Source organism: Gigantopelta aegis, chromosome 10 (genome assembly GCF_016097555.1).
Source record: "Gigantopelta aegis isolate Gae_Host chromosome 10, Gae_host_genome, whole genome shotgun sequence".
NCBI classification, from domain to species: domain Eukaryota; kingdom Metazoa; phylum Mollusca; class Gastropoda; order Neomphalida; family Peltospiridae; genus Gigantopelta; species Gigantopelta aegis.
In genome coordinates this window covers 53,429,891-53,718,248 of record NC_054708.1, presented here as the reverse complement: position 1 = coordinate 53,718,248, position 288,358 = coordinate 53,429,891, and the positions used below count along the sequence as shown (strand labels likewise).

The window sequence follows — 288,358 nt, the reverse complement described above, 5'->3', positions numbered from 1 at the left end:
GTGGTATATGTGCACGTTAAACTATATTCGCACTCGCACATATGATACACACGTGCAGTGATTTATATGTAAACAGACGCAGTTTGTAGTGCATGGCAAGATGATATTGTTATTGTCTTTATTGGAACAGTGCTAGTAATGGAACAATGTAGCGGGTTTCCTCTCTAAGACTATGTCAAAATTACCATATGTTTGACTTCCAATAGCCGATGATTAATAAATCAATGTGATCTAGTGGTGTCGTTAAACAAAACAAACTTTCTTTGTTTGAGCCAAAAAACAACAAAAACCTCCCACAAAAACCCACAAGAAACTAAAACAGCAACAAACCCGCCAACCTATTCTGTGCCTTCCACTTACCACTAATATTAGTCGTTGTATGACCAAATGCTAACAGTGGGCTATCACCGAATATGGGGGCTGGGGCTGGGGGTGGGGGGTGGGGTGGGGTAGAGGGAGTGGCACGTAGCCCAGTGGTAAAGCGCTCACCTTATGTGGTGTCCATCTAGGATCGATCCCAGTCGGTGGGTCTATTGGGCATATCAAAGGCCGTGGTATGTGCTATCCTATTTGTTGGATGGTGCATATAAAAGATCCCTTGCTACTGGTGGAAAAATGTTGAGGGTTTCCTCTCTAAGATTATGTCACAAATTACCAAATGTTTGACATCCAATAGCCGATGATTAATAAATCAATGCTCTAGTGCTGTCGTTAAAAATCTTTAACTTTTAACTTGCACCAAGTATGCAGAACTAATACTTGTCAATTCGACAGACGCACAGACTCGTGATGTGGTCGTATTCATGGTGTAGAAGAATCGTAGTGCAGTTTGGTATTTACGTCCCAATATCCCGAAGGTTCAGGCACGCCCACCCCGCAGTTAGCCCTCTGACCTCGCCAGTGGCCAATTGCGGGGCGGGTGAAGTTTGGTAAAGGCTGTACACACGGGATCCTAATAGAATCTAACACCGTTGTGAGATATAGATAACGCAATTCCAACCCGAGGAACAAAATGGGTTTTTTTTTTGTAAGGGCCGAGCTTTACCGAAACTCTTACAAAAACATTTTGTCCCGAGGGTTGGAATTGCCTTAACTATACCTCACAACGGTGATTGATTCTTTTTCTTGCCCATTTAATTACAGTAACAAAACAAAATATTTTTCTAGCACTGTGCTGGATAACCCTGTCCAGTGGGCAAGAAGAATTAATCTAACACTCACAACATACACAAACACACATTTCTTAGAGAACACCACTTCTAAAACAATTACGTCTGTTCAAAAGCACCTCCATCATGTATTACAAATTGCCGCTTGTCTATCACAAATCCTTTTTTTTTTTACCAGATATAAACCCGAGGAATAACCATGGAAGGTGATAATCCGAAGTATTATCAGTTACTAATACCTTTAGTCTTGTATTGTCTCTGTTTATATGCTAATGATAATCAGATATCACTAGATTCGAGATTCAATTTAATTTTGTGTGACCGTGAGCATTAGCTTATTGGTACCAACAGATATACATTACATAAGCAATCAATCATTAGATGACACCGTTATTGTTCTTTGTCGGAGATGAAAGCTACGTGCACGTTTCCTACGCTTTGAAATACGTCCAGTGAGCTACAAGTTGGCGGAGTACCGAGTTAATGAGATTAGTGTGTATTAATGTGAGAATGGCTTCACTTTGATATTCAAATACGTTTGTATTCTAACTGATTTTCTCTTCGTATCCCTGTTTTGTTCACACACACAAACATGAGATGGCGTACAATGATCTGCTACAATAACCTACTTTGCTAAACACACGGATTTTAAAAATTATTATTATGTCTGCACGTGCACTTTTAAACGCAATGACGTACCATCTATTCATAATCAATATAGGAGACTTCATTTAGAAAAAACAAATGTTAGCAGTATAAATCTTTATTAATAGGTTGTACTATTAGTGTATATTAAACATTTCAAGCAAATAAAACTTGAAGAAATAAGAGGAAAAAACATTTTAAACTACAGCTATTATGTGACTTCGATACTTGAATCAGAGAGAGAGAGAGAGAGAGAGAGAGAGAGAGAGAGAGAGAGAGAGAGAGAGAGAGAGAGAGAGAGAGAGAGAGAGAGAGAGAGAGAGAGAGAGAGAGAGAGAGAGTGTGTGTGAGAGAGAGAGAGAGAGAGAGAGAGAGAGAGAGAGAGAGAGAGAGAGGGGGGGGGGGGGGGGGGGCATGGGGAAAAAAACCTTCCATGGCATCACAAAGACTGCTCCTTTCAGAAAGCACCAAAGAGTCTTCTATATGCACTTTCCCATAGGAAAGACCGTACATACCACGGTCTTTATTTTGCCTGTCGTAGAGTAATGGCCGGAAAAGGAAAAATCCCGAATCCAACGAGGGCGGTCATTGCCACTGCGACCCTTTGTTGCTGAAATACACTCCGCCCACGTCCTATTGTCACCTACATTGGATGCAAAGTAGATAAAAGGCGAACATGGAGAGCATGACGATTATCGATGATTCAACTGTGTGCACATTTCCTGTCCTTGTTGATGCTGATCGTAATTAAGATCGACCGGTTATGAATCCATTAGTGCATGGTCCGTGATCACGAGTGCTTCACAGCCGGTAAATTGGGGAATTGTGCTGTCCTGTTAGTGCGAAAGTGCATACAAAACGTACTTACTGCAGTTGAATGCTACCGACCTCGGTGGCGTTGTGGTTACAATGAATGAATGAACGAATGAATGTTTAACGACACCCCAGCACGAAAAATACATCGGCCATTGGGTGTCAAACTATGGTAATGCAAACAAATAAAGTGATGATCAACATCAATATAAAAATTCAAGATTTAAATAAAAAAACAGTGTAAAGAACTGTGCAAAAATACAAATATCACAGATAGATACTGACTTTTACTCAAAGAGAATGTTACACCCCTGCACCACGGTGAGTGTCACGGGAATCCTATAATACCCGTAACTGAATAAAACGCGATTATCCAAATATCTCTCCTACCTGTATATCTATTAGATCTCTCTGTAACGGGCCGTCCAATACCCGCGTGGCTAGGTTCTAGGTATGATCAGAGATAAGATCTTATATAAAGTATATATAATATAGCACGTTTAGTTCACTAGAAAACACAACAAAAAACAATACACTTTGGAATCTGTATTAACCTTACGCTGACAAATATGTTTGCTGCAGTTAATTACTTACAAGAACAATAATAATAACAACCCAGAACTAATCACTTAATTAGTTAATCACTAGGTGTCTAGTTTACTCAATATTCTAATCACTTCACCGTGATACAACACACACACGTGTGATAATTGAGAAACGCTGCCAGGGCAACTTAATTAATAAAGGAATTACAACTCTATTCCTAACTGGTTAATTTTTAATTAACCCTTAACTACTCATTCAGTAACCTTGTAATACAGAATTAATACTGGTACCTATCACAATAAAGACAATAACCTACAGTTTACCTAGGTCCTCTAGGATGACCGGTTAAGCTTTAATAATTTTAGACAGTGAAGCCTACAATTTACTTCGTCAGTTTACCGGAAACACTGTCTAAATAATATTGGTATAATACAGTATTAAAATATTTAAAGTCACATCAATCACACCAAGGTTATACAACAGAGCAGAAAATATATAATTACCAAGTCCAGTCGGACTACCGTTCCCCGGTGCCGTCCAATATGTTTCTCCTCGATATATCTAAAATCCTAGCTATATATTATAAAAAAATCCGAATATCGCCTGGGGATACAAGGCGGTACCGAATCTATCATGTGAATTTGCCCCAACTCCCAGAGACGGTATTTTTCCTTAGATGGCCAGACTTACTGTCGCCTAGTTTGCCAAAAATCACGGTCGTAAAACCGTACTATCGTAGGCATTACGTAACTACTGGCCACATGGCCTTCGCACCTGATCTGGATGTGTATTAGAGGGGTACGGTCGCGCGGAGGTATTATGTAACCAAGTGCACACAGCCCTCTGAAACAATTAACATCGCCACAGGCGAAAAAAAATAAGAGCATGTTCCGTCACACACCCCCACCTCAAAAAGGATATTTCCTCTACTCTAAGAATAGGGAAATATACTACATTAAACCAAAACAAAGGGTGCGTTAACAGACGCACCCGGGCATTTATAACACATAGTAATAAGGTGACTACCAGTAATCACACTGAGTCTCTGAGTCCCTGGTATACAATAAAATATATAAAAACAAAACAGAAATCAAGAACGTCAACACATTATCACAACGTTCAACTTCGGGACAGGGCATCAGCGATTACATTGGAAGTGCCCTTGATATGTTCAATGGTAATTAGGAATTCCTGCAGAAGAAGACTCCATCTCAAAACTCTCTGGTTGGTGGCTTTCATTCTGTGAATGAAACTAAGCGGATTATGATCAGTAAAGACCACCACTTGATGCAATGCCGACTTCACGTAGATCTGAAAATGCTTCAGAGCTTGTACCATGGCCAAAGCTTCCTTCTCTATAGTGGAATAGTTCACCTGGTGTTTGTCAAACTTTTTGGAGAAAAAACTTACAGGATGGTCCAGTCCATTTTCGTCTTCTCGGAACAGCACAGCTCCAGCTCCCACGTCACTGGCATCCACAGCCAGCTTGAAAGGCAATCCGTAGTATGGTGCTGCCATCACGGGAGACGAGAAGAGCATCTGCTTGAGACGGTTGAATGACTTCTCACATTCCTCTGACCACTGGAACTTCGTTTCCTTCTTTAGCAGCGATGTGATGGGGTAGCTACTGTCGCAAATTTAGCACAGAAACGATGATAATAACCGGCCATACCAAGGAACTGGCGAACTTCACGACGGTTGGTCGGTGCAGGATACTGGCTGATGCTTAGTGTCTTGGCCTGCAGTGGGGAGACGCAACCATGTCTGACAGTATGACCTAAGTAGGTCACTGAAGCTTTCACGAATTCACATTTCCCCAGGTTCACAGTCAAGTTAGCTTTCTGTAGGCGACTGAATATTTGTTGTAACCCGGTTAAATGTTCATCCCAAGTGTCGGTGGCTAACACCACATCGTCCAGATACACACTGACGTTTTCTAAGTCTGATAACACCTGGGTCATCATCCTTTGAAATGCAGCAGGGGCAGTCTTCAACCCAAACGGCATCACTCGGAATTGGAAGAGGCCGTCAGGTTTGATGATCGCCAGAATGTCCTTAGCTTCCTCCGTTAACGGAATGGCATAAAAACCCTTCAGTAGGTCCAATTTGGTTATGTATCGAGCGTGTCCAACTCGGTCGATGCAATCATCAAGGCGGGGTAGAGGGTAGGCATCTGCCTTGATGAGTTGATTCACGCGATGTAGGTCAGCACACACCCGAAAACTGTTATCTCCCTTTTGAATCAGTATAACAGGTGATGCCCACTGACTGTTTGATAGTTCCAGAATGTCGTGTTCCAACATGTAATCTATCTCCTTTTTCCGCGCCGCACGTTTTACAGGATTTATCCAATAGGCATGCTGTCGAATCGGTGTAGCGTTGGGTTCCAAGCGCACATCCTGGCTTAAGGTATTGGTAACCGTTGGAAGGTGCTGACAAATGGAAACATTTTCTTGTATCAACGTAGTCAACTTTGCTCGCTGGGAGCTCAAGTCTGCTAGAATCTGGCTGTTAGTTAATTTGATCTCTGCAGTCTTGACGTCATCACAGGAAATTGAGTGACTCTCAATCTGGACTGGTAATACTGGAACTATCGGCAGTCTGTCAAAATAACCTTTTAGCAAATTGATGTGACAATACCTACTTTTCCTAACCCTATCAGGAGTGTTCATCACATACCCTGTCTCATTAACCCGTTTGTGCACAACATAGGGACCGAAATACTGGTTCTGTAATGAACCCCGTTTAATGGGAAGGTACAGCAGCACTTTATTCCCTGGTTTAAATTCCCGACTTCTAGCCTTCCTATCAAACACTGATTTTATTTTACTCTTCCTAGCTAGTTCGGTCGCCGGCAACCTCCTATCTCTAACTCTCTTATTCATTAATACTCCCTCAGTTAACAATGTAGTGCGAGCTGCCAACAAATTTGGATCAGCCCCTGCTCTAGGATTAACTCTTGTCTATTACAAGGTAAGTCCCCTCTATCAAACACAACTGGTTCATTTACCCTCTGCGGGAGGTCAACAGGTTCCACCACATTTAGTTCCTCAGTTGACTTATCTACCATTTGACTGATAACCTCATCCACTCCAATTTCATGGACTCACACACGTATCAGACAAATCACAATTTTCCTCTGGGTCTTGTGCTATCCTTCCGGCCATAGCCCTAGTCATTACACACGCAGGATAACTAATCTCATCAACCTCACACTCTTCTATGGGTAAAGGGCTGTCTTCAATTAACAATTGGTCACATTGCGGATGACAACATTGACTAGTCAAATCATTACCCAACAAAACTCCTATGTTTTCAACAGGCAAGTCCTTTACAACACCCATAATGACTGGTCCCGTCACAAACTTCGAACACAAGAAATCGTTATGTAACCGGACAACCATTTTTTCTGCAGTAACCGAGGTTAAGGCCAAACTACGTCCTGTATCTGAATTCTCAATACCAGCTAAACACTACGTTATCAGTGACTGACTACACCCGGTATCTCGATAGTTGATATTGCCTTAGGACTCAATTCTCGTTTCACATCACAAATCATACCAGTGGACACATACGGGTTTACTTTCCCTGCCATGGGACTAACCATTAACTCTCTCGCTAACGGAGCTGACCTCACTAAACCGACCACTTGCGCATTATCGCCTTTCCTTTTAAAACAGTCCCCGATAAGATGGTTATCCTTTTTACATTAACTGCAATGTGGACGAATAGTTCGTGCATTGGCTGATAATGCAGGCTTATCCTTACTTTGCCCACCAGGTGCATTCCTTGCCTGACTAGCTGACCAACTAGATGACTCTCCCCGATAGTTACTTTCCCGGGAAAAACCTGGCTGAAATTTCTTCTTATCACCTTGTTGTATAGAGCTACCCTGTACTGCCTGAGCTTTGTGTATTAACACGTAGTCATCTGCCACTATGCCTGCCTCCTCTATTTTTTTTTATATCACGATCCTCTAAATGAATACGTAAGCTAATTTGTAATCCATTCTTAATGTCCTGTAAGATCAACAACTCCCGTAACTCGGTATATGACTCTACCTGATGAGAAACCACCCATTTATCAAACATTCCTGCCTTCTTAGCCACAAACTCACTATAAGACTGACCCTGCGTTTTTCTCAACTCGCTATACCGTAAATGATAATCCTCAGGTCGTAATTCATAAGCCCTCAACACTGCAGCCTTAACTAGGTCATACTGACTTGCTCGCTCATCACTCATTGAATTATAAGCTACACTAGCCTTCCCCTTAAACTTAGACATGGCTAACAATGTCCACTTAGACTGCGGCCAATTTAGCTGCTTAGCGGCCCGTTCAAAAAGTTGGAAGAACATATCTAACTCCTGGTCGTCAAATACAGGCACTGATCTATAAGCCTCCGACATGTTAAACCCATTACTGCTTCCCGTCTAACTTCTTCAGTATTCAACTTTAACTCATGTTCCACTTTTAATTTTGCTAACTGGAATTCTCTATCCCAATCTCTCTCTTCTTTCTCTCTCTCTCTCTCTCTCTCTCTCTCTCTCTCTCTCTCTCTCTCTCTCTCTCTCTCTCTCTCTCTCTCTCTCTCTCTCTCTCTCTCTTCTATATCTGTATCTCTACCTTCTCTATCCCTCTCTTCTCTTTCTCTATCTCTATCTTCTCTATCTCTATCCCTCTCTCTACCTCTCTTCTCTCTCTCTCTCTCTCTCTCTCTCCTCTCTCTCTCTCTCTCTCTCTCTCTCTCTCTCTCTCTCTCTCTCTCTCTCTCTCTCTCTATTTAATGCACGTTCTTCTCTTTCGTACTCAAGCTTTTTACAAGCTAATTGTTGTTCCATACTCAAGTCATTTATCTCTATCTCTGGAACAATCTCACTTTCTTCCATAACAGGACTATCACCAAAAACTTCCTGGATAGTAATTGTCCTTATATCTCCTAATGTTTTAGCTGATGTTAAATCAATTTCCCGCTCACTCGCGATTTCAACTAACTCGGCCTTACGTAGGTATTACGTAACTACTGGCCACATGGTCTGGGTGTGTATTAGAGGGGTACGGTCGCGCGGAGGTATTATGTAACCAAGTGCACACAGCCCTCTGAAACAATTAACATCGCCACAGGCGAAAAAAAAATAAGAGCATGTTCCGTCACAGTGAGGTTACAGCACGCGCAGGGGCGCGTCGTGGTTAAGCCATCGGGCATAAGGTTGGTAGGTACAGGGTTCGCAGCCTGGTACCGGCTCCCACCCAGAGCGAGTTTTAACAACTCGGTGGGTAGGTGTAATGCCATTACACCCTCGTCTCTCTCAATAACAACTAACAGTTAACAACTAACACACTGTTCTGGACAGACAGCCCAGATAGCTGATGTGTGTGTGGCCAGGACAGCGTGCTTGTACATTAACTGGATATAAACGCGAAAATAAATTGAAATGAAATCAAAACGAATGCTTATCGTAAGAGTCGCGGATGTGATGGCTGAGGGGTTTTCTCTCTGTTTTGTTGTTTGTTGTGGGGTTTTTTGTCACAATTTCTTCCAGCAGCTGTAATGTGCTGCGCTATTCGAGCATTTCTTTATTAATAGGCTCTGTTTCGTAATTTTATTTCATCGAAAACAGAGCGGACAATGATTGGGAGGGGCGGGGTGTGTGTATGTGTGTGTGTGTGTGTGTGTGTGTGTGTGTGTGTGTGTGTGTGTGTGTGTGTCTGTGTGTGTGGACGCTAGCAATAAGGGGCGTTAAGCGTAGGCGGTTTCCGCCGTAGGATAGCTGGGATTCCCCCTCCCCTTACTCCACACTTCGATGGGACCGTCTTTACCTCAAAATAAATAATTTAATAATCTTTCCATGGCTCAAGGCCCAACCCTCTCCGCCTAATCCTCCTGAGCCTAAAGATATAAAATTAAATATTTATATTAAATGTTTTTATTTGGACCCCCAACCCCCCCCCCACCCCCCCCCCCCCCGCCCCCCCCCCCCCCGTCTAAAATTGGCGTTTATTTGTAATATTAGGAATCAGCTCTCATTTTCATAATTTTTGGACACGCCATCTAAATTAAGCCATTCTATTTTAGTATAAAGTAAAAATTATCCCTTTAAATTAAATACTTTCTGTCCGATGCTCAGCCACTGGCCTTGCAAGAGACTGGACGTGGGATAGGACGTGCCTGAACCTCTTTTGGATATAGGCACGTAAATAAAGTAACAGTATTAGTGAGAAAGAAAGAAGGAACGAAGGAAGGAAATGTTTTATTTAACGATGCACTCAACACATTTTATTTACGGTTATATGGCATCAGACATATGGTTAAGGACAACACAGATATTGAGAGAGGAAACCCGCTGTTGCCCCTTCATGAGCTACTCGTTTCGATTAGCAGCAAGGGATGTTTTATATGCACCACCCCATAGACAGGATAGCACATACCACGGTTTTTTATGGAGCGAGAAATAGCACAATGGGCCCACTGACTGGGATCGATCCGAAAGCGATCGCGCATCAAGCGAGCGCTATACCACTGGGCTACGCCTCGCCCTCGAGAAAGAAAGATGTCGGTGTAATAGTCTTATCCTACCCATTAAAGTTAAAAGTTAAAGTCTGTTTTGTTTAACGACACAACTAGAGCATATTGATTTTTTATTCATTGGCTATTGAATGTCAAACATTTGGTAATTTTTGACATAGTCTTAGAAAGAAAACCTGCTACAAGTAGCACAGTATCTTTTATATGCACCATCCCACAGACAGGATAACACATACCACGGCATTTGATATATCAATCGTGGTGCACTGGCTGGAAAGAGAAATAGCTCAAAGGGCCCACCGACGAGGATCGATTCCAGATCGACCACTTATCAGTTGAGCGCTTTATCACTGGTGGTACATAAGCCCCCACCCACCCATTAAATCGTTAAAAAGACTCGCTTTGGGTGGGAGCCGGTACCGGGATACGAACCCAATACCTAATCAACCGTGAAACTTAACCACTACGACACCGAGGCCGATCGCTTCTGTCTGTTCAGTGAACAGACTGACATAAAACCATCGGGCCGATTTCATATGTCTAGGTTATCGGTGGGTTTTGGAAACATATGGTTTAAACCTAGGTTAAACCCTAGTTCATGTTTACTGTGCATTTCACATGTCTGGTTTTCAGTAATCCTAGTTTAACACTGGGTTACAATTGTATTGCTTGTTTAAACCTGCCCTTGAGGAGGTTTTTCGCTGGGTTTGCTCAAAGTAACTTTTCTTCATGGAGAATTTCGGCAGCAAAATCGTGTTTTACGTCAGTATCGCAGAGCCATGAACTGTGAACGTATTTTCAGAGACCATTTGAACCCACTACAGAATCGAATAAAGGGCGAGGGGTCGGGGTGTTCGAACCCCATCTTCTTTATGCTACTATTCCACATAGACCACGAATCCCACGAATCGCTACAAATTGTTAAATTTAGGATTTGTGAGGATTCGTGGAATTTTGCAAATTAGAACTGTCCAATTCGTAACGATCTGCGATTCAGTTACGATACAGATACGATAGAGTTACGAATATTCGTGGGATTCGGCTCGATTCGGCTCGAATCGCACGAATATTGTCAAGAATTCACTACGATTTACAAGAATCGATTACGTATACTGCACGAACGTTAGGAATCAGTTACGAATCAGTTAAGAATATGCCGAATACATCTAAGAATCAGATACGATTAAAATTGAATTCGTCACTATTCTTGACAGTTCGTGGGATTTTCCCTCAAGATAGGTATAAAAAGGCCCTCACCCCTGCTTGGGCATCAGTTCCAAAATGGATGTTCAACGTAGAGCAGCTGTAGTACTGGCCCTGGAACTGGAGTATCAACACCAGATGCTGATAGCTAGAAGAAGACTGCTTCAAAGAAGAAGAAGAAGAACCCCCAGGTTGTGGGTTAGATTGTGGATGACACCAGCTAGAAGGCTAAAATATGGTCACTACAACAGACTGATGCAGGAGCTGAGGGTGGAAGATGAGAATGCCTTTGCCAACTATGTGAGAATGCCACCCCACATGTTTGATGAGCTACTCAACAGGATTAGGCCAGTCATCCAGAGGAGGGACACCCACATGAGACCAGCCCTAGATGCCGGAATGAAGCTGACCATGACCCTCAGACACCTGGCTACAGAAGACCGGTATCACATCCTCCAGTATGACTTCCGACGTGGCTACAGCACAGTGGTATGGACTGTGCAGGAAGTCTGTCAGGCCATCATACAGGAGCTGAAGGATGAAGTCATGCCACTGCTAAGGACCCAGGAGGACTGGAAGGCCATTGCCCAGCAGTTCCAAGACCGGTGGAATATTCCTTATGCCCTGGGGCCTTGGATGGCAAGCACATAGCCATCAGGAAACCACACAACTCAGGCAGTGTGTTCTACAACTACAAAGGCTTCTTCTCCGTGGTGCTACTGGCCCTTGTGGATGCAGATTATAAGTTTATCTAGATAGACACTGGTGGAGAAGGTCATCAATCCGACGGACAGCTGTTTGGTGCTTCAGAACTGAAAGAGTGCATTGATGACAACACCATAAACTTCCCTGACAGCGATCCCCTGCCCAATGATGACAGAGACACACCCTACTACATCCTGGGTGATGATGCCTTTCCCCTGAGGACTTTCCTCATGAAACCCTATGGCAGGAGGGGTCTGGACAATGACATGCTGGTGGCCAGCTACAGATTCGTGGTCACAGCCTCCAATTCACGAATCCCCGAATGAGTTAAGAATACCTACGAATGCCTACGAATCGATTACGATTCAGTTACGATGCCTAAGAATGCACTACGAATTTGTTACGAATTAACTACGATATTTTGGAATCGGGAGGTCGTGGCAAAAATTTTGAACAGCTCAAAACTTTTGCCACGAATTTCCGATCGCTCAAGAATTGCAAGAACTGACTACGAATAAATACGAATCGGTTAAGAACTTCCCGAACTGATTACGATTCAACTACGAATCCTCAAATTTATCAATTCGTAGCGATTCGTGGGATTCGTGGTCTGTGAGGAATAGTAGCATTAGACAAGATGCCCGTTTGTCTTTTTTTAGCACGACTGTATAATTAGATCCACACCTTAACGCAACAATTATTTACCATGTTCGTGGCGAACGAACAACAAAGCTCCTGCGATATATAGAGAATAATAAACGAGTTACCAGTTATTATCAAATTTATGTCCCGAGTGAAATAAGTTTTAGTCGTGACAAATGAATTGCATTAAAATAACATTTTGTAATAAATTTAACACTAAAAGAGTCGTGAACGCAAACTCTGTAAACCACATGACGTCATGTTTGCCAAGTTGTGATGACGTATATTTAGTACCGACTAAGTCCTTGGTTTGTAAGCGTCAAATAATCCAATACTATTGTACATTACACCACCGCAGAATATTAAATTTTCTCCCTGAGAAAAAATGGAAAATAATTTCCCTGTTATGAGTGACCGTTTGGGTAATAAATATAGTTATTTATGAAATTAGTAAAAATAAGCATTTTCTTCATGGTGTATGAACTGCACGAAAACAGGAAGTACTAGTAATGGAAGTTGATCGGTTACCACCGATATCAAAGCAATAAACGTCTATCAAAGACTGCAGTCTTATAATGACACACTTTCGTGTTTGTCTCATCTTAATAAAGGGGGAAAAAAGGCGATATAGGCCCACAGGTTTGAACATTTGACCAAAAGTTGTCTCGGTGCCCTCAGGCGTACACGTCCCTTTTTTTTTTTTTTTTTATATATTATGTTAGAATTAAAGGGAAATGCCAATAACAATGTTTATTCATATTTGATTATTACCAACAACACTGTAAGGTTCTGTTACGCATTTGAAATGGATTATAACAAATACTGTGAGTAAAATGATGAAAATACATGGTGAAACGTTTTCAGGCCAGCTCATTTTGTCAAAACATCTCCATCATTTTTGCCCGAATACAAAGGTTTGGTCCAGAAGGGGAGGAGGTAGCTAAGCCCCCATCTCGTGCGCGAATGCTACTAATATACCGGTAAGGAGGTATCAGCTACAAAGTGATGAAATGTAAGCTATCCCTCGCTTATGTCCCTTTCCAGATCTCCGGGTAACCCATGTAAAAAGCGTGGTTTTGTAAACACGGGTAAAACACACACATGTGAAATTCACCACAGGTGTAGGTCTTGGTCAAGTGTTTCAGCGTTTTACGTAAACCAGTGTTAAACCTAGGTTTTAATATAACCCGGTGTTACAAAACCCAGACATATGAAATCGGCCCGATCCTGTTTCTACCTCCAGTCGGTGTCCACTAATGCCAAGGTTGCTATAGAAAGGACTCGCCGGCGGCTGCAAATTTTCAGGAGGTGAGCGGGTTACTGCTTAACTTAACAATGAGAGGAGCTGGACGTATCTCATTGGTACAGCGCTCGCCTGATGCGCGATTGATTTAGGATCGATCCCCGTCAGTGGGTCCATTGGGCTATTTCTCGTTCCAGCCAGTGCTCTACAACTTGTGTAACAAAGACCGTGGTATGTATTATCACAATCCCCTATTGTTTTACTAAGATTGCCAAATCTTTCTCTATTCTCTATGAAGTTGTTAACAATAATCTGTGGTTTTACTAAGATTGTCAAGTTTTTCTCTATTCTCTTTTAACATTATGTATCAAGTTTTTCACAGTGATCTGTGATTTTACTAGGATTGTCAAGCCTATCTATTCTCTATAAGTTCTTGACAATAATCTTTCTCTATTCCCTTTAAACATTCTGTATGAAATTTTTCACAATTATCTGTGATTTTACTAAGATTGCAAAGTCTTTCTCTATTCTCTATCAATTTCTTGACATCTAAGGTTTTACTAAGAATGTCAAGCCATTCAACATAATGTATCATGTTCTTCACAATGATGGATGTCTTTACTGACATCGTTAACTCCCCCACCCCCACCCCCCACCCCCAGTTCTGTATAAACCTCTTCCGTGTGCTCTTTGGATGGTTTCTCGTCGTATACAACACCTGAGACCCATTAGTTGTTAATCTGAGCGCACCCGTCGTAAGTTGGGAATTGGGGAAATTTGCAACGCAACCGTAGAGTTGGCTTACTCCGTCGTGACAGTTAAAAGTATAATCCGAGCGTAAGTTTGCTTCATTAATTACTCCATAATATATTCTGTAAAACATACAACTCTATCGAGAGTGTCATGTGACTACTAGTTTTAGGGAGTACACTCCCTTAACACATACCTTGCAAAATAATCAACATACACCGGCCTCGGTGGCGCAGTGATTAAGCCATCGGACTACAGGCTGGTAGGTACAGGGTTCGCAGCTCGGTACCAGATCCAACCCAGAGCGAGTTCTTAAGGGCTCAATGGGTAGGCGTAAGGCCACTACACCCTCTTATATCTCTATCTCTCTCTCTCTCTCTCTCTCTCTCTCTCTCTCTCTCTCTCTCTCTCTCTCTCTCTCTCTCTCTCTCTCTCTCTCTCTCTCTCTCTCTCTCTCTCTCTCTCTCTCTCTCTCTCTCTCTCTCTCTCTCTCTCTCTCTCTCTCTCATTAACCACTAACCAACTAACAACTAACCCATTGTCCTGGACAGACAGCCCAGTTAAGGTGTGAACCGTAATTGGATATAAGCACGAAAATAAGTTGAAATGAAATGAAAATCCACATAAATTGACCACAAATATGTACAGTCTGACTGATCTCGGTGGTGTCGTGGTTAAGTTATCGGACATAGGGCTGGTAGGTGCAGGGTTCGCAGTCCGGTACCGGCTCCTACCCAGACCGAGTTTTAGCGACTCAATGGGTAGGTGTAAGACTGCTACACTCTCTTCTCTCTCACTAACCACTAACAACTAACCAACCGTCCTGGACATACAGCTAAAGTGTGTGCTCTGGACAGCGTGCTTGAACCTTAACTGGATATAAGCACGAAAATAAGTTGTCAGCAACCTTCATGCCAAAGCACCGCGTGATGTTGCTGTTATACAAGTGGCAATATACAACTTGTACAGTTCTTGTCAGTTAGCACTAAAAATAACAAGTAACACCTCCTGAAAATTTGCAGCCGTCGGCGAGTCCTTTCTATAGCAACCTTGGCATTAGTGGCATCCAAACCGCTGTGCGATGACTACTCGAAATGCCGACTTGAAGCATGCCTAAGGCACGTTCACGTTCTTCAGCTGTCAACCTTGCCATCACTTGTTTAACGTTCCCTCAAAGACTACTTCATAAATGAAAGTGGCTTTTCAGAGACCATCTTTTATAGCCCCAATCAGCATGATTTGCACATTTCATTTACGTTTTTCATGCTATGCATACAATATGTTGTGTTTTGGTGTTGTGTTTCATGGAGTGTTCAGGCAATCGTTTTTGTAAGTTATTCGCCATCATGCATGGTCTATAAGGTAGTATGGTACTTATTCACTGATATTTTTAATGCTGGTATACGCCTCATTCACATTTGTTATCATCAACTGGTGGTGCGTTTTCAATGCTGTTCAGTATAGCTTAAAATAATGATGTGTGTTTGTGTGTGTGTGTGTGTGAGGAGAGAGAGAGAGAGAGAGAGAGAGAGAGAGGAGAGAGAGAGAGAGAGAGATTTTGTCACCAGAGAAGTGAGAGAGAGAGAGGAGAGAGAGAGAGAGAGAGGGTGGGATGGGGTGGGGTGGGGGGTGGAGGGGGCGAAATATGAGTGTGATTACAAAACGCCACAAGGCTTATACTACTATTGATTGCCAACTTAAACTTTTTTGACCAAACCATTTTACCTATTTTATTATATGTTTGTGGTGTATATGGTGTTTTGAAAATTGTTCTATTATCGAAAGTGTACATACTAGGTTCCTAAGAAGTATTCTTGGCGTAAAGCGTAGTACCCCTTTGTATGTGACTTATGATGAGCTTGGAAAATTCCCATTTATTATCTATGTGAAAGCTAGAATGATTAGTTATTGGTGTAATATGGTATATGGTAATAATGTAAATAAGCTGTCTCATAGAATATATACGGCATTACTTTCAGATTATGATAATGGAACCTATACATATAAATGGTTTTGTCACGGGGATTCTATAATACCCGTAACTGAATGATACACGATTGTCCAAATATCTCTCCTAACTGTATATCTATTAGATCTCTCTGTAACAGGCAGTTATACCCGCTGTGGCTCGTCTAGGTATGGTCAGAGATACGATCTTATATAAGTATATATTATTATAGCACGTTTAGTTCACTAGAAAACACAACAAAACACAATACACTTTGGAATCTGTATTAACCTACGCTGACAAATGTATTGCCGCAGTAGTTAATTAATAACAACAATAATAACAACCCAGAACTGATCACTTAATTAGTTAATCTCTAGGTGTCTAGTTTACACAGTATACTAATCACTTCACCATGACACAACACCCACACGTGTGATAATTGAGAAACGCTAACACACACACGTGTGATAATGGAGAAACGCTTCCAGGGGAACTTAATTAATAAAGGAATTACAACACTATTCCTAACTGGTTAATTTTTAATTAACCCTAACTACTCATTCCATAACCTTGTAATACAGAATTAATACTGGTACCTATCACAATAAAGACAATAACCTACAGTTTTACCTAGGTCCTCTAGGATGACTGGCTAAGCTTTTATATATATATATATATATATATATATATATATCAGAACGGTGAGCCTACAGAATACTGCGTCAGATGACCGGCAGCACCGTCTAAATAATATTGGTATAATACAGTATTAAAATATTTAAAGTCACATCAATCACATCAAGGTTATACACAGAGCAGAAAATATATATTTACCAAAGTCCCGTCTGAACTAATATAGATCGTTCAGTGGACGGACAGCGATCCCCTGGAGCCTTCCTATCGTTTCTCCTTGATATCTCTTAAATCCTAGCTATTTATTAAAAACTCTCAGAGACAGCGAATATCGCCTGGGGGTACAAGGCGGTACCTCACGTATCATGTGGATTTTCCACAACCACCACGCCGGCATATTTTTCTCTGATCGTCAGACTGGCTGTCGCCATTCCGCGAGCAATCCCCTGGCCATAAACAGCACTACCGGAGATATTACGTAACTACTAGCCACATGGCCTCCACACCTGCTCTGGGTGTGTATTAGGCGTACAGCTCGACGACCGTCGCGCAAAAGTATTACGTAACAAGTTGCCCATCTGGGCTAAGTGCATTTGGAACTGCACACGGTCCTCTAAAACAATTAATATCGCCACAGGCGAAAAGAAATTAAGAGCATGTACCGTCACAGGTTTATATTTAATGAAACTATTTTTCATGAAACTGGATTTAGTTTTGTATGGTTATCCTAAAATCATGTTAACTACGGTCAATTTGAGTAACGTTATTTTAGAGAGAGTGAAAGACCAGTATTTGCAAACATGGAAAGATACTGTTTATCATTCAAGCAAAGGTACTAATTACAGCATTTTGAAAGACAGCATTAACTTGGAACCTTATTTATTACTACTAAATGAAAACAATATATCTACTTTTGTTAAGTATCTTATATCAACCACAAGCTACCAAAGGTGGGAGAATATTCCTAGAGATGAACGTAAATCTTGTTTATGTGATGACGATGTCGTTGGTGATGAATATCACTATTTGTTTCAATGCATTTTTTCTCAATAAAGCAAGATGCATCTATACACCAAAGTATTTCTTTACTAGACCAACTATTGTTAAATACCGTGAGCTGTTTTGTAGTACGAATATTAAGTTACTAAATACTATCTGTAAATTTACTGACTATGTTTTAAAAACATTTAAATCCCCAAGCTAAGCGATTCAGTTATTTATCTATTTATTTTGTAGGGCTGTAATAATATATATTGTACATGCAGTAGTAGCTATATGTTCATGTATCATATTTATATGATCTGAATTCAAATAAAGTTGTGTATTGTGTTGTGTTGTTGAAAAAAACAGTTGGGTATTATATTGACTATGAATAGATGGCACTTCAATGCCTTTGCAAGTTCGTGTAAAAATCACAAACAATGATTTTATGGTCTATTGTAGCAGATCATCGTAAGGTATATGAAGAGAAAATCAGTTAGAATACAAACATATTTGAATATCAAAGTGATGCCATTCTCACATTAATACACACTAATCTCATTAACACGGAATTCGGGTAATCCCGGCATGCGATGACCTTGTAGGTTAGTGAACGTATTTCAAAATACAGGAAACGTGTACGTGGCAGACAATTATAATCATATGCAACATTTATTAGATGTCTTTGATGTGTATTGTAGTACATGGAAATTGTCAATTGCACGAAGACTAAGATTTTAATTTTTGGTGGTAGCAAATCTGTTTTTACAATTTCATTTTATTTGTATATGCAATGTATGTCTTCAAATGCAAGTATGAATCCATAGATATACACTTGTTTTATCTGAACTGAACTGAACTTTATTTACACTTTGGCCGTAATTCAATGGCATATGAGGTACATTGTAAAAATATAAATAAATAAATAAATGACAAAATAGCACATTCGTCACAATAATATACATCAGATATTCATGATATAAACAACAACAAGTGTATATCTATGGGTTCATACTTGCATTTGAAAAAATACATTGCATATACAAATAAAATGATATTGTAAAAACATAGATTTCAGCCATGGGACTAAAGAATATGCATAATTTGTTTACAGAGAACTGCTAGCTTTCTGAGAATTTTTTTTTTTACTGTCAAATGGCATTCTAAATTTGTAAACATTTGATCTAGACTGGCAACACTTTGGCAGAAGTCTTTTTCTTTCATCTTTAAGAAAAAGACAACACATTATATAATGAAATTCATCACCAATTTCGTTATTTGTACACATAAAGCATGTTCTGTTTGTTCATTTTTCAGTAGGAAGATAATCACTGGAGAGTCGAAAATGTAATAATGGTAACACAATATTTGATTGAACCAGTCTGTAAAAAGATGCTTTAGATGAGTTAACACTGTCATTGTTCCATATTTGTAAGAACTGATCCTGTAATCTTAAAACAATTCTTTGTTTTAATAGATTTACATCTGGTAGCTGGTTACACTGTGCGGTTCATACTTTACTATATGCAAGACAGATTTGATAAACTTTAACCATTTATGATCACATATTCCATTTTAATAATCATTCAGCAATAATTCATATATCAAGAATGATAACTTTGTGTGTTTTCCAGAAAACAGTTTCAGCCAAAAAGTGATTATTCTTAACTTGACATCAAGGGAGACTGGGTAACGTCACCGAGTGCATTAAGTAAATATGAATGTGGTTATGTGTTTAGTGATGCAATAGCACATTAATATTTAACGACACGTCAACGCAGTTTATCTAGTTTGTTTGTATCATATAGTGTGTGTATGTCTGTGTATGTGTGTGTGTGAGAGTGATACAGAGAGAGAGGGGTGGGGGAGAGAGAGGAAGAGAGGGAAGGAGGAAAAGAGAGAGAGAGAGAGAGAGAGAGAGAGAGAGAGAGAGAGAGAGAGAGAGAGAGATAAAGATCATTTTATGGTAGCTATGAAGTTACCGAGTGCATTAAGTAAATATGAATGTGGTTATGTGTTTAGTATTTAATATTAACATTAATATTTAACGACACGTCAATGCAATTTAAACTATATCTAGTTTGTTTGTATCATATAATGTGTGTGTGTGAGAGAGAGAGAGAGAGAGAGAGAGAGAGAGAGAGAGAGAGAGAGAGAGAGAGAGAGAGAGAGAGAGAGAGATTTGATAGGTTGGCATCGTTTTTTCAATATCCAATTAAATAGCAAACATTTTGCCAGTGTATCGAGAAAACACAAGCGTTAGACCTGAACGTTCCCCAGGTTTTCACTTGGGAATTTGGTTTGTCAAAGACAAGCTTCAAGTTTTAATGCATGATGGAAGTGTTTTGATACAGACAGTATTTTGTATGTCGTTGGTGTTACATTAATGACATGTTGTATAGTGTACATGCAGCCCATTACACACTACTGTACGATTCCTCTGTATCATTCATACGACCATGTGTCCGTGTGTCTGCCGAGTTGTCGTATATTAGTAGTACTCGATACTCCGTGATAGCGAACTGTTACCCATAAAGTAAGTTGTACCGTCCAATGACTACAGTGGTGAAACGTGGGAAAACGCAGAAAGTTAATATAAATTAAGCAAGTTTCAAGTTTTCAACAAGTTTATTTATTGACTTAAGTTTTACCACTCATTAGCATTGATAATTATATAATAAATACAGGTCTATATACAATGTGTACAGTGAGGACTGGTTTTTACATAATATGGTAAGTGTCAAAAACACAATACAAATACAACTATACAGTACAAAACTAGATTAAATCAAATTATTTCTTAAATTATTTGCCCGAATTAAATATTTCACAAGTTGAATAGCTTAAAAACACTAGGTCGTCTGTAATAATACGTTTTAATAATTTTTTGTTTCAGATTATTATATCGGTAACATGGAATTCATTTTCGATTTCATTGGAATTACAAACTGTGCATAGTATTTGTGGGGGATTTTCAACATTTTTATATCTACCAAATTCTATATTTAACTTATGAGCACATATTCTAATCTTTGTTAATTCTTTTAAATAAATCATTGCTATAGGGTTGTTTTTTCAAATAGGTTTCGTTTAATAAATATTGATAAAAACTTCTTTTTGATGCAGACCCATTACACGTAAAGACCCTGGTTGTTTCTGGAGACCCATCCCATTCCCTTTAAACGATCATTGATTAAAGTGATGTTATCTGAATTATAAAACTTTTGAGAATACATGTCACAAATGTACATATGCGTCGAAAGCGGTTGGTGGGTGGTGGGTGGAGTGGAGAAGCAGAAGGTACTGCTCTGAAGATAATGCATTGTCCCCCAGTTCAAAATCAAATTAACGTATAGCTGTCCTTTGGCAGGCTACAACCCCCCCCCCCCCTCCCAGTACCCTGTCTTGTACGCTTATGCCTATAGATCTTAAATAACGTGCTTGAAATATTTGTTTCATGTTGGCAATTTCTATAGGTAAATTGTAATAAGTACGGAAGTAAATTTTGCACACATTTCTTTGCCAGTAAATCAAAATTGCAACAAAAAGAATTTCACATAATATTATTCGCAAACATTTTGAGCTTACTACTGCATATATTGGCAATAAATGATCATTGTAGTTTGTATTGATTGTGAGGAAGGAAGTGAATCTTCTACATATAATCTGCGCCCTGTGTTTGATAGACAGTGTGATAAATGTTAATATTAGGCTATGTAGAAGCAGTTAGCTGGTTTCACCTCTTCCCCCCCCCCCCCATGCTCATCTCCCCCGCCCCGCCCCCCCTCTCTCTCTCTCTCTCTCTCTGTCTCTCTCTGTCTGTCTGTCTGTCTGTCTCTCTCTGTCTCTCTCTCTCTCTGTCTCTCTCTCTCTCTCTCCTCTCCTCTCTCTCATCTCTCGTCTCTCTCTCTCTCTCTCTCTTAATGTCTGTCAGTCAGTCTCTGTTTTCTCTCTCTCTCCTCTCTCTCCTCTCTCTCCTCTCCTCTCCCTCCCCTCGCTCTCTCTCTCTCTCTCTCTCGCCCTCCCCTCCTCCTCCTCCTCTCTCTGTATGTCTGGTTTCGTCTGTCTGGATCGTCCTCCCCAGCTGTTTCAATTACCGTATATCATTCACCATTGATTATACGATGTGCTAATGAGACGTTAAAACCATAAACAGAGCTGTCGTTGTTGGGAACAAAAGCCCAGATAAGATTATTTTTCTCACGCAATGTTTGCACTCCGGGGAAACGGCGCACATCTGAGCTGGAACAGACGTCTTTGTTCAGTAAGTGATGTCATGTCATAGGGTTTTGCGTGCACATTCTGAACAAGCTGTTGTAGCGCACGCCTGTCGTGGGCACAAGAGCCGGCCTTGGCCGGCTCCTCCGTCCATGACAGGAAAGGTGGGGAGAGGGGAGAGGAGGGACCGCCTGCACTGGCAGGTGCAAGGGAGCACCAGCAGCCCGATCAAATCGGTAGCAGGCGGGTGGGGGTGGTGGTGGTGCTATGGAATTTGAATGGAGCAGTTAAATGCCAAGAGAAAAGGGTGCGCAATTTTGATTGAGGGAATTTGGCGCAATTTTGAACGGTCGGTCGAAAGGTAAATGGCCGAGCTAATATAGGTTTTGATATTAGTGAATCGAGAGTAGCTCGTTAATTTTAGACCTTTACGATGCTGTGGTGTCTCCCTAGGTTGCCCATAGGGCCCTTATAAAGGGCCTGGCCGCTTCTGGTCGAGGCGTCACCAAGTACCAAGTTATTACCAGCAGCAAGTATTGGGGGTTTGGGTGGGGGAGGCCGATATTCTTTTGTTCAGCTTTCCCCGGGTGCATTGCAATTGTGTACTCGGAACGGTATTCTTTTGTCCGGTTCCTTAAGTAAGTGATGGATACTACATGTATATATATGTACGTCCAGTTCCAGCAAAATTCCAGCAAAGTCGGTTATACTCCGACTGTTATCCTACTTCTGTAATTTTGCCCTGTAAATAATTGCATAAAAATATATTATTTGCACTGCTACACACACACACACACACACACACACACACACACACACACATATTAATTTTTTCTTTTCTTTTTTAAACAAAAAAGTCCGAAACAACCTCCACCCACCCACCCCCGAAAAATCAACAACAAAAAGCAAACAAAACAAAAACAACCACATTGTAACAAATCTTATGAAATAGGCGAATCCAAAACATTTTGCAATAGAGCAGTGGCAGGCAGATTAGTTGCAAAGTACATCTTTTGCTGAGGGGACGGGATTTAGTTCAGTCGGTTGAGTGCTCGCTTTAGGTGCTTGCGTCGCAGGATCGAACCACCTCGGTGGATTCATCCAGTTGCTTGGGTTTTTCCTCGTTCCAACCAGTGCACCACAACTGGTCAAAGGCCGTGGTATGTGCTTTCCTGTCTGTGGGAAAGTGCATATAGATGGTGATTGATCCCTTGCTGCATTAGGACAAATTGAGCGGTTTTCTCTGATGACTACGTGTCAGAATTGCCATGTGTTTGACATCCAATAGCCGATGATTAATTAATCAATGTGCTCTAGTGGTGTCGTTAAACAAAAGAAAATTTTAACTTCGAGTCATCCTCACATAGTGCATGTCAAAAATACAGTTACATTAATCAATTTCGAAACATTTGAGACAGATGGTTACTTAGTGTATTTCTCGACTTAATATTTCACGAAAGAACTTCGTTAATAATAGCAACCGGCTTCGGTGGTGTCGTGGTTAAGCCATCGGACATAAGGCTGGTAGGTACAGGGTTCGCAGCCCGGTACCGGCTCCCACCCAGAGCGAATTTTGAGACCACTATACCCTCTTCTCACTCAATAACCACTAACATCTAACCCACTGTCCGTGACAGACAGTCCAGATAGCTGGTGTGTGTGTACCAAGGAGAGCGTGCTTGAACCTTAATTGGATATAAGCACGAAAATAAGTTGAAATGAAATGAACTAATAGCTTTTGATCGAACAGCCTCGTTAGAATTTTTATTATCTGGCGAGAAAAACGAAACCCGGACTTAACGTGTAGGTGGAAGCGGATACGTTAAAGGAACATTCCTGAGTTTGCTGCAATTTTTAAGATGTTATCGACTAACAGAGACTTTTTAACGATTGTAATTACATATCAAACATATTTTTCTGCATAAAATTTTAGTGGCCGTATATTAAACGTGTTTCTGATCGTTCTAATATTTGTACTAGGTTAAATTTCATTTTATTTCCTAAAATATTGTGGGGTTATTTGTACGTACGAAATTATTTGAAGACAAAATCCAGTTTGGGCTTCTTAGAAATATTAAGACGACCAGAAACAGATTGAATATACAGACACTGATATTCTAAACAAGAATATATATATAATATGTAAGCTTAATCGTAGAAATATTTTACTAGTCAATGGAGAAAACTCAGGAATGTCCCTTTAATCAATTATAAATAGCAACAATGGAAAGGAATATTTGTTTAAAGACACCTCAATACATTTTAATTTACGGCTGTTCAGGCGTTTTGTCTCAAAAATAGACTTATTTCATGCGAACAATTATTAAAGGGACAGACCCTAGTTTTTAAACACTAAGGCATATCTTTCACCTACATGTAGACACTAGTTTCATCCTGTAAAAATGGACACTAAGTTGTGAAACAAGAGTCTGTGACGTTGAAATACCCTTAAAAATAGACTAAAAACACGACTCCATAACAATTACTTCTCAGACGCACGTGCGTTTTTAAAAATATGAAAAATGCATTTTGTGGTATTAGAAATACCAGGATGACCAGAAACACTTCGGTTGTACGGAAATGGATAATCTAAACAATAAAATATAAGTAATGTTTCAGTGATCATAAACGGCTCGAACAGTGAAAAATATGCCTTAGTGTTTAAAGACTAGGATCTGTCCCTTTAAATGCATTAACTGAATTAGAATGGGGTTAACCGTGTTGTATTGGACCATTTGCGAACTTTACTGCTGGTTTTACCGTCACAAATTGAGTTTTACTGACAACAAGAAGCGGAGATATTTGCACCTGTCAAACCAACATTAACAACCGCATATGGTCAAACACAAACATAATTAACCCAATTCTAATTCGGTTAATGTATTTAACCAGTGTTCGTGTAAAATAAGCTATTTTTGAGAAAGAACGCAGCATAGTAACTAAAAACTTTGTCACTTACTATCGCGTTTCAAATCACCCGCCATACAAAAAAGAACTCCAGTGGAAGAAAAATGTTAACATGAATTTTTATGTGTATTACAGCTGTGGTTCCTAATTTTATGATTTTATTTTATTGTTTTAATAACGACACAGTGAACTATTATTACCGATTTTACTTGTTCTGTACACCTATCGCGACAGCTGGTGCTGCGATGATTCACCATTCAACATAAATATTATAATAGGCGCCTTTTTTATCTTAGGGGCAGGACGAAGCCCAGTAGTAAAGCGTTCGCCTGATGCGCGGTTGGTCTGAGATCGATCCCCATCGGAGGACCTAATGGGCTATTTCTCTTTCCAATCAGTGCCCCACATCTGGTGAAACAAAGGTCGTGGTATGTACTATCCTGTATGTGAGATGCTGCATATATCAAAGATCCCTTGATGCTAATTGGAAAGATATGTGTGACCCTCAACCATATACATGTCTGACGCCACACTTAGCCGCAATTAAAATGTGTTGAGTGTGTCATTAAAACATTCCTTCCTTATTTATTATTTACTTCGGTATTGCTGTAGGCGTCACGCAAGTGACGTCAAACAAACTTTTAATAGTTTCTATAAACTATTTAACAGCATTAGGTTAAGTAATTTTTGAGAAACATGCATTTTGCTTCCAAAAAACGCTCAAAGACGATATTTTAAAGTAAATACGTCACTACGTAATGAGCGAGAGGTAGTTTATGAATATGTAAATATTTCTTTTGGTAATCCAAATAATTTTTGAAATGTTAGTCAATCACATTTTGCGATATGTGCAGATTCAGTTAGAAGTGGTGTCTAACATATGGTTGTTTTGACTTATTGATTTATAAAAAGAGAGGAAACCCGCTGTCGCCATTATAGGCTACTCTTACTGACAAAGCAGAATCTATATATATATATATGCCCTTTCTCTTACTAGTAGACAGCACAGTACATACCACGGTGTTTGATGTACCAGTCGCGGTGTACTGGTTGGGATCGAATACACCCCTCCCCACTCCGAATCTGCTGTGTACGATCTGGCGATCATTGTACCTCAGTCGAGCCATCTACCAGAAAGCTACACTCCGCCCTGTTCATACCGTGCTCGACGTCATACAATAAAAGGAAAATTCCGTACAAAGGAAGGAAGGAATGAAGGAAGGAATGTTTTATTTAACGACGAACTCAACACATTTTACTTACGATTATATGGCTCGGACATATTGTTAAGGACCACACAGACAGAGAGAGAGAGAGAGAGAGAGAGAGAGAGAGAGAGAGAGAGAGAGAGAGAGAGAGAGAGAGAGAGAGAGAGAGAGAGAGAGAGAGAGAGAGAGAGAGAGAGGAAACCCGCTGCCGCCACACAGTGGATTACTCTTTACGATTAACAACAAGGGATCTTTTATATGAAGCACCCCACAGACAGGATAGCACATGCCACGGTCTTTGTCAGACCAGTTGCAGAGCACGTGCTGGAACGAAAAATAGCCAAATGGGCCCACTGTTGGGGTCGATCCTAGACGACCGCGCATCAGGCAAGCGTTTTACCACTGGGCACAGTACAAATGAAATAAAATATTCTATGTTTTCATTTATTGTATGACGTAGCTTATGCACATTGTGTAATTCTTAAACCAAACTATTTCGTTTATATACGTTGTTAAATTTAGGTTGTATACCCATCCACCCATAATAAGAATTCAAAACGTGGCCGTTAGATGAAACCTTATTACTATTTTCTTTTAAAAAATATAAAGCTAAGATATAAATACATATAGTAATTTCTTCTACTTCAGAAAGTTAAAACATTTTTAAATGCCGTTTCAGGGTGAAAATCATTTTGTAACTTTCGTGAGTTTTACCGCAATTTCGCTCAGACGACTCTTGCTCGAAAGAAACTGCTCAAGTTTTCAAAAAGGAACTGTCCATTAACAGATTCACTACAGAATAAAATACTTGTCAAACACCATGCTGTGAAACTATAGATGTTAGCGGTTTACTAAAAGTTGTTTTTTTTAAACTTGATTTTTGCCAAATGTACCTATATGAAGCAGACGCTGAAAAGTAAGTGTTTTGTTACTTTTGGCGAATATCTTGAACTTCAACACCTGTCTGGGTTAACGTACACATTTCTAAGGGTCATACCCCGTTACTTTTATTCAGAAGACTTTGATATAACAGTCGTGGTGCACTGACTGGACAGAGAAATGGCCCACTGGGTGGGGGAGGGGGGGGGGGGGGGGGAATCAATTCTAGACCAATTGCACACTAGGCGAGCGCTTTGCCATAGGGCTACGTCCCGCCACTATTTACCTATATACGTCGTAATATTACATCTGTATTGTTTTATATATATATATATATATATATATATATAATATATATATATATATATATTTACTAAAGTGAATTAGAAATGGCATAACAGAAGGTAAGCTAAAAAACCCAACAACAGCCCAAATATGTACATCTGCTGATAATCAGTGTCTGACGCACTACTCTCTTAACCGGCCTCGGTGGCGTCGTGGTTAGGCCATCGGTTTACAGGCTGGTAGGTACTGGGTTCGGATCCCAGTCGAGGCATGGGATTTTTAATCCAGATACGGACTCCAAACCCTGAGTGAGTTCTCCGCAAGGCTCAATGGGTAGGTGTAAACCACTTGCACTGACCAGTGATCCATAACTGGTTCAACAAAGGCCATGGTTGTGTTATCCTACCTGTAGGAAGCGCAAATAAAAGATCCCTTGCTGCCTGTCCTAGAAGAGTAGCCTATGTGGCAACAGCGGGTTTCCTCTAAAAAAAAAAACAGTGTCAGAATGACCATATGTTTGACGTCCAATAGCCGATGATAAGATAAAAAAAAATCAATGTGCTTTAGTGGCGTTGTTAAATAAAACAAACTTTACTTCTTTCACTACTCTATTTGTCCTCTGCTATCACATAAGGAAACTTCTCATGTTTAGTCTGGAACCCAAGACTGAAAATTTTGGTCAAGGTGAACCCATCGGCTATACTCTGCGAATTCCTTTGCGAATTTTATTAAACACATATATACTATGGGGACCCAACAACTGTTCTGAGATAAGCTGTTTTAGCACTTTCAATTATTAGATTAGTTGTGTTATTTGTTAATTTTAAATCTTTAATTAGACCGACACTCGTTATTTCTATATTGGACGAGATCTTGTGCGTCAGAAACACAAAAGGTGCAGAGATAAACAAAGGATTCGTTTGTCCTCTGAATTCGCCGCAACGTGCAAAAGTCAGAGATCAGAAAAATAATGTAATAAAATGATACAGACTGATTACTGAAATTAATTGTGTATAACATAAGACTGAAATAAACTTTAAAACGCTTGATGTAATTTTAATTTGGTTATCTTACAACACTACATGGTATTTCTGTGTAATGTGTAGATACTTTCATGTTTGAAATAGTAAATTGTTACACCAAGAGATACGAAATTTCATTCTGAGTGTATAATCACCTGCACACTACCAAACCCGACATTTATATGCGAGCTAATATGATATTAATATATCACAATACGACACTCTTTTTCAATTTAAATTTAAATGCTTGATTCTACTCCTGGCCTGGTACTTATAAAGGTTTTAGAGTCAAGACTCGAGACTCTAATAGAGTCTGAGACAGTAATGTCATGACAACGCCATACACATTGTATGTGTGTGACGTCATTAGACACTGAGTCTGGACTCTTAAAGGTTTTGTAACCACGGGCCCAGAACTAGAACTTTACAAAACCAGCAGCTAATATATAATGCTACATTTGTTTTATATAAGACCAATGGGATGGGATGGGAAACTCTATTAACGTGCCCATATCCACAGAGGTTCAGGCAAGCCCACCCCGGATTTGGCCTCTGACTTCGCCAGTGACCAATTCCGGGGCGGATATATAAGACCAATGTAACCACTAAACATTAATGGCCATTAAATTCTGTCCCAGACAGACGTCTCAGATAGCTGACGTTGGTGCTAGTCATAACACCGACTTACTTATCTGTCTAACGGCTAAGTACTGGTCATTAAACTCTGTCCTGGGCAAACGTTCCAAATAGCTGTGATGTGTGGTAAGGATAGGGCGCTTAAATTGTAATTCGGTATAACATGTCAGATGGATTTATTTCCAGTAACTAGACATTTAGAGCGGACCAGTACGTGTTAAATATAAATTTACTGGAATATGACCGAGAATACGAAGCTTAAGATAAAGGAAATACCGGCATATCATCATGATAAATTAAACTGGCTAGACGGGTCGAGACCACGTATAATCCGACCAATCAATCGGACGAAGACGCGTTAGGGCATTTGCATGTAACAAACGCACAGAATCATAAGATTTCATGACATCAAACAAAGCTTGTCAGTTTCAAAATAGTTAGCGGGAAATGTAAGTGCATACAAAGTTCCACTGAAATGAAGAAAACATGAATAATTTACTGATGGTATTATGTAGCAAAACAATTACTGACCACGTTTGGACAATAATAGATTTTATGGACCCATGAAATCTAGATATTATGACTTGTAAAAATATTATTACCCCCCCCCCACCCCCACCCACCCCCCCAAAAAAAAACCCCGAGAGGTGACAAAACTGAACTTTTAAACTTTAATGTGATTTGATTGGCTGAGAGCATCAATCAATCAATCAATCAATCAACCATTTGACTCGTGCTTCCATCTACTGAAGATTCAAGCACGACTGTCTTGAGCACATTATCCGATATTCCCCAGTGCTGAGAGCGTATACAATTTGTCGTAAGCAATGGGACATGTCCTAATCGGTAAGACTCCGACACGACTTGTTGTATAAGACGAAAGTCGTTCCAATTTAGGTGTTCACACAGTACGATTCGATCGCATGAGACGAGTCGGTGCGACTAATCGCATAACAAGAACGCTCCTTAAGGCCTTTATATATAGCAAACGCAGAGACACACCGAGATAGCAGTTTGTTTTTTGTTTAACGACACCACTAGAGCACATTGATTTATTAATCATCGGCTATCGGATGTCAAACATATGGTAATTTTGACACAGTCATTTTCCATTAGTAGCAAGGGATCTTTTATATGCACCATCCCACAGACAGGATAGCACATACCACGGCCTTTGATATACCAGTCGTGGTGCACTGGCTAGAGCGAGAAATAGTCCAATAGGCCCACCGACGGGGATCTCAAGTAACGACTTGGCCATCGACATGATTATTGTATTTCTTTAATGACCAATGCATAATACTGTCCCATTCTCATCGTATTTAGATGACATCCGAGATCATACCGACAGGCAATTATAGCTTTTCAATTTTTCAATTGTAATATAGCCCTCTGTGGCTCATAGATGCTTTGACGAGTTCAACATAGTCGAAACCCACAATATTCAAATTTTATCTCGAAATTTTAAGTCAGTGATTCAAGCTGTTTTATGAACAGTTTACAATAGCGTTTCCAATTTTCGTGCACCTATAAGGATGTGTGAATATTATCATGAATGAAACAGAACACACATCTTATATTATTATTTTACTTATGCAGGTCTTCAAAATGCAACATCATACTTGTCAAACCGGAAGTTGTATTAGTCTCAATCGCTCTCGAAATCATGTTGAAACAAGAGGTCCATACAGAAATTACAATGCCGAAACATATACCTGTATAATTTATTTCTTAGGTGACCAATACATAATGTTCCCATCTCCACTTCCGTTTTACGAAATCCGAGCTTATACTGACAGATAATTACAGGGTTTTTTTGTACAGAATGTTTTTACATTCGGACCAACTAAAAATCGTTTTTGTTTCTAGAACCATTCCGCTGATTGGGGGTTTTCTCGTTTCAACCAGTGTACCACAGCTGGACAAAGGCCGTAGTATGTGCTTTCCTGTCTCTGGGAAAGTGCATATAAAAGATCCCTTGCTGCATTAGTAAAAATGTAGGCGAGTTTCCTCTGATGACTACGAGTTAGAAATACCAAATGTTTGACATCCAGAAGCCGATGATTCATTAATCAATGTGCTCCACTGGTGTCCTTAAACAAAAACACTTCTTCTTGTTTCTAGAAATATAGTTCCTATTTTAGTATCTCCCTCGGTGGCTGGTAGTTGCTATTTTCGAATGCATTTATTAGCTCCAGCCAAGAATTATCTTACGGAATTAATTAAGTGGGGATAGTACGTAAAGCCATAACATCGACTTATTTCTCTGAGTAACCACTGACCATTAATGGCCGTTAAACTCTGTTCTGGGCAGACGTCCCAGACAACTGAGGTTTGTGTGAAGGACAGGGTGCCTGAATTGTAATTCATTATAACAGTGAGTGAGTGCGTCCTAAACATCGGTGTTACAATCAGCTAGGTTATCATTTACTAACAATTCTTAACGAGATTGTAAGGTCCAACCAGGAAAACTATGTCAGTCGGATTCATTTCCGGTAATTCGACATTTAGAGCGATGCTGGATATGAGGGTACTGGTACACTGCAGGGCGTACGAAACGTAAGATAATAAAACACATGGTTGACAGTTAGCTGTCGCCCCGTCGCCCGTGGCGACCTTTATTGGCTAAGGGCGACTAAGATTTTTCAAACGTAGTTCGTTGGGCGACCATCGATTTTAGTGTCTGGCGAGTATGTTACTAGTTAAAAAAAATAAACACACTGCTACTGAATCGAATGTGACAAAACACACCGCGTCTATGTTGGCGCGAACTACAGATCTACCAACAGAAGACATAGAACATGTTCTATGTTTTGACAGCTCTAACATAATGAATAAAGATAAGATTCATAGAAAAACATATTAATGTATTAAGTTTTAAACCCATACCGTCTCAAATAACATTTTATTGGGAGTAAAAGTACAATGTAAATTAAAACAAAAATTATTTACAAATTACCATCAAACTGCATAGGTTAAAGTTACATTCTCTGATTACCATATTATAACATCATGTACAAATATGAAATGCAAGCTCAAATGCACTTTTAAAAAACTCGTGTGTGTTCGCTATGAACGGAGATCGTCAAAAGCATACGCTCGATTCGTCGCCTGTGCCGCCATAGCTCGGCAAAGCATAAGCGACAGCCTGTTGTCAGTTTCAGTTAACACGTGCGTTTGCCGATTTCAAATTGTAGGGTTCGTCTCAAAAAATTAAAAGAGAAATCTTGCGTTGTACGAAGAACGTTCGGTTGATGATAGGGTACTAGAGTCTTTCGCTAAAACCGGTTTGATCTTGACAACGTATTATCGACAATCGTACCTTCCTATTTCAGAATTAATATTTTATAAAGTGTTAGTAGAACTTTCAAAGTTTAGTTTGTATACTAGTAACACATTAATCATGTATATATTTTTAAAATAAAATATACTAAAGTAGACAATGAACGTTTTCACTTTTTAATTTTACGTGTTAAAATCGACAAATTGAAATAAATATTTTTTCGTTTGGAAAGGGTAAAGATAGTGGGGGGTTGTTTAACGGCATCAAAGTTAGAGCATATTGATTTAATAATCATCCGACGCCATACAACCGTAAATAAAATGTGTTGAGTGCATCGTTAAATAAAACATATCCTATCCTTCCTTCCATCTGCTGTTGGATGTCTAACATTTGGTAATTTTGACATATAATCTTAAGAGAGGAATCGGGTGCATGTGCAGGGGGAGGGTATTGGAGGTCGAAACCCTTACTTGCCCAAGCTTAAACAAAATTGAAATGTATTTTCTGGGGGACCATGGCCCCATATAAACTTCGCTCAACACAGTCTATAACCCCAACCCCGCTGAAATCCCTGCACACGCGCCTTGGAAACCCGCTACATTTTTGTTTAGCAAGGGATCGTTTATATGTACCATCCCACAGACAGGATATCACATACCCGCCGATGGGGATCGTTCCTAGACTGACAGCGCATTTCCAAAAAAACACCTTTTTAGGTCTAAGTAATGAATAAAAATAACATATAGTCTTGAAAAATGTTACGTAAATCGAACACAGTACCCTCTTCCTCTACCCCTAGAGCGTTACGTAATTAGTAACACCCTCTTACATGTAACGCGTATGCCAACAGCTGGCCACTGTCAAAATTTCAAGGCAAATCCCCCACCCACCGAAAATTGCGAAATCTCACGTGATCTCTTGTTGGGGAATTCCACACTTGTGATAAGCCAATGAAAACCGAGATCGGTAGTGTCCCACTTTCGAAATATATGCACCAAACGTAACTGGATTTTCTGTTCTATATGCTTAAATAATAAAACTATTCCGGATACTGCTGCTTCAACTCTTTTGTTTTGTGATACAAGTTTTAAGGCAATTGATGAACATCCAAGGTAATCTGAATGACACAACCATAATACATGACCAGGGCCGTATTTCTGCACAAAGCAGAGTCGATGGACATTTGGCAAAATAGTGGATGATTTGTTGGATCTCTGTCTAAGAGAACAGCCACTCCCGAGGAAACCATTTGCTGAGAATTTCACCCCTCGTGCTTCACCACAAGGTTTATTCCATCCCTCGTGCATCGCCACAAAGAGGACTGCCAATCCCATACTAGATTACTAAAGCACGGGCAGTTGTACCTTTACTCTATACTGCATTATCTTTTACCCTGTATTAAAAATGAGATTTAATATGTTTAATTTAATGGTACTGTGTAAAGAAACATGTTTATTTATACTGGATTTGTTTTTCAATTTCTTTTTTTATTTGAGTTGGTATGGGTTAAAGGGACACACCCTAGTTGCGTTTATTTGTTAACCATTACGGCGTTGTTTTTCGCTATTAAACCCCATTTTTCACAAATAAAATTGCACTTTACTTACATTTTATTATCTAGAATACATATTTCCATTCACCTGAAGTGCTTTTTGGTAATCCTGATGTTGGTAAAACCACGAAATGCATTTTTTGCATTTTTTCACAAAACGTGTTGTCGAGAAAAAACCGATAAGCAAGCGAGGTCCAATCTATTTTTAATGTCACAGACGTTGGTATATCACGTGACCGTTATCATTTTGGTTCGGTTTGTTTTCTCGTGCACGATTCGCGAAATCAACATCCGATTTGTTGTTGTTCATTTGTGAGATTTTTCTTCACAGTTCGTGAACATTTTCAGTAACAATAAAGTTCAGACAAGTAAGTGTCTCAATACAAAACGTTACAAACCCTTAAAACCAATAATTTTGCTAAGTCTTACAATATCTGGAGAGGGGATACAACCAGGACAGAACAGTTGGAACATGTCCAGGAGAGGTGAAACGAACGCACCCCAAGTCTGCGAAATTTGTCGTGACGTAGGCGTTGTTGTGCTTCTACCGGTGACATCAGAATACTAACTTTCAAAATTATTTCAAGCAATTGGGACATGGGGATTCCCATGGTATTTATCGATATAAAACCTGCTTTTTCACTCCATTTGATAAAAACGTGATCTAAGTGTGTTAGAGGTTTGTAGATTAACCAAATTATAATTTATTTTCGCTGGAGGGAACTAGGGTGTGCGGCTTTAATAACATATTTTTATATGAATTTTTACTTCATTCATTATCAAGTTAAACGTCAATTCATCGGTTTTCTTTAACGCAAACGGTTATTATTCAACAAAAAACACTCTAGTTTTAATTTTAGCTTCAAATTCCAATTAGAGGGCTAGTTGAATTCGAGAAAGGCTGGCGACCTTGTTTTTCATGTTAATTATCAACCCTGGAAATACCAGAATATCATCACAATCATTTACACCGGCTAGATGAATGGAAAGCACGTGCATCTGACCAAACAACCGGATACAGCAATACAACAGCAATACAAAACAAGCACCCAATGCCACATTTTCATCTGAGTTGTCTGAAAATTTGTTTAAATTTAGGGGCGGGACGTAGCTCAGTGGCACAGCGCTCGCCTGATGCGCGATCAATCCTGGATGGATTCCTGTCGGTGGGCCCATTGGGCTATTTCTCGTTTCAGCCAGTGCTCCACAACTGGTGTAATAAAGGCCGTGATATGTACTATCCTGTCTGTGGGATGGTACATATAAAAGATCCCTTGCTGCTAATCAAAAAGAGTATCCCATGAAGTGGCGACAGCGGGTTTCCTCTCTCAATATCTGCGTGGTCCTTAACCATATGTCCGACGCCATATAACTGTAAATAAAATGTGATGAGTGCTTTGTTAAATAAACATTTGCTTCTTAATTTTAAATTAAGTCTGTTCAGAATTTTTTTAGCTTCACATAGGTTTTACAGTTTATCATAGACAGAGGGAGAAGAGCGAATATTGTCCTACATGAAAAAAAAGAGTACACAAAATTGATTTTGGATTTGAAGATGTAGGTAGGCCACTTCACATAAACATGTCTACAAAATTCAACTTCACATTTGTGAAAGCTAACTGTTATATTACTCTAAGTCGCTACTGAAATCTTGTTGAAACGAGAAGTCTGTATAAAAGTTACAACACGGAAAAATAGACCTGAATAATTGATTTCTTGGATGACCAATACAGGTGTTCCCATCCTTACCTTCTTTCGATTAAACCCGAGCGCATTCTAACATACAATTACAGTTTAATAATAACAGCTAGGTGTCGTTACCAACAAATCTTAATGAGTCTGTAAGGTCCACCTTGCAAAAAACTGACAGTCGGGTGTATGTTCAGTAACTCTACATTAGAAGCGGCTCAGTACGTGCAGAATTTAAATTTCGTCAAATACGACAGGCAATTCAAAGCGTAAGGGACCGGCCTCGGTGGCGTAGTGGTTAATCCATCTGTCTACAGGCTGGTAGGTACTAGGTTCGGATCCCAGTCGAGGCATGGGATTTTTAATCCAGATACCGACTCCAAACCCTGAGTGAGTGCTCCGCAAGGCTCAATGGGTAGGTCTAAACCACTTGCACCGACCAGTGATCCATAACTGGTTCAACAAAGGCCATGGTTTGTGCTATCCTGCCTGTGGGAAAGGCAAATAAAAGATCCCTTGCTGCTAATCGGAAAGAGTAGCTCATGTAGTGGTGACAGCGGGTTTCCTCTCAAAATCTGTGTGGTCCTTAACCATATGTCTGACGCCATATAACCGTGAATAAAATGTGTTGAGTGCGTCGTTAAATAAAAACATTTCTTTCTTTCTTTTCAAAGCGTAAGGTAATCGAAATACCATAGCTATAATAATTTTCACCGGCTAGGTGAGTCTAGACCATATCTGAACACACAATCGGACGAAGAAGCAAGGAAATGTTTTATTTAACGACGCACACAACACATTTCATTTACGGTTATATGGCGTCGGAACTACCGGACGAAGACGCATTAGGGCCTTTGTATGTAACAAACACACAGCTTAGACACACCGAGATGGAAAATGAGGCCAGAACTATCGAGATCATTAAAGTCTACTACAGTACGTCTTCAATCGCTTGAAAAATTTGATCTCTAAAAGTGATGCGTTTGCCGAGACGAAATTGCAATAAAAGCTAGTTGCAAGTTATATAATAAACTCCGGAAACTTAAACTTCTAAAAGCTCCAAAAACATCCGTCCTAACTCGAGTGTCTTCTAATCACATAAAAACAGAATAGGGACAGAGCACACTCGAGCTATCTCAATCTGAGACGTGGGTTTTTTTGTGTGATTCTTATTGGCTTAGGTATTTTGTTATGAGCAACGTTTAGATTTTATCAAACGGAATAAGTGCTAGTTGCCATATTTAAATCGTAATATTAGATCTGAGACATGGTCGGAGTGAGTGTACCGGCCTCGATGGCGTCGTGGTTAGGCCATCGGTCAACAGGCTGGTAGGTACTGGGTTCGGATCCCAGTCGAGGTATGGGATTTTTAATCCAGATACCGACTCCAAACCGTGAGTGAGTGCTCCGCAAGGCTCAATGGGTAGGTGTAAACTACTTGCACCGACCAGTGATCCATAAATGGTTCAACAAAGGCCATGGTATGTACTATCCTGCCTGTGGGAAGCGCAAATAAAAGATCCCTTGCTGTTAATCGGAAAGAGTAGCCCATGAAGTGGCGACAGCGAGTTTCCTCTCAAAATCTGTGTGGTCCTTAACCATATGTCTGACCATATAACCGTAAATAAAATGTGTTGAGTGTGTCGTTAAATAAAACATTTCTTTCTTTTTTTCTTTCAAATAGCCGATGATTAATTAATCAATGTGCTCTAGTGGTGTCGTTAAACAAAACAAACTTTAACAAAAATTTGTTCGGAGGGGGTGGGGAGATGATCGTGGTTCATTGCTAGACCGGTTTTTACGCCTAAGGTATGACTGACGTGATTTGATAGAAGACGATAATCCATCTCCTGAGCACGCCACTGTAATTGCCCTGTGGGTTTACTATTTGTGAACTAGACGAGACATAATTAGCAGAAGGAAGCTAAGGTTTCTTTGTACATCTGGTAATAATCTGTTTCTGACATAGTACGCTATTTGTCCATTACGTTCGCATTACAAAGAGGAAGCTTCTCAAGTTGTGTTAATTTCTATTGTGAAAACTTTAAAGGGACATTCCTGAGTTTGCTGCATTGTAAGATGTTTCCGACTAATAAAATATTTCTACGATTAAACTTACATAATAAATATATTTTCTTGTTTAGAATATCAGTGTTTGTATATTCAATGTGTTTCTGGTCGTCTTAATATTTGTAAGAAGCCCAAACTGGATTTTGTCTTCAAATAATTTCGTACGTACGAAAAAAACTATATTTTAGGAAATAAAATGAAATTTAACCAAGTACAAATATTAGAACGATCAGAAACACGTTTAATATATAGCCACTAATATTGTATGCAGAAAAATATATTTGATATGTAATTACAATCGTTAAAAAGTCTGTTAGTCGATAACATCTAAAAAAATTGCAGCAAACTCAGGAATGTCCCTTCAATTGGACTGACATTCTAGTACTTTATTTCTATATTGAACGAAATCTTAGTGGTCGGGAATACAATAGGTGAGAAGGTGAATAACTGGTTGGCCTCTTAATCAGACACACACACACAATTGTTTAACGACACCACTAGAGCACATTGATTTATTAATCATCGGCTATTGGATGTAAAACATTTGATAATTTCGACTTATAATCTTAGAGAGGAAACCCGCTACAGTGTTCCATTAGCAGCAAGGGATGTTTTATATGCACCATCTCATAGACAGGATAGTACATATTACGGCCTCTGATGTACCAGTCGTGGTGCATTGGATGGAGCGAGAAATAGCCTAATCAGACACAAAGGTACAGAAAAATATTATGACAAAGTGTCAAACTGGATTATTGAAATGAATTGGGTAATACAATAAGACTGAAATGAGCTTTAAAAGGCTTGAAGTAATTGGGTCATCTTACAACACTACATAGTATTTCTGTGTAAAACGTATATACCTGCATATTTAAAATGAATGAATGAATGAATGAATGAATGAATTAATTAATTAATTAATTAATTAATGTTTAATGACACCCCAGCACGCCAAATACATCGGCTATTGTGTGTCAAACTGTGGTAAATGCAAACGTGAAGTTCTTTGAAACAGTAATTTTCACATCTAGTGACTGTATTGTGATATTCAATTTATTTTCCGGGTTTATAATCACCTACATACTACAAATCCTTAAATTTAGGAGCTGGCCTGTGTGAGTTTAATATTTCTCGCTAAATATGACGCTCAATTACAATTAGAACAACACATGCCAAGGGTAAAACATGGGTTGTGTACATAAAAATAATAAAACAACATAATATAATACTTTAGGGTACTGGCTTGCAAACCCCACCTCACACCACCCCCACCCCCTCTCCATCCCCGCCTCTCTCTCTCTCTCTCTCTCTCTCTCTCTCTCTCTCTCTCTCTCTCTCTCTCTCTCTCTCTCTCTCTCTAATCAATGTAGATATCCATTTATCTTTCTCTCACGCAAAAAAAACAACAACACACTTTCATCCTTTTCCATTCTATGAACGACGTACATAAATATTTAAAATACGCACATGATATATATATATATATATATATATATATATATATATATATATATATATATATATATACATACACACACATACACATACATATGTATGTATCTACATTATTAATGCGTGGACCGCTGGGAACAAGATGATGCACAAGGAAAGTTACAAAAATTAGGTCTGTTCAAAGAGAGAATAATACACTTACCACTCGGTGAAGAATTTATTAAGATTGATCTTACTAAGATAAATACATTCTTCTACTTTATATCTTTGTTTAGCTTCGTTTTGGAAGTGTATAATATTTAATTGGACCCTTTGCACTTTACATTTATATATAAAATATTTAGCTAATAATAGAGCACATTGATTCATTAATCATCGGCTATTAGATGCCAAACATTTGGTCATTCTGACAGGTAGTCATCGAAGGAAACCGTTTTGCATTTACCATAGTTTGACACCCAATAGCCGATGTATTTTTCGTGCTGGGGTGTCGTTAAACATTCATTCATTCATTTATTCAGAGGAAACCCGCTACATTTTTTCCAATGCAGCAAGGGATCTTTTATGTGCACTTTCCCACAGACAGGAAAGCACAAACCACGGCCTTTGACCAGTTGTGATGCAGTGGCTGGAACGAGAAAAAACCCAATAAGTTGAATGGATCCACCGAAGTGGTTCGATCCTCCAACGCAAGCACCTCAATCGAACACTCAACCGACTGAGCTAAATCCCGCCCACTGGATTACGGATGTGCGAGGGTCTACGAAAGTCTACAAAGGTCGGGATTTAGCTCAGTCGGTTGAGTGTTCGCTTGAGGTGCTTGCGTCGCAGGATCGAACCACCTCGGTGAATCCATTCAGCTGATTGGGTTTTTTCTTGTTCTAACCAGTGCACCACAACTGGACAAAGGCCGTGGTATGTGCTTTCCTGTCTGTGGGAAAGTGCATGTAAATGATCCCTTGCTACATTAGATAAAAATGTAGCAGGTTTCTTCTGATTACTCCTAGTCAGAATTACCAAATGTTTAACATCCAGTAGCCGATGATTAATTAATCAATGTGCTCCAATGGTGTCTTTAAATATAAGAAACTTCTTCTTTCATGTCTACAAAATGCAACTTAACATCTGTCAAACTGGAAGTGTTAGTCGCTTTCGAGCTCGGTTTGAAACAGGATGGTCCATACAAAAATTGCAATACCGAAAAACAGACCTATATAATTTATTTGTCAGGTCACCAATACATAATATGTTCCCATCCTGACCTTGTTTAGATGATATCCGAGTCTATACTGACATACAATTACAACTTTTGGATACTCATCTCGTGTCTTATGATATCATAATTTATCAGCACGAGTTGATAAAAGTATGAAATCCGAGGCTAATACTTTTATCACCGAGTGCTGGTCAATTATGATATCACAAGACACGATAGGGGAGGGTTATTCGGTTTATCATTATTTTCATTTGCGACAGTTGTAAACAATGTCAGTAATGTGGGTTGAAAGTCACTAAAGTGACATTCAACCCCCCTCGTGTCTTGTGATATCAAGCCTCGGATTTCATACTTTTATCAACTCGTGCTGATGAATTATGATATCACAAGACACGAGGGGTGTATCATCTATATATTTGGCAGCGGTAAACTCATTAACTAGCAGAACGACAAGTTCAAGTTCAAGTTCTTTATTGCGTTAAGTTTTGCAATTATAACAATGAAATAAAATATTATGTACAATAGTGCGGAACAATGTTGGAGAATGACTTACAGAAATACATACACATATACCGACAAAAACAATCTATCTATATCTATATATAAAAAATCAGCAATATGGGAATGAATGAATGAATGAATGTTTAACGACACCCCAGCACGAAAAATACATCGGCTATTGGGTGTCAAACTATGGTAATGCAAATAAATAAAGTGATGATCAACATCAATATAAAAATTCAAGGTTTAAACAAATACAGTGTAAAGAACTGTGCAAAAATACAAATACATATATCACAGAATTTTACGGACACGGAATTTTACTCTAAACTTCAATTTGTGCTGTATTGGCCATTCTCAAAGAGAATGTTACACCCCTGCACCACGGTGAGGTTACAGCACACGCAGGGGACAGCAATATGGGTCACACAAATATAGATATATTAAGTTGTTTGTAGTAATAGCATATCCCTCATTTTGTTCGCCTGTAGTAAGTATTTGCCAAAGTTATTTATCTCCTTATTGTTTGTGGTTGACAAGAGCTGTATTAGTTTAAAGGCACGGGTTCTTGGAGTAGTATTTCTTAATAAATCTATTTCTTAAAGTTTCGTATCGTGGACACTGAAGAATAAAATAAAACGTATCTTCAATCAAATTAATATTACATATCTCATTGTGGTCTCTCGATATTTTTGTACCTACCAGCTTCAATATTTAGCCTGTGTGCACAAATTCTCCTTTTCGTTATTTCTTTTATATTACGTGAATCAATTGGCTTCGTCAGATATGTTTGTAATTGTATTAAGTGTTTATATAGTAATCCTTTCGGCAGAACAACAGTGGCGTGACGACACTAATGAGAGGTTTAGCGCTGAAACATACACAGTGACGTAACAAAAAGAAGCGATATCTCACAGAACTTTGATAGAGAAGTTAACACCACAAGTCCTGTGATTGGTGATAAATGTGAGTGTGTTGGTTGTACATAAAAAAAAAGAAAAAAGTTTCATCTTGGCAAAAAAAAATTATGTAATTTTATTTCATCTAGTACCATTGTGTCAAGTAGCCTTGTGCTTGAAACATATATGGGGTACCTGTAAAAAAAAGTACTGAAAGTTTGTGCTGAACTAGGGTAGTTATAGACGCTACCTGTTATCTCTGAAATGAGCAGTTTCATCCCCAATTTTGTTCTGATTCATTTTAAGGGTGAGGGGTGGTAGTATTTATATCCGTGGAGTATATGTCGATTGATACGTTGCAGGTAGGAGTTTTAGCCACATATGTTAGTATTGTCGTCTATGGGATTTTATTTGGTAGTATACACCCTGCAGAGAATACGCAGTGTAAGATAATGGAAATACTGGCATATCATCACGATAATTTACACCGGCTAGACTGGTGGTCGAGACCACGTATATCTGAAGAAGAAATCGGAGGATGACGCGTTAAGGCTGGTTTATACTTCAGTACGATCTGACATCGTATCGGGCGCAAGGAGATCGGAATGTCATCGTACTGAACACATTGAAATCGGACATGTGTTGGCTACGTCATCAGCGATAAAAATTATACGCACGGGATGCAATCGCATGCATATCGGACCATTTAACTTTGAGTTATTTCATGCGATAAATGAATACGATGGCGGGCCAGAAGCGACAAAGAAAAACAGGTCTTTTTAGTGCTGCAGATGATGAGCAACTTATAGAAGAAGTTAGAAAGTATCCTAATCTGTATGATACGTCTATGCGGGAATACAGAGACACAGAAAGAGCCGATAATTGTTGGGAGAAAATAGAGCAGGCGACTGGAAAAGCCGCTAATGATTTAAAATCAAGATGGACAAATCTGAAGGACGTCTTCGCCAGAGAGAAGAAGAAAATGTTGGGAAGAAGTGGTGATCCAGGAGGCCAAAAGTCTACTTGGAAGTATTTCTAATTAATGTCATTTCTATCGCCCTTTATCAAACATCGTGACATCGAAAGTAACATGCCGAGGTATATTATCACAGGGCTATTCTTTGTCCGCATACATACATATGTACATACGAACATACATATATACATGCATACATACATACATACATACATACATGCATGCATGCATGCATGCATGCATGCATGCATGCATACATACATAAATACATACATACATACATACATACATACATCGGTGCCACAGGTTCGAGTCCCAGCAACGGCATGGGACAATTTGTGAGGCCAGAAAGGATTTATTTATCCCCTGAGCCATTGCGTTAATATCTATGTATGGAATAGTCAACCTCGACATACATACAATATATAGATATTCATACATCAATACATACATACAGAGATGTTTTATTTAACGACGCACTCAGAACATTTTTATTTACGGTTATATGGCGTCAGGCATATGGTTAAGGACCATTTTGATAATGAGGAAGGAAACCCGCTGCCGCAACATAGGCTACTCTTTCCGATTAGCAGCAAGGGACCTTTTATATGCACCATCCCACAGACAGGATAACACATACCACGACCGTTATGACACAAGTGGTGGAGCACTGCTGACCCACCGCACCCTGGGGCCAGATTTTCGAAACTATCTTAAAGCTAAGAATCGTTTAATTGTCGTAACTGATGACGTCACAACGTAATTTGATATATAACGTCATCACTTAAAAGAGTTTTATTACGTAATCGTAGCGCTAAGATAGCTTCGAAAATGCACCTCAGGAGCGGACGCTCTACCGCTGGAACGCTGTGAGTCTTGGCATGTGTAATAAGCGTGGGACGGGACGTAGCTCAGTGGTACAGCGCTCGCTCGATGTGCGGTCGGTCTGGGGTCGATCCCCGTCGGTGAGCCCATTGGGCTATTTCTCGTCACAGCCAGTGCACCACGACTGGTATATCAAAGGCCGTGGTATGTGCTATCCTGTCTGTGGGATGGTGCATATAAAAGATCCCTTGCTGCTAATCGGAAAGAGTAGCCCATGAAGTGGCGACAGCGGGTTCCTCTCTCAATATCTGTGTGGTCCTTAACCGTATGTCTGACGCCATATAACCGTAATTAAAATGTGTTGAGTGCGTCGTTAAATAAAACATTTCTTTCTTCCGTGTAATAAGCGGTGCTACTCTATTCAGCAAATCATCAAATCTATCCATCGCTATACGAAAGTATCTGAAGTGTACTTGGTTATCTTGTAAAATACGCATGTCCCGGACTAGAGAATGGAACTCCCCATTGTATGGTCTAGTTCTGTTAAGTGGACGAATATACCACTCCCTCTGCTCGCCACTTTTCTTGCGCTTTCACCTCCGAAGAAAATGTATGAGCAAGACGTCATCCATCTTGAAAGTACCAAACGCAAATAGGCGATCGCATATGCACTTGAAAAGTATAAATGCCTCTCCGATATGTATCGTAAGAATCGCGGCTATTCGCAAACCAAATGGTTCAACGGAAGTATGAACTAGTTGTTTGAATGCAATATATATCGGATGAAATTCATACGATCACAGATCGTACTGAAGTGTAAACCAGCCTTTAGGGCTTTTACATAACAAAGGTACAGAATACGAGATGTTATCGGGATAATTAAAGTCGATAACGTTTTGTCTTGTCACAGTATGACATTGAACCTCGGTAACTCAAACGTCGATTGATTGAAAGCTTTGAAGGAAATATTTTATTTAACGACACACTCAACACATTTTATTTACGGTTATATGGCGTCAGACATATGGTTAAGGACCACACAGATATTGAGAGGAAACTCGCTGTCGCCACTTCATGGGCTACTCTTTTTCGATTTGCAGCAAGGGATCTTTTATATGCACCATTCCACAGACAGGGTAGTACATACCACGGCCTTTGATATACCAGTTGTGGTGCACTGGCTGGAATGAGAAATAGCCCAATGGGCCCACCGACGGGGATCGATCCTAGACCGATCGCGCATCGAGCGAGCGCTTTAGCACTAGGTTACGTCCCGCCCCTTGAAAACTTCGATGCCTCAAACTCATGCGCCCATCCCGACGACATTGCTAGGCAAACTGTAGTGCAGTTGTAATGTATACTAAACTCCGGAAACTCAAACTTCTAAAAACAATTCTTCAAAACAGTCCTCTGAATCTACTCACATATAAAAGTAATAGAGATAGAGAACACTCGAGTTACTTAGATCTTAAACGTATTTGTAATTGTAATTCTTATTTGCTTAGGTATTTTGTTAATTTGATAATAATGATTTTTATACTCAATACAACGTATTATTGCAGTTACGTTGCATTCTACCATCATATTGAATACCACTACAATGTATATTGTAATTGATAAACAATACTTTTAAACGATAAACAATGTCTTTCTGTAAAGTCTGGTTTGATTGATTTAGTTTAAAATCTCCTGATTCGCTTCAATAACTGCATAGTACATTTTGGGGGGAAGGTAGAAAAATTACAAATCGGAACTGCCCATTGGAATGTTAATTTAAAAAAGAAGAAAAAGAAAAAAGTGGTTGTGTGAAAAACGAGTTATACATTTTGTTACTAAAGTTAAGGTAAATATTACTGTTGGCAACAAGTTAGTGTGACAAAATTAAACATGCTCATCGGCAATTTCCTGTTAGTAGTACGGTTTTCGAGTGAACGAGGATAAATCAACCCACACAGGCAGTACATATAAATTCATGTTCATTCACTGATACTTATTTTTGTGCTTATATCTAATTAAAGTTCAAGCATGCTGTCTTGGCACACACCTCGGCTATCTTTGGCGGTCATTTTGACTTTTGGTAGGCCATAAGCTAATTTCAAAGGGCATAGGGCATAGATTCAGGATGACGGAACCATTGAGAACACTTTGACAGGAAAACATGGCAGTTTTTCTTTGCCTGGAACCTGGCTATCTGGGCTGTCTGACCAGGACAGTGGGTTAGTGACGGAGAAGTCAGTGTGGTAGCCTTACACTTACCCAATGAGTCTAAGTTTCTAGAAGAGCATGGGCCATGCTTCTCCGACAAATGTATGGTTAAAAAAAAAAAAAAAAATTAACTTTAAGCTGGGAGATACTTAGTACTTTTGTTATATATATAATTTTAAGTATGACGCCAGTTTGGAAGTATATCTTTAATTTCATTTTTACTTTTCTCCTTTCATTCTTCTTTTTATTTCCACTTTTGTCACTGCTCCTGTTTTTTTTTAACATATATTGGTATATTCTTTACTATGTACTTTGTAAGGTGGTGAATTCAGGGCCCCAACCCTGACACTATCATAACATATTTCTGGGGCAATACACTATTTCTTTTTAAAAAGGTAATGGGGTGAGTGAGTGGGTCAATTAACTCCCGAAACCTTTCTCTGCACACGCGCATATAAATGAATACTAAATAAAAGTACCTTAATGTATTTTTACTGCCAGTCAGAACTGCAGTTCGTTTACTCCTTAAACATTTGACCGACATCGGTGGCGTCGTGGTTAGGCCATCGGTCTACAGGCTGTTAGGTACTGGGTTCGGATCCCAGTCGAGGCATGGGATTTTTAATCCAGATACAGACTCCAAACCCCGAGTGAGTGCTCCGCAAGGCTCAATGGGTAGGTGTAAACCACTTGCACCGACCAGTGATCCGTAACTGGTTCAACAAAGGTCATGGTTTGTGCTATCCTGCCTGTGGGAAGTGCAAATAAAAGACCCCTTGCTGCTAATCGGAAAGAGTAGCCCATGTAGTGGCGACAGCGGGTTTCCTCTCAAAATCTGTGTGGTCCTTAACCATATGTCTGACGCCATATAACCGTAAATAAAATGTGTTGAGTGCGTCGTTAAAAACATTTCTTTCTTCTTTTTTGTTCTTAAACATTTGATGGTGCACCTCGAATTTTGACACAAGAGCCTCTGATTTAAAACAAAGCCAACTTGAGGGTGTATACTACCAAATCAAATCCCATAGACGACAATAGTAACATATGTGGCTGAAACTCCTACCTGCAGCGTATCAATCGACATATACACCATGGATATAAATACTACCACCCCTCACCCTTAAAGTGAATCACAAGAAATTGGGGGTCAAGCTGCTCATTACAGAGATAACGGGTAGCGTGTAAGACGACCCTAGTTCCGCACAAACCTTTAGTAAATGTACTTGTTTTTACAGGTACTCCATACATGTTTCAATCATAAGGCTACTTGACACAGTGGTACTAGATGAAATTGCATACATGTTGGTTTCTCAGACGTAACTCTTTTTTTTTTCATCAAACACACTCATATTTATGACTAATCACAGGACTTGTGGTATTAACTTCTCTAACTGCCGGAAGTTATTTGGTTTAGTACTATCTTCAACATCGATACCGGATGCTACACTTAACAAGCGTTTCCGGACGGCCCTGGCACTCAATGATCTTAATCCAAGTGTGCGTCGGCACGTTAAACGTGTAGTCTTGAATAGATTCCGTACATACAGTGACTAGGAGGACCTCACAACAACACGAAGCTGAGTCTGTGTGTTTTGTGTAATTTAGGTGAAATTGAGGATGAATTCCATACTATATTATCTTGCCCTTTTTCCAATGATTATAGAATGATATATATAAATATATATATTATAGAAACCACCCATCTATGTTTAAATTAATACAGCTATTATCTTCTAATAATGTACATGAATTATGCAATCTAGGAAAATACCTATACAAAATGTTTAAAAGACTAGAATCAATAGTTACATAGTTTTACACAGAGTTCTATTCACATTTTATATTCTCCTTACTTGTATTTTAAAGTGATAACTTCTGTTATGCCATTATTACGCAATTACAGGTATAATTTCTGTCTGAAACTGATGAGCTGTAAAAGCTTAATGTCAGTAAATAATTGAATTGAGTGTGAGTCTGGCGAGATGGTATCAGTCGTATGTAACAAAACACACCGCGTCTATGATGGTAGATCTGGCAGCAGACGACATAGAACATGTACTAAATTTAGACAGCGCCAAAACACACCAGACCCAGCATCGGTGTCTTTTAGACCTAAGTAATAAAGTTATTCAAGGTCGACGTGAATTTTATCAGTCTGTGATGCGTCTAACGTGTTGATAAAATCACCAGGCCTTTGAACGTGTATGGTCTTTTGATGGACAAAATGCCTGCAGTGCCGACAAAAAACAAATGTTGCAAAAGTGAAATCTCACACATTTCCAATACATTTTTCCATGGCGTTAACATTTTTGTTTTCAGTGTTGTGACATTTGTTAATAAAGACATTTGGTGGCATAGCAGAATCCTATAGCATATAGACTACGCATTTTTAGATTGATTACAACTACTATTGTGAGTAGAATGATGGAAATACACGGTGAAAACGTTTCAGGCAAACTCGCTTTGCCGGAACGTCACTAACATTTTTGCCCGAATGGGAAGATTTGTTTCAGCATTGGGGTTATGGGGAACGTTGCAGTTGCTATTCATTTGGTGATAGCATTGATTACCCTTGAGATTATTTTAACATGCCCCGGGCTTCGAAAAATAATTTAGTGTGTAATAAGTTTGGTTAACAAACAAAACAAAAACAAAAACAAAAAAAACTTGCAGAATTATGTCAAATGTTGTTTGGACTGCATGTAATGAATGGCAGGTTATACATTGATCCGCATGGTGTGTTTACGTGTTTAACTCACATTGGTGCTCGTTTAGTCAATTACATGATAGCTTCTTTTTTCTCTTCCCATTCGTATCTGACTTCGGTATTGATTCCCACAAGTCATCTAATAATTTGTTTTGTATACTGCTCATTTCAAGTTTACAAAGATGTACTTAATAACATTGACCAGACAACCGTCAATTTGAATCAAGTAAATTCAATACAAGTAAAAGGCAATGTTTGGGGTAAAGAAAGAAATGTTTTATTTAACGACGCACTCAACACATTTTATTTACGGTTATATGGCGTCAGACATATGATTAAGGACCACACAGATTTTGAGAGGAAACCCGCTGTCGCCACTACATGGGCTACTCTTCCAATTAGCAGCAAGGGATCTTTTATTTGCGCTTCCCACAGGCAGGATAGCACAAACCATGGCCTTTGCTGAACCAGTTATGGATCACTGGTCGGTGCAAGTGGTTTACACCTACCCATTGAGCCTTGCGGAGCACTCACTCAGGGTTTGGTATCTGGATTAAAAATTCCATGCCTCGACTGGGATCCGAACCCAGTACATACCAACCTGTAGACCGACGGCCTATCACGACGCCACCGAGCCGGTGTGTTTTGGGTAAATGCATATGGACTGAAGATGTACATTTTTTAGAAGAGTTTATTAAACGTTTTTTCGGCAAACAAGCTTTTTGCGAGTACTGCTAAAGCAATACATCCCCCCCCCCCCCCCCCCCCCCCACCGGGGCGAACACAGTTTTCTATCTCCTAAATTCAAGGGTCATAAATAGGTAAATCGCCATGAAAGTAGAACTTGATCTGTAACAGTACGTCATAAAGCTATATACAAAATTTCAACTCACACTTCACACACACATAGCACTATTCACTATTCAACTACGTTTATTTGTTTTTCCACGCATACCCGCTTATTAACTTAGACTTCACAAACGATAATGCGTATTTTGCTGGGGGTTTAATTGACGTTAAGCTCAATGTATATTTTGTGTGTGTGGGGGGGGGGGGGGGGGGGATTAACTGACGTAAAACTCGATAGTAAATTTAAAAAGACACATCTCACAGTTGAGGACAAATACCAATTGACGTGGTATGTGAATACATTATCGGCCTCGGTGGTGTCATGGTTAAGCCGTCGGACTACAGGCTGGTACGTAGAGGGTTCGCAGCCCGGTACCGGCTCCCACCCAGAGCGAGTTTTAACGACTTAGTGGGTAGGTGTATAGCCACTACACCCTCTTCTCTCTCATTAACCACTAACAACTAACAATTAACTCACTGTCCAGATAGCTGAGGTATGTGCCCAGGACAGCGTGCTTGAACCTTAATTGGATATAAGCATGAAAAAAGTTAGGAGTTCACAGCCCGGTATCGGCTCCCACCCAGAGCGAGTTTTAACGACTCAATGGGTAGGTGTAAGACCACTACACCCTCTTCTTTCTCACTAACCACTAACAGTTACTAACAACAGTTACTGGGGAGTTTGTGTGTGTGTGTGTGTGTGTGTGTGTGTGTGTGTGTGTGTGTGTGTGTGTGTGTGTGTTTTCCCAAGACTGCTGCTTCAACCTCAGTTAGACATAATCATGAAAATAAGTTGAAAGAAAGAAAGAGATTTTGTGAGATCTCTTAGAATCGAGTAAGACAACTAACAAGTGGCCTCTCATTAATGGAACCATGTGACGGAGAGACAAACATGATCGGGTTACTAATTACTGGAAGTGGTGGAACGGCGGAGTCGAAATACAGACGGTTCTGGTTCTTCGACAATCGCAGTGCAGGAACCTAACAGAGATTTGTTTTCAAGAAGCTAATTTAACTGATTATTGGACACTAATTATGCCTGTTTTTTATTCAGCTAAAGCTGTATCACGTTGACATTCAGACTGCCTCTTGGGGAGCTGCTCCTGGCAATCAGGCGCACAAACAAAACTATGTGGGTGTTTTGGGAACGTGCAGAAAGACTAAGTAAAGTTCATGTTAACGTTAGGTCGGTTAATGTTTGAATGGGTACCCTGACACTATCATATATGTTTCTGGGGTTAATAAACTATTTAAAATTAAAAACAAAATTAAAAACAAAACTTAAAGACAAAACTTAAAAACATAATAAGAAAAGAAATTGAATGGGTGATCGTCTGAAACATAGTTTAATCTTTAAGAGTAACACCTTTAACAGACAACAGACAATACATGCATTTTATGCTATAGCACACTGACGGACGGACTCTAGTTCATGTTAACGTTAGATTAGTTAATATTTGAATGGGTGATCGTCTGGGAACATAAAACATTTGTTTTGTTTAACGACACCACTAGAGCACATTGATTAATTAATTATCGGCTATCGGATGTTAAACAGTTGGTAATTCTGACACGTAGTCATCAGAAGAAACCCGCTACATTTTTCCTAGTGCAGTAAAGGATCTTTTATATATGCACTTTCCCACAGACAGGAAAACACATACCACGGCCTTCGACCAGTTGTGCTACACTGGTTGGAACGAGAAAAACTCCAATGAATTGAATGGATCCACTGAGGATCCTGCGACGCAAGCACCTCAAGCGAGCACTCAGCCCACTGAGCTAAATCCCGCCTCCTCTGGGAACATAAGTTTAATGTTTAATAACACCTTTAACAAACAATGCATGCACGATATGCTACAGCACACTGCAAGACTGGCTCTAGTTCATGCAGATGTAACGTTAGGCTCGGTAAGGTATTTCAATAAGCGATCGTCGAGGAACATCCCGCAGACAATGCTAGTGCTCCACAACTGGCATGTGATATCCTATATGTGGTAATGTAGAATTAGCCTTTATGTGCGTAATGATTGTCCTCTCATATTCTGGATAGCTGAACAAACCATAACCATCATCATCATCATCATCATCATCATCATCATCATCACCATCATCATCATCATCATCTACATTATCATCATCACCACCACCATAACCATCATCATTATCACCACCATTATCATCATCGTCATCACCATCATCATCATCGTCATTATCATCATCACCATTATCATTATCATCTACATCATCGTCATCACCACCACCATAACCATCATCATCACCATTATCTTCACCATCAGCAGCAGCAGCAGCAACAACAACAACAACAACACCAGCAGCAGCAACAGCAGCAGTATCATCATCTAATACATTTTACATACAATAATGACGATGATGACAATGCTCATGACGATGGGTGATGGATTATTATAATGCATATATACACATTTAAAACAATGTTACGACTACGAATAAATTGTATTTTAAATTTTTGTTTCAGTACGGAAAGCAAGTCTCAACACAATCAGACGAAATCTTTGATGTCTACAAGTGGTACGAATGTGCGGTGAAGTCGGCAATATGCAGTGAAGTAGGTATTGTACTTGTATGTCTTTCATGAGCGTCTATCGGTGGAGGACAGGGGTGACGCGTCCCCCTCACTTTTTAACGTCGGGGGACAATCTATATAAATGCCCCCCCCCCCCCCCCCACACACACACACTTTTTCGTTTAGCACACACACACACACACACACACACACACACACACACACGTCCCCTCCCTCACTTTTAAAGCCGGATTGCCGCCCATGATGTCTTTTAAAGCGTTCTAAATCTAACCAGTGCTACGTTCAATGCTACGTTCAGGTTCCAACGGACCAAATGAATTCCTATTGCCGATACTGTTAACGTTTACGATTAAAACTGATATAAGCAGCGTATCAACACACCTAAGCTGTACACCAATACAAAGTGTGGGACCTCACATCTAATCTGTCTGCAACATACCATTTAAGAGATTTAATTAATGTTTTTTTATTAGCAACCGTCCTATTTGCTAAAAATTGCAGTTCCATTTTGGGGGTACCGTACACTAGTTTCAACCTCTTGTGTATACTGCTGTATAACGACTAAACGTGTATTTATTTATTGACAATGGATAATAATATTTTCACAAATAATCAATGTCACACATTACTACCAATCACAGCCACAGCTGTTTTTGCTCCATAAATATTTAACATGGAATACTCTTCTTTGATACCATGCAAACTTCAGCACAAGCTAACTGTTTGACCGATTCTCTCCTTGTCATACTTATATAACGGTAAGCACCAAAACCAGCCTTGCGAGAGTGTCAGGGCCCAATTTCACAAAACATACTAAGCCTAGTTTTGCACGTAAACGTAAATCTACGACTAAACCACAATTTTTATTTTTAATATAGTACAACAAATATAATTCAAAGTACACGTATTTCATTTTCTGTTGTCCTTAAAATGCTCCTTCTTTAGTAATAATGTAATTTTCTCCGTGAAATAGATGCCAAACACTTGTAAATGCATGCCTGGTGTAACTGCTAGTCGAAGACGTAAACTTACGATGTTTTGTGAAATAGATGCCAAACACTTGTAAATGCATGCCTGGTGTAACTGCTAGTCGAAGACGTAAACTTACGATGTTTTGTGAAATAGATGCCAAACACTTGTAAATACATGCCTGGTGTAACTGCTAGTCGAAGACGTGAAACGATGTTTTGTGCTAGATCGTAAATGCAGTAACTGCTAGTCGAAGACGTAAACTTACGATGTTTTGTGAAATAGATGCCAAACACTTGTAAATGCATGCCTGGTGTAACTGCTAGTCGAAGACGTAAACTTACGATGTTTTGTGAAATAGATGCCAAACACTTGTAAATGCATGCCTGGTGTAACTGCTAGTCGAAGACGTGAACTTACGATGTTTTGTGAAATAGATGCCAAACACTTGTAAATGCATGCCTGGTGTAACTGCTAGTCGAAGACGTCAACTTACGATGTTTTGTGAAATAGATGCCAAACACTTGTAAATGCATGCCTGGTGTAACTGCTAGTCGAAGACGTGAACTTACGATGTTTTGTGAAATAGATGCCAAACACTTGTAAATGCATGCCTGGTGTAACTGCTAGTCGAAGACGTAAACTTACGATGTTTTGTGAAATAGACCCCTGATTAACTGTACGAACAGTTTAAAACCATGTGGCTATCAACACCATTTTCACATGCTCTTGTTCACCCTGGACATAGATACTGACCTACGACGGTCAGTAGAGGTTCGCTTGAGGTGACTGCGTCGTAGGATCGAACCACCTCAGTGGACCCACTCTTTGATTGTTTTGTTTTTTCCCCATCCTATCAAGTGGTATATCAAAGGCCTGTGGGAAAGTGTATATAAAATATCCCTTGTTGCTAAATCGAAGTAAAAAATTACCAAATGTTTGACATCCAATAGCTGATGATTAATCAATCATAAATGCCACGAGCTTTAGCGAGTCACAATGAAAATTATTTCATGAGGGACATAAAAACATGATAAACAAAGGTAGCGAGTTTAATATCCTATTTATTGCCCATAATCCAGGGCAATAATTGGTGAAAGAATTTCCATGTTGGCGAAACATTTGGCGAAAGACTTTCTTTTACCGTATAATTTTTAAATCGATCTTAATTTATATCACTCAACTCGTTTGTTTCACATTCCTGTAAGGTTGTAGTGCGCCAATCGATGATGTCATCGTGTGATATCGAAGTGTAACGTCCCACTTGGCGTTCTAGTGGGACGTATCAGTTTGATTTGTACCAATATATTTTTAACCATATGGGTAATAATGAAGGATACGTTTTCTCGATCATCATCAAGGGGTCGAGACGTAGCCCAGTGGTAAAGCGCTCGCTTGATGCGCGGTCGGTTGGGGATCGATCCCTGTCAGTGGGCCCATTGGGCTATTTCTCGCTCTAGCCAGTGCACCACAACTGGTATATCAAAGGCCGCGGTATGTGCTATCCAGTCTATGAGATGGTGCATATAAAAGATCCCTTACTGCTAATCGAAAAGAGTAGCCCATGAAGTGGCGACAGCGGGTTTCCTCCCTCAATATGTGTGGTCCTTAACCATATGTCCGACGCCATATAATCGTAAATAAAATACATGTGTTGAGTGCGTCGTTAAATAAAACATTTCCTTCATTAGTCAAGAGGTTTACAGTTAGTTATAGTCGTATAAAATAAGACCTATGTCAATTGTTTCCACTCCTTCAAAATATAATCAATTTCAAATCCCACCCCTGGTTCACTCCAGCTGTTCTTGGATGTGGTTTGGATATTGCATGTAATATGCAGTGGATTTGTGTGCCTGTATTTTCTCAAAACCACTTGTCATAAAAAAGATCCCTTGCTACTAATGGGGAAAATATAGCGGGTTTCCTCTTTAAGACTGTGTCAAAATGATCATATGCTTCACCTCCAATAACTGATGACTAATATATTAGTATGCTTTAGTGGTGTCGTTAAACCAAAACAAACTTTAACAAACCTTTTGCAAAGTAACAATACTACGTCTTATTTTATATTATCGGGTAAAAGTATCGACATCCTGTATTAAAATGTTGAGAAATTCAAAATATGTAAAATCGAGGATATATTGGCTATATGTCGTAATAAGAATTTCCAGTAGAAGAACTGAACTGCTTTTCGTAATACATTTTTATTCTTATTGTCGAGCTATTTTCATGAATAATAATATATTTACGAGCACGCAGACGTTAAAATGCCAAATCAGTACAATTACGACATCCACAGACCAACATCAGTTAAATCAAAATGACTACCGCACCGTGCTCCTGGCCACAGACCACAATTAATTACGCTGTTATGTTTCTAGTAGTGGCTATAACATTTTTATTAATATCAGCAGGTTCATGGATTTTTGTATGTACCTTTGTCTGCCCGTGGGCCAAATACCCTGAAAAGAACAATCCCTGTTGTTCAGTTCTTTCTCCCAGGATATTGGTTTAAACAAACACACCCACTAAACCTGGCCGGAGTACACCCATTTTACACAAAAAACACTACTTTTGCATGGGCCGGAATTACCACAAATAAGTCTTCATTTAATGTCAGCAAGTTACACATGTTTACAAACTACATGCTCTCCCCTGTCAACTTCAGTCAAATAGTCGTCACCTCAAAGTTGTCTGCCATGAAATAATCACAGTCAAACAGCAGACTACTTGCGCGGACAAATTTCCCAAATGGAAAAATAACTGTGCCTTCTTCCGGGCAATTTATACAACAATTAAAGAGGAATATGGCATTCTGATGCCTTTTTGTGATTGTTGTCTGAAAGCAAATGAGCAAATTGTCTGCAGAAATGCAATATAAATTGGGAAACGAACCAAAACAAAGTATCAAATGTCTGTCTTTCTTCTTTATTGTCATGCAAGACGTATTTAATTAAATAATTAAATAGACTGGGAGTTTTTTTAAATTATTATTTATTTTTTTATTGTCCTAAATGCTCCAAATTATGTACATGTACGGCCTAATAATCAATTCGTTTTATTTTAGTCTTAGTAATTTGTATCAGGTGATTTGTTTTTCACTAAGATTTACTCCAAATTGCCAATAACCAGTGGCGTAAACAGAATTTTGTATTGGGGGGGGGGGGGGGGCACCTGTGTAGTGGGATATGACACAAGAACCCATCGAACATAAGGCTAGTAAGAACTGGGTTCGCAGCCCAGCACTGGCTCCCACCCAGAGATCCAGCCAGTGCACCACGACTGGTACATCAAAGGCCGTGGTATGTGCTATCCTGTCTATGGCATGGTGCATATAAAAGATCCCTTGCTGCTAATCGAAAAGAGTAGCCCATGAAGTGGCGACAGCGGGTCCCCCCCCCCCCCCCCCCAACCTCAATATATATGTGGTCTTTAACCATATGTCTGACGCCATATAACAGTAAATAAAATATGTTGAGTGCGTCGTTAACGACTCAGTGGGTAGGTGAAAGACCACCACACACCCTTCTTTCTCACTAACCACTAACCATTAACCTCTAACCCACAGTCCTGGACAGACAGCCCAGATAGCTGAGGTGTGTGCCCAGGACAGCATGCTTGAACTTTAATTGGATATAAGCACGAAAATAAGTTGAAATGAAAGTTACCACGAGTGTCGTTTAGAAGTAAAACAATATGTGTTAGTACAGTTGAACAAGCTCAGATGACATACTCGTTTATAAGGGCACACGTTTACAAAAAGTCTGTTTTGTTTAACGACACCACTAGAGCACATTGATTTATTAATCATCGACTATTGGATGTCAAACATTTGGTAATTTTGACATATAGTCTTAAGAGAAGAAACACGCTACATTTTCTATTAGTAGCAAGGTATCTTTTATATGCACCATCCCACAGACAGGACAGCACATACCACGGCATTTGGTATATCAGCCGTGGTGCACTGGATGGAGCGAGCACATGTTTACAATTGAAGTTTCTATCTCTGAATCACTTTAATAAAGATATTAACACCACCGCGATGCCATTATGTCATGTAATTTGAACTTCATTACCTATTAATTTTAATTTAGAAATAATTTATTACTATTAATAATTGTTTTGCAATAATAATTGTACGTGGGATATGCTGTCACTTGAAAATGGGTGTCCAGTAGCAAAATGAAGGAAGCGATGTTTTATTTAACGACACACTTGACACAATGTTATTTTAATTGCGGTTATATGGCGCCGAACATACATCCTGACAACACCGAGGAAAACCGCTGCCGCCACGCAATAAGCTATTCTTTCCGATTAGCACATGGGCGGATCCAGGACAAATTTTCAAAGGGGGGGGGGGGGGGGGGGCAAGAAAAAAGGAGCACTTTGGCTCGTTAAAAGGGCAGCTTAATACAAGTTAATATGAAGTTAATATGAAAAAATGTTTGTTTTGTTTAACGACACCACTAGAGCACATTGATTAATTAATCATCGGCTATTGGATGTCACACATATTGTCATTTTCGACACAATCATAGAGAGGAAACCCACTACATTTTTTTATTAGTAGCAAGGGATCTTTTATATGCACCATCCCACAGACAGGATAGCACATACCACGGCCTTTGATATACCAGTCGTGGTGCACTGGCTGGAAAGAGAAATAGTCCAATGGGCCGCTTTACCACTGGGTTACATCCTGCCCCGATGTTAATATGAATGTGTTTGTGTATTTATGACAGTGTACGAACAGAAGTGTACACTAAATGACTAGCTGCGGCTTTCTGTAGCGCTAGCTGCATTAATAAAGATTATTATATGAGCTTCGAGACCCGTCGGAGCATTTTGTTTTAAAGTGAGGTGGGCTAATGATCAGGGTCGTTGCTAAGTATGGCACGAGATGTGTAGGGGGTCCGGGGGCATGCTCCCCCGGGGAAAATTTTAAAACTGGATGGCTTTAAACGCTTCTGAATAATTCTAAAACTATTTTAAGCATTATTTTGCATAGTATTATAATCCAAGAATGTGTTTTTTTCCCTTTGGCATCTTGATAGCAAACTTACCCATTTTCAGACAGTGATCACTTCCTCTTTTGGTTTTTTATAACCCAAATATTATTATTTAGAAGAGTTCAAACTCGTTACTCCGGGAAAAAGACATGCTTCGAATATAAGTATGACTATCATATATTTCATTGTAATTTGACTTTGATAACTTTTTTTAAAAGGCACTATTCTAGAGACGGATCTGTCTAGGTAGGGCAGATATAGACTACCAAAAAAAAAACCCAACCAAACAAACAAAAAAACAATTTAAAAAAACGATACAAAGGGGCACTTGTAAATTTAAAAAATCAAAGGACACTATTCTAAGGACGACTCTGTCTAGGTATAGACGTTATACAAAAAAAAAGAAAAAGGGGGCATATGTAAATTATAACTTTAACTGGAATTATTCTAGAGACGGCTTTGTCTAGGTTATACATAAAAACGACACAAAGGGGCATTTGTAGATTATAGCTGTAAAGGGCACTATTCTAGAGACAGCTGCTGTCTAGGTAGGGCAGGTATACATAAAAATGACAGAGCCTATTGTTCATTAGAAATTTTCAAAATCTATACAATTTCAAGGCAAAAAGTATTAGGCTGTGCAACTTTGATCACGCAACTTTAAAGCGCTCATTACTCACGTTAGACAATGTGAACCCCATTGAGACTCCGTAACACAGACACACATCTGCAAGCCTGCGCATACTCGTACAACTTAGCTTCATTTAGCTAAAAATGCTTACGCGCAAAACAATTTTTATATAAACAAAAAGGGCACCTGAACATTTTAAGAGTACTTAAAAAATTTGGTGTCTGATTAAAAATAAAATCAGATATTAATCATTACTAATGATAAAATGTAGCGGGTTTCCTCTCTAACACTGATAAAATTACCAAATGTTTGACATCCAATAGCCGATGATTAATGAATCAATGTGCTCTAGTGCTGTCATTACACAAAACAAACTTTTTTTGGTGATTGTCGGGCACTTGTCGTATTATTGTATGGTGATTATGATAACTAGTTTAACGTGCCCATATACCACTAGGGTTTCGAACACGCCTATCACGAGTCTGACCTCCGATAAGATCGGTGACCTGACTCGGGATGTGGGGGTGGGGGGAGGGGAGGGGGTAGTGTTGAAAATGGGCAGAATTTTGAAAATAGCAATTAGTAAAAAGGTTAATAGAATAATTTAAAAAAAAAAAAAAAATGCAAGCCAAAAATAAAAAGAATTGACTGCTCGGCCGAATATTTATATAATTTGGAGCATTTTAGAAGGACAGTCCAAAAATAAATGAGAGAAACAAGAGAGGATCGGACTATTTAATAATATTAAAAAAAAGAAGTAATTTCGACATAAAATTTTGAACGAAGGTCTAAAAGTTTAAAGTCCGATATATATGTCCACGTGAGTGGCCTCGTTAAGGCCGTTAGGGTGTGGAGGTTGGCCTACGGCGAACTGATGAGCGGAGAACCGGCAAAGGCGGGGATGAAGTGCTTCCATCTCTGGTCGGCGAGGATGGTTATGCCACTCCGGTAGTCGTTGCCGAAAAGGGCCTTGACGATCCTGTGGATGGTGTGGCTATCCATCTCTCTAACTAGGACCGCTTGTCGGTAGACTCCTTCTCGACGCTGAGTTAGTACCAACCCTGTCTTGCCGGCTGTAGACTTGATGGTAAGTAGCTGACCAGAGACAAGAAATGTATTTTGTTTAGACTTAACATTCAGACATTTTACAGGCGCGGATCCAGGATCCGGATATAGTTTTTGAAAATAAAATTTAAAGGTCCTTGACAGGTGGACGGGATAACTTTAAATTTTTGTGTACTCTGTAATATATATTGTTTCACCATAAATAGGGAGGGGGGCCCGGGCCCCTTGAGCCCCCGCCTGAATCCGCGCCTGTTTTATACAGAGTATATTGTAACACGAAATAAGTTGAAATTTAACATACAGTGTACATGCAAACAATGAATGGTTGTGCACAACCTTAATACTCAAACTTACAGACATCTTGTCATGAAAAAGACCATAAATAGATATTAAACTGAAATGAAGAATATAATCGGACAATTGTAAAATCTAACTACTTCAGAGCGATTGATTATGAAGAATGTGCTTTAAATAACGAATGTGCTTTAAATAACTAATCTGAAATGTCCAATTCCCCGTTGTGTTATTTTAGCTGGTTTAATCCAAGACGAAAGACGTTCAAAGAACCAATATCCGTTACAGTTATAGTTATAAATGAGCAGCCAAAGTCTCGTGACGAAATTAAAGAGTACGCGCAGTAGGATTTGGTCAGACCACAGGGAATAATAACGCAAATTCTTCCTTGATGCTTCATCGGTAGTAGTCCATATGGCGGTAGTGGGTGTCTCCCGCACCATCAACCCCCTCTCTATCTCTCTCCCTCCCTCTCGCTATCTCTATATATCTCTCGCTCTGTCTCTCGCTCTATATATCCCTCTTTATCTCTCTCGTTCTATCTCTCTCTACCCCTCTCTGTCTCTTTGTCTCTGTCTGTCTCTCCCTGTCTGTCTCTATCTCCCTCTATCCCTCCTCTCTCTCTCTCTCTCTCTCTCTCTCTCTCTCTCTCTCTCTCTCTCTCTCTCTCTCTCTGTCTCTCTCTGTCTCTCTTTCTCTCTTTCTCTCTGTCTCTACCTGCCTTCTCTCTCTCTCTCTCTCTCTCTCTCTCTCTCTCTCTCTCTCTCTCTCTCTCTCTCTCTCTCTCTCTCTCTCTCTCTCTGGATCAAATATCGTAATAACCATATGATAGACACCAAATAATCGTATTTTAAAATATTCTGAAGTATCGATAAATATGTTTAAGTAAGGAGAGAAATAAGGAATACCATCACTAATAGCAAATCGTGACTGCACCCAAAACTCATTTACAGTGTCAAGACGTCGACGTGATGCTGACAGTCAATCCCACACCACGGACATTTAATCTCACATCAACAATGTCGGGCAGTCACCTCTACAAACGCCTCGTGGTTTCAAAAAACATAATAAGATTTTATGCCACGACCACTAAAGTATGTTAGAGAGTTGAGCCCAGTCGCTGTTTCTTAAGGTAGTCACACACAAGCGCACGCGTCCCATTTTTGTAGGAGAGCAGGCGGATTTTGGCCCGAATTAAACAAAAGTACCCGAATCTGCATAACATTTATCACTGGCGTAGGAAACGGGGGGGGGGGGGGGGGGGGCATGTGTTCCCCCCACTTTTCAGATATTTTGCTTTATATTAGCTTTATAACTGTAAAAGTGTGTAAATATAAGTGTGCCCTCCCCCTTTTTTTTTGGCACCTTCCTATGCTGGTGTTTATTCATATTAGCATTACTGCCAAACTATATAGAGTTGCAAATGAATCGCCAAGCATTTTTACATGGCCGTAAAACCAAGGATTACGGAGGTCAACTCTCATTCATTTTCGTTTCAACTTTATGTTCGTGCTTATATCCAATTAAGGTTCAAGCACACTGTCCTGGACTATGTGGAATGGCTGTCCAGGACAGTGGGTTAGTTGTTAGATGTCAGTGGTTAGTGATCGAGAAGAGGGTGTAATGGTCATACACCTACCCACGGAGTCGTTAAAACTCGCTCTGGGCGGGAGCCGGTACCGGACTGCGAACCCAGTTCCTACAAGCCTTATGTCCGATGGCTTAACCACGACACCACCGAGTTTGGTTAACTCTCAAGGCTTCCACACAACTTAACACCAGTGAGACTAAGTGAAAACTACTTTTTAAATCACAGGAATACATAAAACATGTAAGTTTGTTTGTTTTGTTTAACGATACCACCAGAGCACAATGATTTATTAATCATCGGCTATTGGATGTCAAACATTTGGTAACATGGACATATAGTCTTAGAGAGGAAACCTGCTACAATGTTCCATTTGTCACAGTGCTAAACTTCAACTTTATAACAATACGGATTATATCTTTATTTTTACATGTGCATTAATTAGAATTAGTTAATTGGTAATCTGACGTCTGCCGTGGTATCCACTTAGAGACATGCCAATCAAACCAATTAGTGTACATAGATACGTGTTTAGTATGCACCTTATAAATAAGGATAATTTACCCATGAAGACAGACTCGGGGAGAACAGATACTGTTCACACACCTTGAAGTTTTCTAACAAAGCACAAACTCTACTGGAAGATCCAAGAGACAGTTTTGTAACATAAGCAATGTCAACTCTATCGGGAGACCTGTGTGTCATTCACCCAAGAGCTCTTGACTTGTATATTATCTGTATCACCATGTTGTTAACTAATTAATCACGTTTCATGTTTGGAAAGTAAATACAAGAAACTACATCACCAACTTGAGACTTCTCTTCCTTCATTTACATTCTGGTAAAACAAAACTAAGAAAAACTACGCTGTGTTACATTAATAGCAAGAGATTTTTATGTGCACCATCCCACAAACAGGATAACACATACCTAGGCATTTGATATACCAGTCGTGGTGCACTGGCTGGAACGTGAAATAGCCCAATGGGCTCACAGACGGGGATCGATCCTAGACCGACCACGCATCAAGCGAGCGTTTTACCACTGGGATACGTTCCGCCCCAAAACTTGCAAGTATGCAAACTAATTTGGTGTGATATTTGACACGGTGCTAATTGTGAGACTTCACAGTTAAATGATAACAATTCTACAATCATTGTTTACCCTAGCACTGGAAATTGAAAACTACAATTTTATGTAGGGTCATTCCTACTGTCCATGACCGGCCTCGGTGGCGTCGTGGCAGGCCATCGGTCTACAGGCTGGTAGGTACTGGGTTCGGATCCCAGTCGAGGCATGGGATTTTTAATCCAGATACCGACTCCAAATCCTGAGTGAGTGCTCCGCAAGGCTCAATGGGTAGGTGTAAACCACTTGCACCGACCAGTGATCCATAACTGGTTCAACAAAGGCCATGGTTTGTCCTATTCTGCCTGTGGGAAGCGCAAATAAAAGATCCCTTGCTGCTAATCGGAAGAGTAGCCCATGTAGTGGCGACAGCGGGTTTCCTCTCAAAATCTGTGTGGTCCTTAACCATATGTCTGACGCCATATAACCGTAAATACAATGTGTTGAGTGCGTCGTTAAATAAAACATTTCTTTCTTTTTTCCTACTGTCCAAAACGTACGACAATTGGATCCGTCTTCATTCAAAACCATTGGAACGTTATCGGATGCGTTTTACGACAAATAGATGCGATAAACGGACCGTTAAAGTCCATCGCAGATCTTTGCGACAAGATGAAATTGTTGTTGCATGCGACAAAAATCGTAAGTCGTTGCACCGCGTGCGGTAGCTTGCGATACAATTTTTTTTGCAAATCAACTGAAATTGCTTCGAACAAACATTTGTGATTTTTATTCCATGAAATAGTACGTTATCGCAAACGAGTACGCCTACTGTGCGATAAAGCGTTGAAGCAATCATTTAAACTACCAATGAACGGATAGATACTGATCACATAATATAAAATGGCAGATTCCAGAAATATGGGCAGTACCAAAAAGGCAGGGCCGTAGCTAGGATTTGTGTTTGTTTGTTTGTTTGGGGGGGGGGGGGGGGGGAGGGGGGTCAACTGAGTAGTTAATAGTATAAAACTCCTTAAACGGTTAAGAAGAGAATTTTCTTTAAGTTTCTAAAAAAAAAAAATAATAATAAAAAAATCTGGGCAAATGCGCCCCTTGACTCTCCCCCCCCCCCCCCCCCCCCAGCTACGGCCCTGAAAGGAGGACAAAATATCAAAGTTCAATTTATTATTTTATAATATTATGATATTAGAATTTTAAAAAAAAATTATGCTTAAGCAAAATAACTTATTTATAGTCTGTCCCATCCTGCTACAATTATTTTTTTTGGGTAAATAATTTTAGTTTTGTTGACGTAAGAAGAAATGTAAAAGTGTTTTGCAAATAACAAAAAAATACTATTTTTGTGTCCAATTTAAAAAACAATCGGATTAGAAATTAAAAAAAACTTGTAGTGAATCACATAGCATGAAAAAAGGCGTTCCCTGTGGGACAGACTATAGGAAATTATTTGAATGTAAATAACTTGGAAATTCTACTTTAATATTAGTGTAGTGAGTGGAATCCCAGTCGATGGGAAATTGTGTGCACCCCAGCTCCATCGCTTCCCGTCGCAGAAGCTAAACTTGAGCAAAGAACACGATTATATAAATGTCTACGTTGTCACCGACGTCGCATTGATATAATGTTAACTGTCACAATAGTATGTACGTTGACTGCCGCCATTTTGACTGTCATGTGAACAATCCTGGATTAAAATGATCGGTTGTTGTGCGCGCGTGCGCGTGTGTGTGGCTTAAGTGCAACGTGAAAAACGTCGCTTGCAATCATGACATTTAAATTGCTTTGCGACAAAGTTGAAAAAGTCTGCGGTGGGCTAACGGATATATGTGTCACTAGCTTTACACAGACCAATATATTTCGTAAATGCCGGCATCTGTACCGGAATAACACTGCCCTAACAAGGAATACTAGAAGACAAAACAAATGTTTTCTGCTCAATGAACAATACTGCAAACAAAACTCGCGCTCCGATAGTTTCATGTTAAACCATTCTGGTAAACGTCTATTGGCAAAATCTTCTAATCTAACGAGTGACCAACAATTAAAATCAAAATCGCCTATTAGTCGATTCAGTTTCCTTTTGTATTTGACTGCATACTAGTACTGGCAATACAGCAACAATAAAACGCAGCCGAAGACAATGCATGTAACAGAGCCTTAATAATGAGAAACGCATCACCGTATCGTTGGTATTTCAAGCGAACAACAGAACCTGTTAAAGGTTGAAGAAAAATATTGTTTTGCAAACCATATTGCCTGTGATCTCTGCCACTACAACTAACAACTAACTCCAATTTGATAGGTCAAGCTGCCCAGTGCTCTTATGCACTTAGGAACGGTACTGACCGATAGATATTTAAAATGGAAACAGAATGGTGATTAATTTAATAAACGTGATTCTTTTTTCGGGTATATAACTACAAAGTAATATTCATCATGTGTCGTTATTTTTATTACACACTCGTTTGTGAGAACACCATTCGTTATTTATGATAACACAAATTAATAACACCTATACCTGTGATAACAATTTTAAGACATATGACTGTCTGCTCCTAGGTGATGACCCGGTTGCGTCAGCCATATTATCCAATGAAAAAACAAAGACGATCGAAATTGATTGATATGTGACGTATGCAATGTAGGTTAGCTTGGAACTGATTAGTTTGTGACGCGTAAGTTAGCTACAAGCGAAACGGCTGTAAATACGTTTTAGTTGGAAAAGACATTTATACTTGTTTAAAACCTGGTTTTGAGGATATGTAAGAAATAGAATACTACACACGTGTCCAATATGCTAGGCTGTCAAATGGCACGACGAAGTTGGCCAACTCGACGGCTGCGTTGAAATATCCCCAACTCCCGACGATCCCCACCTCCCGACTTACGATGATCCCCACCTCCCGACTTACGACGGGTGCGCTCAGATTAACAGAACAGAACAGAACAGAACTTTATTACTCTAAGGCTGTTCCACAACGGTGTTAGAGGAACATACAAAATAAATAGTATAAACATGACAAGATGGTTTACAGGAGGATGAAATAATAACATATGATAATACATAATAGATGTATTTACTTGTATATGATATTAATTGATAATAACTGTAACAGTAGTAGTAGTAGTAGTAGTAGTAGTAGTAGTAGTAGTAGTAGTAGTAGTAGTAATAATAAATAATAATAATAATAATAATGGTGGTAGCAGTAATGGTAGTCGTAGTAGTAGTATAATAATAGTAGCAGTAGCAGTAGCAGTAGTAGTAGTAGTAGTAGTAGTAGTAGTAGTAGTAGTAGTATGGCAGTATATGATACAGTATTAATAATAATAATAATAATAATAATAATAATAATGGTGGTAGCAGTAATGGTAGTCGTAGTAGTATAATAATAATAGTAGTAGCAGTAGCAGTAGCAGTAGTAGTAGTAGTAGTAGTAGTAGTAGTAGTAGTAGTAGTAGTAGTAGTAGTAGTAATGGCAGTATATGATACAGTATTAATAATAATAATAATAATAATAATAATAATAACTGTATTATACCTAGGAAACAGTTTTGATTGTGACATGAGTTATTCAGTTACCAGGACGTTTAAAAACCTGGCAAATTACATTTATAAATTTCGCCAACTTCTTTAATACACTCAGTTGGTAGACTGAACGTAGCATATAATATCATTTATCTTACAACTCGTTGCTTTCGCTTGTTAGATACGTTTGCAACGTTGGGAATGAATGAAGCAATGTTTAACGACATCCCATCAAACATATATATCGGTTATTGGGTGTCAAACAATGATAAATATATAAATTAATTAATGAACAGCATCAATATTAAAAAATTGTTCAATTAAGTTTAAAACACAGTGTAAAGAGCTGTGCAGAGGTATAAGTATCACAGGTAAGTAAAATGTTTAGTAAAAATCAACATCTCGTAGAAACTTCAAGATAAGTTCAGGGTGGAATGGAAACGATTCGTCTTCCAACAAATATATCTTTCTTCGTTGGTCCAAGATGATTACACTCTGGGTCGTAGTCAGAGAGAAAAAACCCTGAGGCAAACCCAGACCTGTAAAATAAATATCAGTGTCATGGGGAAAATTAAATAAATCTGGGGAAATTCCAGACGAGGCAAACGCCTCGTCTGCCTCATGCTGGCTACGCCACTGACACCACCAAAATGTGGTGAACCGTCAGTGTACACACGAACGCTGGGAAATAACTCATTGTAAAGACATCAACGCATGTAGTCTCTCTCTCTCTCTCTCTCTCTCTCTCTCTCTCTCTCTCTCTCTCTCTCTCTCTCTCTCTCTCTCTCTGTACGTATGTCTGTCTCTCTCTCTCTCTCTCTCTCTCTCTCTCTCTCTCTCTCTCTCTCTCTCTCTCTCTCTCTCTCTCTCTCTCGTTATAAAAAAACACTTTTTCATTCCTTCGAGCACCATCCCACAGACAGGATAGCACAAACCAAGGCCTTTGATATAGCAGTCGTTGTGCACTGGCTGTAACGTGAAATAGCCCAACAGACCCACCGACTGGGATCGACCCTAGATCGACCGCCTCCATTTTAAAAGTAAGACATCAAATTAAAAATTGTACTATCAAAATACCAACACAATAAGCTGTTTTGTTTTTAAAATGTCACTGTTCTAAATGGCGTACTTTTCCCACAATAACGGGCATTGGCAGGGTTTGAACCTATTGTATGGCAGTTCATCACAAGCCGTGATTTCACGAAAACAAACGTTCAATTAATCGTGTCAAGATCAGTCCTGTCAATTACGGTTATCGATTCAACGGCAAAACGTTATAATGAGCAATTAACACCCATGTTTTCAAAACGCCGAATTGTTCTGCCGGTTGCAGCAAAATAGAAGTTCTTGCACACAAATCCCGTGTGGTGTTTGAGTGACAATCGCTAAACAAACAGGTTAATGGTCTTCAATATATATATTTACAGAGACTAGAGGTTGATGGAGGCAAAAACAAGAATTCCTCTGGGGTTCAATGGTGGACGATGCTCGGTAACCGAATATTTACGTCTCGCCCCCATTTTAAAAGTACCCACCGACTGGGATCGACCCTAGATCGACTGCGCATCAAGCGAGCGCTTTTCCAATGGGTTAACTCCCGCCTCCATTTTAAAGTAAGACATCAAATTAAAAATTGTACCATCAAGATACCAACACAATAAGCTGTTTTTATTTTTAAAATGTCACTGTTCTGAATGGCGTACTTTTCCCCACAACGTCTATTAATCCGGTTTGAACCTATTGCACCTATTTTGTACACAAATCCTGCGTAGCATTTGAGTTTGACAGAAAGCGATCCCACAGGACCGACTCGCGTGGCATTTGACAGTCGATAACCTTCTTTTTTTTTCTTTCTTTTTTTTAAAGTCCAGGAAACACATTAGCTTATCTCCTAAGTTCAAGGGCCATAACTCTGTGAAAAATGCAGAAGATAAAGAATTCACTCTAAATAGATTTCAACAGTTTAGTCTTAAATATACACCTGGAAATTAAAGTACAAATGTATATACCACTAAATAAAAAGGTTGTTCGTATGTAATCAGTATGCGCACATGTCACCTTGTTCAGACTATTAGTTATTTAATTGTTTTTTACATATAACATTTCCCTCGAGTTAAATGAACTTAAAGTTTGTTTTAAAGTTTTTATTTAACGACACCACTAGAGCACATTGATTTATTAATCATCGGCTATTGGATGTTAAACATATGGTCATTTTGACATATAGTCTCAGAGAGAAAACCCGCTAGATATTTTCCATTAGTAGCAAGGGATCTTTTATATGCACCAACCCACACACAGGATAGCAAATACAATATGAAATATAAAATGTAATTACAACGAGGCTATTACGAGTAATACGGACCCCGACGCATTGAAACACAATAGTGAGACGTGGGTGGGAGTAGGGGTGGGGCAGGTGCCCCCTTACTGCTGCTTGAGCAAATGTTTAAATTCGGGCAAAAATTATACAGATATTTGGGCAAAATATGCCAACCTAAGACCTTTTTACCATGTATTTTCTTCATTCTACCCGCGAAATTAGTTGTAACCCATGTAAAAATGTGTAGTGATTCGTTTGCAACCCTTCATAGCTGTTTGGCAGTAATGCTAATATGAAAACTAATGTTATTCAAACTTAGAACACAGTGTACATTTATCACAGACTTCTTCTGAATGTACCGGCCTAGGTGGCGTCGTGGTTAAGCTATCGGTCTACAGGCTGGTAGGTACTGGGTTCGGATCCCAGTCGAGGCATGGGATTTTTAATCCAGATACAGACTCCAAACCCTGAGTGAGTGCTCCACAAGGCTCAATGGGTAGGTGTAAACCACTTGCACCGACCAGTAATCCATAACTGGTTCAACAAAGGCCATGGTTTTTGCTATCCTGCCTGTGGGAAGCGCAAATAAAAGATCCCTTGCTGCTAATCGGAAAGAGTAGCCCATGTAGTGGCGACAGCGGGTTTCCTCTCAAAATCTGTGTGGTCCTTAACCATATGTCTGACGCCATATAACCGTAAATAAAATGTGTTGAGTGCGTCGTTAAATAAAACATTTCTTTCTTTCTTCTGAATGCAGGCCCGTGGGAACGATATCTGGGCATCGGCCTCGGTGGCGCAGTGGTTAAGCTATCGGACTACAGTTTGGTAGGTACAGGGTTCGTAGCCCGGTACCGGCTCCAACCCATGGCGAGTTCTTAAGGGCTCATTGGGTAGGTGTAAGGTCACTACACCCTCTTCTCTCTCACTAACAACTAACCACCTAACAACTAACCTACTGTCCTGGACAGACAGCCCAGATAGCTGATGTGTGTGCCCAGGACAGCACAATAAAAGAAACTCGCTGGCATCGAATAATGGTTCTGAACTTTTAAAAACACACTGATCAGTAGTAGTCAGTAGAGCACAGTGTACATTATCACAGACTATGATATATCAGTCGGTGAGCACTGCCTGATTCTTTTGAATGTAAAGTTTCGCGAAATGCAGGCCCGTGGGAACGATATCTGGGCTGTGTTCATCCAGACCGAGTGGACAAAAAACGTGCGCTAGATGGTTTATGCGCTTCACGGTAAACCAAATGGCCACGTCGAGGACCAATCAAATAGTTCGCGAACGTTTGCTGGCTGAACTTGGGGCTGGTGTCAGGGATGGGGCGCAATCTCTAGTGAGGGGGTCACAACCTCTAGTGGACGGGTAAGCTACATTTTAATCTATGTTTTTATACATGGGCGTACGGGCTCCAATTTGTTTAGGGGTCAGACCGAATTTTGCCCGAATTAAACGAAAATGCCCGATTCTGGATAACAACATTTAATCATATTAGCATTACTCTCAAACAGCTATATAGGGTTGTAAACGAATCACTACGTAATTTTTTTTTTAATTTTTTTTTTTTTTTTGTGTGGACAATAACTAGTAGTAGTGCGTGTAGAATGATGGGAAAACATAGTGAAAGGGTTTCAGTCCAGCTAATGTTTCCCGAACATCTGTATAGTGTTTGCCAGAATTTGTCGATTTGATCCAGCACGGGGAGGGAGCAAAACGTACATTTATATATATATACACGAGTCGATATGGGCTTAAAGGCGCATACTCTAGTTTCAGCCCGTGAAAATGGGCATTAAGTTTAGTTAATATACAAACGTGCAACACATTTGGATACGTTTATAACAGAGAGAAGCTAACGTCTCAGTAACCATTATTTCTTAGACGAACGTGTATTTTTAGAATTATGAAAAATGCATTTTGGGGTATTACAAAAACCTGAATGTCCAGAACCACTTCAGGTGTACGAAAATGAATATTCTAAATAATAAAATGTAAGTATTTCTAATTTAAATTTCAAAAACGTCTTTAAAAGTGAAAAATAAGAGCTAGGGTCTGCCACTTTAAGACATAATAAAATATGCTATGTGAATGTTGGTATTATTTAATATGTATAGCTTTATGCCAATTCATCGGTTCCCTATTGACTCACTGACGCAAGCTGATTATAAATGTCGGGGGTTTGTTTAACTCTTTTTTTTACTTCTCATTTCAGTGCTCGTTTCCTTGTACCAGCTCTTCACATGACTCTATGAGTTCTTGCTTACAACTCTGCTCAAATGTAAGTGGCTTCAGATTTGTTGTCGATATCAGTTACAATATTGAATTCATTGGCGTAAGACCAGCTTTAGCGAATTCTCGTTAGGAATTCAATATATACTCTTCAAAAAAAGAAACGCAAAAGGGTACAAATGGGTTATAACTCCGATTTTATGTTTCCTACCGGTTCATGCTTTGTGAATATAAGGTCATTGCATGTCCCAAACACATTCCCACGGTTACATTCGATAAAACGCAGCTACTGTACAATAAAGTTCCAAAATGTGAATATTCGCAAAAACGCAGCCACGTGCAAACCATTTCACCACTGCACGTGCGTTGTCTGCACGTGCATCATGAACACCGACAGTATAAAAGTGCAGGGTGTTCGCTTGCCTGGTCTCTGTATCTGGCCGACAGTTGACAATCCAGGACATGCCACGTCTCAGTGAACCGCAGAGAAACAATGCCATCGGCCGACTAGACGCAGGCGAATCCAGAACGGCCGTTGCCAGGGCATTCCATGTGTCCCCAAGCACCATCTCCAGACTGTGGGACCGTTACCAGCAACATGGATCAACACGTGACCTCCCTAGATCCGGTCGACCACGGGTCACTACCCCCGGGCAGGACCGCTACATCCGGGTACGCCACCTTCGGGAACGATTGACTACTGCCACCTCCACAGCCGCATCAATACCAGGTTTGCGCAGGATATCCGACCAGACCGTACGGAACCGCCTACGTGAGGTAGGAATTCGTGCCAGACGTCCATTTCGAGGTGTCATCTTAACACCACAACACCGTCGACTCCGACTGCAGTGGTGCCAGATTCATCGACAATGGCCTCAACTGCGATGGAGACAGGTGTGGTTCAGTGACGAGTCGCGATTTCTGCTCCGACGTCATGATGGAAGATGTCGCGTGTATAGGCGTCGTGGTGAACGTTATGCGGCAAACTGCGTGCAGGAAGTGGACAGATTCGGCGGGGGTAGTGTCATGGTGTGGGCAGCCGTCTCACACACTGGCAGAACTGACCTGGTCCACGTGCAGGGCAACCTGAATGCACAGGGCTACATTGACCAGATCCTCCGGCCACACATCGTTCCAGTTATGGCCAACGCCAACGCAGTGTTCCAACATGACAACGCCAGGCCTCACACAGCACGTCTCACAACGGCTTTCCTACAGAACAACAACATTAATGTCCTTCCTTGGCCATCGATATCACCGGATTTGAACCCAATTGAGAATCTATGGGACGAGTTGGACCGACGCCTCCGACAGCGACAACCACAGCCCCAGACCCTGCCCGAGCTGGCAGCAGCCTTGCAGGCCGAGTGGGCCACCATCCCCCGGGACGTCATCCGTACTCTGGTTGCTTCAATGGGCAGGCGGTGCCAGGCAGTTGTCAACACACGCGGAGGCCACACCCGGTATTGACTCCAGATGACCTTGACCTTGGTGGTGTGTCCTATCACTTACTCACAATGGACTAGAGTGAATTGTGAACAATCCTGCAACATTTGGTAATTATCGGACTCACCATTCAATAATTAAATCAATTCTCCAAATGTTACGACAATGTGGTTTTGCGTTTCTTCTTTTGAAGAGTATATAATGATGGAGAGAAATAAGGGAACTCATAAACAGTAATAGAAAATATCGACTGTAACATGCAAACACTTTCATTCACGGAATTAAGGAAGTTTACTGTGTTACTGGCGGTCAACTCCACAGTTCTGACATTCAATCGCACATATCACCTCTAGCTTTGTGGATTAAATTTGATCTCAAATGCCATTAATTGGCAACTCAAGTCCGTCGTAGCATCTCTCACAGAATTTGATCCAAGTTCGAAAAACATTTGTTTTGGAAATAATAAAAAATGTCATGTCAGGACCGAGTGTTTAACGTGCACATTCAGAGCAAGCTGTTGTAGGGCACGCCTGTCGTAGGCGCAAGTTATTGCGAAGCAAGCCCTTGCGTCCAAGACAGGAAAGGGAGGGGGAAGTCGGGACTCGCTTACGAATTCGGCACTGAAGGAGCGCAGAAGACCGGTTGTTGTGACCGAGGTAAAGGCGAAAGACGCGGCGGTAAAAAATTTAAAGTTCTCAGAAGGAGAATTAAGCCAAAAAGTTGAAGTAAAGTTTTACGTAATGTCCGAAAAGATTATGGTGATTGAACGCTAATTTTGAACGGTTCAGCCGAAAGTTAAAGGGTGTCAGATTTTAAAATTTAGCCTAAACGTACCGACCTATACGAACCTAGGGATAGCCTTAAGGGCTAGGGTGGTGTTCAGGTGTCAAAGATGGGGAAGTGACGCAGCTCCCTCTGGTACGAGCTGACGACGTCCCCGTAGTGCTACGCGAACACCCTGCGCAGCATGTCGGTGGTCTGACATTGTGTGGAGCATTCCCCCACGTATGCCTGCTTGTATACACCGTCGTGCTGCATCGTCAGCATGGTACTCAGTGCGCCGATGTGTTGATGTGGAAGCTCTGGTTGGCGTTGTTGGCAGCTGCTCCATGGTTGGAGCGGGTACACAACCAGGGGCTTGGTCCCTGTCTGATTGACCCAGCGCCTTACCGCGGCTGTGGCCGTGTCGAGCTTGCCAGCTGGTCGGTGTCCCTCTGCGCTGGGTCTGGGTGCGACCACCGGTTCGATCCCTTCCAACGGCGCCATAAGATTGGCCCTTATAAGGGCCGGCGGGTGGAGGTGTCGAACCGTGTGTTCTGGAGAGTCAGGGCTGGCCGGCGGGTCCACTTCGATCTGATGTGGGCTTACCGGTCTGCGTGGAGGGGACGGTGTCTTCGGCGGCGGCGAAGGGTAGAGTAGCCACCGGTTTTGGTCGTCCCCCCCCCCCCCCCCCATGCCGTTTCTGCCGTTCCTGTCCTCTTCTTTCATCTCCTGTCTCCGTTTCCTCTTGGTCGCTGGTTGAATGTGGCTTTCGTAAACTAGTGTAACGTAGGCCTTCCCTCTCTCCTGTGACATCTTAAACTCTGTCAGCGCACCAAACATCTGGTTCATCGACCCCAGCAGTGTGTGTGTGTGTGGGGGGGGGGGGGGGGGGGGTCAACAGAGCATGGTGCGACTTCCAGCTTCTTAGCGGCAAAGGCCATCTTCGGCTGAGAGCTGGAGCGGGAATGATAATAAAAAATGTACTGTGTTTTTTCTTAAATAAAATTACACCAAGAAATAAAATCAGATATGGAGTTTTTTTATACCCCAGCAAGCGCAAACTATCTACTAATTTCAATTACTGATAGAATACTATTATATATTTAAATTGACAGAAAGTATGGAACATATTAGTTACTTCTGTGACGAATGTCACTCTGATGTTCATTTGATAATTAGAAAAAAGACAGACATGTTTTATTTAACGACACATTCAACACATTTTATTTACGGTTATATGGCGTCAGACATATGATTAAGGACCAAACAGATATTGAGAGAGGAAACCCGATGTCGCCACGTCATGGGCTACTCTTCCGATTATGTCATGTCATGTCATAGGGTTTTACGTGCACATTCAGAACAAGCTGTTGTAGCGCACGCCTATCGTGGGCACAAGAGCCGGCCTTGGCCGGCTCCTCCGTCCATGACAGGAAAGGTGGGGGGAGGGGAGAGGAGGGACCGCCGGCACTGGCAGGTGCAAGGGAGCACCAGCAGCCCGATCAAATCGGTAGCAGGCGGGTGGGGGTGGTGGTGGTGCTATGGAATTTGAATGGAGCAGTTAAATGCCAAAGAGAAAAGGGTGCGCAATTTTGATTGAGGGAATTTGGCGCAATTTTTAACGGTCGGTCGAAAGGTAAATGGCCGAGCTAATATAGGTTTTGATATTAGTGAATCGAGAGTAGCTCGTTAATTTTAGACCTTTACGATGCTGTGGTGTCTCCCTTCTTCCGATTAGCAGAATATTGTTTTCTACACAAAAGAACGACCACTTTATTTTGTTTAGCACTTGATTATGTATGAATAGGTCAATCTCTAACTTTTTACTGAAATCTCCAGGATTTTGGGCTTCAGTGTCCAGGTTTCCGGTGCCTAGTGGTTGAGAGGTCTGAAATATGTCACTAAAATTAGCTGCTATCTGAAGATACACATCCGATAGTACGCTTGTCGTGCTAAGTTTTCCTGATAGCGTGCAGCTTCCCAATTCTACTCAGATTATTGTGTGGAGAACTCGTCACGTATAGAAAATTACAAGATTCGTCGGCCCTATGTCTTTGTGCATTAACTCATGATCGCACTGCCGCCAGAAAATTGGTAATTACATTTACCTTCCTTTTGCCTGGTGTAAGTCAAATAAGTAGCTGTTTGAATTTCCGCTATAATCGCAGCGTCATAGAATTTATTTATATATATATATATATATATATATATATATATATGTTGACCTTTCTTTGTACCTGGGCTGACAGGGCCGTAGCTAGGATATTTTTTATTTTTTTTTTTTGGGGGGGGGGGGGGGGGGGCAACTAAGTAGTTAATAGTCTAAAACTCCTTAAACAGTCAAGAAGATAATTTTCTTTAAGTTTCTATAATGCTTTCCGGATTTTATTCTTGCCCCGCTAGCTACGGCCGTGGCTGATTCCAAAAATAGTTCTGTTGATGCGTTAAATAATAATAATTTTACATATCGCTCAAATGCATGATATATCCCCACATAGAATCACCAAGATATATTCAGAACAAGCCAAAGCCCTTACATATTACCCAAACGCGTACAGTTATTTATTACCTTTTAGATAAATTTCATGTGTTTTGATTGATCAATAGCCAATGCATACCACAAGTACACCGTGTCATTTGCGGGGGAAAATACAGAATTTGCCGGGATGTACGAAATGTCACGTGACGTGCTCGACTGGTTGTACGAAAATACAAACAGCGGATGAGACTGACAAAATTTTCTCCAACACCCCTCACTGATTAAATTTCTTAAAAGTCTTGAATTCATTATGAATGGGAATACCACAATTCGGTAAATTTTATTTTTACTGTTTATTTGAAGATTTCTTGAGCACGTTTGGCCACAAAATGTGCTAGATAATCTAGATTGTAGTTTTTCACGTATTAAAATCTAATGCTAGAATGTATCGTTGCGTAATCAGTTACCGTGTTAGAACTTGGGCTAATGAACACAAACATATTTTAAGTAATAACTCGACATGCTTTTTTACAGGTTCTGCAAGTTAGTACAACATGACAACTATTTTTGTTCGGATGCGGATGTTCAATTTTGTTTTCCCAATACGATTACAACATAATCGTAAACGTTTAAAACACGTAAGATAATAAGGCGCTAAGAATTGTCTCCCTTTGCGAAACACGGGGCTCGAAATGTTTTAAAGATAAAACCATCCGGAATCCTTGTTGACACTCTTAATACCCAAACAGCTAACAAAAAAGCTGTAAATACCTTGCCAGGGTTTATGTCAGAGGGTAAAATGGGTATGGCGCCATACCCAAATATTTTTTTTTTAAGTTGACCTTTTAACAAAATTAATGACTCTATCATCACTGGTAGTTCACCAAGATAAACCTCGCATGCAAGCACAAACAGCAAGGTTTATCTTGTCTAGGCATTCCGCCATTAGCAGCTTCTGGACAACGGTTCCGAGGAATTTTGCTCGGAACGAAATTGCGGTCAAAATAACGATTACCATCACATTTCCACACCCTAATCGTATATTGTGATCTATTTCGAGCTCACTGAGACCAAGAAATACTTATTTTGAAACAATCTTCACTTTTAATTAAAGGAAAAAAGTCTGACTTTACCGAGCAGATTCTAGCAGCCACTTTCTAGCAGACAATTACGCTGGCAGACAATTTCAGCTGACACACATGGCGACGTTCTAAACACCGGACTCATACTGTATGATTTTCTTAATCCTAACCCTAAACCTAACCCATTTTCTTTATGGGGGAGGCCTCCCATACCCACTATTCATTCAGCACACACATTATAAATATTCAATTTCATAGTGCCATACCCTAAAATTTCTTTCTGGCAGAAACACTGCTTGCATAGTAACTAAGTTATTTGTTTACCAAAAATTCCAATATATTTTGAGGAATTGGATGTTATGTTATGTTATTATTAAACTCAAACTCAAAATGTGTGTGTACTGTATTTAAAAGTTTGAATGTTAGTGTAATTTTAGTTTAATTCTAAAACAAAGATCTAAAAGGTAAGAAATGTTTACAAATTTTTTGAACAGCCGTACAGGACTGTACGCCTATCAAACAAACGCGTAACTAATATTGCTCACAAAGAAGCACCAAGGTATATTCAGAAAAAGACACAGACCCAGAATTACAAAATGTAATAATCCACAGTGTGGTACTTGTGAACACTTGTTAGAAGGTTCAACATTTATTATAAATTCAAAAGAATTTACTGTGAAGAGCCATATAACTTGCTCATCAATAAATACAGTTTACGTTTTTTAAGATTCCTTTCCTTTAAAATCCAAAGTAAAAACAGCTACAGGTTATTGACTACGGTACCATGTCGCCGTGTAAGACGGTGCGAAGGTGTTTCGTCTACCCTAAGATGTGTGATTCAATTCAGTAATTCACAAAGGCAGATGAGCAATTTGTAAAAAAAAAAAAAAAAGCGTATTTTCCTTGAATTTGTTTTTTTAAGTCACACACAACTAACTTACCCAATTTACTTTAAACCTAAATAATTTTAATATCACCAGACAAGACATTTTCCTGAAAACATCATACTGATTTGTTCTCTAGTGTAAGTCTGTCTAGGCCTACTGTTGGTCAATATATGTGAACAGGGTGTTAGTCTGTTTACTGTTGGTCAATATATGTGAACAGGGTGTTAGTCTGTTTACTGTTGGTCAATATATGTGAACAGAGTGTAAGTCTGTTTACTGTAGGTCAATATATTTGAACAGAGTGTAAGTGTTTACTGTTGGTCAATATATGTGAACAGGGTGTAAGTGTGTTTACTGTTGGTCAATATATGTGAACAGGGTGTAAGTGTGTTTACTGTTGGTCAATATATGTGAACAGGGTGTAAGTCTGTTTGCTGGTGGTCAATATACGTGAGCAGGGTGTAATTCTGTTTGCTTTTGGTCACTTATGTGAACAGAACTTAAGTCGTTTTCTGTTGGGGTACAGGACGTAGCTCGGTGGTACAGCACTCGCTTGATGCATGGTCGGTCTGGGATCGATCCTCGTCGGGGGGCCCATTGGGCTATTTCTCGTTCCAGCCAGTGCACCACGACTGGTATATCAAAGGCTGTGGTATGTGCTATCCTCTCTCTGGTATGGTGCATATAAAAGATTCCTTGCTACTAATCGAAAAGAGTAGCCCATGAAGTGGCGAAAGCGGGTTTCCTCTCTCAATATCTGTGTGGTCCTTAACCATACACAGAGCACAATATTTGATGCGAACCGCCGTTCTGTTCGCGTGTCGGTTATGCAAAATTAAATTTACGCGAACCGCAAACTGGTTACGTCATGACCTGTAAATGTTCAGAAATTAAAATTTGCAAACTTCACGATTACAGGACGTTTATTCATGCAGACATACTACTAGTATTTCGACAAATGTTTTAGGCTGAATTTTAGATACTTGATGCGCAGCAAATCAGTAAACAATGTTATATTTCAACAGTTGTAATTTGCAACCAGTCTAAAGTAAATATTCAGTATAGAGTCGAGCCAAAAGTTTTAAAGAAATGTGCTCAGACCGCTGGGGACGGCTAAATTATCTGCTGCTATTTTATCTCTAAAGGAATATATGTAGACATAATATTGGATTGCCTATAATTTTATATATGTTAAAAACAGTTTTATCGTAGACGGGAATCCAAAAGTGTCACAAAATTTTTAAAATGCTAACATCGCATAATGAGCTTTAAAAACCAAACATTTGGAACGTCACTGTAGTATAGAAGTACCATCGAAAAGTAGCGTAACCAGCGCAAAACGAAAAAAGGAATCCCTTCAAATAATTATGTATCTATTTCAAAGGCGTAGTGCCCATTACGCATGTGCGTAATGCAAAAACATAATCCGGGAATAGGTCGAGGCTGTATGTAATTGTTCTATAAAATATCCTCTTAAAATTGACTCGAAAAAAGATAGGAAAAAAACAAATGCCTCCGAAAAGGTTTAGAATGCATCTACAGCGGTTCTGAGTTTCAAAATTTTCACAGGGGAAGACCTCCCGAATCCCCCGGCTAAAAAAAAATTCTGGTTACGCCCCTATATTTTGTTTCAGTACTGGGGCTGATATTCAGTTCTTTTATAATATTGTTAACTTTAGCAAGCATTAAAGACATATTTTTTTTGGTAAAATGTTTTCTTTTGGATTTAACTTTATGTTTGAGCTAAAACTATGTATTTAAAATATAATTTCAACGTAATTTTGAGGTAACCCACGGGTTACGCAAATATAATTCACGTAACCAAACAATTGGTTACCTAGGTAAAAACCACGTGAACCGACTTCCGGTTACCTCAGATTTCGAAATATTGTCCCCTGCATACATGTATGTCCGACGCTATATAACCGTAAATAAAATGTGTCGAGTGCATCGTTAAATAAAACATTTCCTTCCTTCCTTTTCTGTTGGTCAATAGATATAAACAGTGTCGGTCTGTTTACTTTTGGTCACTATTATGTGAACAGGTTGTAAGTCTGTTTGCTGTTGGTCAATATATGTGAACAGGGTGTAAGTCTGTTTACTTTTGGTCAATATATGTGAACAGGGTATAAGTCTGTTTACTGTTTGTCAATATATGTGAACAGGGTGTAATTCTGTTTACTTTTGGTCACTATTATGTGAACAGGATGTAAGTCTGTTTACTGTTGGTCAATATATGTGAACAGGGTGTAAGTCTGTTTACTGTTGGTCAATATATGTGAACAGGGTGTAAGTCTGTTTACTGTTGGTCAATATTTGTGAACATGCAGATTAACAAATATCTATGGTATTAAGTGATTTCCTTGTCTACATCCATTTGACAGACTACGTATCTTTATTTGATAAAAGTTTTATTAACTGTTTTCTTTCCAGTTAAATCTTGCATTTTGTAAAATTGAAAATTTCATGTTACTGGTCATTACGAATACCATAGCATCAAGGGAAAAGCCATTAATTATAAACTTGCATGATTTGAAAATGGTTTTGACAAGTTACAAATATAGAACAATGTCAAAGGCAATGCTTTAAACTAAATGCATAGTTTGATTGTTGGTTGGCATTTTTTCCAGAGGGTAAAAATCTTTATCCTCAAATTAATAAAAAGTACAAAATTTTGTCTTCAGGAAAGTTACAAAATGACTTAATCGTTTCTGCGTGTTTTGCTAAAAGTAAAGTGGCATGGAATAGTGAAGTACAGTCTTTATTATAAATCAGTTATAGGTAAGTATGCAACATATATCATCAAAATTTGTAAAGGTAAATCAAGATTAAAAGAAGAACAACAGCAAAAACAACACAAATAGGTACAAGAATGGCAACAACAACAAAAAACTCACAAAACACAAAACAAAACACGGAATTGCTGAAGTCCGTACATAATGTTAGGCTCAGACTGTCAACTGTCATGACCAAGTTGGCCAACTTGATGGTTGCATTGTAATTTCCTGAACTCCCAACTTATGACAGGTGTGCTCAGATTAATGTGTTATAAGTACGACGAAAATCGAGTTGTAAGAGTGCTCAGACTAGCAACTGAACAGTTGTAGAAGTCGTGACAGCAGAAAGTTGGCCAACTTCGTCGTCGTGGCAGTTGGTAGTCTGATCCTAGCATTAAAAAACTGCTGTTAGAAAGCCACTGATGAAGGAAGGAAGGAAGGAAATGGTTTATTTAACGATGCACTCAACACATTTTATTTACGGTTATATGGCGTCGGACATATGGTTAAGGACCGCACAGATATTGAGGGAGGAAACTCGCTGTCTTGGCTTCATGGGCTACTCTTTTCGATTAGCAGCAAGGGATCTTTTATATGCACCATCCCATAGACAGGATAGCACATACCACGGCCTTTGATGTACCAGTCGTGGTGCACTGGCTGGAGCGAGAAATAGCCCAATGGGACCACTGACGGGGATCGATCCCAAACCGACCACACATCAAGCAAGCGCTTTACCACTGGCTACGTCTTGCCCCCCCCCCCCCACACTGATTAATAAAGTATACAATTACGTGTGGATGTTGAGAAATAACTCAGGAGACTGAAGTTTGGCATTACTGCTTGTAGTTATGATCTTCAAATTGTAAAGTTTGTTTCTTTTCTTTCAGGCTACCACTCCAACCTGTCAGAAAAGCTGTGGTATGTTTTACAAGATAAAGCACGAGGAATCGCTTTACTCAGGTACGAACTACATGTGTATTTTATTTTCTTGGCTTGGAATCATTAAGATATTATTTTTACGAGAAAGAAATGTGTAATATATATATATATATATATATATATATATATATATATATATATATATACACACACACACACACATATATTATATTGTAATATCTACACTCTCCAAAATTCACAAATAAAACTATCAGTGGTAGTTTTTATTTAATAATTTAGTAGTACCATCACAAAAAACAAACAAAAACCAACAACAACAAATAAACAGAAAAACCCCCAAAACAAAACAAATACAGTAAAACAAACAAAGCACAACACAACAAACAAATTACAAAACAAGAAACAAACAAACAAAACCCCACTTAAATGAAGATAGCTCACATTAGGTAACATGCTTAAATAAAAATCACTTTTCATGCATGCTCAAAATGCTAGTATATAATATAATATGTCCAAAACTAGAATTTACATTATCTTTGAAGAGCCTGTCAAAAGTTCTGTGAGCCTCGTCTTGGGTAGACCTATAGTGACATGTCACGAAAGTTACAAGAGCAGTCTGGGTAATGATGACATCTATCGTCTATATCTACGCTGGAATGTCAAAGACGTGAACGGGAATTCCACGTCATCACCAATGGCTTTTATCGTTGGAATGAAAGCGATGACAGAAAATGGAACAGAATATCCCTGGGGTGTTCTGGGCAAGGTTAATGTGTTTCTAAGTCATTTATTTATGGTTTGATTAGAATGGGAAAACACGAAAAACTAAATTAATTTAATATTAGACTATATTACTATAAATTAAAATCACCAATTTTGAAGTAGGATTTATTTTCTTAAACATTGTCTTTGCTAAAGGTCTCGCTACTGTATACAAAAATGGTAAGGAACAGCTTAATTAATAATTAGTTTAATTAATTACTTCTGGATTCCATTGGACATACACCTAATGAGATTATTATTAATCTGCTTTTGGCATATTTGAACTTCTTGTCCTTTACAAAATTTTTAATGTTTTATTATTTATGTCTAAATTTCCATATTTTTCTTCTAGAAAAGCTAGTAAAATTATTCTGATTTATAATCTATTTCAGACCAATTTCAGCTTTGTACCCATAATGGAACTGAATCCCAAACTGAAATACCGCTTTAACATTACTGCTGTAACCGACACAGGCATAGTGGATGTTTCCAAGGCGACGGAATGGATAAAGATACCGATAGGTAAATACAAAGTTTTGTTAGTGAAACAGTAGAGCATATAGCAGAGAAAACAAACAGTTTTAAAATGTTATTACATGTTTTACTTTAGTTTATAGTGCTAAATGTCAAATTCTTAAATTATTTTTTATAAGTGAAGTTGGTAGGGTTTAAAAAAAAAATATATATATATATATAAATGTTTTTTCCACAGTTAATTAACTAAAAAAAGTAGGACTTTTTTATAAATTACTCAATATAATGCCCAGTATGTCCAAAGTTAAAACAAAGTTACATCTGCAGATACAGTTTGCAGGATTAAAATATAAAACAAACACTATAGCATTCAGTTTGCCATTAAATTGGTTGAACCAACGACATGGATAACATTTCAAAATCACATGACATCAGTCCAATAAAACATGTCAAATTATTTATTTTCAGCATCTTACAACATATCAGCCCCTCGTGATACTGAAATCACGAAGCAGATTGTCCAAGGATCATATGTCACCGCAGAGGTCCGATGGAAACCTGGACACAGTGAGTAGCAATTTTAAAAAAAACCCACATCCAACTGTCAATCGCCAATTCAAAACCACATCCCAACTGTCAATCACTCATTCTTTTGTAGTGTGTTCATACAGTTTTATCTTATTTTGCTAGAATACAGGGCAACTATAACACAGTTATGATTGGATGGTTACACTACATCACTTTTTAGGTTAAAGGGGTGGTTACGGGTCAAGCAATGCATTTTTATACCTGATTGCCTTTAAAGCTAAAAGGTGTATGTTCATGTATCTAGTTATTAATTGATTATTAATTCATAATATAATAAGGAACATATCACAAGTTTACATTAAATATCGCTAAGCAAATTCTATTCTCTTATCTTTAAGTTGTCTTTATTTTTGCTTTACTAGTGGCTAATGCTAAAATTCTAATGTATTACATTATGATAATATATATATTTTTTATAATAAAGATTGTTTTTAACCTTGAAATAATATTCTTATTTCAGATGGCGGTTGCATTTATAAACTCGACTGGAATGTGGTGGGGGTAATTCACGATATGTTTCATTCCGTAAACATTGTGGTGAGTGATCTTCAAAATTCAATTAAGACTTTCATCAAACTATTCTGATGTTATTTAAATTGCAGTTTATTTACTGGAATATGTGGATCAATAGAGCGTAACATATTGATAAAACTGCTTCCAGTTATTACTGTAATATTCAGGAAACAAAAACAACAAAATTATTTACTTTTTCAAACTCACAAACAGATTGTTGCGTTTCTGTTGCATTTCAGTATACATGTATAAGCGTGAGCCCATGTCAAGCTTCGTTGATCTACATCACGCATATTTTACTGGCACGGTAACTAATCAGTTCAGTTTAACATATTTCGTGCTTATATTCAATTCCAGTTCAAGCACGCTGTCATGGGCTCAAGTGCCTGTGCTGTTTCTCAAGAATACTGGATTAGTAGTTAGTGATTAGTGAGAGAGAAATCAGTGTTTTGGTCTTACACCAACCCACTGAGTCGTTAAAAGTCGCTCTAGGTGAGAACCAGTACCGGGATGCAAACCCAGTACTTATTAGCAATAGGTCCGATGGCTTAACCATGTCACCACCAAGATCAGTGTTTAGGCTATTAAGTACATGGTTTGCACCCCAATACTAACTCTGACATAGAGTCATTATCTACGACCCAATAGCGAGGGATAAGGTCATTTCATGGCTTTTCTTTCACTAACCATAACAACTATAACCGGCCTCGGTGGTGTAGTGGTTATACCATCAGACTTGAGGCTGGTAGATACTGGGTTCATATCCCACCTGAGGCAATGGGGGATTTTTCATGCCAGTACCGGTTCCAACCCAGAGAGAGTGCATCACTATATGCTCAATGGGTAGGTGTAAGGCCACATACACCGAGTTTCACCCACTTCACGGGTGCGATTACGGGTGTGTCTCCCGAGTGTATCACCCCACATGGGAGATGATTACTCAGCATGCACTGCAGGTTCTGTGTACCCCGGGCTCGGGTGATACTGAGATAGCTCAATTGACAGCAAGCGTGGAGCACAGCCCTGTCAAGTAGTCCCATACCGAAATGGAAATACTGACGCTTCACCATTTACCTCATCATCATCCATGTTTGTAATGTCCAAAAACTAAAAATGTCTTTGTCTCTGTGTTAGTTTGTGATGTTTAAAACCCCCACAAAAACCCCCACGACATAACAACTATTACAGGCCTTTCCCCGGGATTTTTTTAAGGCGCTTACATATTTAGCATCATTATAACACAAAAATCAAGCCAAAAGAAGTTGGGTAGTGTGTTGAAAACAGTTAAGTGTTTGCCTTCAATCCATCAAATCATGTTGGGGTTGTTGTTGGGTGTTTGTTTTTGTGGGAGTTTTTTTTTTGGAGGGGGGGGGGGGGGGTTTAAACTTTGTTTTTAAATAACCCATCAATTCCCAACCCCCAACAATTTCATAATTTGTGCCATGTTGTTGCTGTTGATTTCAGCGTCGTGTTAAATGCTTGTGATTTCTGCTTGTAAAATACCTAAGCTAAGAATGCTGACTTCACAGTATATTCCATTTATAAAAATAAAATAAAAAGTTAATAAAATAAAATGTTACGGTCTTTTTAAAATCCAGCTAACTTATTAAATGTCACCCCACAGTTTTACAAATATATATCTAGCATTAGCTAACAAATATGATTATTGTAAACTAATTTTATTCAGTGTAGTTTACTTGCAATTTGTATAAATACTGCATGTTCACCACCATAGGTACAAAATTAACAAAGACAAAGGAAATAACCAAAACTGCAGTTAGGTATTCATTGATGCAAACAACTATTGTTTTTCTACAAATTTACATCAAGATTTACTTCTGTGTAATTGTATTGTTTAATGTCCGCAGCGATGTCTCTTGACACATGGGTGTCAGCTGACTCTGAAGCATGACGTATATTATGCCGAGAGCTTTCCTCGGTTCAGCCAACAAACGTTCTTCCTAACATTCGCGAACTATTTGATTGGTGTCCGTCGTGTCCATTTAGTTTAACGTGAAGCGCACAAACCAGTGTAGTGAACGTTTTGTTTTCGCTCGGTCTGGCTAAACTCAGCCCTTGGGATAGGACATGTCTTTCGGCCCTGAACTGGCATGTGTATTCAAATGGACATGCATTGTCGGTTTGTTTTTATTACCTTGGTTCAAAGACTTTACAAAATTAACAAGTTACATATCTTCCAGACATTGAATCACCGTCACATTGCTGTCATACATGTCAAATGCATGCCGTTAAAATTAATAACCTTGATTATTAAAATTAGCAAACATCATAAGGCATACACAGTATTCTGGATAACACCGTTTCTCGTTACCGGTCACGAGATCGCTATTATGCTAATTGAATATTTGGTATTATTATGTTTGAGGTGTCAAATAGATTATGTAACCGTTTGTTCACATCAGAAGATAGAAAATGGCTCAGCCAAAATTTTAGCCACTTGCAAATTTTATTAGCCATTTTTGTAAAAATAATTTTTAATTAGCCGATGGCTAAATTGGTTACCGACAGCGCGAGCCCTGGATGTTTACAGTATGTGGTTTGGGAAGGGAGTGTTAGGATAGAAATTACTGATTGCCAACTTAACTGTACTATTAAAAAAGTGCTTCACCTATTGTTTATTGAGTTAAATACTAGTAATACAGTTGATTCTGTCAATGGGCATCTTCTTTGATCGGCCTTGAAGCTTGATTGCTCAGCATGGGAATCCCATTACGCGTAAGCGCCTTCCTGATGGATTAGCGGTCCCAGTAGATGTGGTAAAATTACCAAACACCAATTGTGAGCAGACGACTGGTCCATTGTTAAGTAGTTAGGAAGTGTTTTACCTGTCATAGTGATTAGGTGTGCTTGGTATACTGGTACACAAGTTGTTTGCAAGAGGTAGTCGACTGCCACGCTCGTACTTGTGATAATTGTTTTTCTAAAGTACTTCAAATAAAGGCGTAGCGGCAATTGATTTAAGGCGCTTCCACGCCGTCAAAGTGCTTACTTTACAGACCAAGTCGTGTCAGGCCGCTACGCCTAACGGCCCTGGGGAAACCCCTGTATTATCCCACAGCTCTGAGATAGCTGGAGTGTGTATGCCCAGGACAGGGTGTCTCTACTAGTAAGTGAATAGGCCTACAAGTATGAAAATAAAATGCAAATGATAAATAATTGATTCTTTTGAAGATGATATAAATGCAACATCATATTAGTGTTGGGAATCAGTTGGAATTTCATCATCGATCATCAGTTATAATTGGTTGGCACCAACCGATCAACTTTTGATTACACAATCGGTTAGAATTATATGAACATCAGAAGGATTAAAATTATAAGCAACATATACCTTTTCAATGGTATAGATCCTACAAATTGCTTATTTTACCGAAAAGAAAGATCGACTACATCATATTTATATCAGTTCCATCATCTAGACAGGAAGAACACTGCTTCACTTCTGTATTAAAACTTAAATTTAATCTGCATACTTTGATGGGAAACTTTTTTATCTATGCATAAAAAAAAAAAAAAATTAATGTTAAGTTTGTTTAGGTTTAAAAATTAATAATATGTTTTTAACTTCATTCATTATTGGTCGAGTTACATTGTAATTCATCGGTTTCCTTTTGAAAACAAACGGACTGCAGTGTACATCATGTTACTTTATTCCCAGAACTGGCCAGAACTGAAGTATGAGCTGACCAACTTGAAGTTTGACACCAACTATTTCGTGGAAGTGAAGACGTTTGGACCGGAATTCAGTCGCAGTAGCAATCCAACGCGACTGGTGTTTCAAACCCTGAACTGTCTCAACACCACCAACCACAACTACTCCATCTGCAGTAAGAGGCTGATTATTTTATACACTATTGATGACAACTTAAACATTTTATATTTTTGAACTTTATGTATAAAGCCATAGATGTATGGCTATATGAATCAATTAATGGATAGATGTAAGACAATTGACGCAGGGCTCGAACTTAAGAATTTGTCTCCCACAGCATTTTTTAATAGAACTGCCATGGGTGAAACAACCCACCGACGGCAATTTTGAGCCTGTGTATGGCAATATTTTTTTAAAGTGACATTTGCAGCAAATAAACATGACTGAAAGGTTATTTTCTTGTATGTAGACATTTCAGACGTGCAAATGTTAAATAGTGACAATTAATTTAAATAGTGACAATTAATGTACACCAGGTGTATACATTTTGCCATTGTTGAGGAACTTTACACTGTCGTGTCATTGGTGATGGTCTCTACCTACGGCAATTTATATCTCAACGATGGCAATTGCCGTCTTTAAGTTCGAGCCCTGTTGACATATATTTATTAAATACATTTGTTCTGATTTTGTGTGGGGTTTATTGTTTTTTTGTTGTTTTTGTTGTTTTGCTTGTTTGTTTGTGTTTTGTGGAGGGTTGTGTTTTTTGGGGGGAGGGGTGGAGGTGTGTGTATGTGTATGGGTTTTTTGGGGGGTTTGTTTGCTTTGTTTCGTTTTGTTGGGGTGTTTTTTTTTGGGGGGGGGGGGAGTTTGGGGGATTTTTGTGTGTTGTTTTTAAATAAACAAAAAAATATTAAATGTATATTCTTCCCATAGGTCCTGACCCCATATACAATATAGTGAGCTCTGTTGGAGACGCATACACTCTAAACAACAGCGTAGTCGTCAACTTGACCATGGAATGGAGTCTTCCAGTGTTCGCCAACGACCACAACCGAGTGTGTAACATCTCCATCTGGTGGGACAAGGTGCCGTCCCTTCCTCTGAGTGAGAGGATTCCACCCCATCACGGAAATACCGTACTCGGTCCGGTGAGCAACACTTTAATTTCATACGAAAATTGATGGAACTAACTTGCTTGAGAATGATTTTATTTTGTTCGATTTCATTCACACTTTGATTTTAATACAAAGTTTTAAAAGATACTTACTTTGATGTTTATGTTGTATTATACTTTTTTCCCACAGTTCTTTACACTGTGGTTTTACATAATTATATACTTTTTATTCTTAAAGAGACAGTCCTGAGTATACAACCATTTAAAATGTTTCCGGCCAATAGAGCCTTTTGTCGATCATGTAGCACACAAATTAAATACTTTTTTGTTTTTAAATATCAGTGTCTGTATTTACAAGGTGTTTGTTGTAATAGCACAAACCAGATTTTATCTCTCAATAATTTTGTACGTACGAAAAAATATATGTAAAAACTGAGTACTACAAACATTAGTATACAACTGCAAACACATTCGATATACAGACACTGGTATTCTAAACAAGAAAATGTATTTAGTATGAAATAGTTGCCAACAAGGCTGTGTTATCGCAAACATCGTACAATGGATGCAAACTCAGGACATATACATGTACTTACCTTTTTTTTTTTTACATCCTATAACCGATGCTTATATTTTTGTGCTGCAGTGTCATTAAACATTTATTAATTCGCTGGCATTCAGATAATAATATACTGATGCAAAAAATAAGGGAACACATGACACTTTCTTCAAAATTTACTTCATTATTAGTGTACCTAGTTATGTCTGTATAAAATACAAAGATATACTATGAATGTCACTAACATGAGACTGAAAACAATAACATGGTTAACGTCCTGACATTGCAGGCTGCACAAATTGCACGAACGATCGAATCGTTCATGCATCGGTTATACAAATTTATTTTGCATAACGATTTATCGTGTGAAATATGCTATATGAAGTTTCTACATCACATCTTTTTTCAGAGTACAAACAACTTGACGATTTCCGACATGTATTGTTATAAATATATTTAACGGAAATGACAAATATTAGTCTAATTAGAATACTTCTGTTGGGAAATGTAATGTATTCTTAATGGTTGTTAGATGTCACCAAAGGGAATTCCTTCATAATGCGGCAATCAGAAACTGCGATACTTCCATTAATAAATGTTAATCAGAAAACTTCGCTGATTACGGTGAATGATCAAATATCAAACATGGTGAGCTTTTTTCAATGAAAAGTCCTGAGTATACAACCATTTAAAATGTTTCCGGCCAATAGAGCCTTTTGTCGATCATGTAGCACACAAATTAAATACTTTTTCATTGAAAAAAGTTATCATGGCGGTGAAAGTGACAATGGTCTAATTTATTAAAATTAATTTAAAAGTTTTTTTTACCATTTTTTGAAAACCGGTTATGCAAATCAAAATAGGTTATGCAATTTTGTATGGCATAATCTATTTTCAGGTTATGCAAATTTTTTATTTGTGCAGGCCTGCATTATAGACAAGAGTTTTCATTGCAGTCAATATTTTCTGTCATGACTTCGTGTGTTTTCTTATTACTTTCTATCAGTATATGAGTCATTCTCCCGAAATGTGTCACATTGTGTTACCCACCCCTAAAATTGATAAAAGTAAGAAAACTGATATAAACATCACATAGATAATTAAATATTAATTAAAAACACACTGAGAAATTTTTATAGCATAAAGGCACCTGAGTTTGTCAACAAATGTTTGATTTAATAGAGTGAAAAACCAGAAATTGCCATGTTACAAATCAATTGAAGGCCATGAGACTGAACCTGAATCAAAATAACCCAAAATTTATTTCAGTCAGTATTTTATAACAATCAGTCGATTAATAAAGACTTTAAAATAAAAAACATATTCTCAAGCTGAAATTACATCTATGGTTTATTTTACAAGAGTATCGATCATTTTGCAAATAACATGTCAACACCGTAACGCCAGTCAGCAAAAACAGCCTATGATGTATAATGATAAACCAAGACATGAAACATGATTCCTTTGAAGTAGTTGAAACCACAATCTTTTCAAATGATATTAACAAAAAGTGCCGTCAATTTCAGTTTTCTGCAAATGATCAGGCAAAAAAGGGAAGGGTCACTGCGTATGCTTATTCTCTGTCAACACCGTAACAGGCATAATTAAAAATATTGATGTGTTAAATGAATATGATTCATTCAGAGATCATCATAAATGGATGCTTCGACAGCTTGGCAATTCAACATAGCTAATCGACAATAATGAGATAAAAAATGGTGTTTTTGTAAAACAATTTCAACACCGTAATGGTCAACACCCTAACATTATGATGTTACAATTTTTATCAAGTGTCTAAATAACCACACGTTCAACACAAAATAGCTTTAAAATGCATTGAGGTGTCGCTGAACAAATATTCCTTTGCACTCCTATTTTTTTGGCCATTTAATTGTGTGAAAATGCAATAAATTGCATCCACCATTCTATTTTCGTGGCAATTGGAAGCTTTTTTAGTGTTCCTTGTTAAAAGAAATGAAATATGTTCATGCTAGTTTGCTCTTGGATGGGCTACTCAAAAATAGCAATCAGTAAATGTTCATCACATATAAAATATTTTCCGATTTTGTATTAAAAGAAAACAAAGTAACATGGCAACCATTGCTATCAGACCCTGTTCCTGAAAAAAGTTAATAAAAATGATACCGTCCTATGTAAAATTTGCTGCTTTAATTTGAAATACGTTCACCTGACCCCAGAGATAAGACATGACTATAAAACATCATATTTTAAAAACATTATTTTTACAAAGATACAACTATGCAAAGTGACACATTCTGGGAGAATGGCCCATATATCGAAAACAAAAACAGATGAAAAGTTGTTAATAAAACAAGGCATGCAGTACCCTCTTCTTTAAGACCGTTTTCCATGTACTTGGTATTTGGCTCATTTGGAAACAATACAATTTATTATTTGACGCATCCACGTTTCGGAATCCACACCCGCGCAGCGCCAAAAACTGCATACATGGAAAAATAGCCCTTAGATTCTTTAGTTTTTACCATTTACAAAACAACTTAACATCTGTAAATAATGGCTGAAATAGTGATAAAATATAATACGTTTTATATGCTTAATTTAATTGAAACGTCCCATCCAGTTTGTTTTTGTTTGTTATTGTTATCATGTGTGACGTTGCTATAAATCACAATAACCCTAACCCTTGTATGTAATTTTGGGGTTATTCCAGTTATACAAAATCAGATAAATGTTTTATTTCTTCTCATATATCCATTTTACAACTACAAATCGGGGCCCATATTCTCGAAGCAATCTTAGCGAACGAAATCGTAAAAATCATCGTAAGCTACATGACATCACTATGGTGTGTGCTGTAGTGACGTCACGACCTATGATGGTTTTACGATTTCGTAGCCCTAAGATAGCTTCAAAAATATGGGCCCAGACTGATGCGTTTTCAACAGAGTTCAGTATATGTTTATTGTTCATTAAACATTATAGTCAGGGTTTCTGTCAGAGGGTATGAAGGGCAAACTGAGGTACCCTAAAACCTAGGAAATTAATGGATACATTTTTATAATTGCTGTTTAAAACATTTCAAAGTAGTTGAAATACATTGACCATTTTCAAACATTTCAATAGACACCCAATAGCCGATGTGTATTGTTGTGCTGGGGTGTCATTAAACATTCATTCATTCATTCATTTAAAGATTTCAAATCCATATAACCATCTAGTTGGCACACTTGCACCTCTGATCTAATTTGTTTTTATTACGTACCCTCAAGTTATGTTCTGACAGAAACCCCGATGGTGGATTATAAGACTCCATCATATGCAGTCATGTGGGATAGAAAAAGTACACCCGAGGTGGTGAAAAAATTTTGACCATTATTTTACACGAACGGACAAAGATGGTTGAACAAGTAACTTTTTTATTTGACCATTTTGTCATAAATATACTACACTATTGTATTTGCCGGGTTTGTTTCATGTGTTAAATAAAATTTAACACTACAAATTAACAAGATAACTTTTAAAATGAAGGTTTTAATAACAAAATATTAATTTAAAACTGTGTCTTAATGACCACGTCACCATCTCGCATTAATATATCGTCATATATTACCAACGATGTCATGTTAAACGCAAGTGCGTGATATCCTATGTAAGATAGAAATTTCTTATACCTGAGGATGAGAGAAAATATCATCTTGTTAAGAGGCATTTATATGGGCCTATACAGCTTTTTTTTTTATGTTAATCCATTTTATGTATTAATGAAATAAATATAGTTTAAAAACACAAATTAACATTTATTACACAGAATGCAACGATGTTCAAGATTGTTGGTCTGCATATGAATTCTGAATACTGGATTCACGTCACGGTTATGTCGAAGGGAGGAAGTACCAAGACAGTACGAAAACTGGTCCTAGGTCGGGTTTCTACCAGTTGGATATTTTAGTGCAGTTTATAGCGTATTATGGTTAAGAGATAACAATAGTATTTTTAGCAGTTTTATTATTTGAGCTTTGCAGGCCCGTAGGAATGAAATATTTGGAGTGGGGAAGGGGCACAATTAACCTCTGGTAGAGGCCACAGTCGTTGAGGGCACAACCCAGTTGGCACAACCTAGATTTTTCTTTTTCTTTTTTTCTTTGTATAGGATAGGACCAAAAAAAACCGTACATTCTCCCATCCCTACACACACACACACAAACACCCACACATTTTTTTTTCTGTTTTTTTTTAACTGTTTATTTTTTCTTGACCATTCCCATGACAAATATCAACCCATACAAAGGGAGAAGACATGGTTTGTTACAGCAATACTATACACAATTTATATTAACAAAAAAAATTCATTTCAATTTATTTTTTCGTGCTTATATCCAATTAAGGTTCAAGCACGCTGTCCTTGGCACACACAGCTATCTGGGCTGTCTGTTAAGGACAGTGGGTTAGTTAGTTGGTTAGTTGTTAGTGAGAGAGAAAAGGGTGTAGTGGCCTTACACCTACCCACTGAGCCCTTAAGAACTCGCTCTGGGTTGCAGCCGATACCGGGCTGTGAACCCTGTACCAACCAGCCTGTAGTCTGATGGCTTAACCACTGCGCTACCGAGGCCAGAACACACACACACACACACTTCTTCCCCCACCCCGTTCCTACTAGCCTGCATAGTCTAATAGTTCAGATAATCCTATTAATGTTAAGGTATAACAATGCAGAGGAGTAATTCAAGTTTTAAATAAACTAATGAAAGAAGATGGATAAACACAGACGGACATACATGTATGGAAGATGATGTATTCTATATGGCACTGAATAAAAGGATATTTGAAACAACAAAGTCTTATTACTAAAACAACATTATGATGTGATTACAGAAGACATTAATTTAATAAATTAAGAAAGAGGTCATTTTATTTTCCTTTCTAAAGGTATTGATTTAGTATCCTATAGGAGTTCCCGTGTCTCTGGTTAAGCTTCGTTATAATCAGTTTATAACTATACTGAACAAAAAAAGAAACTTCCAATTTGTATATATAGTATTTGTTGTGTTAAAGAATTCATTGTGTAATGAAATTATATAGGTAGTATTAGCCTTGAGCTGTATTATCAGGATTCATGAATTTTATCGATTATTTTTGCACTGTTAATCGTCAACAACATGAAATTCAATTTGCATGTGCATGCATGGTTCGACATGTCCCGTGTAGTATTCAGTCAATTTCTTTTACTTGTCTTACTGACATTGTTGTCAAGTGAATGAAAACGCTTCAAAATTTGTTAAAAAAAATAAGTTTTTTACATTGTAGCATTTTTAGTATGCCAAGAATACCCAATAATTTACGCGAATGGGCGATTGGCATGCTTGATGCTGGCATATTGACAAGACGTTGCAAGGCATGTTGGGAGTTCTAGTCGAGCGATACGAAATCTTCGCGTAAGATTTCGAACGACAGGAAGCACCAACGACTTGCCATGTCGTGGACATCCGCGTGTTACAACGCGTGGTCAAGACCGCTATATCATGAACACGCATTTGCGCAATCGATTCCAAACTGCCACTGCTACTGCTGCTAACACACCTGGGCTTCATAATAACCGAATCAGTGGGCAAACTGTTCGTAATCATCTGCGGGAGAACGGTTTACATGCACGACGTCCTTATGTCGGATGCGTTTTAACGCAACGTCATCGTCTAAATCATCTTAATTGGGCACGTGTACACACTCGTTGGATACGGCGACGCTGGAATACCGTTCTTTTTTCGGATGAATCCAGGTTTTCTTTACAACGTGGTGATGGCAGGGTGCGCGTCTACCGTAGGAGAAATGAACGTTATGCTGACTGTTGTGTTCTTGAACGAGATCGTTTCGGGGGTGGGGGTTCTGTCATGGTCTGGGCAGCCATTGCCCATGGTTATCGTTCACCACTAGTCGTCTTTGATGGCAATTTAAATGCTCAACGTTACTGCGATGACATTCTCGCTCATCACGTCATTCCTCTGTTCCATAACAACGCCAACATCTCGATTTTTCAGCATGATAATGCCACCTCTCATACAGCTAGAGACACTGTAAATTTTCTTAGGACAAATAACATTGATTTCATTGATGACTGGCCCGCTAAAAGTCCTGATCTCAACCCCATCGAGCATGTCTGGGATAGTCTGGACAGACGATTGAGGCGTCGTCCCAACCCACCCGCTAACGTCAACAAACTTTGTCAAGTGCTCATTCAGGAATGGAACAATATTCCACAGGCAGAAATCAACACTTTAGTCAATTCTATGCGCCTGCGATGCACTGCAGTGGTCAATTCAAGAGGTGGTCATACCCGTTATTAAGTGGGTTTTTGTTTTTTTTAACCCTTAACACACTTGGTCAAAATTTCTCCCAGTTTCTGTTAACCTATGGCCATGATTTTTGCACCAAACGATGCATCATGGAACACTCTTTAAATGCATATATAACAATTATTCATGTTTTCATGTTTTTATTCTTGTTTTCATCAAGTTATGTTCAAGCAAAGTTAGCGGAAGTTTCTTATTTTGTTCAGTATAGCTATGTTTCACTGTAAATGCCATTTACTGAGATCACTATTTTCCAAGTGTGTGTACGTCAAAGTGACACATCATCAACAAATAGGTTTCACTCTGAAAGAGTCTTGATGACATTTGTAATATACAAAGGAAACTTTAAAACAAAAAATTGATTAAATAAAACTGATGATTTTCTACAAGTTTTCGTTTAAATACTAAATATTATGAATTAGGACTGTGAGGTTCTTCTGAAATGTAGTCATTTTAAGTTCTCTTTGTCTGTTCCTTCCTTCCTTCCTTCCTTCCTTCCTTCCTTCCTTCCTTCCTATCTCTGTCTTCTGTGTATATATCTCTCTCTCTCTCTTCATTCCTCTCTCTTCCTCTCTTTCTCTCTTTCTCCCTCTCGCCCTTCCTTCGTCCGTCTCTCTCTCTTTCACTTTGTCTCTATCTCTCCATCCCTCCCTTCGTCTCTCTCTCTCTCTCTCTCTCTCTCTCTCTCTCTCTCTCTCTCTCTCTCTCTCCTTTCCTTCATCTCTGTCTCTGTGTGTGTGTCTCTCTCTCTCTCTCTCTCTCTCTCTCCTTTCCTTCATCTCTGTCTCTGTGTGTGTGTCTCTCTCTCTCTCTCTCTCTCTCTCTCTCTCCCCCTCTCTCTCCCCCTCCCTCTCCCCCTCCCTCTCTCCCTCTCCCTCTCCCCCTCCCTCTCTCTCTCTCTCTCTCTCTCTCTCTCTCTCTCTCTCTCTCTCTCTCTCTCTCTCTCTCTCTCTCTCTCTCTCTCTCTCCCCCCCCCCCCATCTCTCCATGTATATGTATATACAGTTTTTTCAGGTGAAGGATATGTGTATATATCTCTCTCTCTTCATTCCGCTCTCTTCCTCTCTTTCTCCCTCTCGCCCTTCCTTCGTACATCTCTCTCTCTTTCAGTTTGTCTCTATCTCTCCATCCCTCCCTTACTTCGTCCTTCTCTCTCTCTCTCTCTCTCTCTCTCTCTCTCTCTCTCTCTCTCTCTCTCTCTCTCTCTCTCCCTCTCCCTCTCCCTCTCCCCCCCCCACCCCCAAATCTCTCTTTCCATGTATATGTATATACTGTTTTTTCAGGTGAAGGATATGGCTATTTTATAGCTGCGGATGAAGATACGTTCAACACGAGTGGTAAGCAATATGTGTTATTTTCCATTTTGGCATTGCCAGGATTTATATTGCAGGCGCTTAAACAGGGGGTGGGTTTTAGGAGTTGAATACCCCTCCCTCAGGTCTAAGCAAATTTTCTTTTTTCCAATATACTTGTATTTTTCAGGGACACATGACGTGATCTCCACTAAAACGTCACTCCCCACAGTACAGATCCCCTTGCACATGCCCCTATATTGGGGGGGGGAGTGGGGGGCACTCATACTGTCTGTGTTTCTATACATTACCACGTTTACATGTGTTTTGGGGTGACAGGCAAATATAAACGGTGGTGGGGGAAAACAGGTGTGATTGGAGAAGCATGGCCCACATATTCGCTCCCCACCCCAGATACGCCATTGATTTTCCATTTGACTTCCACCGTCAACATACCGGCCTCGGTGACGTCGTGGTTAGGCCATCGGTCTACAGGCTGGTAGGTACTGGGTTCGGATCCCAGTCGAGGCATGATATTTTAATCCAGATACCGACTCCAAACCCTGAGTGAGTGCTCCGCAAGGCTCAGTGGGTATGTGTAAACCACTTGCACCGACCAGTGATCCATAACTGGTTCAACAAAGGCCATGGTTTGTGCTATCCTGTCTGTGGGAAGTGCAAATAAAAGATCCCTCGCTGCCTGTCGTAAAAGAGTAGCCTATGTGGTGACAGCGGGTTTCCTCTAAAAAACTGAATTACCATACATGTATGTTTGACGTCCAATAGCCGATGATAAGATAAAAAATGAATGTGCTCTGGTGGCATCGTTAAATAAAACAAACTTTACTCTGTTTTTTTCCACCATCAACACATTTATGGTATGGGTGAACTTCTGCCATCGATTGCCTTTTCACATGTCATTTCCAGGGCTCGCGCTGTCGGTAGCCAAATTAGCCATTGGCTAATTAAAAAAAAAAATGGCTAATAAAATTTGCAAGTGGCTATCCAACACCTTAAACATAATAATACTACCAAATATTCAATTAGCGTAATAGCGATCTCAAGACCGGTAACGAGAAACGGTGTCATGCAGAATACAGCGTAGGCCTTATGATGTTTGCGTATTTTAATAATCACGGTTATTAATTTTAACGGCATGTATGACAGCAATGTCTGGAAGATGTGTAGCTTGTTATTTTTACTTTGTAAAATCTTTGAACCAAAGTAATAAAAACAGACCGACAATGCGTGTCAATTTGAATACACATGCCAGTTCAGGGCCGAAAGACATGTAGGCCATCTCAAGGACCGAGCGAAAACCAAACGTTCGCTAGACTGGTTTGTGCGCTTCACGTTAAACCTAATGGACACGACGAACACCAATCAAATAGTTCGCGAACGTTAGGAAGAACGTTCGTTGGCTGAACTGAGGACAGCTCTCGGTGGAATATACGTCACGCTTCAGAGTCAGCCGACACCCGCTTGTCAAGAGACATCGTTCCGGACATTAAACAATACGATTACGCAAAAGTAAATCTTGATGTAAATTTGTAGAAAAACAATAGTTATTCGCATCAATGAATACCTAACTGCAGTTTTTGTTTATTCCTTTGTCTTTGTTAATTTCATACCTATGCAGATCGCGATCGCCGGAAATGAACATGCAGTATTTAAATTTTGTAAGCAGAAATCACAACAAGCATTTAACATGACGCTGAAATAACCGCAACAACATGGCACAAATTATGAAATTGTTTGGGGTGGGGAATTGACGGGTCACTTTAAAAAAAAGCAAAGAAAAACAACAACAATTGAAACTAACATAAAGATTGCTATTTAAAGAAATAATGAGCTCTATATAAAAAAAAACAGGAAAAAAGGAAGAAAGAAAAAAAAACCCACCATCCATAAACATCCAACCCACCCCTATATTTCTGTATGTTTGTTAATTTAATGTCATAGGCCTTAGAAGTAGGGGTGGGTGTATGGGGTACTGACTTCAAACTCTGAAGATATTGCATCCCCATCCCAACCCCAGCCCCGCTGAAAAATCGAAGTAATATATTAACTGCCCCTACCCCCATTGAGGTTTTGTTATTCCTATTTATTCCAGTTTGTACACAATTAGCTGAAAAAGATACATTTTCATATTCATATATACTCTTCAAAAGAAGAAACGCAAAACCACATTGTCGTAACATTTGGAGAATTGATTTAATTATTGAATGGTGAGTCCGATAATTACCAAATGTTGCAGGATTGTTCACAATTCACTCTAGTCCATTGTGAGTAAGTGATAGGACACACCACCAAGGTCAAGGTCATCAGGAGTCAATACCGGGTGTGGCCTCCGCGTGTGTTGACAACTGCCTGGCACCGCCTGCCCATTGAAGCAACCAGAGTACGGATGACGTCCCGGGGGATGGTGGCCCACTCGGCCTGCAAGGCTGCTGCCAGCTCGGGCAGGGTCTGGGGCTGTGGTTGTCGCTGTCGGAGGCGTCGGTCTAACTCGTCCCATAGATGCTCAATTGGGTTCAAATCCGGTGATATCGATGGCCAAGGAAGGACATTAATGTTGTTGTTCTGTAGGAAAGCCGTTGTGAGACGTGCTGTGTGAGGCCTGGCGTTGTCATGTTGGAACACTGCGTTGGCGTTGGCCATAACTGGAACGATGTGTGGCCGGAGGATCTGGTCAATGTAGCCCTGTGCATTCAGGTTGCCCTGCACGTGGACCAGGTCAGTTCTGCCAGTGTGTGAGATGGCTGCCCACACCATGACACTACCCCCGCCGAATCTGTCCACTTCCTGCACGCAGTTTGCCGCATAACGTTCACCACGACGCCTATACACGCGACATCTTCCATCATGACGTCAGAGCAGAAATCGGGACTCGTCACTGAACCACACCTGTCTCCATCGCAGTTGAGGCCATTGTCGATGAATCTGGCACCACTGCAGTCGGAGTCGACGGTGTTGTGGTGTTAAGATGACACCTCGAACTGGACGTCTGGCACGAATTCCTACCTCACGTAGGCGGTTCCGTACGGTCTGGTCGGATATCCTGCGCAAACCTGGTATTGTTGCGGCTGTGGAGGTGGCAGTAGTCAATCGTTCCCGAAGGTGGCGTACCCGGATGTAGCGGTCCTGCCCGGGGGTAGTGACCCGTGGTCGAACGGATCTAGGGAGGTCACGTGTTGATCCATGTTGCTGGTAACAGTCCCACAGTCTGGAGATGGTGCTTGGGGACACATGGAATGCCCTGGCAACGGCCGTTCTGGATTCGCCTGCGTCTAGTCGGCCGATGGCATTGTTTCTCTGCGGTTCACTGAGACGTGGCATGTCCTGGATTGTCAACTGTTGGCCAGATACAGAGGCCAGGCAAGCGAACACCCTGCACTTTTATACTGTCGGTATTCATGTTGCACGTGCAGACAACGCACGTGCAGTGGTGACATGGTTTGCACGTGGCTGCGTTTTTGCGAATATTCACATTTTGAAACTTTATTTTACAGTAGCTGCGTTTTATCGAATGTAACCGTGGGAATGTGTTTGGGACATGCAATGACCTTATATTTACAAAGCATGAACCGGTAGGAAACATAAAATCGGAGTTATAACCCATTTGTACCCTTTTGCGTTTCTTTTTTTGAAGAGTATATAAATACTCAATACAGTACTGCGTAAAACAAATTTAGCTAAAGCATTTTCAATATGGCTAATAAAAATTCCATTTGGCTAATATTTTGGCTACAGGTAGTTTTGATCCAGGGTGAGCCTTGCATTTCATCTTATATAATAACAGTTAGGGCCTATACAGAAATGAAATAAAGTTAGAAAAACATATCACTTTGTTTGACAATGTCAATGTTTTTAAAAAAATTTTTTAAATATAAATAAATATCTATATATATATATCTATATATATATATATATCCACAGGCTAGCCTTACTAGAATAAAAACTATCCACATGCTATCCGGACTGGATATAAAATGATCCGGTTAAACCGTACTGGGTAGTAATAAGCCATACTGGATGTAAACAGGCTAGCCATATGCTCATGCCAAACAAATAATGCAAGATATATAATCAGTATTAGTGGTATGCAAACATATCGAAACCATGAGTTCTTCCATATAGTAAAAACATGTGTTCCATGTATTATCAATGCACATACTATCCTATTGTCCGACACAATCCACGCGCTAGCCATACTGGATTATATATATATATATATATATAATATATAAATCCACAAGCTCACCTTATTAGAAAATTAGTAATAATAAAAATTATTCTTATTATCCACCGGCTACCCACACTGGATATAAAATGATCCGGTTAACCGTACTGGATAATAATAAGCCATACTGGATGAAACAACTACAGGCTAGCCATACGTGATGTGCCCAACAAATGATTAAGCCTTTAAAGATATCTGTATATATAATACATGGGCTATGCTAACCATACATCCTATGATCCATGTGTTAACCCTATTAGCTAATAATTGTAATTAACAATGCACATGTAACCGTATTTTGTCGGCAATAATCCACAGGAAAGCCTTACTGGATATAAAAATAAAACAAAATGTCCACAGGCTACCTTACTGGATGTATTAATCACCCACGGGCTAACCGGACTGAACATAACATGATCCATGAGCTAGCCGTACTGGATGTAATATGAAGCCGCTTGTTAACCATACTGGATATAAAACCCTTCCACAGGCCAACATTGCCTCTGCAGTCTAATCACTGAACATAACGCAGCTGTGTGCTTATTGCCACCCGTACACTTTTAGAGTATTTGCGCATGCCGAGAGTGTTGAGGTGTACATTGTCTGCCAAATATAATACTTTTGGTTCACTCCAAAAGCCCCGGTGATGCCAGAAAGAAATACCGGTTACGGTTTCTGTTAACTGTTGCAACCAAACATTCACTCGAACGACTCGTTCATTGTATACACCAGGATCTTGGAAACGAGGCAATAATTGACCAATAATAACCCACCGAACACTGGGTGCATGGAGTACAAACGCTGCAAAACTTACTATACTTTTTGCGAGTTTCTCCAAATTGTCGTCAGTACATCTACATATATCATTACCACCTATTTGTAAAAATACTATGGAAGGCTGGTATGATGATAGTACTCCCGAATGTAATTGCAGGGATTTGGGCCCAGATAAACCGTATATTTCCATATACTTACCATTTGTGACACCCAATAGCCGATATGTATTTTTGTGCTGGGGTGTCGTTAAACAAACATTCATTCACATTCACTCGGATAAACCGTACCGCCTCCCACCCCCATACAACTAACCTGTACTGACGTACCATCGAAACCCAGATTCAAAAATTCATTATCAATATCATTTATGAAATCGCCGAGACGGCGGATGCAAGAATGACCAAATGCTAGCGCTAACACAACCATTGTATCAAAACGCTTTTGTTAGTTATATCTCTAAGTCAAAACGGTTTACCTTGTCTTACGAAATGGTTTCCTGCCATGCGTTGCGTCATGTGAAAAGAATGGAATACGCGCCTCAATGCATACATTGTTCGTGTGACACTTTTCATTGGTCCGTTAATATCCAGGGACTAACGCATCCGTCCTATCAACTTGCCAAGACTAAACTCCACACAGTCGTCTAGACTTACGCATGGCAGCGGCGAAGCAAGAGAAAGCATTATTAAATTTAACATAATCTTATTAGGCTGACTTACATAAATATATTTATTGTCATAATAAATGTCATTTATGTTGATTTAGTCAGCAGCATTATTGGTTTTTAATCCTCGTCAGGCACAATGAACTGAGCAAATATTGAGTGCATGTGTATCATATTAGTTAGAAAGCCAATAAATTGCCGCGTGTGTGAATGGCATGTTGGCACTTAAACATGCAATAAAGTTTATATTTGCAAGAGCCATCATACATCAGAGTGGGTACTGCCACTCACCTCATTCTCGTAATTTTAAAGTTACAAACACCATCAAGTTAGTTTCGCTGAACTGGCCAAATACGATGTTGTAATGTCTGCCAATGCAATAAATATTTTAGAAATAATTTCTTTCTTTTTTTTAAAGTCTTCACTTACGTAAACCAATAAGTTGGAAGGCAGCGATACACATTGCCATTTTCCTCCAATTTGTAAAATCTTTCTAAGTTTCTTTTATGTCATGGTTCAACATTTCAGCAGTGAATCGATGTCCAATCTTTTTAAAAATATGTTTCGAAAACGACGAATAAATCATTGCTGAAACATCAGAAGATGGTCTGATCAGTTGGAAACATTTACCCAGTCCATTTCTGATACAATGAAATGCATTTCAATCAATTAATCCACTTACAGTTGAAATAATAATAATTTAAATACATTTTTACGAGTCTCTCCAGCATCATACTTTTTATTTCTGTAAAAGGTTCCATGATTCCATACCCGTATGTCCATATTAAGGCTACTTGTTTGGGCCACCATTTCCCCGATTTATTTTTGAAATAGTTTTCCCGTCCCATCTAGTTCCATCCGACTGATACATCAAAGGTTGTGCCGTCTTGTGGAGGAAGTTGCACATAAAAGATCCTTTGCTTCTAATGGACAACTCCTGTCATGGACAGAACACTCTGGCGAAGTCAGAAGTTGTGCCCACGATAGGCATGCTTGAACAGTTCCCTGATGGAAGCATGCCAAACATTACCCACACCCACACCCACACCCACACCCACACCCACACTATAGTGGGTTTCCAGCTGTCAGAATCATTAAATGTTTGGCGTCCAGTTATTGGCAATAACCGCTGGCTAATATGCTGTAGTGGTGTCGTCAAACATCAAATTTTATTGGCAATAGCCGATGATTAATGAATCAATGTGCTTTAGTGCATGGTGTCGTTAAAAAAACAACCTGTTAGCAGTAACTGATGATTAATGAATCAATGTGCTTTAGTGGTGTCGATAAAAAAACACCTCTGTTAGCAGTAACCGATGATTAATGAATCAATGTGCTTTAGTGGTGTCGTTAAAAACCCCCACCTGTTAGCAGTAACCGATGATTAATGAATCAATGTGCTTTAGTGGAGTCGTTAAAAAACCCCTCTGTTAGCAGTAACCGATGATTAATTGAATCAATGTGCTTTAGTGGTGTCGTTAAAAAAACCCCACCTGTTAGCAGTAACCGATGATTAATGAATCAATGTGCTTTAGTGGAGTCGTTAAAAAAACCCTCTGTTAGCAGTAACCGATGATTAATGAATCATTGTGCTTTAGTGGTGTCGTTAAAAAAAACTCTGTTAGCAGTAACCGATGATTAATGAATCATTGTGCTTTAGTGGTGTTGTTAAAAAAAACTCTGTTAGCAGTAACCGATGATTAATGAATCAATGTGCTTAAAATTTAGTGGTGTCATTAAAAAAAACCCACCTGTTAGCAGTAACCGATAATTAATAAATCAATGTGCTTTACTTAACTTTGATTTTCTCTTTCCAGGACAGACAGTTCCTAAGCAAGACAACCAAATGTTGTATTTGTTCTCCATCATCCCAGTCCTCCTCACCATCATGGTGATAATTGGCATTATTAAATGGCGCCGCTGTGAGCAGAAAATCATCAGAGAAAATCTTCTCTATATTCGCAGATCTCGAAAGGTACATGCTGAATGTTGTTGAGAGAATAACTGACAAGCTACGAGGAATTATGAATTATCTGTCCCGAGTGAATGAATGGTGTAAACAGCATTCATTCACGAGGGACAGATAATTCATAGCGAGTTGGTTATTCTCTTTATTACTCATTGTCAAGTGATTTTTAATGTAAAAATTCCTCTGCAGTCTACAACAAAGCCATCAGCCATCACGTCATATAATCTTATGTGCATTACATGACATAATGTAAGTGACATCGAGGCATAACAGCGTTCTTTTTACAGCCAAATGTTTACAGTACAAAATAATACGACTGTAGTTGCATTAGAAAATAATAATTTTTATTTATGTCACTCTCCAGAAAAAGTTGTGCTTCATTTCGTTAGCAGTGAATATAACAGAAACACACTTAATGGACTTAAGAAGGCCATTTAATAATAAATGACGAAAACGTTTGAAGACTCCTTTTTTCGCATTAAAAATTAAAATTGTTTACTGAACCATGACAGATGGAGTTCAAATACCTGCCACAGATTTGCATTCAACACAAATCATCCCATCCACAACCTTTTCTGTGAAATGTTTTTTTTGTTATTCGCATACTCTCAGGCACCATTTTATGGTAAATAATGACAAATAAAGGCAGCCAAGGGCCTTGCCTTCAGGCTGTTAGTGGCAAGTACATACTCAAACATCATGGTGCTAAAATGTGGATTGGATTTGCCATAAATATATTTATATAAAATAAATATTAATATACATGTACTACTAAAGCCGCTACTTATGATATTTGTAATCTGACTCATGAATGGAAACATTATATGAATGAAAGTAAAGTTTGGGCCATGGCAACCAACCAACCAAATGCTCTGATTTTTAAGTCAGCCAATCAGTGGCTGTAGAAGCAATATCTGGACACTGTGCAGAGATCGAAAAAATATTACCCAGTATATATGAGCCCATATGGGTAATAATAAATAATACTACTACTACTAATAATACCCAAAGTTATTTCGACTGGCACAATGGAAAACATGAGACAAATATATGGTTGGTTTTTAAACTACAGCTATTTGGTGTTTGAAAGAGAGAGAGAGAGAGAGATATCAAGAGAGAGAGAGATTAAGAGAGATAGTGAGAGAGAATCAGCAAGGAGAATTAGAGAGTGAGGGAGAGAGCGAATGAATGAGAGAGAAAGAGGGAGAGATAGAATGAGAGTGAGAGAGAGAGGGATGAGAGAGTGATAATGAGAGAGACAGTGAGATAGACTGAGAGCGAGGAGAGAGAATGAGAGCGAGGGGGAGAGAGATAGTGAGAGAGAGAGAAGAGAGATAATGAGAGAGAGAGAGAGGTAGAGGTAATGAGAGAGAATTAGAGAGTGAGGGAGGGGGAGAGAATGAATGAGAGAGACATGGAAAGAAAGAGAGAAAAATGAGAGAAAGAGGGAGAAGAGAGATAATGAGAGAGAGAGAGAGAGAGAGAGAGAGAGAGAGAGATGATAATCATTTATATGCCATTTCCCATAGACAGGACAGCACATACTATGGACTTTTTGCACCAGTCATGGTCAGCAGATGTTATTCCAACCCAGTGTACAAATCTGCTCCATTCTGTGTAACCTATCTTGAATAGGCATGGAAAGTCGTGCCTAGTTCACATTAAACTGTATGAAATGCATGTGATTACTAAAGAGTTTATGCATCGTCAACCTCTCAGCAAAATTTGCCTAATTTTTTTTTAAAGCTTTGGAGACCAATGAAAAAAACTATTGATTTTTATACAAATTCTTTAAAGATTATTTAAACAAAAACAGGAAGAACACCATTTGCTTTTCTTATTCTTTTTTAAATAATTTTTAAAGAATTCATTTCCGTTTGTATAAAAATCAGTTTGTTTTCATTAGTCTCTAAAAATGAGTTGGGCAATTATGTTATAAAGCACATTTTACCTGTTAATTCAAACATATTTTTCTACAAACCACCAAATGTATTTAACCGAAATATTTGCACAGAGAAGGGTGGAAGGATGCTTAGCCTAGAGCTCTCCGCTTTGATCAATCTTTATTATTAGCTATATCTGCAATGATAGATCTACATTTAAACAGGATTTGCCTCGGGTCATTTCAACTCATTTTTGTGCTTATATCCAATTAAGGTTCAAGCACGCTGTGCTGGGCACACACCTCAGGTATTTGGGGCCGTCTCTCCAGGACAGTTGTTAGTTGTTAGTGGTTAATGAAAGAGAAGAGGTTTGTAGTGACCCACTGAGTCTTTAAAACTCGCTCTGGGAGGGAGCTGGCACCCGACTGTGAGCCCAGTACCTACGAGCCTAGGGGCGAGTTATGCTTCAGTTAAGGGGGGTTTCCGAAACAATATGTAAATGTTTATAATTTGAAATTATATATTTTACGTGGACATCAATTTAGATCTACGTGGTGGGGTTGGGGTTTTTTGTTACCGAGGGGGGTTTCTGTGCAACTGGGAAACTCCTCATAATACGCCCCTGCAGCCTTATGTCCGATGGCTTAACCATGACACCACCGTGGCCTGTGTGCTTCGAGCCACATCTCTCTTGCTCATTACCCTCATTACGAAAAATGGGGGGCGAGACGTAGCCCTAGTAGTAAAGTACTTGCTTGATGTGCGGCTGTTTTGGGAGCGATCCCCGTCAGTGGGCTCATTGGGCTATTTCTCGTTCAAGCCAATGCACCACGACTGGTATATCAAAGGCCATGGTATGTACTACCCTGTCTGTGGGATGGAGCATATAAAAGATCCCTTGCTGCTAATCGAAAAGAGTAGCCCATGAAGTGGCAACAGCGGGTTTCCTCTCTCAATATCTGTGTGGTCCTTAACCATATGTCTGTAAATAAAATGTGTTGAGTGTGTCGTTAAATAAAACATTCTTTCATTACCCTCATTACAAGATGTATGTCTTTAGGAGCTGAACCCGCTGTATGACAGTGTCGATGCTGGAGCCAGCTGCAAAGATAAGGTGCCCTTTCTGCCTGCAGATGAGTTTGAGATCGATTTCTCACGAATTACGTTCCTGTCAGCCCTGGGCGAGGGAGCGTTTGGCCGAGTCCTCAAGGCACGACTGGACAAGCGATGGATGTCGGATGATGTGGATAAAATTGTCGCTGTCAAGATGCCTAAAGGTATTAGTCCACCAAAAAGTAAAAATGCATAAAGATATTAGTCGACCGATTTGTCAAAATGTCTAGAGGTATTAGTCCACCGAACAGTGTATCTGGTCAAGCCATAACTTTCTTTTTCATTGAGCTGATATGATCTGGCATTCATTGGTTTCTATGTTATGGTCGCATTATTTTGTGTTTCTGTTTATCTCACAGCAATGCTGCCATGTGTGTGTGTCTGTCTGTCTCTGTCTCTCTCTCTCTCTCTCTCTCTCTCTCTCTCTCTCTCTCTCTCTCTCTCTCTCTCTCTCTCTCTCTCTCTCTCTCTCTCTCTCTCTCTCTCTCTCTCTCTCTTTACCTCTTGCTTTCTCCCTCTCTCCTCTCTCTGTCTGTCTGTCTGTCGCTCTCTCTCTCTCTCTCTGTATGTCTCTCTCTGTGTCTCTCTGTCTCTGTCTCTCTCCCTCTCTCCCCTTCTCTGTTTCTGTTTCTCTCTCTTTCTTTCTGTGTGAGTGAGTGAGTATGTTTGTGTGTTATTTTTTAAAATTATAATTTTATTTCTTTATTTATTATTTTATTTTATTTTTTATTTTTTATTTTTTTTTTATTGGGTCCTCACGAAAATAAAATAGCTCATGTAAATTAAATTTTAATAATAATATAAAATCTGTTTTTGTTTTGTTTTTTAAATGTATAAAATAAAATTAAAATATTAATAAGTAATTAAGAGACCCTATAGATACAGGGTAGCCCAGTGGTAAAGCACTTGCTTGATGCACAGTCGGTTTAGGATTGATCCCCATTGGTGGCCCCATTCCAGCCAGTGCACCACGACTGGTGTAACAAAGGCTGTGGTATATACTATCCTGTCTGTGGGATGGTGCATATAAAAGATCCCTTGCTGCTAATCGAAAAGAGTAACCGATGAATTGGCGACAATGGGTTTCCTCTCTCTATATATCTGTGTGGTCCTTAATCATATGTCTGATGCCATATAACCATAAATAAAATGTGTTGAGTGCATTGTTAAATAAAACATTTCCTTCCTTCCTTCTTCTATAGATACAGGAGAACTAGCTATGACAATCAGGTGATACCAGCCCTAAGTTCAACCAGTGAACGTTTCGCTAACGTTCGTGAACTATTTGATTGGTTTCTGACATGGCCATTTGGTTTAAGGTGAAGCGGATTCATTCATTTCAACTTATTTTCGTGCTTATATCCAATTAAGATTCAAGCACGCTGTCCTGGGCACACACCTCAGCTATCTGGGCTGTCTGTCCAGGACAGTGGGTTAGTTGTTAGTTAGTGGTTAGTGAGAGAGAAGAGGGTGTAGTGTCCTTACACCTATCCACTGAGCCCTTAAGAACTCGCTCTGGGTTGGAGCCGGTACCGGGCTGCGAACCCCATACCTACTAGCCACCAAGGCCGGTCGTGAAGCGGATAAACCAGTCATGGGGACGTTTTTCTGCTCGTCCTGGCTGATCTCAGCCCTGATGTTCATACTATGTTGGCTGTATCTTGCAGCAATAAATACTGAATCCTACTGGTATTTAGTTACGGAGTCGCTGTTAAATTACAGTCTAATTTAGATGATGTAATCACACACCTTACCATGGTATTTTCAACGAATATACCACGATCAAATCCATAAAACGTTTAGTATAGTATAGTTTATTAGTTTTAAGCCTTCCGGCTCTTATGCATATATTTTATGTACAAATCAATAACATTTGACAAGTGGTGCATAATTGGAGGATGGACAATTAAATATGTTGAGAACATAAACATGATGTATTTTTAAGATATTTACCAATATTACATAATTCTGTTCTGTTTTGAACAGACAATGATTGCACGAGTTTAAACACAGATGGTTAGCGACAGTAGTATTTCTTAATATATATTGAACGTAATTGCATGTACAATTGCATGTACAATGGACATTTCAAAATAAAGTGATATTCATACTCTATATCATTCTGATTACACATCTGACCTTTCCATTGTGACCTTTCAGTACCATAATATCTACCTTGTTCAACAAACAACTGGTGAGAAGAAACACAAAATTGGGTTACAAGATTAGTGAAACAACCTGCGTTCAACCAGACCGAGTGGAAAAAACCCCGTCCGTAGACTGGTTTATGCGCTTCACAGTAAACCAAATAGCCACGTTTGGAACCAATCAAATAGTTCACGAAAGTTAGCGAAACGTTTGGTGTCTGAACTTGGGGCAGGGCACCGTTCCATGAAGTGATCTTAACGCTAAGATCACCTAAAGTGCTTCCACCCAGAGGAGTTTTAATGTGTAAGGCCACTAAACCCTCTTCTCTCTCATTAACCACTAACAACTAACCCACTAGCCCAGATAGCCAAGGTGTGTGCCCAGGACAGCGTGCTTGAACCTTAATTGGATATAAGCATGAAAATAAGTTGAAATGAAATGTTATTAGCGCTAAAATAACTTTTTGGAATTATCCATCTGGAAATTAATTAAGCATCACCTAGTTTGTACCATTGTGACTTATGCCACGCAAGTAACTGTGACCATTTCATAGATACAAAACACGTAATCAATGTTCTGTGTAGACTTTACAGAGGATAATGAAAAAAAAAAACAACCTGAAAGTACATATATATAACACTGTCATTACGTCGATATTTAATGTATTCTAGGGATAAATATATACATGTAAACGTGTGGTAATTAACAATAGAGTGGGAAGCTGGAATCACACTGATGTGTTTCTCAAAAGTAATTTGTTCATGCCATCTCGGTAAAAACTCTCAATATCAGATTTAAACCTCTGTTGCATGGACAGCTACTTCTTGACGTCTTTTTGGTTGCAGTACAATTCGGGAAGAGCTCAGTTAATTTCCAGGTGTATATCTTTAAAATAATGCATTGCAAAATGGTCGACTGTTACAAGTGTTTAATAGTCACGATATTTGCGATTGTAATTATATTATTTGACTGGATTGTACAGTTGCTCATTGTAAGTAGATTTTATCCAACATTGACAACAATTTGGTACATGGCTGCGGCCCGGGTCCCCCCAAATTTTGAGACAGTTATAATTTTATTATATATTAATTTTCATCCCCCTCCAAACCTCCAAAGTTCCCTTGGCTTTCCGTCTCATGTCATTGCACCCCCCCAAATGGAATTTCTGGATCGGCCACTGGCAACGCCATACAAATTACATGTGACGTCATTTGAGATTGAGTTTGGACTCTAAACGTTTTATAAGCACGGGCCATGGGCCCCGTTCCACGAAGCAATCTTAGCACTAAGATAACCTTGTGTGCATACGGCAGCGGTGACCTTATTGCTAAGATCGCTTCGTGGAACAGGGCCTTGGTCAACACAATTAGGGGTCTAATACAGTAAACATCAAATAAAGCACTAAATGATGGCTTGTGTTTTAATTTAAAAAGAAGGATTTATAGGATATTAAACAAGCTTCCATTTCGTATCATGTTTATGTCCCGAGTGAAATAATTTTCAATTGTCACGAGCTTTAGCGACGGACATAAACATGATACGAAATGGTAGCGAATTTAATATCCTATTTATTACCCATAATCGATCTTAATTTATATCAGTCAACTCGTTTCTTTGTAACTTCTAAGGTTGTAATGTGCCAATTGATGACGTCAAAAGTGTTACGTCCCACTTGGCATTCTAGTGGGACGTATCACTTTGATATGTACCGAGATATTTTTAACCATATGGGTAATAAATGTTTTTATTTAATGACGCACTCAACACATTTTATTTATGGTTATATGGCATCAGACATATGGTTAAGGACCACACAGGTATTGAGAGAGGAAACCCGCTTTCGCCACTTTATGGGCTACTCTTTTCGATTAGCAGCAAGGAATCTTTTATATGCAACATCCCACAGTCAGGGTAGTACATACCACGGCCTTTGATATGCCAGTCATGGTGCACTGGCTGGAACGAGAAATAGCCCAATGGGCCCACCGACAGGTTGTTTTTTATTCAGTTTCTAGAACAACAGTGAAGAAAGTTAACAGTAATCTTGTTAATTCCGATTTTAAAATGTTATGACATTTCACTGTTTTATTATCTCTAATGTTTTATTATCTCTAATGTTATCTTTTTGTTTTGTGTGAAGAAAAAAATCCTCAAATCTCTTCTTTTTTTTGTATATATATATACAACGAAATCAATACACTGTATAGGCGCCATTAGAAGCACTGTGATTATAAAATGTCTGTTGTATGAGCAGTGTTCCAATGGACTTTATTTGCATTTCATATCCCTACAAACATGTTTGTGTGCAAGTAGCCTAAGTGACATCTGTATTGTTGTCACTTTCACCTTGCTATCTTGAAATTACAATACTCGAGGGCAATTACATGTACGTCTTGATTGCAGACCATCAGAAGTGTAGGACATTTTAAAGCCGCAGACCCCAGTTTCAACATGTCATAATGGACACTATAAATTAGATTAATCTACAAACCTTTAATACATTTGGATAAAGTTACAATAGAGTGAAACATGAGTGTGACGATGAAACGGGGAAATATCCTAAAAATAAATAAACTTGAATACGTCTCCATAACTGTTACTTCTCAAATGAACGTGCATTTTTAAAAAGTTAAAGAAACAAATCCTTTTGTTGTATTAGAAACACTAGGAGACCAGAAACCTTTTGGTTGTACGAAAATGGATAATCTAAACAATAAAATATAAGTTTGATTTCAGTGATCATAAACGGCTATAATAGTGAAAAAATATGTTTTAGTGTTTATAAACTAGCTAGGGTCTGTCACTTTAATTAAAGTAAGTAATTGCCTGATAACATTGTGGGGTGTATTTTCAGACCACGCTACTCCGGAAGAACGGCGGAGTCTCTTAATGGAGATTGAAATGATGAAACAAATGGGACATCACCAGAACATTGTCAACATGATCGGATGTTGCTCCACTGGTGCCACTTTGTGTGTTATTATGGATTACTGTCCCCTGGGAGATTTACGAACGCATCTCAGGCATTACAGAGAAAAGGCAAGTTTATTGATTGATCAGGCAGACCCCATTCCAACCCACCAGCACGTATATTCGAAACATGTTTCTTTGTCTGCATGGAGGGAGGGAGGGGAGGGAGGGAGACGGGGGTAGAGGGAGAGAAATAGAAAGAGAGAGGAGAGGGCAAAACAGACTATGTATGTATGTGTGTGTATATGCATTCTGATGACAGGTTATTGTAGAAATGGTATACCATCAAGGCAAATGAATTAAAGGAGCATTGCAAAAAAAGTTATTTATTTATTTTTTAACCATTATTCTCCATGTCAAGAATTATTTAAACCTTCGTATATATGTATATACCGTATATAAGACTTCAGTTGCTCTCTTTCACTGACAAACATATAGCACATGGTCATTACCAACCAGGTATTTATCACTTATACTATTACAAATGATATTATTAACCATGCAACTTCAACTGTAAACTTGTTATTGATTTCAGTATCTGTATCAAAATGGCCAGTCATTCAGCAGCAGTACCTTTTTGCTTAACACGCAACAGCAAAAACTTCCAGTTGGCAATGACTGCTCCACAGAAGGTAAGTCGAATTTATTTCCAACACTGAACGGTGAATACCTTGTGGGAGGAGGGAAATATAAAACTACTCCCTATCTAGATCATTTAAATCATCATTCACTAATAACTTTAAGATATAAAGGTCATAAGTTTACAGTCAACCAAATAAATAAATAAATTTCATTCATTTCAACTTATTTTCGTGCTTATATCCAAGTAAGATTCAAGCACGCTGTCCTCAGTGGGTTAGATGTTAGTGGTTAGTGAGAGAAAAGAGGGTGTAGTGGTCTTACACCTACCCATTGAGTCCTTAAAACTCGCTCTGGGTAGGAGCCGGTACTGGGCTGCGAACCCAGTCCCTACCAGCCTTATGTCCGATGGATTTAACCATGACACAAATGTGGGCCGGTGCTAAATACATTAATTCAACATATTTTCGTGCTTATATCCAATTAAGGTTCAAGCATGATGTTCTGGGAAAACACCGACTATCTGGGTTAGTTGTTAGTGAGAAAGAAAAGAGTGTAGTGGTCTTACACCTACCCATTGAGTCGTTAAAACTCGCTATGGGTGGGAGCCAGTACCTAACAGCCTTATGTCCGATGGCTTAACCATGATATTTTATATGCACCATCCCACAGACAGGATAGATCAAACCAGTCGTGGTGCACAGGCTAAAGTGAGAAATAGCCCAATAGGTCCACCGACGGGGATTGATCCCTGACCGACCATGCATCAGACGAGCGGTTTACCACTGGACTACATTGTTAGATGGCCTTCACATTATTCAATTGTATTGAAGCATTTTTCATTTTCAGTGCCTGGACTGCCTGAAGAACATCCTGAACCTATTAGTCAAGCAACACTTTTGTCATATGCCTTGCAGATAACAGCAGGAATGGTAAGTTTGAATTATGTGATTTATTCGATTCATTATGTACATGTAGTATTACACAAATGTCCACATACACCGTGATCTACTTGATCAAATACCACACCCAGTGTGTTGTAACCACTCCAGATTACCTCTAAGGACAGGGAATTACAAAATGGGCTCATAACTTCTAAGGGTTTTAATGTTTGGTATAATTTTTCTAAAAATAAATAAAAATGTACTACATTAAATATTTCTATCTTTTGTGAAAAATTTGCAACTGAGTTTTTTTTTTTTTTTTTAAAGTATATGCACATTGTTTTTAAACTAACTGTAAAGGGGCACCAGATCAATGACTGGAACCGCTACGTAAAACCATGCAGCACCAAAGCTCAACAAAGGCTAGACCGAGTACTCTTGACTGTAGAGGGCTAGACGGACATTTGGACAGATATTTAGCCCTATATAGTCAAGAGACCCTTTAGCTATGTAATTTTTGGGCAATCGCTGCCCACCTCACAGTAGTCAAAGATTCCCACTCTAATACCACAACAATCCTATGTTTGACGTCAAATACCTTTACATCGATCATTTTCGAGTTACTTGATTTTAAAAAATCCACATATTAATCACTAATATACACACTACAGAAAGAAATCCGACAGCACCCACATTCAGCTAAACTTCGGGACACTCCATCGCAAGAATTACAAAGCTCGCTGACCTATATCGTGATGTAGGTCACATGATCGCCAACCGGGTGATTCCACCTTACACAAAGTTACAGGGGCCGTCTCATACCAAGTGAGGTTACAACATGCTGTACTGATAAAGGTTCATTTTGTACCTATATTAGTGTATTCATGTATACGAGGTCTAATAGGTCATTGTCTGCCTCACTCTAAAACTCGGGAGTTTGTTTGTTTTGTTTTGTTTAACAACACCACTAGAGCACATTGATTAATTAATCATCGGCTATTGAATGTCAAGCATTTGGTAATTCTGACTCATAGTCATCAGATGCAGCAAGAGATCTTTAATATGCACCATCCCACAGACAGGATAGCACATACCACAGCCTTTGATATACCAGTCATGATGCACTGGCTGAAACAAGCTGTAAATGCTAAAATGACATGATTCAGAAAAAATATATGTACCTATGTAAGTACATTCCGGTCTACGAGGTCTTTCAGGTCACTGTTCATCTCACACTAAAATTCTTGTTTGCCGAGATGACACAATTCACAAAATGTACCTATATAAGTACATTCTGGTATACTTATAGGGCTATCAGGTCACTGTCCATTTTACTGTAAAACTCTTTGTCTGCCGAGATGACATGATTCAGATAATGTATCTTTATAAGTACATTTCGGTATATGAGTTCTATCAGGTCACTGTCCATTTTACTGTAAAACTCTTTGTCTGCCGAGATGACATGATTCAGATAATGTATCTTTATAAGTACATTTCGGTATATGAGTTCTATCAGGTCACTGTCCATTTTACTGTAAAACTCTTTGTCTGCCGAGATGACATGATTCAGATAATGTATCTTTATAAGTACATTTCGGTATATGAGTTCTATCAGGTCACTGTCCATTTCACTATAAAACTCTTGTTTGCCGAGATGACACAATTCAGAAAATGTATCTTTATAAGTACATTCCGGTATACGAGGGCTATTAGGTCACTATTCGTATTACTTCTACTTATGGAGTGCTCAGATGGCGTGGTTCAGGAAATACAACCTTCATTTGTTAATTACGTGCAGTCTGACACTGAGTGCTCTTCACGTATTACCAGTAGTTCTTTTAATCAATACATTGTCATGTGAAAAACGATTACCTGCGCCTCATACATGTAGTTTTTGTAAACAAGTTCAGTACAAATGTTTAATCTGTTACATTTTTGCAGCTTAGGCCAAAAAAAAAACGAGTCGGACTCTGGTCAGACCAAAATTCCAGAATTGATGCGAAAATGCATCTATTTTTTCTTATCTTTTTTTTAAAAAAATTTTCAGTCTTTTTTTTTCTTTCTTTTTTCTAATTGTTTTTTTTTTTAAAAGATGGATTTCACAGAAAAGGTGGATATATTTTATACCGAAATAATGGGCATATTTGAATTGAATGCACGCCCTAGTTCATGCGCGATGGCATTTTGGCTCCAAATGCGTTTTTTATGTCTTAGCAAGAAAAGCCAGGCAAAAAATGACGTCATAATGCTAGAAATTAAAAAAAATATGTTGACGTGTGAGGGTCAAAATCGACGTGTGCTGACCAAAGACCAGACATTTATTTTGTTTGGCCTTATCGGATGTGATTGTTTGAAGAATGTAAAAACGAATTGTAAAACATTCTGGTCCAAATTTACAAAACCTGGTTTTCTTAAACGTCTGTGTTGAAGTATTGTAAAAGTATGTAGTTACAGGTGTATAAGACATAAACAGGCTTTGTAAATTTGACCCAGAGATGTTAAATGTTATTTAAATACATCACAACTGTTCGTATTAATACTAGAGGTGGATTTGGGGTAGGGCAGGGGCCTGCCGCTGCCCCCCCCCCCCCCCCCCCCCCCAAATTTTGCCACAGTTATAATTTTATTATATCTTAATTTTTAATTTTTTTACGATCCCCCTCCAACCCTCCCCAAAGTTCCCTTGGCATTCCACCTCATGTAATTGGCCCCCTCCCAAATGAATTATCTGGATCTGCCACTGAATACTGTTGGTAATAAGTACATGTAGTTTGAACTATGGACACGGGTTCAACTCTGTGTATTCCAAGCCCATGGGTTGTATTGTACATCCGGGTTCAGTGACTCAATTTATCTGACAGAATGTCATTTATTACAGGCCAGTGTAAGATATTGCTCATGTCATAACAATCGCTCAATATCTAACTAGTGTATTATTGGCATGACATAGATCACTAGCTGACCCAATTCGTAGAAAAGTAACATGTAGTAGGTCTCGACATCTGCTTATAATTCTGCGTTGAGGCTTGTTTGCAGTTGGTTTGTAATAAATGAAATACTAAAGTAGCTTGCCTGTCATACCATTTTTATGAAACTCGTGAACAGTGTTAATGTCTGACTCGCTTTCAATCATCAAATACCAAGACTGTTCACTCATTTCATAAAAATGGTAGGAAGCTAGTTTAGTATTCTATATGTACCATTCTTCCAGAAAATAATTGCATTATAGCATTTGTCATCCATTATTCATCACTCTTATATGAGTTGATATTTTCTTTTGGTCTTGACAGAATATTATTTTTGTCGTTTAAAGACGAATTTGTATTTATGTTGTTATCAAATTTCGTTTTGTCTTTAACAGGAATTTCATAACATATTCTTTGTGTCATAATAGAAATTTCTTTTAGTCATAACGCAAATTGATTTTGGTTTTAATAGGAATTTGTTTCTGTCTTAACAAATGTCTTGATTTTAGCATGAATTCATTATGGTTTTTTACAGAAATGTATTACCTTATCATGAATTCATTATGTTTTTAACAGAAATTTATTACCTTGTCATGAATTCATTATGTTTTTAACAGAAATGTATTACCGTATCATGAATTTGTTATGTCTTTATGAGGAATTTCTTTGTTTTTACCAAAAATGTCTTTGTCTTACGAGGAATTCTTGGTCTTTACAGGAATTCCTTTGCCAGAAGAAGTTTGTTCATCGAGACTTGGCTGCCAGAAACATCCTCATATTTAATAACCGACTTCTCAAGATATCCGACTTCGGGCTGTCCCGTGATATATACGAAACAAACATGTACCAGCCGACGTCGGCCCGGATGTTACCATACAAGTGGATGCCGATGGAGTCCATATTTGATAATATATTCACAACAAAAAGTGATGTGTAAGTCCAAGTCGGTATTGAAACAAAAATGCCCATTGAAAAGTGACATTTCTCAATAGTAGATATCATTATATTCTCTGTGTTAAAGTGGCAGACCCGAGTTTTTAAACATTTGTTTAGTTTAATGACACCACTAGAGCACATTGATTTATTAATCATTGGCTAGTGGATATCAAACATATGGTCATTCTTACACAGTCTTAGAGAGGAAATCCGCTATATTTATTCCATTAGTAGCAAGGGATCTTTTATATGCACCATCCCACAGACAGGATAGCACATACCACGGTCTTTGATATACCAGTCGTGGTGCACTAGCTGTGACAGAGAAATAGCCCAATGGGTCCACTGACGGGGATCGATCCTAGACCATCCGTGCAACAAGTACGGTTTATTATCACCATTAGAGCCGTGTTTGATAACTGAAATCAGACATTACTTATTGTCCGAACCACATTGTTAACAACTACAAAAAATTACTCTCCTACCTTTAATTGCCGTTAGATTTCCTCCAAAGTTTGTCCAGACACAAATCTTGAAAAACCCATTACAATGACACAGATTCCACATACCAGGTGCTAACCATGTCATCTATATCGACTTCGTTGAGAGCGCATAGGGAAAAAAGCATGTAATTTTGTATCAGCTGCCATTTTGACTTTTTATGGAATATTCTTCAAGAGGGGTGAAGGGATAGGACTTAATCTAACAACGTCATAACATGTTATGATATAAAAGTAAACGTGATGACGTCATATTATTATTATTTTTTATTATTATTATTATTATTATTAGTTTAATGATACCACTAGAGATCATCGATTTCATATTAATTGTGTCCCATACTTTGGAGGCTTTCACACCTCTTGAAGAGTGTTCCATAAACAAACAACATGGCAGACGGCAGAAAACTGCATGTATTTTTCCCTATGCAATCTCAGCAAAGACAATATCGGCGACATTGTTGCAGTCTCGTGTGTGGAATCTGTATATTTGTAGTGGGTTTTTTGCGATTTGTGTCTGGACAAATTTTTGAGGAAATCTAACGGTAATTAAAGGTAGGAGAGTAATTTTTTGTAGTTGTTAACAATTTGGTTCGGACAATAGATTGTATTGTTTAGTTTATTCATTTACATATATCAGAATTGCATTTTGCCAACCTTGGTGTTTCTAGTACCACGAATATTTTTTAAAACGCATGCACCTCTGAGAAGTAACGGTTATGGAGACAGCTCTAGTCTACTTTCAATAGCACAGACTCGTGTTTCACTGTATTGTAACTAGATTCAGATGTGTTACAGGTTTGTAGATTAACCAAACTTAGTGTCCATTTTCACGGGTTTGAAACTAGGATATGTGACTTTAATCTCATGGAGTTTTCCACTGGGATGTATGCGGTCATTGGAACTGATTGAAAGCTAGAACACTTTTCGACAGCCTGCACCCCCAGGTTGGATTCATTTTTAACAAGATTCCTTGTCTCCACGTCATTGTTCCGGCTAACTTTTGTCAACATTTTTTTCCGTGACTCGTATGACAGCCATTCTGCAGAATGCCATGGTTGTCTGTGTTTTAGTCTCAACAAGTCCGAGCCTGTCCTTACAGCACTGGAAGATTGACTGCTCCACTGTAAGAAGAAATAGGAAGCAGAGTCGGGCCCCTACTACTCTTTTCTAGACTTTACTTTGTTTTACATTGATGCCATCTCGTATCCTCTGGAGTCGGTCCCGTCCACACCACTATACCAACCATGATGACTGGACTATACCCTAGTCTAATACTCTCTTATTCAGACAGAACCAGCTTCTCAAGATCTGTATTTCAGAACAGCACTACACCTTACACATCTAATGACTGTCACTCTAGGGGTTTTCTTGGCGGGATACAACCCATCTCGTCCCTACAAGCTGTGCACCTTAACGGTCTTAACGAGGCCACACAGGTGGACATACAGATCAGACTTTAAACTTTTAGACTTTTGTTCAAAATGTCGAAATTACTTTCTTTTTTAATATTATTAAATAGTCAGATCCTCTCTTCTTTCTCTTATTTATTTTTGGACTATCCTTCTAAAATGCTCAAAATTGTAGTCAATTCCTTTTTTATTTTTGGCTTAACTTTCAATTTTATTTTTTAAATTCTATTAACTTTTTCACTACTTGCTTTTTTCAAAATTATTCCCATTTCCAACTCTAGTTTCTCTCCTCTCCCCCCCCCTCACCCCATTCTGTACAGAACCCAGTCACTGGCGAAGACAGAGGTTGTGCCCCGGAAACACATATAGAGAGTATAGGCACATTAACATGCTATCTAATCCAGTAATGTAGCATCTTTTAAAATACATATAGGTCCGTGTTATCTATACTGGGTGATTTGGAATAATGTGACCTCATAATTTAAGTGGCTGCTAAAGAACGGAAAGAAATGTTTTATTTAACGATGCACTGGACACATTTTATTTACTGTTATATGGCGTATGGTGAAGGACCACACATATATAGAGAGAGTAAACCTGCTGTCACCACTTCATGGGCTACTCTTTTCCATTAGCAGCAAGGGATCTTTTATATGCACCATACCACAGCCTTTGTTACACCAGTTGTGGAGCACTGGCTGGAATGAAAAATAGCCCACTGGGGCCATCGACGGTGATCGATCCTAAACCGACCGTGTGGCTGCTAAAGAAAAGGTGACTGCTTAAATAGGTTTAACTTATATTCCTTTGTACGTCTTTGCCTCAGATGAACCAAGAAACGATTCCCTATCTCTGTTTATCAGTGGACAAACACCGACAAGCTCATTAAAACCTACGATGTTGATTTGAATTGCTTCATATGGAATGTGTCAGAAACGAGTCGGTGGGTGACATTTCGCTGACATCAGCCTGACAATTTCAGCCATACATTTCACCAAGGATATAACATGCTGGTTTAAAGACATCACTGATAGTACGATACAAATCGTAACCTACACACTGGAGATAGAAATTCCGGATAAATAATCATAGCTGTGTATAAAGCAGGCCCTTAAGGGATCATTCTGAAAGGGGTGAGTTTGAAGGCAGATATGGTGAATAAATAAAATAATGAGGAATAGTTTTGGGGGGATAAAGAATATGATTAAAGGATAGCCAACTATGGATTTTTTACTTATAAATTCTCTTACATCAGCCCGAGGTTAAATATTAGTGCTACATCAATTATACAGTCTACAATGTTCTTTTATGCTTGTAATTCAAAAGCATCAATACTGACGGGGGTCAGCCACCTGTGTATCTAAAAATTAAAAACACTTCGAAAGCTGTAGGCCTGGATCAAATTAACTAAACTGAAGAATTACTAAAACTAAGCCGACACTTTTACATTTAGTCTGCAGGGCTAGCTCTGCCACTCGCCAAATTCGCCAATTGCGAATTTTAGGGACAATTGGCGAATTGACCTTGAAACAAATTGTACCACATGTAAAGGGTTTTAAAGTGTATTTACAGTCTTTCCTCCTAAATAGCCCTGAGTCTGCATGTGTTATTGTCATAAATATCAATATACTGGGTATGACATTGTGACAGATGACAACGTAATATAGTACGGTATATACCAGTACATATTATGTACAGCTTGACACATTTTAAAATGTCTCCAACAATGTCTCAAGTAGAATATTCCGAATCCTAAAGAAAGGTTCAGTTTAAATGGATTTCTTTTTTAATCCCCAAACTCAATCCACCTCCCCAAACCCCCATTTTCTATTCATGTTCTCTTATTGTTCTCCATATGTTATCCTACATGTATATAGCTATACGAATGTTGTTTTCTAGTATAAGTTTTTACATGTACTCAAACATGTCCCATGTATCAAAAACAATTAGCTGGGTTTAGTTCAGGAATGTGATATCTAAATATTTAAAACAAAACAACTGAAATGTTAAACACTCGATACCATACTCAGTCATTGTAAAAAAACACTAATAGGAAACGGTGACTGCAACCCAAACCATCATCCATTATGGACCATTATAAAAAGAAAGAAAGAAATGTTGTATTTAACGACGCACTCAACACAGTTTATTTATGGTGTCAGATATATGGTTAAGGACCACACAGATATTGAGAGAGGAAACCTGCTGTCGCCACTTCATGGGCTACTCGATTAGCAGCAAGGGATCTTTTATATGCACCATCCCACAGACCGGGTAGTTCATACCACGGCCTTTGATATACCAGTCGTGGTGCCCCATATTTTATGATATTAAATCTGTGTACTTTATACAGACACTGTGATGCTAATAGTGACTAACATGTGGTCTACATTACCATTTGTTGCCTTATTTCTTATTGCAGCTGGTCATTCGGGGTGGTTCTGTGGGAGATCGTGACATTTGGGGGATGTCCCTACCCAGGCATCCCCAACAAGGATCTGTTTGGTCTGCTCAAGAATGGATACCGCATGGAGCAACCCAGCAGATGCAGTCACGAGATGTAAGAAAATTAACAGATTCACATTGCTGTAACCGTATGTCGTTAAGTATAATAATTATAAATGGCGTCTGGATGTTGTTTAATTCGGATTTGATATAGATGATTTTTTATTTTGTTCTTTCAACAGATATATCATATGTGCATAAGTCGCATCGCAAATTAAACATGCAAACAGAACACCTATTATATTACATATGTATTTGTAAACCATGTAGACGTTGCATGTATTCGACTAGATCATGCATAACGGTTTAGTCGTTTAGATTTTAATGAGCGACTATTGTGTTTCAGATATGAGATCATGTTGTCCTGTTGGCATCCAAAACCTTACGACAGACCTTCGTTCACAGATCTGAACAACACCCTGGACAGACTTCTAGAGACCACACAGCTGTACATAGACCTCACAGTCAGTGTGGATGACAAGTCCTTCACCACTACAAGGTGAATACACGATCGGTAGTGTTGGGGGGAGGGCGTAGCCCAGTGATAAAGCACTTGCCTGATCTGCGATCGGTAGTGTTGGGGGGAGGGCGTAGCCTGATCTGCGATCGGACCATTGGGATATTTCTTATTCTAGGGGCGGGATGTAGCCCAGTGGTGAAGCGCATGCCTGATGTGAGGTCTGTCTAGAATCGATCCCCGTTGGTGGACCCACTAGACTATTTCTCGTTCCAGCCAGTGCACCACAACTGGTATATCAAAGGCCGTGGCAAGAGCTATCCTGTCTGTGAGATGGTGCATATAAAAGATCCTTTGCTACTAATGGAGAAAATGTAGCAGATTTCCTCTCTTAAGACTTGTCAGAATTACCAAATGTTTGACATCTAATAGCCGATGATTAATAAATCAATGTGCTCTAATGGTGTCGTTAAAGAAACCAAACTTTGACTTTTAGCAGGAACGGTAAACATAGCAGACAACCGGTCTCGCTGGTGTAGTGGTTAAGTTGTCAGTTTTAGGGCTGGTAGGTACTGGGTTCGTATCCTGGTACGTACTGGCTCCCACCCAGAGTGAGATGCAAGTGGTCAGTGGGAAGGTTAAGGCTGACTTCTCTCACTATTAATCCAATGGCTTGGACAGAAAGCTGCGGAAGGAAGGTAATGTTTTATTTACGGTTATATGGCGTCGAACATATGGTTAAGGACCACACAGATATTGAGGGAGGAAACCCGCTGTCGCCACTTCATGGGCTACTCTTTTCGATTAGCAGCAAGGGATCTTTTGTATGCACCATCCCACAGACAGGGTAGTACATACCACAGCCTTTGATATACCAGTTGTGGTGCACTGGCTAGAACGAGAAATAGCCCAATTGGCTCGCAAACGGGGATCCCAGACCAACCGCACATCGAGCGAGCGCTTTACCACTGAGCTGTGTCCTGCCCCAGACAGCTGCGGTACCTGAGGTGTATGACCAGGATATGGCGAATTAACATAGCAAACTGCAGAATCAAGGTCAGATAAAATGGCAGCAGATGTTTTGCAATGATAGTAAGTAGGATTTGACACATAAATGTCCTATTTATTTTAGAGTGTGATGAGGTATCATAGCAATTAGAATTGACACAATACACTATTTAAGAATGTGGTGAGGAATGATGCTGAATACACTATTAATTTAATAATGTGATCCGAGGTATCACAATATAATTAGGCTGATGTTGAATACACTATTTTAAAATATGAGGTACGTATCACAATAATTGGGACTAATGCTGAATACACTATATACATGTATTTAACAATGGGATGAGGTATCACAGTAATTAGGACTAATACTAAATACATTATTTATTTAACAATGGGATGAGGTGTGACAATAATTAGGATTAACACAGACTATCCTGTACTGGTACAGATCAAGGTTAACTTTGATAGCGATTTACCTATTTTCACAGAGTTATGGCCCTTGAATTTAGGAGATATGAACATTTGCTGGGCCCAGTAGGGAACATGTATTGCTTTAACAGTATTCTCAGAATACGTGTTTAACAATGTCAGGAGGTGTCAATAAAAACAATTCTTTGTCAATTGTGTTTTTTTTAAACAGCTAAGCTCAAACATAAATTAAATGATTATTTTGACTGGAAAACATCTTGTAAGGATCATTCTTACCAACGAACGCAGAGGTACATTCAACCATCCATACATCAATTCATTGAATTTTAGTTCTTATATCCACTGCTTCATCCATTCTTTCTTTCATTCATTCCAGTGGGGTGGGATGTAGCCCAGTGGTAAATCGTTCGCTTGATGCGCGGAAAGTTTGGGATTGATACCCGTCAGTGCACCCATTGGGCTATTTCGCACTCCAGCCAGTGCACCACGACTGGTATATCAAAGGCCGTGGTATGTGTTATCCTGTCTCTGGGATGGTGCATGTAAAAGATCCCTTGCTGCTAATCGAAAAGAGTAGCCCATGAAGTGGCAACAGCGGGTTTCTTTTCTCTATATCTGTGTGGTCCTTAACCATATGTCCGACGCCATATAACCGTAATTAAAATGCGTTGAGTGTGTCGTTAAATAAAACATTTCCTTCCTTGTTTCATTCCAGTGATGAAAATGGTATGCTAAACCTAGACACAACACCAACGAGCACTGCAACCTTTGAAGATCAACAGACAGTAGGATGCAGCGAGAATTCTGATCAGCCGAGTGGCACAACACCGACAGCATTGTTGACGCCTGTCAGTATCACAGAGTCGTTCACAGACAGCAACAGCGAGTCGGACACAGACGACTACATGGTGCCTTTCCAACAAGCCAACAGAATCTGTGTGCTGGCAGCGCCATCTTTAAAACATGGAATGATAAGCATTCTCAAAGAGATGGGAAACAGCCGATCATACTCACGAAGTTTGTCCGACATTGCCGACTTTCACCACAGCACTAGCAGACCATGTGGTGGTGGTGGTCGACCATTGTGTTTACCTCCTCAAGAGGATCTATGATTTAGTACTAGGAACAACTGTGCTGGGTAAGAGTGAGATTAGGGCAGTAGTAGAGCATATTTTTGCGGAGTTTGACGGAGACTAACTTCTTTCAATATGGCACTAACTGGCCATATGAAAGTAGTGGTCAACCAATGTGTTTACTTCTTCAAGAGGATCTGTGATTTAGTACTACTACGAAAACTGGTGGATAAGAGTGAGTTTAAGGCAATAATTGAGCATATGTTCGGTGTTTGTAGGAGATTGGCACTATAGCACTAGTAGGACACGTGGTGTTAGTGGGCGACCAGTGTGTTTACCTCTTGTAAAAGAACCATAAAGTAATAAGACTAAGAAATAACTATTGGAAGAGCACAAGTCCAAACTCCTAGGCCCTGTTTTATGAAGCGATCTCTTGGCGCATAAGGTAGCTACGTATGTTTCGTGCTGAGGATGTTGTTAAAACATTCATTCATTCGTAAAATGGAATGAATGAATGAATGTTTAACGACACCCCAGCACGAAAAATACATCGGCTATTGGGTGTCAAACTATGGTAATGCAAATAAATAAAGTGATGATCAACATCAATATAAAAATTCAAGGTTTAAACAAAAACAGTGTAAAGAACTGTGCAAAAATACAAATACAAATATCACAGAATTTTACAGACACCGAATTTTACCCTAAACTTCAATTTGTGCTGTATTGGCCATTCTCAAAGAGAATGTTACACCCCTGCACCACGGTGAGGCTACGGCACGCGCAGGGGCCGTAAAATGGAGGTCTGGGAAATAATATTCTTACAGAGTTTGTCGGGCATTTCTGAATTGCACCAGAACACAAGCAGACCTTGTGGTGGATTGAGCAGTGTGTTCAACTCTTCTAAAGCATTGTGATCAAACCTTGGAGAGACTTATTGTCCTTTGTAGCGCTGGCGCAGCACAGGATTATCTGGGCGTGTGCTGATAAAACGTTTTAAAGTCCAAACTGATGTCTTTAACAAAGTCTCCAGGATCGATTTAAATACATACTATTCGTATTGGCGAGAGTTAATTTTACAAGTGTGGATCAGTAATAGGCTACCAACTGTGTCGTATGTGGAATATTGTAGTGCAGCATGAAACGGCTCAATTATATTAACCCACCACTGTGTATTATCTTTTTATAAAAGCTGTGTATCATATGCATATATAGTGGTAAGGTAGGTAGTATCATTTTAATATGTGTGTGTGTGTGTGTGTGCGTGTGTGTGCATTCGCGCGCACTGTATGTATGATAAACAGGTTACCAATGGGTATCAAATTTATGTCCTGGATGAAATAATGTTCAAACGAGCTTTAAAGCAAGTGACAAGGAAAGGAAATGTTTTATTTAACGACGCACTCAACACATTTTATTTATGCTTATATGGCGTCGGACATATGATTAAGGACTACACAGATATTGAAAGAGGAAACCCGCTGTCACCACTTCGTGGGCTACTCTTTTCGATTAGCAGCAAGGGATCTTTTATGTGCACCATCCCATAAACAGGATAACACATACCACGGCCTTTGATATACCAGTCGTGGTGCACTGGGCTGTAGCGAGATATAGCCCAGTGGGCTCACGATGGGCATCAATCCCAGACCGATCGCACATCAAGCGAACGCTTTACCACTGGGCTACGTCCCGCCCCCAGCAAGTGACAAGTGAACATTATTTCACATGGCACATAAATTTGATAATAATAGGTATCGAGTTTGTTATTCTATTTATTACCTCAGCTTTCTCTCTCTGGAAACCTTTTATTTTCATTATCCAAACACACACATATATATGACAATACATGTATCAGAGAGATGGGGTAATCATAATCAGTAATCGTAATTGATTACATGTTTTCATGTAATCACATCACAATTGTAATTGATTGCAATATTTGAGAATGCCATGTAATCACGATCATAATCGATAACATTGTTATAATGTCATCGTAATCAGTGATTACTGTCATGTTTACTCATAATTTACCAAACCCCTTTGATATGTTTAGCATCAACTCCAGTAACAGTGCATGTAGATGGATGAAGCACTGGTCAATCAGTGTAGACGGTAGAACTGATCTCCCATTGTCTTTTACATCAATAACAGAACTATCATTTGCCTTAGAAACAGGGGATCATCATGATTGGATTTTAAAATGATTGACACCCAGGGTGATGAAGCCACACATTCCAATAATTGCATTTGTCTTGTCATAATTGACACCAATATTCAAACAACCCCTTTTCTGTCCCAAACAATACAACCATCATTTGTCTGAGGTGGCAATATTTAGATTTGTGTGATAACGCTGTACACGCTTTGAGAGGAAAGCAAGTTATTATGTTATTTTATTTTATCATTATAAAATGGTATTTTGATGTGGGTGGTTTTTTATTTTTTATTTTTATTTTTTTATTTTTTATACGGCAATGAATTAGGGCATGACTGTGATAATCAAGGACATGGTGGCAACAAACAACAGGGCGGCACAAAACGTGGCCAGGGCCAACCAACCAACCAACCAAAACTCCATTTAGGTGCTTATATCCATTGAAGGTGATCGTAATCGTAATCAATTACTTAATTTCAATCTTCGCGTACTCGTAATCTGGACATTATTAAGTAATCGTAATCGTAATCAATTACTTAATTTCAATCTTTGCGTAATCGTAATCTGGACATTATTAAGTAATCGTAATCAATTACTTTTGTCAAGTAGTTGCCTCATCTCTGACATGTATATTTAGAAACGATTTAAACAACTGTAGCCTACACACTTTATATTTTATTCACTATCCCTGATAAAAAAATTTTTAAATCTTGTCTAGAAACCTTGTTTTCGTTATCCATCCAGATACATTACTACTTGTGTATATAGAAATCATGTAAACAACTTTACACACTTTATATTTTATTCATGATCACAGATAATTTACAAAAACAAAGATTCTATTTATTCTGTTGAGAAAAAATCTGTAATGGGTTGTATTAAAATAGCATTTTATTACAAATTTAACAATAAAAACTGAGGCATAAATGCAAACCGTTTATGCTGTGACGACATTGTGTATGCTTATCAAACAGTGACGGCGTCAGATTTAGTACGGGTTCAGCACGCTGTTCTGGACACACACCTCAGCTATCTGGGCTGTCTGTCTAGGACAGTGGGTTAGTTGGTTTGTGGTTAGTGAGAGAGAAGAGGGTGTAGTGACCTTACACCTACCCATTGAGCCCTTAAGAATTCGCTCTGGGTTGGAGCCGGTACCAGGCTGTGAACCCTGTACCTACCAGCCTGTAGTCCAATGGCTTAACCACTGCGCCACTGAGGCCAGTTAAGTGATTGTCTATTATTTTGTGAATCAGCGATCTTTATATAATTAAATTTAAAACATACTTACTAATAATAAAGTTCACTTTCTATTGAATTATTTTTGGTCCATAAACAATAACCCTCAACTTACTCATAAAAAATGACTTCATCGATCAGATATGACGTTCCCTGGCGATAATTTTTACGTTCATCGAGAAATTAACAAACTCCCGTTGCTACAGCTAGACTGAACATTACACGGAGATATATTTGCTTCAAAAAGACCTACCTATTTCCTCCTTTTAAAAAAAACCCCCAACTCATTCTTTGTTTCATTCTTTTTTTCTTTCCTTCCTTTCCATCTTTTATCATTTAACATTTTCTCTTTATACTCCCAGCTTTACTGTTAACCCTATATATATCATGTAATATGTATTCATGCTAATAATGTACTATACCATTTACATTGTTGTTTGGAATCATTTGTCTTTATCTGTAGGGTAGTACTAAACCAAATAACTTCTGGCTGGGACCGGCCTCGGTGGCGTCGTGGCAGGCCATCGGTCTACAGGCTGGTAGGTACTGGGTTCGGATCCCAGTCGAGGCATGGGATTTTTAATCGAGATACCGACTCCAAACCCTGAGTGAGTGCTCCGCAAGGCTCAATGGGTAGGTGTAAACCACTTGCACCGACCAGTGATCCATAACTGGTTCAACAAAGGCCATGGTTTGTGCTATCCTGCCTGTGGGAAGCGCAAATAAAAGATCCCTTGCTGCCTGTCGTAAAAAGAGTAGCCTATGTGGCGACAGCGGGTTTCCTCTAAATACAGTGTCAGAATGACCATATGTTTGACGTCCAATAGCCGATGATAAGATAAAAAATCAATGTGCTCTAGCGGCGTCATTAAATAAAACAAACTTTACTTTTCTGGCTGGGTCAAAGTTCGAGGTGCACCGAACTTTTGATAGAGAAGTGAACACCACAAGGCCTGTGATTGGTTATAAATGTCGGTGATGGTTGTAAAAAATAATAGTTTCATCTGGGTAAAAAAAATATGCAATTTTATTTCATCTAGTACCACTGTGTCAAGTAGCCTTGTGCTTGAAACATGTATGGGTTACCTGTAAGAAAAAGTACTTTAATTTTGTGCAGAACTATGTAGTCATAGATGCTACCCATTATCTCAGAATCGAGCAGCTTGACCACCAATTTTTTCTGATTCACTTTAAGTGTCAGAGGTGGTAGTATTTATATCTGTGGCGTTTATGTCAATTGATACGCTGCAGGTAGGAGTTTTAGCCACTTATGTTACTATTGTCGTTTATGGAATTTGATTTGGTAGTATACACCCTAAGGTAGTGATATCAAGGTCTTTAACCCTGACACAACCATGTTTGTTCGTGGAGTTAAAAAAACACACAATAAAAACAAAAACAAACCAACTACAACAAAAAAACCATACAACATACATATACCCTCACTCCCATCCCCAATAACTATTTTTACAATATTGTAGGCCTACTATTCAAACAAAATATAAATCCTGTAATATATATATATATATTAAACATCTACATGGTTAGTTATTTGTTCTTTGTTCTCTGCTCAGGGATTAGCTAATATAACTCGGCTGCCTTTAGTCTGTCCAAAACAGTATTAACCAATCAAATCCTATTATATATCACTTTGAATATTTAATTAATTGAACTAAAACGACAGGATTATTATTTTATAATACACATAATGTTCTATAAAGAAACATGAAACATCATGTCCTATAATATTCATTTGTACATCTAAAGCACTGCATGTGTTCTATCATAACTTTCTATAACTGAATAGTGTTACTATGTCCATTGCATAATTGGAAGTTCATTAGACTTTAATGGAATATATATTACATTATTAACAATGTGTACAGCTTGCAGCGGGGGTCCAGGTCAGTGGTAGACGGCTCGCTCGAGGTGCAATAGGTTATATAATCAATCGCCATTGGCGAGGGTTTTTTGTGGGGGGTTTTATCCCACGCCAACCAGTTCCCACGACTGGTATGTCAATAAAGGCTATGTTGTGTGTGCATATAAACCACCCATTGCTGCTGTTCTGTGTAGCCTTTTGAGACTTGGGCACTTGCGGCTCAAACATTAGCTTTCTTTATCATAATATTGTATATATGTCTACATATATCGGTTGGCCCAAAACAAAACGATAACCCTACTGAATATGGAATTACTTTTAAAGTGTGGGGACTGTAACTTTTATATTTCATATCCAGACAGGAGGGCAATCAGTTACAGTTTTGAATCTTTAACAATCTTTGACACATGGGCCTACACTTATTCACTGCAAAATGTCCATATACATGCAGTATGGTAATAGGTGTGAAATATCAAAAGTTACAGTCCCCATACTTTATTTTAATACGCCATATTCAGTGTGTCTATCTCTTTTGTTTTACTCTGTGTGTGTGGTGTTTGTGTCTCCCACTTGGGTGTGTGACCCCACTTTACATATCGTTTCTACGGCCCTGTTTTGTGGCTGTGTTGGGTTTTCAAATTGCTCATCAGACCTTTCATGATAGAACAAGTCCATTTAAAATATTGCTTGCCTCGATGAAGAAATGCCACTGATGTTATATTAGATAAACCAAAAATTATCGAATTGTTGGGGATCTCCAAAGGCCAACACATCGTTAGCAATCATTGCCCGTTACTCGATTCAAATAATGACAAACCTACTCTACCACGTGTAACTGGTTACATGGGAATTTTAAAACTCCCTAGATGAAAGCGTGTAAAACATTTGAGTTACAATCTCGTCCATCTAGATTTACTCCTGCTTCAAGCCAAACTATATGTGTGTGTATTGGCTGACAGTGGCCTAGCATGGGTTGCCAGCGCCCGCGGCAAGGCAAGTATTGCACCCCCTAACCAGTGGACCGTTAGCACTCCCAGAGTCCCTTCCACCAGTCCAGAATTTTGTGCCCAGGGCAACCGTCCCTGTGGTCCCGCCCACGTTATGCCACTGTTGGCTGACGTATACAGTTAAATTTTCCCCGAAACTGCAAGTGCTGTCAATACTTGGACACAATGTGATAATATTTAAGAATGCTTCAAATTACAAGGCCCAGAAAATAGCTGATTTAATAGCAACCAATGAAATCGTAATGTTTGTCTTTTCGCAATCGGCTGTTCTCGTGCTCGTATCATGTGGCGTTGCCTTAATTCGAAAATACGGATTCAAGTTAAATAGCTCTTAAGTCTTAAGGGGGATTTAGTTACAATACCTGGGCCCGGTAACATGGAGCACTTACGTCAGACATACACCATACATAATTATGAGTGCTTTGTGTTACCGGGCCTTGAACGTAGCATTTGCATAACAAATATGTAAATTTATAGGAACAGGACTGTAACTAATAAGTTTTTTAAGCTTTCGACAAGAGGATTCCCTTGTCATCACAGAATTCAGTAGTACTGCTTACAACACATAGGTATCGATAACAAACGGGGTGCAACGTAGTTCAGTGGTAGAGCACTTGTTTGAGGTGCAATGGGTCGTACTTAGATGTTTTCCATCAATGGCTGTGGTACATTCTGTCCAGTGGCGAAGGGAAAGGGACCACGGGGCCATTGAATTAAAATTATAAAATCTTTTCTACTAATACATACTTTGTTTTCTGGCTTTACCAAACAAAAAAACAACAACAAATAAACAAACAACACAAAACAAACAAGTTGGTCCGTGTGCCCTTTTCCCCCAAGTACCCCACCCCTGGAAAAACAATTCCTGGATCTGACCCTATTCTTCAAAAACGTCTTCGAATCTGTAATGGTCTAATCTGTCCTTAGTACTCTGCAAGTCTCAACTATTTCAGAATTTCATTTCAACTTATTTTTGTGCTTATATCCAATTAAGGTTCAAGCACACTGTTCTGGTGACACACCTCAGCTATCTGAACTGTCTGTCTGGTTAGTGAGAGAAAAGAGGGTGTATATATAGTGGTCTTACACTTGGCCAATGAGCCATTAAAACTCGCTCTGGGCGGGAACCGGTCCTGGGCTGCGAACCCTGTACCTACCAGTGTTAAGTTAGATGGCTGTACCGAGACCAGTTTCTATTTTAGAATAAAAATCTCCCATATGGGACATTAATGAATGGAAGGCGTTTGCCTGACCTTTCTTTTCTTTACCCTTGCATTTGTAACCCTTCACACTTAATGGTTCCTTATTCAATTCTTTACCCAAAATGGTATAACTGTCTTAGTTTTCCATAATGTTAAACTGGATAACAGAAGGACTGTGTAAAGCTCGACTCAAAACGTGATGATAAAAAAAAAAAAGAAAAAAAAAAAGAGAAAAGTTAAAAAAGAGAGAGAAAAGATTCAGCATCAGTTCAGAGAAGTAAACTCTTGTATTTTTGTTGTCATGTAATGTTGATGCAACAATATTAAAATACCATTTTGAATAGTGCAATTTGTTTTGTTGTATTATTTAGGCAGAGAGAGAGCGAGAGAGAGAATCAGTTTGAGATCTGTTATTATGTAACACATCAATTCACTTATAGTCAGTCCAGGAGTAAACAGCTTAAAATAGTCCAAACCTGGAACAAATTGGTAACAAGTGGACATTTGTAGAAAAGTTGCCCTTAGGCTAGAGTATCATAAAACACATACCAAAAGTTTGTTTGTTGTTTCTGTTTAACGTCACCACTAGAGCACAATGATTATTAATCAAGGGCTCTTGGATGTCAAACATTTGGTAATTTTGACAAATAGTCTTTGGAAACCCACTTTTTTCCATTGGTTGCACCATTCCACAGACAGCATAGCACATACCATGGCCTTTGATGTACCAGTCGTGGTTAACTGGATGGAACGAGAAATAGGTCAATGTGGCCACCGATGGGGGTCGATCCCAGATACCACTGGGCGAAGTCCTGCTCCTACATGCCAAAAGTCCCCACAGATCCACGAAGTGCTAACTCAAGAATTCAAGATGGCGTTCAAAATCCTATAATTAATAATTGTAATATTGCATTACTTGTTACTCGTGTCTGAAAACCTACGTTTAGACATTTTCTTTAAATTTCTACTACATGTATAACTTGTTGCAAATATAAAAAGATAATGGTGGCCATTTTGGACACCATCTTGAATTCCCAAGTTAGCTATTCGTTGATGTGTGGGGGACTTTCGATATGTGTTTTATCATACTCTAGTGCAAATGTTATGAAAATTTCAGCTTGTTTCCAATTTGTTCTAGTTATGCTCCTGGTTACATTTAATTTATGTGTAGTCTAATTTGGTAAACATGGTTCAGCACTTCAAACTAATTTAGCAGGTTACTCAGTCTATGGAAAAGGCCATGATTCCAACAAAATGTTCTAACTAGTTACACATCTGTTGTAATCGATATGTTGTCCACTCAGATGAAACTAATAGACGGATTTAGAAAGTGATTAAAAAAAAAACTCCACTGCACAATAATTAAATACACTACTATATTAAAAAGCACAAAAACTGAAATAGAAGTCTTAGAAATGAAAGTGGGTTCTCTAACAAAGTCTATCAAGGAAATGGAACCAGGATGTCTGGAAACTAATTGCCAATCAGAATCTCTGCACCATTTCCAATGCAGTATTTTTCATACAGTCATTATGTATCGCACTTGATAAGGAATACAATGCGGAAAATTGTTTCCTCCTAAAAATCATATCACCCAACGAAGGAAGGAAAGAAATGTTTTATTTAATGACGCACTCAACACATTTTTACGGTTATATGATATTGAGAGAGGAAACCTGCTGTTGCCATTTTATGGACTACTTTTTTTCGATTAGCAGCAAGGGATCTTTTATATGCACCATCCCACAGACAGGGTAGTACATACCACGGCCTTTGATATACCAGTCGTGGTGCACTGGCTGGAATGAATATCATCCAATGAAGAAAGGAAGGAAGGAAATGTTTTATTTAACGACATATTCAACACATTTTTTTTTTATGGTTATATGGCGTCGGACATGGTTAAGGACCACGCAGATATTGAAAGAGGAAACCCACTGTCGCCACTTCACGATTAGCAACAAGGAATATTTTATATGCACCATCCCACAGACAGGGTAGTACATACCACAGCCTTTGATATACCAGTCGTGGTGCACTGGCTGGAATGAGAAATGGTCCAATGGGCCCACCGACGGGGATCGATCACGCACTGAGCGGGAGCTTTACCACTGAGCTTCGTCAAGCCTCCATCACACAACTATTGCACAAATACCAGGACATTTTTAGTATTATTTGTACCACATCAATTGGTCCATTTCTCTTTCCAGCCAGTGTAACAAGAAAGAAAGATGTTTTATTTAACGACGCACTCGACACATTTTATTTACGGTTATATGGCGTCAAACATATGCTTAAGGACCACACAGATAATGAGAGAAAAAACCCGCTGTCGCCACTTCATGGGCTTTTTTCGATTAGCAGCAAGGGATCTTTTATATGCACCATCCCACAGACAGGGTAGTACATACCATGGCCTTTGATATACCAGTCGTGGTGCACTGGAGAAATAGTCCAATGGGCCCACCGACGCAGATCGATCCCAGGCCGACCGCGCATTGAGCGAGTGCTGTATCACTGGGCTACGTCCGGCCCCTTGTGTAACACCGGTTGTGATTTGTACATGTTCCCCCTCTCGAGGATGTAAATGTACAGGTTTTGTTTTTTTCGTTCTACTCTATAAATAAAAATATGGCTTGTGCCTCCCCTCCCCATCTTTAAGAGGCTGTGTTCCCTCCATGAGAGATTGTGCCCCACTCCCCCACTACATGTTACTATGGGTCTACTGGTCGCAAATAAAAAATAGTAGTCTATGGAGTGGTGAAAGCAAGTTTTCTAATTATCTGTGTGGTCCTTAAGGGTGTATATTACCAAATCAAATACCACAGACGACAATACTAACATGTGGCTAAAACTCCTACCTGCAGTGTATCAATCGACATAAACGGATATCAATATTACCACCCCTCGCCCTTAAAGTGAATCAGAAAAAATTGGGGGTCAAGCTGTTCATTTCTGAAACAACGGGTAGCGTCTATAACTACCTTAGTTCCACATAAAATTCCAGTACCTTTTTCACAGGTATCCCATACATGGCTACTAGACATGGTGATAATAGATGAAATAACATTACATACATTTTTTGGCCAGATAAAACAATTTTTTTTTACAACCAACACTCTCACATTTATCACCAATCACAGGACTTGTGGTGTTCACTTCGGTGCATCAAACGTTCGGTGCACCTAAAAATTTGACCCAGCTGGAAGTTATTTGGTTTAGTACTACCTTAACTAGTTTTTCGATGCCATATACATGTTTTATCTGTAATTAAAAATGTTTTAAGCAAGTTGTTAAATAAAACATTTCTTCATTCTCCTTTCTAATTATCTTTGTTGCACCATCCCATTAATTAATCTATTTCTATCGCATGGTTCTGGAACAAAAGAACTATTAATGAACAATTTATTTTGGTAATACTTGTCACATCCTCGAGTCTCTTTGGCATGTAATTTACCATGTATATGGCTTCATTAACCATGTCTCCAAACTAAACTTGGTCCAATAATCTGCGACATTGCTGAGTGCTGAGATTATAGACGGAGAATAGCCGCTTTATCCTGATTAGGCCAATGGTGAAAGAAAGAAAAAGAAAGAAATGTTTTATTTAACGATGCACTCAACACATTTTATTTATGGTTACATGGAGTCATCCATATGGTTAAGGACCACACATATATTGAGAAAGGAAACCCGCTGTTGCCACTTCATGAGCAGCAAGGGATCTTTTATATGCACCATCCCACAGACAAGGTAGTACATACCACAGCCTTTGATATACCAGTCGTGGTGCACTGGCTGGAACGAGAAATAGCCCAATGGGCCCACCGATGGGAATCGATCCCACACTGACCGTGCATCGAGCAAGGCCAAATGGCGAATGACGTCACGCTCGACATTCACCATTCAAGCCTTCGCAGGTTAAAATCTGGCATCTTAAAACAGTAACCAGTTATTTTATTTAACCTGAAAGAGCTGCAAGTCCACGAGTGTCGAATGCCTCGTTGCCTACGATGTCTACATGTATACAACCAAACCAAATAGTTCCTAAATAATTTGTTTTAATAAAAAATTTTTTACATCATTCCGCATCAGTGTAATTGACATCTCTGAATGTTATTAACATCAATTGTGATGCGATTACAATCATATTTAACATTTGTTATACATCATAGTTTGTAGATAATAAATAAAGTAGAACATTCGCGGGAGAAGCATACAAATTTTACGAAACTTGTTTGGCAATTGTTTTATACTCCTCGCTTTCGCTCGGTGAATATATATATATAACTCCTCTAAACCGAATACCCTTGAGAACAAATATAATGTTCAGTTTAGGGGGGTGTTCGGTTTACTGATGTTTTAAGAAATAGCATTTACAACCACTTTTACCCGCTACATTTTTTCATTAGTAGCAAGGAATCTTTTATATGCACCATCCTACAGACAGGATAGCATATACCATGACCTTTGCTATACCAGTCATGGTGCACTGGCTGGAATGAGAAATAGCCCAATGGGCCCACCGATGGGGATCAATCCCAGACAGACCATGCATCAGGCGTGTGCTTTACCACTGGGCTACATCCCACCTCCAGGGAGAGAGAGAGACGGAAAATGAAAGAGTTGTAAATCTTTCCACTTTGCAATCTACCAATGCAATGCAAAAAAGATGTGATTTTGTTTAAGAGCACTTCGTGAATTAGGCCACAATTAAACCCCCCCCCCCCCCCCCCCCCCTTCCCATCTGCAGTCTTCACCCACTTGAAATGGCTTACTAAACTGCCATAACAAGACACACTACATTTTCTTCTCATTCCTTACACCACCAGCAACTTGTTAGGAGAATACGGACCAAATTTACAAAACATGCTATGTAAATTTGTCCCTTGTTGGGTTTTTTTCTCAATTATAAAACTTGTTAAGTTAAGACTGATAGCAAAGAAAAAAAACAGAGGAGGTAGGATGTGCATTGAAAATAGTCCACAAGAGTCACTTCATGACATGCTGAATATTTCTTTCTCTGATGAAGTATAAAAATTAACTTAGGCCTTTTAAAAAACCCAGGGGAAGCTGAACAAAAGAATATCGACCTCCCCCACCCAAACCCCCAATACTTGCTGCTGGTAATTACTTGGCGATGCCTCGACCAGAAGCGGTCAGGCCCTTTATAAGGGCCCTATGGGCAACCTAGGGAGACACCACAGCATCGTAAAGGTCTAAAATTAACGAGCTACTCTTGATTCACTAATATCAAAACCTATATTAGCTCAGCCCTATACCTTTCGACCGACCGTTCAAAATTGCGCCAAATTCCCTCAATCAAAATTGCGCACCCATTTCTCTTTGGCATTTAACTGCTCCATTCAAATTCCATAGCACCACCACCACCCCCACCCACCTGCTACCGATTCCCCAGCCCACACCCCCCACCCACCACCCCACCCACCTGCTACCGATTTAATCGGGCTGCTGGTGCTCCCTTGCACCTGCCATGCAGGCGGTCCCTCCTCTCCCCTCCCCCCACCTTTCCTGTCATGGACGGAAAAGCCGGCCAAGGCCGGCTCTTGTGCCGACAGGCGTGCGCTACAACAGCTTGTTCTGAATGTGCACGTAAAACCCTATGACATGACATGACATTTTTAAAAAAATATATGTTTCTAGAAACTACATGTACCAAACAAAAAAAAAGAAGGGGGAACGACACTAATTTGTTTTCAATGTATTTTTCCATTCCCAACAAAGAAGATATCATAACATTGTATTTTTCCATTCCCAACAAAGAAGACATCATAACATTGTATTTTTCCATTCCAAACAAAGAAGACATCATAACATTGTATTTTTCCATTCCCAACAAAGAAGACATCATAACATTTTATTTTTCCATTCCCAACAAAGAAGACATCATAACATTGTATTTTTCCATTCCCAACAAAGAAAGAAAGAAACAAAGAAATGTTTTATTTAACGACGCACTCACATTTTATTTACGGTTATATGGCGTCAGACATATGGTTAAGGACCACACAGATTTTGAGAGGACACCCGCTGTCGCCATTACATGGGCTACTCTTCCGATTGGCAGAAAGGGATCTTTTATTTGCGCTTCCCACAGGCAGGATAGCACAAACCAAGGCCTTTGTTGAACCAGTTATGGATCACTGGTCGGTGCAAGTGGTTTACACCTACCCATTGAGCCTCACTCAGGGTTTGGAGTCGGTATCTGGATTAAAAATTTCCATGCCTCGACTGGGATCCGAACCCAGTACCTACCAGCCTGTAGACCGATGACCTGCCATGACGCCACCGAGGCCGGTCACCAACAAAGAAGACATCATAACATTGTATTTTTCCATTCCCAACAAAGAAGACATCATAACATTGTATTTTTCAACAAAGACATGGGACCTAATTCACTAAACTCTCACAACATCACAGTGCAATGCTAAGACTTGCAAAGAGGATGCTTTGTTGTCTAGCAAAGCCTAAGAGAGCTTTGTGAATTAAACCCATGATAACATTTTACCTGGACTGGTATGAATGCAGTAAATATATTAAAAACATAAATAAAATGAAAACAAAACTCCGACCTACCCTAATATTTTTGTGATACATTCCCAAAAACTCTTCTTTTTTTTTTTTTAGGGCTTGTAAGACTTTTATTAAATGTACTCATTTTAGTACCAAACCATACCACAGAGTTACAACTGTGCAACACTGTAAAACTACTTTTCCGTCCAATAAATGCATCACTACATTTCATTTTGAAAACTAACAAAACTAAAGATACTGCACTAATAGTAACTGGCTGACACCCCCAACACATGTAGAACCTATTAAATAGTTCTCCAAATGAAAACAACGATGTGAGCGACTCATTATCAAAATACATAAATTCAGTAGATGAGATATCTGGAAGAATATATGAACCACAAAAAAATTTGAATATTAATTTCAGTTTCTTTATTGAATGCACATTGTAATATCAAAGCTACAGAGATATCAATTTCATCAACTGTATATGAGGTAGGGGGGTAGGAGGGGCAACTTTCCCCCCTCTCCATGCCCAAAGCAAATCCTAAAATTCGGGCGAAAAAAGAGAAGACATATTCAGGCAAAATGAGCTTTCGCCTGAAATCTTTTCATCATGTATTTCTATCATTAGAATCCACAATATTAGTTGTAATCTGTGTAAAAATTAATAGTAATTCATTTGCAACCTTATAAAGCTGTTTGGCAGTAATGCTAAAAATCAGTCCGACCCCCTACAAAAATGGGAGCCCATACGCCTACAAATACAACTGCCACAAGCTTGCAGTGCACATAGACTAATAACATCACGTGCTCCATAACAATAGTGTTATGTTATAAAGACAGCATGAAACTATATTACGTACGGTAACTGTCAGTGTGTCTGCCAGAAAGAAATTTTTGGGTATGGCGCTATGGAATTGAATGCAACCACAGTCAACAGGGGGTATGGGGGACCTCCCCAGAAAGAAAATAGGTTATGTTTAGGGTTAGGGTTAAGAAAATCATAGAGTAATGATGAGAGTAATTAATTTTGTCAAAAAGTTAACTTCAAAAATAAAATTTTGGGTATGGCGCCATACCTGTTTTACCATTTGGCAGAAACCCTGACTGTTTATTGTAAACCACATGGGAATATAAAGTCAAATAGGGATCTACGCATTTGCCAGATACTGCACCAACATGAAGTGAATAAATAATTTGATGAATAACTTTAATCCACCCTTCTAGCTATATAGAGAAATCATTCACTGGTCTCATACTGTCACTGACAGTTGAATACATAGCAAGTCCAATCAGAATTGAAACACACTTTAATTGCACTGAGAAATTATCGGTAGCTGAATTCCTCTCTTTGTACGGCATGTATCTTCAATGAATTTTCTTCTGTTGACAAAGTCTGAATTGCAGAAACCAATTCATTGCATCTGAAATAGAAATTAGCAATTATTATTTTCCTACTGTGTCAGTAACGTCTACTTCCTGTCACGTGCCTTCAACTTCCTTTTTTCCCTTGAGTAACCACATTTGAGCAATCAATGGGAAAGCAAACCTGGCAATAAAGCAAGTGACCACGGCAAAATATATGCCGTTGGAAAATTATCAGCATCTGTGGTGTCGTGCTTAAGCCATCGGACATAAGGCTGGTAGGTACTGGGTTCGCAGCCCGGTACCGATTCCCACCCAGAGCAAGTTTTAACAAGTTTTAATGACTCAATAGGTAGGTGTAAGACCACTACAACCTCTTCCCTCTCACTAACCACTAACAATTAACAGCTAACCCACTGTCCTGGACAGACAACCCAGATAGCTGAAGTATGTGCCCAGAACAGCGAGCTTGAACCGTAATTGGATATAAGCACGAAAATAAGTTGAAATGAAACATTGGAAAATTAATGTGTAAGAGAGATGTTTAAGTTGTCAGTATTACAAACATTTATAAAAAAATAAATAATTAACTAAAAAGGTGACCAAAAAAAAGAAGAAAGCAGAAAATTGACAACACTTATCCAGCTTACACAGCATTGCCAATTGCCATGTTTAATTGCCAGGGTTGGGAAGGATGGGTTGAAATATTGAGGTTAGGTTAACTGTATGGGCCAGTCGACAATTACTTGATGCTGTAGGTGGAGGGAGGGAAAAAAAAGAAAGAAAAACATGATTTATTTAACGACGCACTCCACACATTTTATTTATGGTTATATGGCGTCAGACATATGGTTAAGGACCACACAGATTTGGAGAGGAAACCTGCTGTCGCCACTACATAGGTTACTCTTTCCGATTAGCAGCAAGGGATCTTTTATTTGCACTTCCCACAGGCAGGATAGCACAAACCATGGCTTTTGTTGAACCAGTTATGGATCACTGGTTGGTGCAAGTGGTTTACACCTAACCATTGAGCCTTGCGGAGCACTCACTCAGGGTTTGGAGTCGGTATCTGGATTAAAAATCCCATACCTCGACTGGGATCCGAACCCAGTACCTACCAGCCTGTAGACCGATGGCCTAACTACGACGCCACCGAGGCCGGTATGTGGAGGGAGGGAATACCACAGGATGCATTAAAAGGACTATCCTGAGTTTGCAGCTACTGTAAAATGCTTCCAACTAATAGAGCCTTTTTTGAGGAGTAAATTTACATATTAAGATATATTCTCTTGTTGAGAAAACCAGTGTCTGTCAATCCAATATGTTTACAGTAGTGTGTTAATGGTTGTTGTAGTCATGTATCATTTTAATTCATAATAAGTATTTTTTTGTGTGTATGAAATTATTGGGAGGTAAAATCTGGTTTGAGCTACTACAAGAACCCTGTTTATATAGACACTGATATTCTAAACAAAAAATATCTTTAATATGTAATTTTAGTCATCAAAACGTCTCCGTTAGTTGTAAAAGTGTTACAAAGGCAACTCATTCAAGAAATGTTATTGGAGAGTGAGGGAGAGTTTGTCAAAAGTTACATGTTTTCTAAACAATTGTTTTATTTTGATATAATTAAATTTTCCCTGCATCTATACACTTTACGGCAATCTGATTGGTCCAGAGGTGCTTACTTTTTTTGTTCATATCTCAATAAACTGAAAACATTTAAGCCACACCTACTACCTCCCCCAACCTCACTGACTCGCACTACTTTTGTGCAACAAGCCTGATTATTCAAGCAACCATATTTAGATATTTTGAAGAAAACACATGTGAAAGATACAAAAGCAATAAAAAAATGTATAGGATAAATTAATGGAAAATGGCCCATAGAATTAACCTAAACTCATATAATTCAACCCATCCTTACAAACTCTGGCTAATCATAAAATAACTCGGTCGGTGGCCAAAGAAATGTAGAAAACTTCACACCTGTAATTAACTTGTAGGGTGTATACTACCAAATCAAATCCCATAGACGACAATAGAAACATGTGTGGCTAAAACTCCTATCTGCAGCGTATCAATCGACATAAACACCACAGATATAAATACTACCACCCCTCACCCTTAAAGTGAATCAGAAAAAATTCAGGGTGAAGCTGCTCATTTCAGAGTTAACGGGTAGCATCTATGACTACCCTAGTTCCGCAAAACAATCTGAGTACTTTTTTTACAGGTACCCCAAACGTTTCAAGCACAAGGCTACTTGACACAGTGGTACTAGATGAAATAAAATTGCATACATTTTTTGCCCAGGTGAAGCTATTTTTTTTTACAACCAACACACTCACATTTATCACCAATCACAGGACTTGTGGTGTTAACTTCTCTATCAAAAGTTCGGTGCACCTCGAACTTTGACCAAGCCGGAAGTTATTTGGTTTAGTACTACCTATAAGCATTGTTCCCAACTATTGGCGAAAATTAAACAGTTCCCCCGACAGCATAAATGTTAGACATGTTCCCTTCATTCACATTAAAAAAATATAAACTAAACACGAATCGGTCAATTCCTTCCAATATAACTAAATGATCTGTAAAATTGCACACAGCAGCAGTTAGAGGAAATGGTGTCACTTATCAAAATGAAGTCATTTAAAAAATCACTTGATTCAAATAATAGTGAATGAATGTTTGCATTCTTATGCGACATAAGTATCAATGAAGTTTACGTAAACAATACTACAGAGGTATTTAAAGCTAAACAAAATAAATTCAGTTACGTATTATTAAAGTATGTATAAAAATTGGGCATTACATAATTTGTATTACATAATGTTAGAAGGGGCAGTGGTCTTATCATTACAAACATTACATAGGGATAGGTAGTACATAAAATGCCAAATTTTGCATTGCATAATTAATTGTTGAATAGCCTCTATTCCGAACTACAATTGGTGGCCTAATTCACTAAACTCATGCAAAAATGTCTTGCAAGGATGATGCAGTGTTGCTCAAGAGAGCTTTGAAAATTAGGCTCCTAAACTTGGAACTAGTCATTGGATTGGGGTGGGACATAGCCCAGTTAAAAAGTGCTCGGTCTATGCACAGTCGGTCTAGGACTGATCCACGTCAGTGGGCCCACTGAGCTATTTCTCATTCCAGCCAGTGTTCCACGAGTGGTATATCCAGGGTATAATCTACCATACAATTATTAAAAATATATTAAATGCCAAAACCTGCAGAAACCCACCATTATTTTCAACAAAATATCAATCATTATATGAAATTCTTTCGCCAAATTAAAATAAAATTTAATTTAATAATCGGTGAATTTGGCAAGTGGCAGAGCTAGCCCTGACATTTAGTACTTGGCCAATAACATTTCTTTATATTAATCACTTCTGAATAATTCTCAAGCAGATAATTTATATATCTGAAAAATTGGCTAACGTTCAAAGTTAAAGTTTGTTTTGTTTAACAACACCACAAGACAAAACTGATTTATTAATAATCAGCTATTGAATGTTAAACATTTTTTAATTTTGACATATAGTCTTAGAGAGGAAACCCGCTACATGTTTCCATTAGTAGCAAGGAATCTTTTATATGTATCATTCCACAAACAGGATAGCACATATCAATGCCTTTGATATACCACTTGTGGTGCACTGGATGGAACGAGATATAGCCCAATGGGACCACCAACGGGGATCAATCGCAAATGGACCGCGCATCAAGTGAGAGCTTTACCACTGGGCTACGTCCTACCTCACCACCCTTCTTCATTACAATATAATGTCTTCATCTTAGAAAGGAGGAAACCTGTTACTTTAAAAAAAAAAGAGGATAAAACCCAGTTGTTTCCAGTGAGAACTCTGCCTGCAGTACCTGGCTATTTCTTTACACTCAGCCGTGAGAGCGGACTCCATGGCCTGTAGCGCGGTTGCCGTCTTTGTGGTGTGGGGGGTCGCCGTCCTTGTCATGACACTCAGTTCTCCTAGAAGATGCTCACTCTCCAGTAATGCAGACTCAAACATGGCTGAAAAAACACAATGAACGCGAGAAGCATTATCACAAGATGACACAGCTTTTCAATGGGTTCTGAACTGAAGAAAACTTTCATCGTTTTCACTTTTCATGAATACTTAGCCTGTCCTCTCACCAAGTGCATCTCCCATCCCTTCAACACTATCATCCATGGATGGGTCTGAACATCTAAAAAGTTTATTTTGTTTAATGGCACCACTAGAGCACATTGATTACTTGATCATCAGCTACTGGATGTCAAACATTTGGTAATTCTGACACGTAGTCATAAGAGGAAACCCGCTACATTTTTCCTAATGCAGAAAGTTATCTTTTATATGCACTTTCCCGCATACAGGAAAGCATATACCACGGCCTTTGACCAGTTATGGTGCACTAGTTGGAACAAGAAGAAACCCAATCAGTTGAATGGATCCACCAAGGTGGTTCGATCCTGCAACGCAAGCACCCGAAGCAAGCACTGAACTGACTCACTGAATATCTAGATAACCAATCAAATGGCTACCTCATGTCTAGTGTATCCACTCATGATATGTGACTATCTTTTTTTCCTGCGTTCTTATGGTCAGGTCAGTGTAACAGAAGAAAAATATCTCGATAGAAAGAATCTTATATAGTAGATGGTGGCAAGCCCCTTAAGTCACCGATTCTAGTTTCTGAGCTATACACCTTTTCCGCTCCACATCAAATCTGCTCCACATCAAATATGTTTTGAACTACTAAAAATACCAGGGGCACCAAAAATACATTATCCAAAATATATAATTTAAGCAAGAAGATTTAAGTAAGGTGTAATTTAATATAGTACACAGGCTGTAATAGCCAAAAATATTTTACAGTCTAATAAATCAGGTCAGTGCGTTCAAAATTCGACCTTAGTGGGAGCACAGAGTGTTTTATCTACTGAAATCCACTTTAGGATATCAGATTCTCAAAGTCTGCAGTTTGGCAGGCTACTAGATTGTTCGATCTACCAACTATAGTCTGTCCCACCATTTTATAAAAATGTTTTTTGTAAATAACTTTAGTTTGGTTTGATGTAACCAGAAAAGTAAAAGTGTTTTGGAAATAACGAAAAAAAAACCCAACTACTTTTGTGGGCAATTTACAATTCAATCAGCTCAGAAATAAATAACTTGTAGTACTGTGGGCACAACCTCTGGTTAAAACAGGAACTATTCCCATAGTAAGGATGAGACTGGAAGTGGCAAACTCAATGGGCAGAAATCTGTAATATTTATAGTCTTGTAATGAATTTAATCAGCTCAAAAAATAAATCAGATGTTACAAATTTTGGCCTAATTTAGGTGGTTCCCCCCAAAATTAAAACGTGGACTATTTATTTATTTTTAGAGAAGTTGTCTAAAATTGCCATGGGTGACGAATTCTCAAGCTGGAGCACCGATGACGTACCTTGGTACCGATCCTCATCGTCGGGGATATAGATTCCTTTTGTTCGAATCTGATGTCGTGTTGTGTCTAAGCTGTCTGCTAAACTCTTATGCTCACCACAAAGTCGTGGCAGGTTACAAACTATTGGTTCCAATGCTGCCGCCTGTAAAAAGAATTAAAACTACATTCCCTGGAATATTTTTATTATTTAAGCATATAGAACAGAAAATCCAATTACGTTTGGTGCATATATGACGCCGCACTCCGCATTGGTTTCACTACGCTGGCTTATCCAGGGCAAAAACAAAGCCATGATTTTTTGAAAGTGGAACACTTTTGACAGGCTCGTACCGATCTCGGTTTTCATTGGCTTATCACAAGTATAGAATTCCCCAACAAGAGATCACATGAGATTTCGCAATTTTTGAACATATTTAACTGTCTTGATTGAGGGGTTGTCTCATATCTCCAAAACATATTTATATCCATAAAGGTATGGTACAACACCTTTCCAGGGGTCGATGAGTGGGGGATTTGCCTTGAAATTTTGACAGTGGCCAGCTGTTGGCATACGCGTTACATGTAAGGTGGTGTTACTAATTACGTAACGCTCTAGGGGTAGAGGAAGAGGGTACTGTGTTTGATTTACGTAACATTTTTCAAGACTATATGTTATTTTTATTCATTACTTAGACCTAAAAAGGTGTTTTTGGGAAATGCGAGGTCAGTCTAGGATCGATCCCCATCGGCGGGTATACAAAAAGACCATGGTATGTGATATCCTGTCTGTGGGATGGTACATATAAACAATCCCATGCTAAAAACAAATGTAGCGGGTTTCCAAGACGTGTGTGCAGGGTCATAGACCATGTTAAGCGAAGTTTATATGGGGCCATGCTCCCCCAAAAAATACATTTCAATTTTTTTTAAGCTTGAGCAAGTAAGGGTTTTGACCTCCAATACCCTCCCCCTGCACATGCACCCAATTCCTCTCTAAGATTATATGTCAAAATTACCAAATGTTAGACATCCAACAGCAGATGGAAGGAAGGATAGGATATGTTTTATTTAACGACACACTCAACACATTTTATCTACGGTTGTATGGGGGTCGGATGATTATTAAATCAATATGCTTTATCTTTGATGTCCTTAAAAACCCACCCCCCTCCAACTTTACCATTTCCAAACGAAATAATATTTCTTTGAATTTGTCGATTTTAACACGTAAAATTAAGAAGTGAAAACGTTTGTCTACTTTAGTATATTTTATTTTTAAAATATATACATGATTAATGTGTTACTAGTATACAAACTAAACTTTGAAAGTTCTACTAACACTTTAAAAAATATCAATTCTGAAATAGGAAGGTACGACTATCGATAATACGTTGTCAAGATCAAACCGGTTTTAACTAAAGACTCTAGTACTGTATCCTCAACCGAACATTCTTCGTACAGCGCAAGATTTCTCTTTTAATTTTTTGAGACAAACACTACAACAGGCTGTCATTTGTGCTTTGCCGAGCTATGGCGGCACAGGCAACGAATCAAGCGTATACGTTTGACGATATCCGTTCATAGCGAACACACACATTTTTAAAAGTGCATTTGAGCTTGTATTTCACATTTGTACATGTTATAATATGATAACCACAGAATGTAACTTTAAACATTTGTTTTATCTATTTGTTTATTTTCCTTCCTTCTATTCTTTTTTCTTTCCTTTTGTGATAACTGTTTATTACTTTAATAACATAGTATATGTATTCTTGTATTTATTATTGCATTAAAGTCACTGACACCAGTTTCAAGATACAGACACATTTAAGCTTATTTGCATTAAAGTCACTGACACCAGTTTCAAGGTACAAACACATTTAAAATTATCTGCATTAAAGTCACTGACACCAGTTTCAAAGTACAGACACATTTAAGCTTATTTGCATTAAAGTCACTGACACCAGTTTCAAGGTACAAACACATTTAAAATTATCTGCATTAAAGTCACTGACACCAGTTTCAAAGTACAGACACATTTAAAATTATCTGCATTAAAGTCACTGACACCAGTTTCAAGGTACAAACACATTTAAAATTATCTGCATTAAAGTCACTGACACCAGTTTCAAGATACAGACACATTTAAGCTTATTTGCATTAAAGTCACTGACACCAGTTTCAAGGTACAAACATATTTAAAATTATCTGCATTAAAGTCACTGACACCAGTTTCAAAGTACAGACACATTTAAAATTATCTGCATTAAAGTCACTGACACCAGTTTCAAGGTACAAACACATTTAAAATTATTTGCATTAAAGTCACTGACACCAGTTTCAAAGTACAGACACATTTAAAATTATCTGCATTAAAGTCACTGACACCAGTTTCAAAGTACAGACACATTTAAAATTATCTGCATTAAAGTCACTGACACCAGTTTCAAGGTACAAACACATTTAAAATTATCTGCATTAAAGTCACTGACACCAGTTTCAAAGTACAGACACATTTAAAATTATCTGCATTAAAGTCACTGACACCAGTTTCAAGGTACAAACACATTTAAAATTATCTGCATTAAAGTCACTGACACCAGTTTCAAAGTACAGACACATTTAAAATTATCTGCATTAAAGTCACTGACACCAGTTTCAAGGTACAAACACATTTAAGCTTATTTGCATTAAAGTCACTGACACCAGTTTCAAGGTACAGACACATTTAAAAGTATCTGCATTAAAGTCACTGACACCAGTTTCAAGGTACAGACACATTTAAAAGTATCTGCATTAAAGTCACTGACACCAGTTTCAAGGTACAGACACATTTAAAAGTATCTGCATTAAAGTCACTGACACCAGTTTCAAAGTACAAATTTTTTCAGTTTCACATAAAATGCACTAGCAGCTACTACAACCATCAGGATGATAACAGATATGTTTTATGAAAAAGTGCATTAAAGTTAGAAGTTTATTATAAATATAATACATACATAAATTACTCCCTACCTTTGATTATTGTTTGATTTTCCCCACAATAGATTCCATATACTATATTGTAACCATGTCACCTAGATTGACTTCGATGAAATCTCCTATAACAAAAAGCATAATGTAACTTTTTGCCATCCGTCATGCTTTTTTATGGAACTTTGCAAGGGGAGTAAGAGGATCTGATGTAATCTAACAATGTTGTGACATCAAGCAATTATCATGATGTCATAGTACTTCGGAGGCTTCCACCCGTCTTGAAAAGTATTCCATAAAGAAGCTAAAATGGCAGATGGCGAAAAATCACAAGCTTTTTCTCCTAGCAGATCTCAGAAAAGTCGATATAGTTATATACTAGTATTTGGAATCTACATATATGTCATTGTAATGGGGTTGTCTCACGATTTCGGTCTGGATGAAAAGTAGGAGTAAATCTAACAGTAATTAAAGGTAGGAGAGTAAGTTATCATGATAGCTGTTAACAATGTGTTTCAGTATTAAACTCTTGTAGAATATCCCTTACTTGAAATACAAATGCAAAAATAATGTTCTCTACCACGAAGAGAAGCTATTAAAATATTTAACATATCAATCTTCTCAATGTTTTTCCTTCACAATGTTTGATCACTCTGTCATAGCAGGGCTTCTAGATTATGGTAGCAACACTCCCATGGCTAGTGATATTCAATGTTGGGCTAGTAAATAACTACTATCGCCATGCCCGACAGCTAGTGAAAAATCCCCAGAAGAGTTGTCAAATGCCACATTTAAGTCTATTTTGTAAATATGAATACCCTGCACCCACTCCCAATTTAAGGGTTTTTAATCTCTATCACATTCTTTAGGTGACACTTCCTAAAATTGTATTACTTAAAGTAAAGTAGGGCTAGTGAATATTTTCTTGTGGCCAGTAAATTTTTAAAATCACTGATCCCATGGCAAGTGGATTTTTATAAACATTCGAGAAGCCCTGGAGTCCTAACTTCCTAGAAACTAAGATTGTTAATGATAATTGAAGATTTCACATTGACTCATTACACTACAGGTGCCAATGAGCATACATACCTGCAGCTCTAGCTGCTCATCCAACAGGATGTTGTGTTTTAGTCTGGTGATTTCCTTCCTCAACGTATATACCTGCTTTTTTTTTTCCTCCACTGCCTCCCATAATTCCAACATCTCAGCCTGTTATAAGATCACACCACAAGTATTATATATTTTTTTATCTGAAGATATTAGATGATTAGAAGCCTTTCATTCTGTCAACACTCGTATCGCTTCCTATTTAATAGTCTACTAAAAAAAATTTTTTATTCCAATGACAAATGCATGGTCTAGACACAGAACCATTCTTATGAAATGTTCATGGACAGAACTTTAAACTAGAAAAAAATTATGTTTGAATATGATAATTCATTTTTGACAATGATTTACATTAATGCAGTTAATTCATTTATTTAATTAAACATTACTTAAATTTTTGGTGTTTCTTATTCACTAATTATACAAGGTATTGTTTGGTGGGGTGGGGGAATGGGGTGAGGTGGGGGTGTTAATGGGCATATGTTATACTGCAACAGTCATCACACCCAACAAATGTAGCATCAAAATTAAGTAAACACAAACTTAAAACAAAACAGGCAATAAACGTACAACTAAACCAAGAAATAACAATAGATTAATGGAATTTCACAAACAATAATAACAGAACAACATGCAATAACAAAAGGTAAATGGAATTTCACAAGCAATAACAGATCAACTAGTCCGAGTACTCTGACTGTAAGAGAGCTAGACGGACATTTGGACATAAATACGCTTATTACAGTCAGAGACCAAGCTATGTATTTTTTGGGCAATTCCCGACAACCAAGAAGTTGGCAAAGATTTCCGCTCTAATACTACAACAATCCTGTTTGACGTCAAATACCTTTACATCGATCATTTTCGAGTTAACTGATTAAAAAAAATCCACATATTAATCACTAATACACATAGTACAGAAAGAAATCCGACAGCACCCACATTCAGCTGCGCTTTGTGACACTCCGTCGCAAGAATTACAAAGCTTGGTGACCTATTTCGTGACGTAGATCACATGATCGCCCACTGGGCGATTCCACCTAGTAGACGGAATGGCTGGGTGGGCGATCATGTGACGCAACGTCACGATATAGGTCGGCGAACTTAGAATTCTGCTGTCCGGAGTTTGCCGAAGCTTAGCTGAATGTGGGTGCTGTCGGGTTTCTTTCTGTAGTGTGTGTATTAGTCATTAATATCTGGATTTTTTTTTAATCAATTAACTCGAAAATGATCGATGTAAATGTATTTAACATCAAACATAGGATTGTTGTGATATTAGAGCGGAAATCTTTGCCAACTTTTTGGTTGTCGGGAACTGCCAAAAAAATACATAGCTTGGTCTCTGACTGTAATGAGAGCGTATTTATGTCCAAATGTCCGTCTAGCTCTCTTACAGTCATAGTACTCGGGCTACAGATTAACAAGCAATATATTAATGGAATTTCACTGAAATACCATTTCTTGTTTCTCTTGAGTTTTAAAGGACATCTTGGCTTGAGAATCGAGAAACAGTGACTGGAGATACCGAGCGTACAACAGCTTCAACGTCCGCACACTCACTGGCTGGTCCGTCTTCTTCTGGCAAACAAACAACAGAAGAAAAAAAAAGGAATGTAATATATAACAATGCAACCAACACATTTTAATTACAGTTATATGGTTAAGGATCACACAAATAATGAGAGAGGAAATTCACTGTTGCCAGCAATGGGCTACCTTTTCAAATTAGCAGCAAGGGATCTTTTATATGCAGCATCCCACAGATACATGGTCTTTCTTACACCAGTTTGTGGAGTACTGGCTGGAACTGGAAATAGGCCAATTAGCCCACCAATGGGGATCAATCTTATACCAAATGCACATCAGGCAAGCACTTTACCACTAGGCTATGGCTCATCCCAACAAACATCGAACTCATTATGATATATTCAATTCATTATATACTACTCAACTTTCGATAGTGATATACCAAATATTTGCCATGATAAACTATTTGTGCACATCTTAAATTTGTTCAACAGGTGGTCACTTTGAAACTATGCAGGCTGGATATCCCATACATGGCCACAGTAAGGCATGACTTCAGTTAGATATGTCACACACCAAACACAATAAATGCATTTGCTTTACGTGACATATGTTTGTTCAAATATCACTAGCCGAAGTTAGTAGTGTAAGCACAAACAATTTACTCTATTCTGATTGGACATTGTTAAGAAACTGAATATCCTTCAATAAAATTATGTCAAATGGGACGTCATTACATAAACAGGTCATAAACTGACATAAATGCATATTTATAAACTTTATAACTTTTTGTTGTTTGTAAGTTTAAGAATTGTTTGTCATTGTTTTGTGAATTTACCAATCTGGCATGTCTGACCAGAGACACTGGGTTAGTGGTTACTTGTCACTAACAAACATGAATGGAAAGGAATACTTACACTATCACAGCACATTTGTTAAAGAGTAACTATTCAGTGTCAAACATCATGTGGCACAAGTGAAAACATTATCAGTGAAATTTAGTTTTTCCAATTTGTAACTACATTATCACATATGGGACGAGACATAGCCCAATGGTAAAGTGTTCGCTTGGTGTGTGGTTGATTTGGGATCGATCCCCATTGGTGGGCCCATTGTGCTATTTCTCGTTCCAGCCAGTGCACCACGACTGGTATATCAAAGGCCTTGGTATGTGCTATCCTGTCTGTGGGATGGTGTATATAAAAGATCCCTAGCTACTAATGGGAAAATGTAGCGGGTTTCGTCTCTAAAACTATATGTCAAAATTACCAAATGTTTGACATCCAATAGCCATTTTTAATAAATAAATGTGCTCTAGTGGTGTCATTAAACAAAACACTTTTTTTAATCACATCTAGTTTACATCTAAAATATTTATTTTTTGCAAGTATTATTGTCTGACATCAGATAAACTTTTCCCAATTTTATGCAACATGTACTTTGTTCCTGTATTGGCAAAAGCATGAATTCCCACAATCTATTTCCTACTCTCAATCATTGGCATTTGGCTATAGATCAGCACATGCTAAATGAGTACAAAGTACAAAGTTGATCAAATACTGACAAGAAATTAATGCAACTGGCCAAAATTGTGTGCTGATTTTTTTAATGGTTGCATTAGAGGTAAGGTAACTGTTTAAAGTAGACGTACGGCGATACCGGAGAAAACAACGTAATGGGGTTCAAGCGGACTAAACTGGAAAAAAAAATCATAAACCTTTCAATTAATAGTAACCTTACATACAATACAATACAATGTATTTGTGAGTTTGATACACACACTAAACAATTTATGACCAGACTGCAACTTATCTGGCAGACTTTGACGAGTACCAGTGAGGTACATGATAAGCCCATCAGGAGTTTGATGGAAAACCACATCTGTATTATTAATGACTATGTTATGGGTATGATTCAAGTCTAATTGTGTGAAATGTTTGCAATGGGATGGATGAACAGTTTGTTTTGTACCAACCACCATCCCAAGTTGTTCCTACATGTTGTTTGATGGTCCTGTATGCATATGTATGTAAGGTTTGATGGTCTGGACAAGAAAAAGTTAACAGATGGGTGTATAAAAATTGGTAAATACAGGGCTCGAATTTAATGACGGAATTCATGGCAATTGCTGTCATTGAGATATAAATTGCCGTAGGTAGAGAGCATGACCTGCGGCACAAAAGCTCCTCAACAATGGAAAAATATATACACATTGTCTGCCAGTATTTAACATTTACACATTTGATAATGTGAAATACACCAAAATAACCTTTCAGTCATGTTTATTTGCTGCAAATGTCACTTTTTTAAATTTAACAAAGGCAGGTTCAAAATTGTCAAACTTAAACACAATACAGCTATAAAAAAACATTTCAGCTCGATGTCTAGAGGCATTGCAGAAAAAAAATCTGGAAAAGTATGTGGAACAGACGGACAGAAAGACAGACAGAAAGACAGACAGACAGACAGATGGAGATGAAACCTACAGTCCCCTCGGGTTGGACCGGTAAGGGATTAATAACATCAAACCAAGTGGAAGGGCAACTACCTTTGGTGCTTTCTGGGCAGAACCTTTATTGCTAGATTTGCTGTGATTAACATCTGAAAAATAAAAACAATTAAATTTAATGGCATCCAAAATTTATGGATTGTTGTATATCACAGTCTAATGATCCTATAGATACATTCGTCCAGGAATTTACTAATTTAAATTAAACATGGTTCCAGATACTGAAGTCCTAAACATTTCACAAACATACAAAGGTTTATAAAACTAAAAATATTTTTATTGAGATATTGAACAATTACACTTGAGAATGGACACACAAACCAAGACATAAACCAGCCAACCCATTAATATATGTATCTGCTCCACTCAGTTTTACCAGTAAACTATATGTTAATGTTCTCAAACACTGTATTTTTCATTCACAGCTTGTACAATGAAGCTGTGTGAGGCTATACCACCAATTCCCATGTCATTACTACCATAGCAACTTAATATTGTCAGTTTGCGAAACAGGTCCTCTTTACACACACCCATCCCTTCCAAAGAAAAAACTCAAGTCTTTTGCAAACGTTTCTTTGTTGATGACAAGATGGTTGATCCTTTGTAAAACATGTATTTAGATAACTCAGTCTTTGGAAGTTATTTGTTACGGTCATTACTAACAGCATTTTTAAGTGTTGAAAAAAAAAAAACGTTTGTTTTATTTAACGACGCCGCTAAAGCACATTGATTTTTTATCTTATCATCGGCTATTGGACGTCAAACATATGGTCATTCTGACACTGTTTTTAGAGGAAACCCGCTGTCGCCACATAGGCTACTCTTTTTACGACAGGCAGCAAGGGATCTTTTATTTGCGCTTCCCACAGGCAGGATAGCACAAACCATGGCCTTTGTTGAACCAGTTATGGATCACTGGTCGGTGCAAGTGGTTTACACCTACCCATTGAGCCTTGCGGAGCACTCACTCAGGGTTTGGAGTCGGTATCTCGATTAAAAATCCCATGCCTCGACTGGGATCCGAACCCAGTACCTACCAGCCTGTACACCGATGGCCTGCCACGACGCCACCGAGGCCGGTTTTTAAGTGTGGAATGCAGTCTCTTGGAAATGGTAACACAACAGCAAAATGAGACAATGCTCTGGCTTATGAGTAGTTAATTCAAAAGTTGTGTGGTCAATCTACAGTCATCATTTCTTTCAATGTTGGTAAGTAGACCTGACACAGTATGTACATGTTGGTATGCCAAAAAAGCATATATTCCCTCAATTAATTCAGCTTCTTTTTTTTGCACTATATACATGTACAACCAAGCTTCCTTTTCTTTGATACATATATTATACCATACGGATGTATATTAAACAGATAAATTTAATTTATATTCTGTTTATATATGTTAACCAGGTCTGTTTACTATGGTACCACTGGCCTCAGTGGTGCAGTGGTTAAGCCACTGGGCTACAGGCTGGTAGGTACAGGGTTCACAGCCCGGTACCGGCTCCCACCCTGAGTGAGTTTTAACAACTCAGTTGGTAGGTTTAAGACCACTACACCCTTTCCTCTCTCACTAACCAGGGCTCGCGCTGTCGGTAGCCAAATTAGCCATTGGCTAATTTTTACAAAAAATGGCTAATAAAATTTGCAAGTGGCTAAAATTTTGGCTAAGCCATGTTCTGTCTTCTGGTGTGAACAAACGGTTACATAATCTATCCGACACCTCAAACATTCAATTAGCGTAATAGCGATCTCGCGACCGGTATCGAGAAACGGTGTCATGCATAGGCCTTATAATGTTTGCTTATTTTAATAATCACGGTTATTAATTTTAACGGCATGCATTCAACATGTATGACAGCAATGTCTGGAAGATCTGTAATTTGTTATTTTTACTTTGTAAAATCTTTGAACCAAAGTAATAAAAACAGACCGACAATGCGTGTCAATTTAAATACACATGCCAGTTCAGGGCCAAAAGACATGTAGGCCATCTCAAGGCTGAGTTCAGCCAGACCGAGTGAAAACAAAACGTTCGTTAGACTGGTCTGTGCGCTTCACGTTAAACCAAATGGACACGACGAACACCAATCAAATAGTTCGCGAACCTTAGGAAGAACGTTCGTTGGCTGAACTGAGGACAGCTCTCGGTGCGAATATACGTTTCAGAGTCAGCTGACACCCGCGTGTCAAGAGACATCGTTGCGGACATTAAACAATACGATTACGCAAAAGTAAATCTTGATGTAAATTTGTAGAAAAACAATAGTTATTCGCATCAATGAATACCTAACTGCAGTTTTTGTTTATTCCTTTGTCTTTGTTAATTTCGTACCCATGGTCGAGAGCACGCATGCAGATCGCGATCGCCGGAAATTAACATGCAGTATTTAAATTATACAAATTGCAGTTAAATGTACACTGAATAAAATTAGTTTACAATAATCATATTTGTTAGATAATTTTAGATATAAATTTGTAAGACTGTGAGGTGACATTTAATAAGTTAGCTGAATTTTAAAAAGACCGTAAATATTAATTTTATTAAAGGATTTGTTGTTGGGTTTGTTTTGTTTTTTTTGTTTTTTTTTAATAAATTGAGTATACTTTGGTGAAGTCGGCATTCTTAGCCGAGGTATTTTATAAGCAGAAATCACAACAAGCATTTAACACGACGCTGAAATCAACAGCAACAACATGGCACAAATTATGAAATCGTTTGGGGTGGTGAATTGATGGGTCACTTAAAAAAACATCAAAAAACCCCCAACTTATTTAAACTAACATAAAGATTGCTATTTAAAGAAATAATGAGTTCTATATATATAAAAAAAGCTCTTAAATTTTTATTTGGGAAAAAAGGAAGAAAGAAAAAACAACACCATGCATAAACATCCACCCACCCCCATATCTCTGTATGTTTGTTAATTTAATGTCATAGGCCTTAGAAGTGTGGGTGGGTGTATGGGGTACTGGCTTCAAACTCTGAAGATATTGCTTAACCCCATCCCAACCCCACCCCCGCTGAAAAAACTCAAAGTAATATATTAACTGCCCCTAACCCCACTGAAGTTTTGTTATTCCTATTTATTCCAGTTTGTACACAATTAGCTGAAAAAGATACATTTTCATATTCATATATAAATACTCTATATAAAGTACTGCATAAAACAAATTTGGCTAAAGCATTTTCAATATGGCTAATAAAAATTCCATTTAGCTAATATTTTGGCTACAGGTATTTTTGATCCAGGGTGAGCCCTGCTAACCACTAACAACTAACCCATTGTCCTGGACAGACAGCCCAAATAGCTGAGGTGTGTGCTGGAAAACAGCGTGCTTGAACCTTAATTGGATATAAGCATGAAAATAAGTTAAAATGGATGAACTATGGTACCAATAAAACCCAAATAACATCAAGCAAGTTCTACAGCTATCTACATTTACTTTTCCATCTAGGAGCCAGATGGCACCTACTTCTATTTTTTTTTATATAGATAGTAAGAAATGTTTTAAGTCACCAAATGTCAAATGAAAAAAAATGGTCGTAATGTAGAGATGCCTGTTGTACCTGCTGCCAACATTGACATTTCCGAGTGAATAGCCGAAGCATCATGAAGCAACATGGATGACACATCATGGGTTGGTGTGGACGTTTTGGCTCCTTCGGCTTTGTGTGGCGGTAACACTGGAGTTTCTGGTCTTTCCTCCGTTGACTTGGGTTTCTTCTTGCGGGCCGAGCCCGGCCTCTCCACACTGCGATATCCCGACCCCGAACGAGAGTGGTCCACACTGCGTGCTGTGGACACTTTGTACATCAGACTGTTATCCTTTCTGGACCCCAGGCGCTCACTTCCTTGGGTGGGACCAGAACTGTTCTGATTGAAGTTTTTCATTGATAACGAACTCTGGAAATTAAAGGTTGTAATGTCAGTAGTAATTACGGATATGCAACATCAATGTTTGGAGTTTATGCCGTCAGTCAAACAAGTGAAAATCAAATTATGCTTGCTCGCTTAATAGTTATTTTCATGCTTATATCCAATTACAGTTCAAGCACAGTGTCCTGGGCACACACCTCAGCTACCTGGACTGTGTCCAGGTTAGTGAGTTAGTTGTTAATTGCTAGTAGTTAAACTTGCTCTGGGTGGGAGCCCATACCAGGTGAACGCAGTACCTACCAGCCTTAAGTATGGCTTAACACCACTACACCACCGAGGCCGGTAAAATTTACCAATAGTTATAAAGACAGACAGACAAAAACAAATGAATGAATAAGAATGAATTCATGATTGAATGAAAAGTTAAAGTTTATTTAATGACATCACTAGAACACATTGATTTATTAATCATTGGCTACTGGATGTCAAACATTTGGTAATTCTGACATATAGATAGGAAACATGCGACAGTTTCCATTTGTAGCAAGGAATCTTTCATATGCACCATCACACAGACGGATAGCATGGCCTTTGGTATACCAGTTGTGGTGCACTGGCTGGAACGAGAAATAGCCCAATGGGCCCACCGACAGGGATCAACCCTAGAGTGACCACATGTCTGGCAAGCTCTTTACCACTGGGCTATGTCACGCCCCAAATAAATGAATGAATGTTTAATGGCATCTCTTTCCAGGCATGAAATATATATCTCGGCTAGTAGGTGTCAAACAAAGGTACTTATCTGAAAAATATGATAACACTTAAAAGAAAAATTGTTTTCAGGCATCTAACACTACCTAGAAAAAAGGTCCAACCCTAATGTGGTGTTTTTTTATGTCTTATTCTCACTTTGTTAAATCTATTTCTTATTAACATTTAGGTGAAAAGTACATACAATTTCATCTGGACCCATAGGGGTAAATGTAGTAAAGAAATAAACCCAAACCCAATTTACTCTACCTAGTGTTTAGGGGCATGTTCCCAGTCTTATTCTTATTTTTTGTTTTTTTCGAAAAGTACATATATTTTTAACTGGACCCATAAGGGTAAATACAGCAAAAACACACACAACTACCCCAACCCCCCTCCAAACAAAACAATTAAAAAAAAAAAAAAAAAACCAAACCCCCCCCCAAAAACAACAACTTGTTACCTAGCTTTGTGTTTTTAACTTCCAAGCTGGCATTCTCTGTTTTATACCTTACTGGTTATATGCCCAGCACTTTGTTTATTCTCCTGAGGATGTTCGTTTTTAGACTAACGAAACGTCGAATATTTAAAATATTTTTATGTAATTTAAAATTTTAAGGTGGTTTCAGTGGAAACATATATTTTTATATATACAGTCAACTCCACTTATTTGCACATCGGTTTATAGCATAATTCGGTTAATCGACTATTTTCACCCAACACGGAACCATTTGCCCTTATAACACTACAAAACATCCGGTTAATTGCACAGACTACAGGCTATATATCGGTTATTTGCACATATAAATAACGAATTTTTTTTTTTTGGTGCTAAATTAATGTCACAAATGACTGAGAATGTCTATAAAACTTTGGCAAAAAAACTCAAATAAATCACCGATTAATCTGTTTTGTTTGAGCTCACTGTGTGGTAAGCCGACTGTAAGTGTAATCGCTGTTTACAGAGTCGACGTGTGACATGCAAATGAGATGGTGTGCACGTTACTACTGGTGAATCACAATACCCGACTACAAGATTTAAGAATGACATAATTAAGTTGAATAAACCTAAGACCTAATGTTTTGTTTGCAATATATTGCTGTTAATCAGAGGCCATCTCAATAACAAGTAACTCTCCGACTATTATTTTTTAGAAGTACCGCCTGTGCGCTTGTACGCATGCGCACTCAAACTATTGAGGCCCTATTCGATTGACGTGTTCAGGGCAATCATTGTTCTGTATCAATTATTACGTTATGTTGAGAAGCCTTGTTAATAATTAAAAGATTACAGATCAATCGTCCTAGGCGGTTATGTTTTTAATAAATGTGACCGAGAAAGGGTTGTTGTTCACTTATTCATTAGATGCAGTGTACGCTATATCTGTTAAACGCAAAAGAAACGATTTATCACTTGCTTCCCGGAAAATGTAGCGGAAAAAAAATGACTGGTGGGGGAGGTCGTCAAAAAAAACAAACATAACAAAGACCGTTATTTATGGATCGTCCCTAAGTTTTCTGCTATATTGTTAGACACCAATCAGTCGGACTTCACCATGAAGGTCAGTCAATTGTGTTAGACCGGTCATGCATGCAATGCAGACTGCTGGAACTGATAACGACTCACTAGCCGAGCTTAACTTTAATTGCTTAACAATAGCAAAGTCATTATTTGGGGATCACAAATAATACCAAAGCTTGCCGTATCTTTTGGGATGGAAAGAACACCATACCAGCAAATGCATACAAGTTCACGTAATTCTATTCGGTCAATCAACAGCCCGGTAATTCCGGAAACTGACGTCATTTTGTAAACACGTGCACCGATGAAACGTGAACTTTTTGATGGTTCTGTTGTTTCAAGTTTATCTCATTAACTACATGGCTAATACACTTTGTTTACACTAGTGGATGGTCAGTGGGGTTTTTTTTTAATGCACAAAGTTTGTGTTTTTAGAAAACGACGCCAGTTTGTGTTTTTAGAAAACGACGCCCAGTGACGGACGTTGTTGGTTTTTTAGAAAATGATTTCTGGTCTGGCAGATTAAAACAAAAACGCCATGCTAATTATATATATCGATAGATATATTTTTTTACATTTATATATATCCAACTGCATGTGACATGTGTTAACTGTAATAGTTCCGGTATGAAGTACCGCATTATGCTAGACTGTCTCCCATGCCACTTTGTAGTTGGATGGCTGTTACAAAGTGAAAGTCGGTACTCTATCGGTTAATCGACTAACCCGGTTAATTGCACAAAATCGAGCAGCACCGAGGGTATGCAAATAAGCGGGTTTGACTGTACTTTAAAAACAAAAAAACAAACTAAAACACCAATTTTACTCTTCTGTTTGGAGCATGTTCCCTGAAAGTTATTTTTAGGCCTAATCCAGCTAACCAGCCAGACAAATGTTGAATGGGAGAGTGAGTGAGTATTAGCTAGATTTGGTAACTAAGGAACTAAAGAACTTTTCTTATCATATTGTTTTTGCATCTTCTCTTACTTACCTTGTCCGGTAAAACAGAAGTGCTGTTTTTTAGCAATTGTGTACTCTGCATGTACCTGGAAGGTACAAATCTTCCAGCTGGAAAAAACAACAAAATGAAAAAATACAGTAGCAATTAAAACAGCAAAACTGGCTCTAAATCATATTACTCTTAATATATACTATATAACATTAATGGCTTGAAATCCCCACAACCTACATGTACATGTATATAGAACTATATATTCAACACCCAATATTAAATACTAAAATAGAATGAAACAGAGGTGTGTGTGTCACTGTGTGTGAGTGAATGTGGCGCACGCATGTGTGTTGATAAACAAATTTAAATAACAAAAAACCCACCCACACACACATAAGAATCCTGTGATATATTATTTCATTTATGTACCCAATACCTAGCATGGTATGTGGGTAACACAACAGACTGGTATATAACATTCTTAATACATCCAAAGTAGTGTTATACAACTTACTTTTATATAAAATTTTAAAATATGAATCTCTGCAGTTTGACTCACTGCACAAACAGTAATTTATCTAACAACCTTCAACAGTTGTTAAAATACAACTGAACTGCATTAAACATCCGTCTATTACCTTTCAGTATTTTATTTGTATTTTTTATTTTTTTGGTCAAAAGTAATGACAACTTGTTTATACAAACATTATAAAGTGTAGCATCTTCAACAAAGTATAATGAATGAATTATTTTTATCAACAACAGCTAAAAAATACACAGAATAATGAACAACCATGTACTCAATATTCACAACGAAACATGTACACAACCACATGGCTTATATAGTTATTTTCGTGCTTATATCCAATTGAAGTTCAAGCATGTTGTCCTAGGTAAATGCCTAAGCCATTTGGACTGTCTGTCCAGGACAATGGGTTAGTAATTAGTTGTTAGTCTTCAGTGAGAGAGAAATCGGTGTAGTGGCCTTATGCCTTCCAACAGAGTTGTTAAACTTGATCTATGTGGGAGCCGGTACCTGGAGGTGAACCCAGTACCTATCAGTCAATTCTGATAGCTAAGCCAATACACCATTGAGGCCGGTGACCCTTCACCACTGATCAGTTCCATTAAATACCACAAAGAAGAAGTTCATTGTAGTTTATGAACAAGGGAGTGTTCATTATCATATTTTATGTTACTACCAAGATATCACTGCATCAATAGCACATCATTATTTAATGATAAATTTTAATTTGTGAATATCCTCATATAACTCTCCATTCGTCTCTGTTATTTGTTTTTTATAAACAGTTTCATAATTCATAGAACCAAAATATTACCTACCTTGGTAAGATGCAACCATTCTGGTTACTGTAAAATACCTTATTTTTGCAGGAATTTTTTTTGTGATTTAATGAAAAGTAATCAGTTTGCAAGCAATTATTTTCACAAATTCCCCATCTCTTCCCCCAATAAAAAAACCCCCTTAAGTACACTAATTTTAATATTTATTGTTTACAAAGTACTGTAAGCTTACACGTGGTGCTTAGGCTACCCTGTTTGCTTTTCCGTAATCCTCAAACTTGTTATAAAAAAAAAAAAACCCAAAAGCAAAACGAAATTTAAAGGGGCAATGCTAGCTCAAGTTTGATTTAAACAATATTTATTAGTCAAAATACTCGTTCAGTACGTTTTGTGATTGACCAACAGGCAAAACCTTTAATGTGAAGGCCCAATATGAACTACGAGTATAGTTTCGTTGTACATGCCCAACCCGGATTTGTTTCACTTCCACATTTTAACATACTGTGATGTTTACTTCCGTTTTTAAAACATGTGCATTGCTTTTATGGTCAGCACATACAAAACTTAGTATTGTTTATTATCTGATAATACACGGTCTGTATTTACATGTGTATATATTTTTTTAATTTAAAGTGTTGTATTGTTACTACTAGTTCCATGCAACAGAAACTAACGAGGTCTCAGGTCTGATTGAACGAGACTATTTTTGTTTTAATATCCAATTTTTGTCAGCCTTTAATGTTACATAGAATTTATTTTCACGAATTTTATTCAAATGTAAAACTAAATTCCAGACGAAAATAAAATATTTTACAGTAAGCCACATTTAGAATGTCTATACTATGAACATTTTCAAATGTCATATATCTAATCTATCTACAAAACAATGTAACTTACTTTTTTTCTTGTTTGAAAGAGGCCTTTTCTGCTTTGAAATAATCCTGTAAAAATCAAAATAGTGTTTCTGTTTAATGAAACCCCTAGAGCGCACTGATTTATTAATCATTGGCTATTAGATGTCAAACATTTGGTAATTGTGACATATAGACTTAGAGAGGAAATCCATGACAGTTTCCATTGGTATTATAGGTAGTACTAGACCAAATAAGTTCCGGCTGGGTCAAAGTTCAAGGTGCACCCAACTTTTGATAGAGATGTGAACAGCACAAGTCCTGTGATCGGTTATAAATGTGAGTGTGTTGGTTGTAAAAATAATAGTTTCATCTGAGTAAAAAAAATATGCAATTTTATTTCATCTAGTACCAATGTGTCAAGTAGCCTTGTGCTTGAAACATGTATGATTCACTTTAAGTGTGAGGGGTGGTAGTATTTATATCCGTGGCATTTATGTCGATTGATACGCTGCAGGTAGGAGTTTTAGTCACATATGTTACTATTGTCGTCTATGGGATTTGATTTGGTAGTATACACCCTTAAGGAATCTTTTATATGCACCATTCCACAGACAGGATAGCACATACCATGACCTTTGATATAACAGTAGTGGTGCAATGGCTAGAACGAAAAATAACCCAATGTGCCCATCAAAAGGAATCAATCCAAGACTGACTGCACATCATGCGAGAACGTTACCACTGAGTTAGGTCCCGCTCTGAAACAATCAAAACAGATCAAATGATTTCTAATGACATCTTCTGTAGTTTTGCAGGTACAGAAATATGAGGTAGACTTTTTTCTTTACATACCAATACCAATGAACAAATAAACTATTTAATGGTCATTATTTTATCTCTCTTACATTGGTAAGAACATCATTCGTTATTGCATTGATAAAAAGCATCATCAAAATCAACTATCTTCTGATGTTTAAGTGGACTTAAAATTGATTTGTTTGTGATATGTAAGTTAGCTACAAGGGCTGTAAATAAGTTTTAGTTGGAAAAGACATTTAAATGTGCTTAAAACCTGCTTTTTGAGGATATGTAAGAAATAGAGTATTTTACAGTAATATTACTTTGTTACACCAGTTGTTAAGCACTGGCTGGAACGAGAAATAGCCCAATGGGCCCATAGATGGGGATCGATGCTACTCGAACCACACATCAGATGAGCACTTCACCACTAGGCCGATTCCCTCCTGCATTAGTAAATGATGTTAATTTTTAAATGACTGGTTGACTAATACCTGGGTTTAGACTGAGTGACATAATCTTGCAGTGAGCACGCATCACTTTCACTAGTCACAGACTGAGCATCATCCATGTCGGCCACGATGGGAGTCTTGCTCTCGTGCAGGTGCTCAGATGCGCTCGACCCATTAGAATCGTCAAAGTTGGGCTGTGGAAAATGCGTTGGGAATGGTCGACCGGTTCCCGTTCGTGTCTCCCCGTGTACAGGATGCAGAGAAAACAAAGGTTTTGTAGCCGAATGGCGTTCCTCGACACTACCTGAAACAAAACAAAAAGGAACTCAATTAATTGTTTTTAATGTATGATATTCTTGGCCACAAATGTCCCAAATTAAATTTCGCAAACAAGTAAACCAAACTCAAACATGGTCTCAATGAACAAAATGTACTATGATTACAAAGAATATTATTTTAAGAAATGTACCAGCCTTTGTACATTCAGGTGGGATCGATCCCCGTCGGTGGGTCCATTGGGCTATTTCTCGTTCCAGCCAGTGCACCATGACTGGTAAATCAAACGCTATAGTATGTACTACTCTGTGTCTGTGGGATGGTGCATATAAAAGATCCCTTGCTGCTAATCCAAAAGAATAGCCAATGAAGTGGCGACAGCGGGTTTCTCTCTCAATATCTGTGTGGTCCTTAACCATACATGTATGTCTGATGCCATATAACCGTAAATAAAATGTGTTGAGTGTGTTGTTAAATAAAACATTTCTTTTTTCTTTTTTTTCTTGTACATTCAGATGGAAACAGAATATATTACCTGCCTTTTCATCTTGAGCAGGTTAATTACTGTGAACTAGATTTAACTCCACTACTAACATTTTCCTTCTTTTTTAACACAGGAAATGCAAGTCAATTCAACTTCAGAGCTATTAGAGCTACTACTACTTTATCATGTACTTCTCTTTAACAAGAAAACATTCTATAATGCACAGAAAAACTGTATGATGCAAGTCCACTGCACTGTTTAACGGAGTTATAAAGAAAAGACTGTAATTGATGGGAATGAGAAAAACAACGAATATGTTTTAAAACGGCGAAATATGACCCTGGCAACTTTGAGACTGCACCTTTAACATAAGATAAATTTGTACAATATTTCATTTAGCTAGCTGTTTAATAGAGGTGTTTGATTGAGCAAGTTACACTGTACCCTCACGGCTATTTCTTGTACCAGCCAGTGCACCACGACTTGTATATCAAATGTCGAGGTACGTGCTATCCTGTCTGTGGGATGGTGCATATAAAAGATCCCTTGCTAATGGAAAAATGTAGCGGGTTTCCTCCCTAAGACTATATGTCACAATTACCAAATATTTGACATATAATAGCCAGTAAGTAATAAATCAATGAGCTCTAGTGGGGTTGTTAAACAAAATAAATCTTTTTAACTGTACCATCAACTGAACTGTGGTCTCCATGTGTGACTCTCTCCTGACTCGGTTCGGTCGACGCCAAAAAACTGACTTTGGGGACACCTTTCACCTGAACTGTCCACTTGTCCAAACCATCGGACGCATTCCTGAATCATATCAAACAGTTGCAGTAATATTCCTATTTCCAAAGGTGATAACATTTTACAAAACTGTTTCCATTGAAACCATCTTAAAATTAAAGTTATATAAAAAAATATTCTAAATTGTATTACAAAATGTGTATTTTCATATTATTTAATAATAAAGATTTTTTAACTTAGGAATGTATCATATGTTACAAAACAAAAGAAAACAGTCCCTAAAAGCTGTGTGAATGACTGTTTCCTTGTTCCATCTCTAGCACAAGTCCAGTTTTACAAACACAGTTTGTGAACTGTTTCTACACAGTTATCAGGTTTGTGATCTGATTCTACCAGGTGAGTGACAAACACTGTTACCTTGTTTGTGATCGGATTCTATCAGGTGAGTGACAAACTGTTACCTGGTTTGTGATCTGATTCTACCTGCGAGTGACAAACACTGTTATCTGGTTTGTGATCTGATTCTACCAGGTGGGTGACAAACACTGTTACCTGGTTTGTGATCTGATTCTATCAGGTGAGTGACAAACTGTTACCTGGTTTGTGATCTGATTCTACCTGTGAATGACAAACACTGTTACCTGGTTTGTGATCTGATTCTACCAGGCGAGTGACAAACTGTTACCTAGTTTGTGATCTGATTCTACCAGGCGAGTGACAAACACTGTTACCTAGTTTGTGATCTGATTCTACCGGGTGAGTGACAAACACTGTTACCTGGTTTGTGATCTGATTCTACCGGCAAATGACAAACACTGTTACCTGATTTGTGATCTGATTCTATCAGGTGATTGACAAGTACTGTTACCTAGTTTGTGATCTGTTTCTACCAGGTGAGTGACAAACACTGTTACCTAGTTTGTGATCTGTTTCTACCAGGTGAGTGACAAACATTGTTACCTGGTTTGTGATCTGATTCTACCTGGTGAGTGACAAACATTGTTACCTGGTTTGTGATCTGATTCTACCAGGCGAGTGACAAACACTGTTACCTGGTTTGTGATCTGATTCTACCAGGCGAATGACAAACACTGTTACCTGGTTTGTGATCTGATTCTACCAGGTGAGTGACAAACCACTCGAACTGGTGACTGTTCGTATCCAACGACAACATCGACTTCGGCACTGGCTGGCTCTGTTGTTTGTCGAGAGGCATCAAGTATGAGAACCTCATTCTGATGCCGTCTGGATCTGTCACCAGGTGACTGAAATACATTTCAATTTCAACACTAAAGGACAGCCTTATTATTCAAAACTCGACACATAAACTTCAAAATATATGGTATGCATTACATATTTTGTTATTAGGGGATAATAGTTTTAGTTACATTGTGTTTTATTGATAGATGTTAGTTTAGTTCCAATATTGGCACATATTCTATTCTCCTAACCTTCCCTGCCCACAAGAATTTGACTACAAAGCTCCCGAAATTACTTGCTTTGTTATGACAGGCATGACATCATCTGCCTTGGCATCTTTTTTGTTTCAGTGCAGTTTTTAACATATATATATTTCTTCCTATTAAATAGTTATTTTGTTACCATTAGATAACTTATTTAAGTTTAAGCTTTAATCTTATTTTCAAGATGTGTATTGGGCGATACCGTGACTTTTTTTCTGTTAAGAGTGATTTTCTTTTTCCTTTTACCATTTTGGTTAGTTAAGATGTGTACTATGTTGTCAGATAATTCAACTGTTATGAATTTCAATTTTCAAGGGAAAAATTTAGGATTTTTTTTTTTTTTTTTTTTCATTTATCTGCATTTAACAAAGAGAAAAAAGTTACTTTGGGAACACATTCCTAACATGGAGGAAGATAAGAATACAGGTAAAAATCAAATCATAATGATTTAAATAACAATTAGCCTATTCATTGTAACTACATGTAATTCATAGATTAATATACATTTTTTCGCCTTTCTTATTTCAAGCACCAAGAGTTGAGGAATGTGTATCTCACTGTCGGTAACCAATTCATAAATTAATATAATTATTTTGCCTTTCTTACTTGAAGCACTGAGTCGAGGAAGGTCGATATCACTGTCAGTAACCAATTTATAAATTAATATAATTATTTTGCCTTTCTTACTTGAAGCACAGAGTTGAGGAAAGTTGATATCACTCTCGGGTAACCAGTTCATAAATTAATATAATTATTTTGCCTTTCTTACTTGAAGCACTGAGAGTTGAGGAAAGTCAATCTCACTGTCTGAGAGATCAAGTTTGTCAACAGGAGGGCCAGGTCTCGGAGACTGCTTTTCAAGTAATTCAGGAGCACGTCTGAAAATTAACACACAAATTAAGAGATGATGGGCCAAAAAAAATTCTTAAACGCAGGTGTTTAAGCATTGTAAATGTATGTAGTTACATGCGTGTAAGTCAGGTGTTTAAGCATTGTAAATGTATGTAGTTACATGCGTGTAAGTCAGGTGTTTAAGCATTGTAAATGCATGTAGTTACATGCATATAAGTCAGGTGTTTAAGCATTGTAAATGCATGTAGTTACATGCGTGTAAGTCAGGTGTTTAAGCATTGTAAATGCATGTAGTTACATGCGTGTAAGTCAGGTGTTTAAGCATTGTAAATGCATGTAGTTACATGCGTATAAGTCATGAACAGGCTTCGTACATTCGGCCCGATGTCTTTAACATGATTATTCATGAACCATTCATTCATTTATAGTTCTTTTCGTGCTTATATCCAATTACGGTTCAAGCACACTGATCTGGGCACACACCTCAAGACAGCTACATGTGTATCTTGACTGTCCAGGACAGGTGGTTAGTGAGAGAGAAGTTAGTATAGTGGCCTTACATCTACCCATTAAGTTGTTAAACTCACTTGGATGAGAGCTGGTACTGGGAGGAGAACCCAATATCTACCAGCCTCAAGTCTTTAGACAGTCATTCTTAAATCTTCAGACCTTGCCATTTAACGGGAGCTGTTATTCTCGCTCCCCCATCACTCCTCTAAGACTATATTTCAAGTAGTCATTTTTAGATCACCTCAGCATGTGAATTAATTTATACCTTGTATCAATATGGTCATCTCTTAAATGGCTCCCCATAATCTATGTTGGGGAGCAATTAACCATTCGATCCTCAATTTATTTCATAGTGAGGTCCGAATCTCACATGAACTAATTAAATGATGGCTGGACTCTTCATGTGACAAAATGCCCATCTATTGACTTACATTATGTGTTGCAAACTTCCTGGCACAATTGCATGAAAGCCACCAACATTAAACGCAACCAGGGTTGGTTTTTTATAATCAAATTCTACCAGAATCCATTTGGATTCTTGCTCGTTTTTGTCACAGAAAATCTATGGCCAAGAAAAGAAATATTTCTTTAATAACATCTCAGCACATTTTAAACTAGTGTTATTTGGTGTGTAACATATGGTTATTTTGACACTTAGTCGAGAGAGAAAAAGAGGACTGACATTAATTGTTAGCACTTAGATTACCGTATTTGACCGGAAATAAGCCCATGTCTTTGAATAAGCCCCCCTCCGTTTTGATAGCATTTAAGAAATTAGGCCCTCATTCGTAAATAAGCCCACCCCCAACTTCGTCACCTTATAAATAACATGAAATTGCAAGTTTGCTCAAAGTTCATTTAAAAGGTCATACCTCCTGCAGATAATTAAACACAAATGTAACACAATATTTTACCACCAGTGAGATTTAGCAGTCTAACAATAACAGTGTGTAACATTGTTTTCAATTTCATGCCTGCAGTATTTCTCTGAAGTATCCAAGCCAAGTATGAACTAAAAACCAGTGTCTATTTTTACCACCACACTGGGTCCGCAGTTAATGCTAATTAAGCAAATACCGTATTCTGATTGGCTAAGAACAATGACCTTAGATTGACAATTCTTTGCAGTGTAAGCTAGCTGCCCGTGTCAGAAACGTGTGTATAGGCTATTGAGTTTGTTGTTAATTGCTGTTGTTTTAAGTCTTCTCAGCATTAAATTTTGGATGTAAATAAACAGCACTGGTAAGTAATTGTAACATAGAAGGTGTGTTTCTGATAATTAGATACTAGTAAAAAAAAAACCAATTTAATTAATAAACAATTATCATTTATTAATAACAAATGGAACACTAATTAATAGATGTGCTACTGAACGTTTTTTGTTTTTTTGCTAGTTCATTTAAATATTGTTATTTATTTTAATTATTATTATTAAAAAAAAATTCAACAAAACTGGCCCCTTGTCTGGGAATAAGCCCACCCCATGCCAAGCTCACAATGAGTTGTCTTGGCCCCCTGGGCTTATTTCCGGTCAAATACGGTACTCATACCAAAAATAGGAAGGGATCTCTTTTTTTTTATAGACAGAACAGTATATCCCAAATGGTCCTATAACAAAGAATGAATCTACAAGTTTATAACTTTCTCAAAATGTAGGTATAATACTGAATATTGGCTTCAGTTATTTTGGAGTACAAATGTAAAAAAAAAAAACGTGTTTAAAGTCTTACTTTCTTGGAGTCAGAGCAGTGTCTTGTTTTTCTACAACTTTAGTGCCTGCAAGAAACACAACAGATGAATTATGTTAACTGAACAATTTATTATTATTACTACCTGCAAGAAAATGCATAGCAAATAAAACTGTGATGATCTCGAAGTATTAAGAAAGTTTAACTTTAAAATGTAAAGGTTCACCATGTAACCAACTGGTGGTTCACATGAATTTAAAGTTGTGTAATGGCAGGGCTAGCTCTGGCAACTGCGAATTTTAAAAAACAATTGCCAAATTTTATTTTAATTTGGTGAATAAATTTCATGTAATAAATGTAATTTTATTAGAAAATAACTGGTTTTTTTGCAATTTTTAAAGTTTAAAATGTTGATTTGGCAAAATTTTCTGATCACGCATAGATAGCCCTGAATGATCACATGAACTGTCGTTCTGCACATACAGAGGATAATAAACGAGTTAGAACTTATTATCAAAGTTGTGTCCCGAGTGAAATAATTTTCTCATGCTGTAACTGTAAAGGAGAAAAACAAAATCAATAATACAAATTAAAAAAAGAAAAGAAAAGGTAAATGTAAATGCGATATATTGCTGGGATCAAACTTAAGAATTTGTTACCCATGGCAATTTAAAATATTTTTGACAAAGGCAAAATGCTAACCAATAGCAATTTTGAGCCTGCTAACGGGAATTTTAAATCAATAGCTTTTTTGCAACAAATATAAAAGCCAAAAATAACTCCTTCATCTGAAAGCAATAATTTGTAACTAGCAGCAAAAAAAACCTAACCTATATATTGAAACTACATGTATGGCAATTTCTGCCGGTGCCATCATTAATTCTGAGCCCTGTATAGTAATAATAATAATATTTTGTTTATTATATACCATCTCCATCTGATCTCACAACTTGGTGTACAACCGGTTTCAGTGCTGTGTCTGTAACCAACCTCCCTTGTGCCAAGAGACAACTGTAAGAAAAAACATACATGTAAGTAACCTTTATTAAAAAAACACTTTAACATTTTACATTTTAGCAGTTTTACAGGAATGAAAAGGGTCATGACTCTGTGAAAAATGGTTAAATCACCATGAAATTTTAATTTGATATGTAAAAGTATGTGATAAAGCTACATACAAAATTTCATCTCAATATCTTCAGGCATTGCAAATAAAAATTTATACTGCCTATGTTCCAGGGCCACAAAACAGTGAAAAATGGGTAAACTGCCATGAAAGTCAAACTTGATCTATAACAGAAAATGATAAAGCTACATGTATATATAAAAACATTCATCTCAATATCGTCAGGCATTGCAAAAAGAAAAAACCTGGAAAAAAAGAAAAAACCTGGAAAACAAATAATTAAATTTGCATAGCTCGTAAGTTCAAGGGCCATAAAATGGGTACATCGCAATGAAAGTCAAACTTGATCTGTAACAGTATACTCCTTGCTCACGATATCGCGGGTTCCACGATATCACATTTTTGCGGTTTAGCATGCACAACGCCCTCTGGTGGCACGTTTATTATTAGAAATGTGATGACAGACAACATTCTTTTGCCTGTTAACAAATTTGAAAAAAATGTCAACATTTTGGGTAAGTATATTCATAGTTTTACTGTTTGGTCAAAATAACAGAGAGTGTGATTTTACTGACAACCCATGCTTAGAAATAGCGCCAGTACTTAACATACATGCATACAATTCTGCTATGACAGCTATCAAACTGTCATCTGGTTGTTGACAATCAAAACGAGGCTATACACGGTCACAGTGTTACTATATTTAGAATGCGCGACCTCTAGAAAAGTATGGAAACATTTAAGGGCCATGCCTATATTTATTGGCAATTTAAACAAAACACATAACTTTTAATATGTTCTATTCTTCGTTTCACTCGATAAATATTGATTATATAACTGTTGAAGCTCACTAATACAATGAACAATTTTTAAAAATGCCCATGATAATAATAATAATTATTATTATTACTGACTTTTCCATTGGAAAATGTAAATGTTACTACAATTGAAAAACGAAATGTTTTAAGTTGACTTTTCTTCGTTCTTGTGTTGAAGTGTTTGTTTACTAGACATTACTACAAATGTGTTTACAAAAACGTGCGGTCCACCGTAATGTAACGTTTGCAATTTACCGCGATATCGTGGTAACCTCCCTTGAACGGAAGCCAGTGCTATGGTGTACTTCCATCAACTGTTTTAATGTTAGAACTGCATTTATTTGTCAACACAATGGCATGGACATGATGCAGATATAGCAAACATTGCAACCCAAGTATATTTACCTTCATATATGTTAGTGCATTTTTTCATTTCTTCCAAATAGTTAAGTACTGCAATACCGTGGTACCCTAGTATACATGATAAAGCTATACACAAAATTTTAGCTCAATATCTCAAGGCCTTCTGAAAAAAACATCTGGGCAGATAGACAGAAGGAAATGTTTTATTTAACAACACACTCAACACATTTTATTTACGGTTATATGGCGTCAGACATATGGTTGAGAACCACATAGATATTGAGAGGAAACCCGCTGTCGCCACTTCATGGGCTACTCTTTTCAATTAGCAGCAAGGGATCTTTTATATGCACCATCCCATAGACAGGATAGCACATACCACAGCCTTTGATATACCAGTCGTGGTGCACTGGCTAGAACAAAAAATAGCCCAATGAGCCCACCGACGGTGATTGATCCCAGAACGTGAAAAGTAGGTCACAATGACCTAGTAATAGTATGTGACATATTGCATTGCCATCCCATGTTGTTCCTACATGTGAGGTTTGATGGTCCTATATGTATCTGTATACAAGATATGATCCGGACAAGGATTTACTGTTATGTGTAGTAGACCATGAAAAGTAGGTCACAATGACCTAGTAATAGTACATGACACACCACCATCCCATGTTGTTCCTACATGTGAGATTTGATGGTCCTGTATGCATCTGTATGCAAGATATGGTCCTGATAAGGATTTACTGTTATGTGCAGTAGATCGTGAAAAGTAGGTCACAGTGACCTAGTAATACATGTAGTACACAACACACCGCCATCCCATGTTGTTCCTACATGTGAGGTTTGATGGTCTTTTATGCACCTGCATGCAAGATATATATGGTCCGGACAAAAAAAAATTAACAGACGGACGTACAGATGGATGTATGTATAGACGGGACGTCATACCATAATATGACCCATCACAGTGTTCGAGATTACAATTTTGGGGCAGTATCCCAGTTGGATACTAACATTTCAAAATCTGGTATCCCACCTGAGAATTTATTATTATATGGTATCCCGGTGGGATACTGGGTTCTTGAAGTCTGATATCCAAAATTAAATTCTGGTATCCCCAGGATATCGGGATACCGTTAATCTCGAACACTGCATCATAGATGGGTGTATAAAACGGATACCCTATATACAGGTATGTATGTTTACTGTAATTACCATTGCAATAACTAAAGAAATTATTATAAAGCCAGGGAAATATTTAATTTTCACAAGTACACATACAATATAAAATACTGGGTGATCCAGTGATGAAGAGTTTGCATAGAAGAGTGCTTTAAATTAGTGTTGGAAATTGGTTACAATTAAATGAAGGAATCTAGCGAAAATGGAACAGTGCCAAAATTGAACAAAATGGAACCTAACGTTGGCTAAATGGCCCAAAATTCTATGGACAAAATGGAACCTAGCATTGGCTGAAACGGCACCAAAATCTATAGTTATATAGATAAACTGGAACCAAAAGTTTTAAAATGTATATATGCTAAAACAATACTAGAAGTTGTGAACAATGGTTAGGCTCTTTAATAAAGCAACAGCTATACTTATCATTCATTACTTTGTTTTATTTTTTGTCCATGTTGGAGAGATGGAAGTAATAGCAGCTAGCTAGACATCGGTGAAATGTACACAATCATAATTAAGCTGCCAAACAATTTAAATATATTCAAGCTTGCGTTTATTCATGTTGTTCTATTTGTTTATATGTCAAAAAAACATCATGTACAAAGACTATGGTAGGGAGGAAACCGATGAGATGTATCAATACGATACATGCATGTTTTAAATTAATAAGTTTTACTGTTTAAATAAAATAGATATGTTTTCGCCAATACACTTAGGTGCTGTAATAGACCAAAATTATACAGTTTCGCCAATTTTTGCTGTAGTTAGCCCAAACACAAAATATTCATATTCAGGTATGTTTTAAATAATTGAAAATGTTTAATTATTAAAAAAAAATTAAAAGTAATACCAACATTAGACCCAGTGATTTTCCGCGATCGTAAAAAACAAGACATAATTCGTGGAATTCTCATTGTGAAATGGAATTTACATTTGGATTTTCAGCGAAGTTTAAAAAACTGCCATTTTACTATTGTCACACGCTGTAAAAACTGATTACGTAGTCCCTGTACGTAGTGTCTTATTTACCGGGTTTACTGCTTAGTCTGTTGCACTTGCACAGACGGGACAGTTTTTTGCCAGCTGGTTGTCACTTAAACGCTCATCTTGGGAGACTGAGTTTTACACTGCACATTTAAACCAACTGAATGACGACTTCGAGAACCAGTAAAACTAGTTTCAAAAATTTTGTGAAAAAAAAAGACAGGCTGAACATAGCAATATTACTTTATTTCTGCTGTGGCATGTGGATACTTCACAGACTGTCAAAGCAGTGATAAAAATAAATGTTTACGATTTGTCAACCCTGAGCCTCTTTGAATAAAACAGTGTACTTATAAAAAAGAACAGTCACTTTTCGGACCCTTGTTTTGGCTTTGTACACAATAAATAAAACATATCCAATGGTAATTTTGGTATATGATATATTTTACAAAAGGTTCTTTTTATTTCTTTAATATTTTAAAACTTAAAATTAATATTTTGTCCAGAATATATAAAAAATAATAATAACAATCTATAAACAGCATTATCTGCTTGTTATAGAAATTTGACAGGGGTCAAGGTTAGTAGACCAGTTTTTATTTTAATGTGCAAGGCATTGTAATAATATAGCTAATTTTTAATTTGATTGAAGTCAGTATTCCAATGATGTCACTTTGCATCTCCTTACAATAACCATATACGGGGTACATCACTACATGACGTTTCCATTTTAAGAATGCTGGAAAAATTCAAATGCAAAATTGCCATTGAACATTTTTTATTTGAACATTACTAATGCACCTGAATGTGTTTGAAGAAAATCTTGCAATTGCGAAAAGTGACCATCGTCAACCTTAGTTGTTGGACAATTATGCTTTATATACTATATACCGGTAGTTGTTATAATTGTGACCGTTGCTCCTGATGTGAAAAGAATTAGACCTGTTCCCTTCTGGGGTGGGACGGTCAGGCCCCGTGCTTATAAACCTTAAAGTCTAGACTTTAACGTCATGGCAACGCCATCCAAATAGCATTACATTAAAGTCTGGACTTTATTAAAGTCCAGGCCCTGGGATCGATCCTTGTCAGTGGGCCCACTGGACTATTTCTCGCTCCAGCCAGTGCACCATGACTGGTGTATCAAAGGCTGTGGTATGTGTTATCCTGACTGTGGGATGGTGCATATAAAAGATCCCTTGCTAATTGATAAAAGTAGCCCATGAAGTAGTGACAGTGGGTTTCCTCTCATAATATCTGTGGTCCTTAACCATATATGTCCAACGCCATATAACCGTAAATAAAATGTGTTGAGTGTGTTGTTAAATAAAACATTTCTTTCTTTCATTCACTTTTTTATCAAAGGCTCTAAAGACTAACCCTAACCACTAAAAGGGGGTTATGGGTCGAACTCGTGTCATATTCTCGGCTTGCGGTGAACTAGTATGGAAAACTTTCTCGTATGGGGGAAAATGCAGTGAACTCGTATGGAAATCCACAAGTGAACTCGTATGGAAGACAAACTCGTATGGGGGTAAAGGCAGTGAACTCGTATGGAAATTAAAAACCGATATATCCAATACTGTATAGCAACTTGTGTGTAGTTTTTATGCAGAGTTCAACAAATCCGCTAGCCCAACGTCCGTGGCTAGTGGTTTTTAAGTTTGGGCTAGTGAGAAACACAAAATATGCATGCATTGTTTACGGTTTCTGTCGCAGGAAATAAGTCTAATGACATGCGTGTTTTGATTATAGGTGATTGCCGTTGACGCACAAACTGCCGTTGACACTAAAATAGTTGACTGATGGGGACATAAATAAGAATCATGTATACAAAACAAGTATCAAAATACACATTAAAAAAAATTATCAAAGTATATCTGCATATCCATACATCACCATACGAGTTCACCGTTAATTTTTTCCATACGAGTTCGTTTTCCATTCATACGAGTTAGTTTCCATACGAGTTCACCGCATCCCATATTCTCGATATTGCTACTTTAAAAAAAAAAAAAAAATTAAACAGTCCACTGCAATTCAATTGCAATTTCGTGCAGTTTGGGAAAATAAAACTTAAGAATGGCAAAATAACCTCTTTGGCTTGTGACCAACATTAGTTTGTGGTGATGGTTTATACAAAGCACGTTTGGAAGACATAACTATTTTAATTTTAAACTTGAAACATTAAAAACTCCCGCCGATCTCCATTCTTGTTATTACAGGAAGTACCACGAGGAAGTTACCTCTGCCATAACGGACTCTTACGGAAATAATCGAAAGGGTGAGATTTGGGTCGGCGATAAAAAAAAAAACGTAAGCATGTCGTTGAACTTTCCTTAAATGAATGAAGTAAATACACGATAATTGCAGACAGAAGAAAACGTACAACCAGGAATTGTTTCTCCAAAATTAACCATTAATTTTTATGCTGAATCCGTTCCAAAAATGTTTGTCTACAAAGGAAGCTGATCGGAATTTTATTCGAGTTAAAGGTGCATGTTCCTGTAACATTGTTACAATATCTGCAGATGTAATATATTATAGTCCGTACGTACATAGCTCTAGAATACTTTTCTTAATCCTCAAGTGCAAGCACATTGTGTGCTTGCACTCGAGGTTAATCTTGATCAACGATGAACTAACCCTAAACCTAAGCCAGAATGAACTGAATGCTGGAACGTTCGAAAGTCTTGCCCTTAATTTCACTTTCTACGTCCCGTTGGACAATGATAAAACATTAAATTACATCTAGATGGCTCAGAAATAAATTGGTGCACCCCTAATGATTATTTTTTATGTTTTAGATGAATCATACCATAGTCATTTTGTACCATACTGCTTGGTCATTTCGTACCAAAGTCATTTTGTAACCTAGTCATTTCGTACCATTGTGAAAAGTCGTTTTGTATCTTGGTCATTTCGTACCAGTATATATAGCAAGCAAATATATATTACTTGCATATACCAGAGTTCGACAAATCCGCTAGCCCGATGCCCGTGGCTAGTGGTTTTTAAGTTCGGGCTAGTGAGAAACGCAAAACCACTAGCCCGCAGGTCTAGTGGTTTCCACCTCCCTCCTTATCGCTTGATCGTGTGGGTTTTTTTTTTTTAATTTATTTTTCTCTCGGCTGAAATTTCGTTTAATAAATTTGATTGTGACGTTTGTCATTGAATAATATCAACAACGCAATCAGTACATAATAATAATCCACTTGAACTAGGTTTGCAAACTGCAGTAATGTGCTATCTCTACATTGCCACAGTTACAGAATGCATTGTTTACTTTTCCCTTTCATGTTTCTGGCACAGGAAATAAGTCTAATGACATGCATGTTTTGATTGGTTGGACACATCACATGGTAGTTAATCTCGCACATATGTTTTAGGCTAAGAACTTGGAAGTCACCAATCGCGACGACAGGTTAATCTCAATCAAGTAAACCCCAGTCATGCTTTAAATTTCAGTGTTTGTTTTATTTACCTATTGTTTTCTAATTTAACACTTCGCTGACATGTGGTTATCGGCAATCAGGAAAACAATTTACTTTAATGGTAACCGCACATGCAATGACTCTGCTTGGCCTATTACGTGTAGCGGTTTGGATAATGTGTCACAGCTACCGATACAAGATGATACCTTATTTGAACAACGGATTAGATGTCGCTGTTATATTCTTTTGATATCGGTCTGACACGGGATAATGTCCTGTATTTGAGCAATTGGCATCACCGTTCCTGGCGACATAAATAGTAGGGCCCTAAATGTATAACCCACTACCGAATACACTGAACCATCTATTAGCGTGTGTCACACTGTCGTACCCTCATTTAAATTTAATTATTTTGATAGGGTTTAGATATCAGCCATGAGTTTGCTCAATTATGTTTCCCCGGGGGGAGGGCAAAAGCGAAAACGGAACAATGACGATGGATCACACTTGACAAAAAAACAAACATACAACACGACAAAAAACTGAAAGTTACAACATGATAAGTGTTTGTTTTATTTTACTGTTATTTATACTCGTAAATGTGTTATGTTACAAAACTTATATAAAAATCCAATTATAATTGATCAGAAATTTGGGCTAGTGCTTTATCTTGGTGGGCTAGTGGTTTTCACAAACCCACTAGCCCTGTGGCTAGTGACTTTTCAAAATATTTGTCATACTCTGCATATACCTGTATAGGAAAATATGTCTACCAAGGGAAACAGTAAAGTAAAGTAAAGTTTGTTTTATTTAACGACGCCGCTAGAGCACATTGATTTTTTTATCTTATCATCGGCTATTGGACGTCAAACATATGGTCATTCTGACACTGTTTTTAGAGGAAACCCGCTGTCGCCACATATGCTACTCTTTTTACGACAGGCAGCAAGGGATCTTTTATTTGCGCTTCCCACAGGCAGGATAGCACAAACCATGGCCTTTGTTGAACCAGTTATGGATCACTGGTTGATGCAAGTGGTTTACACCTACCCATTGAGCCTTGCGGAGCACTCACTCAGGGTTTGGAGTCGGTATCTCGATTAAAAATCCCATGCCTCGACTGGGATCCGAACCCAGTACCTACCAGCCTGTAGACCGATGGCCTGCCACGACGCCACCGAGGCCGGTCCAAAGGGAAACAGTGTATTTACTTTAACAAGTCATCATTAACCCAACTGACCAAAGTGTGCTTTTTATATTTATCTTTTAATAATTATGATAATAATAAATTAATTTGAACCATTTTTCAGCTACCAATTGACTATGGTATGAAATGGCCGGATATTATTTATTTGCATCTTTATTACTAGTATTATTTTTATTCAGTTTCAGGTGGTGTTTGCATCTTATAGATATTTGTAATGTAATGTTATTTTGCAAAAGACATTACCAGGGTGATAGCATGTCTAACATTACACATTTATGTTATGGTACGAAATGACTTTCAGTTATGGTAAGAAATGACTAGGATACAAAATGACTTTTTGCAATGGTATGAAATGACCAGGGTACAAAATAACTAGGGTATGAAACGACCAAATTAGGTACAAACTGACTATGGTACGAAATGACCAGACTAGCAACCTTTCAGATAACTTTACTTGTAGATATTAAAACATTTTTAAAAATAGAGCGGATACCCTCAAAACTTTCAGAATTATTGTTTTATGTGATGCATATACTGCAGACATTTCTTTGTTTTAGAAAATTGAAGCCATTTTGGTTGCCACCTTAGTTTCAAGCAATGATAACATTTCTGTGCATTAGAATAATAGAAAGAAAATGCAAGAAATAAATTCCTTACTCCTAAATATCTCTGTATTTGAAGTACAATGCGAGATAAGGCTATTTTTTACTCTTGGCGACAATATCCGTGGCCATCTTGGATTTAAATGATGCAATTTCTCATTTAGCAAGAAACTGTTATAAATGAATTCATGACCCATAAAACTCAATCACTAACATCACAACCTTGCCCTAACTGATGTAAAATGTGGTAAATTACAATTTCCTTTTTCTGACATTTATAGTGGTCGCCATCTTGGATTTAAATGATGTTGCAATGACCGCTTCATGTGTGACAAAGTATCCGAGTTCTGTGTTTTGGTAGCTATCTAGAATATTTCAAAATGCTCAAAGGTGCCAAGTTTGCACCCCTTAGATCCTCAATCAGTACCTTCCAATGATGTAAACTTCACAAAGAACAATTGTGGGTACCAAACTGCAAGGTTAAATGCCCTGGCAAACAGACTGTACTGACATTCAGTTCCACATTACATCTTTCTATTTTATACAGGTGTAACTACTTAGTCTCTAGTAGTGAATTGAGTTTGGTTTTAAATGCTATATATGATATCTTCTCGGTGCATTTATGCACTAGATAGATATTAAAAGTTCAGAATAATAAAAAAAGGCATGATTTTCTATTGACAGGTACATGTATTTTGCTATTTTATCTCATCTTTACCCATTTTCGTAGACACTGTCACATTTGTGTACTGCATGTAGAAAGATATAAAAAAAACTCAGAAGCAAAAAAGGAATGATTTACTGTTGATACATGTATCAATATAACCAGAATCTTTTTTTCTTTCTTTCTTTTTTATTTCAGAAGGAATTATTAATTTTCCTAACCTAAGAATTTGAGAACTGGCAATTGTACACTACATGTAGAAAGATTAAAAAAATTCAGAAGCTTAAAAGGAATGATTTACTATTAATTAATACATGTATTTAACCAGAATCTTTCTCTTTTCTTTCAGAATTTTTTTTAATAATTACCCATATCTGAGAACTGAAGATATGTCACCATCTAAATGCCCTCTGTGTGGAGAACTGGCAATTGTGGAAGACACCCATGGTCTTGAAGCTTGTCGCGTGTGTGCTGAGTGTGGCTATGTCCTGTCTGAGGTCACCCTCATGTCAGAAATCCAGTCAACTGTTTCTGAACCCATCAGAGGTGCATCTGTTGCTCTGACGATGGCCTTGAAACGGAAGGCGTCTGATCCTATTGGACTCACTGAGTGCTTGCGGCAGATAAAAGGTTTGGGGAAGAGTATGACATTCTGCGACGCAATGATTGAACAGGCATCTAATATGTTCATGGAGATATACAAAAATGACAAATTTCGCTTCAGACATTCAGAACTTAAAAGGGCAATGAGTGTGTGTTGTGTGTATATTGTAGCAAGAACGGGCAGCTATCCGGTGACCATTCGCGAGATAGTTTGCATCAGTAGTATTTCACTGGTGCAGTTTGCTAAAGCTTATAAGCTAGCCAAGTTATGCCTTCATATGACCCCTGTCCTGACTCCTAGTATTGGTCAGGTCTGTGGCCATGTGTTTGCCTCGCACAAACTACCAAAGTCGCTGCTAGACCAGACCCAACGTCTTCTCTTACTTTGTGATGAAACATGGACCACATTCTCCTCCAGCAACAAGGAGAACGTGGTGGCCATGTGCTCATTTATTGTATGGCAGGCTCACAACAGAGAGACACAAATCAAAACAGACTGCAAGACCTTTTGTGAAACTTTCGGATTTTTAAAACAGAAAATATTTCAACAGCGTTTGTTTCATCATATCCGGCATCTCATTTTATCAATGGGGAAAAAGTTACCATGGCTTGAAACAGAACTGACATTGAAGACTCTTCCTTGGTATCTCCAGGATATACTAGAATACAAGCATAGCTTAATTCGGAAGATATTTGGTCAGTATTCATCTGAAGAAGATGGCAATGAAAAAAATAATGAAGAATTATCTTTGCTCCGACCAAGTAAAAAACCTAGGACTGATGGTCTTGAGGAAACATTAAAAGCAGAGAAGCAAGTGGAACATTTTATAAAGCAGCATGGTTCTTTAGATAATCCAGAGATAACAGAAGCTGAGTTTGCAGATGAAATTAATAATTTGATCAAATAGACAGAACTTGAGTCACTAATAGCTTGTTGTTTAATAAATAATTAATGCAACCCAGAAAATGTGTACATATAGTTTATTTATTGTGCACAGACATGAAATGTTTTTTCCAGTGTATACATATTTTTATTATGCAAAACAATTTTTTTTTTTGAGTCAAGGTGGGTTAATTTGAGTCTGTGGTCCGTGTCTTGTGTTAGTTGATACTTGATTTCAAATAGGAATTGTATTAATTATTGAATAAAGTTACAAGATTTAAAAAAAAAATCTAAATAAGTGCACAATGTATGGTAATGTTCCTGCTAATCTGATTACTCCATGCAGCTCAAAAACGAAACCCTTAAAACAAGAAGCACCTAACGGGATGGTGCATGTGCAAGGGGTGTTCATCCGAATGTAACACTTTGATTGTGCTTACGTTGTGTGAACACTCGAAATGCCTGTTCTTGTTTGTAATTGGATCACAAAATAACAAACTGTCACATTTTTGAAAACATTTAGTAAATTTGAAACAATACAGTGTCGCGTCACGAACGTCTTACGGCTGTTCAGTTAAAAGATGGTCTAGTTAACGTCAACGATCAACAGGGATGAAAGTTGACTGCTTTGGCGCCCGTCTTCCCCCCCCCCCCCCCCCAAAAAAAAGAAAATAATAATAAATAAATAAATAAAGGCGCATGTTCTCAGCTGAAAAATATATCAGCCTTTTTTGTCGAGGGCCGCTTTCATTCCTGTTTCAAACGTTTTAATTTATTTAATGGCGTCGGAATATGTTTGTAATGGTGGGGGGGTGGGGGGGAGTGGGTGGCAATTTAGCAATAACATTTTACAATGTTTGTAATCAACTCTGGTCGTATTTTTTGACAACATGGACAATTGTGAGCAACATCATAATCTTGTGAACTTAATGAAAATAAAAATTCATTCAAATCCATATTTAGATCACCTTTAAGCAGGGGGGGTGTTTGAGAAATCTTCGGACGCCGTCTCCGAAACTGTCATAATCATCCGACCAACGGCCCAATTAATAAATTTTTAAAAAGTTAAGTTTGTTTTGTTTAATGACACCACTAGAGCACATTGATTATTAAATCATCGGCTATTGGATGTCAAACATTCTGACATAGTCTCAGAGAGAAAATTCTCTACAATTTTCCATTAGTAGCAAGGAATCTTTTTATATGCACCATCCCACAGACAGGATAACACATACCACAGCCGTTGATATACAAGTCGTGGTGCACCGACAGGGATTACGCAGTTACATGCCGTGCTTCAGGAGCAATAGGACTTGATCCCCAAAAGGCGATTGGACGGTTGATGAGAAGCATGTCACGTCAGATTTTGTAACGAGCTCCATGGGGTCGGGTCGGGACAGGTCACAAAATTCTAAAAAGGGCACTTCGAGTTTGTGGAAGGAAAATGTGCCGAAATCCCAAAGAGCTAGTTTGCTTACCAGAAAATTTTGAAATAAAGTTGAAGGTTTTTTTTCTTCTTATACATACTTTTTTAATAACACATACATGCGATAACATTTTAAATACATACGATTGGTTGCTCCTAGATGATGACCAGATGGGGGGAAAAAAGCACGGTAGACATTTAAATTTATTTTAAAACTTTTTTGAAGAAATGTAAAAAATATAATACTACATTCGTGTCCGTTAGATAACATTTATTTTACAATTCGTTGTTTAAAAGCGTATCCAACTCGCTTCCGCCCTTTTAGATACGATGTAATTGACATAAGCTGGAGAAAAAACACAAATTCGGGCAAACATTTTAGAGATATTTGGGCAAAATGTCTTAAGCTGAGACCTTTTTACCGTGTATTTCCATCATTCTACTCTCAAAATTAGTTGTAATCCATATAACACTGCGTAGTGATTCGTTTGCAACCCTATATCGCTGTTTGGTATTCGGGCATTTTCGTTTAATTTGGGCAAAAACCAGCCTGCCCCCCTCCAAAAATGTAAGCTCGTACGAAGGAATACCATACGACATTTATGAAACTCGGTAATTTGGGAATTGTTTTATACCCCTATATATACTCTTCAAAAAAAAGTAGGGGAACTCTTAATAAAATTTTTTTTACAATTCCCAAAATTGTATGGTATATTAGCTGTGGGGAATGGTTATATGATAATAGTGAATTAATTGGGCAAACATTACAACCGGTAGTTCAGTATTACAGTAGGTTTTATGATCACCAAAGATCTTGAAGGACTATTGGGGTCAGAAGTGAAATTTGAAAGTTTACGTTTTTTATCAGTAAATCGCAAATTCAAACAATAAAAATGACTTTAAAAAATCCCAATAACAACTGTATGATCAACAGAATGAAAAAGATTGACAGAAATAATGTTCCACAGTGATTAATCGACCTTCCTGGAAATTGTCAAAATCGAGAATGACACCCCACGCACGTGCAAACTATGGAATGTGTTGATAAACAGACCTGAACGTTCTTTACTAGGATGTCTGTGGTCAAAACGTATATTCGGTCTAATAATTGACATTAACATTAATATTTCAGGTTCCCCTACTTTTTTGAATAGAATATATTGAAAACAGGAGAAAAATTTAACAGGGAGGGGGTTTATTTATCGAAATCCTCCCCCTGCACACACGCCTTTTACGAGTCAATCTAATTAAAATTCGCTTCACTATTACATGTGGATCTAACACCAGCCACTTGGAGCTTATGTCCACCAATCAAAACCTTACGCAGACATGGGCGTATGGGGACTCTTTGATTTAGGGGGGCTGGAGGGGTTGATTTGCCCGAAATTTTACCCAGATAAAAACTGCCCGAATTTTCCCCACTGTTTTGCCCGAATTTTGGGGGGCAATTGCACCCCCCCGGGTCGTACGCCCATGTGTGCAGAGGGGGAAGGGGTGTCTAGATTGTATCGAGCAAGGTTTCTATGATGGTTCTGGTCATGTTTACACGGGAAACTATGTTTGTAATCAATTCGGGTCGTATTTTCTAACAATATGTATGCAGTATTATGAAGTATAGGCCTATTCTTGTAAACTGTGGGTAAAAACAAACCGGTGGGAATAAATTTTGGCCTGTAAATAATGATTGAAAGTTTAATGACACCCCAGCACAAAACAAAACACCGGCTATTGGGTGTCAAAATAATATGTATCAATCATCAACAGGGACGGGACGTAGTCCGGTGGTAAAGCGCTCGCCTGATGCGCGGTCGGTGTTGGGATCGATCCCCGTTAGTGGGTCTATTGGGCTATTTCTTGTTCAAGCCAGTACACCACGAGTGGTATATCAAAGTCCATGGCATGTGCTATCCTGTCTATGCGATGGTGCATATAAAAGATCTCTTGCTACTAATGGGAAAAAAATGTAGCGAGTTTTCTCTCTAAGACTATGTAAAAACATTACCAAATGTTTGACATCCAATAGTCGATGATTAATAAATTAATATGCTCTAGTGGTGTTGTGACGGAACATGCTCTTATCTTTTCGCCTGTGGCGATGTTAATTGTTTTAGAGGGCTGTGTGCAGCTTGTTTACGTAATACCCCCGCGCGACGGTGGTAGTCCTGCGTCCCAATACACACCCAGACCAGATGTGGAGGCCACGTGGAGAGTGGTTACGTAATACCTCCGAGCGACATGGTATCTCTAGCGAACTAGGCGTCGATCTGTCTAGGCTTGTAAGAAAATATTCCCTCAATCAAAATTGCGCACTCTTTTCTCTTTGGCATTTAACTGCTCCATTTAAATTCCATAGCACCACCACCACCACCACCCCCACCCGCCTGCTACCGATTTGATCGGGCTGCTGGTGCTCCCTTGCACCTGCCAGTGCAGGCGGTCCCTCCTCTTCCCCTCCCCCAACCTTTCCTGTCGTGGACGGAGCAGCCGGCCAAGGCCGGCTCTTGTGCCCACGGCAGGCGTGCGCTACAACAGCTTGTTCTGAATGTGCACGTAAAACCCTATGACATGACATGACATGATATATCGGGGAGAAACATTGGAAGTATCCAGGGGAACGGACGTGGTCCAACTGAACGAAATATATTAGTTCAGACCGGACTTGGTAAATATATATTTCTGCTCTGTTGTATAACCTTGATGTGATTGATGTGACTGTATTATACCAATATTCTTTAGACAGTGTCTCTGGTAATCTGATGAAGTAAATTGTAGGCTTCACTGTTCTAATATATTTATACGAGTATTTGGTAAGATAAAGCTTAGCCGGTCATCCTAGAGGACCTAGGTAAACTGTAGGTTATTGTCTTTATTGTGATATGTACCAGTATTAATTCTGTATTACAAGGTTACTGAATGAGTATTTAAGGGTTGATTAAAAATTAACCAGTTAGGAATAGTTGTAATTCCTTTATTAATTAAGTTCCCCTGGCAGTGTTTCTCAATTATCACACGTGAAGTGATTAGAATATTGTGTAAACTAGACACCTAGTGTTAACTAATTAAGTGATTAGCTCTGGGTTGTTATTATATTGTTGTTGTTAATTAACTACTGCGGCAAGTACATTTGTCAGCGTTAGAGTTAATACAGATTCCAAAGTGTATTGTGTTTTGTTGTGTTTTCTAGTGAACTAAACGTGCTACATATATATATATATTTATATAAGATCTTATCTCTGATTACTCCTAGAGCCGGGCCACTCGGGTAGTAGCCTGCCCAATACAGAGAGATCTAACAGATATACAGTTAGGAGAGATATTTGGATAATCGTGTTTTATTCAGTTACGGGTATTATAGGATCCCCGTGACAGGTGTCGTTAAACAAAAACTTCTTCAATCATCAAAAATGAAAGTCACATTTCCAAAAGACACAATGAAGCATATTAACATTATAAATACAAAAAAAAAAAAAAATCGAAATGACAAAAAAGAAACGTTATGGTCAGATCATGGAAACCGTATATGGAGCTGTAATAAACAGACTAAAGTTCTAATCAAAATTATACCCAGGTAATTTTCCAGTCTTACATATTAGTTATAAAACTACCTGCAATAAAAACCATAAAAAAAATTGGTACCGGTTGTTGGAATACCATAACAGGTCATGATAATACTGAAACATTTTTATGGTTTTTATTCCAGGAATTTTCATAACTAATATATAAGACTGGAAAATCACCTGGGTATATTTTGATTAGTACTTTAATATTGCACCGAATTATCAAGACAAAACCCGATTTCAAAGTAAAATGGTGTAAAGGATCAGTTGACACAATATATAACAAATAAAATCTTCGAAAAGACAAAAACAAATTCTGTGATCAGACCGTCATGTGAAAGCAACGTGGGCCTACGTAGTAAACAAACCAATATAGCACAAAACGAAAATATATTTGAAAACACCATATTATGCTTACAGAACCGGAGAAGTGAAAATAAATGCATTTCTTATATATGTTCACAGTCAAGGCCGTACCCTGATCAAAATCCTAGGGGAGGGGCACTACTTTTTATAAACAAACGAAACGCTATACAAATTAAATCCTAACATGTGTATGCTACTTTTTGGAGTAAAAAACAACGGGGGGGGGGGGGGGGGGGGGGGGGGGGGGGGGGGGGGGGGGGGGGGGGGGGGGGGGGGGGGGGGGGGGGGGGGGGGGGGGGGGGGGGGGGGGTGCAGTGATATACATCGTTAAAGCCAACAATAATTCGTCTTATTTGAAGTTGGGAAATTAAAAAATAATATTAATGGCAGACGGCATCTGTGTATGTTGCTTTTTATATAGGCTATAAAAAAAGAAAGTTAATTCCGTGTCAATAAAAACAGCTGCGACTCTGCTGACAAGTGATTATTTGTTAAAAAAAAGCTATTATCCATTGCCAATAAACAAATAGGCTAAATTTTTATTTATCATACAGTTATAATTATGCAGTATATACAAAAGGTTGTACTGCCTGGGTGTGTTGATACGCTATAGCTATATCAGTTAACGTTATCGGCAATATGAATTGATTTGGTACATTGTAACCTGTAGTGAGCTTCCTTGCCGGAAGTAGATACATTTTGTTTCTTCTTTTTAGAAGATTTTCAAAACATGTGTCAAACTTTAATTTGAGTTAAAATTGATAGTGCTTTGCTGTTAGTTTCGAAATGCATTCCTTCTTTTCGAGAAGTGAGGGCACAGTTTACGCTTTGTTTACACTCTTCTACATATTTTTTTCGGCATGTCTTGTTGCCCCACCAACCGAATTCATATCAGCTGGTTTGACAGTCCAAAATATATTTTTCCTCCTTTCTGGGAAGTGAACAAATGCATTTTGTGTATTACCATATAAGAAGAACTACTGCAACGATGATTGTGCATTCACTATTACCTCTTGGTATGGAAGCCATTACATGATAAAAATAACAGTATATTTCACTATATTTTAAATATTAATAAATAGGGATCATGGATGAGACTAAAGTCTCAACCACAATGTTAACAGATATGAACTAATTGTTAAAGGGACATACCCTAGTTTCAACCCTTGAAAATTAACACTAAGTTTAGTTAATCTACAAACCTGTAACACATTTGGATAATGTTATAATTGAGTGAAACACGTGTCTGTGACTTTGAAATGGTGAAATACCCCCTAAAATACACTAAAACTCGACTCTATAACTGTTACTTCTAAGACGCACGTGCGTTTTTAAAAATATGAAAAATGAATTTTGTGATATTAAAAACACCAGGATGACCAAAAACACTTCGAATGTATGGACATTGATTATCTAAACAATAAAATCAAAGTAAGGTATGATTTAAGTTATCAACAACGGTTATAATAGTAAAAAAATATACGTTAGTGTTTGAAAACTAGGGTATGTCCCTTTAACAACTCCGATAAATTACTCTCCTACCTTTAATTTTATAATAATTACCGTTAGATTTCTTCCAAATTTTGTCCAGACACAAATCGTGAATACATTGACACAGATTCCACATACAAGACTGTAACAGTGTCACCGATATCAACTCCGCTGAGATTGCATAGGACAAAATATATGCAGTTTTCTGCAGTCTGCCATTTTACTTGCTTAAATGGAATATTTAAGAAGGGTGGGTCGATATGACGTAATCTAATGTTATGACATACGCTAAGGTATAATGCACTCATAATGATGTCAGATTAATTACGTCACATACTTAAGAGGCTTCCACCCCTCTTGAAGAATATTCCACAAAAAAAGCAAAGTGGCAGACGGTGAAAAATTGCATGTGATTTGTGCTAGGAGATTTTAATAAAGTCGATATAGGTGATATGGTTCCAGTCTAATATGTGGAATCAATGTCAATGTAATGGTTTTCTCACGATTTATGTTTGGACAAAAAGTGGAGAAAATCTAATGGTAATTAAAGGTAGCAGCATAATATATCGTAGTTGGTAACAATTTGGTTCAGACTTAACGATAAATTACTCATCTACCTTTAACAGCAATTAATTTTTGTATGTTTGTTGTTGTGTTTTTATTCGATTCTCGATATTTGGTCCATGATTCAATTTATTCATGGTATTTTTCACAATTAAGCATACATATTAATAAACTATTTTAAAAGAAACAAACTTTATTTTCGAAGCTATATTAGCGCTACGAAATCGTAAAAATATCATGCTAATACATGACTAGGGCATGTACTGTAGTGACGTCACAGCCTACGGTGGTTTTATGACTTTGTAGTCTGGCCTGGACTATCATGAGTCTTCTGCCAGTTATAAAATGTCTTTGACTAATAAAACCAAACAGTCTATTTTATTGGATAAAACTAATCTAGCCTGTGAACAAATTAATTATAAACAAATTATTATGCACATTACACAACACAAAATCTGGCATTTCGTTTGCCCCATTTGCTTCCCTTTAGCATTATGTAATGCATCCTATGATCCCCTCACTTCTGTAGAACACAACTCTGTCACTGTGACCAGCCTCGGTGGTGTTGTGGTTAAGCCATCGGACAAGGCTGGTAGCTAGGTACTGGGTTCGCAGCCTGGTACCGGCTCCCACCCAGAGCGAATTTTAATGACTCAGTAGGTAGGTGTAAGACTATACTACACTGACTTCTCTCTCACTAACCACTAACTACTCAACCACTGTCCTGGACAGACAGCCCAGATAGCTGAGGTGTGTGTGCCTAGGATAGCATGCTTGAACTTTAATTGGATATCAGCATGAATGTAAGATGAAATGAATGTCACTGTGTAGGCCTAATACATTGTTTTAATAACCTGAAAAGTCAGTCTAATGAAATCACACACATGCAATTTGTATGGTATTGCAGACCTCTGAGAATTGAAAACCTGTGTGACCCATTTATTAGTTAATTAGAAATAAATCCACGTAACCCATGTTCTTTTTGCGTCACCCATTATATTCAAGTAAATGGTGATCGAAATCTCGCATGAACAAGGGACCTGGAGGATAAATTTGTTTCCAAAATTGTTATTATTTTAGATATAAGTTTTATAAAATGAGAGTGAGGATTCTTTAAAAAGCATCACAACAGTAAATTGTTACATGGTCTAGAATTTATTTATTGTACATAAAAGCCATGGACATTCAAGGCATGACTTGTTTTCTAAATTGTCTTATGCACTGGCAAAATATTAAAATATTTCAATTAACTTTTAGGTTATTACATTGGACTGGGACTATTTGCACCTGAGCTTCAACTGTTCTTTCCATGGTCAACACACACAGTTTGGAATATCTTTCTTGCAATTTCCGTACTTCTTCCAGTATTGTTTTCACTGCTGGCGCTCTACTGGTTCAAGGACAAGTGGAATAATCATCCTATTGCATGTCAGCTCTCGTATCTGACCAATGATCCATCATCCAGCTGGCGTTCAGTGGCGTCATCAATTGACATAGAATTCCGTCGAGTTGATAAATTTACAACAGGCCATCACGGACGAAGGTTAATAGTGACCGATTCATGGATAATGAAGACTTCAGCATATTTTGTGAATATTGCTCACCAGCAGGACATTCATCTAACTCTGTCTGGTTCAGAGGAGCATGAAATATCGTATGAAAATCTCACGCCAGCTCAGTTCTTGAACATACATGTCGGTGTTGTTAATCGAAAAATAAAATCATTTGATGTGAGGTTAGTACATTGTACATGTATATAGAGGATTCATCACAAGTATTTTGTAATGTGAAAAATATTAACCATGTCTATGTCAAGGGACAGACCCTAGTTTTTAAACACTAAGGCATATTTTTCACCTAGACCCTAGTTTTAACCCATAAGAATAGACACTAAGTTTGGTTGACTTACAAACCTGTAACCAATTTGGATACAACAGTAAAACAAGAGTCTGTGACGTTGAAATACCCATAAAAATAAACTAAAACGTGACTCCATAACCATTACCTCTCAGACACACGTGCAGTTTTTAAAAACATGAAAACTGCATTTTATGGAATTAGAAACACCAGGATGACCAGAAACACTTCGGATGTATGGAAATGGATAATCTAAACAATAAAATATATGTAATGTTTGATTTTAGTGATCATAAATGGCTCTAATAGTGAAAAGTAGTGTTTAAAAACTAGGGTTTGTCCCTTTAATCAGTATTTGTTGAGGCTCTATCATGACAAATACTAATTAACTAGATGAGGTTGATATTTTACATACAGTATTAAAAAACACAAATTAATCTTATTTATCCTATAACATTACAAAAATAACTTTTTAATTCAATATTTAGTAAATCACAGTTTTAAAGTCACCGTAATTGGTATGACTAAATCTAAACACAAGTGGCACAAATATATGTAGTTTGACATCACACACTTTAACTAAATCTTATCAAAATGTTAACTCAGATGTAAACACAAGTGGCACAAATATATATAGTTTGACATCGCACACTTTTAACTAAATCTTAACAAAATGTTAACTTGGATGTAAACAAATGACCCATTCACAGCATAACAAATATCAACATTGTTAATACATCAAAATATTAAATGGGTTTAGAATAATATGGTGATAATACATCTTTCAAGTTTGAAACTTTAATTACTGAAAATAATTTTTGTTTATTACTATTAGCAGTTTCTGTTGCATATTTAAATCATGTTTGTCCAACAGATTGTTAGAGTTAGTCTTAAAACTTAATGTCTCTTGCCAAAATGTTTGGGTAGCTGGATGTACAGTAGATAAGCAGTTATTTGATATGAAGATGGTTATTTTTTCTATATAAGTTTTATAATTTTGGTAATCGGCCCTTGAAAATATTTTTGGCAATCAGCAGTGCGGTCACTAAAACCTGTTGAAAAATTGATTTATGACAATATTTTCATAATTACCATTTATTGAAGTTGTTAGAAAATGTATTTGACTTGAACCATATTTACCTTGGTTTTCATCCCAAAGATAGGTTCCTTGATCTAAATTGCCATGAAAAGATGATGTGAATTTATATTTCTTTATAGAAATGTGTGTGTGATCTTGTAGTTTTGTTTTACCATAGTGCTGTAAAACTATCTCTTGTCCAATTGCTTAATATTTTATTGTTTTAAAAGACAACAAGTTAAATTAATAAAAATTTGTATTAAAGTTACCGGTACTTCTTATTATAATTACAGATTAAATGCAACAGAATTGGGTGATCTTAAAGAGAAGCTACAGTCGCCTGTGAGGAATGCAAGGAATATTGTAATCAAGCAGTCACTTAGCGACCAGTTTTTAGAGGCCTTCCGAGAGCAAGTGAATATGAATCCACCATTCACTCCACCACCCAGCATGGTAATGTTGTCAGCATGGCTAGTTAGAACACAACATGGACTAATGGGGGTTTCAAACATGGTCGTTGCACCAAGCATTATATACACATGGGATTTCATTACAATGACCATGTGCTGGTTAGGCCATTGTTATGCACTTGTATTGAGTAATCTCCCTTTCTCATATAACCGTAAATAAAATGTGTTGAGTGCGTCGTTAAGTAAAACATTTCCTTCCTTCTCCCTTTCTCATTAAAAGTATATTTTTAAAAAATATTTAATAATACACCAAGCATATTGTTTAATCAGCAGCTGCATCATTTAAAAAAAAGGTTTACACATTTAGCAGTTCAATAATTAGTCATAACCTCCTTATCTATTAACCGGCCTCGGTGGCGTCGTGGTTAGGCCATCGGTCTACAGGCTGGTAGGTACTGGGTTCGGATCCCAGATACCGACTCCAAACCCTGAGTGAGTGCTCCACAAGGCTCAATGGGTAGGTGTAAACCACTTGCACCGACCAGTGATCCATAACTGGTTCAACAAAGGCCATGGTTTGTGCTATCCTGCCTGTGGGAAGCGTAAATAAAAGATCCCTTGCTGCTAATCGGAAAGAGTAGCCCATGTAGTGGCGACAGCGTGTTTCCTCTCAAAATCTGTGTGCTCCGTAATCATATGTCTGACGCCATATAACCGTAAATAAAATGTGTTGAGTGCGTCGTTAAATAAAACATTTTTTTTTTTTTTTTTTTCCTTATCTATTAATTAGGTGTCTTATTTACTACTGATCTGAATGTCTAAAAGTGTAGTCATAATAGCTATATATACAGTCAGACCTCGTTACTGTGACATCTACACCATCTGACCACAAATTGTTGGGAACAAACGTACATCAATGTTATTCTGTTCATTACATCGGAATTCACACCTTCCGATACTAACAGAGCAAATTAGGAACAAATGTGCATCCGACGTCTGAAAACACCTCTTTACAACGACATTATATAATCACAGATACCGTAGCACGTTGGCGGTACACACACAGCCACTTAGAATGTAGGTACCAATTGTGGATGTCTTTTAGCAAGGAATGATTAGATTGACAGTGGTTGCGCCTTGTTTAATATATTTAATAATGTTTTTTAAAAGCATATTTAAAATAACGTACATGTATTTGTTTTTTTTTTAATAATAATTGCAATGCATTAATTATTTAAATGCAATTCAGTCTTCAGTTAATATTAATTAGTATTTTTTCTTATGTCATTTTGGCAATTAATTCGATACAACGGCAATTTCGATATAACGACAAAGTCATCCAGGGATGAACATGGTTGTTGTAACGAGGTATGACTGTACATGGTATTGTGGTTTATTGGAGTGCACCTTGCAGCCCAATACCTCTGACTTCAGCACTTGAGGTTTCTGTTAGGGTCTCTACCCATCGACCAATGCAGCCTGTGTATCCCTAACAGGAGTCAAAATCCTTCTGGCATATGAGACATTGAGACATATAAGCCCCTTCACCACATAAAGAAATGGACCATGAGGGGGAAATCTGAATGTTATTTTTGTTGATTTATAACACATCACAATTTGTACTCTTTTTTTTTTTTTTTTGCAGGAGGTAGAAAACTGTATTGGCTGCATGCAGAAAATGGCCAACGTGAAGCTGCACAAACTGTGTGACAACATGGACAGTGGCGACTGTGTGCCGTGCTACTGCCGGCCCATGTGGTGTCTCGAGTGCATGGGCAAGTGGTTCGCCAGTCGGCAGGACCAGCACCAGCCGGAGGGCTGGCTCAGCAGCAAATCTCCATGCCCCACGTGTCGGGCCAAGTTCTGTGTGCTCGACGTCTGCCATATTAAAGAGTGAACTACAGTCAAAATGGGCTACGAGGTGCGATCAAAAAGTTCTGAGACTGTTACTGTTGTGAACAAACGGAGTGCGACATGGCCATGCACGTGCAAAAGGAGTGAGCAGTAACTTTTGTTATTCAGTATGCCATGTGATGTTGTCATGCGTTCAACATCGGGATCTGTGTTACACACATTTTTATGACCACATGTATTTGCTTATTTGTGATTTCACTATAGACCTGAAACTTGAGCAGAGAGCAAACATCAAATTCTGTGTCAATCAGCAACGGAGACCACGTAATGCTTAAGCAAGCCTATGGCAATGAGTTTGGCGAGGTGTTTTGAGTGGTATTCTTGCTTTAAGAGGGGCAGAACATCACTGGAGGATGACGAGAGGTCAGAGTGACCCTCCACAAGCACAACCCCCAAAAATGTCGAAGAAATTGAATGAACTGTGTGTCAGGATCGTTGGATCACCGTGAAGGAAGTTGCTGACATTGTCAACAGGTCATTTGGAACAGTTCACACAATCCTCACTTCTGATTTGAACATGCACCGCAAATCACAGATGGTTCTTGACTCGCTTAAAGAATGTGACTTCCAGGTGGCATTCCAAGCATTGCAGAAGCACTGGGAGCGGTGTATTGCTGCACAAGGTGGCTACTTCGAAGGGGACAGCGGCCAAAATTAGATTCAGCACAGTATTTGCTGTTTTAGAGGCATAGTATCGAAAATTTTTGATCGCACCCTCGTATATCGAGGTTGAAGGGAGCAATCCAAAAAACTTAGGATGTTGATGGTTCAATATAAAAATAATACAGTGAAACCCCTCAAAACCAGACATTGTAAACCAGAATTCCCCCCAAAAAAACCAGACTCTGGAAAAAGAGGATTCACTCAAAACCAGAATTCCCTCAAAACCGAAAATTTTTCACAGTCCAATTACAAATAATACAGAAAATAACCTTTCTAAATTGGATCCACCTTAAAATCACTTTTTACTTGATCCTGTGGATGTCTGGTTTAAAGCGGTTTCACTGTAGTTGTTGAGTGAAAATTTCTCCACCTTGAGATCTCCTAGACTCGTAAGATAACGGACTGTATTTAAAATAAAATGTTTTTGATATAGGAACATAGTATTTTAGCTCAAGTGTCCTTTATGGTACCATATTTATGTTTGAGGATGGGGATAACGTGCATTTGAAAACTGGACAATATTAAATTTGTTTTCCGTGGTATGTTTTTTATCGGAGACATTTTCAGGGGTAAAAAATTGTTGAATTGTGTGTTGTACATCTTTATTAGTCCCCTGCCAGTCCAACCGGAGGGAACTATAGGTTTCATCTCTGTCCTGTCTTAGTCCCAGGTATTGTTTTCCTTACTAATTGTTTTTTTCAGAATGCCTCTAGATATTGAGGTGATATTATTGTGTATAGCTTTATAATGTACATGTACCGTTACAGATTAAGTTTGATTTTTATGGCGATTTATTTATTTTTGATGGAGTTATGGCCCTTGAAGTTAATTTATATAAAATAGTTGGGCATTACTTTTGGTACTCTCAGAATATTTGTTAGTAAAGAGGAGGATATCAGTGTTGGCTGTTATTATTCAGTGGTATATGTATGTACTAACTTCTTTTAAGAATGTATCACCTTCAAAATCCAAGTGGGTAAATGCCCAACATTACAATGCCCATTAAAAATTAAACTTTGCTGTAAATGTGGTCTGGAGTGCATGTCTAAAAAGTTCCAAATAACTGCTTTTGACCAGTACATTATTGTTGGCTTTTCCACAGATTATCAAAAAACTTCTGTATACTCTGTCCAAAAGTTATGATCTGGTTTTGGCCAATATTTTGCATACAGTCTAAATGGGGGTTACCATTTTATACCAGAGTGCAACCCTAACTCTAGGGCCAATTTCAGTACACGACCACCAGTATTAAAACTATCAGATATTTCTTTTTAACCGACTTTCATCTCTGTTAACATTTTTGTTTGCCCTTGCATAAGTTCATTCTAACAAAGTCCATGTCCATCCTGGTGACAGAATTCTTTAAGATGAAGGAAAATCAACAGGTAGTACAATGAAACTCATCTAAACCGGACATCCAAAAGATCAAGTAAAAAATCCAGTTTTAAGGACATTTTCAGTTTAGACAATGTTATGATATTGTTAACATAAAACATATACATGTACTACAGAATGCTCGAAACCGGTAGATATCTGTACTCGCCTCATGATGGTTTCCGAACAATGTCAAGGACGAGATGGTTGTATATAAAGTCAGGAATCAAAAATATTAATCATTTAGTGGAACAGGATTAGAGACATATTATAACATCCCCCTTTTCTTAGATAGATTTAACATTTTAAACATATTAACAATTTGTTCCTCAAATGTCTCTTGGAATCTGAAAATAAGGAAATTATATTCAAAGTCTGTTGATATCTGAAAATGAACAGAGGTAATTTAACAATTTACAGAATGTCAATCCAAAGTTCTCTTGGACGCTGAAAAATAAGAAAAGTTTTGTTTTCACAGATCACTGATGTTAGTTATTTCACTTAATAAGTCTGTATATTCCTTGAATCTTGCAGGCATCCTTATTTGCCTACCATAACGGGTTGTAGCATACTTGCTGTTCTTATTTGGTAAAGGTGGTTTCAAAGTCTCAACGTTTCCTTGAATACTTGATTCAGTATTTGGTGCATTGTTAGTTGAGTCCGTGGTGTCACATGTTGTAAATGTTACTTGTTTAGGTGGCGTTGTTTGTTGTGTTTCAGTGTTATACATGAATCTAGGGTTGCCTTCTGATGGACCGTCTATCGTATCGCGGAGTTGAGATCGGTTTCTTCTCACAATGGATCCAGTGTCGGCTGTTACGAGATAAGATCTAGGTGTGTTCTCTTGTCTGATGACGTAACCAGGTATCCAGGATTTGTTTGTATGGTCAAGAACTCTTATTCTCTGTCCACTCTGAAGTGATGGCAGTTCAGTTAGCAGTGAGTGTGCATCAAAGTAATGTTTCATGATAGTGTGTCTTTCTTGTAGGTGTTTACGTTTCTAGATTGACTTAATGCCTTGATGGCAGTGTTGTTAATATAGGTCTGCCAAACATCATTTCTGCAGGTGAGGGCAGGTTTGACGATACTGGTGTTGCTCTCGGATGTAGTAGTGCAATATCTGTCTTGGTTGGTGCTCAAACATTTCTGCAGTATGTGTTTCACTGTTCCAACCATTCGTTCTGCAAAGCCATTAGATCTGGGATAATGTGGGGAAGAGGTTATATGGTTGATACATCACCAACGACAAAGATCCTTAAATGGTTTTCCTGTGTACTGTGTTCCATTATCGCTGATGATAGTACCTGGTTTACCCATAAGTAAACACAATGCAACGATCTCTCTTGAAACAGATATACTTATAACAGGTGCTGGCATTTGTTTCACAAATGGATACTTTGTTAAGTAGTCTGCTACCAGCAAGTAGTGTTTCTCACCAATTTGGAACAAGTCTGTTGCTAGTTTCTTCTGCAGAGATCCTGGCACTTTGTGTGGTTGGAGTGGCTCGTGCCTTTGCTGAGGTTATAGTTCTTGGCACACAGAACATTTCTGGATCATTTCTCAATGTCTTGCTTGATCTGTGGCCAAAATACAGATTCTCTTGCCAGTTTGCCTGTCTTCTCAATGCCTTGATGAGATACATGGAGCTGGTCAAGGATATCATTACAGTTTCTCTGGTATCAACACTTGTTTACCTTTGAAGATAATACCATCTTCCACAGCAAGTTCATCAAAATGATCTGACTGTTGATGTTGCCTTGATGTCGTCTGTCATGATAGTTTCTTTCAACGTGTTGAGAAAAGGGTTGTTGGTCGTTTCTGTTTTCAAGTGGTTACGTTTGGTTGCTCCAAAGTTGATTAGATCAATTGCTATGTTTACTGTATCCTCACTGGTAATTTCGTTGGCTGGTATGCAGTTCTGCAGATTCAATGTTTTCAGGATTGGGCAGTTTTGAGAGAGTGTCAGCTAATACCATCTCCTTGCCTGGTTTGTAGATGAGATGGAAGTCATTTTCAGTGAGTTTAAAGAACTTGCGTTGTAATCTTGGTGGCGCCCTGTTGATAGGTTTCTGATTCAACATTACAAGTGGCTTGTGGTCAGTGAATACAGAGAACAGAGAATCTGCATTTGTACAGATATGTATGGAAAATGTTCAACACCATGTAAAAGAGCTATGTTCGAGTTGGCAGCTTGAGTAGGTGTCAGTGATTTGGATGCGAATGCAATAGGTTTATCCTGTATCAGTGCGCCACCTAGACCCTTCATTGATGCATCTACTTCCAAGATGAGAGGTTTATCCATGTCATAGTAGGCCAGACAGGATTCATCGTTAATCAGCAATTGCAGTCATTCGAAGCAGGTTTGGTGATTTATGTCCCATATGAACAGTGACTCGTTCTTCAGTAGATCTCTTAGTGGCTGTGATTCTGAGCAGAAATTTGGTATGTATATGCTTAGGCATGTCATAAGACCCAAGAATCTCTGTAGAACTTCTTTGTTTTCATGTGGATGTCTTGTAGCTTCAGGCCTGTAGCAGGGGAGTGGCTTTTTTTTCTCTTTTTTTTTGATAACCTTTACATCTCGACTGAATGTAAAAGTTGTAGCGAGACTAATGGATCGAGATTAACGGTGAGAGTTACAGTAACGGGCAAATAACCTTTGAATCATACCCCCCGGGCCCCCCAAATAACTTGCACCTTCGGCTCTCGTTCAACCCCCACCCCCCCCCCCCCCCCCCCCCCCCCCCCTAACCCCCCCCCCCCCCCCCCCAATAATGTCCACCATGCTACAGGCCTGAGCAGCTTGAGTGGATCAGGTACAATGCCTTTGTGTAAAGATTTCTGAAGAATGGAATTGACTGTTTCTTGAACACTAGACCCCTCTCCTTTGCGCGTGTCATCAGTCTTGTCAAGTTTTGGTCGTGCTCTTCCTCTGTTTTCCCAATGACACACACATCGTCAGTGATTCCAACAACACCTGGTAGACCTTCCAGAATTTCTGTCATCTGCTGCTGGAAGATATCTTGACTTACAGTTAATCCAAATGGGAGTCTCATCCAACAATATCTTCTGAATGGTGTGTGGAATGTTGTTAACAGATATTGAGTCTTCATCCAGATGTACCGACCAATATCCAGCTTTTGCATCAAGTTTGGAGAAGAACTTTGCCTGTGCAAAAGTTGGGTTTAATTCTTCAAGTGTTGGAACTTTGGTTGGACAATGTTTGAGAGCTTGATTGAGTCGATATGGGTCAATACAGATTCTCACAAAGAGCCATCTGATTTCTTGACATGTGTCAGGGATAAACACCAATCTGTGTGTTCAGTAACTGGTCAAATACTTCACATTTTTCCATTTTCTCTAATTTCTTAGATTTTTTCCTTGAGATGAATACTGCATTTTTTTGGTGGATTGCAGTACGGTTCAGCATCTGGTTTGAGAATAAGCTTGGCTTTTGTCTTGAAATTTCCAATAGAATCAAACTGTGTTGAAAAATGTTTCTTTACATCGTCCACAGAGTGATAGGATGTCACATTAACTTCATCACAGTTGATGGTGACTAGTTTCAATGCTTCACATGTTGGAAGACCAACTATGGCAGGACCTGGTACATCAACAACATAGAATAGTGCATCTATGAAGTCGGATTGTTGAAATTTTATTCATATGGTTATACTTTCCACAATGGATAGTTTGGCCATTGTATGCTGATGGTGTAATGTTTTTCACTGGTTTCAATACCTCGGTCTTTTCATCAAACATCTGACGGTATGTTAGAATTAGGAGTGCATTTCCTGATGCTTCAGTTTCAATTTTTAGTTTCAAGTTGTGAGTACCTTTAATGTTAGGAACTTGGACTTTTAGTTTGGTGTATTCACCGTCTCGCAGTTTTGTCAATAGAGTCCATGCACTGATCAGAAACTGTTATGCCATGATAACTGAATGTAGCTTCCTCTTGGTCATGTCTCGATTTCATGAATTTGTTGGCGATGGCAATTTCCAGACTGTTTTCTACATTGTTCATTTCAGTGATGACTATAAGATTGACCTCGTTTTTGGTTATGTTCATTTCGTGGTTTAGTTTTATCAGGCTTAGCTTTACTACACATACTTTCCCGGTGGCTTTTCGCACAACAGTATCTACACTCATAAAAGTAAGCTGGGCACTTTTTTTGGTTTATGGTTTAACCCACAGTTTGGACATGGTTTGTGATTTCCAACTTTGACTGTATGGATGTCAGATTCTGCAGTTGTTGAACCTGTTAACCCTTTTATTTGAATGTGGCCTGCACTGATAGCCTCACATCGTCTGGCTTCCTCTAGTGCAAGAAGATCATGCTGAAATGATTCAAATGGTGTACTAGCAATTAACAGTTCCAGTATTCTTTCTTGGAGTTCATGTTCTTCAAATTCACACTTCAAAGCCAGGGTTTTGCATCGTGTGACAAAATCAACATTTTCATTTGATTTTTGTCTAAACTGCACGAGTTCCAAACGATAAACTCAAAAATTAACTTGGGAGTTTTGAATTGTTTTTCAAAATACTCCCATAATTTGGTCGGGTTTTCTTTGTCGGCTTTAGATAATCCCGATGTGTTCAGTCGACATAATCGACGTAATCCCTCGTTTCTGATGCCTCTTTTGATTTTTAGGGCGATTTTTTCCGGATCTGTGATTTCTTTGTCGGCACAATAGAGTTGTATAGTTTGTTTAAATAGACTGAAAATTTCCGCAATATCAGGTTGTGTCCAGTCCGTAAGAGGAATTCACGCCATGTTTAATTTTTATTGAGTTCAGCACACATGGTTTGCAAGTGCGACAAAATTAATTTGGTACGAATTGTTGAGTTCGTTTCGGAGTGTTTATGCTTGTTCTGCTGTACCTACCGTTAGTATAGTTCACTTTTACCTGTTGCTGCCACCATGTTATGTTATTGTTAGCATAAAACATATACTACAGAATGCTTGAAACATCGGTAGATATCTTTACTCGCCTCATGATGGTGTCCGAACAATGTCAAGGACAAGATGGTTGTATATAAAGTCAGGAATAAAAAATATTAATCATTTAGCGGAACAGGATTAGAGACATAACAGACAGGTTCTGTTTAAACCGATATTTAAAATGGGACTGTGAGAAACATCTGGTCATGGGGAAATTCTGGTTTCAGACACTTTGGGAGCACTTTGCCTTAATTTATGTTGCCAGGGAAAACAAAATTTGCTGGGATATACTGAAAATAGCCGAATATTACACTCTGAACTTCTCGACTCTCCTGTATTGTGATTGGCCTACAGTTTCCAATAGACCAATGATTCGCTGCATAACAAGTTGGCAAACAGTTTTTCTTTTGAAAAAAATGGCGTCCCATGTTACAGCACCCCCAACTGGAAAGCCATTTCTCAAACTGCATTAACATCGCTATGTTCGAGTAAATCAGTTTTTGTTTGGTAGTGTGCACAATCATGTCTGTGGTTTACAGAGGGTCCGGTTTTGAGGAGTTCCACTGTCCTAAAGAAAATATACTTTGAGACTTAAAAGATGACAAAGATCAAGGTGTGATCATAGCCTCAAATGAATGAGTTTGTTTAATTTATAACTTTTTTTCTTTTTTAAGAAACAACATATGTACAGAATGTTTGTTATGTTCATCAATAAAAATGACTATGAAATTTTAATTTCTTTTCTGTTAACATTTTGGTCAGCTCTTTAGTTTTTTCAGCTTCTTGTAATCTCCCTCTTGCATGGCCAGGCTTGAATGGAGATCTCTGACTCGGCGTTTCCTTTCAGCATCTCTGAAACAGAAACGGAGATGTGTAATTCATTTTAAAATAAAATCTGAAATAACTGTTAAAAATTAGTACCATGCTTAAATTGAAGTTATTCTCAACATTTCAGATCACATTCAATCTACTTAGTGAAAATTATTTTTTGCTACCCCCCACCCAACCCCCAAAAAAGCAATAAAACAAAAAAGAAAACCCTTTAAATCGGCTAAAAAGTTTTAAAAAATTATAAATTTACGTGCCTATAAAAACCCCAGGAATAATACATTAGAAGTACACGCCAAAAAAACCAAAACAATAATTACCCCCCCCAACACACACACACAAAAATTACAAATTAAAGTCAAGCACTCAGTTGACATTGTGTATAATATGTTTAAGCAAACAAGTAAGTCACAAAATGGAACTGGTGTCAAACCTTTGATTACTACTATTGTTAAAACAGTGATCCAACAACTTGCCACATTACTATGCTTTTCTCCTAAAAACAACCAATATACAAACTGTTTTCTCGAGTCATAGTTGAGGTTAATACATTGTATCAAAATCAATGTTTGGAAACAAATGAAATTTACCTAAGTCAAACCTAAGAATTCTCTTTCATTCAAAGAACAACATTTACAACATATTCAAACCACTCACTTTTTTAACTTTTTTATTTTGTTACCTTGCTTTTAACAGAAGGAAGAAAATGTTTCATTTGATGATGCATTCAACACATTTTATTTACGGTTATATGGCGTCAGACATATGGTTATGGACCACACAGATATTGAGAGAGGAAACCCGCTGTCACCACTTCATGGGCTACTCTTTTCGATTAATAGAAAGGGTTCTTTTATATGCACCATACCACATTCAGGATAGTACATACCACAGCCTTTGTAACACCAGTTGTGGAGCACTGGCTGGAACGAAAAATAGCCTAATGGGGCCACCGACGGGGATCGATCCTAAACGGACCGCATGGCTGCTAAAGAAAAGGTGACTGCTTAAATAGGTTCAACTTATATTCCTTTCTATGTCTTTGCATCAGATTAACCAAAAAACAATTCCCTATCGCTGTTTATCTGGAACGAGAAAGGGCCCCAATGGACCCACTGATGGGTATCGATCCTAGATACATCGCACATCAGGTGAGTGCTGTACAACTAAGCTATGCGTACGTCCCGCCCCCTTGCTTTTAATAGAGTAAAAAGAAATTTAAAAAAAAAAAGAAAAAAAAAAAAAGGCTACTGACCAACCCATTACTATATGGTTGTGTCGTAGTAATATATATTAGTTTACAGTATGCTCTGTGTGTTCTGTTGGTAATTCCCCCACCAAAGACCAACTGCCGACTCACCTAGTCAAAGTCTCCTTGAGCTGTTCATGAGCGAGAAACTGAGCATCCTTCCTTATCTCTCGTATCGCACCCTTCAGTTCTCTCTTGTGTTTGTGAACCAGACGCTGCTTCTCGTTGAACTTCCGGTTACCTCCCCCTTTCTTCTTCTTTCCATCCCACCTGTTTAAAATGATTAAATATTTTTAGTTTCAGTTAAAAACAACACACACACACAAAAACATTTGTAGAAGACTATTAAGTGTTTGGGCCAAAGAAGGTTAATCAATGAATAATTAACTACTAAGATGTATACTAAAATAAATTGGTTCTATGCCAAACAAGCTCCTATCAGGACGCTTCTATATAAGGAATGAATCGATGAATGAATCGATGAATGTTTCATGACATACCAGCATGAAAAATACATTGGCTATTGGGTGTCAAACTATGATAAATGCAAAACATTAAATGATGAACAACATCAATATAAAAATTCAACAGTTAAATCAAAACACATGTTGTATATAAGGAATGAATATGAGCCAAAGGGGGCCTTCTTAGGACTGATCACTAGAGACTAGGTCCAAAGCGGGGCAAATCTGAACCTTTTAGATATACACATGAATCTTAAAGAACTTTAAATATAACCAGATCTAATAAGACCTATCAATGGGTGATAAACTGTTCTGTCCCAACAGCGCTATATGAGGAATGTATGATTCCTAAAGATTATCCAATGTCAGCACTTGTACAACAGAACAAGCTGTGGACGAGTACTCCTTTTATACAATAAGTGTAACCAGAACACAAACGATGGGACGATTAGAACACATTGTACTTTTTTATGTCTAACTATCACTATTAATATTCTTTTTACAATTTTTAAAAAGATATGTCCAGAACTAAGAAAATAATGAATTAAAGGCTGGTAACTTACACTTCCTCAAACTTAGGCTCAAACATTTTCAGAGGCTGAGGTTTCTTCTTCTGTATTACCAAGCACTGCCTCGGCTTTTGGCTTGATTTGTCAATCTGTGAAAGGAGGTTACTTAATGCACTCTGGAAAGGAAAAGAAAAAGTTAAGAAGTTTGTTTTGTTTAACGACACCACTAGAGCATATTAAATTTATTAATAATTGATTATGGGATGTCAAACATTTGGTGGGTGGCATTTAACTCAATCAAGTGCTTGCTTGTGGTGCTTGCGTCGAAAGATCGAACCACTATGTATCAGAACTACCAAACATTTGACATCCAATTGCTGATAATTAATTAGTCAATGTGCTCAAATGGTGTTGTTAAACAAAACTAACTTTAACTTTCAAACATTAGGTAATTTTCACATTACAGAGAGGAAACCCACCACATTTTCCTGTTGGTAGCAATGGATCTTTTATATGTACCATCCCATAGCACATACCACGGCCTCTGATATACAAGTCGTGGTGCACTGGCTGGAACGAGAAACGGCCCACTAGGCCCACCAATGGGGATCGTTCCCAGACCGACCACTCATTAGGAAAGTGCTTTACATACATTAATTTTTTCATGATAACATTAGAGTTTCATAATATTTGGTTAAATAAATAATGTTGAAGGAAGGAATGTTTGATTTAACAACGCACTCAACACATTTTATTTACGCTTATATGGCGTCGGACATATGGTTAAGGACCACACAGATATTGAGAGAGGAAACCCACTGCCACCACTTCATAGGCTACTCTTTTCGATTAGCAGCAAGGGATCATTTATATGCACCATCCCACAGACAGGGTAGTACATACCACAGCCTTTGATATACCAGTCGTGGTGCACTGGCTGGAGCGAGAAATAGCCCAATGGGCCCACCGACAAGGATCGATCCCAGACTGACCACATATCAAGCAAACGTTTTACCACTGGACTACATCCCCGCCCCAAATAATGTTGAAGTCGCCTGACAATTATTCCAAACAATCCAGATAAACATAGATACTGTTTTTGCAAAGTAAAAAGGCAAGACAGGTATTACGTTTTTTTTTAATGAAACTTGGTTTATAGTTGCACCTATGAATGTTCATCACAGTGCATTGAAAACGTTTATGGCTGGGGAGTCATTTAATTTCATGGAATTCTTGTTAAAAATCTTGTCATTCTGAAAATCAGAGTTGAAGAGGCATACCTCTACTGCACAATCAACAGCACCAATAGTGACAGAATTTAACAAAACCCCACAAATTATTTTGTTGAAGTACTGAACACCTATAATGAATAAGCACTAGCTCAATTAAAAAATATCCATATACAAAATGTACTCACTTGCAGAGATTGTGGATAGAGATGTTTTGGTAACTGTTTACAGATTTCTATCACAGGAAGAAATATTTCTGTATATGAAGGAAGGTCAGCGTAGAGTGTTGAAAACTCCTGTAGCAGGTGGACACAACTGTTTACTGCATTAACCCTACAAAAATAAAACAAATATGGTTTTAAACCGTCTATCAATCCGTTTCTATCTTTTACTAATTTACAAAAATAAGTTGTATCTAACACCATGCTTTTAAAACTTAAGTCTAGACACCCAAGATATAAACTGCATGCAATTTTAAGTTATATTTTGAATTTGGCCGATGTTCCAGAAAATAAATCTTCAAGTTACATTCAGCCCCCAGGTTAAATAATTCTTATGCTAGTAAAATATAGTCTCCACTCTTCATTCCATAATGTCATTTTCTAAAAAAAAAAAACTTCTGTGTTTTTGGTATCAACACATATGGTGTGCTGCCATTTTTATAAATACACTATTTTACTTAACAGTAAAAATGCATCCTACCCTATGGGTATCAATATGGCTAATGACCACATAACTATTATTAAGCTTACGTACCTGAAGTTGTCTGTTGACAGTTCATCTTCAGTCAAATCTGAGTCAAACACTTCAGCCACATTAAACAACTTCAATTCACAGTTCCTAACAAAAAAAGCAGTGATTTAAAAACATTGCTGGCATATATAAAACTACCTATTCAGTTTTATGGCATGAAAGGTGCAACTAAATGATTAATGATCCTACTTAAAATTACTATCAACGTCACTAACTTCAAGAGCTAAATCCTAGTACAGGCAGAGTTCGACAAATCCGCTAGCCCAACGCCCGTGGCTAATGGTTTTTAAGTTCGGGCTAGTGAGAAACGCAAAACCACTAGCCCTGCGGGCTAGTGGTTTCCACCCCCCTCCTTATCGCTAACTGAAATTTCGTTTAGTAAAATTGTGACGTTTGTCATCTAATATCAACAATGCTAGTATATAACAATAATCCACTTGAACTAGGTCTGATGCTATCTCTACATCGCCAGTTACAGCATGCATTGTTTACTTTTCCCTTTCAAGTTTCTGGCACAGGAAATAAGTCTAATGACATGCGTGTTTTGATTGGTTGGACATGTCACTGGTTAATCTCGCACATATTTTTTACTTTTAGGCTAAAAAAACTTGGAAATCACCAATCGCGACGACGTAATCTCAATCAAGTAAACCCCAGTCATGCTTTGAATTTCAGTTTTTTTGTTTTATTTACCTATTGTTTTCTAATTTAACACTTCGCTGACAACAATTTACTTTAATGGTAACCGCACATGCAATGACTCTGCTTGGACTATTAACGTGTAGCCGGTCTGGATAATGCGTCACGGCTGCCGATACAAGATGATACTTTTTTTTGTTCATCAATTAACAACGGATTAGATCTTGTTATATTCTGACATGGGATAATGCCCTGTATTTGAGCAATTGACATCACCGTTCCTGGCGACATAAATAGTAGCCCTAAATGTAGGGCCCTACCAACCATCTATTACCTCTGTTGTATTTTGATATAGATAGCAACCTGAGTTTGCTCAATTATTTTGTCCCCGGGGGAAGAGCAAAAGCGAAAACGGAACAATGACGATGGATCACACTTGACAAAAAAACCAAACGTACAACACACAAAAAAATTGAAAGTTACAACAATTTTAAGTGTTTGTTTTTTATTTTACTTGTTATTTATACTCGTAAATTGTAATGTTACAAAAATTATATAAAAAATCCAGTTATACTTGATCAGGAATTTGGGCAGTGCTTTATCTTGGTGGGCTAGTGGTTTCACAAACCCACTAGACAAAGTGACTTTTAAAAATATTTGTGGCAGGTGTTCATCATTATTAGTCTGTTCCTCTCTGGGGGGGAAAGTGCACATAATCCATTCAACTGATCCTGCCTACTACTGGTAAAATGTAGCTGTGGGAAAGTGCACATAAAAGGCTAATGGTAAAATGTTTCCTCTGATGACTATGAGTCAGAATTACCAACTGTTTGACATTCAACAGCAGATGATTAATTAATCAATGTGCTCTAGTGGTGTCGTTAAACAAAAAAAACTTTAACATTTTCCTGTGAGATTCTTGAAACATTTAAATATTAGGAATTTCTACTCTTGTGGTTTTGATTTCTATTTCTGTTGAGTATTTCTTGTTAGATGTCAGGACTATACACAAATGTTAGGACTTTAGACTGCAGCAAGGAAAAAAAAAAAAGGAAGGAAAAATGTTTTATTTAACAATGCACTCAACACATTTTATTTACGGTTATATGGCATCAGACATATGGTTATGGACCACACAGATATTGAGAGAGGAAACCCGCTGTCGCCACTTCATGGGCTACTCTTTTCGATTAGCAGCAAGGGATCTGTTATCTGCAACATCTCACAGACAGGGTAGTACATACCACAGCCTTTGATATACCAGTCGTGGTGCACTGGCTGGAACGAGAAATAGCCCAATGGGACCACGAGGGAGCAATAGATCGAGTGAGTGCTTTACCACTGGGCTACATCCCGCCCCAGACTGCACCAAGTCAAGGTGATCGACTGGGATCCGAAAATAGTACCTACCAGCCTGTAGACCGATTTTGACAATAATGCCACGACGCCACAGAAGAAACCCGGTAGATGCACAAAAGTGGGAAGGTTTGATAATGCGACATTATGCCCAAAATATATGGGTAATTGCCTTGTATATAAGGGTCATCACAGCCACCAGGTAAATTAAATACAAACCAGTTTTAACTTGAACTCAAAACCACTGAAATGTGAAATGTTAAAATAACTTGAAATGCATTTCTTAATATGTGCAAATCTCCAGCAGCTGTTAATAACATTACCACTTTTAAAAAAAGCTAGTACATAACCAAACCACCATTATGAGGTGTAATTAAAGTTCTGTAAACTAAATGACATTTCTAGAATTTAGAACAGCTGAAATACAAATAACTGGATTGACTTGCTTACTTTGATTCTTCAGATGTCACCAACAACAAGTTCACACCTGTTCCGACTGGCTTAAATGGAGGCACAACTCTTTCAACTGAAATCGGGATCATTGCTCAATAAATTTATTAAAATAATAAATATTTGTTTTCATCTTTAAGATGTAGGTAAAAACCTAAAAATGTCCAGTTGCAAGTCTTATTGTCAAATAATTTATCATTTGACGAATGCTTTATTATGGTCAACCTTCTGGCAATTAAGAAACTACCATGGAAAAATAGCATCAATGGCATTTTCCATGGCAATGTTTTAGTTAATGTGTCAGGGAAGACTTTAATTTGTCAGTATTACCCAAAATGGAAAAAACTTGGAGTGTTTTCTCTTTTATAGATACATCACCTGTCCTCAAAACTAGTGCATATTCCCTACGGTTAGTAGACTGGTCCCGTGTGATCCACTCAGGAAAAAGAAGGAAGTTACAGTCACGTGACTGGAACAGGAAGGGGTGTGCAGTAGAAGAATTTTAGGCCATCCCATTGGCTGTTGGGATGTTTGGACCAGTCTACTAACCGTAGGGAATATGCACTAGTTTTGAGGACAGGTAATGTTGAAAAGAAATAAAGAAATAATTGAGTAAAGTGATATAGAAAATTGATAGGCCCACTGCAAAATAAATGCCATGAAAAACTGAAAACACAGTGGTAATCTCCATGGTATTGCTGATTGCCATTGTCATTTGCCAGGGTTGATAATAAAGTATACAGTATACTGTATAAAGTATAAAGTATACTGATATTATAAAGTATACTATAAAGTATACTTCATACAGTATACTGATATTATATATTATAGTATACTGATATTATAAAGTATACTTTATAAAGTATAAAGTATATAAAGAATACTGATGATTTTTATGATTTTTTATTACTATTAGACTTGTTTAGTTCATAGGCAAAGCAATATATGTTAAATATATGGCAAAAAAAGGAATTGTAATATCTTGTTATGTTGTAAGATAAGGTTTAGAAGTGAAGCCCAATGAGATTTAAATACATGGGAGTATTTCAAGTTGAAAAATTTAACCCAGCTGAATAATGAGCAATTTGTTTATTTATTGAACATATTCTAAATTCATTGACTCCACTGGCACAGCAGCTGTTGTTTTTGTTTCATTAAAACCTGTGAATAACATTGCTTGGTTGCAGAACTTACAGAAATCTAATTATAAATAACAAGTAAAATTCACAAATCTACCTGATTAGGAAACAGATTTTATACAAAAGGTCACATACTTTTGTTTGCTTTCTTTTCTGCTGCGAGAAACAACACACCATGTAAGAAGTTGATAGCTTCTGGAAAATACCTCTTCGATAACCACACATACTGAAAGATAGACAAATATCAGCTATTGGTTACAAGATGAAAACAAATAAAACATATCACATGTACATGATATTGTCAAACACATGAAATACAAAGGTTAAATAAAATAACTTTGTCTAGTAAGTTTTAAAAGATAAGAAAAATCTAAATAATCCTTACAATATTAAGTTATTACACAGGTATTATCTTCACCTGTGATTGGTATGTATACTCAACAAAATTAATTAAAGGTTAGTTGATATTTTGGGGTTGTTGGTTTTTCAAATATGGTACAAAAAAACCCACAACAGCAAGATTTTTGCCTTACCACGGGTCACATTTTAGTGAAACAATGTTTACAAGTCATCTATGTTAAAACTTGCTCAATATGACACTGGCAAAGAATAATTACTAAAAGGTCGACTGGCCCTTAATCAATTGAGTATATGTGTAAAATCTCACCTGCAAACACAGACTGCAGAGAAACAGACCACTAGCTACATCCCGCTCGGTCTTCACTGGGCACTACAATAACACATGATGCTAAATTATGTCATCGTTTCATATGTATTATTATTATTATAATATTCCCATGTTATTATTAATCTGCTGTATAGCTACACCACATAGATATATAGTGTGATCTGTAAATGTGGCATTTCATGAAATAATTATCAAAAAACAGAAGAAAAAGAGATAATGCTGTATTACCAGTAGAGTAATACAGTTTGGTTCTAATACAAACATACTATAATTAAGATCTAGTGTAGAACACATTGTGTTTTTAGATGAAAAATACTATTAAAGTTAAGATGAATCGGATAAATATGTTTAATTTACCAGTATAGTACATAGTATGTTTCTATTTTTATTTTAATTAGAATACTTTATAAGTTAAGATAAATATACAGAACTTGACATACATTGTTTTCGCTTCCTATTTATTGCACAAATTTATTTTACGCAAGAATATGTATACCACAAGACCACGTAACGGTCGAGTGGTATGTTCTTGTGCAAAATAAATGAGTGCAATAAATAGGAAGTGAAAACAACATATGTGAAGTTCTGTATTTATTACATTATACATACCTTCTTTTATTTTTTTACAAAAATGTTTTTTAATTTAACATCATAATTACACTTTCTTAAATCTATGGTGTAATGCTTCAAATACAATATGACATGATTTATAAATCAAACATGACATGAGTAATAAAAAGGTGCTAACTCCAGTAAAAATAAAAAGGGAATTCCCCATTTACAAGTTCTGGTGCAGAATGCACATATGTGTCATACAAGATAATTTATTATATGGTTTGAAAATGTCTTTATCACTATATAGTAAGGTTGAATAGGTATGTAATAAATGATAAGATAGATTTGTTTTCCATTAAATACATTAAGTTTAACACAATACTCTAAGACTGCATTGTACCCTAAAAAAAGATTCTGGGTGAAAGTTCAAGGTGCACTGTAAAATATTTAAACAGCTGTGGCTCTATCTGGTAGTAATATGTGACATTGACTATTTGTGCAAATACTATTATCCTTTGCCAATAAATACATACATTTTTATTTATTATACAGCTGTTATGCAGTAAACACAAGAGGTTGAAACCAGTTTAGGGTACATCCAAAAATGGAACTGCAATTTTCAGCAAAAATGGGAGTTGCTAATAAAAACATGAATAAAGTCGGTTAAATGGTATGTGGCCCCCTATTTTCTTGCAGCTAGATTGAATGTGATGTGCCACCCTTTATTCCGATGCAGCCTGGGTGTGTTGTTTTCATGTATATCAGTTTCATTAGTAAATGTTAACATCATCAGCATTATAACTTTGCTATAGAAATGTTTTTGTTTGATCAATATTTTGGATATATTTGCCTGAATGTCAATAAATGTAGGGGCCGTGACCAGATTAATTAACATCTAATTTGTAAAGTTATCAAATTCTGAAAGTGCATAATTTGAAAAAGATCATGTTTTTTATTATACTGGATATGCTAACTATTCTTTGATAAATATGGTTATTGGTGAAATTAGATAGAAGCACTGGAAGCAATATATATCAGGTATCCCTTGTTCAGGGAGAAAATAATCAGTGATTCAGATGAGGAGAAAAATCTATGAGTAACCAATAGAATAAAAACTGCACCTACTTGAGCCAGCAGTTGACCAATGAGAAGCATGGCAGGTGTAGTAACAGGATGACGGAAATCAGAAGTGGGAAATAAAACAGACACCAGCTTCAGATATAATAGCTGGAAAGAAAATAATAACTGTTATGTGTTTATATTAAAGTCACAGGTCCATGTTTTAACCTGTGAAAATGGAAACGAAGTTTGGTTAATATACAAATCTGCAACACATTTAGATAAAGTTAAAACAGTGTGAAACAAGAATCTGTGATGCTGAAACGGAGAAATACCTTTTAAAAATAAACTAAGCTTGTCTCCATAACTGTTACTTCTCAGAGGTATGTACATTTTTTTTTAAATATTAAAAATGCATTTCTTGGTAATAGAATGAATGAATGAATGAATGAATGAATGAATGTTTAACGACACCCCAGCATGAAAAATACATCGGCTATTGGGTGTCAAACTATGGTAATGCAAATAAATAAAGTGATGATCAACATCAACATAAAAATTCAAGGTTTAAACAAAAACAGTGTAAAGAACTGTGCAAAAATACAAATACAAATATCACAGAATTTTACAGACACCGAATTTTACTCTAAACTTCAATGTGTGCTGTATTGGCCATTCTCAAAGAGAATGTTACACCCCTGCACCACGGTGAGGTTACAGCACGCACATGGGTTCTTGGTAATAGAAACCCCAGGATAACCAGAATGTACAGAAATGGATTATCTAAACAAAAAAATCTAAATAATGTCTGGTTTCAATTATCAAAAACGGCTTTATTAGTGAAATATGCACTGTTGTGCTTAAAAACTAGGGTTTGTGACTAGGTTTTTTTTTTTAAATGAGTAAAGCTATCTTTTTGACAAGTAAATCATAATTAAACTATATGAATCCATACGACAAGACTAATTCACAACTGAAATTTAGACATTTGAACAGTTGCATTACCGAAACAAAAGGACAATGAAATAAAGAAATAAAGATTATCCTATTATACGCAGATTTATGTTGGTCATGAACCAAATTTGACCGTAGTTACATATTAACTATTAACTATAAGCGAAGAGACTAACAGTTTGGTGTTGGATCATCATAGACAGTGAATTGAACAAAATTTGCAAGACATAAAATCTATCAACTATGTTAACCTTTATCCTGGAGTTATTCTTTAATGCATTACCGTATCGAGTCCAACAACCAATGCTCGTCTGCCTCGTCTTTCTGCAAGCTGTGAGAACTCGGCCTGTCTGTCGAGAATCTGGTTCTGTAAGACCTCCGCAGCCACAGCCGGCATCTGCTGGGTCAGCTCGTACAGATGGACTGTCAGTTTGTCCAGCAGGGACAACTCCAGAGGCTCCTGGAGACACTCATCACCAAAGTACTGCACCAACAGTCGTAGCAATATCTACAAAGAAATAAAAACAATTTTACAGAAATGCAGGGCTTGAACGTAAGAATATGTCTACCACAACAATTTAAAAACAAAATTACCATCAGTTAATTGGCCCACCGGCGGCAATTTAAAGCCTGCCCATGGCAATTGAAAAAAAAAAAAAAAAAAAAAAAACCAACACTTTTGCAGCAAATAAACAAGACAGAAAGGTTATTTTGCTGTATGTAGACATATTTTAAATGTACTAATGTTATATGCTGGCAGCTAATGTACACCAAGTGTAAACATTTTACCATCGATAATGTTGCTGACCTACGGCAATTTATATCCAGCCCTGGAACTATTAACAGTTTAGCTTTCACCAATAATACTACAATAAATTACTGATAAAAGTTTTCTCCCCAACAAATAATATAAGCAATTTCAAACTTGTCCATTTACATCACATACAACAGGCTTTAGGATTTTACGGTAATGATCATTTCCGGTACCGTGTCAGTAAAATCCATTATTATTATATGGATTATGACTATTCAACGAAAATAATATAAAAAGTTTCCGATGGATTCCCATGATCACAAGACACGGAACCGAAAATGTTTCCCCATGAAGTTTGAAATCCTATGGCCTGATATAAAGTTTTATGCTTTTTTATAATACAGTTCAGGATAATTTAATGGCTACTCTCAGTATACTTGACATTTAAAAAATGTTTGGCTACAAATTACTTAGTAACAATCAGAGCTACCTGAAAGCAGAAGCATATCAAAATGCAAGCGATATCTGCAGCCACCACGACCCCTGTACAATGAATGTAGAAAATAGGATCGTTAATAAGAAAAAACAAACAAATAATTTTGGTGAATGAATGCAGATTTTATAATTATACTCTTTTTTTTTTTTAATGAGGGATAAAACCACATTGTTAATTTTTTTTTTTTATTAGAGATAAAATAACATTGTTAATTAATTCATTAACTAATAAAACAAAAACATTCCACACAATTAAATGTCTGACCTACCATAAAGGTTTTCAGGGTACTGTGATGAACATCAATAAGTGCAACTATAAACCAAGTTTCACTGATCTAGCACATATAGTTTGTGAGAAATTCATCTAAATGCAAAAGGTGATTCTGTTGCCACGGGCACTGCCATGATTGGAAAAATAATTACCTGTATCTTGCCCCTTTACTTGTAAAGGCCAGTTAAAAATTGTAGATGGACAGACAACTGATACCACAGTGTCCTATCAAAACTAATTTCTATACAAAATGAAATCTATAAGGAATCAAGATAAGAAGATACACACCTCTAACTTTTGTTTGTTTCCTTCCGCCAGACTGGGATGGTGACATGCCCGGACCCGATGTATTATTGTCAGCTTGTCTGTCGTCGTGTGTCCTTGCAAAAGTTCCAACAGATCTTCATATGTGTTGGGTGCTAAATAAAAAAAACCCAAGTACAAATGACTGATCAAAATTTGTCTTGTTTAACAGCACCACTAGAGCATATTGATTTATTAATCATCATGGGTGTCAAACATTTTGTAATTTTGACATGTAGTTTTAAGAGGAAAACTGCCACATTTTTCCATTATGCACTTTCCCCATGTAGATAAGACAGCATATACCACAGCCTTTGATATATCAGTTGTGGGGCACTGGTAGGGACAGGGAAAAACTGAAAGTGGGTTCAATCCTCAATGAGTGGTCTACTGGCTGAGCGAGATTGCACCCTGCAAATGACTGATCACGTACCACAAGTAGTTCATTATATGCACTCGGTGAATAGATGGCTATTTGTTTTAAATCTATAAAAATGGAACTTTAAAGTTTTCAAGATACATATTTTCTAACGCTATGAAAATGTAACTTGTTAAATATATGATTGTACATGCTCCAGATTTACTAGGTAAGTACATACATATTTTGTTGCTTAAACACAAGTTATTTTGTTTCCAGTACCTAGATAATATGTTTCATTTAGAATGGAACTATTCATAGCAGTGTATTCATAAAAGACAAAAGATCCAATTGATGTAACATCATGCAAACATATAAATGTATAAAAGTAATAGTTTGTTTTGTTTAACGATACCACCAGAGCACATTAATCATCGGCTATTGGATGTCAAACATTTGGTAATTCTGACTTGTAGTCATTAGAGGAAACTCGCTACATTTTTACTAACGCAGAAAGTGATCGTTTATATGCACTTTCCCACAGACAGGAAAGCACATACTATGGCCTTTGTCTAGTTGTGGTGCACTGGTTGGAATGAGATAAAAACCAATCATCTCGCACCTCAAGTGAACACTCAACTGACTAAGCTAAATCCCCCCTCCCTAAAAAAAACCTCATAATAAACCCATGAAAGTGATTTATGCTTTTTCTTAGATTGAAAAGAAAGATCAGCCCATTGATTTCCTAATGAAAGCATGCTTTGACTTGACTCATAGTTATAAATCAATAATCTCACCTGGAAATATGTACGGTAATTCTTTTTTGGCAGCCTCTATCACAGCTTCTTTAGCCTGTGTAAAAGATTTACAATAAATTCACATGCAGATACAATTAAAGATGTAGCTAGAATAGGAAATACATGCATGAGAGCAGGCTTCATCATGTTTGCTATGGATGGATGGATGATTGTTGGATTGATGGATTGATGGATGGATGGATGGATGGATTTGGGTGGGTGGACGAATGGGATAGATGGATGATTTGATGGATGATCGGATGGATATATGTATGGATGGATGGTTGGATGGATGATTATATGGATGGATGGATGGATGATTGGATGGATGGATGGATGGATGATTTGATGGATGATCGGATGGATATATGTATGGATGGATGGTTGGATGGATGACTGAATGGATGGATGGATGGATGGATGGATGGATGGATGATTGGATGGATGGATAATTTGATGGATATATGTATGGATGGATGGTTGGATGGTTGGATGGATGGATGACTGAATGGATGATTGATTGGATGGATGGATGGATGGAGTGGATGGATGGATGGATGGTCGAATGGATGGATGGATGGATGATTGCATGGATGAATGGATGATTGCATGGATGGATGGATGGATGGATGGATGGATGACTGGATGACTGGATGATTGATTGGATGGATGAATGGATGGATGATTGCATGGATGGATGGATGGATGGATAATTGCATGGATGGATGGGTGGATGGATGGATGGATGGATGGATGATTGCATGGATGAATGTATGATTGTATGGATGGTTGGATGGATGGATGACTGAATGGATGATTGGATGATTGATTGGATGGATAGATTGATGGATGATCGAATGGATGGATGGATGGATGATTGCATGGATGATTGCATGGATGGATGGATGATTGAATGACTAGATGGATGAATTGGTTAAATGGATAGATGAAAGGAAAACTGATGGATCTACAACATGATCAAAAACATACATCATGCATGTATTGTGGAAAGTATAATTATGAAAAACAAAGTGCATTTATATATTTGTTAATATTTAAAAAAAATAACCAAGAACTAACTTAAAAGATGAAAGTTTTACCCACATAATGACAAAAAAGAAAATTTTCAAAACTTAACAGGTGAGTTAGTTTTGTTTAACAATACCACTATAACACATTGACTGATTAATCATCAGCTATTGAATGTCAAACATTTAAAATTCTGATACGTAGTCTTCAGAGGAAACCCACATTTTAGCAAGGGATCTTTTATTTGCACTTTCCCACAGACAGGATAGCACAAACCATGGCCTTTGTTGAACCAGTTATGGATCACTGGTCGGTGCAAGTGGTTTACACCTACCCATTGAGCCTTGCGGAGCACTCACTCAGGGTTTGGAGTCGGCATCTGGATTAAAAATCCCATGCCTCGACTGGGATCCGAACCCAGTACTTACCAGCCTGTAGACCGATGTCCACGTAGTCTTTAGAGGAAACCCACATTTTAGCAAGGGATCTTTTATTTGCACTTTCCCACAGACAGGCAGGGCTAGCTCTGGCACTCACAAAAACAATTGGTGAATTTTATTTTAATCTGGCAAATTAATTTCATGATATAATTGATATTTTGTTAGAAAATAACTGTGTTTCTGCCATTTTTGAAGTTTGATAGATAATTTGGAAAAACGTTCTGCTCACCCAAAGCTAGCCCTGGTCAGGACAGTACATACCATGACTGTTGATAGGACAAACCTTTGCTTCCTCTTCAGTTTCTGGAGTCTTTTTTAAAGCTGACTTCAGCTGTCCATTTCCATGTGACGTCTCAGCAACAGAATCAGTCTTTTTTAAACTTGGTTTTGTTTCTTCAGCTTCATCACTGCTGCTGTCTGACGCAATGTCAGAATAACTGTCATCACCAGCATCATCAGCATCATCGTCGTCATCATCATCTTCACCTACCTCCTCTTCCTCATCATCATCACTCTCTTTGTCATCTGTAACATCCTTATTTGAGTCTGTATCATCATCAGAAGTCTCTTTAATCAGTTTTCCTTCCGCAAACCTCACAGTTGTCTTTTTCTTGTCAGCTTCATCAAGAATAAATCTGGCAATATCCAGTTAGGTATTTAGCAACAACTGACCTAATCCAGTTAAGTATTTAGCAACAACTGACCTAATCCAGTTAAGTATTTAACAACATTTTACCTAGTTAACAGTAAGGTTTGTACTCCACACTAAGTATCTACCATCCTAGTCCAAGTCTTTAATTATTTAACTCAACAGTAGTTTTAAATCTGTAAATATCCAACTACAGACCCCGGCAATATGTACTAGACAGTGTAAAATATGTTCACCTATTATACCATTTTTTTACTGTTACATTTCCCTTTACTCACAACTTCTTGTTTAAATTATCAATTCTAATAAAGTCTATGCATTTGTGATTGTGCTGGCTTTTGTGTTAACTCAAAATTAATGTACCAGAGTAAGTGAATTAATGTACTAGAGTAAGTGACTTCAATTATTTACAGCATACTAGGAAACTATACTCCATGCTTAGTATTTACTAACTTAAATTTAAACTCTTTAAGCTAACTTAGATAAACTTGAACATACAAAAATAGCAAATGAATGCAGCCAACTCACCCATCATTAAGATCATCAGCTGAGAAATGAGTCTGCTTCTGTGTACTAGATGACGCCACTATGCCTTTCATCCGCAGAAGTCTGTCAGCCTGACAAACAATTCAAATGATAATTTTCTTTTCTTTGGGACTACGTAATTGGTCAGTTCTGTGGTTTTAGATGGAAAAGTCTACTTAATCAATAGTTTTACAGAACTATTTACAGTAATAAACCATGTCCATTACCATTTTAGGGGCGACAGGTAATATTCCACAATACCGGTATGTATTTTTGTCTATAGACAGCGTCAATTAATTGGCTCGTCAAGTTACCAATCAAATACACACCTGCCAATCAGGAATCACAGGTAGGAGCAACTAACAGCATAGACCAATTAACTAAGAAAACACTCCGTGTAACATTTCAGTACGTAGGTTAATGCATGGACAAAACATTGTTAATTATTTCGACTTGTTGGGTAGCCACTTTGACAATGGTATTTTATTTTGTATTGAAAAATAATATATATAGTGCTGGATATACTGGGATGTGTATTATTACAGAACATTGCAATGTATGACTATTTATCATCCATAAAAACCAGGTAGATTGTGTTTCTCTAGTTCTAAGGCTCATTCCTGACGTTATGCATTAAGTATTACGTAACCACCAGCTCGCCAGAGGGCGTACTCACATTATATATAATAGCCGTCACATTTAACCGTTTTATTAATTAACTATACGATTATACTTCTTGATATTAAGCAATAATGTGCTTTATATATCGTTGAATATGCATACCAGGCCAAATACCTTAATTGTCCAATCCTTTAAATGCAGTTTCCTAGAGAGGACAGCACATACCATGGCATTTGATATATAATCAGAGAATGGTGCCACTGATGTGGACTGATACTGCGATACAAGCACCTCAGACAAAAACTCTACCAACTGAGCTAGATCCCACCCTGATAAACAATTCATAATTACTAACATACAACATTCACAAATTAATTAAAAGACTTCTAATATTGTTTCCTGTGTCAATATGTCTATAGATTATTCATTCATCGCATACGATTATTTGATGTTTATTTTGTCATGCAGTGTGATTGTTTTTAAAGGTTGCGAGTTTCTCACTCTCTAACTAGATGGTTCACTACTGACCTATCTATTAATTTGTCCATGCAATGGTAATTCTACATTTGACAAAGACCAGTCTATAAATGCTCCAGACCAACACTGACCTCCATCTTGTCAAGTTTTTCCTTTTCTTCAATGGCAAGTTCCTCAGGTGTTTTCAGTCGATCTGTGGCCTAAGAAACAATATCAGATTGTTTATTTTCAGCACAGTGCTCCATAATTAGTCTTTTGTGAATCAGTATCTCTGTGAAAAGCCTTGAAATTCAGATAATCTTGTGATGTCAATTTAGTACAGATAATATCAAAGTAAATATTTCATAATGATAAGAATGTCAGTGCAGATCAATTTTGCAATAGTTTATTACGATAATATCAAAGAAAATACTGAATAATGATAAAAATGTGACTGAAAGGTGAATTTTGCAACAGCTTTTTGTGGTGGAACTTCTGAATGTTGTGAATTCCGAGGGCTGCAGTGTCACTAAAAGAGTGGTTCACAATGGTTTAATAGGATAAATACAAAATGTTGTTTGATTTGGTTTTACCCCTGAAAAACCATTATTAACACCAGACCCAGTGTCCTGATGTATTTATTTTGTAAATACATGTTTGCATGCGATTTGTTGTAGCGACTCGAATTGTGTTTGTGGGAAGACGTTACGTCATAAGATTTGATGACGTCAAACAAAGCTCGTCAGTTTAAAAATATTTTGTGGGAAATGTAAATGCCTTCAAATTTCCACTGAAATAAAGAAAACATGAATGTAGACAATTTACTGAGGGCATTATGTAACAAAACAATTATTGACCACATCTTGACAGCAATAGGTTTTATTAACCCATGAAATCCGGACATTCTGACATGTTTATAAGCAAGTGAAAAAACAAGGAAGTAAAGAAAATAAATGGTTGTACTGTTAATGTGATTTGACTGGCTGAGAGCTTACGATTTGTCGTCCGAACTAAAACATGTTCTAATCAGTACGATTCAGACATAACTTGTCATATAAGACTAAAGTCGTTCCGAGTTAGGTGTTCTCACGGTACGATTCCATCGCATGCGACAAATCGATACAACTAATCGCATCATGAGAATGCCCCTTATGCAGATAACAAAAATCTCCAACAAGCCAATGTAGTCAAGAGAATACATAATCCTTAACCAATAAAATAAATTTTGTAAATAAGCAATCGTAGTCAAAGTGGCAAATTATGAACATATTTTAAGGTAGAGAAGTTAAATTTGATGAATGTATTTCATAATAAATTCACAAACAGCTAATTCAGAAATAAGTATGTTTACCAAGCTCTTATTTTGTTTTATTTTGATTAAATAAGAAAATTTACTTTGATTAATATGATCTTTCAAACAAATGTTTCCAAAATGATAATAAGACATGTGTTTCTTGTCTACCTTAAACTTCTGACTACTGCAGGCGAGATATCTTCCCCGACGTCATGCCAGTCAACATACTGTACACTGTATACCGTGCCTTCCTCAATTCATATTTCCCACCGTTTTGTACACGACACTCGCCAGAAACATTTTTTCTTAACAGGAAACAGTTTAGTTTATAGCTTGCTAGCTTTTGTTTGCTGTTTTTCAGTGGAAAATAGATTGGAATTTTGAGTTCAAAAAGTGGTTTTCGGCAAGTATTTTTGCTTGACAACAATGGCGGCACGTCACTGTCATTTTCAGGAATTGATAGCTGATTGTGACAGCTAATTTGATAATAAATTTGAAAGTTTTACCAACAATGAAAATCACCAAATATTGCAATATGAATCGTAGTTCGTTTTTTAAAAAAGAATTTGGACAGAAAACCACTGTTATCGGGAATAATAGACATAAATACTGGACAGCTGGCCACAAATGCCCGTAAGTAAATGCATCTTTTTCTATTTTGTGCCTAATTTTAATCACCATTAATTAATCTAAAATATAAAAATTACAAAAACCCACAGAAATAATACTTACCGATTCATATATTAACTTTATTTTATGTATACTAAAACGCAAAAGAAATGCAGGTTCTCATTAAATTGGATATAAAATATTAAAAAAACAAAACGAAATGAAGATTTCAACATTTATTTTGGAGCTACACCAATTCGGCACACATTGGTGTTGGAAATGTTTGATTGAATTCCTTTTTGGCTATTGTTTCATGTCATAAAGTAGGGTGGGGGTCCATGTTAAAAATGTGAAAGAGACGACCTGTAGCATTGTCAAAGTCAGTATCGCGTGTGACCACCCTGGGCATTCAAACAGGCAGTGCAACGTCTCCTCATTGAGTTGACAAGCCGTTGAAAGAATGCCTGAGGGAGTGAGTTCCATTCATGGACCAATGTGCCTCCAGCGCCTGCATATTCTGAGGTTGTCCGCGAGCCTGAAGGCGACGTCCGATTTTCATCCCAGACGTGTTCGATAGGCGCCATGTCCGGTGATAAGGCTGGCCACGGCAACGTTGGGATGTTGTGCTGAGCCAGCAACGCCTGTGTTGCCCTGGCAGTGTGCGGCCTGGCATTGTCTTGCTGCAGCAAGCGCACACGTGGGTGAGCGGCAAAGAAGGGAACGACGTGATTGTTGATGACGTCATTTTGGTACACGGCGGCATTAACGCGTTGTCTGAACACATGAAGTTGTGTTCTGTGGTTGAATGAGAACCCACCCCACACCATCACACTACCCCCGCCCCATCGGTCGGCCTGCAGAACGCAGCAGTCGGAGTAACGTTCATGTCGACGTCGCCATACTCGGATTCGGCCATCAGCGTTGGAAAGATTGTAACGGCTCTCATCAGTAAACAGAACTTGTTGCCACTGGCCACGTCGCCATCTTTGATGTTGTTGCGCCCACTGTTGACGTTGTTGGCGGTGCCGAGGGGTCAATATTGGTCCCACATAAGGACGGCGGTTACGGAGTCCTGCTGCCCTCAGACGGCGTCGGACGGTATCGGCGGACACTGGACCACGTGGACCACGCACCTGGTGAGCGGTGTTAGCTGCTGGCAGCATCCGATTCCTAAGGTGGGTCACCCGGATTTACCGGTCTAGGGCTGCGGTTGTCACCCTCGGGCGGCCGGTGCGTGGTCGATCGTTCACAGATCCAGTGATTTGGTGACGTTGAGAAAGGCGTGCGATTGTCGAAACATGACATCCCAATTGTCTGGCTACAGCAGTACGGGTCTGTCCAGCTTGCAACATCCCGATGGCCATCCCTCGCTGGAGTTGCGTCATTTTTTAAAATGTGATTCTGTTGTCTGTCACTACTCAAATTGAATTTATGCGATTAAATCCAGGTGTGTAGGCTTTATAAGCATTTCAATGAGTGTGTTTGCACTGGATTCATGATACGGATGATCCAGCACGTGCAAACAACGTGTTTTGAGAATTCGTGACGTCACACAGGTAATGAAATTGACACGCAGGTGGGACTGCGGTGTGGGTGTGTGCCATGTCCTTTAACACAGTTGAGGTTCAATTCCACCAAAGATACTGCTTTACAAAGTGCAATTCTTTCGCATTTTCAGGACCTGCGTTTCTTTTGCGTTTTAGTATATTTATAAAACATTTAAGTGAATATATGTGAGTAAAAATTATAAACTTGTACCCACTCAATGTGATTTTTGTCAAAAATTAATCCAGTAGTCTAAAGGTTCAAAAGCTCATTAATCATGGTGTTTTAAAATCATTACAAAAAGATCTTAAACTTCAAACTGAGCACCACAGATAATGAACCTAAATACGTATTAAGCAGTATTTTCTGTCTGCTTAATAACATACATACACTGTACTAACCTTGCCCTTCATCTCATACTTCAACTCCTGTACTGTGATGTCATACTCATCTGCTTAATAACACACATACACTGTACTAACCTTGCCCTTCATCTCATACTTCAACTCCCGTACTGTGATGTCATATTCATCTGCTTTCCTGGCCTTCTCATCCACGTCCTTGTGACCAGGCTTCTGTAAATAACAACAGAACTAAATTGTTGAACAAAACTGCAAAATCTGCCTATACCAGCAGTAGTCATGTGCTTGGTTAAGTCTGGTATGTGTAATTATAAACTGACTGCTTGGGGAATAAAATTAAAGTTAAAGTTGAAGTTTGTTTAAACTGACTGCTTGGGGAATAAAATTAAAGTCGAAGTTTGTTTTGTTTAACGACACCACTAGAATGCCATTGATTTCTTCATCATCGGTTATTGGATGTCAAACATTTGGTAATTCTGACATATACGGTAGTCATCAAAGGAAACCTACTATGTTTTTCCATTAACAGTAACGGATCTTTTATGTATGCACTTTCCCACAGACCAGACAGCACATACCATGGCCATTGATATACCAATCAGAAAATGTGTCCACTGAAATCAGTTGGTGGGTTAGAAATTATTAATTTTTAAAAATATTTATCAATGTTAGAATGAAGAAAATGTTACATGTCAGTGTCCTGATATCTGAAATCAGTTGATGGAGTAACAACAGTGGCTATCTCACCATGGATGACATCAGATGCATCACATCTTTCCATTCTTCATCCAGCTTTTCCGTAAGTTCCAAGGTTTTCTCTCTTTCAGACTGTCGCTCATACTAAAACAAAACAAAAAGGTAAATAATAAATTATGCTACTTTATTTAACACATTTATTAAGACATTTATCAGTATTAAAAACACAACAGTTATAGATATTAGTAACATGATGTATAAAAGCACTACATTCAGGTAGTAAGCAATGTAATAAAGTCAAAAAGAGAATGAAATCACCAGACTACACAGAGTTATTTGAGCATGAATGCAAATTACCTTCTCCTTTTTCGATTTAGCAATCATTTCCTCCATTCTTTCTTTCCATGTTTTGTTCTCCTCTTCGTCATCCTTCCTCTTCATGAATCCTCCAAAATGTTCCTCAGACACAAGCTTTGCTAAAACAAAAACAATATCTAGACAAGAATTCGGCAGTTTTAAATGGCTCACCTACCAAAAACACATTTGGTGTCATCTATAGTTGCACCCATAGATGTTCATCTAAATGCATATTAAGAAATATATAAATATAAAAAACAAACCTGCAACACATAGAGATTATTATACGAGCTTGTGTGTCGTACTGATTTTACAAAATGAGTGTCAGGATTTTTGTATTGCATGAGCGAGAGCGAGGGTAATGCATGAATCCTGACACAAGTTTCGTAAAATCAGTATGATTCACACGCGAGTGTAATGTCTTTAATATCCACATGTTCCAAAATAATTTTTTTGTGAATAACAAGCTAGGACCATGTCAAAACATTTCAAATGTAACTAAAAAGAGATAACGAAATGACATAATTTTCCGAAATGACGTCGTTTTGATAAGCGGTTACACTGTGGAAGCCGCATTAAGTTATGATGCTGCTTCACAAAATTACGTCATTCATTGTGCACATGTGGGTCATACTGTTTATATTTCCCTGAATATCTTGAACTATGTGCACGTGGGTCATACTGTTTATATTTCCCTGAATATCTTGAACTATGTGGATAATAAAAATGATTATTACTTATAGCCACGTAATATATTTCCATTTTGGATCATAGGTGGATTGTTAAAATGACATTTCCATCAGACTATATTAACAGTTGGTTACACTGGTTTCTCGATTCTTATGTTTTAATTCACTGACCTTACTTCCCAAGGGTTGTACCTTTTTTATTTTCCAAACACCAGAATTACCAGAAAGATATAAAATTTTCTGTAATTGATAATGTAAGCAGGAAATTGAAATACATAATTTTATTATCAAAAAGCTGTATTAGCTGAAAATATTCCACACTGCCTAATAATTAGGCCCAGCAGCTTTAACGACATCTACCTACATAAGACAATAACACTTGGAGTTCATTCTGGTAAAGCAGAAACTTTCACAAAATTATTTAACTTTAAAAATTATATTAATAGAGAATACTACAGGAGTGGCCAAGTTGTTTCAAAACGTATCTAATGAGTGAAAGCGAGTTAAGATACATTTTTAAACAATGAGTTGTAAGATAAATAGTCTCTAATGGACACGAATGTTGTATTCAGAATTTCTATTTTTTACATATCCTGAAAAAAAAAAGAGAAAAAAAAGTATTTTCCAACAAAAACCTATTTACAACCCTTGTGCTTATATAGTTAACTTGTGCATCACAGACAAGTCTATTTCAGGTTATCTTGTACGTCATGAAGTGATCGATTCGACCGTTCTTTTTTTTATTGTATCCTATTAAACCATTGGTGACCTAGTCATCACCTAGGAGCAGCCAGTCATATGTCTTTAAAATGTTAATGCACGTATGTGTTAACAAATACGTGTTATCAAAAATAACGAATGATGTTCTCATCAACAGGTGTGGAAGAAACCCGATTATTTTCTAACAAAATATCAATTATTACAAATTATTTCACCAAATTAAAATCAAAACTGCGACTTGTTTTTAAAATTTGCAATTTGTGAATTTGGCAAGTGCCAGAGCTAGCTCTAAAACTAAAAACAACATGCACCATTTATTTTTCCTTTGTCTTCATCATCCTCGTCGTCACTGACAACGGGATCTTCGAACTTCTCGATCTCGGACAAAGACTGGCCATAGTGAGTGAGTTCCTCCTCATCATTCAGGCTGTACCTGCCTCTCTCAAACTGTCTCTGAAAGGTAACAGCAAACACACAACTCAGTGCAGCCATTCAAACCAATACAAAGTGTATAATGTAGGGAAAGATCTTTATATATAGCCCATGCCTGTTGACCAATCCCATCTATTGATATACAAACAGAAGTAAATATTGTTTAACCCAACAAATAAAAAGACTTTTAGCTTAACAAGGGCCCCATTGTACAAAGCGATCTCAATACTAAAGTCACCTAAGTGCGTAAGGTAGACAGCCAATTAAGGTGATTTTAATGTCAAGATCGCTTTGTAAAACAAGGCTCTGAACCATACCTAGTGGGAGGGGAGGGACAGCAGGTGGTTTTACCCTCCAGAAAAATATAAATATAATTATAGCCCATTTTAGTTAAAGGTGCCCTTTTTAGTCTAGATGAATACCCCTCCCCCTACCACACCAACAAAATCATCATTATTTTAGACCAAGTAATTTTAAAGATATCTTCTTCAAAAGATTAAAATTAAGTTAAAATTCAAGAAAACATACAGTTATTTACACAAAATAGATCTCATATGAATTTAGAACGCAATCAAAGAAATACATACATATATACATGTACATGATAATTTGCCTGCTTCGGCAGTCTTACTCAACAACAGAATGAAACAATGAACAGTTGCACTCTTGTAAAATGGATGGACATCTTAAATAATACTGATCAATGGTATTTTATCATCTGGAATATTCTTCTTTAATACAAATTATTAATCAGTAATAATGTCGCAATGGAATTTTTTTTATCCTATTTCAAACTATTTTCCTATTAATTTTTTGTTCATTGAATATAATTTTATATAAAAAAAGTCTAATGATTTATGGAAAACAAATATAATTAAGAAAAATAAATTTAGATATGAATGACCAGTGAATATTATCTTTGTCATTACCTCTCTTTCTAAAGCAAAACGCTTGAGCATTTTTTCATCAATGCTAAGCTTAGCATCATTTTCTCCAAATCTTTTGTCGACAAACTTATTGGACTTAAATCTGTCCTTGTATTCTTGAAGTAATGTTGATTTCCTCTAAAAGAAGAGACACAAAATTTATTCACCAACGTAATTAAAAATCTACATAAAAATTATCATGGAATACTTTTTTCAAGGTTTCAGGTAAAAAGGAAATAAAATTCCAGTAAGTAATGCAATGAATATGAAGAGATTTTTGTGCCAGTAAAATCGGCAAAACAGTTTTGAGCATCCTTCCACAGTTCCAGTTAAGCATGGTTATCAATATATTATTTAAATCAAAAGTATTCTAAAAAATATCAGATACGTCTTACGTAGTTCACATAAATTAAAAAATTTCTTAACAATGATGGAAGACTGGATAAAAGTTTCTAAAACACACCAAACAGGTCGAAAATTATCTTTATTAAATGTTATAACACACATTTTACAATCAGAAACAGTGATTATGGACAACAAGTGCAATTCCGTGACACTGGTAGCTTATGTGTGTGTTTTAAGGGATACATGTATTCTACATTTTGTTTAATTGTGTTCACTTTTGTTATGGGTTTTTTTTAATGTCCAGCTATGATATTATTATTCATACTGCTAGTTCTTTACCTTCTTGATGGCCTTGGAGCGAGATATACCTGGAGCTCCTCGGTCATGTTTCGAGATTTTCTGCCCCAACACATGGTGTTTCTGGCGATTGATCTTTACTTCAAATGGGTTGGTTGTCTTGGCAACATCAGCTTTCTTGGCCCGGACTTTGTCTGCAACAAACTTCTTTTTCTTCTTAGCAACCATTCTGACCAGGATTTGTTAGTGCTTTAGGAACTAAAAGATGCATTAATATCATTAGTGTGTTGAATAAAACAATGAATTGTCTTCTTAATTTCCAATTAAAATAAAAATATCAAAAATCAAAAATATAACTCCAACTTTTCTTGTTCTATACAAATAAAATTTATTATAGACTTGTTGAAGTGATGTAAAGATTGCTGCCAGGATTTCTGGTCAATATGTACCATGGTTATTTTTTATCATTCATTTAAAAATTAATTTGGTCATTTCGTATCATTATTACTTCCTACCACTGCAAAAAGTCATTTCCAACCTTGTCATTTTGTACCATCATATAAAGTCATTTCGTACTATAATATAAAAATAAATATATATCAGATGTGATATGAAAATGGTAGTGCTATATACAAAATAATATTATCTTACAAATACTGACGCCATATAACCGTAAATAAAAAGTGTCGAGTGCATCATTAAATAAAACATTTCCTTCCTTGCAAATGCGTGCATGTGTAAAACACTACCATACATGTACATGTAGTAGTGTTGGAATAAAGTGCTCCTACTGGCAGAAGCTAGTGGGAATTTCCCTATTAGCTCAGTTGGTAGAGTGCTGGACTCTCGTACTGAGAGTCTGTGGTTCAAATCCCCTCAGTGGAGGTTGATTTTTCTGTTTTACAATGGAGCCGATGTAGGGACTGGGTGTGTTCTTAATACAAGAATACCTACGGTACTTTTAATCTGTTTTCAGTTCACAAAGTATATTTTATTTTTAACACTAAGGAAAAAATCCATCTTAAAAAAAAAATCCAATATAGTCCACGGCAAAAGAAATGCTGCAGAGAACGAAAACCTCTGTGGCAATTTCTTCCACGGCATTGCCAATTGTTGCGGGCAATTGCAGTTATCTGCACATGCACCCGTATTGGGGTGATCTTAATATCAGATTAATTACAATAATCTTTTAATAATGATGATTGTTTGGTACAATTTGATTCTCCCAGTTTGTCTTAACTTATTATGTAATTGGTTAAATGATATTAGTTAAGATATTACAATGAACTGTCAAGCCTACTTTAAAGGGTTTTTTAATGGGTCTGTACCCTTACTTATTTCCTTAATGGCAAACTATCAGAGACTTTCCGACAGGTGGCGCTTGTGCATTATACACCATTCCGGTTTCTAAATTTGTATTGTCCTAACGCACCGATCGGTATATCCACTCTATTATTCCCGACCTAATTGTGAGCACGTATGTGACTGAAGCGTAGAACTGATAAAAATTAAAGTAAATAATAAAAATCTACGAAATTCTGCAGTTGGTGGTTAAAAAATAAAAATAAATAATAATCTTTAGTCAAATCGTGGGTTTTCTCCAACCATGTAGGCTACTCCCTACCGTTCTTACAACTCTCTATCATATATCCACCATGATGCCAAAACCATTAAATTTGTACCTATTTGACTGATAATACTTGAGTGTACAAAGTTTTAATTTGTAAAACGTCACGTTCCATTCTTCACTGTTTACTTCCAGGTTCTATTCAATGTTTGTTATATGTGTTTAAAACCACAAATTATTTGTTTGCAGAGTAGTGCAAATTCAACCAAATTTGTCAACATAATTATTTTTTATTTTTTAATAAATGATTTCAATGAAAAAAAAAACCCAAACCCAACCCAAACAAAAATATTAAAGTTATGGTAACACAAATAATTATATTATATATATATTATATATTCAATGTAAAATCAAAAAGGTAAACCCATCGCCACCACACACGCTACTCCTTCCAATTTCTTCAATTTCAGCATTTTCAATTTCATTGGAGTTATTTGTTTACACCACCATCACAGCATCCTTTGCTAGTGTTTTTGTCAGTAATTTCAGATAAGCTTAGTATAAAAAGAAAATGCATCATAGATACATATTACATGTTACAATAGAGATACCCAATTAGTAGGCCCCCTATAGACAGATTAACAAAAGAATAATCAAATACAGAGTCTAAAAAAAATTAAAAACTACATTTGTACTCTTTTAAACTTAAAATAAAAATAAAAAATAGGTAAAAATAATTAGGGTAAGCCCTTTTTTTTTTTAGGTAGGGTCAGTTTCAAGAAACAAATTTTTTTATACACCTAATTAATGGGCACACCACATCTTCACTATTCTATGTCTATATTGTATGTATGCTATTTGCATGTCTTGAACATGTTTCTTCTTCTTCAAACTGTGTATTAGGAGCTGAGGAAGAGGTGACGGCTGATAGAGCCATGGTCTCCGCTTTTTTTTTGTTAATAGTGTTACTGTGCTAAAAAATCTGGAGATGCCATAGGCCTTTTGTTAACATCTGATATTTAAACTTATTCCGGGTGAGCATGCCTCCAGTCCCCCACCAACAGGTTCGGGCCCTCAAATACATGTATACTCGTATACTCTCTCTCTCTCTCTGTCTCTCTCTCTCTCTCTCTCTCTCTCTCTCTCTCACAAACACACACACACACACACACACACCACAACCTTTTAACTGACAGCACACTACTAGTACCCCTACCCATCCCCACTTTCAAATACACAGCGCTGGCCCTGTACATAATTTTTTAAAAGTGCGTTTTTTCTAAAACAATTTTTCTTTTAATTTTGTGAAATTATTGATTAAAAATAAATAAATTAATTAATAATCGACAACAAACATGATCAATGCCATGGGGGGGTGGACGAACCCACCAAAACCCTCCCCTTCACCAAAATGTAGTGAACAAAACACACAAATAAACAAATGTCCACATAGCATACATAAAATGAAGAAAATATAATATTACAACTAGATTTTATTGAAATAATATATAAATAATTCAAGTTTTAAAAATCCACAAACAGAGAATGGATAGGTTTTTTGGCAATGACATAGGTTACAAACGTCTTGTTTTTCAGCAATTCACTGTTTGTTTTTTGTTGTATTTTATCATATAATAGATCCGTGATGCAGTCCAGACATTCTTTGTGCAATGCCTCATCATCTGAAAAAATGTGACCACTTTTCCTGTTCGTACAGTGATGAACAAAGTAATTTCATACGACCAGTGGCTTCAAATCACACTACCAAACAACTGTTTAAAGCAAGACTATAGGGTGTATAGTAACTACGCGACCTCTAATGGGGAGATAATTTCTGGGTGTTCGCCATTAGTTTACAATTGAAATTGAAAACAGTCTCAACAGATGATGCTGTCTTGGGGATCAATGTTTTGTAACGGCAGACGTCATTCATGCAAGCCTGGTATGTGTGTAGACCTATTGACAAAGATTTTACATGTTTCAAACACATTGGGTTGTTTAACTGATAATTAGTAGCAACAACTTGTTTGTGTTGGTTTGTTACAGCAGATGAAAGCAGTTTAATAATTGTTCATTGTTCGATTTTACTACAACAGTTCACACCTTTGAACTCCAGTGCATGTTCGGGGATGAAATATATTATATACACAATAGTAGTAAACGACTATATTAATAACTTCACAATTATGGACAGTAAAGTAAGATTTGGACGAGTTGACCAAACATTGGGGCAAGTTGGTAACTTTTTGGGGGCGAGCTGATCAACCGCCGGGGCAAGTGGCTTTGGGGAGAGTTGATCCATATTGGGCCCATATTTTCAAAGCTATCTTCTCATTACGATATCGTAAAATGGAGAGAGCTTCAAAAAGTTAGGTAGGATTTTCCTTTAGCACTGTCGGTATATTATACTATAAACTATAATAAAGAACATTATTATTAATACTTATCACAAATAGTTTGGGTTAGAGTTAGTGACAGTGCCAAACGAAAGTCCTTCCAAAATTTATAACCTGGACCAGTGGATGTTTACATTTTTAACTTTTTAATTAATTTACAGTAGGCCTATTACACTTCCAAACAGAATTAAACTTTGAGAAAATTAATCAATTTAATGATAGTTTTAACATGCATGCTGGAAAGTTCGGAAATCTTTCCAAAATTAAACAATTATATAATTTTAAAAAATCTTACAAATTGAATAACATTAAAATAAAACCGTATACGTTATTCCATATCATAATATGCACCAAAATGCCAACTGTAAACAAGCAATCACCCACATGTTTATGGGCGCAGCCATTATCAACGTATAGACGAGATTTCCTTTAAATTAAAAATACTTTCATACAACATGCTTATTTTGTAAAAACGTAAAACATATTCTTTTATAATTTAATATTTTGCAATAAACTATTATTTTTGAAAAGGTTTTATATGTTTTACGACTATCACCGAATATATCACGTGACAAAAACAAAACGCCGGTGTCGGGACCTCATGGAAAATGTAGGCGGGGCTTCCCTAACCTAAAATCGGACGTACGGGTTCATGAATATTAAGGTCACATGCATCAATCACTACGAGCCAGCAGGCGTCGTAATGAAAGAGAAATGTTTCCCAGACCGTCTAGTTTCGCTATGGCGTCGCCAGCTAAAGTAATTCTTCTCGCATGTGGATCGTTTAATCCAGTGACAAACATGCATCTTCGTATGTTTGGTAAGCTGTTTTGTTATTTAGCTTGTCAGTTATGTGTAAACTGATTTCAATACATTATTTACGCCATACACGTTGGCATAATTATATAATTATATATTTGACAGAATTAATGTTTTTAACATCGTAGGAAGTGTTGGGTCGTACTAAATAACCGAAAACATTGAACCCAGTCTGCCGACCACAAATAACCGAAATCAACTGTCTACTTGTCTTTGTGTCGGTAAGAAGAGATGTTACTTGTTAGTTAGTCAAAAAGGTATGGACTTTCCTTTGGCACTGTCACATATAAAGAACATTATAAATACTTATTATAAATAGAGATAGGGTTAGTGACAGTGCCAAAGGAAAGTCCTTCCTATTTCCTTCGAAAAAAGGCGAATTAAGGTATCCTTTAAAGTCCCAACCAAATAGGCTAGTTAACAACTTTCATAAATGACTGCCCTGCCACTTTTTACCATTACTCACGCATTAGACATTTCTCCATATTTTGTCCAGACACAATTTGTGAAGAAAACTCATTAATATTATGTACACAGATTTCACATTTATACTAGTTTGTTACCATATCACCAATAGATATTAAGTTTGTTTTGTTTAACAGCATTTTGCATTTTTTATAGAATATTCTCCAAAATGGGTGGAATTAAAGACAAGAAAGCTGATTTTGACATGTATAATGTTTGCATACCTTAGTGCTTATCCTTTTCGTGATGATTTTCCCCAACTACAACTGCGTAAACAATCACAAATATGACGTCCTTTAATGATAACAATGTCATTTTTGTTTTCAATTAAAGTTTGGAATGTTTAACAAAAGTATTTGTCAGACAATTTCAATTTGTGATGCTTATTTGAAAACAAAAGTAAGAGTAACACCTTTTAGTTGTTATTAGGAATACAAATTGTACAGTAAAATATATTTAAACTGTAAATGTATATAGCTCATACTTAATGATTTTATTATAATGTTATCCTTTAAAGACCAGAGCACAATATTCAATACAAATTATTAAGGGGTAGATCCAGGATTTAGTGTGTGGGGGGGGGGGGGGGGGGGGGGGGGAAGGGGGCACAAAATTGTAAAAAAGGGCAACTTTGAGTTTGCAGTTTGAGGACAAATCGGTCAGTTTACCACAGGGAGTGAAATCCGCCCCTCCCCCATTTTTAAAAATAAAGATGCTCAGAGATACATTTTCTTGGCAATTTAGTGTGGTATGTTGTTGATAATAATTAAAAAAAAAATTGAAACAAGCAGGTTGAGACCCCTCTGGATCCACCAATGTCTATTTTACTTCCTATTTCAAACCCTGTATATGGAATTGAAATATATTAGAATCACAAGCTAAATAGCATTGTTGGCAGATAGGCAAATTGTAGATATGCTAACTGTTACATTGGTCTCTTATCTTGGAAAATGAGCTGTGATTTGTTGGTGGTTTTAGTAGGTGAATTTTTTGTTTTGATGGCTATAGGTCTTAAAAACAGACTGTTTTTCACTTTTCCCTGCTATATGTCTAGGAGCTCTGCCACATTCCTACACCCCCATAACTATCCCTCATGTATACTAGCTGGTTCAAATAAAATTTAATTTTGTTGGTTGTGGCTTTATTATAAAAAAGGGGCAGGACATAGGCCAGTGGTAAAACGTTCGCTTGATGCACGGTCAGTCTGGGATCGATCCTCGTTGGTGGGCCCATTGGGCTATTTCATGCTCCAGCCAGTGCATCACGACTGGTATATCAACGGCTGTGGTATGTGTTATCCTGTCTGTGGGATGGTGCATATATATAACAGATCCCTTGCTGCTAATCGAAAAGAGTAGCCCATGAAGTGGCGACAGCAGGTTTCCTCTCTCAGTATCTGTGTGGTCCTTATCCATACATGTATGTCCGATGCCATATAAGCATAAATAAAAATGTTTTGAGTGCATTGTTAAATAAAACATTTCCTTCCTTATTATAAAAAATTTCCTCCCCTCCCAGATCATAAATTCTGAAATACACACACACACACACACACACACACACACACACACACACACACACACATATATATATATATATATATATATGGCTGCTTTGATGTTTGAGTACACGATATGCATGTACATGTACATTGTAGTTGTATACATCAATACTGTTTGTTATTTTCAGAGCTAGCACGAGACCAGCTGAACAAAACAGGACGGTATGAAGTTATTGGTGGAATTATTTCTCCGGTCAGTGATGGCTACCGAAAAGAGGTTAGTCGATACTTTTAGCTCTCTGTTCAGAACATTAGTTAGTATGTTAGAATCTGTGCCAAAGGCAGACATATTTGCTTAAACAGAGCTTGTGATTTATTAATAGCACATTAAACCTTGACCATGTTAATGGCTGCATGTAGCTCAGTGGTAGAGAACATGCACAAAATGTAAAGAGTCACTGAATTGAGAACCTTCTAAATTAGTCCCCTACTGGTCCAACCATTTCCTGTCTGTCTTTCCATCTGTCCTCATGGTGTGCAGACAGAATGTCAACGGACAAAATGTCAGCAGTCAAAATAATTATGTATAATCTGAAAGTTGACATTTTGACTGTTGACATTTTGACCATTGACATTTAAACCATTGACATTTTGACCGTTGACATTTAGATCATTGATATTTTGACCACTGACATTTAGATCATTGACATTTTGACTATTGACATTTTGACCGTTGACATTTTGACTGTTGACATTTTGTCCTACATCCCTGTACGTCCCATGTGTAGTTTTCCAGACCTTTTTTTCACAGAGCCTCCAGGTACCGAGCTGAAGTTTTGTGTGTAGCTTTATCATGTAGTTACAAATCCAGTTTAACTTTCTTGACGATTTCCTCCTTTTTTAACAGAGTTATGGCCCTTGAACTTAGGAGATAATAAAATTTAGTATGCCCTGTAGAGAACATGTATTGTTTTAGCAGTACTCTCAGAATGCTTGTTAGTGTTGGGAATTAGTTGGAATTTCATCATTAATCAGTTGGCACCAACCGATCAACTTGCAGTTACACAAACTGAATTATTTTAACTTGTATATATATAAGAAGGATTTTAGATGTCGGTAGGAGGTAAGGTTGTCTACAATACTTTTGATCTTTGGGTAGCCTTAATATAGATTTACATGTATGCTGTTTCCTAAAACCAGGAGAACAAAGGAGCAATATTTTAGATGTCACAGGCGCGGATGCAGGATTTCTGAAAGGGGGGGGGGGGGGGTCCAAATGTGATGACTGATCTCTCCTTTTACACAGAACAGTTAATATAATCATGTTTTCCCTTAAAGGTTATGGTCGGTTTTCAAAGGGGGGGGGGGTGGGGGTCCAGACCTCTGGATCCGCTACTGGATGACATTAAATTTGCTGTCCATATTTCAGAACTTAATTTTATTATGGGGGAGGGTCGAGGCACATGCCCCTTGTTTCCTACAGGCCTCAAGTCCCTGATGTATGACAGCAACATGTTATCTTCTCATATTCTATAGACTTAGTGTCACAGGTACCAAAACGTCTATATTAGACAGCCGATGGAGCCTGTTGATTAAACAGTGTGCTGGGAAGGAAAGAAATGTTTTATTTAATGACACACTGGACACATTTTATTTACGGTTATATGGCGTCAGACATATGGTTAAGGACCACACATATATTGAGAGAGGAAACCCGCTGTCTCCACTTCATGGGCTACTCATTTCGATAGCAGCAAGGGATCTTTTATATGCACCATCCTATAGACAGGATAGCACATACCATGGCCTTTGATGTACCAGTTGTGGTGCACTGGCTGGAGTGAGAAATAGTCCAACTGGCCCAGATCGACCCCGCATCAAGCGAACGCTTTACCACTGGGCTATGTCCCACCCCCCAGTGTGCTGGGAGTGTGGTGGTCATATGAGGAAGACACAGTAGAGTATTCAGTTTTCATTCCCCTTGATCTACATCAGTGTTTAACAAGATTTGTGGATATAGCACTAAAGGAGTAAAATATTACGGGTTAACCTTTTGCTACTGTGCCGGTATTAACATGCTTATTTATTACAGTGTGACAAAAATCAATATGGTATTGGGCTAAGCACATAATCCTGTACTGGATTATTCTGTTCACACACTGTTCAGTTCAATTCATTTTCTTTATTATATAATAAGATTTACTTATAAATATGTCTAGAATATTATAATATGATACAAAATAGTAGTGACAATATGAAGAAGACTGCAAGGTTCAAACTTGAGAATTTCTTACCTATGGCAATGTTGAAAGATTTTGCCATTGGAAAAATGCCCACCTACAGCAATATTTAATCTGCTTACCAAATTTAAAATCAGTACCTTTTGTAACAGATAAATACCAAATTAAAAACTTATAAGATTACCCCTTCAGCCAATTAATGGCAATAATTTTTATCCAATAGTAAAAAGCTTCTGTCAGTATTAAATTAAGCCACTGACCTATGGGAATTCATATCACAGTTACTGCATTTAAATTGCCATCAGTATTACCATTAACATGAGTTTGAGCTCTGAGAATATAAGAGTACAGTGAAACTCCTCAAAACCGAACACCCTTGATACTGAATAAAATGTTTGGTTTGGAGGGGTGTTCGGTTTACTGAGGTTTTAAGAAATAGCCCTTGCAACTATTTTTATTTTTACTATTGATATAACCAATGTGAAAATGTGTGTTAAATTGTAAATACCAACAATAATCAAATTAAAGTGTAAACTCTTTATATAGATTGTTGAGCTTGTATGAACACTTGACGCAAGCACATTTGTCCTGTTTGTGGGATGATGTATAAATGGAAAATGTAGTGTGTTTCCTCTCAACATGTAAGTGATTGCAGCTAACAGTAACTGCAACTGTTTACAGTAAATAGAGCCATTTCATTTCAACTTATTTTCAATTAAGGTGCAAGCACGCTGTCCTGGAAAAACACCTCAACTATCTGGGCTGTCTGTCCAGGACAGTGGGTTAGTTGTTAATTGTTAGTGAGAGAGAAGAGGGTGTAGTGGTCTTACGCCGACCCATTGAGTTGTTAAAACTCACACTGGATGGATATTTCTAATCATCTGTTTAATGCACTGCATCATTCATGTAGTTACATGTAGCATGCATACCGTAATATATATAACCCATGGATGCATGTTTAAAACCAATGCGTTTTGATTATAGCTGACTGGAGTCATTATTTTCAACAGATGTTTTACTAATCATCTCTATTATATCTGCACCATACATGTGATTAGCCTAATTGCTTAAAACTGTTGTTTGGAAAACACTATCTTCTCTTTTGTAATTTAAGTCGACCTGCCACAAGTACCATCTTGAATAACAACCAACTGTTTATAAAGGACATATATTATAATCTCAGTATTGTATTCCAACCCTCAAAATTTGCGACGGCAATCAGCAATGTCATTTCAAAAAGCTGTTGCAAAATATACTGAACAAAAAAAGAAACTTCCGATTTGTACATATAGTATTTGTTGTGTTAAAGAATTCATTGTGTAATGAAATTATATAGGTAGTATTAGCCTTGAGCTGTATTATCAGGATTCATGAATTTTATCGATTATTTATGCACTGTTAATCGTTGACAACGTGAAATTCAATTTGCACGTGCATGCATGTTTCGACATGTCCCATGTAGTATTCGGTCAATTTGTTTTACTTGTCTTACTGACATTGTAGTCAAGTGAATGAAAATGTTTCAAAATTTGTAAAAAATTAAAGTTTTTTTACATTGTAGCATTTTTAGTATGCCAAGAATACCCAATAATTTACGCGAACGGGCGATTGGCATGTTGGGAGTTCTAGTCGAGCGATACGAAATCTTCGCGTAAGATTTCAAATGGCTGGAAGCACCAATGACTTGCCACGTTGTGGACGTCCGGATAATAACCGAATCAGTGGGCAAACTGTTCGTAATCGTCTGCGGGAGAACGGTTTTAACGCAACGTCATCATCTAAATCGTCTTAATTGGGCACGTGTACACACTCGTTGGATACGGCGATGCTGGAATACCATTCTTTTTTCGGATGAATCCAGATTTTCTTTACAACGTGGTGATGGCAGGGTGCGCGTCTACCGTAGGAGAAATGAAAGCTATGCTGACTGTTGTGTTCTTGAACGAGATTGTTTCGGGGGTGGGGGTTGTGTCATGGTCTGGGCAGCCATTGCCCATGGTTATCGTTCACCACTAGTCGTCATTGATAGCAATTTAAATGCTCAACGTTACCGCGATGACATTCTCGCTCATCACGTCATTCCTCTGTTTCATAACAACGCCAACATCTCGATTTTTCAGCATGATAATGCCACCTCTCATACAGCTAGAGACACTGTAAATTTTCTTAGGACAAATAACATTGATTTCATTGATGACTGGCCCACTAGAAGTCCTGATCTCAACCCCATCGAGCATGTCTGGGATAGTCTGGACAGACGATTGAGGTGTCCCAACCCACCCACTAACGTCAACGAACTTCGTCAAGCGCTCATTCAGGAATGGAACAATATTCCACAGGCAGAAATCAACACTTTAGTCAATTCTATGCGCCTGCGATGCACTTCAAGAGGTGGTCATACCCGTTATTAAGTGGGTGGGTTTTTTTTTTAACCCCTACCACACTTGGTCAAAATTTCTCCCAGTTTCTGTTAACCTATGGCCATGATTTTTGCACCAAACGATGCATCATGGAACATTCTTTAAACGCATATATAACAATTATTCCCCTGGTTTGTTTTCATCAAGTTATGTTCAAGCAAAGTTAGCAGAAGTTTCTTATTTTGTTTAGTATAGATCTGTCATGGCATTTTTATTGGTATTGGGTATTTACTTTATTATTTGTATAAAATTGCCTTCAGAAGATGAGCTGATTTTTTAGGGCTGATATTCATTAAGTTTCAAAGTACAGGGCTTATTCAATGGATGGCTTTTAAAAATCTATGTTTAACTGTACATTTTAAAGTAATTTATATTCTTGATGGCACTTATGCAGCATATTTGTTTTATTTTTCTTGTATAATGCATTGTGTGCATGTGTATGTGTATGTATGTGTGTGTGTGTATGTACATGTGTGTGTGTGTACGTACGTGTGTTTGTGTGTTGGTGTTGTGTGTTGTTGCATATACATGTATGTAAGCAGTATATATATATATATTTGGATCGATAGATGGATGGAATGGATACAGTGTGTTATGTATATTTCAGTGTCATTCTTTTTTTTTCACAGGGTCTGGTTACAGCCAAACACAGATGTGCAATGTTGAGGTTGGCACTAAAAACATCAGACTGGGTCAGGTACATACCATTTTATACATAGATGTATAGTCGTATTTGGTTTTATACAGTGAAACCCCTCTAAACCGGACACCATTGGGACCAATAAAATGTCCTGTATTTAGAGGGATCCGGTTTAGAGAGATTAAGTTCTGTACTGGCTTTTACAAAGGAACTCTGTAAAACGTTCGGTTTTGAAGGAATTCCAGTTTACAGAGGGTCCGGTTTTGAGAGTTTTCATTGTGTTACAAATTAAACAAATGCAGTATATTATATAAAGCATCTTATGGCTGTTCCAGAATGTTCTTCTTTTTCTGGGAGACTTGTGTGGGAAGAAAGCCTATAATTCTGAGATCTATACAGTATTATGTCTACATTGTATGTATGTAAGTATACCCTTCTAAATACGTGATTGTACATTACAAGCTTGGCTAAACAGGAGAATGATGAAAGGAAATAATGGGTAACAATTTCCTCAGTACTGATATTAATTCCACTATTCTCTTTGATGTACATCAATCAACGATTAATGCAATAAAGACATTTCTTTCTCTCAGCACTTTTACTTAAAAATAAGTATACAAGAATTTAATTTTAGAAGTCGTATGTGTGTGGTTTGTGCTAACAGTACATTTTACAAAAGAAGTGACAGGTCATACCATCGATTGCAGTCAGTAGGCTTATTGGCGTTTTTTTTCTTTTTTCTGTACTATAGCCATTGCCTGCAGTTGGTATTATCAAAGCTCTTGTGACCTTAGCATTAATGGTTGCTTTGGGTAACCAGGTGACTGCCAAATTTCAACCCTGTTCAGCTAGTAGTGTAGTAATCAGTTAGTATCCAGTTGTCAAAGGGGTCAAATTTAATTATTTGGGGTGGGTGGAAGGGGGCAGGTATTGCTTTCAGTTTAATAACAGAAATAAAGGCACCCAAGTAAGTTGGAAGGGCATCAAGGAAAACCTTTCCTTCAAAAGGGGCACAAAAGCAGTTTCCTTTCTGTCAAGTCTGATCAGACAAAATGATTTCAACCTGGTGCCTTTGGCTCTAGCCTACTTGTACGGTATGCAGTTTATTGAGTATGGATGCTATTTATCATATTACCATTGATAGTTTACTATTTTTTTTACATATATATATACAACATGGAAGGGCACAGTGACAAATCAGGTAGGGTACTTGCAGTCATTGCTGTGACAAAATAAAAAATCTGAACCCTGCTATTTTGAACCGGACCTTGTTTCAAACTTAGTATTGCATTTGAAAAAGTGATTCACATATGGTTATACTAACTTTTCATATGTTTTGATCTGTACATGTGTAATAAATAATACTAAAAATGTCTGTTTAGTTTTTAATATAGTTTTATGTTTAATTTTGTTTTAAGTATGTGGTGTTATTATATTATCCCCTTTTGATGAGTTGTTGATGGAGATTGTATAGAGGATATTTCATGTTTTTTTTCTTTTCAAATATGATTCTTATGTCAATGAGTGATGTGTGAAAACCATATTTTTACGAGTTGACATAAAAATCGTATTCGAAAAAACACCATGGAATTGGCTATTTATTATATACATCTTTCCTACTTTTTGACAATATTTTTCACTTTTGGATAATATCTTTTGCTTATCCTATATCGAAAACACATAACACCATAATATATTTCTTCCAGTGGAACTTTCCCAGAAAATATACTTGACCATTGACGTTTTAAAAGAAATTTGAATAAACATTCGATCATCAAAAAACCTCACAAAAACATATCCAATCAAACACCGTTAAATTCTTACACTTATACGCATTGACAGTACATTGTGTCATCATTATTTTGCTTCGTATTCAATTTGTTTTAGATATTTTATCGTAATTGCACTTCATATCCTTTTTTTATATATACATGTAGGTACAGTTGTTTAAATTACTTTCTTTTCTTTTTTTCAAATTCGATCAGGTGCATTGGTAATCATCAAACTTAAATATGAAGAAACAAGACAAAAAAAGTAAATACGATTTTGATATTTTCACTGTAGCTAAAATACAGTGAAAATATGACTTTTAACCATATATCACTTTTATGGTTGCCGTAGATCTATATATTTCATTGCTATGTATATAAAAAATTTCAATATCTTCATGTATAGAAATATCTTGAACACGTTCACATTTCACCTCTCTACTTCAAAGGTCAAGGTCACTTACTAAAAATATAAATTACAACATCCACCGACTTCATTTTACATCATGAAATTTTACAGTATTATTGCCAAACCACAAGGCAATTTGCAGCATATTTGATGCCTTGTATTGTCTTTAAAAGATTATTACCAATCAATAGGGAACTCAAGGTTTGATTTCTAAAATTTGATTTGACAATCATGGCTTTGATTTGGGAAGTTTAGTGTTGTTTTATGAAAATTTGGGAATTTTTATTTTCATTTAAAAACATCTTAGTAAGCCTAAGCTTGTTAGAATCGAAAAAACTAATACTATACATATACTTATTCTAGTGTTATGTATAGTTTTCAAAATATGTCTTTATATAATAATAAAAAATTATAATTATTTACATTGATTGGGAATTTTTTATTCCAAAATTGGGAATAAAAAACGACATAGCTTTTGAGGAATGGTGGGGAATGGTGCTGATTATCGGAGTCTAGAAACATATGGTAGGTGATAAAACCCTGGCACTGGTAAAATGTATACAGTTCTTTTTTAATGAACCAGTTCATATTTGAATATGAAGGTTTGTATAACCCATGAACTATGTAATTTATGTGTGTATTACTTCCTTGAATATATGACATGATAATTTTTAAATCATACAAGGTGTAAGTTAATTTTTTGTTTCTCTGGCACATACATGTATACATGTATGCTATTTTTAGACAAAGGGCTCTAATTGGTCATTAAAAAAATCTAAACCAAAATAGTGTTTCCTAAACTGGGTTAATGGAATTATAACATTCCTATTAATTTATCGATTTATTCCATAAAAAAAAGAGAGTAGTTTTTAAGAAGAAATTTGAGTGGACACAAACACACATCCACATTTTTTATTACATTAGTGCTTGTGTTAAGCTTATTGAATTTCTGTTTCTGATTATCATGTGTGAAGACGGTACGTCTCCATTTGTTCTCAATAAGTTGTCATGGTGACATGTATCTTTTATTCTGGTACAAGAATGCCTTGGGTTGCCAATTCAAATTACAAGTTTATTTGTGGAATCTTAATGGCATGAGAATTTGACAGATCAGTTTCATCCTAGTGTTTAATTAAAAAAATTATAAATTTTAAACTATAAAATAACATGATAACTCAACAGGGCATTTGAGCTCATCCAACTAATTGTATCCTATGATGAGCTTATAATACCAGCTAGATTATATTAGATGCTCTCTCTGTAAGTCTAAAGATGCCGGTAGTGGCATACAAGCTGTCAATCATGTGCTAAGTCAGTGATAGAAATAAAGAATGTCAGTCATGTGCTGGCATCTCTGCTTGGTAGTGGCAGTCATGTGCTGGCGTCTGGCTTGTCTATTTTGTACAAGCAGAATGTCAATCATGTGCTGGCATCTGGCTTGTCTATTTTGTACACCACAGTGATAGAAATAAGCAGAATGTCAGTCATGTGCTGGCATCTCTGCTTGTCTATTTTGTACACCACAGTGATAGAAATAAGCAGAATGTCAGTCATGTGCTGGCGTCTGGCTTGTCTATTTTGTACACCACTGGCTTGTCTATTTTGTACACCACAGTGATAGAAATAAGCAGAATGTCAGTCATGTGCTGGCATCTGGCTTGTCTATTTTGTACACCACAGTGATAGAAATAAGCAGAATGTCAGTCATGTGCTGGCATCTCTGCTTGTCTATTTTGTACACCGCAGTGATAGAAATAAGCAGAATGTCAGTCATGTGCTGGCGTCTTGCTTGTCTATTTTGTACACCACAGTGATAGAAATAAGCAGAATGTCAGTCAGTGATGTGCAGAATGTCAGTCATGTGCTGGCGTCTGGCTTGTCTTTGTTTGAAATACATGTCAGTCATGTGCTGGCGTCTTGCTTGTCATTTTGTGATGATAGAAATAAGCAGTCAATGTTTTTCACAGTGATAGTAAGCCAATGAACAAACACATCTAGAAATCGACTTGTCCGACAATATTTTCACTTGTCCAAATAAATAATTTGTTTTCTTCAAGTAAAGGACAATGTTTTTCATTGCTCAAAATGAAACTTGATTGAAAATTTTTACTTGTCTATTGGACAACCACCAAGGTACATTTTGTTTGTCCGAGCAGATTTTCACTTGTCAGGACAAACGGACAAGTACTTATTTCGAACACTGCACCATGGAATTAAACAGTTAATACCAGTATAATGTTAGTAGTTGATGTTGCGTCCGGAAATTCTCATCAAAGATGGAAAATAACTGGAAGTAATTAATATGGATCACAATTTGATGATTATGATCTTTCGGTTCTGCACAAGCCAATATTCTAGAACCTTGCTTATAGTTATAAATAGATCTTTCCAACCTTTCCATGGTGCACCATGCAATTTCAGCAGTGTTCATTCAATTGCTTTTGATGTCCATGCCATCTTTGAAAGTCATTAACATCTGATCCCATCTACATTACGTCTAATTATTTGATAGTTGTATAGGGTAACACATTCATCAGGAACCTTTAATTAAGTTGTCAAGTTGATGATGCCGGTTCAGACGTGAGTGGTAAGTCCGCGGTCTATCTGTATTAGCAGCTAATCTGGGTGGGCTATAATTACTTATTACTTCTCGCTGGAAACTCTTAGACTGTATCATGTTGTTAGGCTATTCCAGGTCACAGGTTTAACAGGTTTAAAAACCCTTAGTATAGAACTGAGGATAGAATATTAAATGGTTTTAAAAACAGAAGACCATGATTCAACCCCTGCAGTTAAGAAAATGTCCACAGCAAAAAAACAAAAACATGTCTTGAATTTTTTTTATAAGAATATCATTGAATATCACTAGCCATAGGAGTGGGGCTACCATAATCAAGAAGCCCTGATTTATTACACATAAATTACATGGTCAATAATAATAATATTCTTTAGGGTGGAAACAATAATCTACTTTAAAAATCAGTGATTACTGCATGAATTATTAATAAGCAGACCATAATTGAAAATTAGTGTTGTAATGGGCATTTGAATAATTTAATAATCGATGATGATGACATAATTCATCATCTTTTAAAATTATTTTGTTGCCAGCTTTTATTCAGTGACATATATCACTTATTTGATTTCGGCACATGCAGTCATTGCAACCCAATTAAATATGTAGACTTGGTAGATTATTGCAATTTATCATGCAACCACTGTTTGTATTGACTGCATGATTATGATGGCCAATTAAAGTAAATGATTGGATTGGATTGGATAACACATTAACGTGCCTATCCAATTAAGTTTCAAGCACGTACGTCTCTCCCAGGCACAATCTCTGACTTCACCAGTGGGGGGGGGGGGGGGGGGGGGGGGGGGGTAAGAGCTAGATGGAAATGGACAGAATTTTGAAAATAGCAATTAGTGAAAAAGTAAATAGAATTTAAGAAAATAAAATAAAAAGTTAACTTACCAAAAATAAAAAGTATAATTTGGAGCAATTTAGAAGGACATTCCAAAAGTGGAGACAAGAAATCTTGCTAAAAAAGAATCCAACTTGGTGATGCAGGCTGTCGAAATGAAAAGTGTTCTAGTGTTCAGTCAGTTCCAATGGCCGCATACATCCCAGTAGAAAAACCGGCGTCATGGTAGGCCATCGGTCTACAGGCTGGTAGGTACTGGGTTCGGATCCCAGTCGAGGCATGGGATTTTTTTATCCAGATATCGACTCCAAACCCTGAGAGAGTGCTCCGCAAGGCTCAATGGATATGTGTAAACCACTTGCACCGACCAGTGATCCATAACTGGTTCAACAAAGGCCATGGTTTGTGCTATCCTGCCTGTGGGAAGCGCAAATAAAAGATCTCTTGCTGCTAATCGGAAGAGTAGCCCATGTAGTGGCGACAGCGGGTTTCCTCTCAAAATCTGTGTGGTCCGTAACCATATGTCTGACGCCATATAACCATAAATAAAATGTGTTGAGTGCATCGTTAAATAAAACATTTATTTCCCAGTAGAAAACTTTTCGTTAAGAATTTTTTTTTTAAATGTAGGATTCCCAAGTCGAGCATACGAAAGCATGTGCAGTGTGCACACAGGCAAAACAAACGCGTCTTACCACGGTGAGCTCCAGACTGGGAACTGAAAAAGCAAATGATAAACTGCTGCTACCAGTTTATTGCTTGTCACATGGCCTGTTTGGTGCAACACATTTACTTTAGACTAGGTATTTAATTACATGTTCTTTACATCATTACTTTTAATACAATAATATATGGAAATTACATTTTGTGTTATGGTAAATCTAACAAAATAAAATAATAATTTAGAAATTATGAGTTTAAATTAAAAAAAATTATTCTGATATAAGAAATTTAATGTTGTAAAAGAAAGGTTTATTTTTTATTTTGGGTATATCAAAGGATGACCTTTCACTTCTTGAAGGTATATAGCATAAAAGCAATAACAGACATATTAATGTCTTAGGTTATCGACTTTATAATTTTCAGGATGAATAGGGAATTCCACTTTGCAAGCCTCTTCAAAATTTAAAAAAAAAGAAGAAGTGTTTAATAAAAACAATTTTTATTAGCCAAATACAATGTACTAAATGTTGTGGCCACTCTGTATAAAAATTAGCAAATGTGGCTATGGGCAGGGTAAGCCCATGTTACAAGGACGATGCAAAGTTGCTTAAGAGAGTCCCAGGCCTTTAAAGGTTAACTTAATAATAAATTTATAAACTATGAGCTGTACAGTTTAGATCTATTTTACTGCAGGGGCGACACAGTGTAACAAGTAGTGGTATGGCTCGAGGTTGCCAGATCGAGGCATCCGAGCCGAGCGTCCGAAGGAATACGAGTATTCTGGTGGGTATTCTGAAAAAAAGAAGAAGTCTGCATGCACTGCCCCTGTACTGTATTCTTTGTATTCTCAGTAATGAGTATAAAGGGTTATTCCTGCATATGCTTTGACATAAGCACCGCAAAGATTGTTATAAACTAGATGTACCTACACTAAACAGAAAACTTTCAAGGCTGTAGATCTCGCTATTTTGGGCACAATTACAGGGTCTTCTGTCTTTTCTGATCGCAGGAAGGGTGTTTATATAGTTCAGTACTGTCATTAACAGCTGCTGTATCGAGTTGTCAATATTCACAAATACATTTCAGGTTATTTTAATCTTAATTAAACGTAGCATTTTAGTAGTTTTGAGGTGAACTATTTTGAGGTCAGCATGTTTGTACATAATGTGGGCGTGATTATTTTGGGCATATACATGTTACTTTGGTCACAACACTATTTCCTTGACTTTTATATTATCTAAAGCCCTGACTTTATCGAAGAAAAACCCCAAAGATAACATTGTCATTCATACATGTATGTGACATCATTCCTGATCGTGTTCTACACAACTGCAGTCGGGGGAAAATCATGCAAATTTCATCACTTCAAAACTCAATGGTACTTTTTCCTTGCAGCAAAAAACCCAACAATTTAATGCAGGATTTTCAATATATATTTTTTATAAAATTGAAAGTCTTTATTTGGAGGTGAAAACACAAAATGAATTTTTTTATTTTTTTGGTCTAGTTTTAACTTTATTTTGTTATAAAAGTTAACCATTAAGAATTGAAAATTTGCATAAACCATTTATGAGTTATGCCACAACACTGTCAAATAACCCATTGCTTTTTTGCATAATCCATTGTGACCATGTAAATAATCTTCTAAATTTAATGTGCAAAAACTAAATTGTGTTATGCGAAAATAAACTGTTGTGAGTGACAGAAAAATAAAGTGTTTTATTTTAACGACACCACTAGAGCACATTCATTTGTCAATCATCGGCTATTGGATGTCAAACATTTGGTAATTTTTGACATTACAGTCTTAGAGAGGAAACACGCTACATTTTTTCCATTAGTAGCAAGGGATGTTTTTTATGCTCCATCCCACATACAGGGTAGCACATAACACAGCCTTTGATAAACCAGTTGTGAACTGGCTTGAGTGGACAGGAAAATAAAACAATTGTTCGCACTGTTGTATTTCGAGGCCTGGAGATTGAGATAATACACGAGCTCAGCTGCCCACGTGTGCGTGCATATAGCACTGGTGTGAATAAGAAATTAATTAGGTCCTCCAGCTTAGACAGTGGTCAGTGATTTGCAGTGCGGTCACCTTGTACATTGAGGCCGAAATTCAATCAGTGTCAAGCGATAAGAAAAATCAATATTAATGCCAGTTGGTGGAAGTGGCTCTTTCATCAAAACTACTTTCTATACACATAGGCCACACTGAAAGTTGTCCACATTATGTATTAACATTTAGAAGATAAATGGCTATTTCCTTCAGCAAAAAAAAAGAGAAGCAATAATAAAAAAAGCAATTTGCAAAAAATCTAAGTAAAATTTTCTTTCCCAAGAACGTAATCTTAGAATGTCGTAACACAATTGTAAAATGCCCAGAATTAGAAGCTGGGATATATGGTGTTTAACGTGGAATGGCCGGCATAAAAATTGAATTTGTTGAGCTCCCCAAGTCGGAAATGTTTTCCATTATTTTGTTAGCCATAGAGCACTGGAGTCAATTTGTTCGGTAATGCAGTTTGCTGGACAGTTTATGCTCACATAGACCATGTACATTACTCAAACTTTGACTTGATGCTCATTGATCTGAGTCACGAAGTTGTAAATTACATGATGACTTCTTGTCAGATTTCATTTGTGTAATCTGTTATATTTACGTGGCTCAATGATTTATTGAGTAACTCTGTAAAAGTCTGCGTAGTCGATGCTAATTTACAGTACAGCAGTGACGTAAGTAACAAGTAAATAGCCGCTAACTGACAAAAATCACCAGTTACAATTATTTACTTAAAACTATCAACCATTAACTACATGTACCAAATCAGGATTAAATATGGATGTTTTTCTAACAGTATTTGCTCATGGAGTAGTATTACTGTTGTTTAATAGACCTGTTCAATACAGCATTATATACCCCTGATATATTATCATCATGGTACATGACTAACACGTGGAAAGTATGTTCACATTTTGCTGATTCTATTTTAGTTCATACTCGGTAAGGCATATACATGTATGTGCGCATTCCCACGTTTTATTTTTCTTTGTTGGTCTCAGTCTGTTTATACATGTCTGTCTGTCCGTGTGTCTGTCTCTGTGTGTCTGAATGTCATGTGTTTTTTAATGTTTCATGTTCATCAGTTGGTAAATAGATTATTGTGTGTGTGTGAGTACTCTGTGTGTGTGTGTGTGTGTGTGTGTGTGTGTGTGTGTGTGTGTGCATCATTTAGTTAGTTACAAAATGTAGTTAGGTAGTTGGTAGTCAGTCAGTCAGTCAGTCAGTCAGTCAGTCAGTCATGACATACAGATAGTATCACTGATCTTTTTATTTGAACCAGTATTTCATATCACTGGTCCATTTATATATCAAAAGATATGTTATGTACTATCCTGTCTATATAGGATAATGTTAGTTAATACAATGGCTACAAGTTTATTTTCTCATTCTTCATACTGAATGTCATCATGATTACCAATGAATTCACAAATGTTTCCGATTAAACAATTCTTTTGATTCCTTAAATATTCCTTAAAGGAAGGGTCAATAAAGGCATTTGACCTGGTATGCATATTCATCGATATATAATGCACATTATTGCTTAATATCAACAAGTATAATCGTATAGTTAATTAATAAAACGGTTAAATGTGACGGCTATTATATATAACGGGTGCATGCAGCCATTTTGTACCATCCCAGTGAATACGCCTTCTGGCGAGCTGGTGGTTACGTAATACCTAACGTGTCACGTCAGGAATTAGTCTTCGAACTGAAGAAACAAAACATACCTGATTTTTGCGGATCCATCGCAATATTCTGTAATAATAGTCATCCCAGTAAGCACAATTATATATTACTTTTAATACAAAATAAACCACCATTGTCAAAGTGTTGAAATAACTGTATTATGGTTTGTACAAAATTAACCCACATAATGAAATAATAATCGGAGTGTTTTCTTAGTTAATTGGTCTTTTCTTTCCATGGCCTGTACCAGTGGTTCCGGATTGGCAGGTGTATATTTAGACGGTTCCCAGATGTACACTGTATCTAGACACACTAAAAGACATGCCTCTTTTATTAAGATCACAGGGTATTGTGTGTTAACTGCATGGACATCCCTCTAATCGTAATCGATCAGCCGTCTTGCTTTATTACTGTAAGTAATTCTGTAAAACCCTTGATTAAGTAGACTTTCCGATCTAAAATCACAAAACTGACCAATTACGTAGTCCCAAAGAAAAGAAAATTATCACTTGGGTATCGTGAGTGGTCATTTTTGCTCGGACGTAGCATACCAATAGGCTTAATAATATGCTTTTTTTTTCTTTGGTTTTTTAAAAAAGAAAAATACTATAACTTGATTTCGTTCTATTGATGCAAATTGAAATATATTTAGTTAAATAGTTTATTATACTATCAAGTCATTTATGTTGTTTTACAAGTCAGGTTGATGAAAGCGAAGCACCTTGTCATAAATTAGAGCGTTTGTTTACACTGTGCATAGAGCAGATGGACGGAGCTGACATCACTTCGCCCCAAGCTATACCACCGGACGTCACAAAAACGAAACAAAATGGCTGCCCCCAGTTAGCATGAATAATCATGTTTTTTTATTAACTCTAAAATTACACGTTTTTCATTTGTTAAAGTGTCAGTATGTGTTGGTGGTCCGGATATGCATCTTTCCAACACATAAATCTCTTGTTTGAGTTTACTCAACCTTTAACATTCCTTTCCTTTCCTGTCTAGGCTGGATACGTGGGAGTGTGAACTGAAGGAGTGGTCTCGCACTGAGAGAGTTTTAAGCCATCACAGGAAGGCACTCTTGAGTCATATTAATGACAACATCAAACCCGGACCGACAAAAAAGCGGAAGAATGTTCACAAAAGCAATGGTGGTGGGTATATCTGATTTATCATGCCTTACCCTCGCTTGCTGATACTTTTTAGTTTCCTTTTATGTGCACTGCGTAATGCAGGGCTCGAACTTAATGGTGGCGCCGACAGCCAATTGCTGTATCTGTGATATGAAGTGTCATAGGTCAGGGACTGATGACAGTTATTTATCACTGGATACAAATTATTGCTGTTAAAAGCATTAATTTAAAAAACACCAAAACAGTTGTGTTTATTTATTAAAAAGGTTTTGGTTTAAAATTGCATTTTAGCTATGGCAAAAACCATTCAAAATTGACATAGGTAACAATTCTTAAGTTAAAAGTTTGAGCTACATGTATGTAATTATGTGGTTTTATGCAAAACTTGTTTAGTATACCAGATGCCAATTTGAGAGAAAAAAACACAATGCTTTATATTTCAAACTATTGCAACATGATGTGTATACATGTACCAATGGTTTATATTAACCCTATAATTAAGGGTATTGAATCCATTTTGATATCCATAACAGATGTATACAACCTTGCAGTATATCAGACAAGCAATTTATGCAGTTATAACCATTTTTCTTAATCTTGTGAAGACACTTCAATTTATCAACATAAAATATTTTACTAATGTAAAACAGAAATACAATTATATGTATATGTACATGTAGTTTAAAGTTTTAAAAACTTGCAAATTTCTGCTATCAGTTTAATAATATACATTAACAATGTTTAAAAAAAGAGAACAAAAAGCTGTTTAATAAGTTAGTGTGCTTTGCTGTTTCTATTTGAATTTGCTGTACATTGTATGTTGTGTAAATAGAAGTTTTTCACACTGAAATAATTCAAAAACATACAATGTGTATTTGTATTTGTACATGGACATGTAGTTAGCATTTTCATATCTGTTTCCGTATAAAATTTTGTGATCTCTCGTGCATTCAGTGTCTTGTCCGTCAGATTTCACTGGTTTATTAATGCTCAATTTGTTTTAATAATATTGGTTTCTGTAACAAGTCTTTTAATTTCCGCTACATTACTCACAGATTTGTGATTGTATCTATTATTTATCATTTCACTGATTTGGCACCTGCACAAATTGTGTATTCAGCTAAAATGGAGCTGACAACATTATTGAATGTCCCTTTTTGTGAGAATAGTGCATTTATCGTGGAAGAGAAGGGATTTAATTACAATAAAATTCTGTCTGTCGTTCCCATGGTAGAATCAATAGAAACCTGGCACATGGAGTCATCTGAAAGACTGATCTTGGTTTCTTGTGAAAATATCGGTTTAGGGTATAATAGCTGAAGTGATTTTGTAGAATGTGAAACCACTCTGTAGGAGTCGGTAATCCTAATGTGTCTGGTACTGGCTAAGCACATTGATATATATTATGCTGTGTTTTTAACGTGTCTCATGCAAATAGTCATTTCCATTCCTACTGTTTTAATTCATCTGGCCAGAGTTTTGTTTCTGAAATTTGAGTTGACACTTAGAACATCAAGTTTGGAAGATTTAGCAATGATATTTCATGTAAACTTAAGAACTGCATTTTGAACTTAAAAAATAGTAATTATGATGTTAAAATTAGGATTATGTCCCTTCCAAATTAGTACTGGAAAACACATATTGTGCTTGAATAATAGTGGTGATTATCAATTATGTAGCAAGATGGGTGATGAAACCCCTACATGTATGTCAGAAATAACTGAATCAGTGTGTTCAGATTTTCAAATTTGTCTGTCCATAACATTTTATAATGTTTGGCGTATCTGCTTTCTTAGCTGTTTAGTCATGTGGAATTGCAAGTCATAGGTCGAACCTGTTATTCTATGAATGTTATTTAAATATTTATTTAATAGTTTTGACCTTGTGTTGATTTTGGGGTATTTATTTGCTGGGAATAGATTATTGAAAAGACTGTTGCATTTGTTTGGAATAGTTTTAGATATTATTATGCAGTGAAACCTCTCAAAACCGGACCCTCTGTAAACTGGAATTCCCTCAAAACCAGACATTTTTCACGGTCCTTTTTTTAAAATCAGTACAGAGCTTAACCTATCTAAACCGGATACCTCTTAACACCAGACATTTTACTTGGTCTCGAGGATGTCCGGTTTAAAGGGGTTTCACTGTACATTGTATTTTTAGAGACAACCTTTGGCATTTCATGGCAGGTTTCACTACTTGTTTGTTAAAATGTCTTTATAACTATAGGTCAGTTAACTTTTGTACTTCATGTATTTTTCTGTCATGGACGGAGGAACCAGCCACAGCCGGCTCTTGTGCCCATGACAGGCATGCGCTACAACAGCTTGTTCTGAATGTGCATGTAAAACCCTATGACCTGACCTGACTTCATGTATATAAGATATTATCAGAAAACAGTAACATAATTTGTAAATTTATAGCAATTTGAGCAGGTTTTAGTATTAATATATTTTAATAGAATTGCTTGTTCATTATTTTTCCACATTCTCCAACGTACATTCAATATATATTTTTTTTCCTCACTGACTGATTATCATTTCTGTTTACATCCATGGGAATGCCATGTAATGTGGTGCTTCAATTAAAACAAGCTCATTGCATTAACTGCACCTCTGGGATTCATCCGCGGGCCACGATAAACTGAACAATCTTGAAGAATGCATGCTGCGTCTATTGAAGTATTGTGTTCCACACATGCCTCCATCTGTGTTTGGATTACCTCACTGAGTTTTATCAGTCTCGTACAAGAACCAAGAAATCAACGAGCTGGCTTTATATGTACTTAGCATAATGGTATTTCACAGTTCTTATCACAAGTTAATGGTATTGATCTGTAGTAATAAAACCAACACTGGTACGTCTCCATACTTCAATTTCTCACCTATTAACACTGGCTCAAAACCCTTTCAGCACGAACATTTGAACATCAGTGCGATCATTTGGTTGAGTCTTACTTCGAGGATTTTTCAGCCGTTTAGAATTAGTTCTTTCACAGTTTTGCCATTCAAGCGAAAATCTAATCTTAACTTCAAAAAAACCCCAGATGTGTCAAATGTTCCATATGTGGGATTCAGAATATATTAGCTTAGGGCTATAAAGGAAGAAAGATCTGAATTGGTGCTTAGACAAGTTTGTGATAAATGGCAGTTGATGGTATCTGATGTGATATTTTGATCACTTAAAGTAAAGTTTGTTTTATTTAATGACGCCACTAGAGCACATTGATTTTTTATCTTATCATCGGCTATTGGACGTCAAACATATTGTCATTCTGACACTGGTTTTTTTTCAGAGGAAACCTGCTGTCGCGACATAGGCTACTCTTTTACAACAGGCAGCAAGGGATCTTTTATTAGCGCTTCCCACAGACAGGATAGCACAAACCATGGCCTTTGTTGAACAAGTTATGGATCACTGGTCGGTGCAAGTGGTTTACACCTACCCATTGAGCCTTGCGGAGCATTCACTCAGGGTTTGGAGTCCGTATCTGGATTAAAAATCCCATGTCTTGACTGGGATCCGAACCCAGTACCTACCAGCCTGTAGACCGATGGCCTAACCACGATGCCACCAAGGCCGGTTTTTGATCACTTAAGTGAACAAACTCTGACTCAGAGTTTTCCAACAACATGTCGTTCTGCTGCTATACAAATAAATAAATTAATTTTATAAATTAATTATTAAAACAAATATAAAAGTTAATAAACAAGAAAAATGCATAATAGTAAACTTGATTTTGTGCTTAGAAAACTCTTTGATAAAGGGCAAATTGATAGTAACTGCCGTTACATTTTGATCATTTAAGTGAACAAACTCTTGACTCGAGTTTTCCAACAATATGTCGTTCTTCTGCTATACAAATAAATAAATTAATTAATTTTATAAATTAATTAATAAAACAAATAAAAGTTTATAAACAACAAGAAAATGTATAATAGTAAACATTGTGACTGACATTGCATTTGCATGACTATAGTACATGGCAAATTTAATTTTGGTCAAAATGATTTCTAGTGGATATTTTAAACATTCTTGTTGACAAATATTCATTAATATTTTGACTGATGAAGTCAGTTCAAACTTTATAGACCAATAAAAAGGTTATTTTTATTTTTTAATATTAACTTTCATTAATCAAAGTTCTGTCAAAAATTCGAAAGTCAATATTGGAAAAAAAGAACCTTCAGTATCACTCTGTCAAATAAACTCAGTATCACTCGGTCAGATAAACTCAATATCACTCCATCGGATAAACCTTTTTTTTGATAATAATATTTCTTTTGGTCATGTCTGTCATAGAGTGAAATACTGGTAAAGAAACAGACTGAATTAATATTTAATGACATCCAATCATGAAGGAAAACATGGGCTACTAGTTGTCAACGGTAAATAAAGGAATGACAGATATACAATCAATATAAACATTCAGTGGTAGATTGAATGAAAAAGGATGATAGATGATTGAAGTCGACCTCCGATGGAATTGGAATCTGAACAATGCCTTTATTGGACCACAGAGGATTCTCCATCATAATACTGACAACAGAAGTCTTCTATTAAGTAGTGGCTTGTGTAATATCCTTCAGATAATTGCCTGATGCATTATCCACTTGGTATTTGACAAACCACCAATATTACATGTAAATGTATGGCGTTTTTACATGTTTAATGCCTCTTTGAAGTCTTTCTGATTTTATGTAATTCAGGATCACATTAGGGTTACAAATGAATAGATGCTAGATATATGTTTAAGATTCATAAAACTGGCCAGCAACAGGCAAAATATAACAACAGTATATGATTGTCACAACAAGTTAGGTATGACAAGTGTAAGTTTGAACATAATTTAGATGGTCAGTTTTAATGATTATCTAAAAAAAATATCACTTAAAAATTGCTAAAAGTAACCCAAGTTTAATATCGTCAATTTTGGTGGTTCTCTAATTAAAAAAATCTTGCATTTTAATATCTGGTATTGTATTACTAGTACACAGTTATGTATTATAAATATCAGAAACCTAGAAAAACACATTTCTTCTCCAGGTATCACTTGTATGAGAAATCCTGCTCTGCTCAGTCACCCATTTGAGTCAATGACCATTTTACTTGCTAATAATTGCTTACGATGATGATGATGGCAATATTTTTATGCTTTTATCCAATAAAGGTTTAAGTACACAACTCATGTGTGGGGCTGTTTGTCCAGCACAGATGCTAATAGGCCTGGGTTATACAGAGAAGAGCCACATGTATGTATCCAAGTGGGCAACTCGGACCAGTAAGAAACAAAGAGGTCTTATGTGCGCACTTTCCCACAGAGAGGATAGCACATACCATTGCCTTCAGGAGTTAAAATCATTATTCCACTATTCAGAAAAATAGAGATTTTCAAGCTGGAATTTAACAAATCTTATGTAAATTCCAATCCATGGCCTTTTATCATTTGTTGAGATTTGACTGAAGCTATCACTTAATAACAGCTTAAACCTAACACCATTGCAACTAGCTTTGAAATGAAGCTAGCACTTACCAGTAATCAGGGTTTCTGCCAGAGGGTAAAACGGGTATGGCGCCATACTCAAAAATTTCTTTCTGGCAGAAACACTGGTAATACAAGCTTAAGCCTAGTGACATTGCTTCTAGCTTGAAATGAAGCTTGCACTTAATACTAGCTTAAACCAAATGCTGTTGTACTAGCTTTTACATGAAGCTAGCACTTAATACCAGCTTAAATACAGTGTCATTTCTATTAGTTTTAACATGAAGATAGTACTTAATACCACCTTAAACCCAACATCATTGCAACTAGCTTGACATGAAGCTAGCACTTAATACCAGTTTAAACCCAACATCATTGCTACTAGCTTGATATGAAGCTATCACTTAATACCAGCTTAAACCCAATGTCATTGCTACTAGCTTGACATGAAGCTAGCACTTAATACCAGCTTAAACCCTATGTCATTGCTACTAGCTTGATATGAAGCTAGCACTTAATACCAGCTTAAACCCAACATCATTGCTACTAGCTTGACTTGAAGCTAGCACTTAATACCAGCTTAAACCCAATGTCATTGCTACTAGCTTGATATGAAGCTAGCACTTAATACCAGCTTAAACCCAACATCATTGCTACTAGCTTGACCTGAAGCTAGCACTTAATACCAGCTTAAACCCAATGTCATTGCTACTAGCTTGATATGAAGCTAGCACTTAATACCAGTTTAAAACCAACAACATTGCTACTAGCTTGACATGAAGCTAGCACTTAATACCAGCTTAAACCCAATGTCATTGCTACTAGCTTGACATGAATCTAGCACTTAATACCATCTTAAACCCAATGTTCATCATTACTACTAGCTTGACATGAAGCTAGCACTTAATACCATTTTAAACCCAATGTCATTGCTACTAGCTTGACATGAAGCTAGCACTTAATACCATTTTAAACCCAACGTCATTGCTACTAGCTTGACATGAAGCTAGCACTTAATACCATTTTAAACCCAACGTCATTGCTACTAGCTTGACATGAAGCTAGCACTTAATACCAGCTTAAACCCAACGTCATTGCTACTAGCTTGACACGAAGCTAGCACTTAATACCAGCTTAAACCCAACGTCATTGCTACTAGCTTGACACGAAGCTAGCACTTGATACCATTTTAAACCCAATATCATTGCTACTAGCTTGGCATGAAGCTAGCACTTAATACCAGCTTAAACACAACGTCATTACAACTAGCTTGACATGAAGCTAGCACTTAATACCAGCTTAAACACAACATCATTACAACTAGCTTGATATGAAGCTAGCACTTAATACCAGCTTAAACCCAATGTCATTGCTACTAGCTTGATATGACGCTATCACTTAATACCAGCTTAAACCCAACGTCATTGCTACTAGTTTGACATGAAGCTAGCACTTAATACCAGCTTAAACCCAACATCATTGCTACTAGCTTGGCATGAAGCTAGCACTTAATACCAGCTTAAATCCAATGTCATTGCTACTAGCTTGGTATGAAGCTAGCACTTAATACCAGCTTAAACCCAACATCATTGCTACTAGCTTGGCATGAAGCTAGCACTTAATACCAGCTTAAATCCAATGTCATTGCTACTAGCTTGACATGAAGCTAGCACTTAATACCAGCTTAAACCCAACGTCATTGCTACTAGCTTGACATGAAGCTAGCACTTAATACCAGCTTAAATCCAATGTCATTGCTACTAGCTTGGCATGAAGCTAGCACTTAATACCAGCTTAAATCCAATGTCATTGCTACTAGCTTGACATGAAGCTAGCACTTAATACCAGCTTAAATCCAATGTCATTGCTACTAGCTTGGTATGAAGCTAGCACTTAATACCAGCTTAAATCCAATGTCATTGCTACTAGCTTGACATGAAGCTAGCACTGGTCAGCTTAAAACCAACATCATTACTATTATTGTATGCCATTGCTACTAGTTTTACATGAAGCTATCACTTAATACTTGCTTATAAACCCATTGGGCCAGTTTCTCGTGCTCATGCTAAATAACACCAGGTTGTCATATAACCTTAGGTTAACCCGGGGCTACGTAACACGCCGAAAACCTTAGCCTGTAGCCATGGACTGGCGGCTTTTCACATGCTTGGGTTCTAGACGTGTTACAAAAACCACGGGTTTTGCATGGGTTATCTGAAGAGTTCGCAGAGTGCATTTGAAAGTGGGGGTCACTGTCAGTGCAATTGCCCGGGGTGGTGGTTAAGTCCCCCAAAGGGCCGAAATTGTTACGAATTTCGGGGACATGTCCCCCACCGACCCCCACCCCCACATAATTATTTTTAATGTTCAGGTGTCCAAATGCGACATTTCCAACCTTCCTAATACAAGAACCATGGAAAGGGGTGGCCCCCGCGGCTCCACTATGTTGTGAACCCTGGTTTTCTTCACTTGAAAGGTATATAAACCATCATATCCACTACATGCATGTTACATCTTCACAATGGCTGAAACTAGAGTTAAAAAAAAGAAGAAAACTTCAGTGAAGATGACAAACGTCTATTGATAGATCTGATTAATGCAAATATTAAAATAATTGAAAGTAAAAAAAGTGATATGAAAACACATTTAGTGAAACAAAATGTATGGCATGAAATACTTAAAAAATTCAATAGTCAGTCTTCCGTAAAACGAGACCTGGAACAACTGAAAGAACTTTGGAAACGTTTAAGTGCAAAGCCAAAAAAGATGTATCCCAGCTGAAGAAACAGAAAGCAGGGCCGTAGCTAGGATTTTTTGTTTGGGGGGAGGGGGTGGGGAGGGAGGGCAACTGAGTAGTTAATAGTCTAAAACTCCTTAAACAGTCAAGAAGATAATTTTCTTTAAGTTTCTATAATGCTTTCCGGAGTTTTTCTTTGCCGCCCCCCCCCCCCCCCCCCCCCCCCCTCGCTAGCTACGGCCGTGGAAAGGGACTGGCGGTGGATCACCTATGGCTGACATTGACGACATGAGCTATACAATTTAAGGCATGATTCCTGGTGAATTTGTGGAAATGGTTAATCCATTTGATGATGACAGCGCCCTACATACAGAGGAGTCTGCAAATTTACCGTATGTTAAACTATTATAATAAGTATTAAGTAATATCGTATTGTATTATTTGAGATGTCCACTTACGAGATCGATTAAATGTAAAGCCGTTGGTCGCGTTAGCCGATACCGTTTTAGAAATTCAACATATCATACATGTCTAATGGTTCCAAACGGTCCCTGAAAAACGATTACTGTGCCAAAATTGTTCCATCTCAAGCAGAAAACCCAGAGAAAACCAGCTTGATAGCAGGTTTATCGTGCAGTGCAATTGTAACCTGGTGTGCAATCTAAATAACCCATGGGTTAACCTGGGGTTTCCATAACCCTCTGATAAACCCGACACGTGAAACGTGCAATCTAAATAACCCATGGGTTAACCTGAGGTTAACCTGGGGTTTCCATAACCCTCTGATAAACCCGACACGAGAAACTGGCCCATTGTCATTGCCTCTAGCTTTGACATGTATCTAGCACTTGTCCGCTTAAAACCAGCAGCATTGCTACTACAACATCAAAGGTGTTCTTGAATTATTCATCCCATGTTTCACTGTTGATTGTTCATGCTTAGTTAAACTAAATTTGTTACTGTGGTCTAATTTGAGTTGATTACTATGTATAATTAAATGGCAAGAAGTCCCAGGCCTGTTATTGATTGACATATGTGTGGTCATTGTTCGTATAAGAATACCCGTAATTGACATTTGTCAGTTACATACATCAGCAGACGGACACAAAGGAAGTCCGCCAGAGTGGCAAACCGCCAACCGGATGATGTTGGAATGAAAGTTTTGTTTACTCTGTTTGAAACTGTAGTTCATTAATGGACTGATAAAGCATTCTGGCAGCTCTGAACTAAGTGTTGTAACATATGGATATGTAAATATCATATATGAAAGGGTCATCCAAGCTTACATTTTGATATTTTTGTTATTCAATACAATGAAAGACATTTTCAGGGTTTTTGTCAGAGGGTAAAATGGGTATGGTGCCATAAACAAATTTTTGTGCAGATTTTGATAAAGTTAATTACTCTTTATCATTATTGTATGATTTTGATAAAGTTAATTACTCTTTATCATTATTGTATGATTTTCATAACCCTAAACCTAATCCATTTTCTTTCTGGAGGAGGCCTCTCATACCCCTGTCAACTGTGGTTGCATTCAGCAAATACATCGTAAATATTCAATTCCATAGCGCCATACCCAAACATTTCTTTCTGGCACAAACCCTGATTTTGTACAAATATACATAACACGTCCATATGAATTGATATATACTGGCTCTAAAAAAATGTGACACTATTTTCAAGTATTATATTGTGATAGCTTCATACAAATGATTTAGAATATTTAATAATAATGTCAGATTTGTTTGAAATCACACTTACAAGTTAGAAATATACTGATGGACAAGCAAAATGTTACAAAGTCTTTGCCGTGAGCAAAATCAAGGTGAGCTGAAGATCACTCTCCTGAAATGGTGCTAGGCGAGTAATCCGATGAAGTTTTAAATATAATGTATTAAAAATGTTATTGCAAGGCAATCAAGTTAGCACTCTTCTAAAACCTTCCAGGGGAGTATGAAGGGGAGTGGAAGTGTTTACTCACCTTTCCCAGTGAAGACTGTTACATGTTAAAAATATTAAATAGATTTGTTTTACCTTTCAAAACATGCCCATAACTCAAACATTATCAAGACAAAATGTTGCAATAGATCAATACACCATACCAAAAAAACATCTTTCAAGACAAAAACAACTCTATGGTCAAACCATGAAAACAGTGTATTATGGAGCTGTGGTAAACAAACCAATATTGTACATAATTATCAACATAAAATGAAAAACATAATATTTAAAAACCATAATATTTAAAAACATTACCACAGATGTTTATAGAGAACCCGTTTTAAAATTTCCAAGAGATACCGAATACGTGTTGTATTCTCCACTCAGGGAAACCTATGAGAAAGTTGCCAGCCCTGCACCATGATGTGAAACAGCTCACACACAGGGGAATATAATTTCACATTAATTTTCTGATTGACTTGAATAGACATTGTCATCAAAAAATTGATGGAGCAATTATTTGTTCCCCTAACATAGATTATGGGATGTCATTTAAGATACCGTTCATAAATCATAAAACATTAGCAATCTTAAATTTTTTTAAAATCTAAATAAGTGACATACATTGTATTAGTGACATAAAATTTTAGTGAGGTCATCATATCGGAAACTATTTTTTTTTTTTTTTTTAGCTCAAGTTGTAGGATAGCTGAAATTATACTGTTGATCAGTTTTGACGTTATGTAGCTTAATTACAAACAACTTAAATGTAGTAAAACAATTTGCAGTAATGTGCAAACTAACTATTGTTGTTTACTATCCTTTTTTGTTTTATGAACAGAATGTAGCCATTGTTTTGTGTTCAACTGATTACTGACAAAACAATTGCACAAAAGGATTTTGGAACAGTTTATTGTACGTCTCTTTAAATTGAGCATCATCAGATTTTAGCATCTTGTATTGTGTCGCTATTACCGTATTGATACTACATAAATCCACATGCCCAGGGGATCTAAAAATGACTCTCCTTGAACTGTGTCTCAGGAAAGTGACGGGGAATGAGACTGGCATATTTCATTTCAACTTATTTCCGTGCTTATATCCAATTAAGTTTCAAGCACACTGTCCTTGGCACACACACACCTCAGCTATTTGGGCTGTCTGTCAAGGACAGTGGGTTAGTGGTTAGTTGTTAGTGGTTAGTGAGAAAGAAGAGGGTGTAGTAGTCTCACACCTACCCATGAGTCGTTAAAATTCCCTCTGGGTGGGAACCAGTACCGGGCTGCGAACCCAGTACCTACCAGCCTTATGTCCGATGGCTTAACCATGACACCGCAGAGGCCAGTTAGTGATATAACTCCCCATAAATGGTGATGTCTCTTAAATATTTGCTTGAGGTTTGTTTTGCTAAGCTTGATAGTGCTCTATATCTATATCTAGTCATAAAAATAAAGAAATCTGGACACCCATGGGACCAGGTCAAAAATCTGATTTTAAAGGGTATCCGGTTTAGAGAAATTCTGTTTTGTACTGATATTTAAAAAAGGACTAATAAAAAATCTGGTTTTGAGGGAATTCTGGTTTATCGAGGGAATTCTAAATTTACTGAGGGAATTCTGGTTTACCGAGGGAATTCTGGTTTACCGAGGGTCTGGTTTTGAGGGTTTTCCCCATAGAACCTCTATTCATTTGTCACTATCAAGTATTTTTTGTTGTTGATATAGCATATTGTGAATCAATAGGATGACATTTACAGGGACACAGGGGACTCTATTAATGACACATCTATCCCAGACACAACCTCCATCTTCATCAGTGGGTGACATTTATCACCTGCATGTAGGTAGACTCTTTCATAGAGTTAAAACTTTCTTAACAGGCCACACATGGACCAAGAAAAAAAAGTCTTGATTTTAAGTGATATCTGGTGTAGAAAGGTTATTTTCTGTACTGATATTTTAAAGGGGACCATGAAAAACATCCAGTTTTGAGGGAATTCCAGTTTACAGAGGGTCCAGTTTTGAGGGGTTTCACTGTATTAGGTTGGGATCTGGCTCAGTTGGTAGAGTGATTACCTGATGTGTTTAGGTCGAAGGATCGAATCCCCTTGATGGACCTATTCTCGGATTGTTTTTTTTTCTCATTTCAGCTGGTTTGGTATTCCAGATGAATGTTATTTTCATTTATAATCCATTTTTATATGCCCATCTATGGGTCGTATTATGATATGGCGTTGTTTGTCCATCCGTCCTTATGTACGGACCATATCTTGCATACAGATGCATACAGAGTCATCAAACCTCACTTGTAGGAACAACTTGGGATGGTGGTGTGTCGAGTACTATTACTAGATCACTGTGACCTACTTTTCATGGTCTACTGGACATAACAGTAAATCCTTGTCCAGACCATATCTTGCATACAAGACCATCAAACCTCACATGTAGGAACAACTTGGATTGGCAGTGTGTCGCATTCTATTACTGGGTCAATGTGACCTACTTTTCACGATCTACTGCACATAACAGTAAATCCTTGTCCAGATGAGATCTTACATACAGATGCATACAGGATCATCAAACCACATGTAGGAACAACTTGGGATGGTGGTTGGTCCAAAAACAAGCTGTTCATCCAACCCATTGCAAACATTTCGCATAATTAAAATTGAATCATACCCGTAACATATTTATTAATATAGATATGGTTTTCCATCAAACTCCTGATGGGCGTATCACATTGTACCTCACCGGTACTCTTGTTTTAGAGAAGTAAGGTAATGAAATTTGTGACAGTATGCCTTTAACATGTTCAAAAAGATAGGACATTGCACATATAACTCCATTACAACGATTCAGTTTTTGTATTTTAATTGGATGTTCTCTGCAGTAAATACGTTAAAGTTCTGTAAACAGTGTTTTCCATTAAAGAGTAAAATGATTTATTATTGATTGGCACATGTTACGTGCTTTATGCATTATGTCAAGTAATAGCGAAAAGATAACTACTTGTAAACATACTGAAAAAAACATGTCCGTTTCTGCTAACAGGAGACTGAGGATGTGGGATAATAGATGTTAATTGATATTTTGGGAGGAGAAGTTAATTAATGACATTCTACATGATAATCAATACAGGCTTTTAGCGAGTCTGCCAGATATGAATTGTTATGAGAAAAATCATTCTGCTTGTGTTATTACACTTTCAGTTGCTGCGAGGCAGGACTTTAGCCCAGTGGTAAAGTGTTTGCTTGATGCACGGTCGGTGGGCTCATTCTCGCTCCAGCCAGTACACCACGACTGGTATATCAAAGGCTGCGGTATGTGCCATCCTGTCTGTGGGATGGTGCACATAAAAGATCCCTTGCTGCTAATCGAAAAGAGTAGCCTATGAAGTGGCGACAGCAGGTTTCCTCTCTCAATATCTGTGTGGTCCTTAACCATATGTCTGACGCCATATAACCATAAATAAAATGTGTGGAGTGCGTCGTTAAACAAAACGTTTCCTTCTTTCTTCAGTTACTGCGATGGTTATGTGTGTTAAAAATTGAGAAAACATGATAGGCCTTTTTAGCATACAAGCAGTAATACTTGATTTATAAGAAAATTGTATTTTTGAGAATCTTTAGCACTTGATTTCTATGAATATTGTACTTTTTAAAGAGTGTTTTTTCATTGTATACTGAAAACCAGAAGAAATTTAAATCAGAATTAAAGTTAGTTTGAAATTAGAATACAGTGAAACCTCTCAAAACTGGACCCTCTATAAACTGGAATTCCCTAAATACCGGACATCTTTTACAGTCCTTTTTTTAAAAATCTGTACAAAACTTAACCTGTCTAAACCGGATACCTCTTGAAACCAGACATTTTACTTTGTCTCACAGGTGTCCGGTTTAGAGGGGTTTCACTGTAATAGTTTCTGGCACGAGTTCTCTTGTAGATGGTTTTTCTGACACGAGTCTCAAGAAAATCAATCCTTAAAGCGTGCTTTAGCGAGCTGAGCTCCAAGGATTCATTTTCTTGAGACAAGTGTCAGAAAATCCATCTACAAAAGGACGAGTGCCAGAAATATTTTCTAGTCCAATCATACTTATAATTTTATTATAATTAAATATAACATTCACTGCATTTTATTTTTGTGCTGTGACATTAACACCTGGCTCACAGCTGTCATATATTACATCACTAGAAGGAACGCATGCAGTGTTGCATATTATGTGATGTCATATACTACCTTTCATTATGGAATGATGCAATGAACATGTAGCAGCGGCATTCTACCTCCTAAACAATGAGATTAATTAACCAATGAAAAGGGTGGATTACTGTCTAGGGGACGTGTGCTAGATGCTTTTTCTAGCACAGCTTTCTGGCACCTTTCTACTGGACGATTGAACTAGAATAAGTTTACTTGATTACAGACGTTCAGTTGTGTATAACAATAGTCTGGCGCAGACTGTATTAACATGATGTGATGTACAATATGTTTGACATTTATTGCATGGTGATAAAACATTTTTTCAAGAGATTAATGTACATAGAAATACATGTAGTTTACAAAATCAGAAGCCAAAGACATTACAACTTGCAACACATAAACATTAATTTGATTAAATTAAGGCCCACCAAAATAAAATGAAAATATTCTCATGATCGAAAAAGTCCAAAAATTATACAACAGTGCAAAAATAGTTTTTCTAAAATATTTTCTTTTCTTTACCTAAAGAAAAACAAAGGAAACATTGTGCAATGGATAAAGCATTCCATTCCAGTCACCAATAGCATATTATTGTGCAGGTATTCCATAATTTGTATTACACTGGCAACTGGGAACTCTATTAACGTGCCCATATCCCTAGGGTTCAGGCACGCCTACCCCGGATTCAATTTCTGACATCACCAGTGATCGATTCCGGGGCAGGACTTTGTATTACACTCTTGTATTAGTTTGATAATCCAGTGACTTTTGACATTCCAGATGAGTCTGTGAACACGACTCCCAAGATTACTGTGGAGGATGATGCGGTGCAAGTCAAACTGTTGTGTGGTGCTGACCTGTTGGAGTCATTCGCAGTACCCGGGCTGTGGTTGGATGAAGATGTAGGTATATGATGAAAAGAAACATTTAACTCGCCTAACATTTCAATGCAGTTCAGGTAGTACTAAACCAAATAACTTCCGGCTGGATCAAAGTTCGAGGTGCACCTAACTTTTGATAGAGAAGTTAACACCACAAGTCCTGTGATTGGTGATAAATGTGAATATGTTGGTTGTAAAAAAAAAAGTAGTTTCATTTGTGCAAAAAATGTATGCAATTTTATTTCATCTAGAACCACTGTGTCAAGTAGCCTTGTGCTTGAAACATCTATGAGGTACCTGTTAAAAAAAAAGTACTTAAATTTTATGCGGAACTAGACGCTACCCATTATCTCTGAAATGAGCAGCTTGGCCCCTAATTTTTTCTGATTCACTTTAAAGGTGAGGGGTGGTAGCATTTATATCTGTGGTGTTTATGTCAGTTGATACGCTGCAGGTTGGAGTTTTAGCCACATATGTTATCATTGTCGTCTATGGGAATTGATTTGGTAGTATACACCCTTCAAGGTCCATGGTCCTCTAACAATACTGTACATTTCTTCTAGGTCTGTGTTTATTAACTTGTCTAGACTAAGATCATTAATGATGTCACATGCATGGAGGTTTTCCTTGCTTTGAATATTTTGTGTTTGTTTTGGGTTATAGAAATTCAAAGCAATTTCTCAGTTACTAGAAAATACTTCAGATTTTCCTGTTACTCACATGGCTATTTTTGGTTGTGCATCAGAAATGTTTTGATGCCTTTTTTTTTCTTTTTTCTTTTTCTTAGTATCATTTAAACATACAGGTTCATGTACATGCTATTGAATGATTAGTACTATCTCCAATAATGATTACATGATATAGCATATTTGTACTGAAACCACCATTTGTATCAGATAGTTATAAGGAGCATTAAAAGTAAAGTAATAAACTGCTACTTGTAGGATACATGTCATGAGACCAGTCTGACTCAACTCGTTATTCTTTGCATTGTTAATTTGAATCAATAAAAAATGTGGTGTACATGTATGTTGTGGTAAATAATTGTAGAACAAAAATTGCATTATTTATTTAAGAAATTATTGCTTAAAGCACTTTTTTTATATACAAATAAAGAATATTATAACACTGAAGTCCTGAATTTTGTATGTCATACTGCAAAAAGGTTTGCTTGTTTAGTTTGAGCATGTTGAAAGTTAGGATTAATCCAGTTGTAGGATAAAAAATGTAATTGGTAAATAACGTAGGTTACTGAGGGATCTGTTGTTCTCTATATATGTTTCTTGTTTAACAGATTGAAGAAATTGTGGGATCCTATGGTTTAGTGTGCATTTCAAGGTCGGGGACTAATGCACAGAAGTTTATATATGAATCTGATGTTTTAACAAAGTTCCAGGTGAGTTTATTAATACAGGTACTGTTGGTGTTGCCATAGTGAAAGATGAAACCAGAAGGGAATTTTTTTTTATAACATGTCTTCTTGTATACCTTGAGCTGTCCACAGTGCAGATCGTCAGTTAATGATGAGGAAAAGCTTTTAAAGACTGAATTTACTTGGGGTTTGGGGTGTATGTTTGTTGTCTCTTCTTTTTTTTTCTCATACAAGAAGAAATATGTTTTGTTTAACAACACCACTAGAGCACATTGATTAATTAATTATTGACTATTGAATGTCAAACATTTGGTAATTCTGACTCATAGTCAACAGAGGAAACCTGCTAAATGTTTTCTAATGCAGCAAAGGATCTTTTATATGCATTTTCCCACAGACAGGAAAGCACATACCACAGCCTTTGACCATTTGTGGTGCACTGGTTGGAACGAGAAAAAACAAGTCAGTTGAACGGATTCACTGAGGTGGTTCGATCCGTGATGCAAGTACCTCAGGCGGGCGATCAAATGACTGAGCTAAACCCTGCTCCTTTCTCATACAAGTGCATGTACATCAGTCTGATAGGACTTTTCCTAACTATAGTGTAGTCCAAATTTGTCCTGCTTTTAGTATCCGTGTACTGCATCCAGCCAGTGCACCACGACTGGTACATCAAAGGCTGTGGTATGTGCTATCCTGTCTATGGGATGGTGCATATAAAAGTTCCCTTGCTGCTAATCGAAAAGAGTAGCCCATGAAGTGGCAACAGTGGGTTTCCTCCCTCAATATCTGTGATCCGTAACCATATGTCCGACGCCATATAACCTTAAATAAAATATGTTGAGTGCATTGTTAAATAAACCATTTCCGTGTGCTGCATATCTGTTACTAGTAACAATCCAGGCCCAGTTGCTTATCTTGGCTGTTCCAGCATTTTGCCTTTATCTCTGTATTAAAAATGTGATTTATCTATGCATTTTGCCTTTATCTCTGTATTAAAAATGTGATTTATCTATGCATTTTTATGGTACTTTTTTGTGTTTACTTGGGATTTTTGAAATTTAGTTGCATTGACATTTTTGATTAAAAAAAGGTTATGAGAGCTGGTATGGGTTTAAAACATAATAATAAAATTTTCTTTGCATCTCTTTATGATTGGTCGAGATATGCTCACTTTTTTTCGTTCAAATCTCGATGAACAGAAAAAAAGCCAAGCCTACCACCCCCACCCCTACCCCCACCCCTACCCCCACCCTGACTCGCACTACTTTTCTGTAACTAGCCAGATTATTCAGGCAACCATATTTAGATATTTTGAAGAAAACACAAGTGAAAGATGCAAAAAGCAATACCATTGTAACACAGATGCCATGTAATAGTGAAAAAAGTTTTATACGATTAATTAATGGAAAATGCTAAAGCACAGAAGACATACACATTGATGTAAAAAGTCATCGCTAATGTAATGAGACTCTGTCGGTGGCCAAAGAAATGTAGAAACGTTCACGCCTTAATCTTACTTGTAAGCATTGTTCTACAGCTGTTGACAAAAACTAAACGGTTCCCCCAACAGTGTAAATGTTTGACATGTTTCCTTCATTCAAATTCATGAAATATAAACTAAACACAAATCAGACAAATCCTTCCAACATAACTTAACAAGCCGTCAAAATGCACACAGCTAAAACTAGCGGAAATGGTGTTGTTTATCAAAATGATGTCATTTGGCAATCACCTGATTCAAATAATAGTGAATGAACTTTAGCATTCTTATGCAACATAAATATCAATGAAATTTACACATACAATACTACAGGCATATTTAGAAGTAAACAAAACAAAATGAGATATTTACTGTTAAATTATGCATATAAATTTAATTATAAGATTTGACCACAATTATTTTTTGGTTTATGCGAGTATGAACTGAAAAACAATGTGCACACTTTTGCAGTGTCATACAGTGTGCACATTGTTTTTTCGGTTCATACATGCATGCACCAAAAAATAATTGCTGTCAATTCTTAATTAATGCTTTTATATCAGTTTTAGCATTATGCTATATTGAGTTACATACATGTACCAATTCTTCAGTTCTCTTTTCATGCAAACAAACAATAAACAGTATAATGTTTTTTATTTGAGCTTTTGTCTTCATATTATATTACCAATATTACCAACATAATTATGTTTTATGTTAATTTATGGCATCAATCTGTAATGTTATGCTATATTAAGGTATAGTGTGGATTTTCCTTTTTTGTGCTATCTTCTGAATTATATTCAATAAAAGATGGGTTTTTGTATGTGTGTTGGGGAGGGTAGAGTTTCATTTTCACTGAACACAAAGATTTAAAAATCAATATATTTTTCAGTGATTAATTTGCTTCTTGATCCCTGTTGGACAGTGCTAGGTGGTTATTAAGTACAACAGACAACAGAAAAGCTATTATACCTGTAGCAAAAGCTGTTAATTCATTAGTTTGGATTCTAAAGATGACCAATCTGATGCATCTCTGTTAGTATTATAATAAAACAAATTATTTGTTGGTATTGCTTGTTCCATTAATGCCAAGCAGATGTTAACAGTGTATCTGCTAAACACATTGTGTATTAGTGTTTGCAGAGAGTATTAAATACTTACCTTTGGGAATGTATCAATGCCATATTCACTTTTGTACCTATACAAGCATCATTAGCAGCAACTGTGAAAGCAGTCTGGATAAATGTGCATTTGCAGTTCTCTTTTTTTTCCCTCTCTCATTTGTTTGAATAGGCCATTATTGACTACCCTTCTGTGGATTTGCATTTGTCTTCAGCTACCATATTTGTTACATTTAATTTTGTGTGATTTTACTTTGAACAGTTAACCTAGAAGCTATTTTTTTTTTTTTTCACAATCAAAATAAAGACCTCTTTGATGTGTGTGACTATTTGATGACACATTCAGCTGGAAGGTTGGAGATTTAGAAAATAGAGTGAGATTTTGTTGAAGAAAATTGTCAAACATTCAACTATCCCACCATAAGAATGGCGAACAACAGTTGTTTGATGATTGGAACAAGTCACACAGATGAACAGAAAGATACAAACTCTATTTTGTTCTTTATTTTGGGGATCATTCTTTGTATTATCATTGTGTTTGGAAATCTCCTCATCATCTGTGCAGTGTGTCATTTCAAAATATTTTGGAGTGCTAACCACGTGATGATCTTATCCCTCGCCGTGGGCGACTTGACAGTTGGTGCAGTTTACCTGCCAATGAAACTAATTGTAGGCTTTGATCTCTTTTTGGAGAAAATCCCTTGTTTGTTAAATGTAACCATTTCATTCTTCTCCGTGGGTCTGACGATGGCGTTTCTGTCGATGCTTTCCATTGAACGTTTTTACGCTGTGCAGTTTCCTTTCCACTACCATGCACACATGACAGTGACTCACAGTCTAATATGGAGTGGAATTACATTTGTAACAATCTTTCTGCTTGTCATGCCGATTTTCTCTGGAATTGACATGTGGACCCCTGGAAAACCGTGCTACAGTTTCAGGATCTTGCCTGCCTCTTACATATGGACAGTCTCTGGTGTTATTTGTTTCATCTTGCTGTGTGGATTTTTGTCCTTTGTACGAGTCCTGGTAGCAGAAATCGGCATCCGACGCAGAAACCATGCTCAGAATGTGTCCAGTACGAGAATGTTGGACTCTGTCAAGTGTACTCTGATGCTAACCGTCTATGTGTTTTCTATAATCTGCACAATACCTCAGATTGTGTACATCATTGTCTCCGCATTACATCCCATGTGTAACAGTAAAACTGCCACAAGTGCTGTTTCACTGGTGGCTTTATGCAGCTCTGGGGTGAACTGTTTTATCTATGGATTCAAAAACAGTAAATTCAGAGAGGCGTTTAGGAAAATGTTCCGTTTCAAGACTCCGAGAACAACTGTGTCTTATGCTGCCAGTTCATCAAACATCACGCTAGGCTCCGTAGTTCATGCTGTTAGTGGTTCTGATTTGACCTTGAGTGCCACAAGTGTTGCTCTAGTCGCTAGCAATTCAGACTTCAGAACTAAATCTTGTAATGCTAGTGAATTGGACAGCTTTATGAACTGAGTACTCAACTTACATGTATTTGTTTTGGTTCATCAGACAGATGCTCAGAACATTGTTTTAGATGTTATAAGGATACAGAGTGGAAATTAAACAGCTAGTATACATTACCGGTACCTTTCAAAAACTTCTTCTTTTTTTTTGTTTCTTTAGGTGTTTTTTTTTTAGAAATTAAAATATTGTTTACATAAATAATTATGATTTAGGTATGTGGCTTTTTAATGCAATGTACTCACCAAGTACACTTTTATACTATGTTTGAATCTTAAAATACATTTTAAAACATGTTTACAGAGTAACTATTTATACAGAAATTTGCCTTGCAAAACCATGCTTGTGTAATTCAGGAAATTGCATCTCAGTCAGTAAGGGGCGAGACGTAGCCCAGTGGTAAAGCGTTCGCTTGATGCGCGGTTGGTCTAGAATCGATCCCAACTGGTGGCCTCACTGGGCTGTTTCTCATTCCAGCCAGTGCTCCACAACTGGTGTAACAAAGGCCACGGTATGTACTATCTTGTCTGTGGGATGGTGCATATAAAAGATCCCTTGCTACTAATTAGAAAGAGTAGCCCATGAAGTGGCGACAGCGGGTTTCCTCTCTCAATATATGTGTGGTCCTTAACTATATGTCTGATGCCATATAACCATAAATAAAATGTGTTGAGTGCGTCGTTAAATAAAACATTTCCTTCCTTCCTTCTTCCTCAATCAGCACTTTGAATTTCCAAAATTTCATTGGGGTTGGGAACTTGACTGTGTTTCGCACATACATGTAGCATACAACATTGAGCACACATTTTGAAAGCCTAGTGATACCCTGCATGTTACAGTATAACAAAAATCATACATGTTGGTTGGGTTGTACAGCCTGTGGGAAGGTTCACAGAAACATACTTGTTGCTGCTAATAGTATTGAGGGTATATCTCATCACTGATTAGCAGCAGGTTTCTTCTCTAAGACTTTACCATTGGTGGGCAGCCATTTTGACAGTTTGGTAAGTCATTGAAATTACATCAACATCAGTTGTATTTATACCAGTTGATAATGTCCTCCCACACAACATTATGATTTTATGAACAACAAAGTAGTTTACAGTAGTTTAAAAACTGTGAATGCATGTTGAAAATCATCAAGTTACATGTTCATTTGTGAAGACTTGGAAAAGTATGTGAAACAGGCACAGAGCAGACAGAGAGAGACATGTGCATGCACGCACACACACACACACATGCACGCACACGCACGCACACACACACACACACACACACACACACACACACACACAGACATACATACACACACACATACACATACACACACACATACATACACACACACACACATACACACATACACACATACACACACACACACACACACATACACACACACACACACACACACACACAGAATGATGGAGGGACATAGAAATATCAGATGGCCTTCTCACGCTCTATTCAAAGGCTTGCATTTAACTGTGGGGGTGGGACTTAGCCCAGTGTTAAAGCACTCACTTGATGCATGGTCAGTTTGGGATCAGTTCTTATTATTGCCAGTGCACCACGACTGGTACATCAAAGGCTGTGGTATCCTGTCTATGGGATGGTTCATATAAAAGATCCATTGCTGCTAATCGAAAAAAGTAGTCAATGAAGTGGCAACAGCAGGTTTCCTCCCTCAATATCTGTGTGGTCCTTAACCATATGTCCGACACCATATATATAACCGTAAATAAAATGTGTTGAGTGTTGTTAAATAAACCATTTCCTTCCAATAGCTGATGATTAATATGTCAATGTGCTCTGGTGGTGTCATTAAATAAAACAGACTTTAACTTTAACATTTAATTGTTTGTGAATAAAAATGGAATGGTGGCTTTATATCATTCACTGAACATGTGTAAAATGACATATCTAATATATAAGATATTGCATAGCTAGTAGTTCATACATATGTCTGTGGGCACCTGTTTGTTGGCAATGTTATCAACATGTAAGCATTTTGAAACCTCTTTATACTCTTTCTCTGTTAAAATCTACACAACTCTCATCTTTCAATATTTCAGTCAAAACACACACAAAATTATATCTTTGATATGTTGACATTGTTATCTTATGACCATGAGCCATCAAAAAATGCCAAACAATGTTTTATCATTTTCATCATCGGTACCTTTTTTTGCAGTTGCAGTCATATATATTGTACACCTAAAACCAGCTGTGTTACTTTTAGGGTGTAATTAAAGAAAAAAACATTAACATTTTTTTTTCTTCATTTTTTTGGGGGATTTTTTTTATTGGTAAGCAGATTTTGCACAACTACATGTATATACACAAGTCATTGTGACCTTTTTATTCCAGTTAAATTGTATGAGCTGTGAACATTTCATTTTGTTTTCAGAGTAACATTTTTGTCATCACTGAATGGATCTATAATGATATCAGCTCTACAAAAATAAGGTAAGCTATCTCTTAGTGCTAAACCAGCTCGGTGCATCCATTCATCTGATCTGAAGGGGCGGGACTTAGCCCAGTGGTGAAGTGCACGCATGATGCATGATCGATCCCCGTCGGTGGGCCCACTGGGCTATTTCTTCTTCCAGCCAGTGCACCGCGACTGGTATGTGCTATCCTGTCTGTGGGATGGTGCATATAAAAGATCCCTTGCTCTCTGTGTCAAAATGACCATATGTTTGACATCCAATACCCAATGATTAATAAATCAATGTGCTCTAGTAGTGTCGTTAAACAAACTAAACTTTAACTTTGTTCCAACCAATGTACCATAACCGGTCAAAGGACGTGATATGTGCTTTCCTCTGTTGACTACCACATTTGTGGCATTTTAATAGTTGATGATTAATTAATCATTGTGCTCTAGTGGTGTTGTTAAACAAAAGAAACTTTTTAAATTCTTGTTGCTAATATATTTGTTGGATCTAAGGATATAATTAGCTTGACAATTGTTTGTTGAAAATTTGTCTGGAATTATCTTGTCAACTTTTACATAGAATAACAGATTAATGTCATAAATTGTTGGAAAGAAGGAAACAGGAAACAAAGAAACAAGAAAAAATTAAACAGAAAAAAAGAAATGGAATAAAGGAACACCCAAATATACAAATTTCACATGAATTATGTGTGTTAAAAGACCCAAATATACAAATTTCACATGAATTATGTGTGTTAAAAGACCCAAATATACAAATTTCACATGAATTATGTGTGTTAAAAGACCCAAATATACAAATTTCACATGAATTATGTGTTAAAAGACCCAAATATACAAATTTCACATGAATTATGTGTTAAAAGACCCAAATATACAAATTTCACATTAATTATGTGTGGTAAAAGATCCAAATATACAAATTTCACATTAATTATGTGTGGTAAAAGATCCAAATATACAAATTTCACATTAATTATGTGTGGTAAAAGATCCAAATATACAAATTTCACATTAATTATGTGTGGTAAAAGATCCAAATAATAAACTTATTATTATTATTCTAAACAATAATTGCAATTGATGGAACTTGTGGGATGAATGTGATAAATGTGATAAATGTGATAAAATGTCATATGATAAGTTTGAATGATTTGTCATAAGATTGCTTGTTTAGAAATATGTATAATTACAGGGAATACAAATCAATTGTTGGATGTCATCTTCATTGAAGTTGTATAAAAAAAATTGTGAAATACCATGCCTTTTGCAACTCATTTAACACCTAATAAAATATGAATATCTCTTTTCTTTCTTCCCCCCCCCCCCCCCACCCCCCCGTTTTCTTTTATTTCCTGCTTTCCATTTACCATCCTGTGAAGGTAAGAATGGGGAACTCAGCGAGGCTTGGACAGACAGACAGACAGATAGAAGGACAGAGACGAAACCAATTGTCCGCTCCAGTTGGAGCTGTAGGGGACTAATAACTATACTATAACTGTATATTCAGAGCTTTGTTATTAGTTGAATTGAGTTAAGAGAATCATTGTAGTCCAGGGGCCAGGACGTAGCTCAGTGGTAAAGCACTCGCTGGATGCACTGTTACTTTGGGATCGAACCCTGTCAGTGGGCCCATGGACTATTTCTCGTTCCAGCCAGTGCACCATGACTTGTATATCAAAGGCTGTGGTATGTGTTATCCTGACTTTGGGATGGTGCATATAAAAGATTCCTTGCTACTAACGGAAAAATGTAGCGGGTTTCCTCTCTAAGACTACATGTATATGTCGAAATTACCAAATGTTTGACATCCAATAGCCAATGATTAATAAATCAATGTGCTCTAGTGGTGTCAAACTTTAGGTTTCTTATCTTATCCATGTGATGGATTTTTATAATCTCCATTGACTATGACAGTGTCTGTAGCCTAGTATAGAAATTAAGAAACAAGTAATTGTCATAGAGAATTTTGTTTTAACTTTAGTTGTGATGTTGATAATTGATATAACTACATGTATTTCACTATTTATTTATTTTTAGGAGAGCATTACGAAGACAAGAAAGTGTAAAATATTTGATACAAGACTCTGTAATAGAATATGTACGCAAACACCAACTGTATGGAGTTCCTGACAAGTAAGGCAACTCCTGTTACTGTGTTAGAGTTGTCTATTTGTAATCTTGTTAGAGTTGTCTCCCTGCATGAATTGTGAAGCATACATGTTATCCAAATGTGTTTTTACTGTTATGTTTGTGAGGTTTTTTTCATGTCTGCATGAATCAAGTGATATCAATAATTTTATTTCATGTACATGTTTTAAGACCTTTTTTTTAATTGCTAAAAGCAATTGTTTTGGTGATCAGTGGTGTTGTTTTGAATTTCAGTGGTCCTGATACCGTTTTCTTAGTGCTTTATTATACATGTTTATTTGTCTGTCTTTATTAAATAATTTTTTTAATCCATCTGCCAGCAAGGTTTGAGTTTTATTTTATACAGACTAATTGTATCGGGCTGTAAATTTTGTAAGCATATCATGGTAAAGAAATACCGGTTCTGTTTATTTTATTGCATCAAGCATTGAATATTTGACTATCTGAAACCCTGCATCTGCTACTATGATGGCAGCATTGCTGGCAACAGTGACCACATCACCTTTTGCATTTAGCTACAATGTTAGTTTTTGCATTTAGATCCATTTCTCGCATCCTAGCTGAAACTAGCTGAATAATTACACCTATTGCTGTGTTCACGCTGTCAGTTTATATCAATGTGAAATCAATCCAGCTTCTTACAGTAGTATAGCCCTTAAAACTGTGTGTCACCATTTTACACTGATGCAATGAAAACACACACATATCATTTTCTGAGTGCACCACGACTGGTATATCAAAGTCTGTGGTATGTGCTATCCTGTTTATGGGATGGTGCATATAAAAGATCCCTTGTTGCTAATCGAAAAGAGTCTCCCATGAATTGGTGACAGTAGGTTTCCTCTCAATATCTGTGTGGTCCTTAACCATATGTCTGACGCCATATAGCCGTAAATAAAATGTGTTGAGTACGTCGTTAAATAAAACATTTCCTTCTTCTTCTTCTGAGTGAATGGTTTACAAGTAATTAACCAAAATGCATTGCATTATGATACAGTACTGATGTTAGATGATGTCACTTTAAAATGATTCAAGTATGAACAGCTACATCAGGGGACAATATTTCAAAATCTCAGGTAACAGGAAGTCAGTTCATGTGAGTTTTACTTAGGTTACCGATTTTTCAATTATGTGAATATAGGTCTCGTAACTAATAAAACACTTGAACTACAGTTTTGTGCTACATTAGTGGTTCAAAAATATAAACTGTTTTTCACTTTCATTACTGATATATAGTAGTTTTAATTTGAGAATGTAATTGTTCACCACATAACCGATTGGTGGTTCTCGTGATTTTAAAGTTGTGTAACTGACACGCGAACAGAACAATGGTTCTCATTAAACAATTTGCCCTGTACATGGGCTTGATACAGTTCCAGCATTCACACTGAAGGAATGAATGTTTTATTTAATGACAGACTCAACACATTTTAATTATTGTTACATTGCATCAGACGTATTATAGTTAAGGACAACACACATAATGAGATAGAAAACCTGTTGCTGCCACACAGTGGGCTACTGTTTCTGATTAGCAGCCAGGGATCTTTTATGTGCAGCATCCCACAGACAGGATAACACATACCACGGTGTTTCTTACAGTGGTTGTGACGTACTAGAAATAGCCCAATAGGTCCACTGACGGGGATCGATCCTAGACCAATCATGCATGAGAGGAGCACTACATTCTCACTGAATGTAATGTTGCACTGATTCCTGTAGACCAGTGTAGGGAAATCGGGTTGGATTGTTTTCAATGTTAACACAATATAAGTATGTTCAACTCGGTGCATGTTAAAAACATTCAGAATTTAAATTTTCAAATTTAATTAATTAATTTTATTAGTATTGTTTTTATTATTTTATTTTATTTGGTACATCACATATAATTTATTTATTCAGTGAAATCAGTTTATAATAGGCGAAATATTTAATTCTGTGGCATTCTTGTGAACAATAATGTTTTTGTTAAAGGGACATTCCCGAGTTTGCTGCATTGTAAGATGTTTCTGACTAATAAAATATTTCTACGATTAAACTTACATATTAAATATACTGTCTTGTTTAGAATATTAGTGTCTGTATATTCAATGTGTTTCTGGTCGTCTTAATATTTGTAAGAAGTCTAAACTCGATTTTGTCTTCAAATAATTTCGTATGTACGAAAAAACTATATTTTAGGAAATAAGATGAAATTTAACCTAGTACAAATATTAGAACGATTAGAAACACGTTGAATATCCAGCCACTAATATTTTATGCAGAAAAATATATTTGATATGTAATTACAATTGTTAAAAAGTCTCTGTGAGTCGATAACGTCTTAAAAAGTGCAGCAAACTCAGGAATGTCCCTTTAATATAGGATCATTATATATACATGTATATTGCAAATTCATAAGAATTAATAATCTATTATCGTACTTTGAGAAATGCTGATTAAACTTCTGTAATAATTCAGGACAATATGACATAGACTGGCCCATTTGAAATTAGTTTTTTGTTTTGTGTGTACTAAATTGACAATATCGGTTTCATTAGTGGATGTACTAAATTGACAATGTTGGTTTGATAAGTGGGTGTAATTGGATCATAGGTTTAAGGTCTTTAGTCATATTAGAAGTAGACAATCATGACTTATGATGCAATAGTTCCTCTTTATTACAAATCAAATGTTATCCTTCTTACTATGTCTTCTCCATAATTATGTCAGAATTATAAAATATTTGAATCCAGTGGCCAATAATTAATCAATCAATATGCTTTAGTGATGTCATTGACCAAAACAAACTACTTAATGAAATCATATTTCAAGTTTACTTCAAAAGAATTTTACATGTGACAGTCATTAAGCTGAATAATGAACTACTTTCCTTGTAATTGTCTAATAGGGTTTGAATTTTACCATGGCACTGATGGCAGGTGTCTTGCTTGTGCTCCCTACTTGCTGTTATGTCCTGAAAATCTGACATTGTCGATGGCACGAAAAATGCATTGGTGCCCTAGCTTACTGATTTGCCACCAACCCTTTCCTAAAATATTTTTTTCAAAGTAAGTTGCCTTTGAGCCCCTTTTTTTTAAGCAAATGTTTGTGCTGTTGCCCCTCCAACTTGCTTTGGTGCTCTAACTTTTGTTATTAAACCAAAGGTAACATTTACCATACCCCCCCCCCCCCCCCCCAATTAAAAAAATAAAAATAAAATAATAATTTGACCCCTAGACTAACCATAAACACAATAATAGTTGTTAGCTATAAACCACAGCACAATTTTTTTTACCAACATTTTATTCTTCATTAATTATTATCTGCATGAATATATTTCAGTGTTGTTTTGTGTTTGTATTTTTATTAGCAGAAGAAAGATACACACAGTGACACTCATTGCACACTGACACTGGCATGGACACATACATGTATCTTAGTAACCTATATTAGACTGGTAAAAACATAATTCATGGAAAACTAATAACAAATATATGGTTTGTCCTATCATAATTTTGAGACAGTAATCATAAAATACCTAGATCTGTTTTCAAAGACAGTTAACATTGTTTTCTTACATATCCATTTGAGAGAACACACCCAGCACATTTTTAATTTTGTTATATGGTGTTGAACATATGGTTAAGGAGAGATATTGATGTAAAAGCATCTGACTGGCTACTCCATGGTGATGGCCAACATGTCAGATTCAAACCATCCAATGAAATTAACACTCCAGATTCTGTCTACTGATGACATGCAAGTTAACTATGTTGGTGCAAGCTCCTTAAATAGCCAAATTAGACATAATAATGTTTTAATTCTTTTCAAACCTTTGTTTTTTTTAGGATATTTGAGAAATAGAATACCACACATGTGTCTCTAAGATGCAATTAAGTTTTATTTTTTACCTTGTTAAAAATACATGTATATAAAATTAATTTTGCTCTTTAAAGGCATATTGTCACAGACCACATGGCTTAACAAAGTATTACTTAAATATATATATATTTGATTTGTCCCTAAATGTACTTTATTCAACCATTATGCATATTTGTTATATTATTCAGTCAATGATACGCTAAATGCTGCACATGTGTGTATGCATATTATATAAATTTATGTAATTGTTTTGGTGGTTATGTTTTTGGGGTTCTTTTCAATCATACTTATTACCCAGGGTGAATATGCTTGAATCATAATTGGATATGGGTAATTTAAGAATCCAGTTGCAATCACAGTTTTTGTGAGCATGTATATAATAGTAGTTGAGTTTCGTCTTGAACTGTTCCAGTGTTGTGCTTGTTGAACTGTTCCAGTGTTTGAAACTGGCATAACTCTTATTTCCTCATCATGTTGTTTCACTGCATGATCAGTTACTGTTTATGCACAAACTGGAACTGTAATTCCAGGATGTACAATTTAATTTCCTGTTAATTCTTGAATAGATAATTATGTCAGGAAAACTTATTGAAATAATAAGAGAATGTTCATGTTAAGTTTTGAACAATGTTTTTCAGATTTCCCTTTTTGAATGACTGTGTAGCATTGATGTTTGTGTTTGGTGTCTGATGAATATCTGTCAGTGTTTGTGACTCATGGTACTATTGTTTTAAAGGGATGTTCCTGACTTTGTAGCTTTTGTAACAGGTTTCCTGTTAATAGAGATTGTTTAGGTCACCTGAGCTGAAGGTTTATGTAACCTATTACAAATAAGACTACTTGCTTAGTCATCCAGATGTTTTCAGTAGTTCAGACTGAATGTTTTCAGTAGTTCAGACTGAATGTTTTCAGTAGTTCAGACTGAATTTGTTCACCCAGTAATTTTGCATTTATATTTAAAGGGACTATCCTGAGTTTGTGCCATTGCAAGATAATTTCAACTTTTAAAATTTTGTAATGACTTGTATTACATTTAAATACATGTCCTTGTTTAGACTATCAGCGTCTGTATATATTCAATCTGTTTCTGATCATCCTAATGTTTATAAGTAGCCCAAACTGGATTTGTTATTTCAATAATTTCATACATGTGAAAAAGATTGATTGCAAACATATTTTATTGTACAAAGAACAAAAGAAATGGGCACAAGTTTGACAACTTACGAGGCCCTCTTCTATATTCATACAATATGCTTGGCGACCTATATAAAAAAGATATATAAAGTGAAATCTGTCTAAACCAGACCCTGAACAAACTGGAATCCTGTCAAAACCGGCCAAGTTTCATGGTCCCACATTTTCTATAATTCTAAAACGCGACCTTCTAAACACAGGATTCTGTCTAAACTGGATAAATTTTAGGTCCTCGACATGATCCAGTTCAGACAGGTTTCACTGTATTAGGAAATAATTTGAAGTTTGACCAAGAGAGAATACAAGGACAATCAAAAACACATTTAATATACAGCCACTGATATTTTACTTAGAAAAAACCCATTTAATATGTAATTACAGTCATTAAAAAGTCTGTTGGTCGACATCATCTTAACAAACACTGAAAACAGAGTATAGTACCTTTAAAAAATAATAAAGTATTTTAATTAGGAGACCTATACATTTCATTAATACTGAAAACAAGAGTATTAGGTAAAATCCAGTTTGAGCCAATATACAAACATTACAATGACCAAAATCATGTATATACAACAAACATTTTTTATTTTGTTTAACGACACCATTAGAGAACATTGATTAATTCATCACTGGCTATTGGATGTCAAACATTTGGTAATTTTTGACTTATACATGTAGTCTTAGAAAGGACACCTGCTACATTTATTTTCATTAGTAGCAAGAGATCTCTTATATGCACCATCCCACAGACAGGATAGCACATACCACAGCCTTTGATATACCAGTCGTGATGCACTGGCTGAAACGGGAAATAGCCCAATGAGCCCACCGATGGGGATCGATCCCAAACTGACTGCACATCAAGCGAGTGTTTTACCACTGGGCTACATCCCGCCCCTATAGGAACGATGATGCAATAGTCTAATCAAGAGAATGTAATTATTATGTAATTCTAAAAGTCAGGAGTATTTCTTTGTCATTTTTATATTGTGTGCATGTCTTGAGAGTCGTCCTTGATAATAGTTTATGTATTTCAATATTATTACATGTTTTAAAATCAACATTTCATTTAAATACACATTAATCAAAGTGAAATACACCTTTGCCAAAAAAACTGATTCTTAGTTTAGAAGACATAACTGTATATAATTATAGTTTGAAGATAAAACATATGTGCAGTTGATTAAAAACTAATGGTAAAGGCTTTCTCAGGGTAATATGCTTGTTAAATGTTTTGTTTTGCATCCATAAACATAACACACTATTATGTAGCTTGTGATTTGTATATATTCAAATAGAAAAATGTAATATATTATTATACAAGAAGTATATTGTTTGTGAAATGTACTGTATTTTATACAAAGGTGTATGTTTTTCATACAGTGTAGATGTGTGTATATTTTGAGGTATTTTACATGTATATACATGTAGTGTGTGCAATTGGTAACAGTAATGCAGAATGTACTTCTGGTATACTAATTCCCACTAATGTAACATTATTAGTTTAGAATTAAATGAATTATTTTTTTCACTTTTGTTTTGTTGTATTCTGTTTCTTTATTTACAAATCAGCAAGTTAAAAAGAATAATAATAATTTTTTAAAATAAATTCATTGAAAAATAATGGAGAAAAATGGAGATGAAAATGAATGCCTTATTAGCAAACAAAGAGAAAAGACAACAGTTGTATTGAGGGCTATATTCTTAACCTCTCTACCACCAATACACGCTCAATGTTTCTGTTAGATCAGGCCAATAAATTCCTGTCATTTGATTTGAACTAGTACCATGTATTATTGAGCTTGAAACGGGCAGTTGAAAGTAGATGAGCTGAACTTTCAGTGAGTGGGATCTACAGGGAGGTTCGATGGCATGCTATCCAGAATGTTTTTTTAAAATAAAGATGCTCAGAGACGTGTTTTCATGACAATTTAGAATGAATAATTAAATTAATTATTATGGATGATGAATTTAAAAATAAAAATTCGTTAAAAAACGCAATTCAAATGGGCATGTGATCCGGCAATATGTAAATGGGTGAAGTTAAACATTGCATGTAGCAGCTTTTGCCACGTGCGTTACTATTGTCTATGAAATTGCATTAGTGGTATACATATTTTTACCTAAGAATGCTAAAACCTGTTCGTACACAGGTGTGGACACCTTCCATAAATCTCGATAAGGCAGTCAGACGAGAGCTAGGAAAGACATGAATGGATTGCTATTCGCAAACGCTGTCCATCCATCAAATCACTCAACTCTGTTCCACCGAATTCGTCCAATGTCTGAAGGCTCATGTGCTTTTTTTTCTCATGGCTAGTCGCACAAATCTTTTAAACATCTGAGATTGGTAACAAGTGTCTGCATCACACTCGGCTAGCGTCATTAAATATGACACATCTCTTAGTGATTCTATAGAGATGCTATACTGCATCAACATTCAGATTCTGTAGAGATGCTATACTGTTTCATACTCAGATTCTATAGAGATGCTATAATGTTTCAATACTCAAGTCTATAGAGATGCTATACAGCATCAAACCAATATTGTTCCTGTAAAATCTTTGACATTCTTGAAGCTGATATGCACAAAGCCTCCGAATGTTTTAAATGTCTGGGACAATGTAAGCTCTATACATAGATAATAATATGCGAGCACCCGTTCGAGATTATTCATCTTACAACGATTGGTAGCCAAAGCGATTTAGATATAGAGAATAATACACGAGTGGCTGTTAGATACCATTTATCTCACAACGAGTTGTTTTAAAATGTATCTAATGAGCGAAAGCGAGTTTGATACGTTTTTAAACAACGAGTTGTGAGATAAATGGTATCTAACGAACACGAATGTATCATTATATTTTTTACATATCCTAAAAAACACAGATATTAAGCAAATTTTAACACCCTTTTCGACTAAAAGTTATTTACAGCCGTTGCACTTGTAGCTAACTTACGCGTCACGGACCCATGATTGTCAGGTTAATTATACGTCACAATGTAATCGATTTCCATCATGTAGTTTTTATTGGATGTATGGCAGTGGTGACCTTGGCCTAATTTCACAAACCATCGTAAGCCTAGTTGTGCACGTGAACGTAAATCTACGACTAAACCACACTTCTTATTACTATTATAACAAACATAGTTAAAAGTACACATATGTTCCTTTGTCCTTAAAATGCTCAATTGTCCGTAATGATGTTATTTCAAGCGTGAAATAGATGTGAAACACATGTAAATGAATGTCCGGTGTAACTACTAGTTGCAGACGTAAACTTACAATGTTTAGTGAAATAGTTCGCTGGTCATTAGCTAGGAGCAGCCAGTCGTATGTCTTGAAATTGTTGACACAATGATATGTTATCAAGAACAACTTTTGTAAACCACGAGTTGTAAGATAAATCGTATCCAACGGGTCCTCTCATATATAATTATCTTTGTCTAGATCTTAGTGTGTATTATTAAATGTTTTACACGCCTGATGTCATCCGTTTATGGTTACTCGTGGAACTTGTTTCACGACCTCGCAGCAGCCAGTGACAAATCTCACAATTGATCTCGAACAGATATGTTGAAGAATACATTGATCTACAACGGGTCATCGCTTATAAGTTAATAGCGGTGTGTACGAAATTAAACTCGCACCTGGCGCAGCTGAATCTTTCAAACCTCTGAGAGTTGTTACGTACACCAACCTCACAGCTACCATTGGACCATTCAAACTGTCTAACACTGATGGAAGCTATACATAATCAAACCCACTACTACCGTCAGTGAATAAAATATTTCTTTAAAAAGAAGAAACATTGTGATTATTATGAGATTCACGTTAAATTCATGTTCATTTCAACTTATTTTCGTGCTTATATCTAATTAAGGTTCAAGCACGCTGTCTTGGGCACACACCTCAGCTATCTGGATTGTCTGTCCAGGACAGTGAGTTAGTTGTTACTGGTTAGTGAGAGAGAAGAGGGTGTAGTGGTCTTACACCTACCCATTGAGTCGTTAACACTCGCTCTGGGTGGGAGACGGTACCGTGCTGCGAACACTGTACCTAACAGCCTTATGTCCTATGGCTTAACCACGACACCACCGAGGCCGGTCACGTTAAATTCATTATAAACTGTATAATTAGTTCAAAATTATATAATTTAGATGCACGAACAAGCAATCTAGGCTAAGGAGTTTGTGTTTGAATCATAATTAAGTTTGTTTTGTTTAACGACACCACTTGAGCACATTGATAATTAATCATCGGCTATTGGATGTCAAACATTTGGTCATTCTGGCATATAATCTTAGAGAGAAAACCCGTTACATTTTTCCATTAGTAGCAAGTGATATTTTATATGCACCATCCCACAGACAGGATAGCACATACCACGGCTTTCGGTATACCAGTCGTGGTGCACTGGCTGGAACGAGAAGTAGCCCAATGGGCTCACCGACGGAGATCGATCCCAAACCGACCGCGCATCAAGCGAGCGTTTTACCACTGGGACACGCCCAGCCCCTTGAATCATAACGTTCAGTTTGTATTACTGCCCGACCCCTTCTGTTTGAGTCTTGAGTTTGACGTTAGTAATAGGCTTACACGCATGACACTGAAGTGTTCCATGCTGGCATTGGTATTGGTTTTCTTGTGGTTAAATTAATCTCTTTTGCAGTTCACTCAGATTCAGCGGTTTCAAAACTTTTAACATTTTTGTGTTTCTAGGTAAAACGCCAACGCAGCAGTCGTTAATAGTTGAAACATGTCACGATATCGTGCTAAATTATCAAACTACTTTACTTTCCACAAAAATTACGCACATCGGATTACTCATGTTCGAAGATACCTATGGTTGCGCAGATACTGACCATTTAGAATTAGTTCTTTTAATTTTTTATCATACTTTGAAAACTCTTAAGACGTTGACCCCCCCCCCCCCCCCCCCACACACACACACACACACACACACAACGAACAAAACAAACCCAAAACAAACACGACCCGGTAAAACGCAAATAACTTCATGAATTCATGTTTTCAAAATGGAAATCCTTTGGGGTTTCTTTCATGTGTTAAGGCAGTATAATAGTGCTAGCAAAATGTACACGTAATACACTTTAAACTGACACATACTAACATTGTGTTGCATCTTACAATGTACCTAAAACTAGCTTCTTCTTCTTCGTCTTTGTCATCACTAGCACGTGTGCAGGAAGGGTTATTATGAGGGCGGGGTTGGGTGGGGGGTTAAACACCAGTCGTGCGAGTAAGTGAAGCATCAAAGTTACTTTTGGGTTCGGGGACATGCTTCCTCGAGACATGAAAAACGGATATTCTCAAATGCAATTTCCTGAATTCTATGAGTAAAATTCATCCTGACAAATTCTGGTAAATGCAACACTTTTAAATCGTTTCAGTTATGATCACAAATATCTTTTAGAAATTTATTATTATTATTTTACAATGTATTATTTCCAAGATAAGAGACTAAACATTATCTAACTCTAAAGTGTTTACGTCCATTTTAGAACGAAGCGTTTGGGGGCGCGATTTTCATTCTAAAGCGCACTTGTCTGGATTTATTTATATTGGAGTTCAGTAAATCAGTTGACTTTGTTCTTAGATCTGCATCATATACACCCTTACCACAAACCACGTGGGAAATCGATAATTACATTTGGCATGTTTCCACTTTAGTGGTCTTTTACTGGATTCATTTATAGTCTTCATTTGTGATCATGTGACAGGACATGTATGGCGGAAACCCAGATGGCATTAGTATCTGCACAACAAATCGAAGAAGTGCAAATTATTTTATAGTCCTCGAAACACTGATTATTTATTTTCTAAAATGATTTACAGCAAACATATTCTAATGTGTAACCTCACGCGCAACACACGCACGCACACACACGAGAGAGAGAGAGAGAGAGAGAGAGAGAGAGAGAGAGAGAGAGAGAGAGAGAGAGAGAGAGAGACGAGAGAGAGAGAGAGAGAGAGAGAGATAGAGAAGAGAGAGAGAAACAGAGAGAGAGAGAGAGAGAGAGAACGAGAGAGAGAACGAGAGAGAGAGAGAGAGAGAGCAGAGAGAGACAGACAGAAACAGAGAGAGACAGAAACAGAGAGAGAGAATGAGAGAGACAGAGACGGAGGGACAGAGAGAGAGAGAGAGAGATTTTGATACCCACTGAGCCGCCGCTGGTGCTTAGTCATGAATAAAACTGACATCGTGTACGAAGAATTCAAATCTACACGAAAAGGTTATTAAAGTTATAAGTTTTAAAATCTATGCATATCT

General features: G+C 37.4%; 6 protein-coding genes across 9 annotated transcripts; 4 read left to right on the top strand and 2 right to left on the bottom strand.

Moving 5' to 3' along the window:
• Positions 1-51,040: 51,040 nt before the first annotated feature.
• On the top strand, positions 51,041-125,195 carry LOC121383688 (tyrosine-protein kinase receptor torso-like). Its single transcript, XM_041513782.1, has 21 exons — positions 51,041-51,097; positions 51,687-51,776; positions 70,477-70,542; positions 80,817-80,889; positions 81,372-81,595; positions 81,984-82,113; positions 82,534-82,632; positions 83,114-83,190; positions 86,846-87,014; positions 87,776-87,990; positions 92,306-92,417; positions 96,125-96,178; positions 103,635-103,792; positions 106,730-106,946; positions 111,785-111,969; positions 112,436-112,532; positions 113,329-113,411; positions 117,048-117,262; positions 121,600-121,737; positions 122,029-122,181; positions 124,295-125,195. Exons 1-21 carry the CDS (start codon positions 51,041-51,043, stop codon positions 124,689-124,691), a joined length of 3,009 nt encoding a protein of 1,002 aa, XP_041369716.1. The 3' UTR covers positions 124,692-125,195.
• A 13,893-nt stretch (positions 125,196-139,088) lies between these two features.
• Positions 139,089-176,847, bottom strand: LOC121383323. Of its 2 annotated transcripts, none has more exons than XM_041513277.1 (16): positions 176,695-176,847; positions 171,058-171,140; positions 170,172-170,217; positions 167,849-167,957; positions 166,715-166,881; positions 165,558-165,682; positions 164,152-164,413; positions 162,903-162,946; positions 160,740-160,816; positions 157,167-157,503; positions 153,640-153,692; positions 151,020-151,142; positions 149,547-149,666; positions 145,506-145,647; positions 143,934-144,084; positions 139,089-140,098 (listed from the first exon to the last, which is right to left on the bottom strand). In XM_041513277.1, the coding sequence occupies exons 1-16, from the start codon at positions 176,757-176,759 to the stop codon at positions 140,002-140,004; spliced, it is 2,001 nt and encodes a 666-aa protein (XP_041369211.1). In that variant the 5' UTR covers positions 176,760-176,847; the 3' UTR covers positions 139,089-140,001. The 2 variants fall into 2 exon arrangements, with proteins under 2 accessions (XP_041369211.1, XP_041369212.1); XM_041513278.1 differs by having other exon boundaries at positions 151,020-151,139.
• A 9-nt stretch (positions 176,848-176,856) lies between these two features.
• LOC121383325 (transcription factor IIIB 50 kDa subunit-like) lies at positions 176,857-182,071 on the top strand. 3 transcript variants are annotated; one of them, XM_041513281.1, is made up of 2 exons: positions 176,857-176,915; positions 180,856-182,071. In XM_041513281.1, exon 2 carries the CDS (start codon positions 180,896-180,898, stop codon positions 182,015-182,017), a length of 1,122 nt encoding a protein of 373 aa, XP_041369215.1. In that variant the 5' UTR covers positions 176,857-176,915; positions 180,856-180,895; the 3' UTR covers positions 182,018-182,071. The 3 variants fall into 3 exon arrangements, with proteins under 3 accessions (XP_041369215.1, XP_041369213.1, XP_041369214.1); XM_041513279.1 differs by having other exon boundaries at positions 176,889-177,149; XM_041513280.1 differs by having other exon boundaries at positions 176,895-177,094.
• Positions 182,072-188,064: 5,993 nt separating this feature from the next.
• LOC121384505 (E3 ubiquitin-protein ligase TM129-like) lies at positions 188,065-199,400 on the top strand. The gene is given in 5 exon segments (XM_041514913.1): positions 188,065-188,259; positions 188,261-188,357; positions 190,654-191,131; positions 192,625-192,784; positions 194,387-199,400. Coding segments are annotated over 5 exon segments (1,119 nt in total). The 5' UTR covers positions 188,065-188,127; the 3' UTR covers positions 194,639-199,400.
• A 2,849-nt stretch (positions 199,401-202,249) lies between these two features.
• LOC121383198 (nucleolar protein 14-like) lies at positions 202,250-232,840 on the bottom strand. Its single transcript, XM_041513071.1, has 22 exons — positions 232,736-232,840; positions 228,520-228,735; positions 227,839-227,973; positions 226,789-226,930; positions 225,069-225,187; positions 224,763-224,855; positions 224,136-224,228; positions 220,358-220,426; positions 219,132-219,220; positions 218,238-218,589; positions 216,486-216,540; positions 215,316-215,446; positions 213,791-214,015; positions 212,620-212,721; positions 210,919-210,981; positions 210,387-210,477; positions 209,113-209,188; positions 206,671-206,754; positions 206,103-206,247; positions 204,740-204,861; positions 203,824-203,982; positions 202,250-202,487 (listed from the first exon to the last, which is right to left on the bottom strand). Exons 2-22 carry the CDS (start codon positions 228,703-228,705, stop codon positions 202,394-202,396), a joined length of 2,625 nt encoding a protein of 874 aa, XP_041369005.1. The 5' UTR covers positions 228,706-228,735; positions 232,736-232,840; the 3' UTR covers positions 202,250-202,393.
• A 220-nt stretch (positions 232,841-233,060) lies between these two features.
• On the top strand, positions 233,061-277,809 carry LOC121383417 (nicotinamide/nicotinic acid mononucleotide adenylyltransferase 1-like). Its single transcript, XM_041513432.1, has 8 exons — positions 233,061-233,260; positions 235,414-235,502; positions 240,515-240,582; positions 251,554-251,702; positions 266,825-266,946; positions 268,220-268,321; positions 274,806-274,864; positions 276,894-277,809. The coding sequence occupies exons 1-8, from the start codon at positions 233,110-233,112 to the stop codon at positions 276,991-276,993; spliced, it is 840 nt and encodes a 279-aa protein (XP_041369366.1). The 5' UTR covers positions 233,061-233,109; the 3' UTR covers positions 276,994-277,809.
• Positions 277,810-288,358: the final 10,549 nt, after the last annotated feature.

Bases quoted from the DNA above. Each gene is read 5' to 3' on its own strand.
- LOC121383688 (XM_041513782.1), top strand. From the start codon at position 51,041: ATGCTACAGCACACTGCAAGACTGGCTCTAGTTCATGCAGATGTAACG. The intron at 113,412-117,047 runs GTAAGTTTGAAT...TGGTCTTTACAG, and splicing joins TGCAGATAACAGCAGGAATG to GAATTCCTTTGCCAGAAGAA. The intron at 121,738-122,028 runs GTAAGAAAATTA...ATTGTGTTTCAG, and splicing joins AGCAGATGCAGTCACGAGAT to ATATGAGATCATGTTGTCCT.
- LOC121383323 (XM_041513277.1), bottom strand. From the start codon at position 176,759: ATGTCTTCCAAACGTGCTTTGTATAAACCATCACCACAAACTAATGTT. The intron at 153,693-157,166 runs GTACAACAGGCA...TTTATTTTTCAG, and splicing joins AATGTCAATGTTGGCAGCAG to ATGTTAATCACAGCAAATCT. The intron at 144,085-145,505 runs GTACGTCATCGG...GTGTTTTTTCAG, and splicing joins CGATGAGGATCGGTACCAAG to CCATGTTTGAGTCTGCATTA.
- LOC121383325 (XM_041513279.1), top strand. From the start codon at position 177,028: ATGCTGAATCCGTTCCAAAAATGTTTGTCTACAAAGGAAGCTGATCGG. The intron at 177,150-180,855 runs GTACGTACATAG...CTTTTCTTTCAG, and splicing joins GATGTAATATATTATAGTCC to AATTTTTTTTAATAATTACC.
- LOC121383198 (XM_041513071.1), bottom strand. From the start codon at position 228,705: ATGGTTGCTAAGAAGAAAAAGAAGTTTGTTGCAGACAAAGTCCGGGCC. The intron at 226,931-227,838 runs GTAATGACAAAG...GTTACCTTTCAG, and splicing joins GTTTTGCTTTAGAAAGAGAG to AGACAGTTTGAGAGAGGCAG. The intron at 224,856-225,068 runs GTAATTTGCATT...GTTTTGTTTTAG, and splicing joins CTAAATCGAAAAAGGAGAAG to TATGAGCGACAGTCTGAAAG.
- LOC121383417 (XM_041513432.1), top strand. From the start codon at position 233,110: ATGCATCAATCACTACGAGCCAGCAGGCGTCGTAATGAAAGAGAAATG. The intron at 251,703-266,824 runs GTGGGTATATCT...TTGACATTCCAG, and splicing joins TGTTCACAAAAGCAATGGTG to ATGAGTCTGTGAACACGACT. The intron at 274,865-276,893 runs GTAAGCTATCTC...ATTTATTTTTAG, and splicing joins ATCAGCTCTACAAAAATAAG to GAGAGCATTACGAAGACAAG.